The sequence below is a fragment of the Epinephelus lanceolatus genome, chromosome 4, assembly GCF_041903045.1.
Source record: "Epinephelus lanceolatus isolate andai-2023 chromosome 4, ASM4190304v1, whole genome shotgun sequence".
Lineage (NCBI taxonomy): Eukaryota > Metazoa > Chordata > Actinopteri > Perciformes > Serranidae > Epinephelus > Epinephelus lanceolatus.
Genome location: NC_135737.1, coordinates 36,060,469 through 36,296,080, shown reverse-complemented (window position 1 = coordinate 36,296,080; position 235,612 = coordinate 36,060,469). Strand labels below are relative to the sequence as shown.

General features: G+C 41.9%; 3 protein-coding genes across 7 annotated transcripts in view; 2 read left to right on the top strand and 1 right to left on the bottom strand.

Moving 5' to 3' along the window:
* Positions 1 to 9,448: 9,448 nt before the first annotated feature.
* Positions 9,449 to 175,363, top strand: kcnab1a (potassium voltage-gated channel subfamily A regulatory beta subunit 1a). 4 transcript variants are annotated; one of them, XM_078167178.1, is made up of 14 exons: positions 9,449 to 10,159; positions 123,905 to 123,948; positions 141,453 to 141,490; positions 152,676 to 152,755; positions 153,881 to 153,925; positions 156,778 to 156,822; positions 159,385 to 159,428; positions 159,559 to 159,645; positions 163,734 to 163,819; positions 166,332 to 166,452; positions 166,800 to 166,894; positions 169,752 to 169,872; positions 170,425 to 170,513; positions 171,573 to 175,363. In XM_078167178.1, the coding sequence occupies exons 1-14, from the start codon at positions 9,885 to 9,887 to the stop codon at positions 171,660 to 171,662; spliced, it is 1,260 nt and encodes a 419-aa protein (XP_078023304.1). In that variant the 5' UTR covers positions 9,449 to 9,884; the 3' UTR covers positions 171,663 to 175,363. The 4 variants fall into 4 exon arrangements, with proteins under 4 accessions (XP_078023304.1, XP_078023303.1, XP_078023305.1 ...); XM_078167177.1 differs by lacking the exon at positions 9,449 to 10,159 and adding an exon at positions 18,874 to 19,722; XM_078167179.1 differs by lacking the exon at positions 9,449 to 10,159 and adding an exon at positions 28,134 to 28,363.
* Positions 175,364 to 175,495: 132 nt separating this feature from the next.
* ssr3 (signal sequence receptor, gamma) lies at positions 175,496 to 178,182 on the bottom strand. The gene is made up of 5 exons (XM_033631517.2): positions 177,941 to 178,182; positions 177,350 to 177,476; positions 176,763 to 176,861; positions 176,227 to 176,358; positions 175,496 to 175,799 (listed from the first exon to the last, which is right to left on the bottom strand). Exons 1-5 carry the CDS (start codon positions 178,071 to 178,073, stop codon positions 175,733 to 175,735), a joined length of 558 nt encoding a protein of 185 aa, XP_033487408.1. The 5' UTR covers positions 178,074 to 178,182; the 3' UTR covers positions 175,496 to 175,732.
* Positions 178,183 to 219,239: 41,057 nt separating this feature from the next.
* Positions 219,240 to 235,612, top strand: part of tiparp (TCDD-inducible poly(ADP-ribose) polymerase) — a 21,026-nt gene continuing 4,653 nt past the window's right edge. The window contains exons 1-5 of one of the 2 annotated variants that reach the window (XM_033631694.2): positions 219,240 to 219,559; positions 220,638 to 221,690; positions 230,044 to 230,233; positions 230,682 to 230,869; positions 235,088 to 235,396. In XM_033631694.2, coding sequence (XP_033487585.1) covers positions 220,663 to 221,690; positions 230,044 to 230,233; positions 230,682 to 230,869; positions 235,088 to 235,396 — 1,715 coding nt within the window. In that variant the 5' untranslated portion in view covers positions 219,240 to 219,559; positions 220,638 to 220,662. Of the gene's footprint in view, positions 219,560 to 220,047; positions 220,158 to 220,637; positions 221,691 to 230,043; positions 230,234 to 230,681; positions 230,870 to 235,087; positions 235,397 to 235,612 lie in introns of those variants that run through there. The other variant, XM_078167175.1, reaches the window with a different exon arrangement.

Here is a 235,612-nt window from a genome sequence, read left to right as displayed (position 1 = left end):
CGATAAATTAGCAGTGCTAAAGATCTTCTTTAAAGCTGCACACAATATTATAATATTTTCATATTAGCAATGGATCAAATGAATATCATAATAAAGAGGTTACTCATAGTGACAACAGCACAGTTTAAGTATCACCTGTCTCCTGTGCCTTAGTGTTTTATCTCCTTGTTATGGTTTGAAAAAAACTACAAAAATGAAGTTACCCTGCACAGCATGAAACAACAGACAGACTTAACGACTACCTGGTGAACATAGCAAAGAATATCTCTGTCACAGCTCAAGTTTCTAAGGTTATCTCCTTTTAATTCCATTCATTCATGTTGTTTCCTGTTTCACATCTCATCTCGTTCAGATCACTTCACTTCCTGTCCCTGTGTGTTTTCCCTCCCTTCTGATTACTCCACCTGTGTGTGATTGTCTGTCCCGCCTTGATTAGCCTCACCTGTGTCTTGTTATCCTTCCCCTCACCAGAGTATTTGGTGTGTGTCTTGTTTTCTCTCAGTGCCAGTTTGTCTTAGCTCCTTGTGTGTCTAGCGTTCCAGCCTCTTGTTTTTTTTTAATTTAGCCAGTTGATTGAGTCTGTCTCATCCTTTTTGGATTTGTTTGCCTCCACTGGTTTTCCTTCTGCGTACCAAACCTACCTTTTGACCAGTAAGGACTGTTATTTTACCTGAACTGTTTTCAGAGTTGTGTGTTTGAGTCCACTCTCACCTGGTTCACCAGTTGTTACAATCTCCCTCCCGGAGAGACCAAAATAGAGCCAAAGAAGAGTGAATATTCAACTAAATTTTGCAAGGTGGCTCCAAATGAAAAATAATGCTAGCAGTTATATCGGCTGGATGTGGAAACGTGCAACTGTTTGATAATTTGTCCCCCATCATACCTTTATAAGGTGATAATATGTTAGATGTTGATCCACAAGGGGCAAAAAGTAAAGATCAGTTAATGCAGCTCTAAGATAATTAGGTGTCAACAGGAGCAACAGAGAGGTTAGTGTAAATGTTGATGTAAAGTGTGTGTTTCAACATTACTGTATATTACTGGCTGGCTTCATTCCCCAGGACATGATCTGTAGGTCAGTGACCTCAGAGTCGAGCTGCTGCTACTCTGCATAGAAAGCTGCTGAGGTTTTTCTGGTTGAGAAGGATGTGTTCAAGGTCTGGTGGACTGTAAGGATGACACTGAAGAAGGCTGAGACACGTGTAAGGCATGACTGATCCAGCAGAGGGAGCTGCAGGAAGTTTCTGTGGGAGTAAACATGTTGCCACTACAAGCCTGAAACTAACACAGATATTGAAGACATAAAAATGAGTAGATTGATGGATATAAACATAACAGAGATAAATGATAATATCTTAATAGGAGAAAATGTATATCAAATCAATGGAAAATATTCACAGGATTTTTATTTATTGTTTCAATAGCCTCGTACATGTAGGAGAAGCTTCTCATTTGTCACGGTTTTGCTGTTACTCACCGAGCGTACAAAGTGATGAGAAGTTGAAAGGAAATATGATGCTCCGTGAAACTTTGAATTTTTGAAATACTTTTCAGTCGGAGAGAAATTAATTAAGCCAGTGTGATGGATGACTCAGTGTTGAAAAGATGACAGGAAGAGAGGAAGCATATAAAACAGTAAAAAAACCAACACACAAAACAAAGTACTTTACTGAGTGTGTGTGGGTGTGTTGACGGTCTCATAAATCATGGTGAGCTTTGTTAACCTCACTCTGCAAACGACAAAGAAGCAACATTTTGTGCTGTTTCACATCACGTATCATCTTTTCACCATTTCGTATCTTTTGTACATTTTAAAAACATGCTGCATTAGTGGGCAGCTGATCCTGGTATCCCATCATCTACCAGTCTGTGTGTGTGTGTGCTTTCACTCATGAGCATGTGGCTTTCCAGGAATCTGTGAAGCTGTGAAGTCCAACCAAAGCTGTCACCGTGGACAGTAATAAATCCTCCTGGTGACAGAGCGCTGAAGGAATGTGTTTATAATTTATTGTCAGCTGACGAGAGTGGACAGGAACAGTAGTGCTAAGTCAGGACAAAATGTGTGCACGTGCATTGCTGCGTAGATGTGTGTGTGTCCGTACATGCAGTTATGTTAACTTGCATGGGTTATTTTCAATTTCTTTAATCATATTGCAGGTCAAAGTGCAACACAGTGACACGTGTCTGCTTTAAATAAGAAAATGGAAACATTTCTATTTTCAATTCACAGAAAGCATCACACACATCTCACTCAGCAACACCCATTTGGATTTTCCTCCCGCGCTGTTCAAGGAACACTTAACTCTAAATTAGTGTGTGCTACTTCTAGGCCATTTTTGTGATTCATTTCCAGAAGTTCTCATCCACATCATAGGCTACACCTGAAGGACATTAAGTCTTTCATTTCTCTTCCTCAGTCTCCATGTGATTGATAAAGAACTGAGTGAGTGTGACACAGTTGAAACGAGACAGAGAGCTAATGTCGTTTGTTTCTTTTCCAAATGAGCAACTAACTGAGCTGTGTTTACCGAAGAAGAGAAATTGATCAACTTTTAATCGGTGGAGACAGAAAGTCTCAGAAGAGCTTTGCTAATCATCAAGACAGGGGTGGTCCTGGTCCTGTGATTAATCATTGTGGTGTGGTGTGGTGTGGTGTGGGTGGGTGGGTGCACTGGTAGCCTAGTCACTTAAAGTGATTTATAGAGATGGTGTCCCTGTGTGTGTTTGTGTGTGTGTACGTTTGCAAAACCTTCTTCGCCAGACAGAAACAAAATTAGTGAGTTCAATATAAACCAGCAGAGGGAGATGCTCACTGCTGCTGATGCTGCTACTGGGAGTCCTGGTCATGTTTCCTATCAGGAACTCACACTGATCAGTGATGAGATCAGTGCCAAATGAGGAAGAGGAAACATAAACACAGTGTCTTTGTGCAGTGTTTTGTGCAGTTGACACTAAGCTGTATCTATTCAGGAGAGTTTGACTGAGGTTACTGAGTATTAGTTCAGTAGTGGGCATTTCAGTGTGGAGCATGAGATGGATTGACAGTTTGGTGCGGCTTCTGCAGTGATGCAGGCGCTGAGCCAGTCTGTTGTGATGAAGAGGGAGCTGAGCCGGAAGGCTTTACTGGTCCATCTATGACTCAACCCTCACCTATGGTCAAGAGCTCTGGGTAGTGACCAAAAGAATGAGATCGCAGACACAAGCGGCTGAAATAAGTTCCCTCCATGGCTGGGCTCAGCCTTAGAGATAGGGTGAGGAGCTTGGAGTAGAGACGCTGCTCCTTCGTGTCGAAAGGGGTCAGTTGAGGTGGTTTGGGTGTCTGATCAGGATGCCTCCTGGCCGCCTCCTGCTGGAGGTGTTTTGGGCACGTCCCACTGGTAGACCTAGACCCAGGCCATGCTGGAGGAATTACATATCTCATCTGGCCTGGGAACGCCTTGAAGTCCTCCAGGAGGAGCTGGAAAGCGTTGCTGGGGAGAGGGGCATCTGGGGTGCTTTGCTTGGCCTGCTGCCCTGCACCTGGCCCCAGATAAGTGCATGAAAATGGATGGATGGTATTTTAGTCTTGTTTTTAGGGTTCATTTCAGATTTGATTTTAAAGTTAAGGGTTTTAATTAGGTCTCAGTCCTCTCCTCCTGTTTCTTTCCTGTGCTGCGATTGGTGGTGGCTCCCAGTCACAGGTGTGCTCGATGTGCTCGAAGTTCACTTACTTTTATGGTGATATGATTTTCAGTGGCACATTTCATTAGTGTGATTTTTTTTTTTTAAATTTTATTTTGTTAGTGTGTTTGGGTTCTTTCACAAGTGCTCTGTCACTGGGAGGTTCCTCCCTAGCCATGATCCGACTGTCTGTCCTTTATAAATTTTAATCAATGCCTCTGTTTTCCCTCAAATAAAAAGCCAGTGATGGCAGATAACTCACACTGGCTCTTGTGTCCTTTTACTGAAGCCCATGTGTCTCATTTCATCATTAATCCCAAAGCATTCAGTAACATATGCACCCTGTTCAGAAGCATCTGCTTTGTTATATTTCTCTACTCATTTATTAACATTTGTCTCCCATCTGTACAAGTGAGAAGTTAAATGATTGAACACCTGTTCATTCTGCTCACAGTCCTCCAGCTAAGATCTTCCCCGACGGTTTCACAAACTGAATGCAGTAACCACTTTCAAGGACCTCTCATCATCTTCAAACCCGTCACTTAATAATAATCCACAGGAGATGTTTTGTGTTATCCTTCTTGCAAAAAATATACCTTGCCCTCAGCAACTCGAGAGTTTAAAGGATGATTTGTGCTGCTGATGAGTCACAAAGTGTGTGTGTGTGTATGTGTGTATGTGTGTGGCGATTTTGTTTAACAAGCATTAATTCTCTCTGAAGAAACTTATTTTCCACTCTCCCAGATACATACCTTGTTCTGTTATATAAATCCTCACTATATGTGAAGATGTTTGTCATTATGCAGACTGTATTATTCTGACGTCAAAGGGATAAAAAAGAAATCACCACATTATTCTTGTCAGCACAGAGATGTAGAGTTTAAGGGGGGGAAGAAACTGTCAGTAAACATGTATTGTTTCGAAGTGGAACAACCTGCACTCAAAACCTATTTTTCCCCTGACTGTCTTGAAATGGCATCCCTGTAACATGTTTTTGACACGTTCAGACACAGATTAATTTCAGTTTTGAAGACTTTTTGTAACTTTGAAATGATGTTTTATTTCCTATAAATGGTAGAGGTTTTGTTTCTCTTTGCCCTCTGTTTGAGAATACAGCACAGATTCCTGCGTCTATTGATGGTGCTTGTTAAGGTAAAGAAATAAAAACGGTTTCAGAATCATGGCTCAAAAATGTAATACTACTGTATTTACTTATGCTCTTTAAAGGTAAGTAAACTCTGCTCATAAAGGATTACCCCTCCTCTCATGTGATTATCCAAACGCGTATTAGAAAAATATTCAATGCAAAATGAGAGCATTATGTATCGTCAATGAATTATTCATGGAGATCTAAGGTTGAAATAATTTTACTCAGCTGCGAGAGTTTATGCAGGAATAAAATATGCTTGCTCTACATCCAGTATATTAAAGAAAAAGTGTGTATTAGTTGTGCAGGACAGGAGCAGATAAAATTTTAATGTGTAAGGATTTATCACGCTTTGCTAGTGATAGCGCAGACTGGGATACAGCAATTCATGTTTCACTGCATGATGGAATATTTGATGTTGTGTGTGTGTTTATGTTTATTGCTGATATGAGGAAAAGTTTCTCCACTTAAGTACATGTAAATTATATTAATGAGTGTTTAAAGTTACCACACAAACTGACAATGAGGCATTCAGGCCTTCGCCTTGCTGTGACCCTAAAGGCTGTGTCTACCTCTTGCGTCATATCTCTCACACATTAGTATATTTTAACATGTGTATAGTGTTACTTGTCGACTTGTAGCCTCTAATTACGTAAATGGATGCTGTAAACTTTAAAGCTGATCATCTAAAGGCAGATAAAACCTCAGCAATATAAACTCATTGTGCATAAAGTTATGCATAAAGCTACAGAAGGTGAACTCACCTCCACTGTATAAACGTAGTACTGCATATTGCCAGTAACAATTAGACTAATCTAACAGTATCTAACATGTGAAGAGAAAGCGTCTTTTGTGTGTAGGTGTGTGTGTGTGTCTGTGTATCAGTTTGCGTCTCAGTAGGGGTCAGGAGAAAGGACTTGAATGACTGATTTTTCCCATGCTAGGATTTCTCTCTTAGTGACGGCAACATTGTAGAGAAGTCAGATTGGGTTCACTTTGTGTGACGAATATCCTCAGGCAAAGACCTTGATGGACAACAAGTCATCCAGCATCCAAGTGCTGCGTGCAGGCCAGTGTGTGCCATGGTAAATATGCCATATGTTGTTGTATCCAAAGGGACATAGAGTCAGTACACTGCAAATAACCCAGCCTCTAATAATGGAGAATGTTCCAACTCCGAGGCATTAAAGATCCTAACACATACTACTAATAATATAGTACTTGTTTTAACTCAAGTTGTGCTTCATAACAAAGCTGAAGTACATTACCTGCAATGATATGGCAAAATCTCTCCCAGGTTATACATCTCAGTATTTCAAGGTGGTTATTATAGTATCACCCAAGTAGTAGCTTTCAGTGACATGTTCTTAAAGGACACTTCACAACCCTGCAGCAAACTTCCAGTACAAACCAGCTGTTGATCAAAGACACAGACACTCCGTACAGTCAGCACTGACCCCAGCCGCTCCCCCTCAGGCCCCTGAGACACGTCCAGTGAGCTATCAGGGTCTCATTACTCACCTGAATAATTCACGGCTGACACTCCATCGCTGATCTATTCTCTTGACCTCTGATGACACCAACCTCTGGGTATCTGCTTAAATATCAGGAGGATCCTTGGACCACATCGCTTGACCACAAGGGGCCATTTAATGGACGAGTGCAAACACGTTAGAGAAAGCCAACTACACTAGTTAGGGTTACACGTTAATCTTCCTACAGGTGATATAAGTGACCCAGAGAGTGTTCATCAGTGAGAGATCATCACAGTCAGACCATGCTAGAGCACTGATGAGCACAGTGGAGAGGAGTGTGTCTGGAGAGCATTAGAGTAAGAGAAAATGAAAAGGCAAATCCATCGAGGGCAGCTGTGGCACAGGAGGCAGAGCGGGTCGTCCACTAATTGGAATTGGCAGTTGGATCCCTGGTTTCTCCAATCCGCATGTCAGTGTCCTTGGACAAGATACTGAACCTAAAATTGCTCCCAATGGCTGTGTCAGCGGTGTGTGAGTGCATGTGAATGTAGGACCTTTCCCTAACCACCCCCTTCACCCTCTCCCTATCCACTCGTGCAGTCCCAAACCAACCAGTGAGGAGTGGAAGTGGGTTATTAAACCCTTCAACAGCGAGCCTGCATCGATGCTGACTTACTGACCATGTGCAACGCAGAACTGTGCTCATCATGGAAGAAGCTCCGTACAAATAAAGTACTGCGCGACAACCCTGAGGAATGTAAACTGTTCAAACTAAAACAGACATTTAGTATTGTCATACAGATGTTAACATCTTATATGTTGTATTTAGGATCAAATCTACACCTCTCTAGTCACTATAAAACTATAGTCGTGTTTATTTCGTAACAGGAGGAGAGTGAAAAATGAGAAGATGTCACCAGTGAATCTCAGGGATATGTTTTATTCCCTTTTATGTATTATTTATTTATTTGTTTATTTATTTCATCACTTATTTATTGATGCATTTATTGATTTCAATGGTAAAAGGATATGATACAAAAATTTTGTTAAACAGTAGCACAAATCAAAATAAAAGTGATACACATACATATAAAGAACATAAAATGGGAATAATTTTAATTTTCTCCATGGTTACCAAATATAACGACAGCTCCTTTATCCGCTGCAGAGAGGGAGGTTTGTCCCAAAGCTTCCTGCTGTGTTTACACCCTGCACTTTGATGTAGGGTGCTTCATTCAGTAGTGAAGGTGACTACAAATGGGAAGCTTACCAAGGGTGCAGAATGTGCTTGGTCTGGCATTTCACCACCGTGAAGCCAATCGTGGATGTTATCAGAATTTTAGCAAATGTTCTGTCTTGTTCTTTATTGAATTTGGGTCAGTTTATACTCCAGCAACTCGAGAGTTATGTTAGCTAAACCCATTGGTTAGTCTCCTTTCTAAAAGCCATGTAATGTTACAAACATGTTAAAAATCATGGTGTTAAGTTTTCAAAATACAAACAAGTATTTAAGCATGTCTGAATGAATAATCTTATGTGTCCTTATCATAGTCAAAATGCTGACACTGACTCTACCACAGTGCAAGGATTTGCTTCTTTATTTCTGTGTCGTCTATATGTATCATCTCCTGCAGAGGACACCAACATTTGAGCTGGACGTGTCGCTTTAGACAAGATCCTTCTAGCCTTGAAGCAAGTCAGCTCGACAGCCTTATTGTGTTAGCTGACAGGTGTAGCAACAGTAAATAAAGGTTTGTCTGAATCAAACTAATTTAACTTTGCTTTTTACTTTGCATGGATGTTCTTATTTGACAAATTTAGTGAGTAAACTTAGTGAACTTCATCACCTCTGACAGTTCTGCCATAATTGCAGTTAAACTTTATTTAGACTTTATTTGGTCTGAAGCAGTTGTTTAGACATTTTACTGACAATTAAAATGCAGTGCTCTCTGCTACACGCCCAACAAAGCTCTCTCTTATCCTTCAGTTTGGAAAAGTGAGCCAGCACTTTACTCAGTCAGCTTTCATAATAAATGAACTCCACACTGAGTCCGTTTCTCCCTCTGCCTCTCTCCTTCCTTCTTTACCCACCCTCCTCATTCCTTATAGACAGACTGATTTGACTTTAACCGCATATTTAACTTAAGTTGTTGTGTTGAATCAGGTGGTAAAGGGACATGCTACCCACCCTGCTCTCCTGCAGTACCAATTAGCATGCAATCCCTCTCCACCACACAAACGATGATTGAATGCATGCGTCTCTTGGGTCCTTCCTCTCACCTTCACTTAATATACTTTCCCCCTCTTTCTGCTGTGCTGCTTCGCTGTTGCTGTTGCGCCTCTCTCTGGTGCTTTCAGGCAAAAAATAAAGTTTATACGTGGCTGGATGCATGTGTGGCCAGAAAAAAGTTTGCAGAGGAGGAATTCAAAGTGTGTTTGAAAGTTGTCAGGAGGGAATCCATAAAAGCTCTCTGGTGTTTGTGTGTATTTGAACTCTGAACTGCAGAGCAACAAACGGAAACAGAGTGAAACACAAAACCTCATATAAAAACTCTATTTACAAATTTACATGTAAAAATACGTATAAGTTGTGACTGTTTTTATGTTCACACTTCTTACTTACTATTCAAATTAAACATTTGAGGTTTAAGTTTGAAATAGTGCAAATATTGAACATAGTGTTTGTTTGTGCTCACATCTTTTGCAGCCAAATATCTGTGTTCCGACATTGTTATGTCTGGCAAAGTGTAAATGTGTGTTTCTCTGCCTGGAGTCTTATGACACGAGGAATGGTGTTAAGAGTCCAAGACTCTGAAATGGTCCAGGAGAAGTGTAAATATAGAGTTGTCACTGATACCAACCCTGAAGATAAAAGGAAACAATGTGTGTGTGAGACAGTGTGTGTGTTAATGATTGTTAATAGCTTTCCTTTCCACTTTTTCTGTTGCTTAAATCCACATTTAAATGCAGAATATTTTCTATTTTATCTTCTCTTTCTGGTCTATACTTCACAGTTTGTTTGTCAAGGTGCATATTGTTTGTCTGTGCTCACATGTACGAAGTTTGTGTGTGTTTTCATGTCATTTTTTATATGTGGTTTATGGACGTTTCTGTGTACAACTGTCATGTTTGCAGGATGTGTGTGTGTGTGTGTGTGTGTGAGATTGTGTGCATGCATTGTCGACACCCTAGCATGTTTGGCTCCCTCCTTTTAGGCTGGGGCCGGCGGTGACGAGACAAGGAAACCAGGATCCTGTTTCAGGCTGGATGAGGCTATAAGAGACCAGAGAGCACTCTGCACAGACAGACAGAAAGACAGAGAATGAGACAGACAGACAGACAGACAGACGTCAGAATACATAGATAGGATACAAACCTGACGACAAAAGCAAATGTAGAGAGTTTGAGAAGCGCAGAAGATGGACAAAAACTAGAGAGACAAGGGTGTTAAAGCCAGGCAAAAGAAGCTTTCCTCAGACCTGCATCACTCTCTGGAGCTGGACTGATCAGTCAGAAAGAGGAACTTCGAAACCAACCTGCAGCTCCTCTTCACCTCGCTCCCTGAACTCTGCCCTTGAGGGAAGGGGGCACCCTCTGGGGCCATGCTAGCCGCCCGGAGCAGCGGAGGGGGTGTTGGTGGCGCACACCAGCCACATCCCCACGCACACCGCAAGCACTCGGTGGCCTCTCTCAGCGGGACGAAAGCCCACCGCAGCAACTCCCAGGATGCCAAGCGCAGTTCCTCATCCGGGAAGCAGCCCGCGCAGCACAAACACAAGGCGGCGCTGATCAGAGAGATGGAGACCAACTGGTATCTGAAAATGTTTGGACTGGCCAAAGAGGACACAGTTGCACATAAGACTGGCATGCCCTACAGGTCAGTGAAGCCTTGTGAGTGTGTGAGTGTGTGTGTGAGAGCTTTTAAAGCGCACAGGCAGCCACACTTGACACAGCGCAAACTGATTGAGGGCTTAATGTGTTGTACAGAGCTGCTTGTTGATGCACAGAATAATTTGGCTCCATGGACAAATCCATCTCAAAAGTGCTCAGCCACTCCTACACACACACACACACACACACACACACATACAGTAAAGTATTAAAAGCGTTTTACTTCTCTGCACATCATTAACATTACCATCAGTAAAGTGTTGTGCTTGTGACACGCAGTAAACACACATGGTGTGTGCATGTACACTGACAGATTATTATAGTATTTTTGGGGCTGCACCATCAGTGCTATCTGTTGACAAGTGGTCCCCTTCCCGTCCTATCATTTCATTTGTGAGCATTGTGTGTCACAGGAGTCACGTCGGTCATAAAGACCTCCGGCTTAGAATTGTGTCACCTGATCTGGCCGTAATGCTAATAGCCAGCATCTGTCTTGCCGCATTAGACCGTGTTGACATCCTCTAACACCATGGTGACAAAACATATGGGGGCTGGAGGGAGTATTTTGATTCTTGTGTGTGTGACTGACGGATAGAAAGCGCCAATAGCGCCGGTTTTCAGGCTGTGATGTTCACAACACTTTCCACTTTTGGAAATTTGAATACTAGTGCAGCAAGTGGTGGTGATCTAGTTTTCCCATCTTCTCCTTTTCTCTGTATCCTTTTTCTCACACATGGATATTTTCAGCGTTAGGTTACCCCCCCCCCCCCCCCCACCATGTCCTCCCTCTCGTCACTCTACTCTCCTTTCTTGTTGCTAAATGCCTAATCCGCCTGTGCCCCATTCCAATCATTCAAGCCTAAAGCTCCACATTCATGGGTCTGTAGTCCAGCCTTTCTCCTTCCCTCTTATCTCCTCTCCACTCCTTTTTCCCTCTGTCTTTACACTCCGGCCTCCCTGCTGGTTTGGGCTCCGTTCACTCTCTAATTTAGAAAAACAAAGCAGAGCAGAGATGAGAGGTTAGGGTGATTAAGAGCCAAGGGCGACAAAATGTTGAGGTCTCCCAAATATTTTGTTTCTTTTATTTCTTAGAGCAGCAAAGCAGAATATTTCGGAATTCAAAAGGATTTCTATAACCCATATTTGTTTGTTTGGTGGTGCAGTGGTTTGCACTGTCGCCCCACAGCAAGAGGGTTCTGGGTGTGAACCTGCTAGCTGGTGCTTGGGTTCTCTGGGTTCCTCCCACGGTCCATAGACATGCAGGTTAGGTTAACTGTTGTCTTCAAATCGACCGCAGGTGTAAATGTGGGTGTGAATTGTCGTCTCTCTCTGGCTGTCTGTCCAGGGTGTATCCCACCTTTTCCCCTGCATCCAGTGGTGTAGTGGTAGTTGATAAGTTGGGTGTAGTACTAGGTAGATAGGAAGGTTAACAAGAAGGAAGTGGGTATACTCCCCTTTATGCACCAATGGCTTTTTGGTCGATATGTGGGTACTGTACTGTAAACAGCTAGAAACAGAGGTGGACATATCCTATCTGCTTGCTTGGCCCTCTGCTACACCACTGCCCACGATCCAGTAAAGGGATAAGCCTTTACAGCTGATGGATTGATGGACTATTCAGAGTACATCAACTGGCTCACTGTTACAGAATCTGACTGTATGCACAGCTCAGCTGTGAACTGACAGGAGCAACTATTTTTGCCAGATGGTCTTTCACATGTGTTTCACGAAACTTTGTAACTGTCTGGCAGCTACTATGTGCTGTGTGATCTATTGTTTGGCCTTGTTTATATCAGAGGCAACAGAATATAAGGTAAATGCCCAAGATAAGGTTGTACTGACACTTAAGGATTATTGCCCAAGCTATACTATGCAGAAATTCTCGGCTGCATTTTGTAAAGAGTATCACCAGCAAAAGTGAAAGCCAACCCCAGATTCACTACATGTGCATTTTTATTTTTTTTGGCACAGTGTCTGGGGTTTTGTAGCTTCCTAATGGATGCATGCTGCTCACGGTCTGGCACCTGGCCGCTACCTCTTAATAAAGTCCCCACCTCCCCTGCACACTGTGAACGTCCTGAACACAAAATAAAAGAAAATAAGAATACAGACAGAGTGCAGAGTGTCTGCAGATAAATATGCCACAAACAGAGTTGGGAAGGTTAGTCTTGAAATATAATGGGTTACAAATTACAAGTCAGAGTGTAAAAATGTAACAAACATATATTGGAAACTGGGCAATAAAGCTGAAAAATGTTCAGAAATAGGCTAAGTCGAAAAAACAAAAAACAACAAAAAAACAACATAACTTTATTAACAGAATGAATGTTATAGTCTACATATGAACGTTTTACTGAAAAGAATCAAGTCAAATGTAATCCCTTTGTAATCACTAGGGGTGTAACGATACATCGATCTACATCAATACATCGATTCATTGATTAACGATCCGATTATATCGATGCAAAATGAAAACATCTTAAAGACGTCAACGTCATCTTAAAGATACACATTTATTTTGAAATTCACATAGCACGTCTGTGTCACCATTTCTGGGCAAGCGCGCCTCCACTCAAACAACAAACAGAGCTCAGAAATAAAATGGTCAAATCATATTCTAGTTGTTTTTGTGAGTTGATGTAAATGATTGTGTTAGATGGGCATATGATATCGCGTCATATCGATCGCAGGCTCCTGAATCGGATCGAATCAAAATCGTATCGTGACAGACTTTGTGATATCGGCAAACATCGTATCATCATCCAAACAAATCGATATAATATCGTATCGTGATGAAACTGGTGATTTACACCCCTAGTAATCACTGACATTTTGAGTCACTGTCACTGTAACTGATTACAGTTACATTTATATTGTAATTTAATTACTGTAAATAGTTACCCCCCAACAAAGGCCACCAAACACTTTGGGGTTCATATGTGATGATTGCAAGGTAACAATTTTGTATGAGTGTTTTTAAGGAAAATCCTACATAGCCTGGCTATTGGCTGCTTTATAATGAGCCTTAATAAAATGTTTTATTCCTAATAATTCACCAGCTGACAGTAGGTACAGGTGCTACATTAGCCACTTACAAACAAGCTTGATTATCATTATTGTTTTGGCGTTTTTGCGTTTATTGATAGGAGAGACGTAGATTGACAGGAAAAGTGGCAAAGTCCCACGGATCAGAATTGAACCCAGGCTGCTGCAAAGGACTCAACCTATAGGGGGCGCACTCTACCAGATGAGTCAGAGGTCACCACAAGCTTGGCTGTGCTGGTACATGTATTTTGATTATCGGTTTAATTTCTCTGTAACAACCATCTCTTCTTTGATTTTAAAAGTGTGCAGTACAGTGTCAATAGAAAGTAACGTAACATACCTTTCAGACGATGATGAATTCTCACATTCTTTACCTTGGATTTATAGGAACAACCAATCAACCGCTAGTTTGGTTAGCTAGCTGGTTGCACAGCACAACAATCACTAATCTAGGGGGCTAATCCCTGTGCTATTATTGTTTCACTCACTCCATACTGTTCTCCACCTCTCATATGCCAAAGAAGTGCACCACAGTATGAAGAGCTAATGCACATAGCCCGTTGGACTGTATCTTTTACGCAGCTGGTGCCACAAAATCCTTCTTTTACCTGTTTCATCACCTTTGTATCCTGCATCTCCCTGAACCACCATCATCTGTATCTTATGGGGTAAAAAAGCAAAAACTTAGGCATGAACCCACCGGTCAGGTTTATTCTACATAAAGTTGAGATATTGTACAACCTGTGAGGGAAATAAGACCGCTACTATGAAAATATCACGCGCCAAATACTTCATCAGGTTGTCATTTCAAATGTGGTTTCTAATGTTATTTTAAAGTTGGCTTGGCAACATGGCTGCACACTTTGCATCCTCCATATTTACAGGCTCATAAAGATATGATGACAGCCTCTTGGGCTCGACTGACAGACTGACAGACAGGTGCATGTGGAGTGTGAGGGGTGCGTGTAAGTGTGTTTAATAGGCATGTTTCCGAAGCGATGAGCTCAGTGGAAGGACCAATAAAAAGGACTACACCGTGTGAATCACTGTAAGATTAGCACGACCTTCACACACTTAAGCATACATATTGACACACACAGAGACAAAAACACAGTTTATAATCCGTTCCCTCCAGAGAATCAATACTGATCATTAGTGTCTGATCACTGGGACTGTATTTATTACAACAGGGAGTCGGTCTGCTGCTTGAAAGGACGACTAACGACTGACTCTGACCTAGAAAAGACATGAGCCTGAGATGAAACCCACCAAAAGTGCCCTTCTTGCCAATCAGCCAACTCGTGCCTCACACACACACACACACACACACACACACACGCTTGCTGTCTGCCAGCTCTGCTCTCTGAGCCCCTGACGTGGATGCCAAACAGCATGCGATGGCTGGATATCCTCTCTCTCATTCGAATCAGAACAATTGCTACGATTTTTAGCTCTCCAGTGATTCTGCATAAAAACTGGGGCAGAATATAACCACAGAAATCCTGGGCTTTTATAACTGAGCTAAAAATAGCCTTTTCTCCCCCTTTAAATATGCATTTTGTTTCCCCCTACAAATTACTCTAATGCTAATGTGTTTTAGATAGAGATGGAGTATTTAAACTATTCCTTCTCTTAATTGTCTTTGTGCACGTCACTGACTATTTATTTAATATATTCTGCCTCACTAGATCAAGGCAACTGTATTAAATTTTCTGTAACTGGTAAATAATAACACAAATCACCTTGTAAATTTACTTTAGATGATGTTTGTTATTGCTTCTTTGGCATCACGTGCACATAGCCTACTATGTTTGTGCTGCCTTGGGATCACACTGTTTACTGTACCTACTTTACTGTACACTTAGTTTTATTTGATTCTGCTGGGATCTATATTCCTCATTTGCTTGATTAAGAAAACATCAAAAATTGTGTGGAATTAAGGAAAAACAATGCTGTAAAAGAGCAAAACATGAAACCAAACAAGTGAACTGTCAGCCACAAGCAACACAATGCATCATATTATGATACTTGCTTAAAAAATACTTTTATGCTGCAATAAATTCTGAAAGTTGCCAATAATCTAGAGTTCTTGCTTTTAGTTGTAGTTATGTTTCACCAAAAAAAAAGCCCAAAAATATCTTTTCTTTGTCTAACCTGTTTGTCCTAAACAAAACTGAGCTCAATATGGCATCAGTATCAGATTTTGCCCATTTTTTCATACTTTTTTATGTCGTTTCCTGAGAAATAGTCCTCCTGTTGTCTCAACCTGAGACTAATTTAAGATTTTAAAATGCTCTTTTTCCCCTCGCACTGCAGTAATTGAAATAATTGGCTGTTGAGGTAACAGCAAGATCCAAAAGAAACCTTGACTGGCTTATAAAATGAGCTTGCACAATTTCAGAAATTTGTCTCAGTGGTCAAATTCAACTCTCAACTCTGTGTTTTATCTGTTCTCAGAACTGAGAAGCAACTGAGAAACCTATGAGCATAGCAAAATAACTTCTGCTGATTTGTTCTTTTGCTCCTTATTTCTCCTAAGGGGGGTTTAGCAGAAACAGACCAGAGCTTAGTAATCTCCAAATAAGAATATGATTTATTTATGATGAGACAAAGAAAATAATATTATGAGCAGCAACATTTCCCTCTGGGAATCCAATCTTCTGTATTAGACTTTCAGGTTTGTTATTCTGTTAAAACACGGGGAGATTCGTCACACACAGTAAATGAAAAATCATCACTTTATGCCAATCTTCTGTCCCTAAGACAGAAAGCAACCAGCTTGGCTGATTCAAACAACGAGAGCCAACAGTATCACTGCCCTTCTCTCACCAGGTATTGGATATATATTTCCTCACACCCTTGGCACAGGAGACAAAGGCGTGGCAACATGATACTGTTGCATGTAGAACAAAAACACAAGTTCCAGTTGAGCTTGATGGATGAAGCATGAGGCTGCTGCCAAGATTAGTGGTTTGATTCACGCAACAGCGAAACGCTTTGCACCTGCACAGCGCCTGATAATAATATCCTCATTCTTTCTGCTGTAGCCAAACCACAAAATGCTGTTTCATTTTATCTCCTTGTTTAATCTATTAAAACATTTTAGAGGATTGAAATAACAATAAATAAAAAAGAGGAGCCTAAGGAGAGTTGACATGTTGATTATGCTATGCTGCACTTAGTGTATTGTCCATATATTTTGTACAGTAAATGATATCATCCTCGCTTTGCTTTCACCCTTCAGCTTTGGGTTTTGATACTCAGTGATGGTAACGATGGGATTTAGTGGAGAATGTAGGCCAACACACTGGTGTTAAACAGGAGCAGGACAGTCCCTGAGGGCTGGAGACTGATCACTGGCATAATTATTGCTGCCATAGAGTCAGATGGCATAGAAAGAGCCTTCTCATTTAAGTTAACAACACAAGAGTAATGTTTTATTCTATGCAGATCGTAGTGGGAGCTCACAGTGGGGACACAAATGTCAGTCATTTCATCTTTTTTTTTAAATCTTTTTTTAATCAATCCACAAAAAATGTACAGTGTTGTGCTATAGTATGCTGCTCTACTTGTTCTGTTTCTATCACGCTGTGCACCGCTGGATAATTATCACACATATGCAATTATTGTAAAGGGATTCACTCGCTGGAAGGAGTGCATGTGGGGGTGGTGGGGGCAAAATGAAAGAGACAGGAAGATGATGGCTAATTAGTCTCAGGGAGCATGAAGCTGAAGGAAAAAGTTGAGATTGAAAAATAGGTAAATAAAAGGGGAGAGGAAGTGAGAAAAGACAGTTGCACTTTTGTTTATTATAATGCAAGTTTCCCATACTCATGTCATAACCGCCCAACTGGTCCCCCAAATCTGACCTCTCCGTGCCCTCTCCCCCTCGCTCCATTCTCTCCCTCTTTTCCCTGTTATTCTTGTCAATGACTCACCTGCCAACATGCAGAGCGGCTCAAAGGAGATTGCTGCTGCTCTCAACACCAGAGGCCAAAATATAAGAGGAAAAAAAATAAAGTTAGATGAATACATGTGAAAAAAAGTGTGTGCTTTATTGCAAAAAGCAGCGTTAATTCGTTGCTGTGGTGATATTAAAGTTTATGCATTAAGTGTGTGTGCATGTATGACTCCATGTGTATGAATGTGTATGCTCAGAGTGACTATAAATACGCCGTAAACACATTCTGGCGTTGCATAAGCTCAGCTGACATTCCTGCTGCCAAGCAGGATCAGTTTTTCCACCCATCCTGCCGGACAATAGACACAGCTGCCCCTCTGCCTCAGCGTCCCTCCCTAATTCTGTGTGTTTGGGTGCGTGTGCATGTGTACCGTCGTATTTGCATTGAGCGGTTCAGTATGAGGTCCTGGTAGTGGTCAGCTCTGGGCCGATGTCACTCTTAAAGTTTGGAGAAAACAAAAACTGTGGTTGTTTTGATGACATTCTGATGTTGCAGGTTGGATGTTGGATTTTTACAAATTTTGCACAGATCAAAACCATTTCCAGGATTAATTAAAAATGTCAAACAAAACCAAAACGATAAGGCAAAACCCCCTGCAGTGGCACTCTTGTCAGGCTGGGATTCACCAGAACCAGCTCTATACACAATTTGGGGTTTGGACCCAAAGTTTAAGAAACAAAGGACCGCCAAGTCAGTACCTGATACCTACAGGAGAGAAGAAAGCAACTTGACTCTGACAAGAGGATGGATTTATATAAAAGACCCTCATCATAGCACATTCACAACTTTTTACAGATGTAATAAGTGTTCATGTTTCCATCATTGCTTCAGTATGGGCTTTGCTTGTGTGTGCATGTGTATGTTGGCCCCATCTGTGTTTGGACACGTCAGCCAAGTAGCAACTGCCTAAATGATTTGTTGAATACCACGGATGAATGTGTGTGTGTGTGTGTGTGTGTGTTTGTGTGTGTGTGTTTGTAGAAAGAGTGACAGTGTGTGTCTCAACCCAAATTTCCTGATATGGGAGAAAGGCATTCCTCATGATTCCCACAATCCACTGAAGGACCAGACGTCATGTCACTGAATGCTCCCAGGAGGAGGCCAGAGGTGAGAGATTACGTGTGTGTGTGTGTGGTGGGTGTGAGAGAGGGGAAGAGGGAAAACATACCAGAAGAAAGTGGCTTCCCTATTTTTGTTTTGCGGTTCACTTCATTTAGAAAAACACTGCCCACAGACTTTGTGCAATTGTGCGTAACTCACTGTTGGCTTGTGTTCATTTATTTGTGTGTGTGAGCGTGTTTGTTATGGGCGAAACTCCGGAGTACACTTTGCTTTGAGAGAGACGGAGGAGAAGAAGTGGAAGACAAAAGAGATGAAATGAAAAGGGGAATATTAAAGGAGGGGCTGGGGGTGGAAACATGAGTAAAATGTGTGTATTTGTGTCTGATAAAGAGAGATGGGTGGAAGAAAAAGGAGTAGCAGGAGACAAATGCTGGAAGATAGGCAAGTGAGGAAATGAGGAGTAAGTGAAAGGGCTTGTGACAGAGGGAATACTGCGAGACAAAGGAGGGGTGATGGGGAAACAGAGAGAGGATAAGAGGGAGTTGGAGAGAAAACGGGTAAAAGAAGGGAGAGAGTGAAACAGACAGAGAGAGAGAGAGGGAGGGCGGTAAAAAATGTCCCAGATTCCCATGCCATTTAATAGGGAGCAAAACCAAACTGAGCTTATAATGTAGACTGGCTGAGCAGGGGGCAAAGTGACAGCATGAGTGTGTGTGTGTTGTGTGATAGAGGGAGCAGGGGAGAGAGAGTGGGATATCTGTGTCTCTATATCTGCATGTGTGTATGTGCACAGAGAACATATGTGGCACAGCCCATGGAGGAGCACATGTAAAGAAAAAGCCTGCTTTTCCTGTGTGGACGTGAAGCCTGCGCAGACAGATCGGACTCAAGTTTAATTCTGCTGTTTTTCTCTTTTTGAATCATGCTTTTTCCAAGTTGGATTTTCCTGCATTTCTTTTTTTTAATAAGAGGAATATTCTTCATGTGGAGCTGCATCCAGAGGAATACTTCACTTTCCTTTGAGCTTTAATCACATGCTCACACACACACACAGTAGAGTCCTCTGCTCCATGTAGCGCTGTGTGGGCGAGGCGGCCTACCTGGATTACTCTGAGCGTACATGTTTGTGGGACAGATTCACAGACGACGGGAGAGACTGAAAGAGAGGATAAAGTGAAGGAGCAAGCGGGAAGATGTACCTGTACAAAGCAACATGCCCGGACATCCCCAACCCGAAGCAGAAGGGGTCCAGAGGTCAGGGAGGAGGTCAGGGCGGAGGCCAGGCCCAAGGCCCGGGTCAGGGGAGGCTCTCCAGGCAGATGTCCACGGGGACGGCGCTGCGACCCTATGCTCCTGTGATGCTGTGGACGCCAAACAAATCCAACAGTGTGGCTCGGCTCAAACAGCTGGAGGAGTTTCTCAACTTCCACTCGCTGTCGCTGCACGACACGGTCAAGAGCCAGACAGGCATGGTCTACAGGTAACCTTGCTCAGTGCGTGTGTGGGAATGTTAACAGGAGTTTACCAGAGATTTTTAAAGTCAGAGGTTCGTGCCTATAGGGTAATGTGTTGCCATGGAAACCCGAAACAGCATCACAGCTGAGGCGGGTGCATGTTGTCTCTGCGCACTGCTGACTTGAGACTCACTGAGTTGTCTACATTTTTTGCGTTAAGTTTAGATTCCTCTGCCTTGTTGATGTCATTCCATCATCTGCTTTCCTTGGCACCAGGATCAGCTTCCTTTATACAGATCTGTCGCTCTAGATATTTGGATGTTGGCTGCTTGTGGAGCTTGTAATTCGGCCAGTGTTTGTTTTAAAACGCTTTGTTCATATGATGTCATGTTGGTTTAGTGGATGTTACAGAAAAGTTTGCACAAAAGTAGCAGGAATAATAAGATACAACACAGATCTGAGGTGTTGACAGACCCTTAAAAACCCACCGAGTCCACACGTTGCATCTTTGTTTGCAACAGTTATAAGGTCACTCCTGTTATGTCATGTCCACTGCCTCATGGGGTTTATTGATCTCAGCGTGAAACCGCTGACTGATCACGCCTCTGAAGGCACACACTTACTCTATGTCAGTGTGTTGTATGAGTATTGATAGAATACAGGAAGGATGAGATTTTCAGTGTCTGCTCTCATTTTGAAATGTGTCACATGCTACATTGAACCATATTTAATGCAGTAAACAAACACACACACACACAAATAAATCATGTGGCACGAAGCCCAGATCTTCAACTTTTAATGTTCTTTACTAGTCTGCTTCATCTTGGACAGTTTATTCCTTTACATTTACTCAGACTTGTGTTATAGATACACTGAAGCTTAAGCTATATGTGAGGAGTAGCTCATTTTGCGCAAAGCATTTAAACTGGACACGTGTTTTGACTTAAGTAATGTGTCATTACTAGAAGCGGTTGCACCAGGGTCATGCATAATACGAGTGTATGTAAGTATAGCACTGAATAAAAGATATGCATTAAATCATCCTCCAAATGACTCATGTTAAATGTTTTTGTTTTGAAGATAATCCTCTTCATGACAGTGCTAGTCAGCCACTGGTTGAGACCCACTGCCACTGTTTTTGTCCTCTGGTTTGTTATCTGTGACAAAGCATCGTGTTGATGAGTGAGTTGTTTGAGTGAGTGTGATTGGAACATTGTGGATCACTGCTCAGCCCTCGGGCTAGAAAACAGCATGTAGCCGCTCTGCTTTCATTGTGTTGTTGTTCCCAGAAGAGAAGAATGAACCTGAATGAAGCTTTTTATTCTCTGATAGAGTTTCTATTGTTGGTTGTAGCTGGGACGCAGTGTCAAGTTCTACCTGTTACATGCATTGTCTTCTTTCAAAATACGCTTCCATTTTCACAGGGAATTTAACATTTACATACAGTCTCTTTCAAAATAAAAGCACTACGTCGGTACAGCAACGCAACAACAACAATAAACACACATGGTTGGGTTTAGGGAACAAAAGCACGAACAGGGTTTGGCTTTAGAATCTTTCGGGACACAAAAACCCCTCATTTGGGTGAAAGTCAGTGTTTGTTGGACTCAACTTTCGCCGCCTTAACTTTCGTCTTGGTCCTGCTGCGTTTCACCCTGATGCCGCCTGGCGCCATTAAACCATAACAACCTGCTGCGTATCAGGACGCCTTTTTTCATTGGTTTCTGATGCCAAAAAGCACTGCCCAAGTGCTGGATTTCGACGACTTTGGAGTGAGACCGGGCTCTCAAAGTACATGTTTACCTACTTTAACGTTCAAAAACATTTCATTTTATTTATAATGTGTGTAGTCTTTCACATATATTCTCACCCTCTGTCTCAAATACTCCATTTTTAAGTCTGTTTAAGTCCCTTTCCCAAAGAAGGCTTGTCTGCTCTGATAGGTCAACTTTTGGGGGTCTTCTATTAACTCGGCGTCTCTGCATCGTCATTGCAGCTGGGGTAATGACTGTAACACAGTATAGCATCACTCTCTACTGTGACAAGCGTCAAGTCTTTACAACTGGACATGTTCCAGCAGGAATTTGACCTGACATCTGGTAAAAATTAACAAAATCAGCAACCAAGATTAGAGGTTTTTCTGACGTTAGCATGTAGCTACATGTAGCAGCGTATGTAATGTAAACACCTGCAGTCATGTGTCTGGAGCAGATGACCATATAATGCTCTCCATCACAGGCTGACCAGGATTACTTTTACATACGTCTGCCTCATTATTTGGAACTTTGGCCAAGTTTATTATGAACACCTGACACTGTATGATAGAAAACAGGAAACAGCACTACCAGAATAACATTTATGAGGGCAAAAAAAATCCTAAATCAAAACTCCAGACAGATGAAATGAGCAAAATACACCTGTTAATAATGCCAATCACACAATATCCAAACTAGGCTCCAAAGCGTTGATTAGAAATGAGGTGTCCATGAGTGTTTTATATTTGGATAGGCTGCTGGCTTAACATTTCCATGAACTGTATTTTAGTCATTTGAACAGCCCGTTCATTCCCCCGGCTCTCTCAACACTGATTCTGTGACTATATTCTGCAAACATATTTGACTACATTACAATCAGTGTAATAATAACACCACCTAAACTTGTTGTGTTGGTGCAGAGGAAATGACAGCATGGAGCATGACTTTTCCATCACCCCTCTGTGTCCACCAATGGGGAGAGAGAAAGGGGAGTGTGATGACACTCTGTAGCTCTGTTGGGTCAGCCTGGCTATGGGAGCTCATATGGCCATGTGCTGTTAGCGTTTCGCCTTGGGACCCTGGCATATGCGTGAACACAGGCCTATGTGTGTGTGTTGAACGTTTGTGTTCATTGCCATGGTAACCTAATAAAACAGCTGGCTGCCCACTTCCTTTTTCAGGTCAGTGTGTATTAGTGGTCAAGGCCTGTGATGGGCACTCCATCCACACAGACACACTCACAGAAACAGGAGAGAAAATCTATTTCAGGAAATAAATTTTATTTCTCTAGCCAAGAACTCCTGGAATGTAAATCATTTTTTTCAAGCTCCGACCATGATTTCACCCAAACAAACACAGTCAGCCACAAGATATTAACATGAAATGCTTTTATTTACATATGAACACCCTAGAGGAAGAGATGCAAATCAGGAGGTGCCCTCAGTGCCCTTCCGACGAGTTTTCCTGTAACATGCTTCTGGCTCTGTAGCGAGAGGTGAGTCATGACATTGTCTGTGGAAACGTTTTCTAACCCAACCTACTTGGCTTGTGACCCCTTTTAAACAAAGACATAAGTGCTTACAAAAAAAAACGTCTAACCTCAACCAACAATCCCTAAAATTAATTCAAATTTAAACCCAGTTTTTGTAGACCAACATTAATCTCCTCAGTTTTTCCTATTGTTTTGACACAATTCAGTCCTTTGAACAGACGTGCAAGAGCATGTGCACATTTCTATTTTTTTTTGCAAATGCTTAATTCATTCAAAATACATACAAAGAGCACAGATGGGAAGAGGAAGAAGAGACAAACTACAGGCAGACCTGAGCCTCAGCTTCACAGCGCTGCCTCACATGCCCTGCAGTTTATTATTCATGAGTGTGTGTGTGTCTGTGTTTGGGGCGTGGGTGTGTGTTTTCAGTTGTGAAAGAGCATCTGTGTGCGTCTTCATGTGTTTGGTTTTTCCCGTGTGCATGTTCACTTCAACGTTAATGTGCATCTTGACCACGTAGGCTGCGGTGACAACTTAACTGTGTTCAGTTCACAACATATGCATTCAACATTCCCACGGGGCTAATGTGGCGAACGTTTACGCTAATTATCTAATCAGGGCCAGATATTGTTGCTATGTGACAATGTTAGTGAACCATGTTGGAAAAGCAGAGATCAGCCACTTTGTTAAGGAAAGGAACTCACTTTGACAGCCAGCCTGTGCACATGTCTGTCCTGAACGCCTCACCGCACTGAGTTAAAATCCGTCACAGGTTCACTGTGGTGTTTCCCTCGCATGCGTCATTCTGTTTTTACTTCTGTTGCATTCTTGGTCCAGTCTTCTTGCGTTGTATCAAAGATGGTCAGCGTTTTATTCAAGCCTCCCCCGTCTGCCATTTTGAATCACCTCAGTGTGAGGAAGTCATCGTCCTGCTTTGGTTGAGACACTTTGTTTGTGCCAGAAATCAACTGTGCACAGTTTGGAGGAAATTAATTAGGTTACTTTCACAGTTTTTCTTCATTGCTCTTTTTGCATTTGTAAAATGCTGGTTGCTTCACAGTTTCTGCAACACTGCTCAAAACATGCTGTCATAAAATAATGATGTCTTTAGCGTTTCATTTGAGCAGTTATAGCTGCTTCTGGACAGGAAGGCAGTTTCCATGTTTTCATTCATGTAACTAAATGAATATTAAGATGAAAAATAACTACTGGATTCAGTCAACCTTTGTTGAAGAATAAATCTAGTACATCCCCTTTTAACCTAAATGGAAAATGCACTCCGCTGATTTTTGATCACACAGACCAAATTAAATCAGTCATCAATTCAATCAGCTCAGTGGAGAAATGGATTAATCACAAGCCCATGATGTTATTGGACACTGAGCAGGGAATGCTGGGTAAAGGAGTGAGTGAGGGGGCATTTAGACCTCCAGGGGGCAGAAGGTCACATTATGAAGCATATGTCGTGTTCATGAGTGTATTATTGTGTGTGCGCGCGCGCGCGTGTGTGTGTGTGTGTATGTGTGTGTGTGTGTGCAGACAGTCTGGATGTTTGTCAGTCCATCTGATTAAATGAGCTCTATCTGCTGACAGACCGTGGTGTGAAGGTGACAGAGTTAGAGTGTCCCCACAGTTGTTCGTCTACTCCTCCTCTGTCACTCACTTTTTTCTCTGTGTCTGTGTTCTTTACTATCTCCATATCTTTCTGTTTTAACATTATTCATTGTATTTGCCCTTTAACCACCTTTTTGACGCACATAACTAGGTTAAAGTAAAAAATAGACGTAAAATCTCAATAATGGGTGAAATGAGTGAAAAATGCCACATAAAATTATCCCTCTATATTTTCACCCTTTTTAATTATTACTGAGATACATTATGAGATTATTTGCAGCATAATCAGTAACTTCTTTTTTAATCACCAGGGGTCTCATTTATAAACGTTGGGTATGCACAAAACCAGGCCTGAAAGAGGCGTACGCTACTTCCCATACAGACTTGATGGGAGAAACTCTGACCCATGCTTATGAACTTTTTGGAGACAGGATATTGGCGACACGGATGGTGAGGTGGATGCCCGATTGTAGAAACTGTCAGATATTTTTTTGCACACCATTTTTGCCTTTTGTCCGTACGTACATTTTTGGATCCTATGCACTGTTTTATAAATGAGACCCTACGTGTACATTTTGAACTGCTCTTGCTGCAAGAAAACTAGAGAGATGTTCTGATACCATGTTTTCCTTCCCGATACAGATTCCGATACCTTGCCTATCAGAGAATACAGAACACCAATACGATACCACAGCTGTATACTACTAACCCTGTACGGATGTAAATTGAGTGCTACCATTGTTGTATAACATTGCCGATAGGTTAAAACCTTTATAAAAAAAAATGAACAAAAATACACAAAAACATGAATGCCATAGAACTTTCTTTAATCCAGTGGAACATATTCCCAAAACAGCTAACGTTCCACCAAAAAGCGCAAACCAATTTTTCTTCACCACTCTACAATAGTAGCTGCCAGTGACTGCACAACACAACTATTCTGCAGGCTTTAAAATGGTGAAGAAGAATTGATTTTCAGGAAAATTGCAGTTTTATGTGGGTGTGCAACTACTTTAAGGCTTATTAATAAATGATGAAGTATTGGATCGGTGCATAGTCTTATGTATTTGCCAATGCCTGACCCAGCATTTAGACAGTATCAGAGACATTTGTGATACTGGTATTGGAACAACTCTAAAGAAAGTTATATTTATTATAAACTGCAGTGAAAGATGTCCTTTTGCTGCAGAAAATATAACGTGTTTTAGAGATGGGAACAAAAATGAAAATCTGTTCAGTGATCTACTTAATACTTAATTTACCAACCTGCTCTCACTCCGAAGTCGTTGAAATCCATCAGTTGGGCAGTGACTTGTGGTGGTAGTTTAACTGCGCCAGGCAATGTCAGAGGGAAGCGCGGTAGGACAAGAGTGAAAATATAGGCGGTGAAAGTCCGAGTGGGGTAGGCAGGAGGGGTGGTGGATGGGTCCAACAACCACTGACTTTCACCCGGGATAGTGGTGCTTGTGTTCCATGAGATTATAAAGCCAAACCCTGTTCTTTTTTCCAAAACCTAACTATGTGCGTTTGTTGTTGAAGGAAAAAAAAACGTCAAGTCACAGTGTTGTACTGATGTAGTGCATTTATTTTGAAAGAGACTGCATGTAAACAGTAAACTTCCTGTGAAAAAGGAAGTAGATTTTGAAGGAAGACAATGCATGTAACAGGCAGAACTTGACACGGTGTCCCAGGACGTCAACAACCAACACACCCAGGGTACCTTGCTCGTTGTATCTGGACGTGGAAAGTCCATTAACAAATGTCGATTTGTGACGAGGTCGGAGTGAGAATGTGTTCTATTTACAGGCTATAGAGTACCACCAAATATGCTCTGACACACTTTGGAGCCTTTTTGCAAACATGCATATGATTATTGTTTGCTCTAGTGGTAAATCTTAATTTGCATTAAAATTATAATTCAAATGAACTCAAATGAACATGAAGATACCACTACCCACACTGTTCAGGGGTTAGTTATAGGCTCATCATTTGATTCAATTTATTTTGGCTGAGGGGAAGCTTTGCTCTGTGGGACTGTTTCTGAGGCTCCACATTACTTTAAGGCAGCAAAAGAAAAGCAGAACAAATATAACAGCGCTGCTATTTGAACCCCAAATAAGAGAAAGCAACAGTGCATGTTTACTGACTACAGCCAGGCTTTCCTCTCTGGACCGGAGCCTTGTGTCCACTAAGAGTGTTTAGACTCTGGCATCTGCCTATGTAAGGAGAAGCTTTGCAGGCACGCAACTCTATTTATTATAGCGCCGAACAGACAGAAACAAGGGTGAAGAACTGGAGATGGAGGGGTGAAGAGAGGTGAACACAACTCAAATGGAAATAAAAGAGGACTGTTTTAAAATGAAAAGAAGAAATCAAAAGACGCAAGTGGTGTTTACACTCAAGTGCAAGAAAATGGGGACTAATTTGTCTCACTTTATATTGTGGTGATAGTGTGTGTGTGTGTCAGTCTGTGTTCTTAATCAGAGCCTAATGAAGCTGTAACCAATCGACACTTGAGAAGCAGTGAGTGAAGTTGTGCACTCAACCAGTGATTCCAAGACCACGGGTGTGCCCAAACACACACACACACACACATAGTCAGACACACATAATCAGACACAGACATAGAGATACGCAAGCAGATAAATGCGTCAATTGCTCATTCTTTATTAATCCTGGAAAACAAGTGAATATTTAACATAGGAGCTGGTATCCTCACTAAATACTTAATTGATCAGACGGTCACAGAAGTGTGTGTGTAACAGAAGTGTGTGTGTGTGTGTGTTTGTGTATACGTGGGTGATGTTCGTGGAGGCATGCACTACTAAGGAGCTATTTTTTTTCATGACATCTATGTTATTGGTAGGAAATTCATTACCCTGCAGTTTCAATTGGCAAATCAAGTGTGTGAGTGAGTGTGTATGTGTGTGTGTGTGTGTGTGTGTGTATGTGTTTGTTTTATTGCACACCCATTAGCATCAACCATCAAGATCGACTTTGCACTGAAAGGTTTAGAGACGTTTTTTATTACGACTGCTTTAAAGCTATTAAAAGCCCTGTGTGGATGCGTTAAAACGTTATGGGCTTTACACACAAGGTACTAGCCCGACTAAGAGCCTCCTGTGACACCTTTGGCTTAGAACCTGTCATGCAATAAATTACTCTGGACAGAAAGAAAGAGTGCGCCTCATTTTGTAATTAAAAGACAGGAAATCCCCTTAACCAGGGATTTTACAGTGTGTTTAATTAAGTTACACACTGTTAAAGCAACAAACTACAGAGGATTTTAAGGACATACTTTCCCCCACTTCCTCCACTTAACTAGCTATGATTGTTACAACTAAAAAGATGAATCAGTTTCCTGTATTGCGTGGTGACATCTGGCATCTCCTCCACAGTTGGATTGAGTTTCTTCAAATCGGTGCAACAGCGCCCCTCTGGATTGTAACGGCGGTCACATGTTGAGTGAGCATGTGTGGTGATAAATGGTATTGCAGCCCTGCGGCACGAGACGTGTGCACAGGTGAAGCAACGTACTTTGATTAGCATTAAGAAAACACATCACATTAACCCGTCACTGCCAGGCTGGACGGACAAGACTCAAATGATAAGAAGTTCGTAACTAATTTAAGTTAAATAACCGTGAGAGAGAGTTAACTAGTTTTACAATATAGCATTTATCAGTTACTTCACGTGAGTTTTGTGAGGTTTGCTAGCTGGCTGCGTTGAAGAGAGTTTCTCATCCCAAAAACACACGACATTTACAGACCACTTAAATCCAAGGAGAATGGCGTCTTCTTCAATAGCGTGAGTAATTCACTATTATGTCTTAAACTGTCCGTATTCTGTCTGTGGCTGTGTCTTTGGTTGCTCTGTGGCTTTGCTGCTGGTTAAATGTCATATTTCTGTTGCTGTGTAATAAGCTGCTGGTGTTATGGAGGTTATTAACTTGGTAAAATGTAGGCTTCTCTTCTGCTGTGTCTGGTTTGGTTTGACATTGGAGTTGTTGTGTTATTGTATGGCCGTGATACTTAGTTTAAGGCCAGTGGGCTTAATCTGGCCCCTGACAGGGTGCTGGGTGCCCCCCAAACCATTTTCTAATTCACAGTGAAAATAAGTTAATTTACATTGGGATTTTATTTTTTACTATACATAAAGCTACTTTCATACCACCGCGTGGCAACGACCCTGACAACTGCTTACCTGCAAGTGTCTTCGCCAAAAAAACAAAGCGTTTTTGGCTGCTGTCCCTATGGTCCAGGGCTGTGATATGGTCCAGGGCTGTGATGGTGGGCAGGTGTTTTGGTGGAAGTTGTAAGTGCAAGCTTGATGGTGCTGTATAAATACCTACTGGAGCAAGAAAACACTGAAATGACCAAAGATTTATACATATGTGGACAATTTATCAGTCACCTGAGTATCCAGACACCAACATTATCAGCTCCATCTTGTCATCTTTCTGCCTCTGTGATGCCCACCCCCTTCATTTTGATTGGCCAAAGCCAGGTGGCTACTGCCAGAAGTTCAACACAATGAAGTATGCCAGGCTGAGCAAAATACGTACATGTTCAGGTGGGCGGCAACTGCTTCATACCCCTGCCGCCATGTTCAAAACTGCCTCACCTCTATGGCCATTCCCCCATTGATATGACAGCAGGCAGTGAGATGCCACACGGTGGTTTGAAAGTAGCTTAAGGTGCTAGAGTGCTTAATAAAGCATCATAATTTTAATTATTTTTTTTTTATATACTTTATTAATCCCCGAGGGGAAATTCAATTTTTCACTCTGTTGTCAATTACACACAGGTCCAAACACACACATGCACAAACTGGACCTATACATGCACTAAGTGGAGAGATGTCAGAGTGGGCTGCCCATGACAGGCGCTCCAAGCGGTTGGGGGGATCGGTGCCTTGCTCAGGGGCACCTCGGCAGTGCCCAGGAGGTGAACTGGCACCTCTCCAGCTACCAGTCCATGCTTCGTATTTTGGTCCGGATAGGGACTTGGACAGGCGACCCTCCGGTTCCCAACCCAAGTCCCTATGGACTGAGCTACTGCCGCCCCAAATAATAGAGCTTGTTTATGAAAACAAACAAACAAGCAAACAAAAATTCCGAGGAAATGATCCCCTGGAACCCCAAACAGAGGTCCAGGCTAAGCCTCAAATGTCCTCATACCCTAGAAGCGCCCCTGCATATGGATGCAGAGCCACTGACCTGTTGTCATTTTGCAAAAGTGGCCCCGGGGCAAAGTACGTTTAGATTGTCCCCAGGTTGCATTTTTGTTATTCAAGTCACTTATAGAGTGTGCCAGTAAACCCGGAACTTCGTTAGTGCTTTTAGCACTTCGGGTTCTCTCGTCTAAAAGTCAATACGTTTTTTGAATGGGATTTTGGTAAAATGCCTCAAATAAGGTCTGTGGTTAACAAAAGCTTAAGTGAGATTCAGGTTTTGTTCTACGACATAAAAAGTTAGTAAATACCCTACTTGTGAATTCTGAAGCTTTTACGTGTCGTAAAAAAGGCGGTTGCTAACAAGTTGCTCAATACGACTACAAACCCTGTCGGGGACATTAAACGTCATCACCCCCGAACAGGCAAGAGTGCTGGCAGTCCGCCATTACAGCTTCTTATTTAGCTTAAACAGTCCGATTTCCCCATTATACAATGTTTTTAAAATAAAGTGGCCAAATCAGTTGAAAGCTTAGTGGCGGTGACATCAAGAGTCATGCGACCGTGGAGTAGTCATGTAGTCCATTAAAGCCTAACGTTAGCTTTTTACTTCTGGCGATCGCATTTAAGCTTCAAATACAGTATGAAAGGTGTTCATATGTGAAGATTATCTCGCTGAACAAAACCTGTAAGTATCATAAACTTGTGTTAGCCACAGAGCTTATTTTCTGACATAATCCAAAACGCAATGCAAAAATCACATTCACTTTCTCTTCCGGGAACCAGCACGATGCTAAACTTGCGGGTTCTGACGTCAGCCCTGGCACACTCTATTCCTACAATCCAAAGACATGTGGGTTAGGGTTATTGGTGACTCTAAATTATCCGTAGGTGTGGATGTGAGTGTGAATGGGTGTCTATCGCTGTGTCAGCCCTGTGATAGTCTGCCGACCTGTCCAGGGTGTACTCTTCCTTGCGGCCCTTAACTGGATAAGCGTTTATGGAAAATGAGAAAAATTGAAATGAAGTCACTTCTTCACTGTGTGCAATTTGTGAGTGTTTGTGTTGGAAGTCTGGTAGTTGGTTACAGGCTAAATTTGATCTATCTTTGGATTTTAAGTTGTGCTGTAAAATGAGTAATGACTTGTAGTGATGTAAGTCATGTATTCGATACATGCACTGATTTAATTTTTTGTTGTTGCTGTTTTTGATGTCAAAAGAAACTAACATCTGTTTTTTATTCACCTATATTTTCATTTAAGTTGCACCTAAAAAAAAATTACACACTAGCAGCCCCATGCTATTGTGTACATTGTCAATTTGTCATTGTCACTGTGAACCTCAAATTTTGTGGTACTGCCAAACTGAGGTGCCTTATACAGAGAGGTATTTACACTATGTAGCCTGCCCTCATTAATATGGGATGGACAAAATAATAGAAACACCTGTTTTACAACACTCAAGTTCATTCAACACCTAACTAAAAACAGTTTTAACAAGAACTCAACATTATCACTTGCATAAAGGTTGGATTTATTGCAGGGCTGTTGTATTAGACCGCATTAGTTGTGGCTAGGTGTACCTAATAAACTGGCAACTGAGTGAACATATCACATGTGTTCTTCTATCACTTGACCATACAACTTAGTTGTGGGGACTTTGCTTCACTGTGCTCATGGCAGTGAAACAACCAATCACAGCAGAACAGTCAAGACACATAATTCAATTCAATTCAGTTTTATTTATAAAGCCCGATATCACAAATCACAATTTGCCTCACAGGGATTTACAGTATACGACATCACTCTGTCCTTTCGACACTCGCAGCAGATACGGAAAAACTCTCGCAATAGGTGTCGTACAGAACAGATCAACATAATACATTAACGATAATCCGTATGACACAATGAGACAGAAGGAGAGACAGAGAGAGATGCAGGACCGATGATAATGTTAATAGCTTACAACAACATTAATGAAAGTAATAATATACTTATAATTCTGGCTATTGTGGTATAATATGATAAGTATATATTAATATCTGATAGTATACAGATGTGACAATAATCATATAAGAAGAAATAAAACACTTAAAACATAACCTCCACTTAGGGATGCATGATAATATTGGCGCACTATTGGTATCGGCCAATATTGGCTTTATAATGAACTATCGGTATCATCCAATGTGGTTTTTCTTATTTTGCACAATAAATGAATATTACATACATTAAAAAACATTGTATTTCACATCTCCATCTGCTGGTGGGCCATCACGATACGAGCATGCATGTATAATATGATTTTGAGTTCACTACAGAGGAGACTTGATGATGATTGGGTGGGGTAAAAGTGGCTATATCAATATCAGTATTAGTTATAGGCCAAATGAGTTGTTATATAATGGCATATCAGAAAATCCAGTATCGTGCATCCCTACCTGCCCCCCATAAAACATTACATACATCTATAAATGTAAGATTAACAGCCCAAGAAGAAAGTCTGGTCGGGTAGCCTAAGGAAGAAGTTTCAGGTGCTTTAAAGTACAGTGTTAATGCTTTGCAATCCAATAATTATTACTCATATATGTTAAAATATTTAATAAATCATTACGGCTGTGACAACATTTTTAAAGGTTTAGATTATGATCAAAAGACTTAATTTTACTTTTGAGCTGTAATTTAAAGTTGTAAATAAATGATAATTTAATAGATTAAAAAGTCTAAAACTCAAAGACTAAATAATAATTTAGTCCAGTGAATGTTCCTGATATTCTGAATTTGATACCATTCACACCAGTATAGAGCTGTAAGGTCATTTGAGAGCAGGAGGAGAAGGATGGACCGCTTAGACAGAAATGCTTAAGTTAATTAGTGTTTTATCAGTCTTACTTATTGATCGTTTTGTGCACTGCCCGCTCTCTCTCACTTACATTTGTCACTTCAGTCACTTCAGGGACATCCCAATGACTTGTTAACTCCCCAGAGGCTTAGCCTTTCCTAACCCCGAGCCAGTATGTCTACCCCTAAATTTGGGACACCACTTTAGTCAATGCTGTTTCCACCCTGGCCTTAACAAGTCTGAAACTGTCTCCTAAATGTGTCATAGGGCCGTCCCCCAGCACTCACTCACACACACACACACACACACACACACACACACACACATTACCATATCATTAGTCAGCTATCGAGTGAGCTAATGCATGTTCTTAACATGATTCTCATTAATTAATCATCTCAGCAGCTTGAAAAATCAACAGGACTCTTGCACGCATGGCCTCCGCGCTCAGAGTGTCTGCACACACACACACACACACACACACACATTCACAGAATTCTGGTGTTTCACTAGTGTCAGCACTAGACGACTGTGAGAATCGATAGGGCCTCAGTTTATCTCATTGACGTACTTATTTAGGAGCGGGCCAGACAGTCACTGTGGATTACCAGGCTCGGCTGACACTCTCTGAAACTGTGTTAGCTTTGGAAATGGACACAGCTTTTCATTTACTGGGCAGTGGGCACAGGCTTTTAAAATAAGGACAAAACATCTTCTATTTAACACATAAATGATCTGTGTCTTTCTCCGCTCTGGTCTTTAAGTATCGCTGCCTCGCTCACCCCCTCTCTTGGTATTTGTCCATAATTGATGAGCACTGATAAGCGGTTATTTAAGAGGCAGCGCTCTCCTTGGGTCTCGCTGAGGTCGCCTGAGGATAACGCCCCAGTGGAGCTTCATCTTACCCTCCCACACTGCCTCATGTAAAGGGGAAGGAGCCGTGCCAACTTTAACTTCAACACACTCATCCTTTTACTTTAAATCTATTAACTTATGTCTAAGGTGACCCTGTGGCCCTTGGCAAATCAGACTACAGCCGAAGTAGCAGAACTCTTAATGATAGTCTGTGTGGTCTGAGCACATGTTCATGTAAGTCTATTAGAAATCCCCACAGTGGCTCACTAATAGGTGTGTTTGGAGCAAGGATGGCATGTGAGACTGAATTTTCTTCTGCTCACCCACTATAGATCTTTCACGATAGGAGCAGCAGTTAATTTGTAATGATGGTGCAGTTGCAGAGGAGGGGTAATGGTGTAGGTGTGTGAGGAACCCCTGGAGAGGAACTGGAGACACTTTAAAAACATGTTTAACAGTTACGTGGTACATGTGGGCGGGGGAGTAAGATGCAGTGGGTTAGTTACAGAGAGGAAATACAAAATGAGAGTCTTGGGAGATGCAGAGAGAGATCAAAAGAGAGAGCCAGAGAGATGTCCTGTAATTTAGTTCATATGTTGTGCTGGTTTGTGGTTTCATCACTAGGGGGAGCCGTGGACCTGCTGTCACCGTGACAACGGCCATGAAAGCATGGGGACATTAGTGTGTTTCTGTGTGTTTAAAAGTGTGTGAGCGACAAAGGAAAAAGAAATGTCTGCTGAAGATTGTCTCTGCAGTCACTTCCTTTGTGTAAAGTTGTGTTTCCACACTAATACAAACTGCAGCACCATCCGGATATTTCATTTATCTGTGCACAGCTACATGCGGCAATGTTTCCTCTGATAACGGCTCAAAAACAAAAGCCTGTGCACTGATGGCAGTGAATCAGAGCAGCTAAAAGTCAATTGCTCATGAGCTCCTGTGTGTTTGCGAAGAGAGGAGACGATGTGTGACTAAAGTGAAATACTGTATTGCTTTAAGAGGTGCTGCAGTGCTCATGCAGCGGTGGAGTCAGTAGGAGTGTCACCTACTGTGGATTGCAGAGAGACCTTTGAAACCTCGACTCAAGAGGGGGCAGCTCCTTCAGCAGATAAACAAATACCAATAACAATTTCTTTCATTTTCTTCCTCCCCTCCTTTCTGTCTATTGTCAATCTTTCTTTTTGTCTCTGACACTCCTTGGGTCCTGTCATTAGCGGTATCCCTCCATCTACATTTTTTGCACAGTCATGCTTAGAATAGACACTCACTTTTAGAGTCACCATATATCTCCGCTTTACAGCACTAAGCTGATACACTGACGCAGGCAAAGTTTATGCTCCCTCGGATCAGCACTTTTCTTGTCTTTTCCTGCGTGCGTGCATGCGTGTATGTAGGATTGTAATAGAAAAGAGTGGAGCTTGAGTCTTCGTCAGTTTGTGTGTGTGTGTGTCTGGATGTGTGTTCTCGGGTGCACTGCTATCGTTTATAAGAAAAGGTAATATACTGTGTTCTCCTCCAAGGCCTATTTAGAGAGAAGAGGTGAGGCGACCAGGGACACAGAGTGGGATATGAGAGATTGTCATCATAATTACAATTAAAGGGCAGTGTTGACCCAGCAAACACACACACATGCACGCACACACACACACAGACACACGGTGGTTTTGACTGCAGTATTTGTCACTGTTTAAACACTGCAATAAGTGCAGGGAAACACTGTGCCAATAGATGCACAACAATACTCTGAGAGCATTGTTGTGCAAATACTGAACGAGAGGTTGCATAAATTTAAATCTATAAATGAACAATTAAGTGTTTCAGTGGCTTCAGTGCAGCATTGCAGCAAAGATGCAGCAACCTGTGGCCAGTGACTGCAGTCTTCTGTTTCAGTATGTAATTTAATGAGTATTTGCACAGTAGTGTGACAAGATTAGCTTGTGATGACTTCTTTTATTGCATGAATACGAGGTTCTGATCAAAACCAGTCCTGGACAGATTTACACATGCTTTGTAACCTGTAAAATAGACTGCCGTAATGCTATAATACTGTAATTTTGAGGTACTTGTACTCTGCTTGAGGATTTCTAGTTAGGGGTGTCCCAATCAAGTTTTTTTTTCCTGCCCCTGATCCCGATCTGAGTAGTTTAATATTGAGTATCAGCCCATATTGAGTCCCAATCCGATACTTCTGTTTTCCAGGATAATACAGCTACTCAGTGCAAACTCCATATATATGACATTGGAATAGCTCTGCAGTGCATTAAGAAAAAAAAAGCCTGTGTCCAGGCTGTTTCTTCATGTTTTTTTTCTTCTAGTTATCAGTAGGGAATTTGTCTGTTCGTTCAAGAGAGTATTCTTCGGTGGTTGCTGCTTCGGTGCAGCTTTTGCCTGAGTTACCTTAATGAACTATATTCCATTGAGTGTTGAGTGTCGTCGCCTGCACGTCTTTTGTGTGGATTACATTAATGAATTACTCTTATTGGATTTTTGCTCACAGGGCTTTTGGTGCACTGGCATAGTCACTGTGGTCACCACTGTATGTCTCTTCTCTGCCCGAAGTGATACACCATGCAACAGAGATGACAGCAAAATGCAAGAGACTCTCACTGAGCTGAAATCAAACAAGTGCTCATAACTTGGGTAAATAGTGTAAATAAACAGTCTCATACCGTGGTTTGCTGTCATTTGTGGTGTGTGGTGTTTCGTAGTGGGCAGGGTGCAGAGTGAGAGTTGACGAGGGCAAGGGCTGCACTCACACTGCTGTGCATGACAGCATCGCAAGAAAAAACACCTGTGTGACCACTGAGGTAAAACAAAGGATTGGATTGTGCTCAATATAGCTGATCCCGACCAGTTAGAAAATGCTTTGATTGGCCCCGCTACCGATTTTTAGCCTGGTTTCCACCAAACACTTTTGGTATGGTTCCTTTAGCTGCAGTAGCTCAGTCCATAGGGACTTGGGAACTGGAGGGTCGCCTGTTCGAGTCCCCGTCCAGACCAAATATGGAGCGTGGACTTGTGGCTGGAGAGGTGCCAGTTCACCTCCTGGGCACTGCCGAGGTGCCCTTGAGCAAGGCACTGAACCCCCCAACCGCTCGTGGCGCCTGACCAAGGCAGCCCCCTCACTCTGGCATCTCTCCACTTTGTGCATGTATAGGTCCTGTTTGTGCATGTGTGTGTCTGTGTGTTAATGACAAAAAGAGTGAAAAAATTGAATTTCCCCTCAGGGGGATTAATAAAGTGTGTGTGTATATATATATATATATATATATATATATATATATATATATATATATATATATATATATATATATATGTGTGTGTATATGTATGTGTGTGTGTATATATATATATATATATAAAGTAACCCTTCAGACCTAGACCATAGTGTTTCCACTGCGAACAGTACTCTTAAATGTTGGCGGGGTTGTTGTCACTCACTGCTCCATCCAGGAATCACTGTATTTCCTCCTTTATTAGTCTGCACCTTGTTTATCGTCCACAGAACAAGGTTGCACGCTGACATTTTCAGAACTAAACAGAACAGCAAAACATCATTTCATTTTTTAGTGGCAGTTAACTAATATACAGTATGTTAAACTCTCCACGGTATGAACAATGGTTACATGAGCCTCAAAACCAGCCACAGCTCAGCCCCGAGCAGAGTGATCGTCCTCTATTGACCAATCAACAGACTGCAGTGTTCACAGCTCCACCTTTTAGTACAAGATCTGTGTGCTAGGTACCCCAACAGAGGGGGGACCCAAAATTGGGATGGTACATTGGTACCATCCACAACTTTTCACAGAAGAAATGGAAAAAAAGCGTACCGAACTGAACTGAACCGTATCGTATTGCTCGGTGGAAACGGGGCTTTTGAGATCGGATCGGGACATCCTCATTCCTCATTCTTCATTCTTGAGGACCTGGCGACACTTGTTGCTGTGTCAGATACTGGCACATCAGTGGGCTGAACGGACATAATAAACAGACAATAAACTGATTTCATGCTACATAACACTTTACACTGCTCCTCCACATTTTCTACTCCACTTTTTTTATTTGACAGCTATGGTTAATTGTTACAGAATCAGATTAAACAAAAATATAACTAATATTGAACAACAATTAATTTATACATTTTTATATACTTTTAGAGATTAAGGTATGAGTATTTATATTTTTGGTACTTGAAGCATATTTTGATGCTAATACTTACGTACTTTTACTTGAATAGCAGCAGTAAAATGATTTGAGGACTTTCCTTGTAACAGAACATTTCTACACTGTGGTTTTGCTAGTTTTACTGATCTGAGTGCTTCGGCACCAGCAGCAGTCTGAACATGGACTAACCAAAGAAAGCACACTACATCCGCCCTCGATTCACATACTGGCCTCCATATGTGCTGAAATCAGTTGGTTCTGAATTGCTTTGTTCATGATATGTGTTTGACATACTTACAAGTCATGACCCAGACCTCTCAGGTCATCTAGCAGTCGCATTTTAGCTGTTCTGTGATTCAACTGAAAAACCAGTATAGCAGAAAAAGCCTTTTTGAGTATTCAGTGTTCACACTCTACTCCTTCTGAAAGCAGCATCAAAACATTTCTTTTTATGTTGCCTTTCAACAACAAGTGTTACATCTTTGTCACTTAGTAGTTGGCGTTTACACTCTGCGGTGTGTTTGTTGTGACAGATCAGTTGTGAATGTGTTGTTTTTTTTTGGTAACTCTCCTGTAAATCCCATTGAGTTTTCTGCTGTATAGAAAATGCGCTATATGACTAAGGTTGGCCTTGCCTTGCCTAACCTCTATCTGTAGCACACCACGATGTGTAAAATGTAATCTTACAGTTCAGTTATATACCTGAAAATGTTTTCATCCGTAATGTTTTCATTGTTGGTTTACCTGCTGCGTATTTTTTGTGGCGTGTCATTGTGACACTGTGTAAAAGAATTTAATCTCCTGTGCAGGAACAGATACTGATGGAAACAATCTCACCTGTTTCACACAGACACAGTCCATAAATCTTGTTAGATGAGTTGTGTGTTGCACAGATGATATAATGGCGTGAGATGTGGTGCAGAAATTTCCTGTCAGCACATAAGAGTGATGGGAAATCCCTCGTGTGTAGATCATATCACACTAGTGCTCACACATGCACATGTAGTAGATCAATACACACGTACCGTTTTTCTCTTGAATGAATTAATGAATGAAAAAAAACCCACCAGTGTCCTAAAAGGAGTAGGTAGAAGTAAAACCTGTATGTCCCTACCCCTTTCTTACATTTCTTCTTTTCACTCATATATTATTTCAATAAATTCCCAAATTTATTTACAACTTACAGTCATTTCCAGTATTTACCACCCGATTAAATAAATAATAAACCCAGTTTATTTACAGTCCAAGTACCACCCAGTGTTACAAAATAAATATACACTCCCCTAACACAACCTTTCCTCATCTATATATCTGCCAAAAATATCTTTTTCATATAATTTTTTTTATTGATTTATGTTTGTGCTTTGTTTCAACACACCACGCAGCCCATTGCACAACTCCATCCCATACACTGAAATACACACACTCTTCTTAGTTGTACCAACACATTGTAACTTATAACCCCCCCCTCCCAGACACAAAACATTCGATCAGCCTTTTATTATTTTAAGACAAGCTTTTGTAAAATGAATTCTTGGAATAACATGATGGATGCCAAAACATGGAGGGGAATCCGAATCAGATTGCTTCGGTCTTCCTTTTCAAGTTTGGACTTCAGTGTTAGTTTGACTCCAGTCCTTGTTTTTAGGCACTTAATTGGCTTGTGCTGTATCTATTTTTTCATACCTTCCTGAGATTTCACTGGGGTATATGGTGAATGACGGTAAAGCAAACAAACAAACAAAAAATAATACTGTAAAAACTCAGTTAAATGTCACTGTAGCATGTTGTTATCTAGCCTACAATGCTGCGTGTCTAGTATACAATTAGTCTACTTAGACAAGTCTTGCTGGGTTTAAAAGTGGCCCATAGAGCAGTGGTTCCCAGCTGGTGGGTCACGGTCCATTCTGATTGGACAGCAGGTGACTCACAAATGTGTCAAGTTCATAAAAAGAACACACTTTGATTTTATTTTTAAGTACAGCAAATTTCCAGGTGCTGCAAAGTGCTGCTTCCTGCTGTAGAGTGAGTGACTAATGGACAGCAGCTTGACGATATGGCCAAATGCAAGTATGACGCTTAATGTATTAAACTTTGTGGACTTTGAACTATTGACTAAGCATAGATCTGGACCCCGGGACTGGACAAGTTGGAAACCACTGCCATAGAGTAATCAATAGATGGGAAAGCACCCTTCCTCTGTAGATGCTTGAGGACCTGGCGACACTTGTTGCTGTGTCAGATACTGGCACATCAGTGGGCTGAATGGACATAATAAACAGACAATAAACTGATTGCAGTTCGAAGAAGTCATCTTGAGATGGAGTTAAACATGTGGCAATACACCCAAACAGGGGCAGAGGCATTTTTCTTTTTCACCAGTCCTACAGTTCCTCACCTCAATATGGCATCTTCATTGTCAATTTAATAGAAAGAGGGGCGTCTGTATATTTGACAGTGGTTAAAATCACACCTTCTTGATTTCCAAATTCCATGATACCTCAATACCACCCCAGCCTGGCATAGACCTATTACATGGTCTCCCCTTGATGATGAACACAGCCATGGTTAAGCACTTTTCAGAAGAGCCAAGTGGTTTGGCAGGATGTAATATGACCGCTTCACCTTCCCATTATCTTCAAGTGGTTTCATTTCAACACTTTAATGGTTTAGGTCATTTTGTTAATGATCATCTAGAAAGAGGGACAAGAGGATATCTGTGTGTGTTTTGAAAAAGTTCTGCTTCCAGTGTCTACTTGTCACCTTGTAGGTATGAGATCGTACAGCCCTGTTATATAGTCTATAAATGTCACAATGTAAATTTAATACACAATGTAAATATATTGCACTTGATAACAGTAACAGTCTATACACACCCACACAGTCCTGAAAAGCAGCTTAATTAGCCAAAACAATTGCAATCACCTGTGTGGGTATACCATAGAGGCTTTAAAGTTCTTAATTATGTGCTGTTTTTCATTTACAGTGTTTTAGTTTTTGCTATATTATCACAATCAAATTAGATTTCAAGATGTATAGAATAATTCCATAAGTAAATGAGGGAAGCCAGGACCACCCACACCCACAGCCTAGCTCACAACTTTCTGTAAAGTGAAATGTGTCCATGCAGGAAAATGTGATGTAAGAACACAGTAAAAGTACAAAACAGTTACTTTTTACTGACCCCAGCCAGTAACCATCAGCTAATTAGAGCATGAAATTAAAGCAGACGGAGACACACATTAGAATAGACACAGGTGTTTGATATAATCCAGTTAACAAAGTGATGAGCTCACGTCACTGGTGGGTGAAGCGCATGCAATCTACCCTCTCACTCTCCGTCTCTTGAACTCTGCGTCTCGCTCTCCCTCTCGCAGACACTAAAATGCTGATGTAAGAGCACATGTACATGATTGCACATGCAAATTAATACACGCAAGAGCAGACACAAGCAGACACACCATCTGTTTTACTTCTCGCAAAAAGTTTTTATGCGGATCTCACTGAGCATTGAGGAATACATTTCATACGTTACCTTAATAATTCAAACAAGCTTTGCCCTTTCACAGGCTCTGAGGATTTGAGCATTTTTTTTCTGTGGAGCTGGGCACTGCCATTTACTGTACATGCAGGCCTTCCTGCTCAACCAACCAGAATGAGTCTTTTCCCAGTGGTTTATGTACTGTGACCCCACTGCGCACCAACTTTAATTTAGCGACTGAGAGAGCAATATGGCTGAGCAGCCCAGCCTCACGAAGAGTTGTGTCATATTAGACAACACTGCAGTGCACAATTTATGTCCAAATCTAACGATGAATGCCAATTACATGCATCGTTTGGTTTGGAGTATATAGACTTGATCCCGGTCGAGCTGGGTCAAATTATCTTCAATCTAACGGGGTCACGGTTGGGCCTCGTTCTTTTGTTTTCACGTCTCATACTCAGGTGGATCCAATCATGACATCTGGATTATAATTATATTGTAGGAAAACATGTTTTTGATGATGGGAACTAAAGTACAGGGAAATATGAGGTGTGTTGCTAATCTTAACCACAGTTGCTTTATTCATTGGTGGAGCCTGATGAGCTGCCAGTGCTATTTTGTCTCTGTTTGGGACAAACACATTTTTGATGGGGTGTAAATTGGCCCCGTATCTTCTTGGACATTGTAAAAGGATCTATTTATGCACACCAGGTTTTGGTCGGTGCTCAGATTCGGATTGGGTCCAGCATTTTGGAGCAGTGACAAACTCCAGAGCCAGTGCAGGGAGTAGTGTCAGGTAGTGAAAAAACTGAGGGTGTAGAAAGTGTGGTGGTGAATGGGTGTGAGGATTTTTTGCGTAATCTTCATCATACTGTATTTACCCTGTAAGGATATTGTGGAATAAACCCCACTTACATGTCATTTTAGTCAGCCTTTGGCACCAATGTGAAGGTTTTGTCTGGACAGGACAGTACATTGCATTGACCTTTTCTTTGTGTGCATGTGTGTGTGGTTGTGCTCCAATGCTACACTCATAACCCAACTCAAATGTTTTCACAAACACATGATGACATGTGTTAAGTGCAGGAAATGTTCTAGTCTTTCATTACATTGATTTGGCATTTGTCGCCTTAAATAATTAAAATGTCAGACTAGTTTTTTTGTGTACTGCATTGTCTTAAATATGCATACAGACACCTTACACACACTCAGTGCAGCACATAGACAGACTTTTTACCCTGCAACACAAACACAACTGCAGCAGAAATGTCTCTTAGAGAGAGGGGCATGACGGTCATGAACACAATTTAAAAAAGAGAATCAAGGGCAAGTATGCTTTGGGTTTTCTCAATGTCGGCTCCACATGAGTGCTGCTGTCTTTTGCTGCTGTGTTCTGTCAAAGTTAGACTCTCTGGGTGTTGAGAAGCTGCTTGAATTAAGGATTTTTTTAAAATATTTAAAACAAAGTAAAGTTGTGGTACATACTGTAAAGCTGCTTAACAAGTAATAAAGAATAACAAGCAGTTATCTTACTTTTCTATCTTATGTGTTCCCTGAATATGTCAAAAACAGTTTTAGTGCTGGATAGCATTGAATGACTGGTTTTATACAACATTCAAGCAGTGAACCTCTCTGTAAAACATCCCCTTTAGAGGTGTAATAGTCATGCTATAGAAAATCAATGTGTCTCAGACATCCTGTTTCATTGGGCTTCTCCAAGGTAACCAGTTTACATGGGTTCTTCGTTCCTCCAGATGCTGCCTGGTTGCCATCTGGCATCTTTATTCTTGCCTGGTGTTATTTTATTGCTGCTTTTTCCCACACACAGAACGCCTCCATACTGTTTCCATAGCAATGCTATTACTGAGATGACGGTTTTCTCTCGTTGTTACCACTCTTCACTATCAAGTGTCCATATCTGGAGACTCTCTAGCAGCCAGGAACGCTGCTCTCTGCAACAAATAGCTAATTGTGGTGCAGGTAGTGTAGGAGTATGTGCTTATTACGTGCTGCAAGTTTGAGAACAACCTTATTATGTCATGCGTTTAGGTACAATGGACAAAAGTTTCAGAAAGTTATACCTTTTAACTTTGCTCTCAGAAATCCTCCTGTGTTCAGGTGGAACATTTTAATGGACATTATTTCAAAGGTGTAAGCTGTAATGGAACTCGGAGTGGTGGCTTTGCTCTGATCTACAGTTTTCTATTCTGAGATTTACTTCAGAGAACAAACACGATGATGGATCGAAGAGCGGAGATTTTATTTCCTCTTTTAAATCGCTCCCTTACAACACATTCATATTTACAGCAGTGACCCTGGATGGATACAGCAATGACTTGAGCTGCAGTGGGAGGAAGTGTTAACCTACACACAGACACAGACACAGACACACAGAGACACACACACACACACACACACACACACACACACACACACACAGGAGGAGAGATTCAATCCTCAGCGTAAACACTGCTGAGGCGCTCCTGGAGAAGTGTGAGAGCGCAGTGCCTTGCTCGCAGGCACTATATAATGAGGTCCTTTGCTGCTTGTGCTTGCAAAACATTTTAGTCCAGACATATGGCTCTATGCATACATATTACCATGGTGACCAACCTGGGGGATATTTTTAAAGTAATGGTATGGAGGAGTAAGACTTTAAGCTCATATGCTACAAATCGCAGTACACATAAGTGTTTTAAAAAACTGTGGAATTACGTCGTTGGCAGATGGCAGATTATTGTGTCTGTAAGTTTGAGTTTTTTGTTCTCAAAGGTGAAACAGGTTGTGCCAAATTAATGATTAGTAAATTAAAAGCTATATTTTCACTGTAGTGTCCCTGGTACCCAAAAATTACATCATCATCTCTTTCCTGTCAAATGCGAAGACCCTGAAAGTTGTCAGGGCGCTTGGTCATGCACCTTGAAATTTTTGTAAGTAGGCCACTAAGTGCGCTGCGTTTTTCAGTTCAAGGGAAGACTGGCTGAGCAGACATATCTACAACTCTTCACTGAGAGACCGCAGGAACTGTGAAATGGCCCTAAACTAAAGACATGGCCACCATACTTGGGAAAGCACAGGCTTTTTGCTGCAGGGTGTGGAAGAACATGAGAAACTGTCATGAAAGCTAAAAAACTTTCTTAAGGAAAGAGTGGTGACCTGGGGAACAACAATGCGCTATAAAATAGTTTTGACTTGGAGGCTGTGGCTCAGAGGTAGAGCGGGTCGTCCACCAATTGGAAGATCAGCGGTTCGATCCCGGCTCCTCCAGTCAACATGTCGATGTATCTTTGAGCAAGATACTGAACCCCAATTTGCTCCTGATGGCTTTTCCATCAAAGTGCAAGTGTGTTACAAAGGTGGCAGGTGGTAGCATGTATGGTAACCTCAGCCACCAGTGTATGAACGTGCGTGTGAATGGGTGAAAAAGCACTTTGAGTGTTCAGAAGACTAGAAAGGCGCTATACAAGTGCAGGTCCATTTACCATTTGCCAGGTAAGCAACTGTAATAATTACAGCACACAAATGAAATGTTTGGCGTTATGTCCAAGTTTACTACTGTTGCCAAGAAAGCAGCCTACTTTTATTTTAGCCTACTTAATGAACAAACTATTGAGCTTAAGTTCCTTTGTGCACAGTCACAGTTTGCACGCCATCTATGGAGGCCCAGGCCAGGATGTCTCACGAGTATAAACAAAGCTTAAATCTGCATCAAGTTTTGCTATAGTGGAGCCATCTGCCTCTAGTTTCATGACACTGGTTTTCATTGAGTAACATGCTGTGTTTAAAAGTTGTTGTTGTTTTTTTTTAAAGATATTTTTTGGGGCATTTCAGCCTTTAATCGATAGGATAGACAAGCGTGAAGGGGGGAGAGAGAGAGGGAGTGACATGCAGCAAAAGGGCCACTGGCTGGAGTCGAACCCGGGCTGCTGCGGCAACAGCCTTGTACATGGGGTGCCTGCTCTATCCACTAATCCACCGACACCCCAACATGCTGTGAAGTTGACACCGTAACAGCAATATGCTACTAAGTTTTCATTGCATGGCAGAGATGGCCTGCACGGACCAAAGACTACAGCCCTAGCCCGAATTCAGCTCAAGGATGACACCAATATCACTTTAGGCTCTTTCTGGTGATCACTTTCTCCAGCACACATACAAAAGGCAGCTTTTCCTGAAGCATTAGGAACTTTTAGGAACTCCCCACACCAACTTCTCCCTGATGGTCAACTGAACTGTCACGTGAAATGCATGTGAAAATGTGTATGTAATATTTATAATATAATCAATATAACAACATTTCAAACAGTGGCTGATGTGTGCTCAGTTCATACTGTATACAAGCACCATGAAAGGAAAAAGGTTAAATGATCTCAAGGCTGACCCGAGCCTGGTCTCTTAAAAAAAAAAGGCTGGAATCGACTCAGCAAGTCGTGGCCAGTTGGGTCCTGACAGGTCTGCAGACCTCTAATGGTGGGGCAAATGATCTGTATTGTGACCGCCCAGTAATTTGACTCTTGAACTGGGTCTGCTGATGTATTTAATCAAGGTACATTAGAGAATATGTAATGATGTTAAAGACACACATTAGGACGTAGTGCTGTTTTAACTGTAATTGACATTACTGCAATGTGGCATGTTATTTTTTGACTACAGATCTACAGTACAGTGGAGGTGAGGTGACTGGTTGTGGTAGTGATAGACAGAAGGTCACGATGACACTGTGACCCTTCTTATCTTCACCAGCTGTCTTAAGTCTTAATAACAAGCTGTAATCTAATAGTCCTCTGAGAACAATGACAGCCACTAAATGGATACACTTGGGATGATGACCCTGTGGTGACCTGCCTGTGTGTGTGTGTGTGTGTGTGTGTGTGTGTGTGTGTGTGTGTGCGCGCGCGTGCGCGCACGCTTCAGTTTAAATGAGCGGGTGATACAGAGAGTAAAAGGAGACGCTAAGGTTATTAGGCGGTGTGTTGATGTCACATGTTTGTGGTATTTTGTCAAAGTGTTGAGTTCCTGATTGAACCAAATGCACTCCAGATATCACGCACAGATCCTGCTCCTTATCATAAGATACTTTACAGCGTTCCTTGCAGAGTGAGGGAGGTGTATGTGTTTCTTTCTCTGTAATATACTGTATATGTGGGATGAATATGTCTACAAATTATTATAAATTCTCTGTGTTGTTTGGGTGTGATTGGGGCATGTTTTGCCACACTCTTAGAAGGCTTATTTTCACCAGGGAACTACAAAACAATTGTAATTATAAGCTCAACTAAAGGTGAACTCTCAATTTGGACAAGAATTAAGTTGACTCATGTGCTGCTGTAATTAACGAGCACTCTGTTACATAAGCCCCTCTTGGTCTGGAGGAGATTCACTTTAATTTTCAGGGGTAATTTTGTTGATACTTTGAGCGGAGGTGGCAGCTGCAAAAGGTCTGGCATCTCTCCGCTGTGACACACCTCAGTGCTCAGCCAGATAATGGTAGCTCTGGCTTTTATGCAAAGCTGAGTGGGGATGTTTGATGGAGAATTGTTCTTCTGCTCATTTGCCACTGCTATAGTGTAAACCAACCCAGTTTGCCCTCTTTATAGTTGTAAAATTCCTGTATTTTGATGCATATAATAACGTACAAGAAGTGTGTGTTTCATGAGATAAAGGCTTTTAAATGCAGATTTGGAAACTTCTGACTCTTATCAGTACAGATTTCTGTTATTTTTTTATGGTAAAAATGAGACGCCTTCACATGACAAACCAGTGTTTGTTGTATTTTCACAGGATCGTATTGTAATTGCCTCGTGGTAGCCCATGAAATTAAATCAATTGCAATAATAAAATAGTTATTAACAAAACAAAACAATCAAGTCAAACATAAGGCTCAGAGATTGGTCATTAAAATCACATTACAATAAGCTCACATGTGCCTCCCCTGAGAACATGCTAACAGCTCTGCTACAGCGAGGAGATGGAGGAAGAGATTCTCTTTTGACACAACATCCTGCACACATGTATTCATAATATAGACCATGATTGACATGAGGATGTCCTCAGGGCCAAGACTTACCGCTGTAATACGCCACTGTAATACGCCTATGGCTGCTGTATCCTTGACCTATGATCTACCCGCTTTATACTGTAAACTGCTTAAATGATGCAAATGACACAGGAATAAATCCCCAAGTGTAATGTATGACATTTACTGTGTACACACATTTCAAGCTTATTACACAGGATGCCCCGCTAATATCAAATAACTGCACAGGAAATAAAATCATGTTCCATTTCCAGTGATACATGTGAGCTCTTACCAGGATCATTTGAATCCTCAATAACTGTAACATAGCAATATGCTGACGCTTGTGGTGTGAATTTGCCATATTAACATTTTAATGTGGTTCCCAGAAGGATATTTTGTATTAATTCCGCAGAATATTTTTCATGTGTAGATATCTATACACATTACTGAAAATTATAAGCATTAAAAAACATAGAATCAAACACGTATGATGCCTGTTGTTCACTTGATTTAGCCTGAAGCTTTGCTGGAAGTGACGGGGGTGTGACAGCTTCATGGTGCCACCATTTGTGCAGAGAGCGGGATCACTGACTGCGGTGACAGGGGTGAAATTGAAATGCTGATTTTATGGATTTTAATGGATATGATTGACTAATGAAGCATTCATGCTCTCATTCTTTGTCATTTTACCCTTTGACCTGTGGCCTCAGTCATGGCTGGAAGAATAGGACAGATTTAATGATAGTGTGAGTTTGTGTGTGTTTCATTTCAGTGTAATTTCACAGAGCTGTCACTTTAACATGGCAGACTGAACTGTTCTTTTGCTCCCCACAAAGCCTTTATATAATTCTGTTTTCTCCACCTAAATCACACACTGTTTTTATGCCTCTGCGTCGGTGACAGCTGTGGCTGGAGGCATTATGTCTTTGGTTTGTCCGTCCGGCCATCCATCTCATTCTCGTGAACGCAATTTCTCAGGATCAGTTGGAAGCAGTTTCCTTAAATTTGGCACAAACATCGACCTGGACACAAGGATGAACTGATAAGAATTTAATGGTCAAAGGAAAAGGTCACCGTGACCGTGGATAGAGCAGGCGCCTGATGTTTAAAGGCTCAGTCCTTGCTGCAGTGGCCGCGGGTTTGTTTCCAGCCTGTGGCCCTTTGCTGCGTGTAATCACCTCTCTCTCTCTCTCTCTCTCTCTCTCTCTCTCTCCCCCTTCATGCTATACTGTCCTATCATTAAAGACACAAAGAGCCAAAAAAAATAAATAAATAAAAAAATCATCTTTAAAAAAAAAACATGATTTTGGCCATATCTCAAGAATTCATACACGTAACTGTGACAAAATTTCACACAAATGTCTAATAGGATATAATGATGATGTTTTATATCTAAAAGGTCAAAGGTCAACTTCACTTGGACATCATAATGTTGTGCAAAAACACATTCCTGGCCATTATTCACTGCCAGAACTCAGGAACATAAAGGGGACGTTTGGTCAGATACAGAATTGGTGACACAAATCTTGGGTGTTCACCTTGAAACTGTGCTGATTGTATAGATCTTACATGCTGTCATGTTGATGATGTGTATGAAACACGTTTAAGAAACTGTAGCGTCTCTGCAGCAACATCCATATGTACAGTCTTGTCTACTGTCATGGCTACATTTGATTCTGGACAGACATGGATATAAACTGAAGCTTGCGAGGTGGTAATTCTAGTTTACTTCATTCCTTTAGAAAAAACAGTGCTCAGCAGTCACAGTAAGTATTCATCTGTTGAGAAGTTAATTACAATCTGTTGTCTGTGAACCAGATTGTCACTGTGTTCTGGTCAGGAATCATTTTGTTTTTTTGGAGCAACAGACAGAAGACAGATGTTCTTCTGTATATTGTAACTAGTGTTTAGAGAAATTATCATTTTTGTGGCTCAAGCTGTTTTTCACAAAGCAGACTCTTAATTCCCTCCAGCTCCAGTGGTTTTGCATCATCCTGTTTTTTAGCCTTGGGTAGGTTCTAGGGGCTGACACACAATCCCAATGATGATGAATCCCAATTCTCATTCTCATATCCAAGACTGTTCTCCTAAGTCGAATGACAGCATCAGTCATTTCAGCAAGTATGTTTAAAAATCAATTGGCAAAGCCCTCTAGTGGTCCTAGTAAATATGACAGGAACAAAGGAGGAAGTAAGTGATGTTATTATAGATCGACAAAACTGTGTAAGGACATGGATGGATGGATCATCAAAATACTGGACTCTAACATGGAAGACAGCTGTGCAATGTTTATGTGAAGCACAATCACGATTGCTCCTAAACCTTAACCAAGCCTTTATACTGTTACTACAATGACAAAGCCTCCCCCTCTTATTTTTTTGCCTAAACCTTGTTAAATCATAGCCATAGCACTGTCAGATTATTAAACAGATTCATTTTAAAACCGTGTTTTGGAGCGTACAAACAAACAATGCACAGAGCCTGTTAATGGGGGCATGTATTCAGACAGTATTTCTGCATGTCGCTCTAGAGGGCACAGACAATTTTACTGTGTCATTTAATTTGGAGGGTTTGTTGCCTCATCCACTTGATATATTTAAAACCTGCCAAGTAAAATTTTAAAAGTGGAGAACCACAGCCACCTTGTTGTGGCTCCATATTTGCTATGTGGGTTAAAAGAAACAAGAAAATCAAATGCAGGATGGGAGGAAATTTCCCAATAATGTTTTTCTGTTAGGTTTCACATATATGTATCAATCCAAGCTGCTACTTTCAGGAAATGTGATGTCACCCTGCCTCCTTACTAGGGGCCTTTTCCAACTTATTATATATCTGCAAATGTTATGAAAAAACAGTGAATCCAACCTACTTCTAACACCTGGAGGTGCTTATTTAAATACGCGACTCTCTAAGGGTTGGCACAAAGTTTTAAGAACGAAATAAGTTCTTGAACTGTTGAAAAAAACAAACAGGCTGCAACCCCAATAAGGGTCATGTTCAACTTTTTTTCTGAGATGCACACCAAGGCTTTCTTCTATTGTTTTGCTTACCAAGCAGTTTCTGTAAGAATATGAAGACACAAACGAGTCAGATTTGCTCGACAGAATCAAACCTCACTCATAGCAACCCCCCTACAGCTGCCACGAATGGTTCAGTCCATGACAGTGAGAACAGCTCAGTCCTATGGGCAGGAGATGAAGAGCTTACAGTCACAAGGAGGAGGATTGATGTCCCTGATGCTGCCCTGTCAATTTACGTCATGGCACTCCGAGCACAGCTGCAGACAAGGGCATTATGAGGGGAGTATGAACTCTACTGAGCGTGTGTATGTTGTTAGCTACAGTACGCAGAGACCACTGGTTTGGTAACAATCAGTTAACTTGTACCTAGGCATCTCTTGTGTAATTATGTTGCTAAACAAAGTTTTCCTTGTAAAAATCAAATTTATATTTAACTAATCTAGAGAAACTGCACCCTGAAACTGCGCAATGATGAGTAAGTTAAGCCGTATTCAGTATGTTATAGGATAAAGACCCTCTGCCAGTAGGCTGCTTGTGCTATATTTTCACAGGGGCTACCATCAGGAGTAGCACTATAACATGTTACTATTTCTTTTCCTGACATTAAAATGCACTTTGTCACTTTAGTATTTTCATACACAATATAAAAATGAGACATTGCAATACAGTATACTGTAAAATATTGGATATTTATGTTATGATGAGAATAGACATCCAAGGACCAAGTCTGATTTTAGCCCAATGTCACTCAGTTTATAACCTGCTGGGTCCATGATAATAATGAATAATCCCCACAAACTCATTTATTTTCCACTTTCCACTCCATAAAAATATCAGATTTCCTTTGATCTACTTCCCTGAACTAGTCTTTGTGATTAAAATTTTAAAGTGCCAGTCTTCGTTTTATGAACATTCAGAAAGGCTTTAGGTTCATATCCTGTCTTTTGTTAGTTGTTATGTGTGTATGTGGTTTCATGAGCATGCTTAGTTGCCCACACAATAATGCATGTATGTGTGTCAGTGTGTCTTGTGCACTCTGTATCCATTTGCTCAGCAATAAAATACATGGCTGTCTGCATTATGACCATCATGTGTGTCATAGGAATGGCATTCAACATCAGTTTATTTTTGATGTAGCCACTGTTTGCTTTGATGACAGTCTTGAACATTTTTGGCTTTCTCTCAACCAGCCTCATGAGATAGTTGTCTGGGGTGGTTTTCCAACAGTCCTGAAGGAGTTTCCATACATGCTGAGCTCCTGTTGCCTGCTTTTCCTTCACTTTGCAGTCCAACACATCCAAACTGTCTCAGCTGGGTTAGGCTGGGTGATTGTGGAGGCCAGGTCATCTGATACAGCACTCCATCACTCTCCTTTTTGGTCAAATAACCCTTACATCACCCAGAGGTGTGTTTTAGGTCACTGCTGAAACACAAGTGATGATCCCACTTGTGCACAGACCAGATGGGATGGCATGCCACTGCGGAGTGTTGCTGTAGCCATGCTGGTTAAGTGTGCCTTAAATTTTGAATGAACTGCCAACAAAGCACCATCACACCTCCTCCTCCTCCTCCATGCAACCATGCTTGCAGATACCATCCATTCGTCTCCTCTGTTTTTCACAAAGACATGGCGGTTGACCCCAAAGAATCTCAGATTTGGGCTTGTAAAACCAAAGTACAGATTTCCACTGGTCTAATGTCCAACACTTGTATTTCTTGGCCCAAACAGTTCTCTGTTTTTTGTTGATCACCCTCAGTAGTGGTTTCTTTGCAGGCCTGATTCATGCAGTGTCCTCCAACAGTTGATGTTAAGATGTGTCTGCTACTTTGACTCTGTGAAGCATTTATTGGGTTCTAGTCTGAGGTGCCAGGCTGGTAATAGTTATGCTTTACGGAGGGTCACACCGACATGAGTTGATGCGGAGTCGTGACAAAGAAATGTTGGGATCTTTTATGCTTTGTGTTGGTTTCCTCTTGTTGCAAGCAGATATCCTCCCAAAATTGAGGTGGCAGTGAAAACTCATGTCTTCAGCACAGTTCTCCATTTTGTCCGCTCAACTGCATCTGCATAGTTAGAAAATGCGGTATGTGCCGCACGGGACCCCCTGTGTGACATCACTTTGGCTCTGTAGACACTCAGGACCCTTGTTGATGAGTCAAGCTTTAATCCATCTTAACTGTAATGAATTTACCCGCTGCAGCAGAGGTAACTCTTGGTCTTCCTGTCCTTGGGGTGGTCCTCATGAGAGCCGGTTTCATCATAGCATGTAATGGATTTTGTGACTGTTCCTGAAGAGTTATTCAAAGTTATTCAAATTTACCTGTTTCACTGACCTTCATGTTTTTAAGTAGTGATGGACTGTTGTTTCACCTTACTTAGTTGGGAGGTTGTATTGTTGTAGTAGTCAAATGGGGCTGTCTGCTGTTTACCAGGCAAGATATATTGACAAGGAATACCTGTTGATTGGAAGGATTTCAGGTGACTACCTCATCAGGCTTATTGACAGAATGCCAATAATGTGCAAAGCTGTCATCAAGGCAAACTCCTAAATGTATATTACGCTTTTTTCTACAACATAATGTTATTTCAGAGTTTTGATGTCTTTAGTATTGATATCAGATGTAGAAAATAGTCAAATTAAAAGCAAACTATTATGTGAGAAAGTGTGTCCAAACTTTTGACTGGTACAAACACATATACACACATTGTGTATATACACTCACACATAGCGTGGGGCTTTCAGTATGGAGTGTGTAGGCTTTTGCTGACAAAGCTTATGACCCAGCATGAAGTAGAGCGCACACACATACACACACAGGTGCAAAACTAGGACACAGTCGCTGCCTCATGCTCAGAGTTATGAGTGTGTCATCACTTGCTGCTTGCGGGGCAGCTGCTGGCAAAACAAAAACAGAAAACGGTAGATGATAATCAGAAAAATGGTGAAAGGGGCTTAAAATATGCAACCTGAATAATAGATCCTAGAAAGGGGGTCGCATCGTTAACCAACAAGAATTTATTTTTTGACACAACCAGCAGCTAGTGTAAGTCACTGTGATGGTCGGTCAGTTGGTCGATTCTAAAAATTTCACACAGATATACTGTGCATGTGCTGTTGCAACACACTGGGGGCCACAGCTGCAGAGAGTCTCATCAGGCTGACTGCTGCATCAGTTTGAGTTTAACTCGGCTGGAAGAGCAGAGCCACAAATCCCAGCTTACGTAGTTGTGGTTTATTATGAATTGTATGCTGTCTCCTTACCTCTGAGGTGCACACACACACACACACACACACACAGACATCATTAATCTTTAAATTAGTCCCTTGGTGTTGCAGCAGAGACTTCAGTGACCAAAACAGCAGTCAGTCACCTTTAAATGCTGAGTAATGATCTGTTATAACCTCCTCTATTATTGGGAGGAGTGCAGAACTTATTTTCACCCATTTAATAGACTACTGCAGAATACGTTTTAAACCTGCCTGTTCAGAACAGGCCAACTGCTTGGCCTCTAGTATTGCTGCCTGCAGCTTTCTTGAGAACAGCTCATCCAAACTACTTCACACTCAACACTGTGCCTCTTTGGGTCCTGAGCGAGAGTACACCCGTCATTTGGGTGCAAAAAGTCGTATAAACATTTTATGGCCTCAATGAAGTCAAAGCTAGGATACATTGCTGATGCGGGGACAGGGTGGTGCAGTGGTTAGCATTGTCGCCTCACAGCAAGGGGGGTTCCTGGCTCAAACCCCGGGTGGGTTGTGCGGAGTTTGCATGTTCTCCCCGTGTCAGCGTGGTTTCCTGTGGGTACTCCAGCTTCCTCCCACAGTCCAAAGACATGCAGGTTTATTGGTGACTCTAAATTGTCCGTAGGTGTGAATGTGAGCGTGAATGGTTGTCTGTCTCTATGTGTCAGCCCTGTGGTAGTATGGCGACACTGTCCAGGGTGTACCCTGCCTCTCGCCCAATGTCAGGTGGGATAGGCTCCAGCGCCCCTGCGACCCCTAACAGGATAAATGGTTACGGAAAATGAATGAATGAATGACTTTGCTGATGCTTAAAATGCTTGAGCTGGCTATAATATCTCCAGTCTCTCTTTCTTCATCTGTTCTTGAATGTACTGTAGTTAGTGACGGAGAGTGAGATGTACCCAGCATGATGCTTGGTGGTGTTACGGTTAATAGGGACCCCCTCTCAACACACTACACAATGTGTACTTCCACGGTAGTAACACACAACTAATAAATGTGTCCTAAAGATCTCAAAAGCTCAAACTTGACACTGCACTTCTTAAGTCCTGAGCAGTACACCCGCCAAATGTGAAGCTGATCGGACTTAAAGGATTTAATCTGTTTTTATGTGTAACTATAAAATACTACTACTTAATTGCAGCTAAACTATAATTTCACAAATAAAGAAGGAAATCCCCAACATCAGGAGACAGAAACACAGCAGCCAGATTTAATGGTCATTGGCCCAGTCAAGAGAAATTAAACAAAACATCAAGTTTGGGGGTTTATGTGTAATATTTATAATAAATGTTAAATTGCTTGACATTATACTTTAGGTGATAAAACTACTGCAGTCAGAAAAGTCTTTTCACTTGCTGTAGAGCCTCAGGAAAACGGCCCGTACTGTACATGCTGATTGACACCTCACAACATTTGAGAAGATGCAGTAGCTGCTGCAGAATACAAGCAAGCTAGAAGACTGACAGTACACAACACTCACCAGTGATTAAAAGACCGCAGAGCTGCTGTCTCTGACATTAAGATTCTTCCCAACAAATACAGTTTACCAGCAGCTCTCTGCCCTCGCCTTTTCTTCTCTTCGCTGTGCTGCAGAATAGCTGGAAAACTTCCAATGAGACATGGATGCTTGTATTGATTGCTGCTAAATTGTTGCTTCATTTATTGGGCAACAGAGCATACATGTGTGGTGTTTAAGATAACTTGATAGTACCTGTGGCAGTATGGTTCCATACGCATTTTTCACATGCTGTGTTAGGATATTGATCCTAAGCTCTTACATACTGCATCTGTCATATGTGCATCAGTTATAATTGTGTGCTTATGTGACATGCTGTTCAAACCGGGGGCAAAAATCCCATTTCATAGTTGGTGGGGACAATAAACAGTAAAATTTTAGAGAATAATTCCGGGGGGGGGGGCAAGGAAAAAAGTTGTAGCCTGTCTTTTATTCAGCATCTTTTACCGCAATTTGACGCTTTAATCTTCTCTCTACCTCTCCAACAGGCAGAGTGAATGTCTATACTAACTAAACTAAAACTAAACATTTCCTGCAATTAAATTGGTAAAGTGGTTTATAAACAGTGTGCTAATGACCGCTCCTCGTCTGCACGTCTTTGATGTTTGTCTCACTGACAGGAGAAGAGCCTACAGACAGGTACCCATACGAGCTGCTCCGCCACAACCGTGCATAATAGTCATGTGTAATGACCGCTCCTTGTCAGTTAGACTACACGTCATTCATGTTTGTCTCACTGACAGGTGGAGAGCCAACAGACAGGTACCCATTGCTCCGCCACTGACTGCTCTTGTCCTGTCATCTCCCGCTTCTTTCTTTCCTGTCCTCTCTGACTATCACTAAACTCTGAGCTTAATCATTAGCTTTTAACTTAGCAGCACTCGTAATTGAGTAGGCTTTTGAACAATGCAGGAGAAATGTTGCAGACAGTTTATATTATCAGCCTGGGCCTGGGGCTTGTTGTAACAGTAAATGGGATGTGTTGTAACTTGTGTAAGTTAAACTGTGTCTGTGTGAGTGAACATCTTACCCTGCGATGCGCGATGTGGACAGCGGTTCCAGCCACACGCTGCTACTGCTGCCAAGCAGCCCTGCCCGTTGGAAAGAGTGTGGGATATACCACTACTAGGAATGGGAGGGGGGGACTAAATCTTTTAAGATTTAAATAGCACATTATTGCGTGATTATAATGAGCACCGCTTACATTGTGCTTTTAATAAATACTACTGCATTGTTCAAAAATTATTAATTGGATCTCAAATGATTCTAGGGGGGGACAGCTTTACTGAAGGGGGAGTCATGTCCCCCCTGTCCCCCCCGGGATTTCCGCCCCTGGTTCAAACACAGGACAGGAGAACTATTAGTGTGCTATAGGATAACTATAAGTATTGGAATATACTGTAGGAGAAAAGCTGTGGAATGATGCCAAACTCCTGACATCTGAACAAATGGTTTGACTCAAACTTGACTCACAGGAAACAAGACAGAGTTTACAGCTCAGCAGGCAGCTCTCCGGTCAGGCACAACGGTGCATTGAGCATAATTCTTAGATCCAACATCACCATTTGCTACTAGGCACCAGACGCAAAGTTGAGATGAGGCTGATGTCATTAGTTTTGTAGTCATTAACCAAATGATCAGAAAAACAAGTCAGGGGATCACCAAAGTTTTACAATTAATTCTGAGGTGAACACGATTGTGTGGACCAATTTAATGTTGTCAGGGGTATGGTAAGAACCCAACAGCAGACCACAAACAGAAGGACAGTTTGGAATAGTCTTTAATGAAACCACTTGCAACATTAACTCCTAGGTCTGAGGGTTCCCAGGACACAGTTTTAATCCGGGAGCTAAAGCACAGAGTGGGAGAGTCTCTAGTGTCCCCTGGATGCACACAAACGGCAAACAGTTCAGTAACGTGCAGCGGTACCGTTAGGAGCTGACTGTAGATTGGTCAGAACCGGTGAGGAGTTGAGGGACCAGTGGTGATTATGAGCACAGGGCAGAATGTGCAGACATGCGATGGGGTAATCCACAGCACAGGAATACACAGGCAGCAGAACAGGTAAACTCACAATATAGAGCTGACTGGCAGTGCCTCCACTCAGCCACAGGGAACAGGCGAACAGAAACCAGGAACGTGAAAGCAGAGATCTTGGTTAGGGACAGATGGCTGAGTGGTTTACCAGGGAGCAGGCGAAGCAGGAGAGTAGGAGGCAGGCAAGGTTGGCAATGACAAAGAACAATCTGGCAAGAGAGTCTGTGAAGCGAGAGTCAATACTGGTTGGAGGTAATGATCCACAGGTGAGGGGCATTAGCTTGATGAGAAGGGTGTGGTGGACTGGCAGGAGTGGGTAATGTGTGGACAGGTGATAGGCTGGCAGGTGGGTGTGGTGGAGAGGCAGGGTCAATGGAAATTTACTGGAACAACTGAGAGAGTGGTATGTATGGCAGATAAAAAGTGCCCACTTGACACATGCTAGTCAGTCCAGTAGTTGTTGAGATATTTTACTTAAAACCACAAATGTCAATATCATGGTGGCGCTATAGATAACCAAAGTCAGTAGGATTAATCTTCTTTGTGACAGTTGTTCCAGCAGTTATATTTCAGTCTGTACCAAAGTGGTGGACTGACCGACCAACCAACACTGCCATATCTTGAGCCATATCGTTAGCGTGGTGGAATAAAGAGACGTAAATTGTAGCCATGAAAGGACGTCAGCATGTCTTGTTTATTTCTGGTGTTTCTCCCACTCAGTTCAGTGACCCTCACTTTGCTTCATTAACTATTGGGTTACAGCTGCACACAAATTTCCTCCAGCAACTTTGGTATTTTGACAGTGATGGATGGAGACTGATGGGTTGCACTCACTCCAGGACAATAACACACTTTGCAACCACAGCCCCTTTTCACTCAGCACTTTTCTGCTCCTCATTAGAGGAAAGAGGATTTAAACCAGCTCCAATTCCATATGGTCGGGAATCTGCTGCTCCCCTGAGGTGAGGGATGCAATCGATCTGGAATGAGCTGCTGAGGAACGGTTTTTCTATTAGGTGTGAAATTGATCAGAGGCTGTGTCTGTCTTATCAATGAGGTGGGGAAGATTGGACAGGAGGGGTTGAGATGATATCATTGAGTTCATTTTTAAAGGACTGAAATTGGATTTAAAGAAAACATGCTGTGCGACTTTCTCCACTGTTTGCACAGAGAAGAAAATATACAACACATGCACTATAAACAGATATACATTCTTGTTATTCAGAGGCAAGTGTTACTTCAGTGTTTACAAATGTATTGTGCGTAAAGATGGAGTGCTGGAGAGCTGGTGAGAAGGCTGATTGTGGGAATGAACAATGGGCTTCTGCGCTGTTGAAATCAAATCAATGAAATACAGCAGTTTAAACAATAGACTGTATTCAGTTTAGTCACAGTCAGATATAATAAATAACCTCAACAGGCAGTTTTGGCCATGGTTTCCATAATCCACTTTACCCCAAAGGACTCTTATTGAGCGATTTCAAAGACAAGGTCAGTTGAGCAGGAGGAGCTCCATAATGGGGTTAGTAGCATGAATAGATTTATCATGTAAATTCTATAGACTGCATAAACCTGTAACTTTGGCCTCCAACAATTATTTTCTCGCTATTGATGACACCCATTGCAGCTACAGTAGTATCTGCATGGATGAGTCAAGCTCAGGCATTATACAGTACAGGCCAAAAGTTTGGACACACCTTTTCATTCAATGCGTTTTCTTTATTTTCATGACTATTTACATTGTAGATTCTCACTGAAGGCATCAAAACTATGAATGAACACATGTGGAATTATGTACTTAACAAAAAAAGGTGAAATAACTGAAAACATGTTTTATATTCTAGTTTCTTCAAAATAGCCACCCTTTGCTCTGATTACTGCTTTGCACACTCTTGGCATTCTCTCCATGAGCTTCAAGAGGTAGTCACCTGAAATGGTTTCCACTTCACAGGTGTGCCTTATCAGGGTTAATTAGTGGAATTTCTTGCTTTATCAATGGGGTTGGGACCATCAGTTGTGTTGTGCAGAAGTCAGGTTAATACACAGCTGACAGCCCTATTGGACAACTGTTAAAATTCATATTATGGCAAGAACCAATCAGCTAACTAAAGAAAAACGAGTGGCCATCATTACTTTAAGAAATAAAGGTCAGTCAGTCCGGAAAATTGCAAAAACTTTAAATGTGTCCCCAAGTGGAGTTGCAAAAACCATCAAGCGCTACAACGAAACTGGCACACATGAGGACCGACCCAGGAAAGGAAGACCAAGAGTCACCTCTGCTTCTGAGGATAAGTTCATCCGAGTCACCAGCCTCAGAAATCGCAAGTTAACAGCAGCTCAGATCAGAGACCAGATGAATGCCGCACAGAGTTCTAGCAGCAGACCCATCTCTAGAACAACTGTTAAGAGGAGACTGCGCCAATCAGGCCTTCATGGTCAAATAGCTGCTAGGAAACCACTGCTAAGGAGAGGCAACAAGCAGAAGAGATTTGTTTGGGCCAAGAAACACAAGAAATGGACATTAGACCAGTGGAAATCTGTGCTTTGGTCTGATGAGTCCAAATTTGAGATCTTTGGTTCCAACCGCCGTGTCTTTGTGAGACGCAGAAAAGGTGAACGGATGGATTCCACATGCCTGGTTCCCACTGTGAAGCATGGAGGAGGAGGTGTGATGGTGTGGGGGTGTTTTGCTGGTGACACTGTTGGGGATTTATTCAAAATTGAAGGCACACTGAACCAGCATGGCTACCACAGCATCCTGCAGCGACATGCCATCCCATCCGGTTTGCGTTTAGTTGGACGATCATTTATTTTTCAAGAGGACAATGACCCCAAACACACCTCCAGGCTGTGTAAGGGCTATTTGACCAAGAAGGAGAGTGATGGAGTGCTGCGGCAGATGACCTGGCCTCCACAGTCACCGGACCTGAACCCAATCGAGATGGTTTGGGGTGAGCTGGACCACAGAGTGAAGGCAAAGGGGCCAACAAGTGCTAAACACCTCTGGGAACTCCTTCAAGACTGTTGGAAAACCATTTCAGGTGACTACCTCTTGAAGCTCATGGAGAGAATGCCAAGAGTGTGCAAAGCAGTAATCAGAGCAAAGGGTGGCTATTTTGAAGAAACTAGAATATAAAACATGTTTTCAGTTATTTCACCTTTTTTTGTTAAGTACATAACTCCACATGTGTTCATTCATAGTTTTGATGCCTTCAGTGAGAATCTACAATGTAAATAGTCATGAAAATAAAGAAAACGCATTGAATGAGAAGGTGTGTCCAAACTTTTGGCCTGTACTGTATGTCTAAAGCACTTACAATAAATTTGAGACAGTTGTTGTGCTGGGCTGGGCGTGAGCATCCACACTGATGAATGATAATGTTCTGTAACAAGTGGCACCAAGCATGTGCTGTCAGCAAATGGATATTGATGAGCTGTTGGTGCTGTGCGTTATGTAGAGAAACAAAAGGAAAGTCATAGGTTCGCCACATTTCAGTCAAGGACATAGGCTTATGAAGTTAGTGTTAGCTACTCACAACTGTCTACTCATCTACTCTACTCAGTGTCCTTATAAAGACTTTTCATTAAATAGGTTCGGTTTGTATGCCTCTGTGTCAGCCGTGGCTGGAGACATTATGTTTTTTGAGTTGTTCTTTGGTCTGTCCCATTCTTGTGATCGCGATAGCTCTAGAACACCGTGAGGTAATTGCTGTAAATTTGGCACAAACCTTCACTTGGTCTCAAGAATGAACTGATTAATGCACAATCCCAATACCCCCCCTTGTCCACTACCCCTAAGCCCTTGGCCCTACCCCTAGCTCTTGCCCACCAAAATGAAGCAACGAGGGGTAGGGGTTGAAATATTTCCCTAGGAATTGGGACACCACTCACTACGTCACCGCATCGGTTACATTCACACATACGTAACTATTTTAAACAGAAAGCTGTGCGCTGTCTACATTTCCAACCAGCATCTCATTCATCCTACCGATCGCGTTTGCCACATTCATCATGCTTTGTTTGATGAACGACAGATGACAGGGGACTTCTGCTAGATAGCTAACCAGCTAACATTATGAGGCAGCTTAGTTATACTAGCTGGTGTGTTATCGTAATGTGAAAAGTCCAACAATTTTGCAAAACAGGACAGATGACAGACACTAGATAGTGCGAGCTAGCTAGCTAGCTAGCAAGCAACCTGACGACGGTAACGTTAGCAATGTATGAACTTTTTTCCCCGTCTCTTGCTCAGTGGTAGCCATGGTGACGTCTACCCCTCGCTGGCAAGTCAGCATCTGAAATCCCTCGCTCCGAAGGGCTAGTTTCATACCCACTACCCCTCGTTATGCCCCCTACCCCTACACGCAAAAAGGAATTGGGACATTCCTACCCCTCGCAGGAACGTGCAAATGTAGGGGTAGGGCCAAGGGGTAGGGCTAAGGGGGGGTATTGGGATGGGCCCTAACTCTTGGTGTGACCTTGCATCCTTCTTATTCTAGTGAAATTTGGCACAAATGAAGTAATTACATTTTGGTGGTCAAAGGTGAAGGTCACTGTGACCATGGCTCCGTCATATTGTCATGACTGAAGAATCTCAAAAAGGCCTTGAGGGAATTTCCTCAAGTTTGGCACAAACATCCACTTTGATTCAATGATTAACTGATTAGATTTTGATGGTTAAATGTAGAGGTCACTGTGACCTTTCAAAACATGTTTTCAACCATAACTCGACAAATCATATTCTAATTATGACAAAATTTCACACAAATGTCTAATAGGATAAAACGATGAAGTGATGATACAGTATTTAAATTCATCTTTATTAAAACCATAAATGCTATGAGAATTCATCCTACGGGCATCATCTAAGACTCGACTGAAGCAGAGGGCCAACCAGCTGCTGATGGTGTGGCTTAAACATGTTGAAGTAAAGTATCATGAAAAGTATTGCTATTGGACAAAGATATCATATCGCCACTTTCAAACAATACCCAGAACTGTTGGGCACAGATGTTCCTCTGTGTGTCCAGAAAACTAACCTAACGTGCAGTGCGTGTGGCTCACATTGTGTGTGGGCTGTGTGAAGTGCCAAGAGAGATCATATGTATTTTTTTTCAATATGCTCCACAGTTAATTCCTTGTCCTTGGCTCTGTGCCTCCCACCTCCAGTTTAGATGCTGAGTTAAAAAAAAAAAAAAAAAAAAAAAAAAAGAACCCGACTGATAACACGGGTGTTAGCATTACATTTCCGTGACATTCACAGCCCTATTCTCTCGCTTGTGGATTCTTGTTGGTACAGCTGTTTTTCATGTGTGTTAAAATTAGACGTGTATGTTGTTGTTACGGTGAAAGCATCATCACACAAACAAACCACACTAAAATACACACATTATAAATACAGTATTTACATTCTTTCTGCGTATTTGTCCAGATAATGATATGGTCAAAATCTTGCATACATAAGCACCACATGTACTTACCCACACACACACACACACACGCTCAAAGAGAGACCCTGCAAAATGCTCCATTTACCTCCATTTGACACCCCTTATAGAATCACTGTAAAGGACACAACATAAACACCTTGTAAACACACACACACACACACACACACACACACACACACACACACACACACATGCTCAGTCATTCATATGCAGGCAGACACTTGGATGTGCTGTAATCAAACACAAACACAGATGCATTAGTTCTCTCTCTTCTCGGCATTGTTACACCTCAGCCTGGTGTTTTACTTGTTTTCTTTCTCTTGATTCCAATCTCTCCACACCTCCCCCATCTCGTCCATCCATCCTCCTCTCGATCGCTTTGATTTGTAGCTGCCTGTGGGGGTTGTATGTACAGTGTGTGAGGGGATTTGGGGAAAAATGATTACTTAATGTCAGCAAATATGTTTCTGACTTGCTCGCACTGTAGTTTTTGCATAATGTATGTATGTATGTATGTATGTGTGCACAAAATATGACTGCTCTTAATCCAATTCACCAGTTACAGTGTAGATGTTATCTTTCAACATAAAGTGAATTTTAAAGCAAAGAGCTAGCAGCAGGATTTTATCAGCTGAGGGACAACAGAGGCAACAGATGTTACTCGTGTGCTGGTCCAGAAAAAAAGTGAAAAAGAGGGAAAGAAAGAAGAAGGGAATCCCACAGAGAGAATGGTGTGCAAAGTGCAGAGGGAATAAAGGGTGTCATGGAAATTATTGCGAAGGAAGAAAGGAAAGCTTCAAAGGTGGGTGACAGGTGAGAAAAGAGAATGAGAGGGTGAGTGAGACAGGTAGAGTGGGAGCTAAAGAGAGACAGAGAGTGGGAGTGAGAGAGAGAGAGCGTGTTGCGCTACATGCCTCTCAGTTCCCTGAAGGTGCGCTGTCGGAGAAGTAGCTGCCCTGCTGAGTAAAACAAAAACAACAGGAAGAGGGAAAAAGAGTGGAGCCTCCAAAAATCGGATAGAGACCAAATATCAGAGAGTGAAGGGAGACGCAGAAGGGGAGAGGAGTGAAAGAGGGGGAAACTGGGGCACAAGCACATTAGTGACACGCATCAACATCGGCAGGCGGGAGCAAGAGAGCGCTGAGGAGAGCGAAGAAGAGGGAGGAGATGAAGAGCAAGGAGAGGAGGAGGAGAACTGACAAGACGGGGGAAAAGTGCTGATGGCAGAAGTGTGATGGTGCACCCTATCAGGACCTGAGAGTGACTCCCCCCCTTGTTTCCTTCTTCCTCTCCTGCCCTGTCTCCTTATCCCTTCTCTGACCCTGTCCCCTCCTCCTTCACTCTCCTTTCCTCTCCTCTCTCTCTCTCTCTCTCTCTCTCTCTCTCTCACACACTCTCGCTGTCTCTCCCTCTCTTCCCACAGTCAGACCGGGGAGAGCGGAGCGCCTGGGTCGCATCTCCGTCTCTCTCTTTCATTTCTCTGCCATCCCTCTGCACTCTCCCCAGCTCCTCTGTTTGTCATTCTGCAGCTGAAACCCTGTAAGAAAATTCCCAGAGCTCGGCATCAGAGGAAGGACACGGGAGCAGGAGAGACCGCGGCGGGGGAATAATTTGGGGATCCCTCAAAGAACTGAGGAGTCTTTTGTTCTTTTCATGCTTTTGATGATTGACCTGTTCTGCTGCCTGTCGTCTACAAGGAAAGACTTTAAATGGAAGACTTGATGTGAGAGTAGAAAACAGAGCAAAAGCTTCTGCAGCATTATTTTGCCTCACAGAACAAAGTGATGCAAATGGAGACACAGCGTTTGGAAGTGAGCACCTGAAGACTTAATCTCCAAGAAAAGAACTGCGAAAGAAAGAGACAGGAGAAGCTAAACACAGACTTTGAATAAAAGAGGACGAGAATCAAGAAAAAAAGAACGCTCTTTGAGACTTCAGGCTACCCTGCCGGTCTCTGTCTCCTCTCCTTCTGTCCCATCTGTACCTTCCTCTGCGTCTCGGGCTCTGCTCCCGCCACTGAAGCTCAGCCATGCAGGTGTCCATCGCCTGCACGGACCACAACCTGAAGAGGGGGAATGGGGACCACAGCAAGCAGAGCGCCACCAGCCCCAACGTGGTCAACCAAGCCCGGGCCAAGTTCCGCACCGTGGCCATCATCGCTCGCAGCTTCGGCTCCTTCACGCCACGCCACATTTCACTCAAGGAGTCCACGGGGAAACACACGGGCATGAAGTACAGGTGTGTGTCAGAGTCAGGAGTGTGTATAATGTGCAGGGTTTAAAGTTTTTTCTTCCACATGTTTGTGTGGGCTGCCATGCTGCTCATGTTTCTGTCTATATTTCTTTTCTCGTCTGCTCCATCTCAGCTGCTACATCTTCATTATTCTTTCATTATGCTGCTCAATATTTCATAAGAATTGAGTTGTCCACACACTTGTGATTTTGAGTGTGACTTAATTCCTTTTGTGTTACATCTTTCAGAGTTAAGTTGAAAAGATAATAAGAAAAAAATGCTATGCAAAGTCTTTCAAAGAAGTACAACCTAGCTTGAAAAACACTCATGTTGCAGCACTATTCAGCAACTTTTGGTCGAACTGTTTCATAACATATCAGTACCACAGAAACATCTGTAGTAGTATCATAACACGGGTTTTAACTACATAACCAACCCCTCCTCATGTGGAACCCAGAGAAATTTATGTAGTGCTTCAAAGAGTCTTGTTATGTGAATGAGAAAATGGCTTGATAACCCACTGCCTCACTAAAAGCCACAGAACTCCCCTTTACAGCCTTACAGTGCTCTCTCATGTGCCTTTTGTGCCTCATTGTGGCATTTCATAAAGCAACTCTTGCCAGCACCATCTGAAGCACCTTCTGCCAAGCCTGCAGTATGTTTTCAGTGAGCTTGCGCTACACATTTCAAATTTGACCCTCAGTCTCCAGACTCATCAGCAAGTCATACAGAAGCAGCTCATTCACTTCGGATATCACGAGCAAACCTGACAGGATTTATGAATAAATGCTGTCTGCTACCTGCAGAGAGTTTACTGACAGTTTCTTTCTGTTCTGTCTATCACTATGGCCCCTCTTTCCTTCCTTCTTTCTCCCCACACTTCATTAACACTTTCTCACACAAATCTTAAACCTCCCTCCTTCATTTTCTGTTATGCTCACAAAAAATTTGAATGCTTTCCAACGCCATGAATGGAAGAGAACTCTTGTGCTTGTGCTTCGCTCCCACACACCGAAACACTTTTTTTTCTAGCTCGTTCTCTTCCCTCTGCCTCTCTCTGTGGTTTGGTGAGACAGCTCTGCAGTGTGGGCAGAGTGTCTGAGTTGGATTTGACCTCAGCAGCGCTGTTGCCCAGCTGACTTGTGTCTTTGACTCTCATGGCCTCAGGCTGTGAATCTTACGTAAAATATGGTGCCATTACTTTCTTTTCAAGCTCTGCAGATCACCGGGGAATCAGATCGGTGTGTGTGCGTGTGTCAGAGTGTTTATGAAAACATACTTGTTGTGTGCAGGCTGAAAATAGCGCTGAGCATCAATACAGGGGATTTAGAGACATCAGACCTGAACTTGACAATAGTTTCACATCTGTGGGAAAATTTTAGGGTTGTTTGAGGACTTACATTTGTAGCAGTTGATGCCAAATGAAAGTTCTGCAGACCCCCTGATAAAATGAGGGTGCGTGTCACGCTCTGCATATGTATTGCAGGGACATAAATTTTTCATCCACAGTGATAAGACTTTTTCTCTTATTTGAGGGGATGATGTTCACCCATTTTGATTTTTAATGTGGTTAAATGACCAGAAACAAATCTGAGATAATGCTTAGTGTGAGCGACTCTCTCTTTAACAAAAGCTGTGGTAGATATGAACATCTCAGAGGCATGATTAAGTCTTATTGATCTGGATTTCTCCGTTTCATTAATTGTGTTTGTTACAGTATTGGCTTCTCACAGTGCATACAGCTTCTCAACTTATTCTACTGCTGCAGGTGTTAATGTATCGCGCTATAAATGGAAATGTAAGTGTTCCTCGCTACTGAACAGGACACAGTGAAAGATGCTGGATATCAAGAGAATGAAGCATGTCATATGTCTTCTACAATGATTCAAACATGTGTCTGAGCTGTATGGTTGTTTTTCTTTTAAATGTTTTATATTCGTTTTATCATGTATTGCAATTTTAATCTTGACAACCTGGTTAGGACTGTCATAACACTGTTCAGGACATCTTGGTCTCAGTTTTGAGACTGGTCTTGCATTACATAATGTCCAGACTCTGGGGTAGTCTAGACAATATGTAATGTAAGTGGGCTGTGATGTGGCTTGACCAGTAATGAGAGCTGGGAGACAGGTGAGCAGCGTACACGCCATGGCTCACTGCCATGCCACTCTGCGTTAGAAACAACAGTCCAGAATGGTCGGGGCAGTGAGTAAACATGCCTGGACCAAAAGTGAAATTTACAGAGCTACACCTGGCAGGTAACTCTGGGCTGAAAGCAAATTTTCCTGCCAGCAACAAATGGATTCAGTTCTCTAGAGCTAGAGGAATCCAAAAAGGTCGTCTTTGAGGTCTGTCTTTCAACTTCACAGTGTTGTTTTTCTCATAATGGACCGCAGAGAGATGGTAATAGCATAGAGGCATGCCTGAAATGTTTAAGATAAATGTGTAGCACTGGATTAGTATCTTTACACCTTGATGATCCTCTGCCAGTACTGTTTAACCATATTGATGTGTCAGCACTGCTGGGAAGAATTGATCAGGCTTCATGAAGTGAACCTTACTAAGGTTTGTAAAGATGAATGCCTCATGCCTGAGATGACTGACAGCCGTGTTTCTGTAACTGAGAAATCTCCTGACACCTCCTGGTGGGGTGTGATTGTTCGTTGTATCGACATGTCTGCTTTAAAAACAGACATGAAGGCAACGGTTCTGACACTACCACTACAGCCACTTCAAACACATCCCAGTCACACGCTATTTTGTGAAAGTTATACATAATAGCTAAGGAGAGGAAGAAAAATGTCCTGGAAAAGCAAGCAGTATTTGGTGAAGACTGAGATGGTGAGTGGTTTTGCCACTATGTTTTCCCCTGAGCTTGGTACCAACAGACTGTGTTTGCATCTAAAGAGGCTCTTGGGTCTAGAAGTAACATGCCAGAAGCCTGAAAAAGATTTGGCTCGTGTCATGTCACAGCTGAGTGTAATCTCTAAAAACAGATATCTGCATATGCATGCAGAATCTGTAGGCATCGGTACAGAATATTGGTTTCGGAGGAGTTCTGTTTTCTGCTTTTAGTCTGAACACTATTGACCAATCACAGTTTAGCAGGCTTTGGTTTCTTGCAGGCGAACAGTCAGTGTGGAGAGCAAAAGAGTCAAACGCATTGGTAGAAATGCAAATTCAGAGCCCAACGGCCATTGACAATAGTTGAGGTTTTTATTAGCTTCTGTCTATATTTCTTTTCTAGTTTATCTTTATTCATATGCAGGCATGTGTTTATATAGATTAGCCAAAAATGTTCTCTTGCAAATCGAGCCGTAAACAATGACCAGTGCACGAAAGAGGAATTCTTGGCTCGGCTATATGCTTGTTACACAGGATCTTCTGAAATATTGGCCGTTGAGAGGCTTTATCGTTGACAGCCAACAGAAAATGGATTCCCCGGTTGAGCTTAGTGTAATGATGTTGCCAAAGGATATGTTTGCTAACGTAGGGCTGTAGGAACATTCGCCACTACTATCAGGGACACTGGGACTAAGGACTCAATAACAAAACTCTGAACACAGTGGTTAGAGGGAAAAGTCTTTATTTACAAGCAGGGTTCGGCAAAAGTATCCAAAGATACTCAGCAAAGGTCTGAGTCAAGAAACTGAAAAATAGTCTGATAAACACTGGGAAAACACAAAGACTTAAGGCTGAATGCTTCTGGAGCAGAAAAGATGAACTGGCCGAGACGAAGGGGAGCGCACAGACTGCAACAGGGAGGAAGGTGATAACGAGGGAACGGAGACAGCAGGGCTGATGAAACACATCAGGGCAGGCAGACAAATACTAAGGTGGGGAAACACACAAAGGCAGGATGTAAAACAAGAAAAGACACACAAGGTCAGTGTGACAAAATAAAACATGGTGAACTGAATAAATGCAACAAAGAAAGACCTCAAAACCCCAAATGTAGTAAAGAAATCATGACAATAGAACATGGGAAAACCAACACAGATTACTAATGTAACAAAATAAAAAGATAATAAGGCCAAATAGTGCTAAACAAAAAGTACGAAGGCCTCTGAATGCAGAGCAGGACTGTGACAACTACAAGCTGCATCAAGCCAAAGACCTCTCTTGTTGGTACTCCTACACCCCAGAAATACAAATACCAGAGTAGATTTAATTTAATAAAATACAAATAAAAACAACATTTGTAATTTCTCAGTTCTCCTAAAGACGAGATCCTCTAAGGTTGGTCAAATGTCTTGATTGTCATTCTACAGATGATTTGATGGATGGTAGGTATTGTGTCAACAATACTGTTACATGATCGTATGGAAGTCTCACATATGTTAAACAGGTGTTAATGTCCGCCTGTTTACTGCTCTATGAATGCCATCATATACTGCTTATCTGTGCCTGGCAGTCACTTATGCTACGAGGGTGTTGTTGTGCAAGCCAGGTTTTTGTTGGGTTAGTCACATGTTCATGAGCACAAATATATCCACATGTCAGGCAGCGACATGTCAGGCAGGAACGTTGACAATATGGATTCAGTGCATTGCTGTTTAGATAATATATGTACAGTAAATATGTGCACAGACGTAGAGGACATATTTAAAGCATGTGTTAATCCTAACAGAAGCTGCACACTGTAGTAACTGATAGTGATGCTACTCTTTAGTGTCATACACTGTAGATTATCCATCTGTCTGTATGTATGAACATTTAGAGAGAAGCTCTACAAATTTGGCACAAACGTCCACTCTGACTCAACGACTCAAAGGTTAAGATAGATGAATATTTATTAGTCCTTTACGAAATTTGTTGTGTGCCCTTCAGCAATCGTCAGATAAATGAACAGACAACTATATTAACACTGACAACACCAAAAACATCGTCACCGTGACCATGTGTCCATCGCATTCACATGAATGCGACGTCACAAGAACACTTTTAGGGAATTTTTACAAGTTTGGCACAAACGTCCACTTGGACTCAACGATAAACTGTTTTTAGTTTGGTGGTCAAAGATCAAGATAGATAGATACTTATTAGTTCTTTCTGAAATTTGTTGTGTGCTGTACAGCAATCATCAGATAAACTGACAACTATGATAACACTGACAACAATAAAACCAATCAACAAGGTCACTGTGACCATGCGTCTGTCTCATTCACATGAATGCAATGTCACAAAAACACTTTGAGGGAATTTCTTCAAATTTGGTACAAACATCCACTTGGACTCAGCGATGAACTGATTGGAATCTGGTCAAAGGTCAAGGTCATTTTGACCTGTCTCATTCTTGTGAATGCCGTATCTCAAAAAGGCCTTGAGATAATTCCCTCAAATTTGGCACAAACGTCCACTTTGACTCAAGAATGAACTTATTAGAATTTGTTGGTTGAAGGTCAAGCTCACTGTGACTTCACAACACGTTTTTGGCCATAACCCAAGAATTCATGCATTATGATTAGGACTAAATTTCACACAGATGTTAACAGGATAAAATGATGGCCTTATATATCCAAAAGGTCAAAGGTCAACCTCACTGTGACATCTTTATGGTCTACAACACTTTCTAGGCCGTTATTTAACATCATGAACAGAATGGGAGACGTGTGGTCGGATACTGAATTGGTGACACTAATTGAGGGTGCCCACCTTGAGACTGTTCTGATTGTATAGATCGTCTGTGCTGCCGGGGGGAAGATGTGTGTGAAGCCTCCCTGTTTTACAGACATGGATGTAAAGTGTAGCTCGACTGGTTTGCAGAGATATAAAACCATGAGGCAGCATTATAGCTGTTTAAATAAAACCTCACCTAAAGACACATATACATTCTTCTATCCACAGATTCCTCTTTAGGATTCCACGCCATGTGCCTGTGCGGTCTTCCTGTCAGTTTGTCATTAAAAGTTCAGTAGGCAGAGGATGGTGAAAATTGCTTTATGACAATAGATGAGGATGGGCTAGAGTTTCTGCTCACAGCTCTATAGGAACAATGAGCGAGAAGATAGAGAGAGGAAGAGGGAGATGGAAATGAAAAGAGACAGAGAGATGACAAGAGACAATACCTGTGCGTGCGTGCTAATCACTCAGTGCTGCATTGTCTCCTGCTGACAGTAATTCTTTGGGAAGGACAGTATGGGACGAGATAGACAATCTGTACCCCCTCCTCCACCTCTCTAGCTGTTTCTTTTTGTTTCAGGAAGTGAACTCGGGGTTGTGCTCACCATCTGCTCTGGCACTGCGTTGTGGGTGAAAGCACGACAAGTGAGGATGTGTTTGCTTCTCAGTGTGTACCTGTGTAGGTGCATTTTATTTCATGTGCTTCTTGCAGCACGTGGCAGTCACCTCACACACACACACACACACACACACACACACACACACACACACACACATACACAGCTCACATGAGGGGGCAAGCTATTTAACTATTTATTCCAGTGTCAAACGTGTCAAACTGGCTGACACAAATCGTAATGGAGGACTCTGAGGATTGTTGATTATACCTGATAAAATGAGAGCAAGAAAAATTATTGAGCACCTCTCTAACAGAACGATGGAGCTTGTTTTTCAGTTGGTACAACCTTTAGAAAGGTGAACAGCGGCAGAGTCTGTGGTGATTGTCCTTTAGATGCTCTCAATGTCAACTTTGATGTTGCACTGAGGCATATACAGAATTTTTTAACCGCATCAACAGATTTTCACCACTTTTCTTATTGACTTATTGACTGGTGTAATATGTGGTCCCTTATGCGAGTTAGGCTGAGCAGAAATCATTTAAATTTTAATACGTTCTGACCACAGCAGAGGAGTAGAGTAGGAGCAGGCTCGATTTGTGCATGTGAGGAAGGGTGGGGGTGGTGGGTGCATCGCTGTACATCTGAATACAGTGATCAGATACTGGATTATGTCGGATTTATGTACCCACTTCTTTGCATTTCTGTCAGTGCAGCAGAGACAAAAGGTTCATTGGGCTATTTTCTGAGTCTGTTACCTAAACGCATCAAGTCTCCTACCGTTGCTCTGAAGCACTGTGCGGGGAGCTCATTCAATTGATAACGATTTCCTTTACTTTCCGGATTGGTAAACAACATTTGCATCGGCCAGTCAGTCAGACAGGTGAAAGGAGACAAGCAGGAGAGAGGAGGAGTGGATTTAGATGGCTCTCATGAAAGGATTCAAACCTTGTGCTGTGGTGGGACAATTGTATACAGTTTGCATTGTATAGATTGAGCCACCAGGGTGCAACTTGCTCCCTGCATCACCTTCATTGCAACACTGTGTGTTGTGATAACAAGCTGTGATACAGACCGAGCTCCTAGCTTGGCAGCATTTGAAATAGGCAAGAGCAGTTGTGGTTTAGTCTCCTTGTTGGACACACATACACACACACACTCACACTGAGAGGGAAGCAGGAGGTAGGTATAATTGATAGAGGGAAGCATTAGGAGGCATGAGGCTGTGCTTAACTTAATATCAGATCTATTAATAAATTAGTTGTATGTGTGTCAGTACAACCCCCCACAGAAATGTGTGAAGCATTAAAATGCTTTATTTAGTTGCATACGTGTCCTGATCTCCAACAGGCTTCATCATCAGGTGCCCTTTTGAAGGTCTGACCTTTTGCTCTGACACACATCAGGTCCAATCAGGCGGCAGCATGCTCAATAAAACACCTGTGAGTTTACTGTTTTACCTACGGTGGGTCCCATTGGCATGTGGCTATTTCTTTGTACCGTTATTTCATAAAGAGAACATTTTAATGGTGCACTGTTTGAGTCCATGTGTCCTTGCAGCTTCTTTGCTAGTGCGTTACTGTGTTTGCAGCAACCTGTAGTAGGTGTGGGGGGAAATATAACGATACACCATAGTGTAATCAAATTTTAAATAAACAGAAATGTAAATTCTTTGTAAATATTGAATTCAAATAGGAATATCAATTCCAATATGTCTATCTATCTAAAATAGCATCGGAAACTGTAAATATAGAATTAAATTGAACAGATCAGCCCCATTGTCACTGATACCAGATCCAGCCATTAGTCGGCCCCGATATCAGTGTCGGATCAATGCAGCCCTGGTGCCACATGAAGATGTCTTACTTCTGGAACTTCTTTTGTCTTTACGCCTCCCAACAGAGGTGTGTGAGGTTTAAAATAGTCCCCTTTGGTGAAGTTATGTGCTGTATGAACACCTTTTCTGCTCAGTCAGGGGTCTGTTATCCTGTATTCAGAAGAAAATCACATCCATAACAGACTTTTCCTCCCTTTATTGCCAATAGCAAAACCTGTTAGAGGGAGTAACACTGTAGGAAATAGTAATAACATTCAGCTGAAGTGACTTCCAGTTTTGGTGTGTTTGTGTGTGTGTGTGTGTGTGTGTGTGTGTGTAGCCCTTTAACAGCAGCTTGCCTCTTGCCCTCAGATTACTGAGTATAAAGGAAACAGGATGGTAGTCTGCATAGTGTTTTACTTGGCATGCTACCACCTGACTGGGAGGAAAACGTGTAAACAACATGTCATGTCAGGCTGAACCCATGGTGACACATCATGCTCTGACAAAAGGCAGTGAATACACACATACATGTGAAAACCCTAGCATGTAAACACCAAAGGCTCTCCATAAATCCATAGGCAAACAACTCAGATAAAGTCAGGATATACTTTCCGATAGAAGTATGTTTTTAGGAGAGGCTTAAATGAAGCCAGTGACTCTGACAGCCTTATGTCCTTGGGGTTGTCCTTCCAGAGCCTTGGGGCCCTGATTGCAAAAGCTCTGTCCCCTTTGGTCCTTAGCTTGGACTCTGGGACAAGCAGAAGACCTCTGCCTAAGGATCTCAAACTACTCAGAGGTTCATGAGGGACTAACAGGTCTGAAATGTAATCTGGAGCCAGGCCATTAAGAGCCTTAAAAGTAATCAATAACATTTTAAAGTCAGTCCTAAACAAACAGAGTCAATGCAAAGAGGCTAAAGCCAGTGTGGTGTGGTCATGCTTCCTGGTTTTGGTTTAAAGCCTTGGGGCTGCGTTCTGAACAATCTGAAGTCGTTGCAAGGTTTTTTGATTTAGACAAAAAGTTAAACCAGATCTTATTCTAGCAGTGTTTCTGAGGTGAGAAAAACATGACTGGGCAAGCTTATGAGTACATGGATTTATGCATCACACACATTATTATCCCTCGTATCCCTCGGTTTATTTTTTCAGTAAAGAGAGAAAAGAGAGGCAGCAGATGTGGGAGATGAGAGGCGTTTAATGGGTTGCAGCAGTCAAGGCCAGAGACTAGTGACTCTGAAACACACAAATCAGTGAAAACGCAGCAAAGCCAAATATAGTCATGGTATTCATGACGCAGGACATAACAAAGAGCTTCTTGTTTTCAGTCTTTGCATTAAGAAGTGATTTAAGTTTGGTATTTTTCAGTGAAAGTTGGTCGTTTAAATGTACTTAAAAGAGAGAAAAGAAAGATCTGGCACAAAATAAGTTCCTTCCGGATGACATTTCAACATGTGTTGCAATAAAAAACACATGAAGGCTTTGTGAACACTGGGCAAGCTTTTGCACAAGCCAGCTCATAAACTGCTAATTTGGCAGAGGAGGGTTGGTGTCAGCTCAGCTACTGTATGTAGCCTGCTGAGAGCTTGCACAGCATAGTGGTGTGAAAGGCCAGATTAGCAACTACTGTAAAAAGTGTCTGTGATGTGCCATCCTATGGAGGAGGTGTGAAGCCGCTTTGTGTGTGTGTGTGCGTATATGCGAAAGACCTAAATGTTTTAGTTGTAATTTTATTACAAGGTAAAAATGTGTGAAAACACTGACACCAAAAGTCCCTGCGTGTGCATGTGTGTTTGTGTTATAGAAAGATGGCAGCTGTTCATTTCCACGTAGCGCTTTTTTTTTTTTTTTTTGTCCAACAAATTATAGCCTACGAAGGAGAAAAAAAAGGATAAAATGAGAGAGATGATAATGAATAAAGGAAGGAATTCTCTGTGCCTGCTGGTCGTGCTCCAAACCAGCACACAACAAATACTCAGCGGCCCTAACCAACGCATTATCTCTGCTTGTTGCTATGGTAATCATGTCCTTGGCTCTCTAGTGCCATCATTCAATTTGGAACACTTTAAAGCACGCACACACACACACACACACACACACACACACACACGCAAAACAAACATATTTAAGTAAGACTTTAAGCCATTGGGGGTTAACTAAAAAGGCAAAGGAGCGACAGGACTAATGGGATCTTATGATGAAAACAGACTGATTTGAGCACTGACTGCTGTCTGTGTCATGAATGCATGAACAGGAGCTACATTTATTGATTTCAGTAGTGATTTTTAGCAACGAGTAGGCGGTCATTGTTTCCATTGTCAAGATTTTGTACTAGTTGGTGCCACTTTAGGTGGAAATAAAGATCTAGAAATTTAAACCCACTGATTTTTAAAGCTGTGTAACACCATATCAAGAAGAAACCTCTTATAAATACTAACCTTATTAATCCCAAGGATCACTGGCAAATGAAGTTAAACACTGTGGAGGCTTTGAGAAGTCATGCTCTTAGAGAAACACAAGCAGGTACACAAGCAGAGTGATGCAGGGATGGTGAAAGGAGCAAAAGGGAGAGCGTGGAGAGACACTGTGTCAAATCTATGAATGATTATGCTAGTAAATCCCTACAGGTCCTATTATATTGAACAGTGGGCAGAGTAGCAAACAGGGGCTGTCTATGGTTGTCTGTCAGTTTCTCTGTGAACTGTTGCTGTGCCCTTGGGTGTCCTGAAAGTCACTGAGAGTAATATTAATTATAGTGACAGGTCTGCAGCTGAAACTAACTCTGAGTTCAAACCGCTTTATCTCGTGTATGGCAGCGTTTGATAAGACTAATGCCTCTCCGTGCGTAGCTGAATAAAATATTTCATTTTGTCTGTGGCAGCTGACTCTGGAGTAACAGTTTGCTTGTTCTCTACTTATGAATGTAAGTGTAGAGATATAATAATAGCACTGTCTGTCATTTTATAGTTGTTGTCGACGGTGTTACTGTTGCTCTGATTTGATCCCAGAAGGGCTGTGTAGCTTTCTCTCTAATGTTAAAGTTGAGGATGATGGGGTCATCCTTATGCAAGTGCTTTAAGTGCTGTCTTCACTCACTTTGGCTTTTTTAATTAAAAGAAGTGCCAGGATGGCTTGTCAGGTTCATTCCATGGTGTGGCAGGAGAGTGATTTAAATGGAGCTGAGAGCCAAAAACCTAAAGCAAGCATCAGCATGGACCAATAGCAAGGATTTTATTGATAATATTGTCTCCCTTGTTAGCTGCCCAACAGGATAGCAGAGAGAGAGGGCTAAGGAAAGACAGACAGAGACCCCCGTTACACCTTGCATGAAAACGTGTTGTAGGTGATTGGATTGCAATCAGGTACAGGTGTAAATGCACCCCAAATGTAATGAGGATGGATTGTGATCCAATCAGCCAAACCACCTCTGGAGTGTTCAAGGACCATAGTCCAATGGTTCCCAACTGGTGTGTCGCGGGTCCATTTTGAATGGACCACAAGTGACTCGCAAACATGTCAACTTTGTAAAAAACAGACTTTATTTTTGAAGGACTGTGAATATGCGGTACAGAGCTGTTATTTGGAAGTGCTGTTTCCTGCTGTAGAGTGAGTGACTACTGGACAGCTACATGACAGAGACGGCAAACTAACTTGACGACATGGCCAAATGAAAATATGATGCTGAATATATTAAAACTGTGTGGACCTTGAACTAATGACTAAGGAGAAATCTGGACCCCGGGGCTGGACAAATTGGGAACCACTGCCATAGACTGTGTAAAGTAATACACGTAGCTATCATGACGTCACCTGTTGGTTTGTGGTCTCTCGTTTTGAAGCCTCAATTTTGGAATTTTAGGGATTTCGGTTCCAGACCAAAGAGTAAAGGGGCCTTAATGAATATAAACAGGTGAGTTATATAAAAAAAACCAACCTCTGTACAGTTGTCATGAACAGAGTTGGGTATAACGCGTTACAAAGTAACGTGTTAGAGTACTTTGATTACTTTTTGCAGTAACGAGTAACCTAACGCATTAGTTTGCTGTTTGAGTAATCAGATACTTAAGTACATTTTCTAGGGCTGTACCCAAATATTCGGATATTCGAATATTCGTTTCTATGGGTAGGTATTCGTTATGAAAATTTGGTTTTCGATATTCGTTTTTTTATTATTATTATTTATTTATTTATTTTTTTTACATATTTTTTAGTGCTAAATGTAGTCTTTTTGTTGTTGGTAAATGTAGGTTATCAATAAAAATCTAAACTTTTAAATTGCATTGTTAAAAATGTGAAAATATAGTATCGCCTACCAGCGGAGCTTGTGCACACGGCAGGCTTGAGCGCATCCGTCTGAGGCTGTGGATCAATGCCAAGTTTTACCACTTTATCACTATTCCCTCTAACTTGTAGCTATTTTTTCGTTATCTTCTGAATTTAATATGAATTATGGAACCGTTTTTGTAAACGTTTGTTTCCCCCGTTTTGTACAATAAATTATTGTTTAAAGTTTCAACAAGTTTCTTTAGGAGTGCGTGACACACGTGTGTTTTGAAAATGGCCGCGGACTGTCACCTGCTCAACGCATCAGTACCTTCGGATGCCATGACAGTAATAGCCAATAATGTCAAAATATAATTTACAGACCGATTTAACAGACGATCACTGCTGCCCGACCCGCAGGTCCATTTGCGGGTCCCGCGGGTTACGGGTTGACCAGCGCATCTCTACTCAGCTCAGTCTATAAATGCTGTACACAACAGTAGACATTATATTCTATTCAGGCCGGCAGAACCAGCAGCGCATCGACTCTACAGTGCACGGCACTGCTGATTAACCATTTTATTGCAGCACAGAGTGTCTGCCAGCAACCAATTACTTGCAGAGGCTTCCTACAACTTGTTTCAGCGGTTCCGATGTAATCAGAAGACAAATTAAACAGGATGACTAGCCTATGTGAAAATCAAAAAAAGCATAGAATAATGTACTGAAGGAGACTGTTGTGCCATCACATTTTTTTTGTGGTTTGAGAGCAAAGATTCGGTTGCTGCTGTGCAAAACTCCGCAATACAGTTAGGTCTGAAAAAACCCGGAGGAGTGCTTCGCAAAGAGTCTTTGAAAGGAGCCGAGCCTGGCGTAAAACCGGAGAGAGCAGGCAGCACGGCCACAGCTCGCTGACAGATATATTTCAGACTCAGGACTTGCATTATGCCTGGTACACGCTACACGCTGGTACTCACCAATTATCCCCGGTCGTCTTTCACGGCGTGTGTGATGTCATCGGGTTATTCTTGTCCTATTTTTATCACTTTTACTATTATTTGAGTCACTGTGTCTGTTCATGTGCCAGCCGACATGTTGTTGTAGTCACCTAAAAGCGTCAGCAGATGGCAGGAGCTACATTTGAAGCGGCATATGTAAACTATCAAGCTAATGTATCTTCCACGGGAAGTTCTGACAAATGTTTCAGAATAAAAGCCTATTTAGAAAATGGAGGGATTCTCTCAGCCGAGGTTATAAGGGGCTTTTAATTTGAAACAAGTGTTGAGTTTGAAATGACGGTGCGATATGTTAACTTTACAAAGACAACGATAAAAAGTAAATATATAAACACACAGAAGGAATAATAAATAATGGACCATCTATAATGTAGTTTGTTTCAAATGAAGCTGGGAGCCTCTGCAGTTGTGGTGAGTAAAAGCCCCGCCGCTATTTGTTAATGTTATTACTTTATGTCCGACCGTGAGGATGTACCATTGTTTGCTAGCTTGATGCTAATGACAGTAACGTTAACTCAGCGGGTTGACAAAGTGCCTCTGCTGTTTCACACCATCATTTCCCCCTTTTACTCTGTGTGGTAACATCCCTAGTGGACATATTAAAAACGCTGGGGTGTTGTTGTCATACAGTTGTCTACGGCAGCAGATCGTTCTGTGTTTTTACTGGTCAAAGTGACGGCTGTGATGGGAGAATTGGATCTCAGTGAAGGGCAAGTGGTCCATAACTTTTATTTTGGAGACAAAAAAATGTAGGCTTAGCGCCCTGTGGTCCATTGCCCAATAGGAAATGTAGAATACTCAAAAGTACTTTAAAAGTGCTTGAGTTACTTTTCTCAGGGAGTAACGCAGTAAAGTAACTGGTTACTTTTTAAAAAAGTAACGCAGTAACATACTTTGATTACTTTTAGGGTAACCCTTACCCAACACTGGTCATGAATGTTGAAATTCGCTATAGAGACTTTTGTGTTTCTATGATGATTGACTCTCTTTTGGAGCCAGCTTCAAGTGGCTGTTACTTGTTGGCTTCGTGTTTTAGCTCCTGAGGTTGCTGCATGTCAGAGACACATTGTAAACAAATTGAACACAAGTATAAATTCAATAGTGTTTTCAATCCATATACAACAACTACGTGGGCGGAAATTCATAATCATGTGCAGCTGTTCCAAATCAGGTATCTGCTATCAGCCTGTTAACGAGCTGAGCCACTAGCAAGAAAACAGAAGTAAGCTCACTGATATTCAAGACATGGACGGAGTCACGATGAGACCAGTTTGGTCCGATGAAAGTATACAAGCAAAACTTGGCAGTTCATATCGCAGGCGAGCCATTTATGAAGCAAAGGCTAAGCAAATGTTGGAGAACGGCTGCAAGTTGTTTGAGCTGGACAGAGCGATTGGATCCTCCTGTGAACACTGAAGACACATAGTAATACCAGGTGCAAATATAAACTGGTTGAATTATATATACAGTACAGGCCAAAAGTTTGGACACACCTTCTCATTCAATGCGTTTTCTTTATTTTCACGACTATTTACATTGTAGATTCTCACTGAAGGCATCAAAACAATGAATGAACACATGTGGAGTTATGTACTTAACAAAAAAAGGTGAAATAACTGAAAACATGTTTTATATTCTAGTTTCTTCAAAATAGCCACCCTTTGCTCTGATTACTGCTTTGCACACTCTTGGCATTCTCTCGATGAGCTTCAAGAGGTAGTCACCTGAAATGGTTTCCACTTCACAGGTGTGCCTTATCAGGGTTAATTAGTGGAATTTCTTGCTTTATCAATGGGGTTGGGACCATCAGTTGTGTTGTGCAGAAGTCAGGTTAATACACAGCCGACAGCCCTATTGGACAACTGTTAAAATTCATATTATGGCAAGAACCAATCAGCTAACTAAAGAAAAACGAGTGGCCATCATTACTTTAAGAAATGAAGGTCAGTCAGTCCAGAAAATTGCAAAAACTTTAAATGTGTCCCCAAGTGGAGTCACAAAAACCATCAAGCGCTACAACGAAACTGGCACACATGAGGACCGACCCAGGAAAGGAAGACCAAGAGTCACCTCTGCTTCTGAGGATAAGTTCATCCGAGTCACCAGCCTCAGAAATGGCAAGTTAACAGCAGCTCAGATCAGAGACCAGATGAATGCCACACAGAGTTCTAGCAGCAGACCCATCTCTAGAACAACTGTTAAGAGGAGACTGCGCCAATCAGGCCTTCATGGTCAAATAGCTGCTAGGAAACCACTGCTAAGGAGAGGCAACAAGCAGAAGAGATTTGTTTGGGCCAAGAAACACAAGGAGTGGACATTAGACCAGTGGAAATCTGTGCTTTGGTCTGATGAGTCCAAATTTGAGATCTTTGGTTCCAAGCGCCGTGTCTTTGTGAGACGCAGAAAAGGTGAACGGATGGATTCCACATGCCTGGTTCCCACTGTGAAGCATGGAGGAGGAGGTGTGATGGTGTGGGGGTGTTTTGCTGGTGACACTGTTGGGGATTTATTCAAAATTGAAGGCACACTGAACCAGCATGGCTACCACAGCATCCTGCAGCGACATGCCATCCCATCCGGTTTGCGTTTAGTTGGACGATCATTTATTTTTCAACAGGTCAGTGACCCCAAACACACCTCCAGGCTGTGTAAGGGCTATTTGACCAAGAAGGAGAGTGATGGAGTGCTGCGGCAGATGACCTGGCCTCCGCAGTCACCGGACCTGAACCCAATCGAGATGGTTTGGGGTGAGCTGGACCGCAGAGTGAAGGCAAAGGGGCCAACAAGTGCTAAACACCTCTGGGAACTCCTTCAAGACTGTTGGAAAACCATTTCAGGTGACTACCTCTTGAAGCTCATCGAGAGAATGCCAAGAGTGTGCAAAGCAGTAATCAGAGCAAAGGGTGGCTATTTTGAAGAAACTAGAATATAAAACATGTTTTCAGTTATTTCACCTTTTTTTGTTAAGTACATAACTCCACATGTGTTCATTCATAGTTTTGATGCATTCAGTGAGAATCTACAATGTAAATAGTCATGAAAATAAAGAAAACGCATTGAATGAGAAGGTGTGTCCAAACTTTTGGCCTGTACTGTAGATACAGTCTGGGTATGAGATGCACTTTAATGCAAGGTATAAAGAGGGTCAAAAATTGATAGTGTGAACTGAGAAAGTTCATTTGTGACTTTGCCTTTTTACTTACCCCAACCATGTTATTAGGTGCTTGCCACCAAGTTGAACCTTTGAAAGTGCAGTCCCTTCTTCATCTAAAAAAACAAATACAAACTGTCCTCCCAAAAGCCTTCTTAAGTTGGTAATTAATCCTTCATCACAGAAACAGTGTCACTGTGAACGCACAGGCGTCCCAGCAATTATCACAAACATGTTTTTTTTCTTCCAAGTAATTGTTAAAGGAATCTATTTTGAGTGTGCACTGTCCTTTGTTTTGAAAGTGCAGAACAACATTTTGCTGGTGGTGTTGTTGTTTGCTGGCAGCCCAGCAGCAGCAGGATGTTCCCTTAACTGTCGCAGCAGTGCAGCTGTGACTAACAGGGCTGCAGTGGGGTGAATACGAATAGGAAACGTTCAGCCCATATATCAGGATGAAAAATAACAAATGAAATGTGTGTTCCTCTTGGTTAGCATGTATGGATGATCAGTTGTGTTGATCTGCATGCTGGATCTGCCCTGCTCCTCACTGGGTGCCAGCTGAAGACTATAGGACTGCAGTATACTGTATGTGCCAAGGAGGCAGAGTTTTATGACTCTCAGAGCAGATATTTTTACGCAAACTGAGCAAGCTGCCATAGTGTGTGTCATTACCAGCCTGTTACTCTCTGGGGTTTGCTCATTGGATCCTCAGCAAAAAGTAAACTTTATTCCCGTCCTCTTCCATCGATGAAAATCCACATCCGAACAGCCATGGCAGTGTTGAAACTCCAGGCCCATCAGGCACACTGTTGCCGTCTATATAACAACTGACATCCTCGGGGCCTCTGTCTCTCTCACGCTTGCTGCTCTGACAGCTCTTTTACTGGATTTACAAGGATCCTCGGTGAATCTGTCCTGTTGGCCAACAAAAGGAACAAGTAGTGTGAATTGCAGTGCAGATGGTACAGTACACAGAAGTAGGGCTGTCGTGGCGAAGGAATTTCCTCTGCGGTGATTAGGGGCGGCTCAACAGCGGGATTTGCGGCATACCCGGCATTATTTGTTGTTTTGAAAATAACACAATTTATCCTGATTTTAGTGCTTCGTAAATAAGCTTTATTTTGAGGCTATGATTAGATACAAATTAAATATTTGTTTATTGGTAAATGCAGAACACAGAAGGGCAATGAGGTGCAATAATCAGCCTGGTCTCAACCCGCCGTCATCAAAATCTGGCGCTTGGGCAGTGACTTGCAGCGTCAGACACTGGTCACTGTTAGAGTTTAACAGCATGCGTCAGCGTCAGGGGGAAACGCGGCGGGACAAGAATGAAAGTTAAGGTGGTAAAAGTCCGAGTAGGGTGGGCGGGTCCAACAAACACTGACTTTCACCCGGGAGAGGCGTGTTCGCTTCCCGTAGATTATAAAGGCAAACAAAAAAAGGCAAACTGTTCTTTTTTCCTAAACCTAACCATGTGTGTTAGTTGTTGGAGGGAGAAAACGTCAATTTGTGTTGTTGAACTGACATTGTGCTTTTATTTTCCTGTGAAAACGGAAACATAGATCGAAAGAAGTCAATGCATGTATCAGGCAGAACTTGACACGGCATCCCGGAACGTCAACAACCAACGCACCCAGGGTACCTTTCATGGTGCATCTGGACGTGGAAAGTCCATGACCCAACGTCGATATGTGAAGAGGTTAGAGTGAGAATGTGTTGTAATAATGGGTGCGTTGATTATTTAGCTGAGGCGCTTTGGTTGTGTCTGGCTGCTATGATAACGAAAATCTGCAGAAGTAAAAATGTCGGCACAAGGTGGAGTACTTGCTCTGGAACAAGTGAAGGCTCAGGAGTGTAATGGGATAGGACAGACCTGCTAATCTGTGTGGGTTTGGTACTCATTTACACTTCATTGTCATTATTGTTAGTCAGCGATGGGACGGTTGGTCTTTACGGTATTTGTCCTGACTCTCCTCCACTTTGGACAGATGGGTAAAAAGTGACTTTGAAGAGTGCTGCACCCACTAGCTCACCTGCTAGAGCAGGCACCCTTTGCTGCATATCATCCCCCCTTCTCTCCTAGTTGTCCTATCAAATAAAGGCAAAACGCCCCCCAAATAATCTAAAAAAAAAGGGTTGTGAAAAAAGTGAAAAAGTGACTGTGAAGAGCAGCTGCAGTGTTTTACCCAGAGTTGAATATTTTTTAACTCTCTGCCACCAGGAAAAACAGTAAACATGCAGCGCTCAGCACAGGATAGACGCTCAGCAGCTCATCTGGTGTTTGTATCATGTGTAAATACACTGCACTCCTATGAAGAGGAAAAAGATAAGCAGTTGTGGCGGTTGCTTGCCATCCACCCCCTGCAGTTCGCTTGTCAATAGTGGAGTATTGCAGTTATCATGACAGCCCTTTACAGAAGATGTTTGTAGAGCTGCTGCTCATAAATCTGTTTCAGCCAGGAGTTTTCTCTTGTTACAATCTTTTGTAGGTGAGTTAATGGATGAAATGGCAGCTTCATTTTTCATTTTAATTAATAGTCGAAGAGAGTTCTTTGTGGGCGCTGACTCCTCTGTTCAAGCCCTCCTCTCTTTGTGTCTCTCTTGCAAAAATCAGGTGACCTGGCCTCGTAGGTATTTAAAGGTGTGTCTCTGTATTGTATTTGTCTGACAATGAGCGTGTAGCTCCAAACCTCACCCTGGTGGCAAATTAATTAAATACTTATGGGAGCATATAGTGTGCAGACTCTGTTATTTAATCACTTTCAAATTCACACCCTGTGAGACATCTAAAGCTCTTTGTTCCCTGTTGTGTTTTCAAGTACTGTAGGTGTGGACTGCGAGAAATCAAAGATCATAACAACCTCTGAGGGGTTGACTGCACTGTAATTTAACACAACAGGATGATGCTTTGATCTCTGGCATATTGCAACCAAAATATTAACATCCAGCTTGATGAGGAGGCGACTCCCAGGTACTGATCTGTTTCCCTCCTCCACCTCATTACTTAAGAGGGTAGACATTTTGCTGATGAGATGATAGTGGAATTACATTGAATTACTGTCAGAATGTTGCACACAAAGGGTTTAGAGAGTGCTAGAAAGAGGATGGGAAGATGAGAGAGGCTGTCAGAACTGTTATTAATTGGTTCTGCTCATTTTTTACTGACTTTGAGCAAATCCTCAGCTTCAGTGATCTGCTAACTAGTTATGCGCCTGCCTGTGAATCTGTATGCTCAGCGTGCAGCTATACATACCACATGAATTTGAAAGTACGGCATGTGTGTGCATGTATGCCTGTGAATTGCTCATCAGTGTCTGTATGAAGTATGACACAGACACATACACTTCCTTCCGCAACAGATTTCCCTTTTCAATTTGTCTTTTTCTTCCTTTCTCAGATTACACCCCTTCAATCTCTCTTTTTCTGTGTTTCTGTCTCTCTGTGTTTTAAATTCTCCCACGGACAGCAGTGGCATACTAAACGCTGTGAGGAATAGGTGTTACAGTGAGGCATCTGCTGAGCTGAGTGCCTTTGATCCATGTCGTAATCAAAATCACCTAACTGTGCCCCCGAGGCTGATGCCGTGTTTTCTGCACGGTGGGCTGACTTTTACATACCCATATTGCATAAAATACAGACACGATAACACCTACACACTTCATTTACATTTTACGTGCTCAGCTGATGAATTGGATGAGCAGGTAAGGCTTTTATATTTGGCTCACTGAAACACATCCACACACTTTGCCAGGGAAGGTCTCACTGTGAGGAAGAGATGAAATGATTTGTCAACTAAATGATTAGTCAACTGACAATGATTCACAGCTGTTTATCTTTGAAGTCATTTTTCAAGACAAATACGAAACTTCTCTGTTTCTCCATTGTTGAGGTTATGTTTTTTTTTGTTTGTCTCAATCGATGAGAGTGCACATCTTTAGGTTCTTTAGGGAGTGTCAGGTGCAGGGTTCTCGTTGGCCCACATTTGATGGCTATCATGTGTAGTTGTCTGGCATTAAAATATCAACCCCCAAAATGTCTGTTGGGAAATGCCAAATCAATAAACAAATGTATTAATAGCATATTAAACAGCCTAATATTTTGTGACCTAAAAGATATGTTGCCAAGACAACTTTCATATAAACTTACATTATGCAAGCCAGATATCAGGATTTTAATGTTGCGTCCCTGCCTCTTTAGAGTGTACACCACATCCATGGTAGTGTGCTCGGTGTAGGTGATGGCATCAAAGATAAGTCTCCGGAAGACCTTTAGCACACTGTGGGTTTCCTCATAGATTAGACTGGAGATTGGCTTCACCACAGTGAGCCAGGCAATGGATAGTGGGCTTGGTGATTCCCTGGATGTTATCACGGAGGTCTACCGTGCTTGGTGCTTCCTTAATGGAGTCCTTTTATACATTTGCCTCTGATTGGTCACTCTGTTCAATCAATGCAGTCTCATTGCAAAGTCTTGGAATACCAGCGCTTGGGTAGTGACTTCTGCATCAGATAACGACAAAAAAAGCCATCCATTCATGACGGCAAGAGCCCTGTCGGTGTGTAATGCCGCCTGATGGTGTCAGGGGGAAATGTGGTCGGACAACAACTTAAATTAGGTCAGAAAAGTTCAAGTAGGGCAGGTGGAAGTGGTTGTGGATTAGTCCAGTCACCAACAACAATCACTGACTTTCACCCAGGAGGCAAGTGTTCACTTCCTATATGAATGCAAAGCCAAACCCTGTTAAATTTCCTAAACCTAACCACGCACTTTTGATGCCCAAACCTAACCACGAGCATGTGTTGGCAAAACATAACCATGTGCGTATGCTGTTGAAGGAAAAAATCATAAATTTGCGGTGTTGTATCAATGTAGTATGTTTATTTTGAAAGAGACTGTATGCAAACTGTACATTTTCTGTGAAAAAGGAAGTTTATTTTGGAAAAAACACAATGCATGTAACAGGCTGAAGTTGACACAGCGTCCCAGAACATCAACAGCAGACACACCTAGGATACTTTGCATGCCATATGTAGACGTGGAAAATGCATGACCAAGCAGCGATATGTGATGAGGTAATTTGACAAGCTTAGGATGCAAAGATGGTCATGCAGTTTGTTGTTTTTGTGTTTTATAGCTGTTTAAATGTAGGGTTATATGACTATTTAAAGTACATGCCCAGTATTCTGCAATGTTAATGGCCATATTGGCTGTCAAAAAAAAAAAAAAAAGTCAAGTTTAAAGCTCTGGTTAGGTGCACAACACATTTGATTCCTGGAATGCTAAGACTGTGTTGTGCAATTGACAATGTTGCAAAAGACTGGAGAAAGAAGGCTGGTAAATATGCAGGGGAGTTAATGAGAGAGTGGGGAACAGGTGTGGTGGTGAGAAAGGGGATCAGGTGACTGGGAATGGTGGGAACATGCTGGGGGCAGGTGGCAAATGGCAGGAAGGAGGTAATGACAGGGAAAAATATGCAGATAGGTGCAAAAATGACTAAACATAAGAAGGCGTTGTGACAATTACACAGAGCGAATTCATGTGTTTAGTTGTCACAAATGTCCCACTTTGAATAAACATCTCAGAGATTTGGGTTCAGTGCAGTTGTCAGTGTTTGTGAGAGGGGAAGCTGACACAGTGAGCATGTACTGGTCACTGCATAAGCAACTCCAACTGGCTGGTTGGGTTGTCTATCCAGGAAAGAGAAGAAGCTTGAACCTGTAATTTACACACCCTGCATTAGACAGTGACGACACATTTAATGTATGCATGCTGATGAGGGTTGTGCAATAAACACATGTTCTCTCATGCCGTTACATCTGCATATGTAGTGGTGGTGTGGAGGAAGAGGGACTGTGTGTGTGTGTGTGTGTGTGTGTGTGTGTGTGTGTGTGTGTGTATCCATATGAAGGATATAATTGACTTCTGTCTCCATGGAGATGTGAATGAGTGCTAAAGCTGCAGCCTTGTGGGTTTGCCTATGGTGCTTGTTACGCTTGATTGGTGGAGGTTTTCTGGTTCTGCAGTTTGGTAATAAAATAAAGCAGCATGTGGATAGTTAATTATTTTATGTTTTGTACATCCATTAGGTTCTTATATTGGCACTGTTGAGAATTACTTTATGTATGTGATCTTTTTAAAGCTGAGATGTGTGATGTCTTTAACGTCACATAATTTTCTCACTTGGTCAGTTTTTTCTTTCTGTTGTTTCTATTTCCCTCACACATTAGAAAAGCATACAATCACATGGCTTTGCAAACACACACAACACATGAGCGCAGTCATTCTGTAAACACACACTCTTTCACGGTATCCAGATCGATAAGAGCGAGTCGTAGGGGGAGCGCAGATGAATTAAAGATTGATAGCTGGTGTGTGTGTGTGTGTGTGTGTTTGGGGGGTTATTAAAGACAGGGAATGAACAAAGACTGGGTGTAATGAATGAAACAGGACGAGATGAAATGAGAAGAAGATGGTGAGAGAAAATCCCTCAGCTAATTCTTCAGCACGACTAAGATGGATTTCTTCTTGGTCTCTTTTTTTTCACATCTGGTTTTTAATTTGTCAACATCAAAGCCGACACTATAAAATCTACCTGAGTGGAACCTTGACCTTTAATCATCGTTGTGCTCACCCTCACGCAGTGCTCAGGAGGCTGCTGTAATTTTAAACTTTAAATTACCTGTCCATTAAAGTTAGTGGGTGTAACTCCAAATGCCCATCATAGCTCTTACTCTAAGGAAAGTGTGGATCTCCTTCTCATTGATTCTCATGCAGAAAACTTACATCTGTCGCTAACGGGGAAAACTGAACCGTGTTAATGTGGAAACTGAATCGATGCCGTGGCTATAGACCTGAAAAGACTGATATGAACAGCGCCAAGGTGGTTGTAATAACTCCATCAACTCATTACTGTAACAGAGAAGCACAAGGCTCATATTTCTCCCGTCTTAGCTTCACTTTAGTGGCTGCCACTGGATTCATCTTACATTTGCAAACTCTTAACCCCATACTGTAAAAGTTAATCAGCTATAACTTTCTTGTGGCCCTGTCTCCTTTATGTAGGCCTACTATGTACTTGTTTGTAACAGCAAATAGACTCATGTTTTGAAAAGAATCCCATGAGGCCCGACTTGTATTTACTGTTAACATAAAGAGGGAATGTTGTTGAAGAAGTACTTCACTGCTGGAAAGGTGGTCTATTCATAAAAGTTTTTTCTTTGCAGTGGAACGACACAGATACTTTTAAAATTGTTGCTACATGACAAGAGAAAACAGAGGAAAATGGCTGTGGCATTCACTTTAGCTCAAGAGGTAGAAAACCTACAACTATGAGAATGTATTTGACCACTAAACACTGCTGCTGGTGGGTAACGTAATATGAGCTTGTCTGTTTTGACACAGCAATCAATATGGCAGCTAGTTGCTATTAAACGATCTTACATTATAGTTAAACGTTAAGACAAAATATGTGAGGAGGGGGAGAAATGGGCCATACACTAACAGAATCTTGGTTTATATTTGATCAGCACTGCCTAGTTTTACCATTTGATCTGAGTTTGGTCTGAGTTTTAGACAGAGAGAGGGGGGCAGGTCTCTCTGGATCTGCTTCTACTCTTTGTGTCCATGTTTGGCAGATATACAAAGATGCAGAAGTACAATCTGTAGTTTGAGCAAGCCAGCAAAAATGACGCATTTCGCATCATCAGTTGGAAGTGAGCTGGCAGATGAACAGGGAGATCTGGGCACTGATAAGATGGAGTTTACCACAGTTCATTCATTGTTATGATACAAAACTGGTTGAAAATCAGCAATTTAATTAACATACTACATGCCAAGCCTATAAATGTTCATACTGAATGCATTTGCAAAATTTTTGCTTGCAACCTGTTTTGTTTTCCACTCTTGCAATGATATGTTAAACTTTGATGGTTATGTTTAAGTGCTCACAACACTTGGTTAAGGTGCAGAAAGAAGATTGTGGACTTGGTGTAATACTGGAAAAACCCTGAAGTTAATGCAGAGATGGTGTGTTCAAATCCACAATAACTCCTCAACATTATTCAACTTTCATCGCTTCAACCTAAACACAAGCAGGACTCAGGATAAGAACCCCAGTCTCTGGTGTAAAAATCTCATGCTTTGTGCGCCCATCAGCCACCTCCGTGTGACTTTAATGTAGTGTAAAAATGAAAGTTCCCTAAACTTGAGAAAAACTGGAGCTATACCCGACTTAGGATAATGTCAGTCGAATCAGATTTAGATATTCAATATGACTATTTGACTATTTGTTCCTTTCTTTTCTGTATAGGTTTTCGATGGCGTTTGGCAGAACGTTCAGCGCGACAGTGACGTTCATGTAATACAGTAAACAAGCCCAGTTAGCCATTTGAGCTAATGTGTGCTAACTACCCTAACAGTGGATTAGAAATGTAGAAAAACAACACCAGATATCAAACAAAATCCAGAGACTATTATTTTCAGTTGCTGTGTGTTGTAAATTCACCACTTCTAAACAGAAGGCAAAAGATATTGTTATCTCAGAGCCTGAGCGTCAAAGACTATCTCCCTCTGGGCAGCTGCCTCCATCTCAGTCAGACTCACCCTGGGTCTGGGTCTGGAGCTACCTGTACTGGAGAGCAGCATGGAAGCGAGGAGCGCTCGCTTTGCTGCTGAATTTGTTGTCATGCACAACGTTATGATTTTCTTACATCATGTTCAGATAGATGTTTTTATTTTGTCACATTGTAATCTGTAAATTGTAAATAGACTAGAATAGATTAGATCTGCATCGTCCCAACAGGGCAGCAGTTTGGCGACACTTTGCTAATTGTAGCTTCAGTGAATGACCCCATCCTTTCCCCTGCACATGTAATTATCCCCATTTCCTCATTTCCATTCCTTTTTTTCCAGTTCCCCATTGCTGTCAGCATGGGCTGGTGTTTGAGTGTGTGCTGGAAGGTGCAGTGTGTGTGTATATGGAAGTGCTCCTGTTGGAGCCACAGTATAATTTGGAAATTGCTCACGTTTTTGGATGAGAGAGAGAGAAGAACTAAAGCAAAGAGGTCAGCAGAGACCCAGTAGAGATTAAAATTTTAATGATGTGATTTTGCTTGTGAAAAAAAGGGATTTTGGGTTCATTGTAGCTCAGCCAGCCAGAACAGTATTAATTGGTGTGTATCACTTAGCAAGCACTTTTGAACTGAAGCCTAATTCATCACCTTCAGTCCTTGAGAATTTAATAAACCTATTACATAAACAGCTGGAAAACACAAACACATCTAGGGACCTTGATGCACTGTCACCTAAACCCTATGTTGCGTACATTAAGGTTCACATCTTTTACTGAACCATGTTCACTACCTGCCTCTGGGAAGCAGCAGGTGCAGTCCGGCACGTTGGGACAAGTTATAATAATGAAGCAATAAAAAGTAAAATCCGCTGTGTAAACTTGTCACAAAAGACAAAAGCTGCTGACCTGCTGTATTTTGCTACATGATTATAATGTGCAACGTAATTAGAATATTACTCCATTAAGTAGACATGTCCAAGTTTAATTGATGACAGTAGCCTATTTATAGAAAATAAAACTAGGACAAAGGTAACAAGTTGCCCATTTTTTGTACTTAACAAGGCCAGTTCATGTGTCTTTTAAGACTGCGACGAACTTATCAGTGTGCTTAGGAAGGAAAAAGTCATTGCACTTTGGCTGCAAAACTAGTTACAGTTTTCTCACCAACAAAACAACATTTGTGGAGAAGTGAAGCTAAACACAGAGCAGCACAGCAGCAATACAATAACTCGGAAGAGACGTACTCTGAAGCACGAATGCATCAGTGCAGTGCAGTGCAGTGCAGTGCAGTGAAGTTTGTGGACAACGCCACCCTCAGTGGATTTATCTCTGGTGGGAATGAGTCCGCCTGCAGCTGTTAGATTAACCATCAGGTTACCTGGTGCAGCCAAAGCAACTTGGAGCCCAGCGCTCTTAAGACTGTAGAGATGATTGTGGATTTTATGAAGTATGCAGACCCACCTGCCCTCATCACCCTGTGCTGTGGAGTCCCTCTGCTTCCACCTGAGACCTCAAATGGGAGCGTAACATCATCCCCCTCATCAAAAAGGCACAGCAGAGGATGTACTTCCTGTGGCAGCTGAAAAAGTTCAACCTGCCAGAGACAACGATGGTGCACTTCTACCCTGCCATCATTGAGTCCACCCTCACCTCCTCCTTCACCATGTGGTACACTGCTGCCAGAGACTGAGCCAAGGACAAGGGCAGACTGCAGCTTATCATACACTCTGCTGAGCAGGTGACTTAAGCTTTAATCTGCCATCCCTCCAGGACCTCCACGCCTCCAGGACCCTGAGGCAGGCAGGAAAGATTGTGGCTGACCCCTCCCACCCCAAACACAAACTCTTAGAAACACTCCCCTCTGGCAGGAGGCTGCGGCCCATAAGGACCAAAATCTCACTCGCCAAGAACAGTTTGTTATGAACTGCAGTGGTCCTCATCAGCGAGGCCCGGGAACCCCACTGAAAACCCCTGACTCCCCATATTCTCACATCCCTACTGAGGGATCATGACTCGCTGTGATAATGAAAGCTGAGCTACCCTCGCCAGATCAGGTTATGTGATGAATGATGAAGCTGATAGGTCCAGACAGATACCGTCTACTGTCAGAGAGTCTTCTCTTACTTTAGTCCTGTGTTCTTGTCACCCTCTGTCCACACATGTTATGCAAATGAGACGGTGCTAAATTGTAAAAGAGCTTTTTTCTGTGATGGAAAAACCCTGGATAATGTTCAAACAAGAGAGCGAATGAGAGACTCTTTTAAGGTGACAGCATACACCATATAGGCGGGAAGGAGAGTCAGGGATGCTGCAGTGTGGTGCATGGGCGAGCGAGCAGGGATGCTGTGTTGTGAATAATGCAGGATGGAATGACCAAGCAAGATTTACGGAGTGTGGTTTAAGTCCACATGAACTAATTCACAGGTCACAAGCTGGACTGACAGAACAGTACAGTGCATGTCAAGAGCCATCAGTGTAGATCTATAGGAGGCACATTTTTGCTGAGTACTGAATATGTATAGAGATGTGGATGGAGCCTCCTGTCTGTGCTCTGCGTTCATTTTGTCTGTATTTGTGCATGTTTTCTGAAAGCTTACAGACACAGATGAAATGGAGCAGTACCACAGGAAATCATGGGGGCAGTGTGGCTGATTTAAGTGAGGCACAACTGTATAGGACACAACAGAGAAATTGTTAAAGACATTATTTCAACCTTCTCTATAGGCCCATTTCCACCGCAGGAACTTCGGGGTAAATTTACGGGGCCGGGGCCGTTGGTGCGTGTCTCCACCGCAGGAACAAAGCAAAGCAAAGCAGTTTTGTGTTGCTATGTGTGGTATTTATTCAGTTTTGGGAAATCACGATGTCTAGAAAGCATCAGGCTGCAGCTGACAGGGACAGCTAACAGCAGCAGCAAAGCTAACATCAGGACGTCATCTGTTAAAAGCCTCCCGTTGTCGGAAACGACATGAAACTACTCCAGTTAGCTCAATCATGTTGTAACTAAGACATCCGCTGGAAAAAATATTTTTTTCATGGGCCACTTTTTGAGTTTAGTGAGTTATTACAGACACCGCTATCGGCTAACAGCTAACAGCTAACAACGTCCCTATGCCACTGCATCACCCCGGTCAAAATGGTCGTGCAACGATTACATCACATCCAGAGCCCGGTAACTTTACAGGAACCTTCCTCCTACTCCGCGTTCTCAATGGAGACACGGCGGTTGAGAGGGCCGAGCGAGAGGACGTTTCTGTAAAGTTCCTGCCCCCCAAATAGTACCAGGAACTTCTTCAGTGGAAACAGGCCTTATCGTCGCTATTTTGTCATTGTCAGGAATTTGTGACTCTGCCCTCTAGTGGATAGTGGATGCAGATTTATCTATGCCAACATAAAGGATGCATGGAAGTATGTGGGCAGCAATGGTTATGTTTGAAATGACCAGATCTACACTCACGGCCACTTTGTTAGGTACACCTGTCCAACTGCTCATTAACACAAATAGCTAAAAGGCCAATCACGTGGCAGCAACTCAGTGCATTTAGGCATGTAGACATGGTCAAGACAACCTGCTGAAGTTCAAACTGAGCATCAGAATAAGGGAAGAAAGGTGATTTAAGTGATTTTTAACGTGGCATGGTTGTTGGTGCCAGATGGGCTGGTCTGAGTATTTTAGAAACTGATGATCTACAGGGATTCTGCTGACCTCTAAGGTTACAGAGGATGGTCCGAAAAAGAGAAAATATCCAGTGAATGGCAATTCTTGTTGATGCCAGAGGTCAGAGGAGAATGGCCAGACTGGTTCAAGATGATAGAAAGGCAACAGTAACTCAAATTACCACTCATTACAACCAAGGTCTGCAGAAGACCATCTCTGAACCAACAACACCTCCAACCTTGAAGCAGATGGGCTACAGCAGCAGAAGACCACACCAGGTGCCACTCCTGTCAGCTAACAACAGGAAACTGAGGCTACAGTTCACACAGGCTCACCAAAACTGGACAATAGAAGATTGGAGAAACGTTGCCTGGTCTGATGAGTCTGGATTTCTGCTGCCACATTCAGATGGTAGGGTCAGAATTTGGTGTAAACAACATGAAAGCATGGATCCATCCTGCCTTGTATCAACGGTTCAGGCTGCTGGTGGTGGTGTAATGGTGTGGGGGATATTTTCTTGGCACACTTTGAGCCCCTTAGTACCAAATGAGCATGGTTTAAACACCACAGCCTGGCGTCAATATGGACCAAAATGTCTTAAGAATTTTTCCAGCACCTTGTTGAATCTATGTCATGAAGAATTAAGGCAGTTCTGAAGGCAAAAAGGAGTCCAACCTGGTACCAGCAAGGTGTACCCAATAAGGTAGCTGGTGAGTGTATTTTCACTTGTAAAGAGAGATTAAATGATCCCTCAGACAATGGTTATGCTGAAAAGTAGATGTCTATCTGATTTTGATATGGCCCACTTAAGATCTTCCTACAAATCCAGAGATGTCTGTCAGTGGAGGGCTGGTGGTCCCATGTGTGCGCATTGGAAAGTTTTTGTTTGGATTGCTAAACCAACAAATGCACTCTTAATCCCATTGTTCAGTACAGCAAAGGTCATCTCGTTACAATTCATTCAAGATTTGCTTTGTTTCATTAACCTTTATAAATCTTAAAATTGAATCAAAGAGTTGGGGACATTTGTTGATCCCTGAAGGGATTTAGTTGTCACACAGCAGGCAGGACACGGGGGCTGGATTTAGCTGCTTTGATTGGTGGTGCTGCAGTCTAAATGTCAAACAGTCACCTTGTTCTATTGTAACATTCTGAGTATTATGAATTAAAAATAGATCATACCAACATACATTATACATTAAAAACATGACAAAACTTGTCCTGCAACTGTTCTTTTTTTGTTCATTAGATACACACAACAAGCAAACAAAGACTACATCATGTGGCTTACTGTATGTTAAAAACAATATCAGGAGAGAAGGAGCACAGACACAAAACATTGTCCGTCATAGAAAACACACTTATTTCATGTGTAAAAAGACGGCTAGAGTGTGAACTCTGCCACCCTCTGCTCTTTGAAGGGCTGCAGCTGCTTTTTCCCCCTCATGAAAACAGAAACTCTCTCTTTCTCTTACTCTCTGTCAGGAGTCAGCACTTATTTATAGAGCCCTGACTCGACTCTGGCAGGACATCTCACATGTCGCATCATTTTTACATTATTATTGAAAAACCATCCTTTAAAAGAAAGGTAGCTCATTTTATTTCGGCTCTATTCAGTGTCATTTATTAGCGGTGTAAAACAATACAGTGATAACAACCATAAAACAGCAATAAGTAAAAATAATATGCTGGAGATTCAGCAGGGCTTGTCTCTCCTCTGGAAGAGCATGGGCTTTTATATCAGACTTTTTATGGTCCGCAGCAGTTTTATGACATTTATAAAACTGTTCATTTAAACTGTGTGTACTTGCGTGGTAGTGTGTGTGTTTCCAGACATTTTTGTGGGAGTGCGGGCAAGTGTGTGTATTTGTACCTGTATACATGTTCACTTTGTGTGTATGTGTATGTGTGTGTGTGTGTGTGTGTGCAGCGAAGTCTGAAAAGAGTAATTAGGTGGGAATCCATCAGAGCGTTTCTGGTTCTGATTTATTGATCGTGTCCCACACAGTCCAGCTCCCCAACATACACTGTGAAGGCCAGGAAATCTGCTGGCTCCCACTTTTCTCTGCATCTCGAGAGTAAATTTAATCCAATCTCTGCACTTTGGTCTTTGAATACTGTATGTGTCAGTACTACGGCATGCTGTGTTGGAAACAAATGTGTACGCTTGTCTCACTAAATTCTGTCTGCTAATGTGCATGCATCTGTATTTTTTTGTGTTTGTGCATCTGTGTGTGTGTGTATTTGGGTGTATTTCAGAGTGTGTCAAAAGTAGTTCCAGTTTAGCTTTACACATGAGGAAAGGCCCTTAAACGATACCACAGCCTATCAGACAATATATTCTCCTTTAATCTGAATGAATCCCTGAAGTACGCTGCTCCTCTGCAAGCTTCAAGTGCAACAGTGTAATTGAGTGTTTGAGGAAGAGGAGGTCTTAAATTAGGTTATTATTTATTTCAAAAGACAAACATTACTATATATATTTATTTTTCTGGTAAAGTATTGAGGGAAATGGATATCTAATTACCTGCAGTCCATGCTTACCCCAAGATGAATCTTCAAGTGGTTCTCTCTGTCCTGAGTCAGGTATATAAAACCCATTATACTGTAAGGGCAGCAAGGGCAGAGCTATCAGCTCAAGTCTGGAGGCTTAGTTTGTGAAGGGTGGGGTGACAACAAGACTGCAAGAGGAAAATAAGATTGTATCAACAAGAGGACATGACTATAAAACTTAATTTTGTAAATGAATGTATTATAATTTGTTGCCATATGTTTCTGCAGCTACAAAGAGATAGATGTTGACATTTATAGGCAGCAGAACAATATGAGATGATCTGAAGGCAACACACGTCATGAAATGAAGCTCATACTCTATTTCTTCATTTATTCTTGACTTGCATGAACGTCAGAGAAGGTAGATTATGGCAATGAGTGAAGACAAACCCATCTTGCTTTTCAAAAGCCGCATAGACTGAATGTGCTGTTTGTGAACCGGCAGAATAAAAGGCTGCTGACGCAGTGTGAGCCCATCTGACCTTTAAGTGAATAGTGGTGTGAACTTCTCACAGTTGCTCTCTCTTTTATCATTTGTTGCACGACTATTTCTGTCACTTTTTATGTGAACAAGCAAGTGCATCACCATGAATGCCTTTCAGGTGATAGTCTGAAAATGTACGCCGTTATCTCCATATTTTAATACTAATATCTCTCCCCTTCTCTGTGATGTCCAGATTTTCACTACACCTTTGTGGCCCTTCAGAACAGCTATACACATTTTTGATAACTACTACTCGATCAAGCATAAAATGACCTTTAGTGTCCAAGTCCCACATGGCATACTGTGATTTTTGTGTTGAATTTCTGGGCTTTTAACGCTTTATAATGTGACTAATACAAAGGCTTGTGCTAGAAAGTAGGATTTGGGGGCAGTGAGGTAACTTCAGGGTTAAAACTGGGTTTTTAGTACTACACAGCTAGTTCAGTTTTTACCAAGATAAATCACTATGGTAACTTAAGCTGAACAGCTAACCTACTCTGGAGTAGGTTTACCTCAGAGAATCAGATCACATCTTCTCAACACCTCGACCACTGACCATTTAGATCACCAAAAATAAAGCATAAACAAAAGTCCTGAGCAATGAGTAAAAAAATATATTTTTATAGATCAGTAGAATCATTTTTATCGCTCCAGGCTATGTCTTTCCGTTCTGGTTTTAAAACAGAGATTCTAACAAACTCAGAGATCACATACGACACTAAACACACAATAATGAAAAGATATCCTCGCTATGTTGAACTCTCTTCATAGTACAGGCTCCATAGAGCTGAAAGACATCAACAATCTTCTTTGTCTTTGTATAAGCCCTTTTTGTGACTGATGTTGTCATCACTCTGCTGCAGGGAGAAAATGTGCAAACTGAAATACCACAACATGAGTATACTGTAAAAAGTGATGGTAGATTAAGACGCTCTGACAGCCAGTAAAGCAAACCAACAGTAAAGTTACAGCACTGGTTTGGTCTTAATTGTAGCTAAGGTGTCTTCACATTGTCTTCATCATACACTTACAAGTGATATTATTTCATTTTCTGTATGTCATTTCTTCATTTCTTAAGTGAATTTCAGTTTATTATTCTTTAATAATGATAGAAAGGAGAACTTTACTTCTTCCTGAGTGTGGCTGCAGGAACCTCCAGAACTACTGTACCTCTCGTTTCTTCGAGATACTTGTAGGGCTGCCACTAACGATTATTTTCATTGTCAACTAATCTGTCAATTATTTCTTCGATTAGTCGACTAATCATTTCATCGAAGAGTGTGTTAAAATGTTGAAAAATGTCGGTCCGTCTCTCCCAAAACCGGAAATTATGTCATCTAATGTCTTGTTTCATACTCATGCCAAAGGGTTTTAGTTCACTGTCACGGGAGAGTGTGTAAAGCTGCCAATATCTGAATGTAAGAAGCTGCAGTAAGAGTATTTTGGGGTACTTTTATAGTACTTGTCTATGAAAAATGACTAGGGATGCACCGAAATGAAAATTTGTGGCCGAAGCCGAATAATATTAAACGCTTGGCCGAATACAGAGTACCGAATACCAAATATTGTTGTTTAGTTTTTCATTAGTTTTTGCAGATGAACCCCCTCCAGATTAGTGTTGTCAGGGTACCAATATTGGGACTCACTGTACGATACCAATGAAAATATCATGGTTCTGAGTACCACAGTGAAAATGAGGCAGATGTGCCTTTTGTCATTTATAAAAAGATAAATCACTTTTCTATAATACATCAATGATATTTCAAAGGAATAAATTACTTATTGACTTATTCATACTTCAAAAACAGCATCAATAAGTGATTAACATAGGGGGGATCAAAATAAAATAAATAAATAAAATAAAAATCAAGGCAAGGCAAGTTTATTTGTAGCGCACAATTCGTACACAAAGTAATTCAAAGTGCTTTACAGAACAAGAAAATGCATTAAAATCACAATACAAAATAAAAACATAAATAATCATTATAAAATGAACTTTAAAAGAAAAAGAGTGCAGATAAGATCCTTTCAGTCATATGCACAGTGAAATAGAGCTGTTTTGAGCCTAGATTTGAACATTGTCAGAGTAGAGGCCTGTCTCACATCTTCAGAAAGACTGTTCCAGATTTTAGCTGCATAAAACTGGAATCCTGATTCCCCATGTTTAGTCCTGACTCTGGGCACCAGCAGGAGGCCGGTCCCTGAGGTCCTCAGAGTCCGAGATGGTTCATATGGCACTAACATGTCAGAGATGTACTTTGGTGCTAGGCCGTGGAGAGACTTGTACACAAGCATAGCTGCTTTAAAGTCTATTCTCTGAGCCACAGGAAGCCAGTGTAGAGACCTGAGCACAGGACTAATGTGCTTGTACTTCCTGGTTCTGGTCAGGACCCGAGCAGCAGCATTCTGGATGTACTGCAGCTGTCTTACAGCCCGTTTGGAGAGGCCAGTGAGCAGGCCGTTAAAGTAGTCTAACCTACTAGAGTCAAATGCATGGATAAGTCTCTCCAAGTCAGGTTTAGACACTATACCTTTGATTTTGGCAATGTTTTTAGATGGTAAAAAGCTGCTGATGTTATTGATTTGATGTGGCTGTTAAAGTTCAAGTCTGAGTCCATTATTACCCCGAGATTTCTAACCTGATTTGTAGGTTTTAGAGAGAGAGACTGGAGGTGACTGCTGACACTTTCTCTTTGTTTCTGTGGACCAAATACGATGACTTCAGTCTTGTCTGAATTTAGCTGGAGAAAGTTGTTTTGCATCCACACACTGACCTGTTGGATGCAGTGACAGAGTGAATCCACTGGTCCATATTCACCTGCTGTCAGTGAGACATAGATCTGAGTGTCAACCAGCCACCCTCCTCCCCTGACAAGTCCCTTCATAAGTAACGAACAGTCCCTAAAGTGCGGTGAGGTTTGTGGGCCGTGAACGGCTCGTTTCTCCTCTGACACATCACATACCTGTGTTCAGCTGGCTCGACTGTTCAGGTACTTCTGGGCAGTCAACACGCCAAGAAGAGGATATTATTGGAGCCGACTTCTCCGTCGCCGGTAAGACGATGGCCGCCGTATTTGACAGGAATACATAACTGTCTGTGTCTGTGACCCCCGTTCAACCCACAACCGATGGCATTTGCCTTTCGTTTCTGCTGGTGGTTGAAATCTGTAGGCTGCTTGCACAGCGTGTTGAATGATTTAAGCCTATTTTGCTTGTTCAAAACTATTTTTAGTCGCAAATGCGAGTGCTGTGACGGGCGGATCGCCACACTGCCGACATTTTACATCACGGCACGCTGTTTGATTGCGTTATCAAAACACACCACTATTATTCGGCCTTGCTTTTAACTTATTCCACCGAATACCGAATGTGTGTTTTTTTGTAATATTCGGCCGAATATATTCAGTTACCGAATATTCGGTGCATCCCTAAAAATGACTGAACCTCCAACTGGTCCTGTTTCTGCATGTGTGTGTATTTCAGGCCTGTGTGTAACAATGTGAAAAAACTGAATTTCCCTGCGAGGATTATTTAAGTTTATCTTCTTCTTCTTCTTCTTCTTCTTCTTCTTGCAATCTTTGCCCCAACTATTGTGACCTATTTATTTTATTCATTTAAGAAGCACAGTAACATGTTATATATCCATATTTTATGCACTGTTTCCCTTTCACCATTTATTGTATGTTAGTTCCTCAGTGCTGAACTAAGACTTTCCTGGTGGATTTCCATTGAGTCATGTAATGACATACTAGTTTGAAAATTGCCTCATCGATGTAAATAATTAATTAGAAACCCAGTTGCATTGTCAGATAGTCATCAGATCAACATTGCTTCCCTGCTATAGGCTGCATAAATTAGACCTCTTGAACGGGAGGTAATGTCAGATGGTTTGATTCTATCTCTCACTATTCATCCCAAGACACACTGAGTACAATACAAACTAATCCCTGTGAAATGGCATGATAGTCAAGTCGCTTTTGCACCGAACACTACTAGATGTTATCTGTTATGAGCGTTCTGTGTATGTATAGTATGAAAATGTCACTGCAGCTCTCATTCAATTGTTTTTAAGTTTAATGGAAAGAAACGAAAAGAAAAGGTTTGATTTTTCCATTTCCACTTATGTTTCCATACAAATGAAACAACATTCAATAAGATGCCTGAATTTTTTTTGTTTTACCAGATAGTGCTCATAATCATAACTAACAATACCTACAGCAAATAAAAAAGAATTTAAAAATGTATTCAGAAAAACTAGTTACACATACATGATGAGTTCTACTGATGTTTTTTAGGCAGTCTGTGATGTTGTCGAATATGGATAATTGCTTTTTCAGTTTAAATCTAGCAAAAGTAAATGGTGCAATGACAAATGCAAAAGCCACGTGCAGCATTATTGTTTCATTTCTCTCAAACATAATTAGTTTGCGATCTCGACTCAATATGATTCCTTTAGACCGTGACAAGTGAAAACAAGAAATTAGAGTGATAAAAACAGATTTATGCATAAATATCTGTGTGTATTCCTGTTTGTGTGTGTGAACACGCCTCAGCGTGATGTGTGTGAATGTCTTGGTGTGCATGTGTGTACACATCAGTCTCCTTTATTGATTGAAGTCTTAATTGGTGTATTTAATGACCCGTCAGGATTAGTTGAATATGTTGCAGATGAACAGAAAAATGAGCAGCATCATATCTGTCTCACTCATTATTGCTCATTAGTCCGTGTTTTTGCGATCCATCAGTTTTTAATGAGGTGCATACAGTTGTTGCTTAAAAAAAAGATTTTTTTCATTGCAAAGAAGGAAATACTTTACATTTTAGCTTGTAACCCAGTTTTCATTCACACAGTTTGGGATTTCAACACAGATCCTCCAGTGACAGGACCACATAGACGCAGTATCTCTGACTTGGCTGCTGTCTCAGTTTGTCCACCTCCTTCTGTCTCTGGCCGGCTCTTTGCAGCGCAGCAGTGAGTCTCAACACAGGGAAGCAAATCAACCTTGTGCTCCCCTTTACAACAACAGAGATGCAGCTCAGGTGGCAGCAGTAGGCAGACAGATCTTTGGACATCAGACAAAAAAATTCTGCTGAGTTTTATTCTGCTCCATCGGCCTGGCATACTCTCCTGTCTCTATTCCTAATTTGTACATTTTAATCATGCACAATGCCGAGTCATCACTGTAAGCGGCTGTGTCTTCAGTCTGTGCTGTATGACTTTACTCCCTGCAAGGAGTCTATTGTGGCTTCCAAATAAGTTAAAAAATAGCCGCCCACAGACGCCAGAACAGGAGATATGTGATTCAGGTGCATTGGTTGGTTTTAGAGTTGACTGATTTGCAGGGTGTATGAAAAGTTACAAGATAACTCTATGAACTGATTGCCTTGACTATCGCGTTCAAACAAAACAGGCCTTTCTAAAAACAAAGTTCAAATCAACGGGTTATTAAACGACTTCATCAAATACTAACAAAACTTAGGTTAACCAAAAGCACGGCAGTTAAAGACTGTAACTCCATGGCGTCTTCACTCGCTCAGGCACACCTGCCTTCAATGAAAGGTTCTCAAGATGCCAGGTCAGGTGGTGCATTAAAGTGACTCAAAAAATAATAGGAAATTAGGACTTGCTAGAAAAAGCTCTAACCAGTGTCTTCTGCTGAGTGTTAATGTGTTTGACTTAGGGTTTGGGAGCCTACAGACCTGTGTGTGAAGATGGACCTTTGAGACCACATGCGTCCTGTAGTGTGTGTCCTCTTTAATATTTCGTTTTGTACCACAGCATTAAGAGTTTGTTGTTTCTTTCGCAGTTTGTTTATTCCTCATTTGGTTGCAGGGAACTGCAGGCGGAAAGAAACACTAATCCCTATTTAAACTGGATTAGTGTCTGCTAATAGTGGATGCAAGTGGCATCCTTAATTTCAATCCAGTGTGAATCTGACATGGCTGAAATTCTTTAAAAGCCTGTAAAGTACAAAATCCAAAAACCTCCTTGCGTTCAGCCAACACATAACCGTTAATACTGCATCATGTTTTTGTTATCCAGCAGATTGTCTGACCAGATGCTCGTGGAAGTGCAAATTAGCACGTCTTTCATCTGGGTTTAGAGCTTAGTCCTGTGTTAAATACTGTCTGAAGTTTAAACTTTAAATCAGGTCCTTCCCTGGTGAAATTAATCCAGGCTGAATGATATTAATTCTCACTACAAATGCAAGGTCATGAAATCAATAACAATGGAGTACAGGGCTGTAAGGGTTTGTGTATTTGTGCCAAAAATTGATGCGTCTAACTTGGAACTAAAGTTCACAACTGTGTGTTCCACCTGGACAATTTTAGCCATGGGCTGTGACTAACAGGCACAACAAACTGATTGGTGTTAGAGTCAGTCACACAATGTTGAGCGCAAATAAAATGCCAGATCTAAAAAGACTCACCTGCTTGTTCCTGGCCAGCTATAACAGCAACAGAGAGAGAGAGTTGTGTATATGATGAGGAAGACGTGTTGTGTATCTCCACCGTTGTAGGGATGTGAGTAGAAAAACATCCTAACTGGGATGAAACAAAAACATAAACGTGTGGGTGCTTTCAATATTAAATAAAGCCAAGGTGGAACCAATTTAACACTCCTCCTAATGCACAAGTTTTATTTTGTATTATTCTGGTTTTTTTGTGTTTTCCATTTCACATCATAAGAGATGCTTTATAGTTTTATTGCCTGTTGTGACCTGGTGCCTTTTGGGAAAGTGTTTGTTTATTGTTTACACACTGAGGTGTTTGAAATGTTTCTAATTTTAATAATGAAAATAATAAACCAAAGTTGCAGCTTGTGTTATGTCTGACATTGCACTACTGTCTGTTGAGGATAAATAAAAAGAAACATCTCCTTATGCATTTGGTTATTTCCCTGCTGCACCAAACTGTGGCTCCTAAACTGGGGTATGAACCAAATTTTGACTTCTACTGACAGTGCCAAAGTCCTCATATATATTGCGTGCACTCATTAATTTGTACGACATTTGTAGGCACCTCACTGTATTACACTCACAGTGAGTTATGTATCAAGTCAAATGGGCAGCCCATTACCTGAGGCCTGAAGGGAAGCTTTGTTTATGTGTATATGTGCTCATATATATCTCTGTAACACATAGTAGGTTCCATTAAATCCATGCCACATGTGTGCCTGGCGTGTGCACGACTGTAGATAAATTTACCATGGACACCCTCCCGAAAAAACAAAAAATCATAAAAGCAGTTGAAAAAAAAAAAAAAAAAGCTTCTCTGAAAATTGTCGTCTATGATGACGGTTGTTTTTCTCTGTAATGATGCTGAGAACGTTTGATTGACTTTTAAACACAGGATTTGAGAGGAGACAGTCACCACAGCGTGAAGCTCCTTACTCGTAATGATAAAAGCTGAAAATCTCTTTATTCCTCGAGGCTTCTCATTGCTGCGCATTAAACTTCACATCAACTCTGTAAATTTAAGGTTTACAGTAACTCTCAGTAGCTCTTTTGTTTATCAGAGCAGAACGGTGTAGATATACTGTACAGTCAAAGACTTTACAGGTTGTGAATGTTTTTGGGTGATAGCTTGATGATGTTGGTTGCATACTTATGCAGTATATTGTTATACATATATCAGCTCAATCAGGAGAGACAGAAGAATGAAATAAATATGAGGTTTAATGCATAATATCAGTGTACAGATTAACAGATGATTTGTGCTGATAAGATTTAATAAAGTCTTTGTCGCTTACACACCAGAGGGAGATTATTTGTGATCCTAGAACATCTGAGCGGCAGCAGGATAAATCCCCTCATGGAGTCGAGACACTGGTGGAGGTGGAGGTGGCTGATGACTTTGGTTGATGACTGCTGAGGCGAATAGAGGCTGCATCTGAGTAGACTAGGTGGTGATGGGGAGGTGGAGGGTACGCACAGCAGCACGGAGAAGGTGTGTCGCTGTGGTGTTGGTTGATTGTGGATCAGCTGTAGAACACCTGATGACTCGATTGACAGCCCCAAATGCTGACAGCCAGAGATAGCGCGTGAGCATGCCTGCAAGGAGTGAATGGCAGGGTGAGGAAGAAAGTTAGTTAGTTGTCTTCCTGACTGAACTTTCGCCAGAGCTTCATTAGTGTTTAGGGCCGTAACGGTACATGTATTTGTGTCGAACCGTTCGGTACGCGTCTTTCGGTTCGGCACAACCCTGTACCGAATTATTGGGCGCAGGATATTATTTTATTTTATTTTGTTTTATTTTAATTCCGTTTTTGTGAGCCGAACCATTTAAAATATCTAGTTCCCCCACGGACATAATTGAGTGACGGACCGAGTCCCGTAAATCTCTGCTTTCACTTTGTGCAGCACATTCTCGCATTTTGACAACATGGCAAGTGAGCCTGACGAACCTGAAGACCCACCCGCAAACCTTAAGTCCTCCGTTCGGGAACACTTTGGTTTCAGGGTAAAATACGAAGATGGAAATAAACAAGTGGACAAGACAAAAGCAGCGTGCCGACACTGCAGAACAGCGGTCGGGTATGTACTTGGAAACACGTCTAACATGCTAACGCATCTAAAGCGACACCACCCGAGTTTGAACGTTAACCAGCACGACTAGAAAAAGCAATCTGGTGCAAACTACGATATCGTCGTCGTTTAAAAAGAAAGAGCGTTTCCCTGACCATCGCGCTAAAGAAAGAATCAACGCCATTGGAGTTGAGTAAATTGTTTAAGCTGCACTTTAGATATAAGCATGTTTTGTTTACTGCACTTTAACAAAGTGGGAAAGCTAAGTAAGTTCCTAGTAAAACTGAATCTGAGCAGGCTTTAAAGCTGACCAGCTGCACTATACTTTTTATTTTAATTGAGTAAAACTGTTAAAGCGGAAATGTATATTTATATTTTTCATTCAAACAATGTGAAAAAGCAGGATTTTATATATATTTGTTTCATTCAGAAATTGTGTAAAAAGAGTTAACTGCTGTGGTGGTATGTTTTAATAAGGTTACCAATAAGTAAAAGATACTTAATAGTTGTCTATTTTTTTCATTACTGTACCGAAAAAAAACGAACCATGACTTGTGTACCGAGGTACGTACCGAACCGAGATTTTTGTGTACCGTTACACCCCTATTAGTGTTACATTTACTGCAGTTGGAGATCCGAGGCTCAGTGACATCTAGCAACACTTCTACGTTACGTGGTTGGTGGACACTTTTACTACGTGCCAAATACAACAAGGTCAGTTGGTCGGTCTGTTTGCCCATCCATCTTTCCATTTATCCTTCTAGCTTTCCTTATTTCCTGCCTGTTTTTGGGAAGCGGGCCTGATTCAATTCATCTCATAACACTTAATACAGGATAGTAATATAACTGTACGGCCTTCAAGCTGTGTGTGTATGCGTCTGTATGTGTGTGTGTGCATGTGTGGGTGCAGTCTTTGCTGAGGGAGAATCTCGGATCTTCTAAGAATCTCATTTGGTATTTGTTTTGTTTTGCCTCCGGGCTCTGAGTCATCTAGGTCCACAGTCGAGGTTTGGGGAAATTAAACCAGAGCTGGCTGTTCTTACACACTATGAAGAATGCATCGATTTTTCTCGCCTCTCAAATAAAGAGCACCAAACAATGTCGTAATGTTCTGAAACAGTGTTTTGTTGAGCGCTCGTGAGCCTATGTAGATTGATCTTGCTGCTGGTGTCTTGCAATATTAACAGTTTCAGAGGAGAGATCGTGAGTCTCTGCCTCCTTAATCTCGTGCCTCTGTCATTTACCATTGTCACTCACAGGAGACACCCTCAAGCCACACTCCACTGTGAGTGCTATAATTTCCGTATCTTCGATTTGAACAGAATTCTACACGACAGCTGTTGTCAGAAACAAAAGCAGTCTGTGCAGCAACAAAAATAAGTTTGAGAGGAAAAAAGTTTCTTGCACCACTTCTCCTTCGTCAGCATCCTTCACCGTCTGTCCTTAGTTTGCACTTGAAAGTTGCTGCAGATCCCCACAACAATATCATAATCTTCTCCCCCTCAAGTGTAGTGTCTGGCATTTATCCGAAATGCCTCGGATTTCCATCAGCACCTCTGAAAATTGAAGGGAAATTGATTTGTGTGAGAAGCAGGTGGGGCACTGTTTTAGGGTGATGGATATCAGCTGGGTTCTATAGCCACACAAATAGTGAAAGGAAAAAAAAATGGGATAAAAGATGACAGAATTACCTGACTGTCTGCCAAAAAGGATTCTGTAGTGTCATGGATTTTGGTTTGTGGAAATTGCTTGTCCTTTCTCAGATGCAGTGGCTTTACATAGCTTTGGAAAGTATTTAGTCTCTGTTGCTGAACAGCAAGGCCACTTGACAACAAATAGATCAGAGACTTTGGCAGAATGATTCAGGCCTGATATGTGAGGATCTTTTGCCCACACAGCCACTCTGAGTCACCGCAGGCACATATGGGGCTGTGTCCTTCTGTAGCTACTACTGTGCACACAATTACTGATGTACATAAGACATACATACATACATACATAAATACATACATTATTGTATCTCAAACATATTTCAACATTCACTTAGCTTCTCATCAGTGCCTTTTCCCTCATGATTGAATGCACTACAAGAACACTGAAACACATGTCTCTGTGAGTGTGAAGCTAATTGTGGATAATTTGCATTTTGAGTACCTGATGTAATCCTCAGAGACCCACCATAGATCATCTTTTGTCTTCTTTAAGGGGGGGGGGCAGGGGACATTTATGGGGAGATAGCAGGTCAACAGAATATACCACATAGAAATGTTACATATCACCTGAAAGCTGGGAACCTGAAGATTAATTTGAGATGAAGCTCATCATTGTGTGTCAAGTTTTTCATGTCATATATCTGTAATAAACATAGTTTTGTCTAGGTGCCTATTCACACTTTGAAAGTTAAGAGTATATAAGGGCTTAGAACAGTATGGTGGAAGTATATTATGGTCAGCATTCCCATACTCAAGTATGTCTCATAAGCTTTCACAATTTTTGGGTTGACTTGATACCCTTCGTTACATAACATCCTGTGGGCAGACTACTTCCGAGTCCAATTTCTGATCCAGGCTGTGTAAGATGGCCTCTCCACGTCTGGGGCAAGAACGAAACACCATCTTGTGCTCTGTTCTCTGAAAGAGGATCCCTGGAACACATCCTAAGTTGCTTCCCAAAGGCCCTTGCAGAAAGCCATTACTTCTAGTGGCATGATCAATTGCTGGAAGCAGTTGCAGAGAGACAGTAGCCTCAGCCATAACCACTAGCAAACACCATTGCCCAAAGAGGATCGTCGCCTTTGTTAAGGCTGGAGAGAGAAACACCCCAAAGCCAAGATCAGCAACTGGCCTCCTTACCTCAGCAGCCAACTGGCAACTGAGAGTTGATATGGCGAGCAGCTGCGGTTTCCAGAACACATCGCCTCAGCAACTCTCCGTCCAGACATGGTCATCTTTTCTGATTCCACCAAACAAATGATCATGGTAGACCTAACTGTACCCTCGAAGGAGCGCATGGACGAAGCCCAATAGTGAAAATGCGCCAAGTACCAGGAGCTAACAGGCTGGAACACCCACTGTGAGCCTGTCAAGGTGGGATGTCAGCGCTTTGCAGGCTGGTCACTCTGTTGAGTCACCACCAAAGTGGGGATAGTGAGCTGGCTAAGAAGAGGGCCATCAAATCTGTCATCAGTGCCACAGAGAGAGCTTCTGGGTGGCTCTGGCTGAAGTATGTCTGGTGTTTGAAAAGACCCAAAACACCTGATGACCCCAGGGTACACCACTGACGATGCATCCCAGCGCATCCACAGGATGTATGCTACAAGTTACACAGATTTGGTCCAAAATGTAACCATTGTTTACCACTCAGGAATTTATACAAATGGTCAGAAATCCCTCCAAAATACCACGTGAAGACACCAAGACCCTGAGGAACACCACAGAAAAATCCATGCTGTGATTTGAAGGGGGAGCACTTCTGCTCTGGAAACTGATTAGAAACAACTTTATTGTCCATGTACCTATAAAAGCCATAAATCCTCTGAATGCCCGAGGTCTCTAGTTTGTGGTTATAAAGTTTTACGAGGCCAGAGGTCACAATAGGTCATTTTATACAGTGAGGTCAGGATTTAAAAAAAAAAAAAAAGGGTCTTACTACAATAAAATGGCTGCCACGGTGCCTAACATCATCACACATGAAAACATTTGGGCTCATTGAATCTACAAGAGTCTCAGCTTTCCAGTCATACTCAGTTTATGCAATTTCAAGACTGTTCATGGTCCTGAGTATGCAGAAATATTCAAATACACTATTTTTAAAATAGCCAAAATTAACATATTATTACCGCATGCAAACAACTGTGTAATTTATGCCAAAACAACGGCATGGGATTAACATAAAGTGGGCTTGTTTGTAAAGAAGTTGAGTACCAATAGAAGCCATTTCCTTCAGATATCTTGAGGTGAGAGGCCAAGGGACCGCTTTGAAAATGGTCATGGCCAATATTTAGCCTTACAGCAGGTTGTCTAGTTTCACATGGTACCACGAAGCTAAGAAAATGAGCGTCCCTCAGCCTCTTAAAGATAGTAATGTTGGCAGAGATTGCTAGTCGTCCTGTGGGTCCCTGAGGGTGAATGCAAATTTACCTCGAAAAAAATGTGGTATGTAAATATTCCACATAATGGGACCACCAGGAGTGCAATCCTGTTCCAACAAAGCTGAATGGGTGGAAGTAGTAACAGTACATAATCTATTCTGGCTCGTGGTGATATGCTTTTACGTTGGAGGCTCACAGTACACTGTAAGTTCTTTATTATTGTCCTATTATTATGAAGTGCCAAATTTATTTCTCATGTCCAGGTTAGCCTCTACTGAACAAGTTTCCAGCTTTCAATCTGAGGATTTCTTTCATCAGTCTTCCTCGAAAGCTGAGAAATACAGTGCAGGTCAATAATTATCTACTTCTGCAATGTGCTGTAAAATGTAAGCAGGTTTACAGCTCCCAGGAGTCTCAGCTATGTGGACGCCATCAACTGTCCAGGACAAGAGAAGCCTGAGAATATGAGCAGACCTCAGTGTAGTGTTGCATTTAAAGAAGAATTGAAGCGCTTGAATGAGCATTGTAAATACTAAGATAACTACAGGGAAGACTGATACCAGAAGGCTACAAATTTACATATAACACAGGTAATATGTACAGTATTAATTTACATTGGTAATGTGTATTTAAAACAGTATTCTCTTGATGTGTGGTTCCTTGAGGCATTGCATTAGTAAGCTCCAGAAAGCCATCTATCCAAAGGAGTTTGAACATGAGCATCATAATCTCTCTGTCTTTCTATTTCTGTCAGGAGGTTTATTGTTTCATGGTGATAGCAGGAGGTGTTGATCTCTCAACACACTTGTGAATATATATTTAATATATTAAATTTCTACATGCTGCATTTAGCAATGCACCAGCTGCATACACCACGGGTACAAATACTGTGCAGCAATGCATAGTTGCATGATCCAGTGCTAAATCAAACACACAAGCACCCATGTGCACGCTGGCACCACCACCGCAAATCTCTCCATACTCACAATTACTGCTCTCGTCAGAGTATATATTGCAGCTGCAACTGTGAAGGTGTCAAAAGACTGATTGGCTGAAAGTGTGCTCCCTACTGGTCCCATTGGCAGTGTTATCTCGCCTCGCTTGCTAGGTGACAGCTTTTATATTACTCCCATACACAGTCTGCTGCATTACTCCTGCCTGGATCTGGATGTGGGCTTTGAGAGCTGCCCCCCTCACTTTTTCTCACACCCCCACCCACTCAGAGCTCAGCGCTTGATAGGCATGAAATAGCCCCACTGCTGAGATTGCTCCTTAGTTCATGGAAACAGTTAAGCTCTTATGGGCACACAGGTACAGGCAAATACGGGCAGAACATGCAAGCAGGTGCATCTGACCCACCCTTTACACAAATGTATTCATGTGTTTATTTATGCATGCCTGCATGGCTGCATTGGCACGTTCACACAACCACACGCATGTACAGATTGCTTTCAAAAGAGGCTTTTCAAGAATGATGGCTGCCATTTTATCATTCATTTATTTTTCTATTGAATTTCATAGGCAGTGTCTGTGAAGCAGTGGGTAAGAGATGACTGGATGTACTCTGGGGCTACAGGATACAGGCCTGCAGGATATTACAGCACATAAGATAACATGGTGAATGTGAGGAGGGGAAATTTCCCCTGTGTTGTGTTGGTTTATTGCCACATTGTTGAGATGCTTCCCCAGTGACACTCAATTTACAGCCCACGAGCCATATCTGGCCCGTGATAGGGTGCTGGGTGGCTCGTCGACCATTTTCTAATTCACAGTGAAAATAAATTGATTCACACTGGGGATTTTTTTTGTCCTTTGAATGTAAATAAAGTGCCAGGGTACGTAAAAGGCACCAAAATAGAGCTTGTTCATCAAAAACAGTGTCAAGGGAGGTCTGGGCTAATTGTTTATATATTGATTAATAATGATTGTTCATTCAATTCAATTTTATTTATAAAGCCCAATATCACAAATCACAATTTGCCTCACAGGGCTTTACAGCATACGACATCCCTCTGTCCTTTCGACCCTCACAGCAGATAAGGAAAAAATCCCTTTAACGGGGGGGAAAAAACGGTAGAAACCTCAGGAAGAGCAACTGAGGAGGGATCCCTCTTCTAGGGCGGACAGACTGTATGACACAATGAGACAGAAAGAGACAGAGACAGAGAGAGATGCAGGACAGACAGTAATGACAGTAGCTTACAACAACATTAATGAAAGTAATAATATTATAATTAATAATAATATATTAATATCTGATAGTATACATGTGTGACAATAATCATATGTGTATAATAACAGTAGAAGTATGACTAATGATAACAGCAGCAGCAGGAGGCATCTGGCAGGACCACGGCAGCAGCACAACCGCACACGTCACACTAAGACAGACAGACAGACTGACTTCTGGTGGGATAATATGGCACTATGAGCTCTCTAAGATATGATGGAGCTTGACCATTTAGAGCTTTATAAGTTAACAGTAGGATTTTAAATTCAGTTCTGGATTTTACAGGGAGCCAGTGCAGAGAAGCTAAAACAGGAGAAAAATGATCTTGTTTCTTAGTTCCTGTTAGTACATGTGCTGTTGCATTCTGAATTAGCTGGAGAGTTTTTAAGGACTTACTAGAACTACCTGATAATAGAGAGTTACAGTAATCCAGCCTTGAGGTAACAAAAGCGTGGACCAATTTTTCTGCATCTTTTCGGGTCAGGATAGGCCTAATTTTCGCAATATTACGCAGATGAAAAAATGCAGTCCGTGAGGTTTGTTTTAAATGAGAATTAAAAGACAAATCTTGATCAAATATTACTCCGAGGTTTCTTACGGTAGTGCTAGAGGCCAGAGCAATGCCATCTAGAGAAACTATGTCATCAGATAGAGTGTCTCTGAGTTGTTTGGGGCCAAGAACAATAACTTCAGTTTTGTCTGAATTTAACATCAGGAATCATTAACTGTCACCTAGCATTCTCTCATTTTGCAAAAGTGGACCCTGGATAAGGCAAGTTGAGTATCCCTTTTCTACTTGAGGAACTTAAAGGGGCTCTGCTCAAAATTCAGAGCGTATAACTTGTCTGCACATGGTTCTCAACGTGGAGGTGCCTGAGTCGTCAGCTAGCAGCTAACAGTGCTAACTTCATAAACGGCAACAGTGCTGGCAGAGCTTTTGGTGTTAACCAGCAGGGAACTACACTTTTACGTTGACGCCATCCTGACAGTGGTCACCACTGTATGAGTGCAGTGCAAAGCAGTGGCAATAAGCGAGTCAGTAGGATACACACAAAAAGAGCAACAAACAAGCAATGAATTAGTCTCTGACTTTCAGCCGAGCATAGTAGTTTGTAGGCGACATTATTCAAACCGAGTATGGCTTTGATGCTGATGCTATTTTGTTAACAGTAAGGTAGCTAGCTTTCACATCTGCAATGCTGCTCTCTAAGCTAAAACTAAAACCTGACTTATGTTTACTCAAACCTGCCAACAATTCATTCATGTTCTCTGTTCTGGCCATATGTTTGACGCCCCTGCATTAGACTGAAAGAAAATTTCCAAAGTGTTTTTCTCATGTTAGATTGAGCTGATGTGGCTTGCGTTCAGTCTCTCTCACTGTTGCCCAGTAAATAATTGTTGCTCTGAGTAGTTACGGGTACATTAGACTTGGAAAGGGAGAAAGCAGCTGATTAGTCTTTAGCTGATTCTCCTATTCATCCATGTGACACCACTTTCATAGTGATGTATACGCTTTTTGAATCTTATGAAAAAATCAATTATGATTTCGCTGAAAATGTTTACAGTCACAATGTAAGTATATCAGTTTAAAGAACATTCAAGAGGACATCTGCAGTCATTATTACTTTATTTGTCTTTTTTAAAATGACACTAAGTGTAGAGGGACATGTGTAACGAATCACGGAAGGGTCAGTGTAAGGTCAGAAATAGCAGGAGGGCAGTTATGAGACTATCTACTGTATCTATCCAGAGTTTGAGTGTGATTAATTAATGTTTTTTTCTCTCACTCAGGGAGCTGAAGGCAACTTCATCACTCTCATTTTTCAGCCTCAATTATAATTAAATCTTTATTATAATTGGTGCATCATTAATCACCATGTACACAACTCACCAGTTTTCATTTTTGAACAAGTGCTTTTTCTGATGCGGCTCCCTGGAGCATTTTGTCAGTGTTGGTTGGTTGGTCCCCAAAATTTCCCAGCTCTTGGCGGCAACAGGAGGCCCTGAAATTGGGCATGGAGGTCAAGTTGTGAGGGTGTGTATGTGTGTGAAGTAGTTCTGGGCAATATACTGTGATTCAAGACTAGATATCTTCTGAGATTTTGGATATCGTAATATCGTAAGTGTTGTCTTTCCCTGGTTTCATAGGCTGCATTACAGCGAAGTAGTGTAATTTTCTAAACTTATCAGACTTTTATAGCTGTTTATTATTTGACTTTACCCACTTAGTATCCAATAATATGGATGCATGCATTTACGAGGTCGCAGCAACTGCATTCAGTTTTCCAGTTTTCTGTCCAGCCAACATATTTGCATTAAACTAGCACAACTGGCATGACTTGTCAGTTGTGACATTTCATCAGAGGTTACAGAATTCCCTGTTTTCTCATCTGAATTTCATCAACGTGGCTGAATAAACTGTGTCATAGATGATATCTCATCAGATCTGTTTGGGCTTTTTAGTTGTTGTTCTTTTTTTTCCAGTCATCACAACTATCTCCCTCTCTTAATCACCCAGTCAATTAGATATGGAGAGATAATTAGTCCACACAGCATTATGATTATCTACAGATGGCTCTCTTTTCCTCTCAAGTGAAGTCATTACCATTGCAGCCTTTTTACCAATCCATGATTTCATGCACACATATCTTACATTAATGAATATAAATGTATATGTAAGATTCTCTCCCCAGAATAGCTTAAATCTATAGAAAAGTCTTCCCACTGTCTCTTGTTCTCTACATCTGTGTCACATGAACAGACCTCCAACTGGACTTGGCCCATTTATTTCCTCTGGTAATGGAAACTCAGCAAAGATGCGTATAGAGAAGTTGGATGAATCTGAGGTTGAAGATAATTAGAGGAGAAAACAAGAAAAAAGGAGTCAGCAGCAACTATGAGACAATTGAGATTTTTTCTAAATGCTGCGTCTATCAGGCACCTTGACAGACCCTCAGAGTTGAATATGTGATTAATAGGGATGATTGTGCACAGTGGACTGGTTGCAGAGAGTTTTCATGTTTAAAAGATGATGGCATGCAAGTAGGTAGGAGGTAAAAAGAGGGTGAGAGGATGGGGAGATTGCTGGTCTGTGTGAGAGGAGGACGGGGGGATGCAGTGACAACACCAGCGCCTTTCTGAAACACTAGGAGTGCTTGGAGAGGTCGCACAAAAAAGCCATAATGCTCTCATAAAGAGAATGTCGCTTGTTCTCTAGGTGGCCTCATATGTGCTCTCCTCCTTGGGAACAATTGAAAAAAGACGCTGGCACTCAGAAAATCACGCTATATGGACATAGGCCGTAAGACAGCAATAAAAACGGATGAAGACAGAGCTCATATGGCAGAGGCGGCCACAACAAGTGACAGAGGGACAGTCAATCAGTGGTTAATTAGAGTTATGACAACAGTGAAAGAAAAACGAGGCACAGTGAGGTAACTGCTGCTGTCATCTCCACAAAGTCTGAAGTGTCACCATAGACGAGCAATGTCTGCTGCCAGAACTTGGTCAACTTTGAAACCCATCAGCTATTGTCTGATGGTAATCAGCCTTTGCGGGCAATGGCCAGTATTTCGGGAGATCCAGTGTAGCCAGTGGATTTTTCCTCTTTCATGCGCTGCTCATTATTTACAGTTCAATAAGCAACTTGACAGAGGTCCAGATATCATTTTGGCTGATCTCTATACACAGATATTTGCATATGCATGCAGGTAAATTAGAAAAAATGATAGCCAGTTGCTTCCAAGATTGGATTTCAGCCAGTGTGTTTTACCTCTTTTGCTCTCCACACAGATTTTTTACCTGCAGGCAACCAAAGCCTGCTCACACATGATTGGTCGTTAATACTCGGACTACAAATGGAAACCAGAATGCTTCTGATACAAAATCTTGAACCGTTGCCTGCAGATTCTCCATACACATGCAGATACACGTTTATGGAGATTAGAACTTTGGTGATTACTGTAACATTGTAACCTACTTTATCTAGAGCTCAGGTGGCCTTAGGCATGCACTCCTGCTTCCTTCCTCCCTGTCTCATTCACTCTCTCTGACACACACACACACACACACACACACACACACACACTGTTTTACACCCGACAGAGAAGTGTGTCAGACGGTCTCTTGTGGCTCATAACTGTTTGTCCGTATCCTAAACAGCAATTCAGTGTTCATTTTCAAATTGGTCACAAAAGTGAAACCAATCCCTCTGGAAGGCATCCACAAAATCCTATAAGCAAAAGCACACTCAGAAAATAAAACACTGACCAACACTGACTGCACTCACAAGGGCAGCCAAGTTAGTAAATTATTTATGGGCTGTCTTAGGTTTCATCAAAATCAAAAAAGTTATCATCAAAAAGGTGTCCAGGGTGTTTTTCTAACAGAGTGACCCATTACTGCAAAGTATCAAATGCAATTATTTAGCATTTAGCGGAAGTGGTTAGAACTGTCCTCTCATAGCAAGCGGGTTCTGGGTTACAACCTGTTGCCTGGCTTGGGCCTTTCTGTGTGGAGTTTGCATGTTCTCTGCGTGATAGGTTCTCTGGCTTCCTCTACAAAAATAAAACATGCAGGTTAGGTTAATAGTTGACTTTAAACTGCCTCTAAGTTTGAATGTGGCGTGAATAATAGTCTGTCATAATAGCCCTATAATAGTCTGGCGACCTATCCACGGTGTTCCCCAGCTCTCACCCAGTGTCAGTTTGAATAGGCTTCAGCAACCCTGGAAAGGACAAACAGTTATAGATAAACAATGGATGGATGACATTTTCCAAAATCTATTGTGACGAGTGCTTTACAGTTACAAATAAATCAATATAACATGCCAAAGAAGAAAGAAAGAAAGGAGACAGCGTAAAGGTTGATAAAAACAATCTGAGGGTTGGGATGCAGTGATTTCAAAATTCTGTTTAAAATAGCAATTTGGCCGATAGCCAATACCGATACTGTTGTTTTTATATTGTTTTTTGCGGGGGTTTTTTGTTTGTTTTTTTGTTGTTATTTATTCCCCCTTTTGTGCCACAAAAACAAAAGAAATCTACACTATAAAAAAAAACTGATCTGTTTTACAGTAGTCCTTCATTAAACTCTTTGCACGAGCACCAATTCAATCATACAAGTTTATGCAACAAACTTTGATATAACCATGCACATGAAAAACATCTTTTAATAACTGCTTCAAAAGCCTTTTTAATTTAACATTTGAACACATCATGACAACATTATAATTTACCTTTGGTCATTAATCATAGCGTAACTCAGTGCAATCTCTGTTAGCTGGTAGTTGTGGCCACCGGCTGCTAACATGTAACGTTAACTAGCTCTTCTCCTTCTGCTTTTAACAGATTCTTTGTTCATAATGCCGCTATATCAGAGATATAATAGAGTTCATCCTCTGACGCATGGATAGTGAGTTTACTGCATCCTTTTGTCCCAAAGGTGTCCCGAGGAAGCTCTCTGTTCGTCCCAAACATGTTTTCTGTTGTCCCCGGGAGGACCGGACGCTGGCTGCTAGTAGTCATCTTGTCGCACACAATGAGATCAAAGAGCCCATTTGCCAAACAGTCATTGTATTCTTCTTGTACCTGCTCATTAGTTTAAGTTTGAGGCTGTTAGTCTGAAGCCCTGCTTTTTATCCTGCGCAAAATTGGTGTGATACAACAGAAAAACATCGGCCACTGCCACCAGTGAATGTAAATGTGAACAGTAAACAAGGTGAATAGTGATGTCCAGCCAATAAATTCGGAAAAGAATCAAGGAAGCATCAATAACATGTCTTAATGAAAAAAATAGTTTTGAGATCAGATGATGAAGTTGCCAAGATGTGACATTCTCACCTGTCTTACTTGTAAAATATGTACAAAATTATCAAATCGAATCAGTTTAGTTCAGGGGTCTGCAACCTTTGCCATTAAAAGAGCCATTTTTGACCAAAAATAATTTGAAAAAATCTGTGTGGAGCCGCAAAACATGTTTGAGCCTTATAATCAAGGTAAATAGCCTATTAAGTCTAAATTAGCGTATACTTATGGTCTAAATAAGCATTTGTTAATATGTTTTACCACAAGGTGGCCACTGTGCAGGGCACTATTTATGATTATTTGGTACTTAAATTTTGCAGAGCTGGCAGTGAGAGCAAACAAATCTGTCCACGCACTACTACATTCTCTATTTTATTCAATTTACTTTTTGGGATTTGGCATCCATAGCTAACCAGCCACTGCTATCAAGGTTCAGCAACATTTGGATTCATAGAATGAATTTCCATAGACTTCTTTTCTCAAAGGCTCCGGAGCCACAGGTTGCCTACCCCTGGTTTAGTTTAAGTTATGAACATAAATGACCACTCAGTCTAGTAAAGTGCCTCAATCAACTAAATTAATCTCACAATGAGACTGATAAACCAGAAAAAGGCAACTTGTCACCTCAGCTCTTAACAGTAAAGCCATTCTCCAAATTTAGAGGCTTCTCTCCGTCTTCTAATGTGACTTCTTGGCCAAATACACCCAACTGGCTACTAAAATCTAATCTTGTTTAAAATGCAGACTCAAAGCATAACCTATTTTCTTCCCTGAGTACTGAGCAGCTCCCCCACCACTACAGTGGAGGAGGTAATGGGCGAATCAGTGACAGATCTATGGGGATGACTGGTGACATGCAGGAGAGAGGGAAACAGAGGAAGAGAGTGAGTGTGTTTTGGCAGATGAAGAGTGAGGATGATATTGCCATAGTACCCGGGGTATTAGAAAAAGTCATTACTGTCCATCATCAGGCAAATGAAGACATGTTTAAGTGGAGATGAATAGCCTCACTGATGGCGAAGGCTTGTTATGGGAGATCTGTTTGGAAAAGCGGCCACGGGGGGGTTCGTATTTCAATAAATATTTGATGGGCGAGGACGTCTGTATTAGCGTGTGTGTGTGTGTTTAGCGGAGGGGGTTGGTAATTTATATGTGTGGCTATAAGTGTTTGCATATCTATGAAGAGCCAATTGAAAGGGGTTTTAAATGAGGGAGAAGATCACTTTCTCACTCCATCTCCCAAGTGGGGAAATCTTATTTTCTTCTTCTCTGCATCGTTCTCTCCATCTCATCTATTATCCTCTTCACTGCTGTTCTTTCATCCATCTTGCAATCTACCCCTGTGAAAGCTGAGTGAGGGGATGCATTGTGTAGGTTCAGCAGTATCTGGGCCATCTGAGCTGATCTGAGAGAAGTAATTTGTTTCTTTATTACCTCAGTTAACATAGGTCAAACAGTGAGCGGAAGAAAGTATACCCAGGTGTAAGTGCCCAGTCACCAGAAACATAACCCACCATCAGTTCATTTGCAACAAAGTGCTGTGTCTGAATTGATTGTTGGTTGTCATATCACTCATCACAGTGTGCAGTTTTTTGCTTTGATAGGTGATCTGTCTGTGCTCTGCTCTGGCTCCCACCAAGCTTTCCTCTTTAGGCCTGAAATAGAGGTCTCCTGTATCGTAATCATTCATGGTCATGGCTGGGAAACAGCGACATCATCATTAATCCCCTCCGGGGCATCCAATGCCTGACTCAGCACCTCTGGGTCCCATGATCTAAATTCAAAAGATTGCCCTGACTGTAGGCAGGCCTGTAACTTAAACTTTTTTTTTTAAAATGGCTTTATCTTTTTCAGGGCAAGAAAAGCGTAACTTTTATTCATGCTTTATTTTTTTTAAACCTGCCCTCCACTGGAAGGGCTTGAGCCTGATCCTGCGAATATTTAGTGACAAACTGCAAGATTACACCTGAACATACTCATATTCATTCATGTAAACACTTAAAGGTGAACTATGCCCATTTCCAAATTACATAGGCCTACATGTTATTTCAGTCAGGAGAAACTTGTTTTTATAGAAAGTTGTTTTAAAGTTGTAAAAAGTCTTTGGTAAATAGACCCCATTGAGACGGTGATGAATCTATAGTTGAATGGGGAACCCCACTAGGGTCTAGACACTGGCGATGGTAAAGGTGATGAGGATGAGATGTGAAGAAGATGTGGAGAGGATGTAGATGTGCTGATGATCTGGATGAGTAGTGGAATGAGCCTTTGTTGAACTTGTCCTGGTCCACTGACAAAGAAAGTCTTGCGCTGAGTTTCATTTCTACAGTCTAAGACAGTGGTTCACAACTGGTCCAGCCACGGGGTCCAGACTTCTCCTTAGTCATTAGTTCAAGGTCCACACAGTTTAATATATTCAGTGTCATACTTGTGTTTGGCCATGTCTCAAGCTAGTTTGCTGTCTCTGTTAAGTAGCTGTTCATTATTCACTCAATCTACAGCAAGAAACGGCACTTCAAAATTAAAGTTCTGTGCTGGAAATTCACTGTACTTAAAAATAAACTTGACACGTTCGTGAGGCACTTGCAGTCCCACGACCCACTATTTTTGGGAACCACTGGTCTAAGACACTCCAAAAAACAACAGAAAACATGCACAACTCTCTCACAAATCCAAAAACTAGTGCTGAAACTCAAATTTGTGATGTCATCAGGTATAAAGTCTGGAGCTGCTCCACAGACAGTGAATGGTGAAAGATGTTGTAGATGACACCAAGTACTCACAGGGAAATGTTCGGATTATATTGGAACATTTACTCTTTGCTAATTTGGTTATAAAAAAAGAACACTAACATTCTGTGGGTCCACAAAGTCAGGCTTCCATTCATTGTCGTTGGAGCAGCTCCAGACTTCACAAGTTTGAGACTTACCTCTGTGGTTTCTGGCTCTGAGAGAGAGTAGTTCATGTTCACAAATATTGATTAAACATTCGTAGGCCAGGGAAATATATTGAAATTCTTAATTTAGGTGGTGTTCCCCCTCAGCTGCCTTCCACTCACTTACAACCTATACTGTTGAAGGAGCCCACATTAATATTAGGGAACATGCAGATTTCACATAGAAATAATTCATTCATTCATTTTCCGTAACCGCTTATCCTGTTCGGGGTTGCAGGGAGGCTGGATCCTGTCCTCACTGACACTGGGTGAGAGGCGGGGTACACCCTGGACAGGTCGCCAGACTATCACAGGGCTGACACATAGACAGACAAGAGTCACCAATTTACCTAACCTGCATGTCTTTGGACTGTGGGAGGAAGCCGGAGTACCCTGAGAAAACCCATGCTAACACAGGGAGAACATGCAAACTCCATAGAGAAGGGCCCACCACCCCTGGGTCCAAACCAGAAAAAACAGCTGTAGAAATCAAAGCCAGAACCATTGTGTCAATGGGATAAAGCACATTTTCAAAACAAGGCTTAACTATATTCATAGATAATCCTCTCTTAGTGTTGTTTGTAAATAAAGTAACTCTTGTTAGTTGTTGTTCAAGGGCATCTCGTCCAAAAAGCTCAGCGTCCTTGGATATTTTGTAGGTTACAGAGAATCTAATGCATCATCCAGAATTGATTTTCTGAGGGTGGCTTGATTTGTATGCCCAATTACCTATTCTGATATTGAAGGATACAGAGGTGACATGTCAGCAATGAATAACTAAAATGGTTCTGACAGGTGAGCGAAAATGAAAGATCGCTGACAGCTGTGAATAATGTACTCTTCAATCAATACACAAGGTTGAGCCTGTAAATCTGCTGCTTTCAATGAGGCCAGGCTTGTGCTTTTAATACAAACCTTACAGAGACTTAAAATGTGAGAGATTAAATTACTTATATAGAGTTAGCGATGGTTTTAAAGCTGAATGAGTCTGTACTTTTCCATTGTTTTATGTGAAGGCAGACCTCCATATGAACTTGCAATGAGTGACCTATTGGATCTGGTATTTGAAGTTCTGCTGATGTTGGCTTTCTGGAAACAGAACAACATGTACTGTACCCCATAAGATTAGAGAAACAAATATGATGTTTAGTGTTGGGCATTTTGTCCTGAAAAAAAAGTAATTTCTGCATTGTGTGCATCCTGCTTTACTTGTTTTATGAGTTGTTTCAAACCTTAACTGTGACATAAGTTCATAACCTGTTTTTCTTCAAGGTGTTCACAGTGTGGATCACAGAAGTTTCTTGTACTCTCCACGTTTTAAAGTGCGATAAATATAGAAAGTTTAAAATAAAAATGATGACTTGGGCTTTTAATTTGAGATCAATGCTCAAGTTTCCTCCCTAAATAAGGTTCCTGAGCAAGTCGGAAAGTGCCGACCTAACATATTCTAAACTGTGCCACCTGTACTCCCCACAAGCTGATGAATTGGAGCGTTGGTTCTGGCCTTGCACCTGCTCAAAACTCATCTGCTTTAAATGTGTGTGTGTGTGTGTGTGTGTGTGTGTGTGTGTGTGTGTGTGTCATAGCAATGGTTTAGTCATCAGTCTATGGATGCCCTCACAGGAAGCTGACATGACAGGACAATAACTGTTCCTCATGCTTGATCGGACATGGCAGGGATCTGCCAGTCCGCCCACAGTAGTGGAACAGACAGGAAGGACTTCTGCTGTAGAATTGTAATCTGAGAGTGAGCCTATGCCTTTCTCTTTGCTAAGTCAAGCACCTTTCATCTCATTGTTTTGCCTTTTTTCTTTTGTACGACCCACAGCTTGTATTGTTTTGGTTCACTCTACTGCCATCTTCAGCAACCTTTTTCAGGTGCAGCAGGTGGCTGTTTTGGGCATAAAAGCTCTTCAAACCTAACTGTGTACTACCTGTCTAACACCAAATGACAGAAAGACAAAGTTAGCAACTAGCTGGTAAACACAGTGGAGTATATCTTAGATAAAAGGCCAGATATTTACCTCAGGAGCAACAAAACGAAACTAGAAGCAGAATGTTTAGTGGACAAAAACTTGACGCCAAATTAGGCTTGGGCAGTTCGTATGTTTTTTATTCCTTCCTGAAATTTCACTGGGGTATAGCCTACAGTATATGATGCTATTTATGTGCAGCGATCTCGACCAAACCCCTTCTTTTTCACCAAACTAGAGCTTCCTTAATTGCCTTGTTAACTCATCATAAAACACTTCATTCAAACTCGACAGAAACAAAATAAAACTCACCAAAACCATTTTAGTTAGCCTCGTTACTTGTATAGTTAGTCAGTCTACTGTTCCAACAATCGCCAGCTCCAGTTTGGTGGAAAAAAAAAAACTTAATTCGCAGAGTTAGATGTAGAAATAGACCCTGCAGTCTCTGTGCCATTGCTGCCTGGCTGTTTGCAGTCCTGTAACATTATCCCCACCAGTCTGACCTCTGGTGGTGCGTAATGTGTACTACATATTAGTACAAAGAAGACTGTGTATTTTTGACAGTAGTACAGAAAAACATACCAGCAGGATTTCTAAATACCTTGGTATCCTGTGATACAGTGATACGTCCCACGCCTACTCAAAACGAACGTTGATGTTACTTGTGTCCTTTAGATGTCTAATACCATGTACTGACATGCGAGCCACATCAGCTACAATAATACAGGTCATAATTATAATCCTAATTATTATTTATTTATTCATTCCAGAGGGGATCTGCAGCTGAACAGGGTAAAAGGGCAATTAACGGAGTTGATTTTTGTGGGTTAATGAGGTTGCAAATGCAGGTGTGGCTTTGTAGAAGGACAGACTAATTAATTTAAATATCTAGGGATGTATGTAAATACTGCATACTCCAAGAAAGTCTAATGTTAAGCAGAGATTGTGTGTGGTTTTAATGACACAGCTAATTAGGCGATTGAGCTAATAAGATGCATTCAATGTTGGTAGTACACACACACACACACACACACACACATTAACACATTAACACACTTCATCACTGTGCTGCAGTAAACAAGTTGTAACTTTCTTTTCATTAATATTTTTGTTGTTGTTTTGATTAGTGTTCGATCAGTGTTTTTTTCTCTCATCCTGTTTCCCTCTCACTATCTTTCTATCACTGGGTGTTTGTTCTGACAGGAAACTAACGTTAAATGGCTTTCTCATACATACATACATACATACATACATACATACCTGTTTACACATGATGGGAGGTTGACAGTGTGAGAGCATCTACTTTAAAGTCCGGGAAGGTGAAATTCAATTTCCTGTGGAGAAATCAGAAGGACTGTCAACCTGTCATGTGATTATCTGGAGCGAAGCCGCATCCAGCCTCTTAGGAAAATGGAAGGCCTTCTTATTATTAACTTGTCTGTCTCCTTTACATCATGTAGCACATTTTTTAATCTATCACAGATTGAAATGGCCAACGAAATCCAATTCTGAATAGGACTGAAGTAGAGTTTGTAATGGGGTGGTTTTATTCTTTGAATATCGTCCATGTCACCATATACGATCCAAAACCATCAATACTGATCGACTACGTTAATTTTAAGATCCTTTGACTTAGTTTGTTGAATACATGCATTTGATTTTGCATCTGCAAGATAGAACTGCAACGATGAATCGATTAATCGTTTGGTTAATTGTGTCAACTGTTAAATTAATCGTCAACTAATCTGATAATCAATGAATCAGACTGAGCAACTTTTTAAAGACGAAAAAAGTTAAATACCAGTTTCTTAAATGTAAATGTTTTCTACTTTCTTTACTCCTTTTATGACATTTTTCATCATATTCCGATATTTTATCGACAAAACAACTGATCAAGCGTTTGATCAAGAAAATAACTCGCTTATTAAATGACAATGAAAACAGCCATTAGCTGCAGCTCTAGGACGAGACATGTAATCCCTTTTTCCTTATGTTTTTGCAGGAACCTTGGGAAGTCAGGACTGAGAGTATCTTGCTTAGGACTTGGTAAGTAGTCTCTTGGCTTCACATAATGCATATCATAATGCATTTCTCCTTCAGGCCTTACTTAGTTACACAATACATGGACGAAACAAATAACGACAAAACAGAGACCATCTGTAAAAACAAAACAAAACAAAAAACATTTCTGTTGTATTCTGTAGAATACACGAAGTGATAGATGAGTTTGCAAGAACTCATTTACACATGTAATTAAGTGACATGTTAAAGCAAAAGTAAAACAAACAACATTAAATTCAGAGCAGGGCTGGGAATTGAACTATTAAGCTCGGCCGGTTTTCTTATTAAACCAACAAATCTACGGTGGTGTTATAATTCCCCTGCATCCTGGTTCTAATGGTTACACACACACACACACACACACACACACACACACACACACACACACCAGTAAACCTTTTGATAAAACGGCCACTTGTAGCTTAATCAGGTGTTTTTGTTTTTTTCTCCAGAGGAGGTGTGATTATTTACTCAAAGTCTCACGTGTATATGTGTGTCTGTTTGTGATTAGTACTAATGCGGCCATGCAGACACACACACGTGGCCTCCATCAGTCTTGAGCCAATATTGATGGAGGTCCAGTGGGTCTCAGTTGCATGTTGGCCAAGATTACAACATTACTGTCTTCAAGAGATTGTGGTGCATTGATTTTTCAAGCTATGGACCAACCATGTCATGCTAGCTTGTTGGGAAGGGTGCTAAATAATGCTCCAGATTTAAGCTTCTCCTTCAGCACATGAAGTCACTGCAGTGTCTAAAGGCAGCAGGACTGGTTAAGCTTTTAAGGAGTGCTGTGAACGCAGTGATGTTACGCACACATTTCACTGTTTGCTGTCATTAAATTGCCTAAAAACAACACCAGGCTGCTGCAGTATAACCACACAGACCTCAATGCACTTCAGACTGGTCAGTTACATTCTCGGAACCCATCGGCTGTATTCGGCGTCTGACTTCCAGCAGACGGCGATACAGCCTCTGGGAGCAGACCCCCGATTTTTTGGCATTCTGGTTTGATTTGGGCGGAGGAGGTTAATTTCCGTTTCTGACTTCCGTTTATATAAAAGTAAATATGCTGAACTATTGCGATGGATTCAGAGTTTGCAGTGACGCCATTTATGTTCCACCTCATTAGTTCACCGCATGGACCTTTTAACCTGGCAACAACTGCAGCCGGCTCAAACGTGATTGTCAGTATCATACGGACTACAAACAGCCTACAACCGGAAACCAGGGCTCTTCTGCTCTTCTTCTGGAGGCAAGATCTCCGGGGTTTGCCTACAGACTCTACATTCACTGAATGTAGAGTCTGTATATAGAGACTAGGTCAGTTATAACTCTGGTCAGCACAACAGGACATAAAATGGACCACCAGAACAATGCTACTGTGGTTGGGAAATGGCCATGCCAGCTTTTCCCCCACCAACATTTAGCCTAACTTTGACAGCGTACCATTTTCTTCATGTGACAGCCTTTTCAAGACAGTAATGTCAGCAGAGATTGTCAGGGGTCTGAGTCACATATGAGCAGGCATGTGCAGTCGCAGGATATACACTCATGTCTGTTCTGTGAGGAGTCACGTGCACAATATTGCTGAGTTGTATACTAATCACGCAGACACACATTAATACACACACATGTGACTTTTAGTAAATAATCACACAAGCTAATGTACATGTGTCATATCCTTCCTGACCCTTCCCACCCCCTATAGAGTGAGTGTGTGTTGCTCTTTCAGTGTGGGTTGCTGGAAAAAATTCTTCACTTCCTAAAGAGTCAAACCCACCCCCATTTCAGCTTCAATATATAGCATGAGAGTGGGTAGAAGACACACAGCATAACTATATCTGTCACCACTGAGAGCTCTTAAACAACAACAGAGGAGTGTGTGTGAGTGTGTAGGTTTGTAGAATTATAAAGGTTGATAACATCGCTGCAAATTCACAACTGTAAAGGAAAAACTTTATCAAGATTAAAACACAAGCCTTACTATAAAGCCCTTGCACAGTCACACATGTTCAAAGTAGAAAAATTACAGGATAATCTTGAGCATGAACAGTTCAGAAAACTTTTCTTGTGTGTGTGCGATGGATATTTTCTCTGTCAAAAGATGTTTATTCATGACTGTCAGAGCATACAAGGCTTTTGATCAGCTTCTCAGAATCGTCACAGGAAAGGGGAACAAAATCTGGTGAATTAAATCTAATGAGGAACTGATCAAACTTTACTGGACAGTGACGAATTACTGAATCATTTACAAACTCATTCTGTTGCGAGGACGAAATAAAAGTTTTAAAATTTGGTTTGCTAAATATCTTCAAAGACTCAGATATTCAGGCTTTTTAGTCTAAATTGTATTGAAGCGCCAGGACTGCAGGTTCCTAGCTCGACTGTCGATCAGAATACTGAAACACAGAAGGAAATGTGATTCATTTATACATCAGAGTCCAGTTTTTGAAGTTTGAGAGAATATGTAAATCATCACCAACTCAGTATCACAGAAATTAAAATATTTATTCCTCATCCAAGTTCTTGCGGAAAAACCACTGAAAGTGCACACGCTTGTTCAATTACAGTAGCTGCACTCTGATATCATTCATAAAAGAGTCATGTATCTTCTTGAGAGTCCACTCCACTCCCATGAAAACTAACTTATAAGAGTTTGGCACCAGCAAGGTAACTGAAGTTGCTTTTACCAACAGAGAGCATGCAAATCTTTTTTAATTTGACACTTTTACACACATTTATCCAAAATTGTTTCCCCTTTCATTTTAAACCCAAGTCTGAAAAATCATAAATCACAACCAAGTGTGCAACATATGAAGAGATACTGTTAGTAATACTTCAGCATCAGGCCTGCAGGATCCTCGGGATTAAATCAAACACCTTCATCACTGCTCAGAGGCCCTCGAGGCTCAGATGAGCACAGTACTGTAAATTGAATGAAAACTCCCAGTTCTCACGGGACGTGAGCTTTAGCCTGCTTAGAGGCGTCGACCTTCACCAGGTTGTCTTGTGCAGCGTCCTCAAACAGACGATGCTTCAGTCACTGTGTGAAGGCAATTGGTTTTTGGTCAGGAGTAGTACAGCAGACAGGGCGGTGATACCCTGTACATTAAGATGATCATGTTTTCTGTACCTGCTTTGGCCTTTAGCTTTGACATGCTCTGTCCTGCTATAGCCTGTGTTAGATTATTTGTCAACACTCTAACCTCTAATCTGTGCAGTAACACCTATATCTCCCCATACGTGCTGCCATTTCCAACTCCAGCTGTAAGTCGCACTTCTGCTGACTAAGCTTCCTCATATTTACTTATCTCATATGGAGGCATCCTTCTCACATGGATTAACTTTCCAATTTGCTTAACTTGCTAGATGTAGTTTTCTCAGTCAGAGTTTTCAGCCGCTACTGTTTTTAACTTTGTGATTCATGCATCATTTTTGATGCTTGATGTCATATATTCCTATGAAGTACTGTTTTTATTTTGACTTTGACAGGCTGATCTGGGGACATCACAACTGGTCTGGTTTGAAAAAAGTTTGCTCTGTATGTTACTGCAAATCACTGATGTGTTACATTTTTACATCTTATAACAATCAATGTTTCCAAAAATAACAGATGTAGAGAGGATGGTGTATGGCATAGTGTGGTCGTTTACAAATTTGTTGTGTCCAAGGTACGCCAAAGAGCGAGCCAGAATCTCAAGGCACACCTGTATTTATATCTGTGCACAGTGGCTTCTGTAACGTGTGTTATCACTCTTATCAGGACATAAGACAGTAAAAGTAAGGAAAAATAAGACCGGTAGCTTTCGTGATGCTGTCTACTTTCCGTAGCAGGTCATCTTCACTGGTGCTGTGTGGTAATTTGCTCCGTACAATAAAGCGATCCATTGCTCCACTCATGGCTTTCTCATTTTAGTCGTTCTCATCCCTCACACTGACTGCCAATCAGGGCTTTTGATGTGTCACACACTAATAATTCCCATGCGTGAAAGGTGACAAATAGGTTCCCTGTGAATGCTTTTTTTAAATTAAATTAAATTAAATCACATTTTTTGGCTAGAGTTTGCCTCTTTATTAGGAAATGGCTGCACACAACATACTGATACAGTCAATTAAAATCCATTCACAACTTTTTGTGTTCACCCCAGTTGAATATTGCAGTGATGATGTGTGGTTATCACAAAGTCCCACGGCACACCTGGACTGGCATCGCGGCACACCATTTGAGAATCAGTGGCATAGTGACAACTAGACGAGACAGCTGCCAAGTTGCAGACCTCTGTTCAAGACCAACAATTTCTAGCCATGATTGTGCCACCAAAGACGGGTATTTAACGTGATCTTTTCCTAACCATAACCAAATGGTTTTTGTGACTAAACATAATCACACATTAACCACAGCGTTGTTGAAATGTAAAGAAATCTGAGGTTTCAAATGCTAAATATGAAACATACACATTCAAAAGCACATGCCCTGTGCACAGTGCTATCAGTCCTCATAACTTGGTGCAGCTGATGGCAGGAAACATCAGATTGATAGCAAATAAGCAGATACACTGCACACAAGAGGCCTGAATTGCTTCTTCTTTAAATACACATACACATTTTACATATCTGTAGTATGGAAGTGTATTGCATTCACTTGGCAAATAAAGAAAAATCTGTTTTATTGAGTAATTTTTTCTGTTTTTCGTGGTAATTTTTTTTCTCTGTTTTTTGTGGTAACTTTTTTTCTGTTTTTCGTGGTATTTTTTTGTTTGTTTTTTTGAGTATTTTTTTCTGAGTTAAGAGAGCAATAGAACAGAAGATGCTTTCATTCCTTTCTTGAGAGCTCAATATAATGAAAGCAAACATGACCTGCTTGTTTAGTTTAATCCAGTTTTACTTTGTTTTGGGTTTGAGACACTGGGAGATACTCCAAAAAAACAGAACCCCCCCCCACCCACCCGAAAAACAGGGAAAAAATTACTCCGAAAAACAGAAAAATAAATAAATTACTCTGAAAAATAGGGCTTTTTTTATTTGTCAAGTGAATGCAATACGCTTGCGTACCGTGGCTTGCAGAAACATACGACGCCAACATTTATTCTGGTGACTGGGTTGTTACACAAGTGTGATGTGGAAACATGAAGCCTTGAGATTGGACTTCAAACCTCGTGTGTCTGGTGGTTACAGTTATGAAATGAAACACTACTGCAAATTCATAATCTTGATATTTTAATGAGAGACGAGGAATAGATTAAATTTTTAAGACTTTTTAACTAGTCGTTAGAATCTTTTTGTAGAAAGACCTTAGCAGGCATAAATATTATTCATAACTGAATATTTTATTTGCCCTAAATATGTGAAAGGGATTGTTAATTTTAAATGTTTCAGTGATCAGAAACATGTAGTCTGTCCTCCGGGCCCTAAAAGTGACTGCAAAGTGTAAATCAGATGATTTGCTTTAAACTCCATGTAGCATTTAACACACAGTCATTTTTCTTGTTTTCATCCATGGAGATGAATTGCATTACATGAGTTAATGGTGGTCATATTTCTGTGCCAGGTGACTAAAAGTGACAGAGCTGGCTCAAGTCACCCGTGAAGTTGAACCCAAAGGATTTCCCCTGGTGTCAGTGGCAGATTTCACACAAAGAAGCTTCTTGGTGCCATGTAGAACTTTTGTTTTTCAGGGTGTAATGTCTGGCTCTCAGGCCGGCTCTGAGCGCCGCTGCCCCAGGTGGTTCACGGTAGACTGAGAGTTCTGACTCAAACTGGCTGAGCTGCGCAGTGCGGAAAAGGTCAGCATAATGCCAGCTGCCTGCCACATGCTGCACCCAGGGCGGACATGATGCTGGCAGGGGAGAGGAGGAAGAGAGAGGGCAAAGAGTGGGAGGCTAAATGGTGTTTCACTGTTGCACTTGAAGGAGCAGTGCCAAGACAGATGAGGATGTTGTGTGTGAATGTGTGTGTGTGGCCATCATTACACAGCAAAATTCAGCAGAGCAAGCACACACGCACACACACTCATATACCTGAGTGATCGTGCAGTAGGCAGAATAACGAATGAAACACACATTCAATCATGTTAAATCATGTTTCAGTCATTTGTCTTCATTTGTCGCCGCTTGTGTGAAGCACAGCCAGGAGGAGATGTAACCGTCACAAGAGTCACACAAGAGCCAACTGCACGATGCCCCGAGAGAAACACTGTCTCACCAGCACCGGCTTCATTTACATAATGGTTTAATCGGTCAGAGGCCTCTTTCTCACAAAAAAAATTCAACATTTCCTGCTGTTCAGAATTCCCTCAGCCTGTTTCTACACCTCATACAAGTGACAATGCTGTTTTGGAGCTGTAACCAAGTTTGTCTTTTACATAGAAACAATAGACTAAAAGAGACACTATAGTTTTAAGTACTTGTTTATGAAAATTCCTAAAAATGTAAATTGGAGTGGTATTATCTCCACTGTGACTCAAGACCCAAGGCTGCTATTAAAACTTTAAAACTTGGCCCAAGACCAGGATGTGTTTTAGATGAAATACCCAAAAGTTACGTAACAATAAAGCAGCAGATTGACCTTGATATGGAGCAGCTGGCTCACATCTACTTCTCTCTGTTGCTACGAGGAAAGTGAATAATAATCGCCACAGCATTTAAGGATGCAGACTAAACTGCCAAAGCGCTCATGAACAAAGCGATGATGGTGAAACTCTGACCTTTGGTTAAATCCAAGTATGTAAGGCATTGTGTTTACAGTATATGTAGGAATGCAATGAAATGAAGCATTACCACTTAAATGTGTTTAATGAGCTGCACTATGTGAAAAAACTTTCTCAGCAGATGCAGTTTTGAGCTGCAGTATAAGCCGTCAGCTGGCTAACCAATTATAAGGCTGTGGTTGAGGAGATGATCACATGCATAGTTATTGCTTCCCTCTGCTTTTCTCGCTGTTGATATAAAATTCAAATTGAGTTTGAGGGCAAGATCTGTGTTTCTTTTCAGTCTATTATAGTGTTCAGCGTACCAGATCATTTCCCAGTTGGCTCCATTTATTCTTCACCCTTTTAAAAGAGGGACATAAAATCACACTCTCCACTGTATTTAACTCATATTTATAACCCATATACACACATTAGATGTGTATTAACAGCAGTGTTCATTCAGCATTCTGGGGGAATTTGCAGAAAGGGTTTCGTACTGATGCTGGGTTCATTTGCTGTGTGCAAATGTAGGAGAGAATCTGAACAGGCAGGTGAATTAGTATTCCACACACACTGTCGTTATCCCAGGGACAGAGTGCAGGACGAAGGGAGGGGTGATGAGATGTGAACAGGGAAAAACTAGGAGGAAAGATGTGATTTCTTCTTGGCAGTTTTTCCCCTCTGTCCCGTCTTCACTTACACTCTGTCCTTCTCTGTATGAACTGAGCTGATCCATCTTGTTCTCCTCCCTCCGTCTTTATCTAAACTCTTTCTCAGCTCTCACTTTAATGTTGAGACAGGATGAGGAATAAACACTGAGACGTTTAAGAGATAACAAAAATCGAAATAACCTAAATAAATGCCCTCTTTCGTATCTTTCTTTCACTCTTGCACTCACCTTTCCTCCCTTCTTTGCCTCACTCTTCCAACCCCTTGGCTTCTCTGTCCCTGTGGGTATTATTCTCCTGGGCCCAGCTGCCGGTACAAGCACCTTGTTATTTGGTTAAAAGAGGTTGGATAGAGGTTAGCGCTGCGCTCAGGATAGATCAAAAGGGCGTACACACACACACACACACACACACACACACACACACACATTCTAAGACTGATATATAGATAGAATTTTATCACATATATCAAATCAATCAACTGTTGCATAATAACAAAGTTGGTGGCACGGTGGTGCAGCACTTAGCAATGATGCCTTGAGGCAAGAGGGTTCCTGGTTCGAACCCCTGGGTTGGGGAGCCCTTCTATGCAGAGCTTGCTGTTCTCCCTGGCTCAGCGTGGGTTTTCTCCAGGTACTCCCTCCCACAGTCCAAAGACATGCAGGTTAATTGGTGACTCTGAATGGCCCGTAGGTGTGAATGTGAGTGTGAATGGTTGTCTGTCTCAATGTGTCAGCCCTGTGATAGTCTGGCAACCTGTCCAGGGTGTACCCTGCCTCTTGGCCAGTGTCAGCTGGGATAGGCTCCAGCCCCCCAGGACCCCGAACAGGATAAGCGGTTACAGAAAATGAATGAATGAATAACAAAGCCATATATAGTACTGTAAGTACTGCTCTCTTTCCTCTAAGGAGCAGTCCAGATTGAAAAAGCTCTCCATGGGGCGCCTAATAGCTCAGCAGGTAGAGCGGGCAGCCCATTTGCAAAGGCTATGTCCTCGCTGCAGTGACTGTGAGTTCACTTCCAGCCCACAGCCCTTTGCCGAATGTCATCCTCCTTCGGGCTTTAACTGTCCTATCACATGAAGGTGAAAAAGCAAAAAGACAACCCAAAACATCCTGGAATACCTTTTGCACTCTTAAACTGACGTTGAAATTCACTTTTACATCTGGGACCTCCTATCTACGACGCGCCCTCGGTGAGGACTTGGCTCAGATTAATCTGATCCCATTTGTTTTGGTGATGGGAACCTCTTGCGGCCACATGGCTTTGATGACGTCGACCTCAGCAGGATTCGAATCCTGGACCTTCTCGACCTTCTGCATGGAAGACGAGTGCTCTAACTACTACACTAGGGAGGCCCCGTATCGCTGTTAAAATTAAATCTCTTTTATTAGTGTAACAGATTCAATTCAATATCAGTTATTTCTCCTTCACTAACAGTAAAAAAGCTAAATTCCCATTCCAGGAGAACACAAATCAATATCAGTTCAATTTACATGCATCTGAAAATGTCACACACTGTGTAACGACAATATCTTCCAATAAGGTAAAAACCTCTCACCACTTAATTGCAACTGAATTGACTTAATAAAAAATACGGATTATCCCAGAAGAGAGACCTGGGTGGTGGATTAATTGATGAGTGAAGTGATGAGTGAAGTCATCGTAACCCCTCAGCACAGGCAGTCTGCTGCTGCAGATAATTCACTATCTCTTCATTCACTGATAACAGACTGACCGCAGGGAGGTCTGCAGTGGCTTCACTGTGCTGTCACCACACACACTGGTTCCAGCCGTGCTAATTGGTAGGAAAAAATGCAAAAACAGAGTGTGTGCATTTGCATGTGCTCATCTATTTTAATTGGCTGACAACACAAAAAAAAAAGTTGATGCTAAAGTTTGCAATCAGCATTATCTGAGCCATCAGCATTCCGGTTGAACTCATAACTTTCTGCTTTTTGCACATCACACACATGCCACACACTGTCCAGGTTCATATTTGCCCCTGAAGTTTTGCTGCACTGCTGCGGCACTATTGATTGATGAATTCTTAAAATGCTTTTCCCAGAAAATCCTGCGGTGTAGAAAAGACAGCAAAAGGATGGACCTCAGTGTGCTGTCACTGTGGTACTTTGCAGGAGAGGCACAGAGAGGACCAACCTGTGCTACAGTGCACAGCCTCTTTCCCTCGACTTCTACAGCACTCACTTTCCTCTTATCTGGTTTCTACTTTTTCTTTAACTTTAACACCATTGGTACAAACTTACAGCTGTGTGGCTCTGCATCCTAATGCCATTGCATATCCTTGCTGTGCTAAGGGGAGCAGACAACCATAGCCATGCATCACTTTCTCATTAGTTTTGTCCTTTTTCCACTGTGAAAATCCAAGTTGATTCTAATGTGTAATGTAGATACTTCCCTCTCCTTCACAGCTGAAGTAGAAAGTCATCTCCAAACATGAGCATTGCATCAGACTCAGAGTTATGCTCTGTAGTCTGTAGTCACAAAGTAATCATGTGAAAGTAGTCCAGCTGATTTTGGGTGATCATCAATAGAATTGTACAGCGTACGGACACAACAATATGAACAGCTGTAACATGTGATGCAACTAAATGCAAAAGCCTCGCAACAAATACTAAAGCTTATTATTTTGAGTTTCTGTTGATGCTTTGTCAAGAAGAAGTCGATTAAACTTTGATCATTTGTGAGGCTGCAGTTGTGATGCTGTTTTCAAATGCACTCTCTCTGCTATTATGTCAACCTGGTGCAAAAAAAGTCATATTATTTTTGAGTTGTGTTGCGTTGTAAACCTAACCCAGGTAGGCTGCTGCTGAAAGAGTAGACAAGACCGAAACAGAGGCAGATATAACAGGAGGCGATTCAAGTAGAATTGTTTAGAAGAAATCAATAGGACTTGAAGAGGCAGCACAGGAGACAAGGGCATGCAACACAACTGAAAATAGGTGCAAAGCATGGCGTGTGTGTTTTCCTTTGTGTTTGTGTGTATATACAGATATATAAGGTGTCATGCAGGATCTTTAAGTTTGGAATAAAAAGAGGTCTGTTACAAAACTTCATACAACTTTTTTTTTCCTGCAAAAGAGATTTACAGGTCTCTGCACACCAGAACACATTCTAGATACTTTAGTTTAATGATAATGGGGCCTCCTGGTGGTGTAGTGTTTCGAACACATTGGCTACCGCTCAAACAAAATCTCCGTCGTTTGATTTCAGCCTGTTACCCCATGTTTCCTGTCTGATTTTATACTGTTAGCCATCTATGAGACGCAAGACTGCCAAGAGAATGTCATTATTGAGTAGTTCTTGAATAGTTCAACAATGTGTCTGTTAGAGCAGTGACTCACGAACATGTCAAGTTTCTAGAAAACAATTTATTTGAAGTAGAGTGAATTTCTGGCACAGAGCTTTAAGTATGATGCTGAATATATTAAACTGTGTGGACCTTGAAGTAATGACTATAGAGAGATCTGGACCCTGTGGCTGGACCAGTTGGGAGCTATTGAAAGATGATATAGATATAGTTTTCTATATATAAGCCAAGTGTAGCTATATTTTGCCTTTTTGTGTCTCTTGACTGGATAAACCTACACTGTGCAAGCACAAGCAGCTCAGAGATGTACTGTGCCTTTTTATTGGAGCTGGAAATTAATCCAACAACAAAAAAAAAAATGACTCAGCCTTTCTGTCTGTAGGCAGACGAGCTGAAAAATGCTGAAAAAGAGAGTTAGGAGGTCAGTTAAACTGAGACACCAGAGAGAAATGTTTCATCTAAATGTGTGCCATCTATCCTGCTGCCAGGGCTGGATTCAAGACTGAAGAATCAGGTTAAAAGGATTCACACAAAGCTGGAAAAATAAATTACAACTCTTGCCAGATCTACAACTCTATGTGAACATTCTCTCAGTCCCTATTCACCTAAATTTATCCCCTTTCACTTCTTCTCTGCTACTTTTTCTGTGTTGTACAGTTGGACTCATGCCAGTTTCATCTTGTTTCTGTAGACCTTTCAACTGAAATACTTGACATGTCGATACAGGAAAGAAAAATTACCATAAAAGTAGAAAAATGTTGCTAAGTGGAGATGATTGAGGACACTGGAATGATTCCTGATATACCTTTGTACCATTTCTTTAAATGTTACAGACTCATCAGCTACTTTGTCAGGAGTTATTTTGACTTGAACACCCCGCAGCTTCAGGTAAAAAGCACTGTGAGGTTATGAGGGTTACTATTGTTGCATAGCAACATCAAGTGTCACTTCCGGCACTTTCCATTAGCAGCTGCCAGTAATGAAAAAGAGCAGTTTGTCATCCGCAGGACCTTAATTTCCATCAAACAGAAAACTCAGTTGAACCTGTAAGAGCAGTGGCCTTGACATTAGAGCTCTGCAGGGAGTTCATCCCATGCTGAGCCCCCTGCTCAGACACAAAGCTGAGGGCTGCGACTGGACGCTAGCTGTGATTACAGTTTTAAAAAGCCGATGGAGCACACACACAAGGTACATACGCACACAAACTTTGCATACGTATATGTACGAGAAATAACACACAAACATTGTGCACAAGAACTGTATAATAATGACAATCTGTAATGACTGTAGTGTCGGTGCAGTTGAGGCTTAATGTGGTTGCCATGGTTACTGGTCTTAACAATGTCCAAACGCAAGTTTTCCCACCAGCTATTAGCGTTATGTCACCCACCGGCCTCTGCTGAAACAACTTCGATTATTATTCTGCTGATGCTGCATATTCAAGGCCGCAGCTCTCCGCTCCTTATTAAGTTAAAATAATATCATTATACACCAAACAGATCCAATTTATCCGCAGGGTGTCATCTGTACGTTAAACCTCAGCAGAGTTGATGGTATTGCAATGTATGGCGTAATGAGCTCTATTGTATCACCCTCTATGTTGAAATGAGCAAATGGCTTAAGTGCCGGTTCACTGTCACCCGCCTCTGAGGTGCAGCAATTGTTTCTCTGAAGCCAAGCAGTAGAGGTCAGCGGAGTCAGAGGAAGAATTGTCTATTCATTTGGTGTGAAATTGCGGGCACAGGGTGAGTGAGAGAAGGATTCAACGGGGAGATTAAACAGAAAGCTGTATTATGGCCTGAAGGGAGTTAATAAATATCCCAAAAAAGAGAATACTTAATTAGCTGGAGGGGTTGCATTGTTCTGCTCATCACTATTCTAAATGAATCCTCTTAGAAGGGGAGGCTAAAAGGCCACGGCTGCTTCTACTAGTACTAAGGTGATGTTAATGCCCAGAGTTCTCCATTTAATCAGCAGCAAACGATTTTAATAGATGAAAATTACATAAAGCACTCGTCAGGCCAATTATATCAGCCAATATTAGTACTAGCTTTTATGTCATTAAGTCTCAACAAGATATAACATTCAGGGCTCAGCCCAAACCCTCAGCGTGTCTGCAGGCATTTCTCTGGGGGAGATTTTTCCCCATTTTCAGCAGCTCTACATGCACTTTTTTTCAAGCCTTCAATAGAAAGCCTAAAAATCTGCATATTATTTGGGAAAAACATAATAGTTGCCAAGAAAAAAAAATTCTTGTAGAGCCTTCATCCTATTTTGTATCCATGCTCTAAAACGGTCTCCATCATTTAGAAACCATAACACAACATATGTTGAGGATGACTCATTTTCATTCCTTGAAAGAGGCAGAAATTGTTTGATGTTACTATTTGAAGTTACATAACATAGGTAGTGTAGGAATTTGGCACCAACAGCATTACTAATCTTAAAGCCTATTTATGTTATAATCGGCGGAGTTCACAGAATGAATGTTTAGCTGACGAATCTGCTGCCTTTCAATCCGGGCCATAATAATCTGGGCTGCTGTAAATGTAAATCAAGGATTCCCAACACTGCCATTTAAATGTGGTCTTTGATACTCTGAAGTGAATATTAGTTCAACAGAAGAACATTAACTTAATTATATTAAGTTTTTTAAGGAATAGCATGATAGGGTAAAGACACAGACATTATCAGACCTAAAAGATTTAGGGCTTTAAGAAAACATTTAGGTTGGAGCCCCAGAGGCCCCTCTGCCTCTGTTGCAGAACAGGACTAAAGAGCACAAACGGTATGTTTGAGGAAATTTAGCAACAGTCTTGCCATTACATCATTACATAGTTTGTCCACTAGAGGGCACTGACAAGTTTATTTTTCAAGTGCAAAAAAATTCAGCTCAGCACATAACTAACATAACTATTATCACTCAATATGGCTGTACAGTATGTTTGAAATCATCATGATGTGGAAGAAAGATTTATATGTGTATATATATATATATATATATATATATATATATATATATATATACCAGAAATGGGACCAAGTCACACATGTGCAAGTCTCAAGTAAGTCTCAAGTCTTAACCTTCAAGTCTCAAGTAAGTCCCAAGTCATTTTTTCTTGGGCAAGTCCTGTAATAGGTCAAGTCCAAGTCAAGTCACCTTATTATTGTAATTTTACCTGCAGAATCTGATCTTAATAAAGTGAAAAGACAAGATATAAGTAACTGTCAGTAAACATTGACTTCATCGCTACAATGTTTACTTTGCAGGGACGACCCCCATGCATGCGCGCACACACGCGCACACACACACACACACACACACACACACACACACACACACACACACACACTAACCAAGGCAGCGGCCAAAATCACCCATTTAGCTCATTTAACCCTGTGTTGCTCGTTCATAAAACGTACAGCCAGTCTTGTGATGAACTGGTCGAAATGTTCGCTCACGTTTTCTGGGGTTAATGTTAGCAAATAAATTGAAAAAACAAGTTCCACCAAACTCTTCAAATGACGAACAAAGTTTGAAGTTGTCGCCTGGCTGTCCGAGATGTTTATGCCGCATGTCTTGCACTGTGCTGTTCGTCGTTTGCTGTAATAATGGTAATTCCGAAAGCCGAAGATGATGACTCTCGGTACCCCTCCCGCTGACATGTTGATGCCTATCTGATATAAGAGGGCCTGTTTCTCCAATAAACATGTAAGGTACGTAGAGAGGGCATGACTGATTGACAGGGTAGTGATCCAATCATGACAACGCCATTCTCAGTCTGCGCTCCTACCGGGTAATCGACATTATTTTTTAAATTAATTTATTAATTTTATATTCTAACCGAAAACATGATGTTAATAACACTCAAGTCATTCAAATCATCGTGTCTCAAATGAAGTCAAGTCCTGAGTCTTTAACTTCCAAGTCTGAGTCAAGTCTCAAGTCTTTTATTTTTTGTCAAGTCACAAGTCATCAAAACAGCGACTCGAGTCGACTCGAGTCCAAGTCACAATGACTCGAGTCCCCATCTCTGATATATACACATATATATATATGTATGTATATATACACATATATATGTATGTATGTATGTGTGTGTGTGTATGGCAAATAGATTTAGAGATTTACAGACAGATGAGAAATAAAACTGTAAAAATAAAATTAAGCAATATCTCACTCGAGCTCGTGATGGTATACTCGTATAAGACAATCACAGCCGTGACGATAATTTAAGCATTTTATTTGTCTTCCGCCAACAAAAATAGTTCCCTCGGGACTCTGCTGTCACTGTTGCTATATAACGCAAACATGGTGCGCCAGGCACTTACTCTTTATACACATTTATCTGCACATTTCCATTAATTGTGCAGCCAGTGAAATAAGTCTCTGGTGACTGCATGGTGGACTGTCGCTTCACAGGCACAGCTGACTCTGCCTTCTGATCTGACAGTATGTTGCTCCATCGTTTCCTGCTCTCCATGGATGGCTTCCAGTAGCTTTTTAACGAGTTCTCAGACCTGCAAGACAAAAGGTATATTTAGGGCCCGACTCCTAATTAGAAGACTAACTTTACACATAGGCTCCATTAAAACAACATCATACCTGTGCCCACTCACTGTCAAGATCTCCCTCGCTTCAAGACCCGCATCTGACAGCTTCTGTATGGCAGTCGCCCTGAGGCTGTGATTGGTGTAGATAGTTTGTTGTCCCCGCCTCTTTACACATCTTTGGCAGCATCTGTGCGAGTGAGTATATTCCCAGCAGTGCTTTAGTGTACCAGATATTGTCTGTGTGAGCTGCTGTCATCCTGGGCTTCAGATAAAGGGCATTTACATGTGGTGGAAGTTTGTTTAAATACTTTTCCAGTTGCAACACAACTACTGACCTAACTGACACTGACCGTCAGTTTTGATTTGATTGTTGATTGCAATCAGCTGTGAGGCGGGGTGATACATACACAGTGAAATAACCGTGATGTTGTACTCCAATATCGTCACAGTTTTACTGTCTCTCGACCAATCAGATTGCAGGGCCAGAACTAACTGTTGTATAATAAAAAATAATTACAGCTTGTTCCGATGAAGTTTGACAACAGACAACTTAAGAACAATAACATAAGAAGTTCATATAATTAGCTAATTTGATGATTTAATTACCAATAATACTGACCTATACAAAATGTTCTTCAGAAAATTGATGTCTGCTCACTGCTGAAAAGTCGCAGTTGAAGCATTTGAAATAGATAAAATGCTAAAGCAGTTGAAGTTGTAGTTGAGGTGGCAGTCATGCAGGCTGATTGGCAGATATATTGTTATCAGATTTTTTATGTCTGTTTGTCTGTATGTCTCTCCTTCCAGTTCTCATGAACACGATATGTCGAGAATAGTGTGAGGGAATTTCTTTAAATTTGGCACAAACATCCACTTGGACTCAATGATGAACTGATGGTCAAAGTTTAAGGTCACTGTGACCTTGCATCTGTCTCATTCTCGAGAACGTGATACCTCGGGAGGGCTTTGAGGGAGTTTCCTAAAATTTGGCACAAACGTCCACCTGAACTTAAGATTGAACTGATTAGAATTTGGTGGTCAAAAGTCAAAGGTCACTGTGACCTCACAAAACAGGTATTTGGCCATAACTCAAGAATTCATATGCATAATAACATTTTATATCCAAAAGGTTCAAGGTAAACGTCACTGTGACGTCATGATATTCTGCATAAAACACTTGCCGTTACTCAGCGTCATATTTTGGAGACATTTTGTCAGATACTGAATTGGTGACACTAAACCTGGGTGTCCACCTTGAAACTGTGTTGATTGAATAGATCTTCTATGCTGCCAAGAGGAAGATGTAAGTATCCATGTTTTGGCAGACATGAATGTAAACTGTAAGTGCAACGTGTTTGTGGAGGCATACAACCAGGAGGTGGTAATTTTAGTTTAAACTCTCAAATATCGATATTTGGCCTTATAATTTCAGTATTGTCAGGCTGTAGTATACCGTACCAATAAAGTCTGATATACTGTCGCCACAATAACATGAACAGTTCATAAAATATACAAATATTTAGTAACATAATTAGTTTTCCTGTGGTGAACAATGAACTTGGTCTTCCCCTGCCAAATTTCAAACACACTGCAGCACCGTCTGCCTCATATCTTGTCAGGCAGCCCAGATTTTCTTAAACTCCCAGGACACCTATAAGCCATGCAGCATTTAAACGTTTGCCCCAGACATTTCTCTGATGTAAAAAGGTGTTCCTCTCTCTCTCTCTTTCTCTCTCTCGCTGTCTGTCTGGGACAGTTTTAGATAGCTCAGACTGTTTTGACATAATCTGAATGGGAAAGGTTTTCCGCCACAACAAAGCTACATGATTCAGAGACGGAGGGTGCCGAGGATTTAGTGTCTCCTCTGCTTGCGGTGGCTCAGCTTTTTGTCTGGCTTATCGGCATTGTTTGCAGGGCAATCAGGAGCATGTAGTCAGATGTACACACATGCACATGCTCATTATACACGCACGCACGCACACACACACACAGTCTCCCAAATAAGCATGACGGTCACAAACACAGTCACCAGTGAAGACAGAAAGTGCTAACAGGCGCTCACTCAAGGTGATCGCTCAGTATTGAGCTGCAGCTCTGATCAGGACATGTTTTTCTCCAGGGAACTTGACAGCCTTCCTCGTCTGGTGACACAGCCCAGAGATTAGCAGTGTTTACTCCAGGATGTCAAACAAGCACACATGCAGAGATGTTTTCTAACGGTGAAATGTCTGTTTCTTCCCTGCAGGTACATGGGTGACATTTGGGGGACAGATAACAGACGAGGTATGAAACATGTTTCCTTTATCTTGTATGTTTATTTCATCTCAATGGACTCTGTATTGACTGATTGATTGTACTGTATATGTGGTAGTAATCGGTATTGAATGTGTTGTATATAAACACGATACTGATTGCTCAATGTACTATGCTTAAAACACTTAGGTAGATGTTTGATACTGAACAGTGATACTGACTAAGTGTAAACACATAGCAATAGTATCAAGGTGTCTCCACTACATTAAAACTTGTTTTGTGGTATTTCAAGATTTTTTTTCTCGATGTTTTCCCTCATTTTTCCTCATTTCTGGCATTTTTGCTATGGTTTATTTTGATTTGATTTGATTTGATTTATTTTGAACATTTAAAAAAAAAATTGTAGAGAGAAACTCTAAAAAACAGAGACAAGCAATAAATCATGAACAGACTGACAATGAAAAACATAAATTAACATTTCATGCCCGAAAAAGGAGTAGGAAGAAGCAACATGCTTGTCTAGCCCTACCCCAAATCCCAAATATACTAATCCATCACTAATCACACTATTACAAATGTACACTCTCAGCCACACATTTACACCACTGCACCTCTTAATACCTGATAACCAATATTACCCCCCCCCCCCCCCCCGTTTAAAACAAATACAAAAATACAAATTGAGAACTACAGTATCACCCTGAGTGAGCTTCACATTCCCTCTAATCATTTCTGTACCTTTGTGAAGACACTGCCTTTGTACCTCTTTTTAAACCGTCTGATATCTTGACTTTGTTTCATTTCTTCACCCAGTGCGTTCCACAAAAACTGAAATGGACATACAAAATAGGTGGATGGAAATGCACCCACTGATGAATAAATGACTGAAAATGGCGCTCCAGAAACCTCACACTAACGACCCTTTATACCAGAAAATGTTGCTAAATTCAAAATGGAATGACCTTCGAAAATGGAGCCTACAGGTCCTCAAAAGTTGGCTGAACATTTGGGGGTCATTGTCCAACCATAGCCAGATTCAGTCAGATTTTTGTGCCTCTTTAGTTCTTTGTATGCAAACTATAAAATTAACTTTGAATCAACGCGATGACTTGTTCAGCGTTTTAGCCACGTTTTCCAGTTGTCCGTCTCACACTCCTATTTTAATGAATGTATACACAGCTGTACACAGTTAACCTTGATCAGACCATTGGCTGACAAACGTCCAATACCTACAGGCTCAATTATCCTACAGCTCAGTTTTTTTATTGCTCCCTCATGCTATAATGAAGGCTTTTTATAAATGCTTTAAAAAGACACAACCTTCACAAAGACTTTAGGTGTAATGATTCAGATTATTTGCACTGACTCAAACATGACGATACATGCGACAGGAAAAGGGCATGTTGAGGGTCGACACATCATGTGTACGTGTTCATACTTATATCCTCTTTACACTCATGTTGCTGAACTCTAACATGCTCTGATGTTGCTGCTGGGGTCTTGGCCTTGGCCATCACACACACAGAGATACACATATGCACACACTAAATGTGACACTTAGGGGGAAGAGGACAAAACTCACCACAGGGGACACAGTAAGCTTATGTAACAGTATTATTTTTCTTACTTTGAGGCTTAGTGCCATCGACTCACATGGTTCGCTCGAAGCTTAGCGCCCCATTTCTCTCCATTATTGTGAGTGTCCCCAGTTCAATGTCACTGGTATCACTCAGACACAAGTTAACAGGCTTTGGCTTCAACAGCTGAGGTTCATACAGTAAAGGCTGGTTGGTTTTAATACAATCTGTTTTAAATTTTACTTTCAGAGACACACAGCAGTGTGTTACTGCCATTAAACACAACCACAAGAAGAAGCCAGTGCTGCAGACAGGAGGTCTCTGTGGATTCAGTGGCACGACCACACAATAGCTACAGTATCATCATCACCCACAGAGTTGGTGGGTTAAAAAGTCCTCCACTGTCCTGATTGCCCCCGTTCAATGTCATTGTTATCAAAAGTGCTCTAAATATACTACATGTCCTCAGTAGAGTTCAGTGTCCCTGTCCTCATTAAGAAATGCAAAACAACTCTGGCACACAAACACACTTACTACATATAATCTGTGTCAGTGCTGCTCAAATATGCACTTAGTTGTGCACATACTCCAACACTGACTTATACACAAGATCTCATCTTTTCTCTTAGTTAATTAGTGTCTTTTCTCATGAGGCATAATTTATAGAAAGCTTATGAATTGGAACCTATAGATGGAGTAATGATAGCCAGAAAGACCCTTAGGATTGGCAGTTGGACCTCTTATCTTAAAGCTGCAGTAGGTAGAAAGCCTGAAAACGGTTATTTTTGAGTCTCATCTGAGTTAGGTTTCGTTCGTCTCCGCCCTGAGCCCCTCCTACCAGACGAGCATGCGAGCATTTTATCCTACTTGGTTCTATTTCTCGGCTCTCCCTCACCGCGCAGCAGCCCTCCCCATCCTTCCCTCGCTGCCCCGCACATATACCCCTGAGGCTCGGCTCCCACGGCCGAACCTCGCGCCCTCCGGCCAGGCCCGGCCCCACCTCACCCTTCCCCTCCCTCCGGGGCTCAGGGGAACCGAGTTCTGTCTTCCTTTTTTTGGGTTGTTTAGCCGTGCTGCTAAATGGTGGAATAGCTATTTTACCTGGTGCACTGTTCGTCATTGCCGCTTGCTCTCCCCTTCTGCCGGCGGCATATGCAGTAGAACAGCCAATAGGAACGCAGTGGTCTGAGCTGACCTTTGATTGGTTGATGCACATCGGCACGATACTGATTCTTTAGAGGCTGAACACAGAGCCATGGTGAGGTGCAGAAACCTGTTGTTTGAAACCTGCCTACTGGAGCTTTAAGGTCATAAGACAAGATTAATACAAATTTCATGTCTCTGTGATGCGTATAATGGCGTTGTAGCAAGGCGGTGATTGGCTTAGCTTAGCATGACTGTAAACTGGGGGAATAAACTAGCCTGGTTCTCTTTATAGTTGAAAAATACTCCTACCACATCTCAAGAGCTCATTATTTACCACGTCATATCTGTACGCGCACAGAAATGTTAAAAATTAGAAGTGTGATGTTAAGAGGAGTTGCATGCTGCACCTTGGCAAACAGCGGCTGGGTGCAGCAACTGTGTGGAGTCTAGACATCACCGTGAGGTTGCCAGACAACCACAGCAGATTCCAGGAATTGTCTGCATCCAATGTGTGATATTTAGACGTGATCGTCTGTGGATTTTAATATGAACGGAGCAAGTCCAGCTGTTTCCACATACATCCAGTGTTTATACGAGGAAGCAAAACAGTGAATAAGCATGTTAATTAGTTCCCAAAATTTAGAGCTATTCCTGCATTCATGTGGTGTCGGAAGAATTGGAAAAATTTGTTCTCCCACTGAGGAATTCACATGAACACCCCCCTTAATTCAGAATAACAACTCGGAAAGTCGACGAAAACTTATCTACATGCCTCGCAGAGTTGATGTTATATTATGCAGGAACATGGTGGACAAAAGTAAATGTTTGTCATGAAGTCACATATTGCATATTCATTTTTGCTCAGGTGTAATTTATAATATGGTATTGGGTTGTAACTCTTGGTTGTTGTCCACGTAGAGTGGTCTAGATTAGTTAGAAATGTATTTATTAACCCTGATATCAAGTCAGGTAAATCAGTATTTTAGTAGTTTTAGGGGATGCATTGGTGCAGCAACACGTCCGGGATGAAATCTCGCTGTAATGTGAAGCTTTAAACTGTTTTACCTTTGGAAAGCAACATGAATCTTCACTGGGACATTAAACACTCTGAGCAATAAAACATAATGTATATTACACATTACCACTTAAAAGCTCATGAACACATCGAAACTGCAAAAACGACTTCCCCACTTAGGTAATGGGACCATTCAAGGAGCGTATACTGCAGCATTTTCCTTAAACATGTAAAACTGAAGACCTGATAGCTTGTTAGAAAGTGAGCAAGTCACTAATGACAGCCCATGAGCTTCTCACTTATTATTAAGCTCATTAAAACATGTATATGCAGTATATATTATATAGGAAATATAGAAAAGATGTCCTTTACAAAGCCATTATTAACAGCTTCTAAGCCTCGTAGTGTGTCTCATCAAACTGCTGCTTAGTTTGTTTTACGGCAGTCTTTTGTGGGCTGTAAGTAACACACTCCCAGACAACGAGCTCACAAGAGTGATGGTGGGCTACAAGTTAACATTGCTTACTCATTCAAAAAGGCCAAAAGTGTATCCATAAATCATAAAGTGAATTTGAAGAAAGTGTGTCTTGTCGGTTTTAACTTTGATGTCGGGAGTGTGGAGGGGAGGAGGCAGCACAGCCATAAAATCATCTCAAGGCTGTGTGGGTAGTATGTGGGAGGCCTTGATTCTGGGGCTGTGAGGGAGAGATCGTTTTTTCTCATCACGTCTCTTCTATGTATGGAAATCAAATATCTCCTGCACCTTTTGTGCCCCAGAATAAAAAAAGAAAGAAAAAGAAACAAAGTCAGGAGCCTGAAGTGTAGCCACCCATGTATTTCTGCAACTTAACAGTGACTCAGTGTTTTTCTGAAGGTGAGGGTAGAAGTGCATCAGTGTATGTTTGTGTGCTGCAGACAGATTGTCTCTGCAGTTTGTCCTCCCCGTACAGAAAGCGCTGCAGCATTTGAAGGCCATTAGTCACATTTAGTTCATCCAGAATGGCCAGAAGTCAGAAATCTGTGTAAGCTGTGATGCTTTATCATCGACACAAACTTCCTGACCTTGTGAATGTCACTCTGAGCACTCCATGACAGTGATTGACCTTTTACTGTCGTACGAGACTCGCTGTGAATGAGCAATCAGCAAAGGCCAAACAGTCACTCTTTAAAAACTGACTCTGTCACCCTCATCTCGGCTCTCTGTCTGCGACTATCTGCTCGTCTGTGTCTCTTCATCTCTGGCATGTTTCTCACCTTACCTGCAAAAACTTGATTACCCACTGTGTTTGTCCTTAAATTCTCTTTACATTTTGATTTGAATCATTCAGCACTTGCTTTCTTTTTCCATCCACATCCAACTTTTCTTTATTCTCCATCTATTTTCTTACCTCTGCAAAAAAATCTCTTAGTCCACCCTACCTTCACTTTACTGAAATCACCCTGCGGTGCCCCCAACAGTTGTGACAGAGATTGTTTGCTATATTGTGCACTCAGCACACAGCAGTCAGAGAAGGAACATGCTGTTCACTTTCTCTGTCATCCAAGTCTTTCTCTCTTTTACTGACCTCTTGCTTTCTTTAACCTCTCCATTATCCAGCTCTGTCTTTTCCTCTATTTGCCTTAATGGCAGTCCAGCGCTCAGAGGCTGAATGAGTCATTTTATAATGTGGCCACTGTTCTCTCTGTCCTTTATTTTTATGCCTCACTGTCCATTCAGCCTACTCTGAAAGCAGTCTAATAACAATGCACTTCTTGAATGTGAATGAATTTTGATATAGACTGGAGATAGTGATTGTTATCCTGAGCTGAAAGTTAAAATATCATTAGTTTACTTTCACAGGAAAAGGCAGCAGACAGCAGCTAGAATCTTCAAGACTCCAGCATGTCCTCACCTGAAACAACAACACTGCTCATTTGTCAGTGCAACACAAAATATGTCCTCTTTTCCAAGTGGTTGTTCAAAGTATACTGTGCAGGATCGTTGTAAGAAGTAAAAGCCAACCCCTGATTCACCCTCATTTGGCATTTTGGTTGCTCCTTGCTCTGTTGTGTTTTTCAGCTTGTCTCTTGCCTGCTGCTTACGATATGGCACCTTGTTGCTACCTTTTTATAAAGTCCCGATCTCACCTAAGCACTGATGGTCATGCCCATAAACATCCTGAACACAGAAAATACTAAAAAACAGGAAGAGGGCAGAGCCTCTGCAGGAAAATACACCGCCACACACTGAGAGTGGGTCTATACATCATCTTTTAGGAAGAGCCTACATAGTATTTACTGTTAAGTCTACAGTTGGTAACTTTTATGAAAATAACTTTGTGACACATTTGTGTCTCTATATTCTGAAAGAAGTAAGACACATGGTCTGAAAAAAATCATGTCCCTTCTCCTTTGTCTACTTCTTCTAATGGCGTTCACTGAATTGACCCTGATGCACCAAAAACAACCAATCAGAGTTGAGAAGTCTCTAACACAGCTGTCCACAACTGTCACTCCAGGTAGCACTGATCAGACATTAATCAAGACTGTTTAGCTGTAAAATCAGAAAGTTTGTGACCCGGCCACCATGTTGGAAGTAGTCAACCAAAGTACCGAGTACCTCCCACAGGCCAGACCGACTTTCTCATTTTAACAGTACACTAAAATATGTTTCTGAAAACATTTGAGGCCACGAAGTAAGAGAATCTTAATTCATATTTGATCGGCACTGTCTAGTTTGAGGGTGCTTTCAGACATAGAGTTGTCTTGCTTTGGTCTGAATCAGGGACTAATTCTGTTACAAAGTAGACCTAGAGTTGGTTCGTGTTCTCACGGCAGCATTTACAAGCGGACCAGATCAAATGCCTGACGTTGAAGTAGAGTACACTTGCAAGATAAATGTGACACTTTCTAATGTCACAATGGAGGGACAACTACGCAGGTTGATTTTAGCGCTGCTCATCGTGGACTATATTGCTGTCATTGTTCATTTTAGTCAAACCATACAGTTTGAAAACGAGGCGCGGCTCCAACTAGAAAACAATGTTTTGATGCATTGGATGTGCTGAATGTGCATATTAAGGCAGTACAGGAGGAGGTGCACATTAATAATCCTCCAGGACTGTAACATGCTCATGTTTAACCCAAACAATGTGTCATGTGACTGCAGTTGGTTCGGCTCGAGGTCGGAACACGTTCTCACCACAAACGAACCGCAGTAGAGTTTGGTTGTTCGGTTGTCTCGGTCCAGTTGTTTTGGTGTGACTGCTGTGTTCACACCTGCCCAAACAAACTGCACTTAGATGGCAAACAAACTTGAGTTTGACTGAACCGAACCAAACTGGGCAGGTGTGAAATCACCCTTATACTGACATGATTTACAGATGCATCAGAGACTCCGATTGTTTTCATTCCCATGTGGTAAGGCCTTGAGATGCTTTACATGGCAATAAAGTATGCGGTTTATTTCCACAGATTATTTGTCTCATTTAGTGCTGTGTGAATATAGTGACAGTTTCAGCAAATGTATGTATAAAAAAAAGTTTTTTATTGTAAAAATTACCAACTAGTCAAGATCACCATTAGAGTTAAAAGAAACCAGTGTATACTGCTAATAGAATCAAATTCCTCCTTTGCTACTAACTGTAAAGATACTTTGTTATGATAAGTTTGATAAGTTCAAAACTAATAGGAGCTTCTGCTGTAATAATGTTTTTAATTCACTGTTCAAATCTATTTCTTCTGATTTCTCATCCTTTTATTCTTTTATTGGCTATCTTTTTATTATTTTTATTATCATTGGTCGAAATTTTATCTCTTTTATCTCATCATTTGTCTTTGTTCTATTGCATTGATCTATATTACATAGTTATAGTACATAATTTTATTGTCCTGTACTTTTATTGAGTCCATTAAAGGACTGTCCCTACAGACACTAATTAAATAAAGTTTATTATTATTGTATCATTATCACACATGGGCTTGGACTGCTGCCCATTCTGTGCTGGTTGCAGAGAGATGGTTGAGGCAGAATCTCAGAGGAGAGATTATCTAATTCTTCTAGAAACAACACCTCCGCTGTCTGCCACCACTGAAACAGCAACACACACACACACGTCCACTGACTGCGCATGCACTTGCAGGCATGTACACAGCGGGAGACAAACAGATTTCATGCACACAAACACACGAGCACCACATGCACAAACACACCCTTCTGTCCGCACTCGTTCACAAAACTCAACTGATGCACACACACATAACTCCACAGGGAGACGATGGCAAATTCACTTAAAGTCCCCATGTAATAAAACTCACCACAGGGAAATTGCATCTCGGTCTGATGATTTATGGTCGCCATGTCTCCGAAAATATGGAGGATATCTACACATATGCCACACTCTCATATAAAGCACGGGCACTTATTAACTGAAGAGGAGTGAGTTGACACCACCATACATCATGGAGTCAAATGATTTTCCACAGATAATTATGCTGTGGTCCCACTTGCTCTGTAAAGTCTGTACTTCAACAGACTTACAGTACAAGCTCTGTTTGAGTGTGTGAGTTCAGGAACTTGAGTGTGCTGCTGCAGCGTACTCACACAGGACATACAGTGCTCTGCTCACTGCAGCATATACACATCTTCTGCAGTAGGGCACTGTTGTTAAGCCTTTGCTCTGCCATACCTGCTGCACTGCTGTTCATAAAGCATTTCATAAGTCCCACCTCCACCCCAGCATCCACCTGAGAGCTTTGAGGCTTGTGCTCCATCAAAGCTAGTTTATATGAGGTCTTATTGTGTTAAGTGTTTGTAGATGTTCAGAACGGCTGCACTTGATGGCGAGTGAAAAGCAGGCCATCGTAGAGAGAGGGGAGGCGCAATATTGTATAAATGCACTCAGTTGTTCACATGAGAAGTGACAGAAATAGCTGTGTTAAGAATAACAGAAAGCGATTGAGAGAGAAATTCAAACCCTGGCTGACTGTCTCACCTTCACACAGCTGACCAGTCACAGCAACAAGTGGGTGTAAATGTTGTGTTGTCGGATTTGGAAAGTTATACAACCTCCCCAATCCCATTCAGGACCCAGTTATGTTAACAAAAATATTGCAGTGGTGAATATCTATTCTAAATGCACTCATAAGTCAGTATGGTCATCATTTTATTATGTGTTCTTTTTTTCTTTCCATTCCAGTGCACACAGAATCTGAGTGTGAGAAACCACCTACTAGTAAAAATGGCAGTATATGGTCATATGGTTTTCACTAGTCTCGCCACCAGACAATCAGAGATCTCCGCCTTCTGATTGCCTCCTTTCTAAAGTGTGTTTAACATAATCAGTTAACTCATATCAATTCATAAAGTGATGCTTTAAAACTCTGTGCATATATTTTGTATTGTATATTCCTATTTTCTGAAGTATTACCAGAAAACGGTATGTTCAAAACCTGATTGTTTCTTTAGAAAATCAAATTAGTACAGCATTTCAATCATTTTTATTATAGTACAAAGAATATTTATCAACATGTGCACATGAGAATGAAAATGAGAAAAGTCTTTGGCAATTAGACCCCATAGAGATGGTATGATTTGAGGAGGGTGATGAATCCATAGTCATCCTAGTAAAGCTGTGTTCCTTGGATTGGATGGGGGAACTGAACTGGTTAATCCAAAGTTGGAAAGGTGTGGAAGGAGGAAGTTTCTGAAGCTATCTGACTGTCTGATGTGCAGTTTTGACAAAGTTTACTAGAAACTTAAGTTCCTCCAGGGAAAAGTTACTAAAATCACTCCCAGTCCCTGTTGTGCTGACTTTGGTGTATCCTTGTGTGGACTTATAAGGTCAGAGCCCAGAAGTCAAATGTCAACTCTGTACATATTCTGCATTCACAAAATAATCCATCCCACATAAGCTGGTGCACTGAAACAGTGCTACATGCTGAATATACAGAGAACATTATTTATGTTCTGCTAGAGAAAACTACAGAAGACAACAAGCATGCTTTCTAGAGACAGAAACTAACTGGGTGTTCAGCTGTTAAAGATCTAGTGTTGAGATTGCACAACTGAAACTTTTCCGGTGTGCAAAGTGTGTAGGAGAGCCAGTGTGCAAACACAAATGGCCCTTTTCAGAGTCAGTGTTTGATTTGTGTGTTCTGGGCTACTGTAGCACAACATGTCCAACTCTGTGGTAGAGGACTCGCTCAGTTCGGACCAAAGATTCTCAACAAGATGAGCTGAAACAGGCAACTATTTGCAATGTGCCATTTTGCAACGTTCTAAAAAACCTGCCGGTTCACACCAATGCAACTAGATGAGACAGTGTATCATCTCTATGCAACAGCTCTCTGTGCTTCTGCTCTGATTTCCAGCTTTTCAGGCTGATTTTGTGGCTGAATATAATTTGTAGCTTCTTAAAATATGAATGAGGATAGTGATAGTGACATACTGGCTACAGTTGTATTTGTAGTAGTGATGAAACAGCAAAGAACATAAAGAAAACAAGCATCAGATGGACTGTATTCATAATAAATACACCACAATAATATAAAGAACCAGCACCAATTAATCAGTAAATGAGAAGCACGTACAGCAAGCAGCAGCAGCGACCCACCGTCTGACACCGGCAGGCTGTGACAATGGAAACAGAAGGCTCGGCGGGGACAAAGCACCTGCTGCAGCAAGCCAACACACCGTCTGCGGTCATTTTGACTTGACCAGCAGACTTTGCTACAAGCTGACTGACTGTAGAAACAGGTGATGTGCTTTACGTTCTAAAACCAGCCACTGGCGATTTGACCAGGTGTTGCAGGTGACGCCATCGGCCGGCCTGAGTCGAGCTCACACCGGCCAGTTCACACTGTTCTGTAATGGTTTTGTCTCGTCTGGAATTTGTTGTCTGAACTGGGCTTTAGATAACAAAAACAACACAGTTCTAATTTTCAGGTGATTATGAATTAATGAAAACACCACTTCTGCCAATAGATGTCCCTAAATCCTACACACTGGACCTTTAAACGATTTTGTTTGATGAATTTCTTGATTGTGTGATATTAGATTTGCTTGGCCACTGTCTTCTGATCCTTAACTTGCCTCTTGTGGCTATTTGAGAGTATGCACATGTATGTTGGTGTGATCTGTTGTGTCGCAGTATTCATTGTCTTGCATATATGTAACAGAAGTAAACAATACCCTTGCTCTGAGGAAGGCCTTAGGCTGAAATGCATCAGAAATTATATTCTGATACCACATGAAGCTGCACTGCTTTGATGGTGTGCCACCTTCCTCTACTTTGATAATGGTTTTGGTAAACCCTGGACACCGTAGCTGTGGAAACACATAAATATTTATTCTGAAGATACGGAAATGCCAGAATGCTACAGCTCTGTCATGAATGTTTCATTTGCAGGTGTCAAAAAGAGAGATTTTTTTTTTTTAGCTCAATGACCTTTCTGTGTGTGCATGTGTGTGTGTGTTTGTGTCCTCACCTCTTGCCAGGTTGCAGAGCAGCTAATGACTATTGCCTACGAGAGTGGAGTCAATCTGTTCGACACAGCTGAGGTCTACGCAGGCGGCAGGTGGGTGCGGAAGAAAACCTCTCAGTTCATTCGCAGTTCAGTTGAGCTCATAACAACCTGATCATGTTTTGGTGTGATCAGGTGCAGACGCCTGGCCCCGCTGTGGCTCCGGGAGGAGTTTTTCATCATTTATATGTGTAGCCAGAAGGTTTCACACATACAGAGACTAATTTGTTCCACTCACTTAGCGAACTGATACATGACCAGCAGGTTTGGAGCAACATGCAATTTACAATTATTCATGACCTTTGAAAAACATTTCCACTGGACATGCTTTATATTCGAGACAGGATGTGTAAAATGGACTAAGAGTAAATCACTGCTGTTAATGTGCGGCTGGAATTCTTATTATCACTGATTATGATGTTGTTTTGGTTCGTTGCTTTCAGTAACCTGAGCCTGTGCCTTTGGATATAAATATATAAAATATGAACACTCAGGCAGAATCTTAGGTTAATCTTTAGGATTATAGGAATACTTTGGATTTTGTGTGAGAACAAAGTGCATTACAGCTCTGAAAAAAGGCTTACGCTGTGATCTAATTAGCAGAATTACATATTTATTATTTATCATTTATTTACACTGTCTGATGTCTCAGTCTGACGCAAACGTGAGGAAAATACTGCAAAGCACCTTTCCAGCCTGCGCTAGCTTTATCAGGGCAAGTGAGAAGTTTTTCGTTACTGTGTCAGCATTCAACAAGTTTAAATTTGGTAAAAAAATACATTTAAAAATTGGAGAGATTAAATGTTGTAAGTCCAGTGTCAGTAGGGTTTGATCTTTCTGCTGTTGAAACAAACCACAAGCACCACTAAGGAGTGTAGCTGTAGCATAATCTACCAGAATACATAAAACAAAAAACAATAATAAAGCACAAATTCTGTCAAAAAAACTCTGTAACTAAAAGATGGCTCTTGTGGCATAAAATGTTTTAACTCTTTTGAATGCACCATCTAACTGCCTGTTTTTAGACAAAGTTGTTCTCAATCTTTCTGATGAATGCAACGTTGTCTAGTTTGGTGACAATGAATTGCAGGTTTGATATTGTTCATGTGTTTGGGGGGGGGGGGGTTATGAATTCAAACCTCAATTTAATAACGCTGCCTCATTTATATTGCCTTGCAGGGCGGAAGTCATTCTAGGAACCATCATCAAGAAGAAATGCTGGAGGTAATGATGACATAAATGTGTGTGATGGCTTTTCATCACTTTTGTTGTGAGACAGAAAGATGGCGGAGGACGATGTGTGTGTGCGTTAGAAGAGGCAGCGAGATAAGTGTGTGTGAGGCATGTAGGCAAAGAGAATGGGAATGAGAGATCTTTTTTTGTTCCCTTTGTTGTGTGCAGACGCATGTGTTGGTGTTGTGAGTGCGTGAAAGAGACAGACATGTTTGATAAAGTGAAAAATAGTAAGTGATGCTGAGATCGGCACTATGATATCTGCCTCCTCAGGGTTTGTTTATATTGCTTCAATCAGACCACATTTCTTATTTTCAGTAATTTGTGTATTTTTGCACACACACTTGCACACATTGCATCACAGTACAGCAGCTTTAAACAGTTACTGTATAAAAGTCTGCCTGCAGGCACTTTCAGATTCCACAAATCTCAAATATTCCCTTTAAGGAGATATTTAAACATGCTCAGCCTTTTTTTTTAACTTGAATTATTCATCAGCTCTGTAGGAAACAGGGGAGACAGACTTACAGTCACACCAAAGGAAGTAACTCATAGTAATAGGAAGTACCTGATGGAGCCTCTCCATGATATGTCAGTATAAAGCAGCTGTAAAGTACGAACAGTGAGTTGCTTGTCTTTTCTCACCATGTTATCACTCGTTAAGCTTGGGACAACGAGCTGAAACCTACAAAGACTGGACACAGCACACATGCAGATTGTTGCTACCAACCTGCTCAGATTTTTTTTAGTCTTTGACAGGCAAGAACAAGGTTAAACCTTATGACTGACTACCCCATACCAAAACAAACAGACAGCGACCAGCAGTTTGCAATGATTTGCTTGCCATTCTTCTTCTTTTGTTTATTTACTGGTATGTGTTTTGATGAGAACGACTGGCAGCAGCTGGATCTGAAGACTTAAAAAAAGAGTCTTAGGGTGTTTTCACACTTGGTCCTTTTCAGCCCTCTAAGTGGACTCAGAGCGGTGACTCAGCATTTTTGGGCATATGTGAACACTCCAAGAGAACTCAGACCCCTGGTGGGGATCACTTAACCTGTGCATTGTGAACACAAAGCGCTCCAGCTTTGCTTTGCTTTTTGCCAGTGTATTTAGCCCTCTAGATCACATGCTATTGCACTGGAACGCTTGAAAAAACAGACGAAACCATGTTGGTCTGTAACTCTTGCAAGGAAGCAGGCAAGGAGTAGTTTGGTCCACGGAAGATACTGCACGTCTCCAGATGTAGAATGTAGAATACATCAAGTGGCAACAGTCTACAGCACAGAAACACTAAGGTTTTCCTCCAAGTTTTAAGTTAATCAGAAAGCGAGGGGCTTAATAACTGCACTGTAGTGCCACGTCAAAGTAATCACAACACTATGTCAATATATATCATATATAGTGTGAGCAGACAGAGGACTGAGACCTCACCAGAGCTGAAGTTAACCAGAAAGAGAACCGAGTCGACTTTTAAATCAGGGGTGTTTTTTCACAGTTGGTCCTTTTCGGACTCAGAGCAGTGACTCAGTATTTTTTGCACAAATGTGAACACTCCAAGAGAACTCCTCCAATGTTAAGTTCATTACGCACATCAAGGTAAAAGTAAAACTACATCAATATATATAATATGCAGGCTATAGTGTGAACAGAAAGAGGACTGAGGCCCCATCAGAGCTGAGGTGGACCAGAGAGAGAACTGAGTCCTCTTTCAAATGAACTGACAATGTGAACGCAAGAAGAATTGAGTTCCCTTTCTGTTGGTCCACCTTTTGGTGCACTTTAAAGGACTGAGTTCGGTTGATTTAAAAAGGACTAAATGTGAAAACACCCAAAATGAAAATGTGATCACAAAAAGAATTGAGTCCCTTTTCTGTTGGTCCACTTTTTGGTGCACTTTAAGAGGGCTGAGTTCAGTTTGTTTGAAAAGGACTATTTGTGAAAACACCCGTAATATAACACACACATTATGTTTTTATCTGCAGACTGTCAACATGAGCTGACCCAGACAGCAGCAGACCCAGCTTGGTCCAATCATGCCCAAATCATGTTCATAATTGTCTCAACAGTCGTAATGTGTGTCCCCGCCTTCAGTGTCATGTGCTGACTACATTACACCAGTAGGCGTTTGATGCTGGCGCAGTAAAGACATAATGAACCTGACATTTCAGTGTCTGGGTGTCGTCATGAGTTAAGGGTGGAGACGGCAGACGGCACTGAGGGATGGTGGTCCACTTTTTACATATTTTAGGGGAAAGTAATATGGATAATATAACACATCTTTTAGTGCTGCTTTTATTTGAATATTTTCATATTTTGTTACATACACAGCATGAATTGATTCGTCACATGTGACTCAAGTTGCTATGTGAAACTTTGAAAATCATTTCGCAACTCTGTAAATGCCACTTGATGAAAAATGTTGACTTTATCCTTTAATCCGATGACAACAGAAATAATGTTTGCCAGGTCATCTTTTGTGATGCTGAAGAATATGTGGAGAGGTTCAGTGATTTTAGCAGAGCAGCAGATGTGTAGTGACAGGGTGTCATCAAAATCTCTTGAGCAATATGTGGGAAGCACATTCTCACACATTTGTCCAACACTTTGAGGAAAGTGGGACGTTCGCTCATGTTAAACTGCTTAGGTACTGAATGTACCTCAGTGACAGTGAGAACAAAGAGAGCAGGATCAGCACTGTGGGGGATAAACACATCCATGACGGGACCGCATGTAGTAGCAAGGACACTTGTAGAGCCATGTATGTCTAAATAAGAGAACACACAGAGCGAGTATAATACATGATGTACCTCTCACTCTCTGTATGATTCTCTGCTCTTTCTCAGGCGATCCAGCTTGGTCATCACAACTAAACTCTACTGGGGAGGAAAGTAAGTGGGAAACTCTCTAAACTGTCATTTCCACACTTGACTGTGAATAGATTATAAAGTCTCATTGGGTGTGTTCACATGGACACAAATAACCTGTTTGTGAGGCTTATCCCAGTTATGATCATATTCAGGATATGATGTTTACAGGAGTACAAAGAAATTGGGTTATTCATATCTGCCGTATACATAATAATACTAATAATACTAATTACTGCAGTCCATTTGCGCAGGCGCCTACGATGTTGACAAAAACAGACCGACAATGGGAGATGAGAGCGACAAGAAATATTGAACACAACACTGCACAGTTACTTCCACTTTACAACTTAACTGCTAATCTCTTCTCTGTGCATCCACCATCCCTCAACCACAAACTCACACACACACTATGCAGTTGCTCACATAATGTTATTCCTGAACGCAGCTACACTACTCTTACAACACTGTCTTCACTTCACACGGGCGCCAGTCTGTCACTGTCACTACCACCAGGTAGGACAGGGAGCAGTGAATAAAGATACACAGCCTCTCTCAATACCAAAAGACAAAACTCAATTTTTTCATCACCCAGAAGTGAGAAGCTGTCGCTGCTGACATTGTTGGTTTTTCTGTTACTTTACTCAGCTGAAGCTGCACCTGCACAGGTAGTAGGCCGCCTTTAACAGCCAGGAAAAGGTGTATAAACGCAACTGTATCCCAGTTTTCTTTTTGAGTACTCCAGCTAGCATACAGTAATAGGGTTTCTCATAGATGGGGTATGGGCTTTTCCAGGATTCTGAAATGGTGTATGGTATTTACATAAACAGGACACTCCAAAAGCCTGATCATAAATGAGTTATTCATGTCCATGTAACTGCACTGACAGAGATCAAGATCTGTGCAACAAAAGACACCTGAGAACAAATTACAAACATACAACATCACATAAAGATAACTCAGTCACACAAAGCAGTCATCACACACAGACTTATGAGATTTATGTCCACCAGAGGAGAAGAGTTTACCAAAAAAAAGTTTTAGTTACCCCCCAAAAAATGTAAAACTAATTTGTTTCAAATCATAGAGACAGAGCACATTTAAGTCCCGCCCCCACCTGAGGGGAAAACAAGTCATCGCACACCACTGACTTTATATTTCGTGAAGGTGCCTTCTTGTCACTTACGTCTGCTAACAAACAGAAAAATACCTAAAAGCTGCTTTGTGGTGGGATGCACAACCAACATGGTAAAAATTCATAACTAAGCTTGTACAAACTGCCAAACTGAGCTTTTAAGCAGTAAGATGTGAGGCATCAGCAGGGATATACAGCAAAACTGTAGGATCCTGACTCAGTATGCCTACATGCAGTAAGCGTTTTGCTTGCCGTGAAGGTTGAAGCTAACTAAGCTGTGTAAGGCCTGGTTTTGATCTTTGTTAGCTTAAATGATGATCTTACCTGGTGATTCGATCAAATAGTATGCCGCTACTGGCCGTTCAGTGGGATTATGACTCTAAGATAAGCAAGGTATGGAGAGGGGACACTGAGATAGACCAACACTATTAAGTTTGTCAATGCAACTCTTCCTCTCTGGTAGACATAAGGCGCTAAAATAATCCTGATATCAATGTTTTTAGTGAGCTACAGCCATTTTGTGAGTGCCTCGGCCCTTAGTTGCAAATTGTGGTGTAAGTTTTCCCCCAGGAGTATCTGTCATGGATACCCTGATAATTTACATTTAAAGGTTATGTCCTCATATCTCCTGTGACATTCAGCACGTACCATCTGTAGGTTTGTTTCACAGACATTATTGGTAGATCCCCCCCAACACTTAAGTTTTTCTCTGTTACAACCTGAGCAACATCATGTCACATACAATAACCAGTCCAGGATGAACCAGTTCCTCTTCAGAGGATGGAGAAAGAGAGAGAGGGGATAAGAAATCTGTTTCATAACACATACACACACACACACGCACACACATACTCACACTCCTTGGCAGAGACTGTCCCAACTGGTTCCTGTGATAAGGATGAAGGTATTCTCTCCAATCCACAGCACTCCTTCATCCCTGTGAGGAAGATTCAGCCCTCCACCTGTCTCCTCCAGAGTCTGGATGTATAATGATTCTGAAAAGTTGAAAGCGTGCTGACCCATTTACAGAAAACAGCACGAGTCGCACATTCTCGTGTCATGCCCCCTTAAATGTGATTTAAAATGACTTTTAATGTGCTTGTAAGCTAAATGATTGATGTTTAAAAGTTGATTATGTATCACAAAGTTCGGATAATGTTAGTTATTTAATGCACTGACAGCCACAAACACAGCAACATACAACACACAAGAATAAAGTTGCCCATGCACCCACTCGTGCTGTCTGTTCACTCATTTACATTGTTAGTCGCATGACACTTTGCAAGGAGGAGGTGACAAGAGTACAAAAATAAGAACTAACTGTTATTACAGCCTTGTCTGCGCAGATAAAACGGACACAAAGAGCATTGGCCCAAGATCCAAAAGAAAATGAATGACTGAAAAAGACTGACAGTGCAGCTTACTGTTGGTGTGTGTGTTTGTCCCATCAGAGCAGAGACAGAGAGAGGGCTGTCCAGGAAACACATTATTGAAGGTAAGACGTGCAAGATGAACAAAACAACTTGAACAAACCTGAAATAAAAGTTCTTCACCACCACACAGTGTTTTATTGAATCAATTCAGTCACTCGCTACTGTCTGAGCTTGCATCTCTCTGTCTCTCAGGTCTTAAAGGCTCTCTACAGAGGATGCAGTTGGAGTATGTAGATGTAGTTTTTGCCAACCGCCCTGACAGCAATACTCCCATGGAGGGTGAGTCAGCCAACCAACGTTCAGCTTTACACCTAAGCAACCAAATAAATTGGCAGTAATGATGTCAAGCAAGTGTTTCACTAGAATTTAATGCCTCAGTTTGTGATGTTGATGTTATTTATTCTGGCACTTGTTTTGGCCTTTACTGTTTTGAATAAGTTTCGGGTTTTTAATCAAGCTTAGAGTGAGCTGTGACTTGAGACTTGCTAATTCTAAATTAACTGTGGATGTCTAGTGTGTACACATATTGCTAGTATCTCATAATAAAAATGAGAACATGTATTAAGCAGCATTTTTTAAACCCTTTCAGAACAGTCAACTAGTGAGAAGGGATGTTGATGTGGTTCACTGGCTTCAGGACGACAGTGTACTTGCTAAAGAAATTAGAGAGCGCAAAACAACAAAGTTAAGACGCCCTCAGTGTCTGAACGGTGTGTTTCACAGAGAATAACTGGTGATGTTGGAGCTGTTTTATGCTCATGTTATATAATTAACAAGACTTCTAAGTCCAGTTTTACTCCTGCAAAACTGTGTCCTTCAGTAGAGCTAAAGAGAGGCAGGCACTCCTCTATAAGTCATTATCAAGTTTCTTATTGACATACATATTAGTGGTGTATTGGTTGCACATCAGTTATCATGCATTAATCTTGCACCATAGTGTTCCATGAGTAAAGCCATTAACTGTTTTTTTCTCAATAGCTGATAAATTTGCTTTTGCCCTTGCATTGCTCAGGATTCCTGCTTTCCTTCAACGGGGCTTTTATAATAAATGTAATTAAACTGAACAAGACTTTCTAGATAACTTGATTGGACCTAAATCAAAATGGAAAACTAGAAGCATCTGTACAGCCCAGATGACTCAAATAAAGTGTTTGTAATTCAGATCATACATTCCCCATATTGTAGACTAATATGCTACTGGTAATTATATAAGTCTAACAAAACTGGGTAACACTTTCTTTGAAGACCACATCTATAATACATTATGAAGCCATTCATAGTAAATTATAATGCAATTATAATGCTCAATGACTGCACTCATAAACACACATGATGCTTCCTGATGCACTATATCAACAGTCATAAAACACTATAGATGTGACTTACAATGAATTGTAAGTGTCTCATGGATGCTTTTGACTAATTATAAACTAGAGGTCGACTGATGGGGCTTATGATGCATTATGAATACCAATACTCACCTAGACACACCTCAACAATCAACTGTAGGAAGGACTCTGCAATAATAGTCCGTGCAGTATCATCAGTTATCACTGCATGTGTTAAATGAAGCACATATTGATGCAGCTATAATAATGCATGCTTCATTGTAACGTTTCAGTGTTGGTGTTAAGTAAAGTGTGATCCCAGACTAAGCCTCAATGAAACGGCACATTTGGGAAAAGAGTACCTCACCCGGTATGGGGACACCAGGGCCCCCCTCTGGAGCCAGACCTCGGTGAGGAGCTCACCAGCAAGCATCTGGTGGCCAAGCCTTGGTCCATGGGACCCGGTTGGGCTCAGCCCAAATGAATGACATGAAACCCCTCCTCCCATAGGTCCACCACCCGTAGGGACTGCCATCAGGGCCGGGTGCATTGTGTGCCACGAAGCAGGGGCAGGGACCCAGGTGTGCTGACCTCTGGTGGCCACAACTGGCTCTTGAGATGTGAAACGCCACCTTGCAAAGAAGCCGTAGCTGGTGCAGGAGGTGGAGTGGTACCAACTAGATATAGCTGGGCTCACCTCTACGTGCATCGCCAGTTCTTGAACCAAACTCCTGGAAAGGGGCTAGACTCTCGCCTTTTCTGGAGTTACCCAGGGTGAGAGGTGCTGAGCGGGTGTGGGGATACTCAGAGGCACCACTCTGTTGGAGTTCTCCCTGGGGAACGAGAGGATTGCCTCGATGCGACGGCAAGCCGCTGAGAACCCCATCAATCAGCCTTTAGTTTATAACTAATTAAGAGCATCCATAAGACACTTGACCCTTATAATTCAAATTTATAAAATTATAATTCATTCTAAATGCCCTAATAGCGCATCATAGACGTGGTCTTCATAGAAAGTGTTGCCCAAAATTGTGATATTGTGGAAATTCTGTTTTCCTGATGAAGTATAGCAGTATAGAATATTGTGCATTCACACACACACATACACACACCTTGATTTTACACTTTTTCTCCTGCTTCTTTATTGATTTCCGCTGTCCTGCAAACTCAGCTGACTTTCCCCCACCATCTGCACTCGCTATTCATTTCCTTTTTAATTCCTTCAACTGTTATTGCTCTTCCGTCCTCAAACTTGTTTTTCACTCCCTCTTCCTCTCTCTTGTTATATTGGTCGGAAATTGAGGCAAGTAGCATTTAAATGTGAGCGCAGTGTGAACAATCACAGCGTGTTGCTGGAGCTGGATGGTAGGCGGGCAGTTAGAGGGATGGAGAGGAAGGCAGGCGAACAAGAGAGAGGAAAGAGACTGTTTACTTTGCTTAATACTGTGTTATTTCCAACGACAGGATGGTATTTAGTAAGGCATCTGTGATTCAGATTGTTAATTATTATTTCAAAATGAAGGGAGAATGAAAAGTCTTTTTAGGTCTTCCTGATTATACGCTCCTGTAGATGTATTCTGCAACTTCTCCTCCTCCTTGGTGACTTTGTCGCCAACCTTTTTTCTTCACTGTCGATGTTTTCTTTGACCTTCTTACCCCTCATATGCTGTCGTCTTGCCAAGAGTCATTTATGCAGAGTGAAATACAAGAGTCGTGCCACATTCAAGGACTGCTGTATAATTGGAGTGAGTGCAGGGTGATGATGAATAACCTTAATGACAGTCCTAATCTGAGTTTTTGTTGGCTCGTGCAGTCAGCAGTGTTGGAGCTAATTGCGTCATTAAAAATGCAGTGGCTTGAGTGTGATCAGAGAGGCTCCAGTATGTGAGCTTGTTAGTTTGTCCCTAGAGTTGTTAGGGACGGGTGATGAGACATCAGCAGGTAAGAGAGACTCGAGGAGGTGGGTGGCCTCTAAGGAGTTGTTTTTTTTCCTTCATCAGTTCGTTAAGGCCACCTTTTATCTCAGATTTTGCCTTTTAATTTCCTTACTCTTGTTTCTTTGCTGTTTTTGAGTCCTGAGTGCATCAGCAAACCCACTAATGCATGCATTCTCATTGTTTCTGTTCCACTTTTCCTTTCAGGGTTTTTTTTTTTTTTTTTTTTTTTTGTTACTGTTTTTTGGTTGGTTTTCTGGGTTTCATCCATCTCTCTGCCTTTGGCGTTGTCTCCTCATGAGGCTTGGCTGTTGTCGATTCATGTTGCCCGCCTCTGGGCAAGTCACTTCTGATCTTCTTATCCTCATCCTCGGTAGAAAAAAAAAAGAAATAAAGGAAGCAATAGCATTTTCTCTATCACTTTATCTTTCAGTGCCACCTTTGTTTTTTGCCTGTCATATGTGGATTACATACAAAACGTGCGATCCTGTGATGTGGTTTGTTATTTTGAAGATTTCTTGTAGTTAATTTCAATGAAGTGGTTTTAATTCCACCTGCTGAATAAAACTAATGTCCCCTGGTGACATTTTTTAGATAAACAACTGACAAATTGATTTTAATTTTAGATAAACATAAAAGTCTCTCCTACGTCTCTTCTTACTCATTAAGCTTTCATTAACTCTATTACATTTTAAAGTTTACTCTACTGAGTTAATTAAGGCTTTACTGTATACATTGAATTTTCATTAATCCTAAACAGCTGCTTCAAGAAAAGAGGAAAACATGCTGAGAAATATTTTAGGTTTCTGCTGTGTCTCCTCAGAGTCTCGGGAACTTAGCCTAAAAGACTCAACCGTTTTGCTGCATGAATTTTGAATGTGTTTAAAGTCGATCCAGCAGGGATGGATGTGTTTTGTTTGCTTGGAGTGCAGAGCTGAAGGTGGAGCGTAAACTGGCAGAGGGCCGTTTCAGGATGAATGTTACCGCTTTTTCGAAGACATACTGGTGTTACTGTCTGTTACTAGTGCTACATGGTGGAATCAATGAGTGGTTCACTGTCGATCTGACTGACTGATGTGATGCTGGCGTGTGTATATCTCTGCAGAGATTGTTCGGGCCATGACCTATGTGATCAACCAAGGCATGGCGATGTACTGGGGGACATCTCGGTGGACGGCCATGGAGATTATGGTAAGTAGAAAACAGCTTTTAGTGTCATTTCTGGGTTGGAGAAGTGTGTTTTGCAGTAAAAAAAGAATGAGTATATTCAAGTGGATCATTTGGTAAACGTTTTCTACAAGTCTCACAGCAGACACATCCCTGGGCACTTGATACTATTACTTAGGGATGACACTCGTCAAGGGCTTCCAGGGCTTGGCTGCCCATACATATATCACCAGAGAGAGTGTGTTCGGCTGCCAGGCTAAAGGGAAGGGATGTAGGCCAACCTGTTGCCTTGTTGTCCTGGCACTGATCTATGGCCATCACCTGGTCAGCTCACTCTCCATGATCCGACACTGCTTCGCTTCGGTACTTTATTGACAGTATATTTATAGACATTAAACATGGGGACAATAAGTCGAGACAAAACTGGCACTCAGATGGTGCTTCTCAAAGTCAAGCAAGGATCCTTAAATGGCTGAATTTCAAGGAGGCTACATAAATGAATCCCATCAAAGGACTGTTCCAGTTTCAAGGATCCTTCAGACTCCAACGAGGACTGAATCTTTCTTTCAGAGAATTTTAAAGGATGCATGTGTGTATCCTCAGTGGGGATGAAGTATCCACAATTCTTGGTGTACGATTTGCCGGAATCGAAGTCAGGGCCTTTTCAATGATGCACACTTGGGCCCTCGCTAGCATGTTCCAATGTGTGTTCACCAATGGCTAGGAAGGAGTCTTACCTAGCCTCTGTAGGACCTGACATGGAAAGATGCATCCTACCAAGGAAGCATCATTGACTTGAAGAAGCACCAACAAACATCTCTCATCAAATGCGGTCCCACACCTGATCCGAATCCTATCTCTTTATTACTTTAGCACACCCCCGTCAAACTAACAGAGGTTCTACAACTAGGTAAGCCCATCCCACCTAGCCTGACAACCATGCAGGACAGTCAATAGGGAGTTCGTGTGCCACACATAATCACCAAAAGGACAGTGTGCTGTGGCAATAAGTAATAAAGGTAGGTCTTGGACCCTAGCTAAACAAAGTTTCTTGAGAGCACATAGGGAGCAGAATAAGTGTTAACTTCAATTAAAGTTTAAATTAACACTGTTGAGATGCTGTACTGCAGCTTTAAACTCAGCTCAGCTCATCAGAAGTAAATAATGGAATACAGTGTTAGTGATTCAGTTTCATGCTGCTGGCAAATTAGATTTTGTATCCATCTAGAATAACAGAAGGTAGAAGAATCCAAAGAATACACTCTCAAGAAGCTGAAGAAACACTTGTTATTTTCTATAACTTGACATCTTTAGGACCCATTTCTAGCAGCTCATTATCATCTCCTTGGACTCATTGCTCATGCATAGTCATGATCGTGAACGAGTAATGAAAGGAAGGACGCAATGGAAAATTGGCCTGTGTGAAAGTTTGAGGAAACAGGTTTTTCTGGGAAGTGTTCCCACAGAGGCCCAGCTGTTTCCTTCATTGTTGTTTCCCCTTCCTGTCAGAAACAATCTCCCTCCCGTTTCAACTCTTGCCACAGTTATGAATATATACGTGGAGTATGAAGCCACAGCACAGAATGATCACATGCCTTAAGTGACATTCAAGGACCTAACACCCATACTCTCCTTTCTCTGGTGTCTTTCTCACCCTCTCCCTCCCCCTCTGAGCACAGCGAGATGTGTTGACACCCTCTCTCTGTGATCATGGCGCAAAGGAGCAGATATCTTTGTAGAACACAAGCCCAGATGAAAGCCGTGTAATTTAGATAGCATCCATAATGAAGGGGGGGGTAAACACGCCTTCTCAGTCTATGTGACAAGGCAGCGGTACAGTATACACACAAACACACACACACACACACACACACACACACACACAGAGTTCCTCGCATGGCCGCACACACAGGCTTGAGGCGCATGTCATGGGGTTGCAGAACAGAAGGGCAACATGTAATTTGTAAGTTGAGTGATGGCACTGACATTATGCTTGCGTTACGCTGAACAGATTCCCCCTTCGTTTACTCCTCTCTCATCCTGACATGTGTTCCACAGCAGGAGACCTACAAAGTGAAAAAAGTAGGGAATGTTTAAAGAGGCAACAAGCCAAACACATTTGTGTGTGTTTCCTCTGGCATGTGTTTCTTGAAGGACACATGGAGACACAGATAAGAATGTATAGAGCGGAATTTGAATATGATGCCTCGGAGAGTTATGATATGGAATATTGATTGGGTGACTTACTGTGAGCCCTGCATTTGAATTTGTGCCACGCTCCCACAAGCTGATTACCCCCTCTCTCTCATCTCTTCCCTGGGTTTAACCCATCACCATCTGTGGCTCCTAACTGTTGCTCCTACCCACCATCATCCCATTTATTCTTCTACTCTCAGTGAAAACAAAACAAACGTGCTAATGCAGCATTACAGTAAACGCTGCATAACAGGATGCTGCCGCAGCGAGATGCGACATCATAACAACCATTCATTAATTCTCACCCCTTTTCTCTGCCCTCCTTTTTTTTTATCTCTAGGAGGCGTATTCGGTGGCAAGACAGTTTAATCTGATCCCTCCAGTGTGTGAGCAGGCGGAGTATCATCTCTTCCAGAGGGAGAAAGTAGAAGTGCAACTTCCTGAACTTTACCACAAGATAGGCAAGTGTTCTGTGTGTGTGTGTGTGTGTTCTGTACTATTATGGTGAATTAGTCAATCAGTGCCTCATGATGAAATGACAAGTTCACACAAACATCCTATGGTGAGAGTATTCTTGCACTGTTTGTCACAGATGAGTAAAATTAAGGAATTAATTAAACTGATAACTAATCCTTCATTCTCTGTTGCTCATTCCCTCTGTGTTTTAATCACTTTGTCTTTTTGCATCTTTTCATACATTCTCACTTTCCTGGCACTGTTCTCGCACATTTTTTCACGCCTCTTCCTTCAATGCATCTTAATAAAACTCCTCCTGTTTGACTCCCTATATTGGTCTCCATGGTGACAGGAGTTGGGGCGATGACGTGGTCACCGCTGGCATGTGGCATCATCACAGGGAAATATGAAAATGGCATTCCTGAATCTTCCAGGGCCTCCATGAAGGTAAGCAAAGTTAACTTGATTGTGGTTTTGTTTTTCTGGCTGTATAACACACGCTCTGCTCCCAAAATAGAATGACCATGTGATTTGAAGTGAAAGCTTTAATCCTTAACAGACTCAATCGGTGCTAGCTAAGATCGTACCAAACTCGATAGCTTTGTGTAACCTAGTTAAAGTCAGATATCACCTGGATATTTTCCATCTCATTTCATAGTTCATGCTTTGGCATGGACCTCATAGTTTTATCTACAATCACCTCAGACCAGGCTGTTGTTTTTATCTCCAGTCCTCCTGCACCTGCTGCTGGCTGTCACAGCCAACTTCTGTTAAAGAGACAGTTCATCCCAAAACCAAAAATACATATTTTCCCTCTTACCTGTAGAGCTGTTCATCAGTCTGGATTGTTTTTGGTGTGAGTTGCCGAGTGTTAGAGATATCAGCCGTAGAGATGTCTGCCTTCTCTCAAATATAAACAGAACTAGATGGCGCTCAGCTTGTGGTGCTCAAAGCGCCAAAAAAAATAATTTGAAAAACTCAACAGCAATGTCTTTCCAGAAATCATGACTCAGTTACTCAGGATAATCCACAGGCCTTGTTGTGAGAAATTTCACATAGAACTTTTTTCTTTCTACCAAACTACACCCACCAACCGTATCACCGCACAGAAGGAAATGTTGCAGACACACACTGCTGAGTTTGAAAACCTGCAGGTGTAGTTCTTGAGGCATTGAAATGTGTTTGCACATCCTCTTAAACATGCAACCAAAAGATTGTGGCTTCAATATATTTTTTATCACTTAATTGTTTGGTAAATCGGTTACACTGGCTACGTTTACATGCACAAAATAGTCCTGTATTTGCCTTTATTCTGAAAAAGACAATATTACTACTTAACTGGTTCCAAGGCTAATTGAAATAAATATTCCACTAATATTCTCATTTACATGCAGCCATGTATATTCCAATTAGCCATCTGTCATTTTATTTCTTTGCATTAAAATAGGATTTTAGGACTTTACTCTCTTCAGCCAACTTCCTGAAAGTTTGCTGTTACGATATTTGCGCATATTTTAAAACCTGTTGATATTCAAGTCTTTAATCATATTTACAAGTAGGTGTGTTTCTTCCTCAGACCAGAAATGTGGGCTTTTCCTTTGGGCATGCATCTCTACAGTAGCCTTGCAAACTTTTGGCGAACTGGGTTGTATACAACATATCTGTGACAATGCACAGAGCCGACCATATACAGACAAGAGGCCATGTGTTGCAATCTGCGGTAAAAAGTTGAGACGCATATTCCGAATGCGCTGTATACATGTCCAAATAATGCTATTAAAACCCAAAAAATACCAGCATACCCCACATGTCTTAATCCGGAAATGCTCATTTCGAAAAAATAAATAATTTGGAAAACCCAAATGGAATATGCTGTTTACATGACCATATCAAGTTCAGAATATTGTCATATTCAGAATAATTAGTGTGTATACATACCCACTTGTGGTTCCCAGCCTTTGTCGGGTCCATATCATTAGTCCGACCTCTCATTGGTCCGACATCCCATTAGTCCGACGTCCCGTTGTTCCGATATGTGATTATACTAGGCTATACTGTATTTGTGTATCATAGAGGATCAGCAAATGCAACAAAAGTAGGCTACTGGTCGAGATACGTCATAGAGAGAAGAGAGTGAAACACCATAACCTCCTGTTATTAACTCTGGGGTCGGGGTTGTGTGGGGAGCTTTCCGCGGTGCTGAACGGCTCCCGGCGGCTCCGCGACCGGCTCTGGGTCAGCTGGGAAAGGCTTAAGGCGAAGCAGGCTCACAGCTTATGTGTTTGCCACTTTCTTTTTCATTTTAACCCACACCATGATCTTTTCCTAACCCTAACCAAGTGGTTTTTGTGCCTAAACCTAACCAGACCTTAACCACAGGGCATCATGATGATTTCGAAACAACGGGACTTCTGAACAATGGGTTTAATATGGTCGGAACAATGGGATGTCGGACCAATGGGCTGTCGGACCAATGCGCAGTTCCCGCCTTTGTCTACTCATGACCCTATGTTGCAGGTTATGGCCTCAGGTTGGTCCTGAGTTATGAGAAGTTTTCTCCCTCAGACTGTTTACTTTGAAGGATTATTAGAAGCCTGAAGAGTGTCAAGTATTGTCAAGAAAATTAACAAGCAGAAGTTTGTGCCATACTTTAATATCTATTTCAAATCCCCAAAACTTATTTTCTTAAAACAAGTGGAAAATCTGCAGGTACTGTGAAAATTGTTTATAGAAATATGTCTCTGTATCTTGAGCCAAGAAAGAAGAGACAGGCACCAGCTTGCTTTAAAAAAGCTTCAAACAAATAAATTTACATTGGAAAAGGAAGAAATATTCTCACTACATTGGCAGATTTTTTTCATTTGCTTTAAGAACACAAGACTTTGAAGACTGAAGTTACAAGCACAAATGACTTGGTAAGAAGATTTTAACAGTGATCTTGTGTCCAATATATCAATATATCCTAGGGACCCCTTTGGGGATCCCAACCCCCCATGATATGAGACACAAACAGATGGGCCAGAATCCCTGTGGAGGACTTCCAACACCTTTTTGATTGTACGCCATGATCATTCAACACATTAGGCAGATGTCTCTGATGCTTAGAATAGTTAGTAAAGTTACTCTGCATATGATTCTGACTTTTCTCTGATCTGTTACTTCTCTACCCCTTTTCTTTTCTGTAATTAAATATTTTCATACATGCTTTATCCTATTTTATGTCTCTGTCTGTACTTTTTGTTTCTTTGTGTAATCTAATTTTCTCATACCTTTCGTTTTCCTTCCTTCTCCTCTCTCCTGCCAGTCGTATCAGTGGTTAAAGGAGAAAATAGTAAGTGAGGATGGAAGGAAGCAGCAAGCCAAGCTGAAGGAGCTCAACCACATTGCCGAGAAGCTGGGCTGCACTCTGCCTCAACTGGCTGTGGGTAAGACTTCACCTTCTTATAGCAAAACACTGTGGAAGCAGCCTAAAGCAGGGCTTTGAAAACACAACTGCTCAGGGCTGTCAACCAGGAACCTTTTTTAATGCAAGACGTGACTGAATTCACATCATCCTTTACACAATGTCTGCGTTTGCTCATTGTTTGTCTCAATTTGATTTTCCCTCCAGCGCCCCACCGACACACAAACACGCAGACTTTTCAAATGCGTTGGTGCATTCAACTGCTTTATTGTGCGCCGATAAAATATCTGAGCTGCCTGGAAGGTAGAAGCAAATACATTTGAAAGTCTGTGGCGTACTTTGGAAGAATGACTGGCAGTAATGGGAGGTTTAAGATTGGTGGTAAATGGACTAAAACAAACAAAAGCCTTGGGTTTGCACATTGTGATAAATTGTCACGAACACCCAGGAAGAGCAAATAGAGGACAAGACTACAAGCTCAGTTTTGTTTGTGGTCTGTTTGAAGACAATACTAAGCAGGAGTGCGCCATCAAGTGGGCTCTGTGTAAACATCAACCTCTCTGTCTCTCTCCAGCGTGGTGTTTAAGAAACGAAGGAGTGAGCTCAGTTCTTCTGGGAACATCCAACCCTGAACAGCTCACTGAGAACCTCGGGGCCATACAGGTGGGAACATGCAGAAACACACGCACACTGCTGTTTTTACTGATGTTTCTCTGCTGTATATACTTCTATCCTTTAGCTCGACTGATTTCTACATCAGAAAGCTTCTCCATTTCTGAATCTCCGTATACAGGCAGGTTTTTATGCCTCTGCACCTGAGATGTATTCCCAGGTTATGTATTTGTTCCATTCTCTTGAAAGTAATACCTCAAGAATGCCTTGAGGGAATTTTTGGCACAGCTGTCCACTTGGACTCAAATATTAGCTGATTTGGGTTTGGTGGTCATAGGTCAAAGGTCAAGGTGACTGTGACCTGTCTGTCTCAGTCATTTAAACACCATATCTCAAGAACACCTTGAGGACATTTCTTCAAATATGATGCAAACGTCCACTGGGACTCAGTGATGGACTGATTAGAATTAAGTGGTCAATGGTCAAGGCTACTGTGACCTTGTGCCCTTTTCATTCTCATGAATGTAACATCTCAAGAAGGCCTTGAGGGACTTTCCTCAAATTTGGCACCAATGTCCACTTGGACTCAAGAATGATTAGAATTTGGTGGTCAAGATCAAAGGTCAAGGCCACTGTGACCCCACAAAGCATGTTTTTGGTCAAAACTCATGAATTAATTCGCTAATTATGACAAAATTTCACATACATGTCTAGGAGGACATAAAGATGAGGTGATGACATTTTATATTAAAAAACGTCAAAGGTCAACTTCTGTGACATCATAATGTTCCGCAAAAACACTTCTGGACATTATTCAGCATCATAACTCAGGAACAGAAGGGACAACATTTGGACAGATACTTAATTGGTGACACGTATCTTGGGTGCCCAACTTGAAACTGTGCTGTTTGTGTAGATCTTCTGTGCTGCCGGGGGAAAGATGTGTGTGAAGCATCCATGGTCTCACACACAGATGTAAACCATAACTGCAACTTAACTGGTTCTCAAAGGCATACAACCATTCTAGTTATTATTTTTTCTCCTTTTGCCTCGCTATATTTCTCACTTACTTCCTACCAAGCATCTTTTTGTTCTGCCTCTTTTGCCCAGGTCCTTCCTAAGATGACGTCTCATGTCGTGTCTGAAATCGACCACATCCTGGGAAACAGGCCGTACAGTAAGAAGGACTACCGCTCTTAGGCCAGGCTGGTGGACTACCGAAAGGTCAGCCTACCTACTCACCTACCAACTAAACTACACTGCTACCATGGGCCCACCGTTCAATGTTTAAGTCCATGGTTCTCTCCTTGGGCCCCACTCAGCTCCAGCGAACTTCAGCCTGGAACAGACAGTCTTGCTAAGCCCAGCATTGTCCTGCTCAGATCAGCTCTACCAAGTTCATCTCAGGTCCAATCCAGCTCAGCCAAGAGACGCTCAACAAACTCAGCTTTTTGCAGCCTTAAACACAACTTAGTCCATCTAAGTGAATCAAAACTTTGTGCCCCCAACCAAGGTGGTAACTCTATCAGCGCTGGTCCATTCAAATATAACTATGCAGAGCTTAGTCCTACCCATAGAGCACTATGTCTCAGTTCAACTCCATCAGGGGCCTCATCAGGAAATTAAATTCATTGAATTGATTTTTCCCCTCACTTCTATAACATGGCAAGAACAATGATACACATACAGACACCCTTACAGTTGGAATTTAAAAAATACAGCATGAAAAGCACTGCAGGAGTATTACAAGTCAAAGTGCCTTGCTCAAGGGCACTTTGATTGCTGAGCGAAACGGTTGTTACTTATTCGCTTTTCCTACCTACATCCTCCCGATGACTCAGACCCTCAGGTCTCAAGCCTTTCCTCTTTAATGTCCAGACTTCCACTCACAGGTAATTTAATTTGAGCACAAAATTCAAACTGAGCACATATTTTATTCATGAGAATCGCTGTACCACTAGCTGAATACATCAATACAAGGACCTCAGACTTATAAATTAGACGTACCTTAGGAAGCAGACATGACGAAGCTTTAGTTGCATGAACACCCCCGGTCAGTTAGTCAGCGCTTTCATTCAATTGCTATGCAGTGCAGCGAACAAAATGGCCAGGTGAGCTCAATACCCTCACCTCTCGTGTCAAGGGTACACGCTCAAGTCGTCGGATAAAGTGTCTTTTCCAATGAAAAGTGAGGTTTGATAAAGATCATATATACTTCTCTGGAAAAAAAAGAAGCTTTACAAACAAGACCTCAACGAACCAATTCCTTATTAGCTTGAATTCGCTTCAGACTACCTACCAAATGTACTCAGCCCTGTATTACGTATAGCACAGAATAGTATTCAGTAGATATTATAGGCTGCAAATCCTGAGTGTATTAACCAACAGGTGCATGTTTCTCCTGCTATAGTGTGCCTCTCTTTACTTTTCTACAAAGCACATAATGAAACAACAGAAAGGAGTCCTGCAAGCTAGTCTCCTGTCCGTGACCGCCTGTGAAGCAAAGGATTGTGGATCAATAGTGTCAGTGGGATGGGGCTCTGTTGGGGGAGAGAGTGAAGCATGTTGCCCTCATGTGGTCTTTTACAGGAACTGCTCCTCTGCTTCAGTAGATTATAGAAGAGAGAAATAATGCTTTGCAAAAAGCGGACTAATTTTCTCTCTGTTTGCATTCATTATGGAGACATTTGACTCCATTTCTGCCTGTGAACTGAACCTTCGTTCCCGATTGCCTCGATGAATCTTGCAGTAAAGGACTTAAGCATATAACAAATCTGCGTGATGAAGGATGACGAACCTCCTGGCTGGTAATGGTTATTATTACAGCAAAAATTGCTTGTTAATGGCACAAGAAGGCAAAGAGGCAAGGTGGGATGTGGCAAAGATTACAGTATAGTACATTATTTATTCTAGAGTAGTAGATATAAATTTATTTTGACATTTTGAGATATTGTTTGGAGAATTATGGGGATGTACATAAAATGTTAAGGCATACCTTGTAACATAAGCAAAACCATGAAGAAGCCTCTCATGCGTATGAGGACTTCACAGTACTGTATGGCTAATATATAAATAAGATGTAAATAGAGTTATTTTATTGCTCCTCTGCAGAGTCACTGCATTAGTCGCAGTGTTCGAGTCACTCTTCATCCCATCATCCTCACAGAAAACATTTCTGGCTCCTGAAGGACATTTCATATAAGTGTTATAAATATTTATAAGGAGTAAGAGTCAATTTTCTTTGTTGCATCGTGAAGTCAGATTAGGAAATCTGTATTAATAATGGCATTATTTAAAGACGGAGCTTCTGTAAGTAATGAGCTTCTGTTTAAACTTAAGCACTGACCTTGAGTCATTATCTCTGAGCAGGTGGCTCAGCTCTCACTGTTCACTTCACCTTCATGCGTTGTTGTTCTGGTTCTTTTTCATCTGGAAAACAAGCCATCACAGAGATCAGCAGAAATGTTGGCCCGGTTCCAGTCAAGTCACTGTCTTGTACTCGGTGTACATTTGTTGACTTGTAGCACAAACACCCTCCAGATTTTAATCAAAGCAAAGTTCAGCACATGTACACTCCTGCCAGAAATTCTGTCACACATATTGGAGCGACGCATCAGTACACAGTGTTTGGCTCATGGTTTATTTTGAGAGGTCTGGCCTTGGATGATGAATAGACTTTCTTATAACTATTTGCATCGACTTGGTGTTACATACAGAGAAGTGTGACCTGACCTCCAGTTTGTCATCACTGAGATGCAAAAGCCAAGCAATTTACTAACAAAATAAAACATCCAGAAACCCAATTTTTCCTTTGCTCTTTTCCCCTAAAACCCCTGGTGGCAAAATGTGTAATGTGTACTAACATGTACTTGTAGTTTGACTGCAAGTCAACGAGCTGCCTGCCAGTTTAAGTCAGTGACTATTTTGGACCGCGGCGTGCCAGTGTGTGTCGAGACTTCTCCACCCGATAGAGTGCCTTGTCTTGAGTCCCTCTACAGGAAAAAATAATCAGGGATGTCTTTCATTACGAGTTGTTAAATGGTGTTCGGATGCTGTCCTGCAAAGTGAGAATTCAACAATGTGTATGCATTTTCTTTTAGTATTAGATTCCCTAATCTATAGTGTGTTTTACCTGTTCCCTGAGAGGACAGAAAACTTTGCGGTCAAACCCTCACTAGTGTTTGTGTAGAGGTAACCTTCAGAAATCCGACTCAAAATTAAGTATACAATTCCTAGAATGTGAGGTAAATGTGATCGTCTTTAATACGGTTTTACCGATGCAGCAGGAATCAGTAGCTTCTCCTTCTACCAACCGTTTGCCTCATGATGCACCTGTTTGTTTTCAGAAGAGTCTTTACCAGTTCAACAGAAGGAAACAAGCAATACATTATTTCCTATGGAGATCAATGAATGGAATTTAATGTATTGATACTTAGATAATTTAGGGAAACTGGCCTAAATATGACAGCATTGCCTGGATGAAAAGTAACAGCCATCTTCAACAAGTTCACACTCTGGGAAACAGGTCTGAAGGCCAAAGTGGAATAAACTATTAACAGTTAAGCTGTGGCTAAATTCTAAACACTAACATATTCAGATAACATAAGTCGTCCTGCAATGTTACACATAATCTTTAATCCAAGATTTCCTGCTCTGATATAAAGCCAGCCTCGATCAGTTCTCATAAACGTGTTGACTGATCTATTCTACAGATGTTGTTTTCTACGACCTGTGTCTACATTTGTGGATGGAAAAGACTTGACATTGAGTTTAGTTCTTTTTTTTGTCTGGTTACGGTGACATACAATCCATCAGTGTATCATTTCTCTCCTGAACAGTGGTTTCTCTGTATATAGTCGATATGAAAGTGTGATTATAAATAAAAGCATTGCCAATGGAAACATCAGTGTCTCTCTTTTCTTCTCTCTACTAGTTAAGTTAAACCTCATGGGTTTCAAACTCACTTAATCTTATTCTGCAACACACACACACACACACACACACACACACACACACACACGATCAACACGGAGAACAGATATTCCTGGTCATTTATTTGTTACAAAAAAACAGAGACAGACCTGGAGAAACACCCTCCAGACATTTGATCATGAATTTCATGAAGTTGAAATGTGGTATTTCGGTCCCTTAACCCCCATTCCCAACTTAAGTGAAAAACTGTATAGTGTAAACCCATCTTTAACCCACTCCCTACCCAATCCAATCCCACCCCTCATCCCTCCAGCTTTTATTCCCCTTTTCTTCCTCCTTTACTTGGAGCCTGTAGACAGCAGAGCAATGAGTCCTGATGAGGCACTGATGGACAGAATGTAGTTGCTGGAAAAATGGGGAGTTAAGGCAAAAACAAGCACTGACAGAGTGATAATGACAACTTGTTAAAGGGATACCTAGCTGATTTTCAACCAGGTCTGTGTCACCATGGTGTGGGCAGTGTGTGCAGATGAAGAGTATTAGGACTCCCCTCGTGTTGTGAGCGAAAGTCTGCTCGATGAGGTGAAATGAGTCTTCACAATCCAGCAGATTTTGGCTGGCAGTACGAGGGTGCCTTAACAACTTCCATCCACACACTCTGCAAACGGCACGTGACACAGACCTGGTTGAAAATCGGCAAATACCTCTTGCAATGCATCCAGCTTATATATAAAGACGAGCATTTGATGACTGCTGACACAGTATGTGTAAGGCTTCCTGTCAATCCCACATGTTACTGCTGATGACATGTACAGTTTGATGAAAAGGATACACGGTGGGGTTGAAGTTCTTGAGCAAGAAGAAGGAGGAGACGATGACGAGCACCAGGAAGAGGGTGTTGTTATAGAAGATGGAGAAGGTGGTGGCTTCGTAGTCGGCAACCTCATTCTTCTTCCATAGGATCCTAAACAAACATAAAAAAAAACTTCCAGTATGGTTCTTGAAGGCACTGCAGAGAACCCTTCGCTTACACTGAATCAAGAGACTTTTATTCTGTAACAGGAAGTCAAAATGTAGAGAGGCCCTTCAACTCTAACCAACCTTTAAGAAGACTTAACTCCGACATATGTTATTAAAGGGTTTCTTTTTCATGAGAGGATTACTAGCTGTCTTCATGGGTTTTAATCACTGAAATCACTGCATGTCTGTATAACTGCTCTCTGAATACGTCACCACCACATTTACGTTTTGTCATACTACATCTAAAACACTTAAATTTGTCACAGCTAATTGCGAACCCTCAAGTGCAAACACCGTGCACAACACACTGTATTAAGGTATGGCTTTACAAGATAATGCACGTTTCACCTCTCATCTTTCTCCTTGCGGGACATCTTGCGGTTGTCTGCCTCGGACAGCTTCCTGGTCACCTCCTTGGAAACGGCATCCTCACGTTTCTGGGCAACTCTGTGGGATAAAGAGAGAAAGGTCGCAAACATTAAGTTAGTGAAAGATTTCTGTCAAGCTCATAAAAAAAGTACTTTGATGCAGTCCTTTACGTAGTCAACGGAACTCGACTGACAAAAGGAAAAAAAAAATACTGATTAATGCAAACTACTGTTGTATTGCACACCAGATTACTACTTTGTTTCCCTTACTGGGGCGCCCAGTCGTTGAGTGGGTAGAGCAGGCGACCCACGTATAAAGGCACTGTCCTTGCCACAGCGGCCACAGGTTCAAATCCAACCCACAAATATCTGCTGCTCGTCAACCCCTCTCTCCCTCTTTCATGCTTAGTCTGTCCTATCTAATAAAGTAAAGAAATAATCTTAAAACAAGTTACCCATACCAGCAGTCAGAGTAACATCCCTGTATCCCTGATCCAACTAATGTACATGTACATGTCAGAGTAACTTTAGACTGGACAAATGCAGAGTGTTGTTCATCGTACTTACTTGTGTTTGAGAACAAACTTGACGTTCTTGTACGCAAAGGCCACCAGGTAGGTGCTGACCAGGGTCATCACAGCGTACAAGACTGCAGACTGGACAAGGTCCATGTGCCAAATCCTCCAGAACAGCCCTGGAAAGACAGAGTCAATGATCAAGTCAGTAAATATGCATTATGCTGGTATAATGCATATTATAATGAAGGTGTTTTCCAGTAACTATTTGCAGAGTAAGGTGAAGGCTTTTTTCCTTTTGCTTTTCAAAACATACAATACTTACAAAGACTGCTACCTGTCTATATAGTTTAATACTATTATCCTAACCTGCTTTTGCACCTAGAGAAACTTCTACACACTTCACATCAGAGTTAGCAATGCCAACTTTTAGCATGTCACACTCACTCTTATTAAAAACATTATTTTACTATAGCCTCCTGTCTTTAAACGTGTATGTGGTGTTGAAGTTCATTCAGGTTACTCCCTACAAGCACGTCTTTTAATCAACTTTTCCTAAATTAACGTTACTTCTCCAATGAATTGGTGTTAGCTAGCTAGCTCGCAGAAGCTAGCTGCTCCAGTCTGTCTGCACGTTACTCACAGATGGGGATGGCAGAAACGATGAGTGCATTTCCGTAAAACAGAGCGGTGGACTTGGCTGAAAGGTTTCTGCTGAAGTCCTGAAGGAGAAGGTCTTCCTCTGACTGCTGCTTGTTGCTGCCTTTAGGAGCCATGTCGGCGGGTTGACCGGTCTGTCTGCTGCTCGGCTCTGGACACAAGAGGACTGACACGTCGGAGAAAGAGAAGAAGAGGGACGCGTCAGCATAAACCCGGAAATACACCGGCTCTCTTCTTCTTCGTTGTTTTCAGGCGCTTCAGCTCATTGCTGCCCTCCACAGGAAAACAATGACACAGCTCTTCTATGCCACTATATTATTGGACACTGTTCAGCTTCAGTAAAGGCTCAGTTCATTAAAAAAATGAAATTAATAAATAAAATAAAATATAAAAATAATAAAATAAGAAATAAATACTACTACTACTACTACTACTAATAATAATAATAATATAACTAAATAAATATATAAAATAAAAATAAACCTCACCTTCCAAATTTGTTAGTTATTCATCTTTAGGATTTCTAACATTCAGCCAACATTCTGCCATTACATAAATATGTCTTTGTCCAGCCCTGTTGTCCTTGTTTTTAGCTGTGCCTCTATTTCTGTATACAATGAAACCATTCCTTGTATGTGAACACATACTTGGCCAACAAAGCAGATTCCCAAATACCATGGAGTTGAATGGACTTTTATTCGTGGTCCTCATTGAACATTGTGTCTTGCTATCATAACCTCTGCTCTTCTCAAGGAAGAGTAAAGGGAAAACAAACAAGCACCACCTGCTAGTTTATGCAAAATATACGGAGCTGACATTAGTCAAACAATAACAGTGAATCTCTTTTAGTCCCAAAAAGCTGATATTTGTCAATAGTTCAGTTGTGGTGAAACCTTATTCAGTTCTTTAAAGGAACAGTGGGTAAGATTAGGGGGGATTTAGTGACATCTAGTGGTGAGGAATCCAGATTGCAACCAGCTGAAACTTATCCCAGTAACAATTCCTTCACTGTGCATTGTTCACAAGTTTTTACCAGGAGCTAAATTATCCACATTGGCTTATCGTCTCCAAAACAAAAGGACCAGGTGATTAAAACCGTCGATTAAAATCACTGAATAAAGAAGTTTCACATTAGAAATCAGTGTTTCTCCTATACTGTTGGGCATGTCGGAGACGGGTTGCTCCTCCAGCTCCCGCTAATGTGTGCTCACCTATTTTCTCCGAAAACTTAAGATACAAACTTTCAGGAGGTTTTTACCTGGGGACAAATTATCCTCTCTTCCTCTCCAAAACAGCAAGACCGAATTATCTATACCACTAAAACACTGAATAAAGCAGTTTCATGTTTAAAAAAAAATCTGTGTTTTTCTGACACATCACATAAGGGCTGCTTACTGAGGTGGCTGATGCACAAATGTGAAAAAGGTGTACAGCTTTACCCCGAGCCGATGTTTGGTGTGACCAATCTGGGCTACTGTAGAAACATGGTGCACAACATGGCGGACTCCGATGACAAGGAACCACTCCCTATGTAGATATAAACGCTCATTCTAAGGTCACGAAAACACAGCAATTCGTATTTAGGTGAATAGGTATTTATTTATGTGAATATACACTCAATAAAACATGCTTATTATGTTATACTCCACTTTTGTGAATATAGGCCTACCCCCCTAAAGTCTACACACTTGACCTTCTAGTCTGAGAAACTCTAAGTGCTTTCAGCCAACTTAAGATGTATAAAGAAATAAGTGAAACAAACAATGTCTGTGAAAACTGGTGTTAGCCTCTTTTGTGGATCTTAAAACACTGGCAAAGAAAATGAGAATGATTTACTCTACCACTTGGAGAGATAATATGTTCTTATTTACTCCACTCAAATAAGGCTGCAGGCCCTGATGGTGTCAGCCCCAGGGTGCTCAAAGTCTGTGCCCCCCAGCTATGTGGAGTACTTCAGCATGTCTTCAACATGAGTCTGAGTCTCCAGAGGGTCCCCTTGCTGTGGAAGACATCCTGCCTCGTTCCTGTGCCAAAGACGTCACGTCCCAGTGGCTCCAAGGACTACAGACCCGTGGCATTGACCTCCCACATCATGAAGACCCTGGAGAGACTCGTCTTGGAGCAGTTCCTGCCCATGGTCAAGCCACTTTTGGACCCCCTCCAGTTCGCCTATCAGCCCCGACTTGGAGTTGAGGACGCCATCATCTACCTGGGCTACAAATGTCTACGCCCATTTGGATAAGCCGGCGAGCACTGTGAGGGTCATGTTTTTTGTCTTCTCTAGTGCGTTCAACACCATACATCCAGCTCTACTGGGTGACAAGCTGACAGCAATGCAGGTGGATGCCCCCCTGGTGTCCTGGATTGTAGACTACTTGACTGTCAGACCACAGTATGTGCGCTCGCAACGCTGTGTCAGACAGAGTGGTCAGCAATACCGGGGCTCCGCAGGGGACTGTCCTCTCTCCCTTCCTCTTCACCCTCTACACCACGGACTTCAGCTATTGCACCGAGACCTGCCATCTTCAGAAGTTTTCTGATGACTCTGCTATAGTTGGATGTATCACCAAGGGTGATGAGGATGAGTACAGGGCTGTTGTGGATAACTTTGACACATGGTGTGAGCAGAACCATCTGCAGCTCAACGTGTCAAAGACAAAGGAACTGGCTGTGAATCTGAGGAGGACCAAGACACCGGTGACCCGTGTTTCCATCCAGGGGGTCAGTGTGGACATTGTGGAGGACTATAAGTACCTGGGGGTACACACTGACAATAAACTGGACTGGGCTAAGAACACTAACGCTCTCTACAGGAAGGGCCAGAGCCATCTCTATTTTCTGAGGCGACTGAGGTCCTTCAACATCTGCCGGACTATGCTCAGGATTTTCTATGAGTCTGTGGTGGCCAGTGCTATCCTCTATGCTGTTGTGTGCTGAGGCAGCAGGCTGAGGGTGGTGGACGCCAACAGACTCAACAAACTGATCCGCAAGGCCAGTGACGTTGTGGGAACGGAGTGTGACTCTCTGATGGTGGTGTCAGAGAGGAGGATGCTGTCTAAGCTACGAACTATCTTGGACAATGTCTCACACCCACTCTACCATGTGCTGGTCAGGCACAAGAGTACTTTCAGTGGGAGACTCATACCACCAAGATGTACCACTGAGCGCCACAGGAAATCATTCCTGCCTGTGGCCATCAAACTGTACAACTCCTCCCTCTGAGTGGCCCTGAGACTTTCACACACACTGCAATAATCCAATGTAACTTGTGCAATAACCCCATTTCACCCTGACTGTATATATTCTGTTTGTGTAAATAATCTTGTTCAACTTACTATATATATATATATATATATATATATATGTATATATATATATATATATATTTATTTACATTTATGTTTGTTAATAATTCCTGTTTATTTAACTATATATTTGTAAATACTACTGTTTAAATTTCTTATATTTTCACGTATCTTTCCTCTCTTGCAAGGAGCACCTGTAACAGAAATAATTTCCCCTCGGGGATCAGTAAAGTATTTCTGATTCTGATTCTGATTAATTTTTGTCACAGCTCAGGTTTCTGAGGTTATGTTTTCTCATTTATTCATGTTGTTTCCTGTTTTACTTTGAAACTCACATCTCATCTCGTTCAGATCACTTCACTTCCTGCCCCTGTGTGTTTTCCTTCCCTTTGATGACTTCACCTGTGTCTGATTGTCTGTCCCGCCCTGATTAGCCTCACCTGTGTCTTGTTATCCTTCCCCTCACCAGCGTATTGCCAGTGCCAGTTCGTCTTAACGCCTTGTGTGTCTAGTGTTCCAGCCTTTTGTTTCCCTGTGTCCTTTTCTTGGTTTTTGGATTTAGCCTGTTGATTGACTCTGCCTCTGCTTCGTCCTTATTGGATTTTTTTGCCTACAGATTGTCCTTCTGCATACCGAACCTACCTTTTGACAAGTAAGGACTGTTATTTTACCTGAACTGTCTCCAGAGTGATGTGTTTGAGTCCACTCTCACCTGGTTCACCAAGTTTTTTTTCATAATTTTGCCATTTCATAACTTAGTTTGTAAGTTGCAGTTGTAATACAAGCACATATCCTTCCTAACTGATCTATACAAGCAACAACAAAAACTCCTAAGCTTGAATTGTAACTAAAAAATGGAAACTACACAAGGCTATTAACTGCTTTATTATAATCTACAAATATAACTGTAAACAAAAAGATATGAAACATCAGATGGGCTATTTCTCCTCTCTGTAGTTTTTACTTCTCTATGAATCATGCTCACTGCCCCACCACATATCATCCCATTACTGTCACATCAGCACATTTATTTCAACGCCTTTTTTACTTACTTTGGAAACTCAAAACCAAACACATCTCTCATTGCAGCACTCCTTTTCATTTAATACAATTCTAAAAACCAGATGAGGCCATATGAAAAATCATTTTTGTGATGGTTAGAAGAATAAATCTTCCACTAGCGCTACTGCAGCAGAGTGCAGAGTTCAAGTACTTGCAGGATTCATATTTTGCCCACTAGAGGTCAATGTCTACATGTCTGTACATGTCAGTTTAGGTATTCAGCTGCCACCTCCTGAGGGACTGGCAAGGAGTGTGGCAGTAGATCTGCAGGTCTTAAATGATTACAAACAATCAAGTAGAGTGATGTCATGGCTTCATAGTGCTTATGGTGCCAGAGAACAAGTATTTATTTAGTGTTTTAGGGTTTAAAGAGCTGATATGTGGTGTAGAGAGGTGGGTATCACTCAGGAGGGAAAAATTTGAGATGAGAAAATGAGCAAACGTTTAGACTGTTTCTTTTTTTGGAGACTAAAAGCAAAACACCAAATAAAATCTTCATAAACAGAAAAGTAAATGAGACTTGTGTCCACTCTACAGACCCATGCACCTCGGCCTGCTGTAGTGCTCCCGCCTTCAACTGCACTGCACACACATATTCAAGATGCTATTTAAAGCCCCTCCTCCACACATACACATCCTCATCTGACAAACATGCCACAGTCCATGGTGTGCATGAGACTGTGACCACGCAGCTACAGATGCACAACCCATTAGTACAGCACGAGCATCTGCAAAAGTCCCCCCCTCTCTTCCTTATCTCGTCCTCCTAGTCCGTCACATGCCTGCCACTGGAGACATTTCAGGACCGCGGAAAAAACAGACAGATATTTCGGCCTGCTGCTGCTGCTGCTGCCACGGCAGTGCTTAACCCCCAGCTGAGCTGTTCTCTTTCTTTCTCTGTGTTTGCAGGAGCAAGCAGTGTGTGTGTGTGTGTGTGTGTGTGTGTGTGTGTGTGTGTGCGTGTGTTAGAATGCAATTCAGACAGGCAGGTTTGCGTGATGTCCCTGTCTTTAAATGGGGATAGAGCTTAGGGATTAACCGTGCACTTCAGGGGTGCAGGAAGAAGTCAAAGAGGAGGAGAGGGAGGGAGGAGGGTGATGCCAAAAGGCCTGCCAACACAATGCCAGGCAAGGCTGCTGATCTCTTTCTCCCTCTCTCCCTCTCCCTTATGTGTAAGTGCCAGATTACTTTGGCTTTGATAGTACCACAGACATAACCACAGGGGCAAACACACACACACTGACCGGCCACAGCTGACAGGGAATAAGGGGAAAACTCACACTCACTGGCACACAGTGGACTCCTCCAGGGCACCGTGCCTGGCAGTGCTGGTATGTTTCAGCTCACTCCGATCGCACCCTAAGGAGCATTTATGACAGATCACCTATCACAGTGACAAATTCTTTTTGAGTTATCATCTCTTGCTCGCCCAGAGCTAAGCTCTAGGAGCCCTACATCTCTTACATCTGCATGCCACAACATGTGTGTATGTGTGTGTGGTAATGATACTGTGTGAAGTAGGGTACTTTCTAAGCCTGTGAGATCAACATGAATCTTTCAGCACGTACTATTAAAGTTTATATTTATTCAGCTTCAAATAACTGATGATTTCTAATAGGATAAATGCAAACAGTTGCACAAATTCACATAATGAAAAAACAATCTGATGAGGTGAGTGTGACATGCATCTAAATGAGTCCAGGCTTATTGGATTTAAAACAGTATCTAAGACAAAAGTGGTTACAGAACTTAGTAATTTTCCACAGCGTTGGATAAGATGGAAGTCCCCTGCCGCTGCAAAAATAATTCGCAAATGGTATGAAGTATGAGTGAGCAGGCGTGTGGTCACAACATCCTCTGGCTTCTGATGGTTAAAAGAGGAACAACATTTATTAATCTTTTATCACTGACATGTGGCACGAGTTCTTAAGTTGGAGGGCTTGGAGAGGGAGTTTATAGATTTTTTTTTTTTTCCTTTACCTCAAAAAACTTTGGTTTCTCAATTTCCTTTCTGAGGCGCTTCCAAAGAAAAGGGAGTGATCCACAATACTGTTTCATTCTGCGAAGTACAGCTGAGCTTGGGACTGCAGTAAAATGTCATAATATAGACAATTACTTCTCCAGTGCTTTTCATATACTGTTTATTGCATGAAATATACTATTTTGGTCGATGAAATCAAATGTGTTTGTAGTGTATTTTAGGCTAGTCAAGTGCTGTCTGTTTCTCAAAAGCTTTCTGGTGTGGCAGGGCCTTAAGGGTAAGCCTTAGGTTTTTCCGCAAGTCTTGACATAAGGAAGCTCATCATTTATGTATCTGCTCTGCCATATCATGCTGTAGATAAATGTCACTTTGATTTGTGATTTGTCATTTTAGAAATGATCAGAATTATGCAACAAGAGGTTGTTTAGCTAACATTTCTTTTAGATTCAAGAATTTCACAAAAATAGCCTACATTTTAAATCAATTTTAAATTTTAATTTTATTTTATAATAAATAGTACATCATATGTTTATTTTGTCTGTTTTTATAGTCACTCTGTTTTTTCTTATTTTTGTTTTTTTTGTATTGCATGTGTTTTAACCTGTCATCCCCGAATAAAAGATCTGCCATCTTCCAAATCTCCTCTTTCCTTTTGGATATAAAATGTCATCACTTCATCATTTTATCCTATTAGACATTCATGTGAAATTTTGTCATAAATAGTGAATGAATTCTTGAGTTATGGCCAAAAAAATGTTTTGTCAGGTCACACTGATCTTGACAATAGGCCTTTGACTACCAAAATCTAATCAGTTCATTCTTGAGTCCAATAAGTGGACGTTTGTGCAAAGTTTAAGAAAATTCCCTCAAAGCCTTTTTGAGATATCGCTTTCAGAAGAATGAGACGGGTGCAAAGTCACACTGACCTTGACCTTTGACCACCACAGTCTAATCAGTTTGTTCTTGAGTTTAAAAGAATGTTAGTCCCTGATTTGAAGATATTCCCTCAAGGTGTTCCTGCGTTCACGAGAATGGAAAAACTCATCTAATGGGCTCACCACATGTGAACAAAAACAACTAATCAAAGCCGAGGAATCTCTAACGCAGCTGTCAGTCATGTCAATTCAAATGCTTGTGAATTGAGGTCAAGACTGTCAAACTAGGCAGTGCTGATCAAATATGAATTAAGATTCTGTCACTGCATTGCCTATTTCTTGCCTCAGATATTTTCAGGAACATATTTTAGTGTACTGTTTAGCTGTAAATTGAGAAGGTTTGTGACCTGGCCAGAGGCCGCCATATTTGAAACAGTTTAGCCGAAATAAAATGATGCCCACCAGCCTGAGAGAGACTTTCTCATTTTACAGCTAAACAGTACACTAAAATATGTTTCGAAAACATTTGAGGTGAGAAACAGGCAAGACATAAACAGAATTTTGATTCATATTTGATCAGTGCTGCTTAGCTTGTCAGTTTCACCACACTTCACAAGCACTGATTGACATGATTGACAGCTGCGGTAGGGTTTTACAGTACACCGAAATGTGCTAGATTGTAGTGAATGCCATTAGAGGCAGTAGATCAAGGAGAAGGGACAAGATTTTTGATTTGTTCCAAATATAGTGACAGTTTCAGCAAATACACACTGTCATTTTCATAAACGTTACCAACTGTAGCTTTCAGAGGGCCACAATGGAAATAGGTCAGGGATACAGCCTTGTGTTTAGTTATGGTTGTGTTCCAAAGCGGATGTTGTATTGTGTTGTGTTACACAACTTCACGAAAGAATGTATAAATAGAACAGAGGGAAGAAACATGTAAGAGGACAATCCGTCACCTTTCAGGCCTCAGACTGCAACACAATGATATGGAATGCGACAACAGTATCCTAGAGGGTAGACAGACAGAAGCACCTGTGTGACGGCACTGGAGGCGCCGTGCAACTGTTTCAGGGTCTGGTGACATCTCCTCTGTCATATCTTGCTTTCGTTAAGGAAGGGATTATATTCCACTCACACAAAATACACCCAGCCCCCCGCCTATCTCCACCCATAACGTCTCCCCCTTTCACAGACATTTGCTCAAATGGTTGCGTGTGCTTCTCCACTCCTATCTCCTCCGTATCCTGTGATTTATGTTCCCCCTTCGGCTGAAAGGCATGGAGGAGAATGTGATATGGTAGAGGTGGAGGGTGGAGGGTGGAGGTAAGGGGGGTCCCTCAGAGAGATGAAGGGAGGAAAAGGAGTGAAATATTTGTCTTTTCAAAGGATGCCAGACATGTGTTTACACTTTCTGCCCACTTTCACCATAAATAGTTTCATCACCCTCGGGGTTGCGCTGCTTGCACGTGAATTTACATGTGAGCATATGACTGTGTGTTGGTGTGTGTGTGCGTGACAGAGAGAGAGAGAGAAAGAGAGAGATGGAGAGACCCCAAAGACCAAACCTTAACCTTTGATCTATTTTCTCTATTCTTCTTCCTCATCAGTAGGAAAATGTGTCGGAGTTAAAGCAGTAAAATGTGTGCATGCCACTGTATACACACACACACACACACACACACACAAACACGTGTGTTTCCATCACATTACATTTAACTAGGCCTACATTTATTTCCTGGAGACCTAGTCTAACATTACTTGCCTAATCCAAACCCTAAACTTCACCCAAGTCTTCACGTTAATGGTACGGTCACACGTGAACAAAATTAACGTTGATGGTGGCCTCCTGTTTACTTCCATCCAGTGCGAGTGAAGGCGCAAATAAAACATTAGCTTCTGGTGGCAAAAAATACGCATTTTCAGAGTCAACTTTAGTAAACTTTGACCACCAAAGTCACAGCCTCAGCTGACAGCAAAGACGTACGTGTGGAGGAATCAGTGACTGTTGCTTTGTTTAACCAGACGATATTGGGCATGAAAAATACAAACTGCCCCACACATCTATGCTCCCCGCCTGTGGAACAAACTTCCAGAATATCTGAGGTTGGCTGAAACTGTCAACTCATTTAAATCAGGGCTTAAAGGCCCAGTGTGTAAAATGGGTTGAAAACAGTGACATCAGTGGTCAAATTCTAGATTGCAGGGCTCACTCGCTCACCCCTCCCGTCGGGTAAATGACGGTGGCCTCGTAGGGACAAAAAGCCTTGCGCACGAGTTTTTCAGGAGTAGGTCTATCTAGCGACGAGGTGAATGTTTATTTAGAAATCTAAACCATGTTACGATATTGTAATGAATCCCTCACGAGCAGGAGACCAGAGGAGCGTTCGGGAAAAAGGCCCGTTTATTTGAGCACTCCAGAAACTCCGGTAACGCTCCACTCCGTCCCAAACTCTGACTCTTCTAGCGTAACAAACACACTTCATAAGTTTACACACATACTCGTTTACCATACCGACTGGGGACCCCCTCCCCTCTCTGCTCCGCCAATCTCCAGCCCGCACACTGACTGACAGCGTACCCGGTAAACAGAGCTCAGCTGTTTATTTAGCCTAGCAATATCTCCGGACTATAGTAGCTGCAATGGACGACTTTGAACGCGATTTTGAAGAGTTTCTTGTAGCGGACACAGACCCAGAGCCATACCTGTTTGAGCCGGAGCATACAGATGAGGAACTCCATGTGTTTGATGCTGAGCGGGCGAGAAGAGAGGCTGAATGCACAGAATGGGATTCGGTGCTACTGCTACCATCGTTGGGAGATATATCATCAGGAGGGAAAGCGCCGCAGAGAGTGCATCACAAGGAGTGAAGTTGCGTCTTCTTTTCCTCGCAGATGACGGTTCGGGTTCATTCTCTCCTGTTGCGTGGTAGGTGTGGTCCATTCGCAAACTTTATAACTAAAAAAACTTTTCACTACTCTCTATCGACAAACTACTAACACTCTCTGCTGTTTCCTCCTCCTTCTTCCTTCCTTCCACTGTCTTCGTTGGTTCATTTATACACGCGAAACGCGTTCTCTGGCTGGCTGGATTGTCCGATCGGTCTGCCGTACATACATGGCGGCGCAAGATGGCGACCTCTCTAAAGCAAGGCCCTTGCTATATATATATATAAAAGCATAATTATAAGGCTACGACAACCAAACGAATTTTATTTTATAGCGATCATACACTTGTATAAACATATTAATGGGTAGAATATTCAGATTCAAATTCAGATTCAGATTGACAATAAACCATGCCAAATATTACACACTGGCCCTTTAAAACATTACTATTTACTGCAGCTTACCAGTGAACTAGATATGTAACTTATTGTTAGGATAATCTGTAGCTATTGTTTTTATATTTGTCTGCTGTTGCTTTTGCTTTATGTTTGCTTTTTAAATGCATTTTCTGCACTGTTTTTCTTGCTTTTAGCTTTTGTTTTTAATGATCTATTGTTCCTTTAATGTTTTATCTTAACGTATTTCTCTTGTAAAGCACACTGAATTGCCTTGTGTATGAATGGTGCTATATAAATAAAATTGCCTTGCCTTGCCTTGCCTTGCCTTGCCATGAGAGGTGCAGCCTGGCTGGCAGCGAGTCTGAAGACAAGTATAAAACGTACTAAAACTGAAAATGTACCAAGAGCATCATATTTAACAGTATTCATTAGCTGACATTAGCCAGCAAGTATGTCAAATTTGACACTGCCAGAGCAAATATTGCCCTGGCAAGCGATGGCCACTCATCTGCAGTCGCTCATGTGTGACCCTGCCCTTAAAAATTTATGATTTACATTGTGGGGACTTGTGTTTTGTCCCCAAAATGAAGGTGAGTCAAATGTGTTAACTAATTTATGTCCCCACAGCTTGAGTAATACACATACAGACACACACACGAAACTGTCAGTGTTTGCTTGTTTTAAATATGAATTTTTAAAATGCACAACCTTGAAAACATTTTTAAGGTGGCAATATGTTTAGTTTTTTTTTTGTGTGTGTGACTGGATTTCTGTTTCTGAGCAAATGAAGCCTGTTCAAAGCGAAGTATTACTTTTCTTAGCAGACCTCAAAATATTTAAGCTTATTTCTACAGAAATCCTCAAAAGTGAATCGCTCAGTACGTTTACATGTACAGTTAAGTTGAGCTACAGATATAACTCGACTAGGCCATTTAATGGGACTAATCATCTTGCCCCAGTACGTCTGAAATATGTCTGACTCCGCTAAGATAGGTGGTGATGTGCCCCCTCTCATCTTATTAGTATTGGACCTTTTTCCGACTGACCTATTTCGTCACAGACCAAACAAGTTAGCCAGGGTTAGCTAGCGGCAAACTGGTACCATGGTGGACAACTTTACAGCTCTGTACGTATCGTCTGTCAAACAATGCATGGTTTTGGATGTAGATTTCACCATATTGTTACCGGCTTCTTCTTCTGTTAATGCTATTCAACTTTCCGGTCAAAGCTCGGGGCGGACACTCCAGAGCATGCGCGGAGTGCCTCGGCCAGTTTGGGTCTGATTAACTGTATACATGCAGGAGTGTGTTAGTCTGAGTTTGAGAGATTTGATTTCGTACGAGTTCAGTCAGATTAAGGGCTCATTTATGCTCAACGTTAAATACGGATCCGGATACGGACGGAACCTTCTGTCCGTGCTCTGCATTCATTTCGTACGTATTTCTGCACATTTCCATAAAGCTTACGGATACAGGTCAAACGAAACAGTACCACCGGGAACCGTGGGGGCAGTGTTGCTGTCACTACCCGATGCGTAGCTCTAGTGAAACACGAAGAAGAAATAACAATTCAATTTCTCTCATCGGCAGTACTAGAGAAAAGAATTCTCCGTCCTCCAGTCGCAATGTATTTAACGGCCTCACCAACCACCGCCTCCTACAACGTTGCCTCTGTTTTTGTCTTTTATGCAAGAGGTACATTATCAATATCTCCTCCACAGTCGCCATGTTTGTTTTTGAGTTTGTTGTTGTCATAAACTTCTGAATCTGGGCTGCCCCCTGGTGGATATATTGGTTAACATCCATGCCAACGTAAAGGATGCATGGAAGTATGTGGGCAGTGACGATAACATCGTTTGAAACGGACGTATACATTTTCGTACGTAAAGGGAGCATAAATGAGCCCTAACATGTTTACATGTATTCTGAAAGTCCCGTTTTTAGTCAGACTAGTTTATTTCACTGTAAACTAGAGGTTGATTCATTTACACATTTTAGAAAATAACTGCTCTTAGCTTGTATCTGATAATTACTTTTTCTTTTTCAGTGTGTGTGTTTTCCAGCTGATGATGATGCCCTAGCTGCAGTTAGATAAACATTACTTACTGGGTCGACGAGACCCAGGCATTGAAATTCTTAACTATCCAGACTGCAATGACACAGGCTCAGCTTCCCGTGGCGGAGTTATGGTGACCCTTCAGGCAGAGCATAGTCCCAAAACAAATGTTCACATGGTTCATTCCTTCACTCCAGCACCCCCGAGATTTCACAGTGTACTCGTGGTAGATAAGATTGTACTGTTCTGTTTTAATGTGGAGATACAGACAGAATGCACCGTGGGCACGGCTGTCTATTTGCAAGGGCTGTACGTGTGTGTGTGCATGTGTGTGTGTTTAGCCAATGTGCAGAGACATGAAGGCTAACCTGCTGCCAACCTGGCTTGTCTAAGAAGCAAAGCGAGAGCAGAAGATGTTGACATTTTGGCAGTGGAGAAGCTGCTGTTCCATCTGCATCTGAAAGGTCACTGTGGTGGGTTTTGGAGCACAGCATGTGTGTGGTTGTGTGTGTGTGTGTGTGTGTGTGTGTGTGTGTGTGTGTGTGTGTGTGTGTGTACCCCTGTGCCTGCCAAAAGCAATGTGTTTAATGTGTGTGTCTTTCTCATCAATTCTGTGTGAAAAGAGCAGAGGAGAGCTATAAACAAAGATGCTGGAAGTGTTGGGCATAGCACAAACAGAATAGTAGGAGTCCAACCCCCGCCTCTGTCTCTCTCACAAACACACACATACATTCATAGGCTACACACGCATTTCTGCTTTGAAGATGTTTATAGGAGGTACGTAGGAACAAACAGACAGTTTCGGTTAAAGGAATACTCCGACATTTTGGGAAATTTTGTCTTACCAACTGAGTTAAATGAAATTAATCGAGATTAGTTGAATGTTTGTATTCAATATGAAGGTAGCTGACATGTTTGGCCCACCACACTGCTGACTTTCATCTAAACGCAGACATCCAGCAGTTTTAACACTGTCTTATTTTTATTGAGTTAGCTTAACAGTAATTGCTTTTTTGGCCACCTAGGGACAAGCTGTAAACACAAGTCTACTGGCTGTTGTGGTTAGCAAAAAGTTTTTTACACATCCAGCAGACACAAAAGTCATGCTTAAGGCACCCTAGTAAGTCCAACTTTCATTTTCCTTTTTGCATTGTTTTGGTCTCCACCATAGACTCTTTAAGATGGACAACAAAGGGCTGCTAAAACATTCAGTCTCTCATTCAAACTTGGTACAGACAAATTTAGAGTACTGATGGATGGTAATCTGTGGCAGCGCGTCATTGCATTGGGCCTTAGAAAAAGAGGGGAAAATTAGCTGGTCCACCCGGATGTCGTAATTCCATCACTTCTGATCAGAGCCGATCTGAGCTGACTACAGTGACTACTGTAGAGTCATTTGTCCTAGGCGTGAATGCCAGTCATACCCTTTCTACTGATGACAAAAGCCAGATGTTAGTGGCTGTTTGTGGGATTTTTGTCCAGTGAGAAAGGGGTTTAATAGTTCCAAGAGTCACATGGGTTTATCTGTGATGAGATGCCTCACACAGTCTCTAAGTAACTAATGACTGAAATAAAGAAGAGAAGCAAATTTGGACATTGTGGGCAATGACCAGAGCAATTGGCTCTTTGCACTTGGAACCCTGAAATGGAGACATTTGTGCTGGCCATGAATAACAAACGCAGTTGTGAGGGCGATTGGTGGTGAGTTGTGTACAAACCTTGTAAACACAAACCTGTAGTTGGATGTGTTAGAAATGCTGCCTTTGGAAATGATGCATTTCAACTGTCACCTCATGTGCGCCTGAGTACGTTGATGAGAAGGTCTGGCAGTTGATCCGCTGTTGTGGAAGCAGCTGCAAGAAGCTTTGGCCAAAATATGTTCAGTGCCTGTCGTAGTTACGACCTGAGTCGCTTCTGGTGTCGGGTCAACTGAGTACTTCATGGCCTGGTGGTTACAGGGCATTCGTGACCCCACAGCAAGTGCTGAGCCTGAGATTCACAGAGAACTGTGCAGATTCCATCCTGGTCATGTAACCACACACCAGCTGCTCACAGTCTTGCAGATAATACATGAATAATGAAAGCTTAGCTAATTGTGTCTGCACGTTTTTATAGATTTGTAAAAGGCAAAGATGTCCTGAGAGAAGAATGTGTGGCGTGTGGAGAGCCACAAGTTTAGCCAGTCTTCACGCACTTGGTGTGAGAGCTGCATTCTTGGCATCAAGTCAAGCTCTTTTAAGCTGGGTGTCAGATGTGCTGTTTATGATGTTCATGGATGAGATATCAAGATGCCAGAGAGGTCTGAAGGGTGTCCAGTTTACTGACATTACAGTGGCGTCTCTGTTGTTTGCAGATAATATTGTCCTTTTGGTCTCTATGGACGCTACAGTTGGAACAATTCAATGTTTTCAAATGTGAGACTGATTCTTCATTAAAATAGGAGCGACTAGCTATTGCCCAAAGGTCCCTTTCAGGTGAAGAGTGAGGGCTTTACAAGGGACTGAGTGGTAGTTTGGTGCCTGGTATACCTCTAAATAATAAGCATATCACTGACTTAAATGTTAATTGAGGAGTGGACAAAGTGGGGATTGTTTGACTGTGTTTGCACACAGCTGTACAGCTGCATTCATCCTCCAAACACATGCCTCTGTGATCATCCCTCTTGTATTTGTTTGGGTCTTTGGATGTGTACAACACACCATATGGAGAGCATGAGTGATCAGATGGTGTGGTTGGAGAACATGTGTGAGATAACAGAAGGAATTCTTCTTGGATATACTGCATGTCTGACCTACTCCTTATAAAAACCAGGTTCAAAGCTGTAGGACTGCTGCTGCAGAGCATCTGCTGTCAGTTCTGCTGCGGATAGCACCAGATTTTGATTTTGAAAAAAACTTTTGAGTGTTAGTTTCAGTCACATTTTAGAAACCCGTTTTAATCATTCTTTGTCTATTCCCCCTTTTGCTGTATTGTTTTAAATAGACATCCTGTTTCTCTCTAATATCTCAACCCTCACTTACTTTTAGATTGGATAGTTCCACAGTACAGTTTTGGTTCAGTGTAAGTGCAGGAAGAAGTGTGCCATTTATGGGCCTTGACACACTAAGCTGAGATTGGCCATCAGTGAACAGTTGTCACCATAGTTTTTGCAGTGTGTCCTGCACCGTTGGCACTTGTCTTCCCTTGTTGGCCCATTTTGGCTTTTTTTTTTTGGCCAATTCAGCGTGTTAAATCGGCATTTGGAGACGGTGGAGCCCACTGGTGAATGAAATCACTGTGATTGGCAGTTCAGCTCAGTGCACGAGAGGAGAAGTGAGGAAAGCAACCAACTAAAGTCAAGAAGCAAGAGATCAAAATGAGCTTGTTATAGGTAGTTAGGTAGATAGGGTTTTTTTTTTTCAACCATTGAGCTTTTTCACAGAAGCAGTTTGAAATTGCTGGAGTTATTGTTTGCTGGCATACAGGAAATATCCTTTGTTCTTTCAGCCTTGGGTTGTGTTGTAATGTGCTAACTGGTTAACTTTCTAACTAGCATCTTGACTGCTTGTTTGGAGAGTTATTATCTCTTATACAGGCACAAAACATACCTACAAGTTGGCCTTTGCCGTGTGTTCAAGTGTGACTTTTGGCCAAGACACACAGGTGCCATGAGGCTACACAGCAGTCAGCCTTTGTCACTACTAGTTCTTCTATGTCGGTTTGGTGTGCCTGGGCCTACAGTAAGGCTGTAGAGGCCAGTGACATGAGAGGTCTTGCCGTCAATGTTGGATGTTTTTTTTTTAACTGCAATGACAATCTTTCTTTAACCTAGTTTCTGCTGTTATCCATAACTCAACTATACAGTGATATAGTACTAGTACTCAGTCAGACAGACATTTTCAAATTTGCTTTCTGCTAATTATCTCTAAACAAAACAGATGTACTCTTCATCATTTTCTTTCAGTTTAAAAGTTATAGAATTTGGAAGGATAATTTGCATGTTTTGACCTGGTTATATATTCAAAATCCAACATGAAAAATGAAACCAAAGCTGTCATGCTGACTTATGGGCCATTTGAAGCATGTGTTAAAAATATCACACCATAAAACGAAACCTTTTATGACAAAATGTGATTGTCATCATTTAAAAAAAACTACAGTAAATGACATCATCCTGTTATGAGTCACTACAGTCTCACACACACTGCTCTTTTATAACATTCTGTCACTGGATTTACCCATGTTTATTATTTGAAATACTAACAATTGTTTCATGCCTGCAAGGTACCCTTTGTGTGTCTGCTGTTGGCATTCTGGTACGCCGTGTGAACTTCAGCCTGTTACATGCATTGTGTCTTCTCAAAACGAACTTTCATTTTCACAGGAAATGTACAGGTTGCATGCAGTCTCTTTCAAAATAGACATAGTCTGTGGTACAACACCGCAACTTGATTATTTTTTTCAACATATGCACATGTTTTCGTTTTGCCAACATACACTGGTTAGGTGTGGACAACAAAAGTATGTGGTTAAGTTTATCAAAAATAACAGGGTTTGGCTTCACATTCATACAGGAAGTGAACACCGGCCTCCCAGGTAAAGATCAGTGATTGTTGTTGGTGATTGAGCACATCCACTACCCCTCCCTCCTGCCCTACTCGGACTTTTCAGCCCCTTAACTAACATTGTTTTCTGTCCGCAAACATTTTTAAGATGTACCAATTAAACATATTTTCTTTCTTTATTTTCTTTGCTTGGCTTACTGACATTTTCAGCACAGTTTTAAGTCAAAGATATTCCCTCCAAATGACATCATGATTATCATTTGTGTGTTTCGCATGTAAACACCTCCTATGTTGTGTGTGTGTGTGTGTCAAGAGGGAATTGTGTGCCAAGGCCACTGATGGCATGGTAATAAAAAACAGATTTGCATGACGCTTGGCATGTATGCATGTAAGACTGTGAATATAAAAGTACTTTGTTTGCTGGTGTGCGTGCCACTTTGATCATATGTTCAAGGTGCATGTGTGAATCAGAGTTAATGTCCAATTCCCTGTGAGAGGTCGACATACTTGCATGAGAGAGTGAATTCGTGTGTGTGTTTGTGTGCTACTGGTTGAGGCAGGGGCCAAGGTCTTATGAGAAGAGTGCTGTGCGTGCTCGCATTAAGGGGGGGAGAGGGGAATAAACGTGTTAGTGAATGGGATGCTAAATGAGGAGTGGACGAGGTGGGCAGGAAATGTGTGAGTGCTAGTGTGTGTGTTTACATGTGTGAACCGCTGTCCTAATGAAATGTGAAAGCCCTCCAAGTCACCTCTGCCCTCCCCCTCGCTGTACTGAATCCCGTCAGCCCCTCTCTCCCCTTCTGTCTCTCTCACACACATACACACACACCGACACACTCATTCTCTCTTTCACACACATAAACAGACATGCGTGCACAGCTCGCGTTAACATGGAAGCGTTAGCGTGGAAAGAGGTCTTCTCTCTGTCTTCTCTATCCTGTGAGGCGAGGCTCTCCCTGGGCATGTTGCAAGTACAGCTGGCAGTCCGGGAGCCTCCACACACACACACACACACACACACACACACACACACACACACACACAGACACACTGACACATACATGCATGCAGACAGAGGCACGCTAGGCAGTAGGTCATGAAGCCGCTGGCGTGAAGGATAGACGGGTCTGACACCAGAAGAGCAGACAGCCTCGCTGACATGCACTGGGGAGCATTACTACGATAACAATGGCGTGTTTCACTATGACTCTGTGTGTGTGTGTGTGTGTGTGTGTTTGTGTATGTGTGTGTCTAAATAGGCTTAGGCAATGTTGTGTGACAACAGCATGCTGCAGAGTGTCTATGTGTGAAAGTATAAAAAAAAGACTAAAGACAACCTTGCTGGTGTTTGTGTAAGAAAATGTAAATTTAACATTGGCTTAAACCCCTCCTCAAAACAATTAATGTTCATTAGATTACTCCAGATGTTGAAACCGTGTGCATGGAACTGCAATAAAAGCAATACCATGCATTTCCCTTTTCTTTTAACCCTGTCCAAAACCAAAATACAAGAACAAAAGTGTATAAGTAAGGGATTAAAGAGTGTGTTTATCTGTTCTAACGTCAGCTAATTTTATTTCTGCCTAGAGGAGTAATTGAGTGTTATCAAGTGACTATAATAGTTTGTGAGTTTACAGGTAAAAAGCCTTATTCACTTGTAATCTGCCTACTGTGCGAGAACGGCAAGCGGACATGGCAACAGCAATTATGGTGCTAAACTGAATTTTACCACTTCCTCATGAACTATATTGGTTCAATTAACAGCAAATAAGTGCACTCAAAATAAGTGCCGCCAAAATAAAACCCAAAACATTTTTGTGTGGAGATCTTGCTGTGTCACTCTGCAGTTACACCTCTAAAACGCTACTTTTATGGAGGTTTCTGTGAAGTGCTGTAAAGTTTGGTTGATTCAAAACACACCCAAAATATATAATATATATAATATATAATAAATATGGCTTAATAGAGACAATTTCAAAGACAAGTACACAAATTGGCTTCACTGTAACTCTAAGCATTCACAAACACTTTTCCCCACAAATACAACATGCTAACGTTATTAGCACAAGCCTATGGCATTTAAGATTGTATAAATTAGCCTAGCAACTAGTGATCTTTTCCTCTTCTCATGTGAAACCAGGGACAACAGCAACATTTAACAAAGGTAGTGGTACAAAATTTAGCTCCATTACAACTCACAAAGTTCACTGACAAAACAACTGTCCTCTGCTAAACACATTTTCTGAACAAATATATCATGCTAACGTTATTAGCACAAGCCTATGGCATTTTATATTGTATAGATTAGCCTAGCGGCTGGCGATCTTTTCCTCTTCTCATATGAAACCAGAGACAACAGCAATATTTAACAAAGGTAAGTTTACGACACACAATTTGGCTCCATTACAACTCACAAAATTCACCGACAACTGTCATACTATATGCTAACGTTATTAGCGCCAGCCTATGGCATTTTACGTGGTATAAATTAACCTAGCGATTAGCGGAGATTTCTGTTAAGTGCTGTAAAGTTTAGTTGATTCAGACACCAAAAACACACATTAAATACAGTATGTCTTAATAGAGACAGTTTCAAACACAAGTACACAAATCAGCTTCACTATAACTCGCAGCATTCACAGACAAACACTTGTGTTAATCTGGACACATTTTCCCCACAAATACAACATGCTAACGTTATTAGCACGAGCCTATGGCATTTTACATTGTATAAATTAGCCTAGCAGCTGGTGATCTTTCTCTCTTCTCATATAAAACCAGGGACAATAGCAACATTTAACAAAGTTAACGGCACACAACTTGGCTCCATTACAACTCACAAGATTCAAACAACAAACCCACTGTCATAATATATGCTAACGTTATTAGCGCCAGCCTATCGCATTTTACATTGTATAAATTAGCCTAGCGACGAGCAGAGATTTCCTCTTCTCAAATGAAACCTGGATATGAATCCCAAAGTATAAATACCTGAAGGATAAATCACACACAATGCTATTTTAGTGGAGGCTTTACTATCTTGTATGAATATGAACAATGTATTGTTTCTTGTCTGTGAAATTAAAGTAAATAAAATCTTCGATTCCACTGACGGAAATGGTTTCAGCTTACAAAAATAGACAGGAGCCTACGCCATAGCTATGACATTGATTCAGTGCAGAAGTTTAAATTCCCTATTAGGTGTGAAGAAAACAGGGAAATGAAGAGATCAATCTGACCTTTACTTCCTCTTGTGAAGTCTTTGTAGATCGACCCATTCGCCAGAATAAATGTTGGCATTGTGTGCCTTTGCAGAACATGGATATTTTATATTTGTATGCTTCATATGCAGCTAATATGTTAAAGCTTTATCTTTGTTTATGTTCCAATTTTCAATTTTATGTTGTGACACTGCTGTGGTTAATGTGTGGTTAGGTTTAAGCACAAAAACCACTTGGTAGGGGTTAGGCTGGCTTAAAATACTTGCCTTGGTCCCCAGAGTTAGGGTTGGGGGTCACCACAAACACAGCTGGAAATGTCAGTGGTCTCAAACAGTGGTCTGCTGCTTGGTAGCCACCTCGCCTCGGTCTCACGCCATCCACATCCTGATGAGAAACTCAGCTCATGCACGTGTAATCGAAACTATGTAACTTAAGAAATGCTGATATGCATATAGCATACAAATGTAACGAATCTGTATCTCGCAGAAACTGACTGGGCTGTATTAATCAATCAGGATGAGTGGACTTCCGGGCACTCCCCTAACCATTCCTGGGACGTTCCGTGACATGACATTACCGGAAACTTTGTGAATGACAGCTGTGCTGCTGGTGAGAATTTGTAAGTGTGTATATTTCTGCTCTAGATGACTTGTTTGGGAGGGTGGGGTGGCTTCATCTCCCACACAAGGGCAGCACAGACACTGATGTGTGCACAGACACTCAGGCACGCACACAAGTGCACTTGCAGCTGCGTTCCAGATGGGTCAGTGGTCCTCCAGTGAATCACACAATCACTATGACTTAACCGTAGCACAAAGCCGGTAGCAGGCAGCACATTTTCCATATTACCACCTCCTCCCTATCGCTGCGTCAGCTCCTACCCCGTCTGTATTTCGCTTTCCCTCTCTCACACTCACACCCCTCTATCACCTTGACTGTTTAAAGCTTTCTCTGTCCAGCTCTGTTTCACTTTCTCTGGTTTCCAGTATAGTGTCCTTTGTGGTTTACTCCATCTAACATCTCCTGCATTTTTATTTTTCTCTCTTTAACAAAGGAATAGTTTGACATTTTGGAAAAAAAACTTCTTTGCCTTCTTGCAGAGAAGATGCGCAGCACTATCATATTTTTCCACTGAAGCCAGCAGCCACCTAGCTTAGCTTAGCATAAAGACTAGGGAAAAAAGGGAAACGGCTAGCCTGGCCTTGTCCATAACGCAATTTCCTTACAACCACCGGAAGCTTTCTAATGAACATGTTATATCTTGTGTGAAAAGTGTGTGGTTTACCAAGGAGATACCCTCGAAATTATTTTCCAGCCAGGTGCAGTGACTTCCTGATGTCTCCACTGGAACAAGGAAACCTAGGAGAAAGTCCCGTATATGACCTCCCACATTCTACAAATTGTTGCTTTTACATTTCAGCTCCAGCTTCACACTTAATAGGCAAATATGAGAGTGATATCAATCCTCTGATCTAACTTTCTGACAAACTATTCCTTAAATTCATGTGTCTAGACTATATGCTTTCGGTGTTGAAGAGGGATAGACAAAGGTGTGGTATGTCCACGTTCTCACAGAAAGACACAATCCAACTGGTCCAGATTAGTACTGTGTATAATTTCTGGGAAGATTGAATAGGCTCAAACCCACATGTTTAGACTACAGACTCCGTAGCAGTGTGCGTGCATGTGTGTGCGACATTTTTGTATGTTGATCCTTAACAGGAACTGAGTCATTCAAATGTCTTTTTTTTGACACAATCTTTTCCTTCTGTCTCTCTCCCACGCTGCAGCCGGAAAATGAAAGCAACAGGCCAGGAGGTGGAGCTAAAGCCTTCACATTTCTCTATTAGGAGCACAAATGACTTTAGACATATTATTAGTTGGATAATAGCTGGTGGCTCCATGTAGAGAAACTGCCTCTTGTTTTGCTTCCTTTCAAGAGGAGGTTAGGAGATTAGGGTCAGATAGAGAGCTGGTGGGGATTCAGGATTTTGCTCAGGGACACTTCAGCAGGGAGTGTGTTTATCCTCAGAAGGTCATGAACTGTGGTGAGAGGACGACTTGTTGTTCATTATACCCCCCTGCTGCCTGCACTTCCTGGACTTTGTGTCATAAAGAGTAGATTTATCCTCTTGCTTTTTGTCTCTGCCGTTCTACTCCCCTTCTGATTCCTCTTCATCTCTTTCGTGCCACTCTGTCCTTTTGCCAGGAAATGAGGTGACTGACTCCATTTCAAACCATGCCGCAACACAAAGGCAACTGCTGTACACATGCTTCCTGTGGAGAACGTTCAGGGGATAAAGTTCACCCTCTGTGTGAGTCAGTTGTCCTACAACCCACACACAAACACACCGGTGGGTGCACAGATGTGTATTCAGCATCCAAAAAAACATGTGCATGTTATGCAGCAACACACACAAACCATTTACCTTTAGCTCCATTATTCATCTCTGACACTTATTGCCGCTTTATTGCATAACTTGCATGCTGCGGTTGCCATGCAAGCAGGAACACATACAGAACAATGTACAGAACAATGTGTGTGTGTGTGTGTGTGTGTGTGTGTGTGTGTGTGTCAGTACCCTATGGTGCATACACAGTGACAGAGGGGAAGCAATAAATGAAAACTCTGTCCTGGCAACAAACTGTTTTCCTGTCAACATTGCTGTATCTGTGCATGAGTGTTTGAGCAAGTGTGTATGTGGGACCATTCGGCCCAAACTGTTTTTTCCAGTCAGGAAATGGTGGAGTGTCATTCTTTCTATCATCCTCCACCACTCCTTCAGTCAATACACTTGAATTCTTAACACTAGCCAACGGCTCTCAAGCTGTCTTTCTCATAGTTTTTTTTTCTGTTTCTCTCTCTGTTCCTCTGATGTCTTTGTATACTTGTCATTTGGACTGATGGATGGTCAGTGAGGGAGGAGGACAAGGAAACATAATATGACAGGATAAGTAGAAGAAAAGGGTATCACAGATCAGTGGGAGAGGGAGAGATGGATGAGACAGACAGAAGAGGATATGATATCAGAATTTGGGAGGGGAAAAAGAAGTTTAAAGCTGCACTAGTGGACACTAGAGCTGCCAACATTCACTGTACTCTATAATATGAGAGTTACAGCCACAGCAAACATATTTGTCTTGATGGTGGGATAAGAGCAAAGGCTGCTGGGTCTTTAAACTGAGAAGGTAATTAATCTGCCCAGTAGACTTTGGGATATCTTGTGTGAAAAGTTGACATTTTGGCCTGAGTTTAGCAAAGGAAGAAGCACTTGAAGTGTACAGAGAAGAAAGAATTTACCGTCTTTGTAGCACGCGTATACTGGTGCTGTAAAATGTGATCCAATGGTGGTGCTTTATGAGAGGTCAAGAAGTCATCAAAATGTTAGTGTTCCTCCTCGAGAGACCATGAATATCTACAGTAAATTTGGTTATTATGGGCACATTTGCTTTTAAGATAACTTGTCTTAGACTGAAGTATTGATCAAGACAGAGGAGAGGTCAATGGGTCAGCTAAATCACTGACAGTTGGTGATTAGTGAGAATAAACAAACAAATCTTTTTGAATCACTCTTAGTGTCTGATATGTAGTTCAGCCTGTTGGATGTCCGAGAGCTCATAAATCCCCAACAGATGTGAAAGTAGTGCAGCAATGACTCTGAATAATGGAGCGAGGACCTGTTAAATTGGACTCAAGTCAAGACCTCTGCCTGGCCAAGCCAAATGGTGCATTCACTTGCTCCTTGTCAGGTTGTTCCTCTGACTTTGGTGTGTTCATGACTCTAAAGCTGTAATCTGTAGCCCCTTTTACACTGCCAGATTTTCAGCGAATGTTGGGCCGTTTTGCCAGCAAGCTGTGAGTGTTTAGACACACAGAGCTGGATTGGCGAGTTGATCCGAGGCGCCCAATTTTCCGGGGCTGTTGAAGACTTGTGGGAGGAGCTGTTGATGACGCCGCACGTGCGACCCACTGGTGGTGGACTAACAGAAAACAGCTGATAGCAGGAATGAGCAGCTAGTAGCAAGAGGGAAACGCAAACCTGACAGACACTGTAAAGATGAGCAACTGGGGAGACAAAGAATTGCGCGCCCTCCTTGCCCTCGCAAACGAAGAGTCCATTAACCGTCAAATGACGGGGACGGTGAAGGACGGGCCAACTTATGAGAGAATCACCAAAGGACTGACCAGCCGCGGCTTCCCTCCCACGTCACTGTTCACGTCACACGCTGAGCTACACGTTTTGTTACTTGCTCAGGCCCCCCATTGCCCCGAAAAAGGCACATTCTGTATGAACAAAAGTAGGTAGGCGGCAATTTTGTTTTTATACTGCCAATGCTGAAAAAAGACTGATTGGGCTTTCCTGCAAATTTGCACAATTCCTGTTTAAAAAGGGCTTGTAATGTGGAAACAACATGGACGCTACAAAGGTGTGTTGTATTTTATTGCTCAGAGCATTTAAATAACATGGTAATAATGAGGAGCAATGACAATGGATCAGCTGAGCTATGAAATATAATCAGGAACTCATTTTTTCAGATTATTTCGACACCACATGAATGCGGCAAAAGGCTGTGGAGGTAACATGATGGTCTGCTACTACTTGCCCCTCAAAGAAAATCAGATTGTTGGTAAGTGACATTTCTGTAACAGTGTATTGAGCTCACACAGCCTACCAACATACCATTAAAATGAATATCTTATCTTTATTTATGTAAACGTATACACGATGAATGGTAATGCATTGAGAAGAAGGTTTGTAGGGCGAGCAGCTCCAGATGTCAAATGTGTCACGGAGCAACTGACATGACATTTCTTTGCAAAAAGTATCTAAACTTGAAGGTGTGACACATTTATGTATAAAATTGAAGGGACTGATACTGTGAAAAGAATCTGTTTGCCCATCATTATTGAGAGTCAGTCTTTGGGGACTGTAGATGTAGATGTATTTGGGGGGATAGACCAAATGATTGACACTGAAACATACCCAATCCTGGTCAATATTAAGGTTCTGAGGAGAATCATAAACATGCTTGAGGTAGAAAATTGCAGACACAATTAAAGTAGCTTTCAAGTTCCTCTTTCTAAACTGAATTATATCCCATAGCTAATATAAACGGATCACATGTGACCATACAGTTAGTTATGATACTGAGTAATAAGAGGCTGATTACACAACTTAACAGACATCTTGTCCAATGCCACCATTTCTACCATTTATAGAGAAGCAAGCAAAGCAACCTTTGCCACTTCCTGAACAAAAAGAGATCTTTTATGTCCTCTTTTCTGACTGTTTCCTGCGCCGTCCAGTTTCTGTGGCTAAAACCTGCACGCCAGGGGCGGTACTGGTCACCATGGCAATGGTGGCACCACTTGGGCAAGTTCATTCCCTGGTCACCCGCAATAACAGTGTCTCAGACACAGCCGTGATGGCTGACCTCAGGCCAGGAACAGGCTACTGACTCTGAAAGTGACTTCAATTTTATGTCCTCAGATTTATCTCTGATAAAGATATTCATAGCTGCATTTTACCCATTGAGCCGAGGCTGTTAAGAAGAAGGACTACGCGCAACAACAGAATAAGCTTCATTTCCAGGATGATCAAATTCAAAGCAACCAATCATAAAGACAGCATATTATCTTATACTGACTGGATTCTGTAGCCTGAGCATGAGAATGTGATGAAGGGGACAAATACTGGGGAGATAAAATAATAATCAGGAGACATAGGGTGGATTTTGTTCTAGTTCAGTAAAGAGGAGACGACATATTACTCAACAATCTTATCCACAAAAAGACAGTATAGTATATGATTAAAATAAAACACTGATACATGAATAAATAATCCATTTAAAAAGAATAAATTATTCCTGTAAACACTGAAACAGGACAACAGATAACACTGAATCATTGCACAATGAGCTTGTATAACATGGTATAACCAAAACAGGTTCGGAGAATGAAAACCAAAACCTCCCCCTCCCCCCTCAGCCCCCACCCAACACACACAAACACTCACACGTCAAATGCACATTAGAGCCCTGAACTGAGCACTGCCAGCAAAACTACCGTGAGACAGTGAAGTCATCTGCTCCAAAACTGATTAGAAGAACAGAGAGCGGGAGGGAGACAGGTTCCCGAGGCTCGAGTGAGTGAAACACAGAGCAGCATGTGACAGAGAAAGGAAAACAGCAGATCACGGCACTTGTGAAGAATGTGTTGGGCACGTCACGCTCGGGTCAAAGTTTAGCTTGGGACATCAGCTGAAGAGGGAAAGGGAAAGGCGGCACGTAGGCTCATGTAAACAGAAACTTAAAGGAATCATTAACTGCTTGCAGCTTTTATGCATCAATAGAAACAGGGACTTCAAAACACAGAAACCACACAGAGACAAACACCTATAAACAGAAACGATGTATTGATAGCGTGTGAAAGGGTAAAGATATAAATGTGTGGCAGATAATGATGCTGCTGCCAATGTTCCCTGTAAATAATAAAACTTATATTTAACTTAACAAGGGGAGAAGTAGAAGATTTCGAGGAGGAGGACCAGGGAGGTATCTGAGGCATTCCTCCACTCCAAAGCTGCCGGGCTGGTTTCTGGGTCATTAAAATTCCTCCTCTCTTCTCCTCACTTCTCCTCTCTGAAGCCACAGTTTCTGCCCCAAGCGACATGTTGGCTCATGTCCACCTGCTCGGCCTCGCCTCCTCTCCTCCACCTTCACTCTTTCTCTCTCACTCTTATCTGCCTGCTGCAGAGCACGCTGCTTTCCCCGTGAGTCAGGAAGACAAATTTCTCTAGAAGTTTTTCTCTCTGCGTCCTTCTGGCTGCTGTGTGCTTCCCTATCTGTCACCCCCTTCCCTCTTTTCTACATCCAGATGTGATCGCAATAAATTCTCCTTGACGGCAAAGATCTAGACAGTCATCCTTCATCTTTGTCTTCTTTTACTCCCTTCCAGCTTTTCTGTTTTTTTCCTTCAACTCACCTTCCTCTCCCTGGTGTCTGCTCCCTTTCTCTCCACCCAAGCGTGTGAGGCGGTATTCTCTGGAGTGTCACTTCTGCTCAAATCTGAGATGATGAAGCAAACAAAGTAAACGTCAAACCTGCCCAGACTCCTTACCACTTGTTTAAGTATCCCCCGCCAACAACAACCACCACAACAAAAACAGCCATGACCTGACTAAAATATGTACAGGCAACCCGAGCACCCAAGCACTTCCAAATGTCACCTACACAACAGAAGAAACAAGTACTACCAAAACAGCCCTTGCTCTGCTAGAGAAGCTACCACACGGTGAAATCGAGTTGGCAAATAGCTTCAGTATCTGATGCTTATTGTACATACTAATTGAGGATTACCATCAATCTGTTTATGTAATATATCATGAGGTATTTATTTGTATCAATACAACGCCTAGGTCCATATAACAAAGACCTTAAATCATTAAGGCTGCAATCAACAAAAATATGTCAGTGTGTCCATGCATACCAAATCCTAGCTACCTCCACTTATTTATGTGCGACACATTTAATTCTAACTCAATTCAAGATATCTGGAGCATCAAGATGGCAAAATAAAAGTGAGAATATCTTGGAGTCTGTAAGTCCTCCAAATCTACGTAAGTGCAATGCTAAATCAATCCCAAGCACTTTTTAATGTTGTGCCAATACCTTCAACAAGCATGGCAGCTGAAAAAGCATGTCGTCAAGTGAACTATAGACTAAACATTTATCTGCTCGCCTGTGGTTACCTCAAGGGGACCTATTGTGCTTTTCCTTATACTGGTATAATGTTACAATGTCAGGTGTTTATATTAAACATAGAAAGAGTTTCAAATAATGAGTTAAACATATGTAGAAGTCATCCCTGTGAGCAAAAACCTCAGGCTGCAGACCATTTTGAATACTCTGTTTTCAATGTTTTTTCAACTTTAGCTACAAGATGATGTCAGCTCATGACAGAGTCATCTGCTCCAGGCACGCTACTGCAAGTGTTTCCATTATTTGGCCTACACTGCTACATGTAGCTACATGCTAATGTCAGACAAACATGTAAACTTGGTTGCTGTTGTTCATTTCTTCCCAATTTCGGATCATATTCCTGCTAGAGCATTTCTTGTTGTGTTTAGAAGCATTTATTGGGGATTTTCTTTTTTGCTTTCTTTTTTTTCAATAAAAGTTTTTCTTTTTTTAAGTGTGCATGGTTCTGAATACAATACATTTCACATTTCGTGTGTTACATAATAATTCATTCATACATTCTTCAAGAAATCAAATTTCACGACTTACTCCTGTTTGAGTTACTCATCTATAAAAACAATGCTGTCATATCAACACATTCTCACTCCGACCCCGTCACATATGACGTTTTGGTCATGGACTTTCCACATCCACATACGACGGGCAAAGTACCCTGGGTGCGTTGGTTGTTGACGTTCTGGGACACCGTAAAGTTCTCTTCTTTCAAGATACACTTCCCTTTTCACAGGAAATTTAACGTCTACATACAGTTTCTTTCAAAATTAACACACTACGTCTGTACAACACTGTGAATTGAAGTTTTTTTCTGTCAACAGCAAACACACATGGTTGGGTTTAGGCAACAAAAGCATGGTAAGGTTTAGGCAATAAAAGGAAGTGGTTAGTTTAGGGAAAAAGAACAGGGTTTGGCTTTAGAATCTTACGGGACGTGAACACCGCTTTCTCAGGTGAACGTCAGTGTTTGTTGGACCCATCCACCACCCCTCTTGCCTGCCCCTCTGACTTTCGCCACCTTAACTTTCGTCCTTGTCCCATCGCGTTTCCCCCTGATGCTGCTGGGTGCCGTTTAACTATAACGGCAACAGGCTGTGTATCATGCCAACGTAAAAGGATGCCTTTTTTTCGTTGGTTTCTGATGCCACAAGTCACTGCCCAAGCGTCAGATTTCGACGACTTCGGAGTGAGACCGGGCTCATGGTATACAGTTGTCCTCACATAAGACGTTGAATCCTCACCCACACAAGCACTGTAAACAAGACAGGATGCTACACAGGGTTTCTTGGAGTTTGTGGAAGCTGGGTGACTTTGTGACTCTGCTTAATCTACAAAGCTTCATAGATCTGGCTTCATGTCTTATCAAATCGTTTCTCTTTGTCACTGTGTTCTGACATTGTCCTTTCAATACACAGATAATATTTCATTACGGTTTTCCATTCTTGAAGTGTAGGTGCTTCCTTATTTTTCTAGTTTTGCAATATTAGTTTCTTATAAACTAAAGACTAGTAAAGAATTAGCCATCCTGTTGGGTACCTTATTTTCCCAACATTCGGAAAGAGACAAATTGGGGATTTTTCTCAGTAGAAAGTGACTCAATAGTCTGTCACAGTCATTCCCCATCTTCAATAACAGTGCAGAGATGCTGAGAGTACAGACCTGGAAATGCTGATCAATCAGAGCAGAGTGGGCTTTTTCATGATGGGGCTTAAAGAGACAGGCTCTAAAACAGAGCATCTCAGACAGAGGGTGAATACAGGTGTTCAAGCACAGACAGTACGAGGAAAATAAAGTGTTTTTTGACCATATAAACATGTTCTCGTAGAAGTCCAAAATACAAATATGACCCTGAAAATAAGCATAATAGGTCCTCTTTAAAATAGCTATGTGGCTAAATGGTAGTTCTGACAAATGAGTAAGATGACAATGAGCGAAAGACCAGAGTCTTACCATCCAATAAATATTAACAGTATGTGCCATGTGATTCAGTTGATTCAGTCAATTAAAAGAAGCTGTATCATCCAGGATGCTTGTCTCATTGTTTGTATGGTGACCTTTAACCCTAAGGCTTGTTAATCGTTGTCTGACAACAGTATCTTCCACTAATACCTTCTGTGACTGCTACAGAGGCAAAACATCCCTCTATATCTCAGATTGTGTAATCATAAAAAGTGCCTGCTACTCTTTGACGAATGGCAGGCACAAAAGACCTGCTGACCCACAGCACACATGAACAACCTCACATGCTCACACTCCTTCCCGAGCTAATCTCCTACACTGCCCCCTCTGCGAGAGCCAGAGCTTTCCTTTGATCAACATACATTGTCAAGGCTCACTGGGTGACCTGTGTGTGTGTGTGAGGGAGGCAGGGAGAGAGACGGAAGTTTAGTGGGGGTAGGAGGTCCTAACCTGAAGTGCCGGATATTGTTGCGCTACTTCCTGCCCTCTAAGCCCGACCCAGGGAAGCATTGCCAAGGCGCCTTTTGTTTAGCTGACCCTCAACCTCTCCTCTGCCCCTCCCCGTCTCCATTTCCCCCCCTTTCTTTCTTCTTGACCTTTCTTCCCTCTCTCCTTGAACCTCAAACATATACTAATGCCAGACTCTTGGAATTGATCATCAAAGAGACCACCGGAGCACACGCTCACACAAACACACATACTCTCTCTCTCTCACACACACACACACACACACACACACACACACACACACACACACACACACACACACGTGCATTCCTGTTATGTTGCCATAGCAGCAGAGATCCCCGATACCAAATGCTTTGAACCTGCATGCGAGTAGGTCATTCTCACCTTTAGGGGTCCACTCAGACAGATCAGATGTGACACTGAGACGGCTCCCTCTAAAGGTTAATGTATGGTGAGAAGCTTGAAAAGTCTTAAGAAAAGGTATCATGCATTATACACAGTGACACGTTAGGGAAGAAAAAGGTGAATAAATTGGTCAATGATCTGCACTGGCATCGTGGCGTCCAGGATGGTAACTGTGATCTGTCTGTGTGTTGATCAGTCCAACACTCACTGAGCTGCTGGTGTCTGCTGGTGTTCGGGGCTCTGTGTCTGGAGTGGCAGCTGCAGAAGCCTGTATCTCTCTGACCAGTCTGGCAGCAACTGGTGCACGAGGGAGGTGCTCTCTCCTCAACATTGCCGCAGAGACCAGAGAATTTCCAAGCTTGTCTAGGAAAAGCCTCCTCCTGAACGTCTTCCCCTGGTTCCAGGAGGGATCCACTGCCGTGAAGATGACAAATGCATTATATGCTGAGATGTCCAGCATGTTAGAAAATAACACCCGTGGCCAACATTTGCTCATCCTTTTGCAGCTGTAGGTGCCGACAACCTACAAATACAAAAGAACACAAAACAATGAGTACAGATTTCATCATGATAAGAAGTATTTTTATTCTTAAGCTGCATATGACAGTAAGAATAATCATGCAAACATTATAAAAACACAAAATGTATCTTCTAAATGTATCTCTTACAAGCACATGAATTCAGTAAAAATTAACAGGAATAGGATGCATGTAGTAACAAATATGTAATGACACATACCTTGTCTAGAGTGTCGACACCTCCCTTGCAGTGGTTGTAGTAGGTAATGATCTCTGGTTTCTTCTTTGGTCCCTCTGTCACCGCTGCCTCCCGGTGCCTTGTGCTGATGAGGACCACATTCTTCCCCCGCCTTGGAACGTAACTCACAGCTGTGGTGTTCTTTGTGAAGGCAAAGACAGAGGAGAATGCAGCTCGTCCTGTATCCTACACCAGGTTGGGTGGCAGCTCCGGTTTATTTTTTCTGATCGTCCCGACCAAGGCTATCTTCTTCCGCAGAAGCTCCTGAGCAAGTGAGTAGGACGTAAAAAAGTTGTCACAAGTGACAGTGACGCCCTTGAGTCCTTCTGTCATCTCCATGACGACGCGCTTGCCCTGGCCCACCTCTGGAGCATCACCTGTTTTTCCCAGGTAAATCTCACACCTCCAGGCATAGGATGTGGCGACATCAGCAGTTACCCAAATTTTCAAACCGTATTTGGCCGTTTTTTTGGGCATGTACTGCCGAAATCTGCATCGCCCTCTGAATGGCACGAGCTGCTCATCAACTGTGACATCTTTGCCAGGGTTGAAAAGGAGGGGAAGGCAATGCGTCCACATTTCCCACAGGGATCTGATGGGGGCAAGCTTGTCCTCCCTCTGACGAGCTGATCTCTGCAGCTTATCATCAAAGCGCAGAGCTCTGCTGATGGCATGAAATCTTTTGAGGGACATGGTGGCTCTGAAAATCACACGACCCTTGCGATCATCCCACAGGCAGCGTGTGGACTCGAATTTGGATCTGTAGACTCCGGCCAAAATCAGGAGCCCACTGTAGGCACGGAGATCTATGGAGTCCACGTTGGTCCAGTCCTTCATTTTGCGTCGCCCTTGGAGGTTGGTCATATTGACGAGCAGGTCAATCATCTTTTCAGTAAAAAACAAATCAAATGCAGATTCCATGTTGTGGACCCTCACAATGGCGTAATGCGTCGGCCCTGGTGTCACGCCTCTGGCAGGCAGAGAAATATGGGTTGTCTCCGTGTTGGTGGGACACCACACTTCCCCATTTTTCCCAATCCGCCCACATCCAGGATCCTCTGTATCCTCCTCGCCTTCAGTTGAAGAAGCTGGAGAGGACGATGAGGGCGCCGGAACAAAATCAGGATCTGACCCTCCTGAGTCTGTGTTGTCAGATGGAGAGGGGGAGGAGAGAGGTTTATCCTGCAACTTGCTGGAAGAGTCAGACTCCATAATCACTTCCAAAGCTTCGATACAGGTGAAGTCCCTCTGTATGTTGCTTGCTGCTCCTCTCACCATCAAATGACTGACAAAGAGCGAGGCACAGCAATGACATGGAATTTTTGCCCTTGTGCAGGGCCCCTCTGCAAGACGGGTTCACCCCTAATAATGCAAGGCCCATCTTAGTTGTACTTCAGAGGTGCACATTCCCAAACAAATGGTGGATGTAGTGAACTGGGATTTGGGGGCCTCTCTAGGGTGTGAGGCCCCAGGGCAGTTTCCTGCTTTGCCTGGTTGGTTATCCTGACATCTTTGGAGTAAAAGCACTGTGGGGCTCCATAGAAAGGAACTGCTTTGTGTGCTGTTCAAGGTACACTATGCAGGATTTTCCTAAAAAGAAATGTACACTCTGGACTAATACAGAAGTAATGACCCGCTAGAAGTGTGTGATAGTGTGTTATTCTGCACACCTGCCTTTATTTTCTTATTTTCTTTTTTATTTTCTGTGTTCAGGACACATATGGGCGTTTACCCCCACTGCGCTGAGGTGAGGTCGGGGCTCTATAAAAAGGTAGTGACTAGGTGCCAGAACAGAAGCAGCATGCATCCAAGAGACACAGCGCTGAAAAAGATGCACATATAGCACAGCACAACACAGACCAAGAATGACTCTGTGCTTGGCTTTTACTTTCACTTTTGCATGCAAGCTTGTTTACAAAGAGGAATCAACAATCCTGCATAGCATACCTTTACATGGAGATGAGAAAAGAGTATATAATTTGAATTTGAAATGTATTGAAACAGAAAAATAAAGTAGCATAAAACATAAAAACACAAGTAAAGTATCTTGAAACTGCACATAGATACAAATGCAAATGTGCCTATTTGCTTTCCACCATGTAAAAATTCTGAGAAATGCAGTGTAATAACCCGTCTTAAACATGAGATCATTTGTGTGTACAAGAAATTTGTTAACTCAAATATTTTGTTAATTAAGGCTTGTTTGAAAATGATTATTACTCCTCTCGTGACAGTTCTTGTAAAGAGGTGAAACTTCATGGGAAACATTTGGATGTCTTATCACAGCAGATCTTTTCACGAGACTAAACATGAAACTTGTTGAGACACAATTCTAATTATACCAGGAGCAAATTTGAGACTGAGTCATCCCCTTATGCTCGTATTTATTGGGTTCTTAATGTATTTACCGGGAAGCCTGACTCTGTCCTGCACAGCTGATCAGTTACATTTCCATAAAGGAGTGTAATGTTTACTGACTCGGCTTTGAGTCAGCTTCCCTCTCCCTGTTTCACCAGAAGTAGTTTTTTAGGAACCTGCTGTACTGCACTGCCTTCCGGAGCAAGTTTCGTTGTGTGCAGACGAGCCTGCTCAAACAAACAGTTTCTAAAGGGAGGATTTTTCAAAAGGGCTGGACTCTGAGCACGAAATGCAAACTTGACACGTAGCTGTATACGTCAGATTACAACAGAAACAATTCAAGGATTTTTGTGTATTACGTAACGTGCTTGGTGTGGCCAGTTATACTTTTATGCAATCTCTTCCCAAAAAACTATCTATGTGACATTTAGATGAGTGGCTTTAAGGATACGCCTGCTATGAGAGTCATAAGCTGAGCTCTTTTATTCCCTTTCAACAGGAATTAGAGACAGATTTCTAAAACTAGTTTATATAAGGACCCCTACATCTACATACTCAATCAAGCATTTAACCCATTAAGGTTTAGTGCCCATCTCTGTAAGGACAGGAGATAACAGTAGGATGCAACATTCAGTCTTGTACTTTTTCCTATTGTTCTCAAAAGTGAAATAACAGGAAATTAAAGTCACCCTCATTTAGCTTTCAGGATCCCTGTGGGAGCCACTGTGGAGGAAACATCAAATTGAATATGTTATTCATGAGATTAATTACCTATTAATTACCCCCTCAACGCCGTTTAAGCACGTGTATCTCTTAACATCTCCCACCATTAACTCCCTGAACTTTAGTAACAAAGGTGAAAAGGCCAACCTTCCTGATAATGTGCCACAGCTATTTACACGCAAACCATTTTTCTCACCCACAAACTGCCACCAGATCTCTGCACAGTTTTTAAATTATTTATTTTTCAATGCTTGAACCACAAGCTGTGGTTCAAGAGGTCAGAGATGAAGAGAAACGTCTTCCAGGCAAACACCATTGCCGTCAAAGCAGGTCCAATGAGGGTTAGTAATTGGGAAATTACAGTCTTGCCACGAAAGACACAGGAGAGCTGACGTATATGAGAGTAATTGCCTGGTTGCATACCGACGGATCTCCAGCATTCCTCCTCGGCTGACATGCATAACGATGTCCTATTGTTCAAGTTTTGACTTGTCTCGGAGGACGCCCTATAAAAGAGATACCTGCCTGCCAACTCCAGCTCACTTGTTGTCTTACAAAAGTCAGTGAGTGATCTCAACACATGAAACAACAAGTACTGTGATGATCCTTTCATACATCTGGGAGGGAATTATGAAGCGTAACAGCTTAAAGAGACACGATAGAAACACTGTCGTCATATCACTGGAAACTGAAAATAACATAATGTTCCACAGAGGGTATCAGGGAGCATTGCTTATTTGGCAATACTCAGATAAATTCACAAATCCAGAATCATGCTCAGACTTAGAGTCAATACGTACTGCTTCATCATTTCCTGTGGGTACATTTTTGTCCGCTTGCCTCCCTGAAAAGGAGGTCAAAGGTCAGCAGCAGCAGGATCTTAAACCCAGGCGTGTTTTGAAACCCTCGGCAGCCATGCTCAGTCCCGAATAAAACGAACAGCAAACTAATTCTACAAACCACAAAAACATGAAAGGACATTTGGGTAGGTCTTTGAAAGTGGCAGGGTAAAGGTGCCGCGTTTCAGCCCCCACCCTCCAAATCTTATCTGTTCACATGCGTGCACATAACACAATTACTGGAGGCAGATCGGTTAACACTGGTGACAGGCCCTCAGCCTTGACACGCCTGTTTTACGCACAAAACGGTCCCACGGCATGGAAACATAAAAATACATTTTATTGAGGTAATTGGCGTTGGATTGGCAGTGGAACCCGTGGGTGCCATAAACAATGATGAAAGTCTGGCTGTATAATCATTGTCATTATGGCCAGTCATTTTGTCTCTTTCATGTGAATTTCAATGGGTAAATTTCTGGATTTTACACAGCTATGTCGCATGTGTTGTGTAGGGTTTACAGGTGGAAAGATTTTCTCAGATTTTACCATTCTCTGTTTTGCTGCTAGTTGTTCTTAACCTTTACTCAAACAACATTTTCAATGCAGGGTTTGTGATGATGTATTTTTATATTTTTCCAAGTTAGTAAAGGATCTGAATACTTCCTCCACCACTGGCAGGCTTCACTGATATAACAGAAAGCAGTGTGAGTGACACGAGGCTGTTGACTTTATATGACTAAAGTTCCAGATATGTGTAACTTCCAACGCCCATAGCAGGTGCTTTATTTTGTGAGTCAGCGACACAGCTTGTTCCATTCTCTCAGATTGAAACTGGTTCTAAGTGTCTGTACCACCTTTGAACTGTGCCAAGACCTTTTTTTATGACTAATTGTTTTGTGTGAGAGGCGAAACACTGTGAAAATAAAAGCACACATGGGCTGTAGGACATAACCACATGAATACAGGGAAACTCCTGTCAAAAATGCTAAATAAGGTAAACGTATATATTTTTTTCCTGATTCTTTTTTCTCAGTCTTTTATTCCAGCCACAGATGGAACACATGCAAATTAGAAGAGATATGTTGAGGTCCAAATGGCAATGTGAAATTGAATATAAATGGAACATAAAGATATAAGTATTATGCTGTATTTGGTGTATAACCACCTAAAATTGAGAATAGTTTGGTTTTTGTTAATGAGCTGTTTATATCTACATATGAAGCACGTCCTCATCTACGGAGATTGCCATGTTGCACCACCGTGTTTCTACAGTAGCCAAGAAAAGACAAACCAAACACAGGCTTTAGACAGAGCCATTTGCATTTGACATCGGCCGCTATAGTTAGCAGCCCCTCCATGATTTTTTACCTTGGGTCTGGTTTTGAGACCTCTGCGGGTAATTCTACTGGTGTAAACCTCCTGAACATCTGGATCGTAAGTTATCAGACAAAAAAGGTGAGCACAGTTTAGCAGGTGCCAGGCATAGCTTTATAATGATACCTAAATATGAGATGCTAAGATGAAGCAAGATGGAGCTGCTCGCCTGGCAAAAAAAGTTTCTAGCTTCTGGGTTAGTTTTTGCAGTATGCAGCTCACTGAATATCAGCAGTAGTGTTTGTTAACAATGTTAGCTGAACGTGAACAGTCTTTCTGACGTGTCTTTTATAGGGTGGTCTATGGGGAAAATGCTTTTTTGGCCGCAGGGAGTTTTTTCATTGCTCTGACCACTGGGAAAAGTTGGCTGTAAGGCTAAGCAGCATTCCTGGGGCCTGGTGCTACGTTAGCGGTCCATATCCAACATGCTAAACAGCATCGGAGAAACATTGATTTGTTGAAACTGCTTTATCCATTTTTTTTTTTTTTTTTACTGGTTTAAATCCCCGGGTGCTTTCTTTTTGGAGAGGACGAGGCCTTTGCAGACAAACAGGCTCGTGGGAAAAAACATCCTGAATGTCTGGATTAGAAAAGGTGAGCATGCATTTTCAAGTATAGCTCAGTATACACTGTGTGACGTTGGGCTGTCCCAGAGAAAAGATGACCAACGTGAAAGAAACATGGCGATGTTTTTGGTAATGGCTCTAAAAAGATGGTCTCACATCGCACAGCGAGAGAGGTTTAAAGATGGCCGTTATCACAGTCTTGCAATAAAGTGTCAGTTTGGGATGACCACCTCACTGTGTGACTGCCGTTATGATCTACGTCTACTACCCAATTAATAGAAATGCTGCATGAAATAATGCACTGGTGCTAAACCCAAACAGACAGACAGACAGACAGACAGACAGCAGCTCGCTATGGAGACAAAACGTGTTTAAAGAAATGTGTGGGATTCAAGCAAAGAGGAAAATCTTGTGGAGTTGGGGCAGCAGAAGCCTTGCCTGCATGTATGTACCCAAGTTTATTAGATCCAAGTCACACAGTGTAGACTGCTAAAATCTCAGACTGATGGAGGCTTAAGATAAAAACAGTAGGGCCGAACAGAACATGCATATTCTTATCTCACAATGGTTGCTTTAAATGTAAACTATGCATTTCTTCGTCCTTGGTTCACTAAAATCCCAACGCTTTGTACTGCATGCAGTGTGAACCATATCTGTATCTACACAGTCAACAAGCTGTCAAACAGCCTGAATTTATGACTCTCCAGCCTTTAACAGAGATTAAAGATTGGTAGCATCACTAATGAGCTACCTGCAGCCTGCATGGACCCACATACACCACACTCTACATGTTTAGATTTTGCTCAACAGTTTTCTTCAAATGATGACGGAAGGCACAGGAGAAATGTTTTTTCAGGGCAGCTTTGATATGTGAACATGCCCAGAGGTATTTGAGGTGATCGGTGACTAAAATAGTTGAAATGGTTTTGCATCCTCTCATGTGTGTTGTGTTGCGATCGCACACATACAAACAAAACAGGAAACACTGGGGAGAAGTCTATTTTTTGCAAAGCCTGGTAGAGCTTTGTGCCTTTTAGTGAGCAGCAAAATCTGATTTCAGAGACAATGTCATCTGTCAAAGGCACAAAGGACGATTTTCAAAAAGGCAATGAGATGATGTAATCAGGTGACTAAAAGGTTGAATGGGATGTTAATGGGCTGAAGTGCTGGAGGGAACGCTCTGTGATGGTGCTAACCCATTATGAGGTTCCCATCACAGCTGCAGTATAAAGTGGCAAAAATAATTTCTCACATCTATTGAACCTTCCTTCAACACAGCTTCAGCTCAGTCTGCACACTACTGTCTCCTTTTACACACACATACACACACTCTAGTTATCCTCTCGCTCTGAAATACAATACACAGACACCATTCTCTTTGTGATCAAACCAGTCAGTCTACCTGTAAATTTGTCTCTCTGTCTGACTCTGACAACAGTATGTAACCTGAAATAACTACAAGAGCTATGACAAACATGCTAGTTTAAGTAGACTGAGTGGAATCCTGAGATACCAACTAGATTTAATGTTTGTATGTGTGTGCATGAGATTGGTTTTGCGTACATGCATTCCCACATGTTGTCTGCACACGTGACGGTGCATCAGATTGCAGACTTTCTTAGACAGTGAGCTAGGTGCCCTCGTACACCTTTACAGCTGAGTCACATGCTGTAGCATATGTGTCAGGGCTTCACACTGTTGAGATGTGTGCTGGAAATCAGGGATGCAGTGGAAGTAGGGGTGTGTGTGAACTGCATTAATGCAGCCTCACGTTTAAATATATGAATGAATGATATTCTGATAGGGCTTTGATTTTAGCTAAATGCTAACATCAGCATGCTAACATGCTCATTATGACAATGTTAACATGCTGATGTATAGCCAATGACTCGCATCTGGCTTAATAGCCATGCTAACATTTGCTAATATGCACTAAACACAAAGTGGGCCTACAGCTAAGGCTGATGGGAAGGTTTTGCCAAAGGTTTATCATAAAGTAGGGGAGACCGGGCGCAATTGTAACATGTTCAATTGCAACAATCAGAAACAAGACAAAACCATGAAACTCATGATGCATGTGGTCTGCGATGATCTCTGTCTGCCAGCCAAAGAACAAACTGTCTCATACTTGTCAAAGTTATGTTTCATGTTTGTATAATTCTATAAAGAATTACCCTAAGTGTAATAAGTGTACACTTCTTCTCACTCATTTTCAAATATGTAAAGACAAAAAAAATGGTTTGTCTATTGGTTTCTTTCTTTTTTTGTAATTTTTGTTATTGCTATTTTGTTTTCGTTAACTTATAAGGACTGTTAAAGTTTGTTTTTTGAATATTTGAAATAAAATATTTCAATCAATCAAACCCTCATGAGATGTAGAAAAAACTCCCTAATGTGTTGTTAGTAGCTTAAAAAAAAAAAAGCGCTCACATCACTATGAAGGCTGCCAGAGACTTGATTTTTTTTAAGTGTTTGCTGTAATTATGTCATTTTTTAAAATCAAGTCTTCATTTATTTAAAAGATTATAAACAAAATCACACCATTGCAACGACTTTAAATGCAGGAAAAATATACTTGGAACTTAATTGTTTAAGGTACGTTGATTTTAAATATGGAAATATTAGTTACCATTTACTAAAGATAAAAAAAAAATTGGTATGAGAATGAAGTTTTCTCTTTCGTAAACACACTTCCGGAAATGGCCTATGACCTATGGCCCTGCAACATAAGATCCTATGTCCTTAGTGTGTTCACATAATGAATATTCCTTATTAAATTTGTTTTTAAACATTCTGACTCAAACTAACTCACAAATGAAAAAACCTGTGGGCAGTTAGTACTGGGTTAGTATGGGAGCACAGTATTTTGGGGTTCTTTGTGTAACCGCTGGAGTCTAGTGATGTCTGCATTGTGTTAATATGAAGAAGCCCAGACCATGTATATCTTTGGAGGCGATCTCCGTTTATTCCTGACAACTGACAGCAAGAGGTAAAAACAAAATCCTCCATCAGTTACAACCATATTAACTCGAGCCCCTACGCAAATTAAGTGACACAGGAACCTTGTTTGTGCAGCAAGAACACAATACACCAAGTCATGTAAGAACAAGATGGCAGCCATCTCTGCCAAGTCAGTCTGCAGCTGACACAAACGTGGACAAGGTCCAAAACCCGATCAAATTTGATAGTTGAAACTTATTTATGAGTAATGACATTTGTAGGCAACAGATTTCACCAATTTTAGCAACAGTAACAAGCTAAGATGTTTATTAAAAAAGTACTCGTCTGAGGACATAATCGGCCTGTTGAAGACATTGAGACTATATTGTCGTCACATTTGAGGATATCAGGTCCTACTAATCCCAAATAGCTAGAGGAAATTAAAAATGCAACCAAACAGGAGGATTTTGTACTGATATGTATGTACTTTACTGATCCAACATGAAATGCATCTGTTTTACTTGTAGTGTATGTTGAATTACTACTTTAACTTAATTAAATCATCATAATTCTTCTTGCACAGCTCGTGCTGGTCAGCCTTAATAATTGCATGATGTAATGACATTTCTTATCAATACGTCCACTTTGCTTTTACTTCCGGGGCCCTGCACGAAAGGCCCCCCGAGGGTCCTCCACACCCCCATGCACATTCTTCCGATCACCACCAGACGACTCTCTCGCTCCCCCCTCTGCCTTTGAAGCGAAGCCCCGCCTGTGACCAGGTTACGGGGCGGGGCCTGGGTTGTGCGGAGCCGGGAGGCAGGCAGAGCGTCTCTCGCCACAGCTGTGCCTCGTTCTTTGTCGGTCTGCGCTGCTCTCCCTGCGCTTTCCTATCCGACAGAAGGATACAAAGAAGAGAGGGACAGACAGCATGAAATAGAGACAGAGCATGAGAGCGGCGGGGGTTAGTAGAGGGACACGAGAAACCTAACCGGACTACAGACTAGTCCAGACACGGATCCTATTATCTCCACACTGGATACGGAGCTCCGCCGATGTACGCACTGGATTTTACCCACCAAAGAGTGTCGAGACCGGGGGGAGAGGGGCGGACTTTATCGTGCAGGTAGGGTTTTCTCGTCTGGTTGTTGTTTGAGAAACACAGAAAGGGTTTTCCTCTTTGCTTTAAACCGTGTATGGGAGAGCTGCGCTATAACAAATCACCCTGGCTGCCTGCTGCAGTGCTCCAGTGTTTGCTTTTTACAAACTCCGCAGCCTGCACACACAGCTCCGGCTCTGCTGCTGCTGTTGGAGGAGGAGAAGTGTTTGTTAACCAGAGGGAGGCTGTTGTAGGGACATGGTGAATAAAGCTCCGGGGTGCCCCGTTTATCTTTTGTCGCTGCTCCGCCGCAGTGCCTTGTGTGTGTGTGTGTGTGTGTGTGTGTGTGTGTGTGTGTGTGTGTGTAGACTACGTGTGTGTACGTCGGCTGTAGCCTACGTGCAAACTTGCTCGGGCAGCAGTGTTTAAGCGGCACGTAGACGGCAGGGGCCGCGTATCGGACTCCCGTGATCAAAATATATAGTCCCGAGAGAGAGAGGTTTTGTTACAGTGGTGATTTTATCGCTCCTGCTCAGAGACGCAGCTGTAATTGCAGGCATGACGTTAGTCACAGAGCAAAGACAGCAGAGGAAAAGCCAAATAGGCTAACACACTTCAATTAAAGGTATCGGCTATTCTTGTTTCTATAAAATCAATCTGAAGCTGGTGACTGTGCGCAAGTTCCCTACAGCAGGATTAGCTCATATTTTTCCGCCTCGATAACTGCGTCTCTCCTTCTCCAAACACGAGTCAATACATTAAACAGCCTAATCTTATATTCATATACGGCCTATGGGTTTGTAATGTGTGATGCAGCTGGGCATTATAATTATTCCTGCAGCATCATTATGGGATCAGCCCAGCAGTGTGTAGTTTTTGTCGGAGGGGTTAAACAGGTTTCGTTTCGGCACATACACAGACAGGGTTTTCCTTTTCCAGGAAAGGAAAGATGAGTTTTCACAGTAATTTTTCACAGTATAATAGCCCGACCTATTAATCACCGCTTTATGCGCCAGGATGACTTCACCTTGGAAACTAAGATTATAGGATTATCGGTGTTATCTTTGATGACTACCTCTTTCTTTCTCTCTCTCTTTCTCTTCAGGACTGTCGGGGTTTAGGAGGAGACCATGGATAAAACTTTGCACATTCTCCAGAAATCCACAGACGGTGTACCGACTGGGATCTCCCTGGATATGAGTTTGAACATGGACGAAGGGGAAGATTTCACGGAGCAGCAGATAGTGGGGCTTCCGGACAAGATACCCCTGGTGAAACCTTATTTCAAAAAGAAGCAGAGGAAATTGGACGCCAAATGCCTCCACCGCGCCCTGGAGGATCCGATACTGACCACCCTGCTGAGCACGGATGCGCTGGTGTCCGGGGATGGGGTGTTTGTTCCCCGGAGCCAGCCGGGCCGGACTCCGGGCAACATGTGCGCAGCAGCCGTGGTGAAACAGAACTGTATGGGCCAGGTGTGTCTCAAAGACTCTGGAGCTGCTGACGACACCACGGCTGGGGCTGGAGTGCCGGGGTTGATGACCCGGGACGGTGATGTGGAAATAGCCGATACTACTGCGGAGCTGGAGGAGACTGAGCGGCGAGGGGAGCGACCCAAGATCACGGATCCTACCCCCGGCAGCCGCTGCTTTCAGTCCAAATCCGGCCCCAGGGCGGCCGGGAGCACAGTAACAATAACGCCCCCTTGCAGGGATATACCTCCCACAGTTGTACCCCAGGCACCTCACCAGGAGGGGGGCATCAAAAGCAATGACCTCTTAACCTCTGGGGCTAAAAACCTTCCAGTCAAGGTCTGCACCGGCCTCCAGGACCCCCATGTCCTCCTCCTGCAGCCTGACAAAGGGGTGCTATTTCAGGATAAAAGCGAAGAGGCCTCCCTGGACCTGGTTTTTGAGCTGCTCACCCAACTCCAGTATCACACACACCAGTCAGACTCTGTGGACATTTGTGTGGATTTCCTCCAAGGACAGTGTGTGTATGGCAATGACTGTGCCCACCACCACACTGTCCTGCCCTACCACTGGCAGATCCGCAGGAGCAGTAATCAGACGTGGCAGAGCATAGCAGACGACTCCCAGGAACAGCTGGAGAGACTGTACTGCAACCCGGACAATGAGCAAGTCAGGCTCAAGTTTCAGTAAGTATCCCTCTATAGTGTATTCTGTATTGTGTGTACTGTGTTTCATGTATGCCCTCTGGTTAGATACAGGATCTCACTGTGGAGGGAAGCAGTAACAGAGTATTTCTGTCTTTCTGTTTTGGACCTGTGGGCAGGGGGTCAATTCATTTTCAGTTCAATCGATTCAAAACAGGAACTGAAAACATGGCTGGTGCATCTGTGAAGAGCATCAGTTTCCTACATTTCTGCTCATTCTGGTCAGTTTATTCTTAATTATTTCTTGATAAAGATGGATAGACCTTTAATGACATAACAGCAGAACAATTTCCTCTTACCGGATCCATAGAGTTGAAGCAGTACACTGCACCCACACCTGTATATTATAGTCAAGTAAAAGGCTACTGTGTGGTAAGTTGATAGGAACATTGTTGCCATGTCACAAGTACCTATGAATTAACAAATATTTGGCACTTGTGACATGGCAACAATGGTGCTGTAAGCTGATAGGCTGCTTGTGAATGATAAGCACTTCTGGTCTGGCATGTTGGAAACAGTAGACCTCGACCTGAGCTTCCTCTTTGGTTTCACCACCGGTGACACACTGAAAACTGTGACTCTACAGCTGTTCTGTACGTGTGCGGCTTGTGGACTGCAGCCAAGTGCATGTTCCTGTATGACAGTCATTTACACAGTTCTTAAGACTGTGAATGTGGGTTTTTAATTCATGTGTGAAAGTGTGTGTTAGTCCTTTTATCTCAGGTGTATGTTTGGCCTTCACGTGTCATCTAGTTAATGTTTTCCCTACATTCGAGCTATCATATCAGCTATCGTGCCCTTGTGTAGTCACGGCACTCCATCTCCCAGCCCTGATATTGGTTATCTATTTCCTGTATTTTTTTCCCCGACTCCCAAAACTCCCCCTGTGATTGGCTGGATCTCCGTCGAAACTAGACTTTACAGCACTCATGGCAGAAAGCTGTGAACTTCCATGACCCTCAGTTGCCTTGTGCGGTCACTGACACAGACGCACTTGGCAGCTTCTCTCCTTCCCTCGGTCATAGACATGCACACCACTGTGTACACTCAAACACACACACACACACACACACACGGCTTGGCACGCAGACGCTCGCACGAATCGGCTGCACAGAGAAGCTCAGTGGCTTGCATTGCTCACACGCACGCCTTTTAGCAGACAGAGATAAACCTCTCTTTCACTCTCTCACACACCCACATAGATACACACACACATGCAAGCACTTGGCAAGCCCCAGTGGGGTGACATAAAGTAGCATGCACCGCTTCCTGTTAAACTGTACTGAATGCACTCTCACACAATGAGTACATCTGCACAGAGGCTGTTCACCTTATTCTAAAACCTGCTTAAACACAGGTTTATTTTGTTTTTTATTTCATTTACTATACAATAATCCAAGATGTTCCCTCCACAGTGGCTCACACGACGAAGTCAAAGTCCCCCAGCTTGTCTACCTTATCCCATGATGTCATGTTACTATGTTAATGAAAAGCTTGCATTAATTTCTTGATTAATTGTTTGATCTGTCGCACTTTTCACAATGACAGTTTCTTAAAGCCCAGTGTGACGTCTTCAAATGTCAGATTTTGTTCGACCAACTGTCCAAAACCCAAGATATTCTACTTTGCTGTAACATAAAGTTAAAGAAAAGCAGCAAATCCTCAAGGATGGAGAAGCTGGAACCAGTATTGGTATTTTTGTTTGAGAAACTACTTTGAACTAATCAGTCATCAAAATTACCGTTCCCCAGTTTCAGCTTGTTGTTTTAGTAACATTTACAGTTGAGGATTTGGGCATTGTCAGGCGGTTAAACTGTCATACTTATCCTAAAATCAGCAAACACCCAGATAGTCACTGTTTGATTAAGGTGTAGACACGTCTTTAAGGCAATGTAATTCGTAATCTACCACACTTTAAAGTCTTTTATGTTCACATCCAATATGATCTAGTAATGTAATCAGAAGATTTGAACGCTGTCTCCGTCACATTATTGTCTGAATTGGGTTTAAAGGGCAGTCTGTTCAAACACAGGCAGTGACACAGCGTCTTGCCATTATACCAAACTATTAACCGCGTCCACATCATCAGCTCTTTCATGATTAACTGAGCTCTTTGAGCGGCCATGTGTGTTTGTCTTTGTTTACGTCTGTGTGGACAACACACACACACACACACAGGTTTGCGTGTGTGTACAAAGATTTGTGTGTGTCTGTGTGTTTGACTTGTTGACTCATGTTTTCAACTGAAACTCTATGCAAAGTGCATATTGCTCCACAAACAGGATATGCACCTGGTGGTGTCAACCCAGATTCTTCAGAGGCCCTTTGAGTGTGTTACGCTCTCACACAGTCAGACAGGACCATCTGGCTCACTCGACTGAAACTCCACTAGAAACTAGAAGCACCAGAATAATTTGACATATGCTTGTTGTCATTAGAATGATCATACTCATTATTTTAAAAGTCATTTATTTTGTAATGTGTGCTAAACATTTCGCGCAGCGCACTTTGTGTTTGTCTGTGGTTTGATTAGCACACATTAAAGTTGTCTCTTTCGATTTTCCATGTGATATTCAATAAGCTGAGTCTAACTCTGATGTATTCTCTGATAATTAGGTTTTCAAGTTTCTCGACACACTTTGTTACAAGCTAGATAATCACTTAATCCACACTCGTTTTCACTTAATTACACAATTCCAGGCAGTGTCAACACATTTTCAGTTTAACCTGTAAAGTCTATAACTGCCAAACACACTCTCGTCATTGCTATTCTTAATCATAACCCTTTTCTGCTGCTGCTTCTGGAGTGCATTTCGACGATTTTGTTCAAGCACCCAAGGCATAAAATTCTCAAGAATGTGTTTTTGAAGTTTTTCTAACCCTGACCCTGAAAACAGGTTTGACTGTTTGAGAATGGTAGAGTGAGAACATAACGCAAAACATTAGACGTGACGTAAAACCCTTTCGCTCGCTGACACACGAGTTCTCAGACAAAAAACACCACCATGTTTAGGTGTTCATCCACAGTAAGAAAACACTGGCTGATTCCCGGTTTTTAAAAAGTGTTGTCCTCTTTTAATCCAGTGTTTATTTACACCACGGGTTAGGATTTAAAACAGGAGGTTGTGCTGCCTCAGGTGGATGTATAAAGTGTTTGGGTGGTTATGTTGACGCTGGGTAAACTCAGTTTTGGTTTGGGGCTCTTCAGAGCTGATCAGATGATGAGAGACAAACAGGAAAGTCAGTAAACTGCTTAGCGTTCACACCATTATGGTTATTCAGCGCTCAGATCAGTCATTTACTGGAAGCTTGGTGTTGTACTGGGTGTGTGTGAGTGCTCTTTTGATACTTTTCTTTTTGCCTGTCTTTTCATGCACACAAGCACACACGCACATAGGGCGAAGGCATCACCGTGGTTACCACGGCCAAATGATAACATTGTTAGTGATCTAAAGAGCAGCAGATGACTTAACAAGCTCTACTGTCGGTATGGCAACACAGGCCTGTTTTGCCATCTGCCATGAGTGCATGTGTGAGGAAGAGAAGGAGCGGACAGAAGAGAAAACGTATGAGCCTTTTTGTGTGTCTGCGTCTGATTATATCCTGTGTGGCCCTGGTGGGGCGTAAGCGAGTGTGTGTTCCGCGCTGAGCTGTTCCCATGTGTGTATGATCCATAGCACAGGTTAATCCCATCCATATGATAAGCAGGAATGGAAGTCTGGCTAATCCGCTTTAGTCATGAACTCAGCAGTAAGGAGGAATGTCACAGTCATCGCTTCTAAAAGTTATACTGTGATAATCTTCGGCTGTACACTTGCTTGTTAACAGATTTATGCTGTGCTGGTGTGTGTGTGTGTGTGTGTGTGTGTGTGTGTGTGAGAGAGCAAGAAAATATACAATCTATGCCTTTATTCCATTGGTTTACTGGAGTACTATGTTATTTACAGAAAAATACAAATTATGAACCAAATCTCCTGTAATTACACTAATTTCCTGTAATATCTTTGTAGTGGGACTAAAAAAGTCTTCAGATTTTTTCGTAACCATGACGATGTGCACATTTTACATATATGTGTGTGTGTGTGTGTGTGAGGGAGAAAAAGAGCAATTGAGAGAGACTCTTTTGTCAGCCAGGTGATAAAAGCCTTGCTTGTCATTAACTGACATAAAGAGTCACCGAGCACCAAGGGCAGAGCGACCTGACACCATGGTGTGTGTGTGTGAGAGAGTGTGTGTGTGTGTGTTTATATCGCGGGGGATTCCATGCTACCTCATTGTGTCACGAATCAAAGAAAATCAAGGATGGTTGTGTCTATGAGAGCTTGCTTGCGTGTGGTGATTGTGCGTGTGTGAAAAGAGGCGGTGTCAAGATAATCAGACTGAATGTGTCCACTAGTGTACGTGTGTATGTGTGTGTGGCTATAACGTGTCAGACAACCCATGCCATGAATCAGTCGGGCGAGGTCTTGATCGCTCTGCCTCTTATTACTCAGAGTCTGCCTTCATCCGTCCATCCATCCATCTTTTCTCCCCCCTTCTCCACCTCTTCCTCCTTTTTCCTCACTGGATCTTTCGACCTACACATTTCTTTGTCTCACCCCTCTTTTACTCCCTTTCTCTCAGTCTCCTATCTCTTTCTCATTCCTCAGTTGTCCCTCGAGGGCCTAAAGAGGTGTAAGACGTGGAGATGTGTGTGTGTGTGTGTGTGTGCTTTGCCTCTGCACTAAAGCAGCACCCGCTTCTCTTTTTCAAGTGCCACCAAGTGTTATTTTTAACGTCAAACTCGGTTATTTTCCTGTCCTAACCCTTGTTCTTTCACGTTTTGCACCCTGGGAAGAGTTTTCAAATTTCAAAGCGAGGCTAAAAGGACTGCGAGAGAGGACACCCTGAACTATGAGCTTAATGATGTGGCGGAGAGGTGGACGGAGACGCACTCTTAACAGGAACAATCCAGGACATGCAGGAAGCGGCGGTGTACATTTTTTCCTGCTCTCTTTGTGCAGTTGACTTCATGTCTTTCACAGTCTTAAGAGCAAATAAAAAACAAAATCAAATGAAGCAGATTTGAATAGATAACCAGAAAGTGAATAGCTCTGACATGAGGAAATAACACCATGACATCAAGCTGTGTGTGTGTGTGTGTGTGTGTGTGTGTGTGTGTGTGTGTGTGTGTGTGTGTGTGTGAGAAAGAAGCCTTCGTCAGCCGATTTGGTTGACTGACTGACTTATCAAGGTGTGACTGAATGAAGTTTGCGCGTGTGTACATGAATCTGTGTGTGTGTGTGTGTGTGTGTGTGTGTGATTGAGCGAGCGCATATGTTTTTTTTTCCCCTAGCCTGTGACGTTCACAATAGCATGACAGATGCTGGTATGCGGGTCCTTGTGTGTGCAGCCGTGAGAAAGTTCGAAGGTGTGTGTGTGTGCTAAAGGCAGTGTGGAGGATTAACAGCCATTTTGACAGTGCAGTTATTTTTCTTAACCTTTATTTATCCAGGGAAAGGTTTTGCTGAACACGCTTTCTCTATTTCTCCAGCAACACCCTGCTCCCACATTCAGCACTGATCCAAACATTCACACCTGGGAGCTGCCCGCTACAGGAACAGAGCAGGTTTACTGCATTCTCAGCACCATGTGCTTCACTCACAAGGACCCTCTTCTTTCACCTTTAGCACACAAACACCCCTCCCTAGTCAGCAGTTTGGGTTTTCACTCGAATGTCTGTCTTTTTCCTGTAAACCCAAAATACACTGCTCTTTCAATTTGCATTTTCAGTTGACTTTCGCGTGTGCACCTTTGCACAAACTTGGAGCGGCCCCATATTTCAAGCGTGGTCTTGAAAATGTCGACCTTGCCAGAGTGGGCGTGCCTCGCGTCTCTTTCCAACTTTTCACTGGCCTCCACTTTGAAAGCACCGAATCTCAGTGCACTTAATTTAACCAGTGGAATTTTATTTTTAGAACAGCACAAACTAGTCTGGGAGTGAGGGAGGGGAACGGACTCTGCGAAGGGCTTTGAAAATCATTGACTGACCTTATTTATTAGTGAGTAATTAAGTTCACTTAACTTCCTCAGATTACAACCTGAAAAAGTGTGTGTGTGTGTGTGTGTGTGTGTGTGTGTGTGTGTGTGTGCATCATAAGTCACTCAAGTTCATATACGCACACATACAGAAGCTCTTGTCATCATAACATACCGTTGCAGGCAGAAATTGTTCTGTACTGAGAGACAGTGAAAGAGACAGAAGGCCACACAGGTGTGTCTTTCTTTTTCAGACACAAAGCACAGGGAACACAGATGTGTGGAGAGACAGAAAGAAGCAGCGAAGCAGGGAACAGAGCGGAAACGTTACAGATCAAATTGAGCAAAAATTAAGAAAACAAAGAGCAGCAGAGAACAGGTTGACCAGAGGTGAAGCAAAGGATGTACTGTCTTCATTGTTAATTTGTTTCTGCTATAATTTCACTTCCTTGCCTCTCACATCCGTCTGTATTCCTGTCTTTTCTCGTAGCACTTATTTCCATCATCCTTCCTCTTCTGTTTTTCACTTCTAGCTCTGCCTTTGATATTCAAATTTAATTTTCGTTCACATGAAACCAAAACTCGCTTTTAAGTTACTTAAATGTGGTTCAGAAAACAACAACTCGTGGACATCTGCCTGGTCTTTTTTGGTAATCTGGTGATCTGATAATCAGTGACTCACTCCTCAGTTGCTGTTTTGTTTCTGCACGTGCTCAGTGAATGAATTCCTATTTCACTTCCTCTTAAAGAGACGCAGTCACAGTGTGACTTAGCAGAAACAGACTGTAAATACTGTGTGTATAATTAGTATTTGTACCAGGGTGCATGTGTGTTTTGGGAAAATGACTCAGCACATTCATTATCACCTTCCTGACTGAAACCATCGTGACTCTGTGTAAGTGTGTGTGTAACCCCAGTGACCAGTAAATGTACTTACAGTAGATGAAACCAAATACTTATACATTATACCCATTATAATATGAGGTTTCACTTCTGCAGGCTGTTGAACTAATAACAGCAGGTTCACACACTCAGTGTCTCCACATTTTAGATGGGAAACATCTAAAGACTCTAATCCATGTGCTTTATTTAGAACAAACCTGAAACACACACATTACCGGAACACAACCCCTGCCTCACACACACACACACACACACACACACACACACACGTTTCCAGACAGACTCACGCTCACCGATGTCTAACCTTTGACATTGCATCCAATTAGTTTCTCGGCAAAAATCAATGAGCCCATTAACACTGTGTCAGGCTGTGTGCATGTTCGGCAAAGTTTGCATGTGTCTGTGTGTATGTGGTGTACATGCGTGTGTGTCTGTGTGTGTGTGTGTCTGCCCCTGTCTGGCTGCCGTCCATGGCATAGCGTGCCAGTCTGTGATGCCCACATTTATGTGAGTGGTATGTCTGACCCAGAAAGGATTCGCCAGAGGCCCTATGGAGAGCTAATGTAGAGAGACTGATGCACACACAGACAGACACACACACACACATAACAGGGCTTTGACCCACGCTTGTCGAGACAGAGAGGGGTTACGGGAGGTTGTATGCACATCGCCTTTTATTTACTTAGCAGATGCTAACACTTTAGCATGTTACAAAAGCATTGTTCTTTAGCTGACCGAAGAAGAAGACAAATGTCAGCATCACAAAAATGAGAGGCAAAGCTCTGAAGGAAGAGCTCGACAGTTTGGGAAATTTGAGAGGAAATGAGAGCAACCATACCACTCATGCCTGTATGCTAAATGAAGCTACAGCCGACATAGCAGCAGACACAAGAGTACTAGCAATCATCTTATCTAACTCTCAGCAAGATAGCGAAAGAGCAAATTTCCCCTAATTTCTATGACCGTCACGAAACATAATGAAATGGCAAAGGTAGCATATTCATTGACAGTCCTGCTTGCGTCATTCTGTTTAAAGCCTAACTGAATCTCTCAGGTTCGGGTCTGTTTAAGCATTTTAAGTGCTGTTATTAGAATAAAATTAATATCTGAATCATTCCAGTGACCTGTTTTCAGTGTGTGTGCATATAATGTTTTGATCACATACAGTATGTCTTCTTTCTTTCTATTCTCTCCTATGTTTGCATGTGATATGTAAGTCATGTAGCTGATGCTGTCATCCTGTGTGACTCATACTGAGTGAGCAATTAGAGGTTTGGTCGTCTTGCTCTAGGGCGCACAACAAGGTCACTGTGCCACAGCCACATGTTAGCTGACCGTGTAAATGTATGCTGTGTTTTTTCTTCCGCTGACTGCAGCAGTTTTTTTTTTTTAAACAATGATTTTTGTTTTCCAGGGGTCGAGTGTTTTCCCTAGACTTTGGGGCGATGCGAGTGTGTGACCTGGAATTTGACCGCGTCCGACGACTGACCACTCCCGCCAGCCCTCTACCCGCGCCCGCAACGAACCCAAGCCCCACCCCCAGCTGCCACACCGTGTGGAAGTACTACTGCAGAGACAACTTTGGCTGGAGGGAATACTCTGAGGTGAGCCGCTCGGTGCATTTATGTGTGTGTGTTTGTTTGTTTGCGTGCACGCCTGTATGAACATGAGGCCAGACACATTAACTCTGCCCACACCAATCGATTGTCTAGCCACTGGGATGAGATTGATTTAGACACACATACACACACACACCTCTACATCCCTTGTGATGCAGCTGTCCCCAGCCAATTGCAATTTATTTCACCTAATCAGTGAAGATTGACTGCTTTCTGTCCGTGCGTAAGTGTGAGTTTGTGTCTCACGGTGATACTCGTTATCAGCTGGGCTTTTTGTTATCTGAGCATTGCACCACGCTCCACTGACATTTCTCTCATCAAACTCTCCCTTCCTCCTTCCGCCGTTGGATTCAAATGCAGAAAAGTCAAAAATGATAAACAATTAAGTCTAAACACTTCCTTTTCTTCTTTCTCCTCCTCTTCTCCTCCACAGCCGGTAGTGAAGCTCATAGAGGAGGCGAGTTCGAGGGGTCTTAAGGAGGTGCGATTCATTACGCTCCAGAACCAGTATATCCTCAACATCAGGGAGGGCTTCCAGCAGAATGCCGTCTTCGGGTTCAGGCGCCAGATCAAGAAGCGGCCCATGTTCATGTCCTCCGTGATGCTTACACCCCACTTACAGTAAGTAAAGACATTTGACATTTAACTCTTAAAATACAGAGGGAAGCACATATAATGGCGTAGCCTTGATGTTACCACTCTGAAGTTGCTTTTTAGCCATGCTAGCGGTGGTGCTCCAGGGATGGCGATGTTGGTCTGCCAGTCTGCCAATTTTCGGTCAACTATTGGATGGATTGCAATGACAAATAGTAGAGACACTCATGTCCTCAGGTTTGATCTAGGTCTAGTTTTAATTTGTCCAGTCAGACCAGAAACCTGCCAAACTAATGACATTCCCATCAGCCTCAGCTGCAATATGTTTTGGGCTGATTAGCAGGTGTTAGCATGCTAACATGCTTCACTGAGACAGTGAGCATGGTAAACATTATACATGCTACCATGTTAGCATGCTGGCAGGCTGTAGACTCTTGTCTCTGCCAATCATCTTGCCAAATAAAGGACTAGCTGACTAACAAGCTGATTGTCAAACATGCTTGGCGTTGTTGATATGGAACCTATTTGGATGCAAAAAGGAATTGTTCCAGAGCAGCCTATTAACCTCTCTGAAGGATAACACTTTGATAAGCATCAGGGTTTAGAGCGGCTGTTAAACAGGAGCGAGGCAAAGTGACAGGAACAGTCAGTCCTCAGTCGAGAGGCAGAGGTCACTCGCTTGATTGATAGTCTCTCTTTGTCTCGTCTTGCTGATGGTTTAGCACTCAGATTTCAACCTTGTTAGGGAACATTTTGTGATTTGGATATGAGGCCACTTTGAGTATTAGAACAAAGTCCCTGGTTTTACATGAAATTCCTGGCAACACGTGCACAGCAACACACACAAATTGGCCCGCCGGTATGTCACACACTGTCTCCCTGCAGCTCTCTGTGTTCTGGATGCATCCTGAGTCTCTGTTTGGAGACAGATAGGCACACAGAGGTCGGTACACAATGTTAATGTTGCACTCAGGGTTGAATAATCAAAAGCCTCTGAATGCCACAATCACGTTTAATCGATTTCAGTGCTGTGCCCGTATTAACTCCTGATTTTTGGTGAATCAGAGTCACTGGGACCGAGGAGCTGTCCTGTGCAGGACGAACTGGGCCTTAACCAGACAGATGGAAAGTTAGATAACAAATGAGAACAGACAACAGATACAGAGTGTCGAGAGCGAACGGACGGAGAAGGGGTAGAAGTATTTTCAAGTGGTCTTAAATCTCAATTTTCTCAGTGAGAAAATCTGTGAATGAGATGAGATCTGTTCACTTTCTTCTCGAGGAAATAAGCGGATTTCAGGAATTCTCATCTCTCAGCTGCCATTTTCTCTTTATAGCAGTGGAGTGATCTGCCTCTCCGCACTCGCCTCACTGAAACAAGTGATGCCAGATTGGAAACAAGTGGAGTCATCTCACCCCATTTGCAGAATCTTTCACTTCCTCTGCCGAGCAGGCTGCTGAAGCCATGTCCTGCCAGTGTCCCGCACGGAGCGAACTAGTACGAGCTGTTCCCGCAGGGCCTTGACAGTCAAGAGGAGACAAAATGGAGAGCAGAAGGGAAAGAGGGAGAAAATTAGATAGAGGAAGCGGGAGACAGAGAAGGAATGAGGGGAGAAAGAGACAGCTCGTGAGATAGAGAGCAACAGTGAGAGGAAGTGAGAGAGGTCTAAATGGTTTCCAGACTGGGAGCACAGCAGAGGAGAGCTGGTGAGTGAAGGAGTGTGAAATGTGACCACGGGGAGCTGGAATTTGGATGGAGGGATTTGTTACTGGGACTTTTTTATCTGTTTGTTGTGTGTGTGTGCTTCAGTTAATCACTTTGTGGGGGACAAAATCAGATCACTCTCTCAAGTTATAGGAAAAAGAGCAGGTAAATTGTTCAGATCTTAAAGTTAGCACTTGTTTTTCGGTTAAATTTAGTTGTTGTTTTCCAGAGAAATGACTGTAAATCAATGCAGTGTCCTCCCAAGTGTGTGTGTATCAGGAACAATCTGTGCTAGGCTTAGAGGTTGAGGTCATTAGCTTGATTGGCACTCTCCCTTGCTCTCTCCCTCCCCACCTCGCTCCCTCTCCTCCTGTCATCTCTCCCTCCTGATGATGTTATTTTCAGCTCTCTCCTCCCTCCCCCGTTATCTGTCCTAATCTTTCTCCTTTTCACTCTTTTCTCTCCTCAACTCCATCACTCTGTTGTTATCTGTCCCTTTTAATTTCACACTTGTTTTCTGCAGCAGGCTGTGCTGTGATCTCCTCAGAGCACATGGGGGAATAGAGACATCGATTGCGGGGAGAGATCAAGACCGAACAGACAAGATAAGGGAGAAAGACAGAGGGAGAGAAAAGAGATGAGAAAAACTGTCGCACTGACTCAGAGTCACACTGATCACAGTCTCTTGACAACACACACACACATGCACACTCTCTTATGGCTGATAGGGCTAACAGCATTTACACTTAGAGAGTGATAACTTGACAGCCAAACCACTGTTATTGACTCAAATGCCAAACACAATAGCTTTTTTGTCACTTTCATGACAGCTCTGCAATTGGATTTTTTCATTCTTCCCTCTTCTCTTGCTCTCATCCCCATCCCCTCCCCCCCCCCTCTCTCTGCCTCCCTGTTGTCTTGTTTGGTGTCTGGGTTTCATTTTCGCGCGGCCCTGCTGTTTTGTTTGGTCGCTGACGGCTGCCGTGGAGCTGCTCCGCTCAGCAGCGCAGTGATGTCATTGTTGACAGTTGATGGGAATATGATTTTGGAAGCAACAACGTTTCGGTTCATCATGGCGGTTTTGTTTTACGTTAGGATGCAGCTTTGATTGGAAACACATGGGAACGGAGCTGTAGGAAGGAGCAGAGATAGGTAGCAGGCTGTGGTGTACGGCTTGGGGTTGATTAGTTTATAGAGGGAGGTGCAGCGAGGAACATTTCAACGTGAATCATGGCTTTATCTATTATTCTAATGAAGAAAGACTTAATGTTGAAAATGCTAGCTGTTGAGGCGCTGTATGTGAAGGCCTACAAGAATGAGAGGGTTATAAAGTACAAAAATATGCATTTTTTGTTTTGTTTTTTTAGACTGCATGTGGTCACCATTTTCATTTATTAATTATTTATCTTTTATGGAATTATGTCTAGAGATAATATTTTTAGGCCAGTGTTACCACAGCTAAAGAAATACAATATTTAATAACGTAAAGCAATGTTCATGGAGGGGAATAAAAGTCAATACATTGTATTTAGTGCCTTATTTTATGGGTATATTCCCATAATCATTAAAAAAGCTCTTAACACAGTTACCTGTTAATTGTGTTGAGTTTGGAAGATGTTAATTTCTAGTAGATGCTCTATGTAAACATGAATAAATATTAATTCATCATTGCTATATTATCAGGGTGCTCTTGAGACCAATTAACAGTCACTGAAAGTAGTGTCAGCCGATACTGATCACAGGGTAGTTGGTAACTGTTTATTTACTGTTTATTTACTGGCAGGCAACAAGTGCAACATAGACAGAGCTGAGAGCAGCCTGAGCCTGCATTTTGCAAATTGCAAATTTCTTGTCTTTTTCAGACGTCTGGTTGAACTTCCAGAGTGAAGAAGATTTTAGCAGCGCATTGAAAAATTGCGTGTTTTGCATAATCTGATCTACTTTTCCAACCTCGCTTTTCAAATACTCTCCACAAATTAGTGGCTGATTGATTTGAGTACCCTTAAAATATTCTTCTACATGAATGTTGAATTGTGTCCTTATTAGCTGACAAATGTCACGTTTTTCTGCGGGAGACCGACCTGTTGAGCGCTGACTTTAAACTTCAGTGCTTTATTCTAGCAAGTAATTTGAATTAATTAATTGGAGGTGTACTCAACAAGTGTCAGTCTCCAGCTCTCTATCATTAGTACCATACAACAACTAGTAAACTTCCTGAACTTCCTCCAACACTAAACCTGAATTCACATCTACGTCTCATTTCATTAGCAGGAAATTAATGTAAACTGTTGGACCCATAAAATAAAGCTTTACCACCTTTAGGTAAAAGAACTACAAAAATACAGCCGCATATTTTTATATATTTACTTTGTTTTTGAGTATATATGTATTTGTTGATTGACTGGCAATGTGGCAAACTCAACCATCTGGTACTGAACTAGGTTAAGTTACAAAAATCGACATATAATGTAAATTGTATTTGGGATTTAACTTTTTTTTCTAACCAAATATCTAACACCTTTTCTCATCTTTCTCTCTAGGACATTGGGCGGCCTCTCTTCATCTCCCCTCCCCTGCTCCTCCTCCTCATCCACCTCCTCCTCCTCGTCTATGGACCTCTCCGTCTCGCATCCCCTCTCGCCGACCACCACCAACCCACCCAGCCTTTTTCCCGAAACGTGGTTGCCCATGACGATGAACCAGGACTTCCTGCAGGTGCCGGTCTCGCGTGAAGACCGCAGCTACCGGACGGTGTACAGCCTTTTCCACAAGACCGTGTCGGAGACCAAGTTCAGGATCCTCAAGATCATGCGCGTGCAGAACCCCTTCCTCTGGGAGAAGTACAAGAGGTGAGCGAAGGAGCCGGAGCATTTTACTTAAGACGTCTTTTTAAAGCTCTTCCTCTTTGTTGGAGATATATCTGTTAATCTAACCTCAGAATCATGAGTCACTTCCAGTAACCGTGACCAGTAGCTGTGACACCATGTTTAAAAAAAAACCCCGGAGGAAATAATTGTGTCAGGGTCTCAGAAAGTTCACTGTCGCCAGGTTTGCGTGTCTTTGAT

Excerpts from the sequence above, each read along its gene's own strand:
- ssr3 (XM_033631517.2), bottom strand. The coding sequence starts at position 178,073 with ATGGCTCCTAAAGGCAGCAACAAGCAGCAGTCAGAGGAAGACCTTCTC. Across the intron at positions 177,477-177,940 it reads CGTTTCTGCCATCCCCATCT|GGCTGTTCTGGAGGATTTGG; the intron begins GTGAGTAACGTG and ends CTGTCTTTCCAG. Across the intron at positions 175,800-176,226 it reads AAGAACTTCAACCCCACCGT|CAACTACATTCTGTCCATCA; the intron begins GTATCCTTTTCA and ends CCATTTTTCCAG.
- kcnab1a (XM_078167177.1), top strand. The coding sequence starts at position 19,436 with ATGTACCTGTACAAAGCAACATGCCCGGACATCCCCAACCCGAAGCAG. Across the intron at positions 152,756-153,880 it reads GAGGTCTACGCAGGCGGCAG|GGCGGAAGTCATTCTAGGAA; the intron begins GTGGGTGCGGAA and ends ATTGCCTTGCAG. Across the intron at positions 156,823-159,384 it reads AAACTCTACTGGGGAGGAAA|AGCAGAGACAGAGAGAGGGC; the intron begins GTAAGTGGGAAA and ends TTGTCCCATCAG.